At 39.1% G+C, this 288358-nt stretch overlaps 2 protein-coding genes and 1 pseudogene across 3 annotated transcripts; all 3 read right to left on the bottom strand.

The window, feature by feature from the left end:
* Positions 1-51545: 51545 nt before the first annotated feature.
* Positions 51546-181472, bottom strand: LOC145978349 (corticotropin-releasing factor-binding protein). Of its 2 annotated transcripts, XM_083110943.1 has the most exons (8): positions 181273-181472; positions 147964-148033; positions 117293-117453; positions 114017-114227; positions 78491-78666; positions 77436-77544; positions 59027-59172; positions 51546-52917 (listed from the first exon to the last, which is right to left on the bottom strand). In XM_083110943.1, the coding sequence occupies exons 1-7, from the start codon at positions 181339-181341 to the stop codon at positions 59030-59032; spliced, it is 939 nt and encodes a 312-aa protein (XP_082967069.1). In that variant the 5' UTR covers positions 181342-181472; the 3' UTR covers positions 51546-52917; positions 59027-59029. The 2 variants fall into 2 exon arrangements, with proteins under 2 accessions (XP_082967069.1, XP_082967071.1); XM_083110945.1 differs by lacking the exon at positions 51546-52917 and having other exon boundaries at positions 59025-59172.
* Positions 181473-221275: 39803 nt separating this feature from the next.
* LOC145978157 (nucleolar protein 10 pseudogene) lies at positions 221276-222688 on the bottom strand (annotated as a pseudogene).
* Positions 222689-245888: 23200 nt separating this feature from the next.
* Positions 245889-262416, bottom strand: LOC145977920 (uncharacterized). Its single transcript, XM_083110235.1, has 2 exons — positions 261838-262416; positions 245889-247448 (listed from the first exon to the last, which is right to left on the bottom strand). Exons 1-2 carry the CDS (start codon positions 262313-262315, stop codon positions 247132-247134), a joined length of 795 nt encoding a protein of 264 aa, XP_082966361.1. The 5' UTR covers positions 262316-262416; the 3' UTR covers positions 245889-247131.
* Positions 262417-288358: the final 25942 nt, after the last annotated feature.

Below are 288358 nucleotides of genomic sequence, written 5' to 3'. Positions count from 1 at the left end.
ATTTCCAATTATACCTAAGTAGGAGGCGATTAAATAAATGTCAAGAAAAAAGAAAGAAAAAGTCAAAAATTTTGGATTTATTTTCCTCTTTCTTTCTACACCATTTCCTTTCTCTTTCTATCTGTATATTTCATTCTCCTTCTTTCCTTTATATTTTCTTCATCCTCTCCAATGGTTACTGCATATTTCTCTCTCTTCCTTTTAAATCCTTCTCCTCCATATTCCCTCCAAATTCTCTCTCTTTCTTTCCATACCTTTGTTTTATCTTCTCTTTCTCTATATTCATTCCCCTTTCTCTTTCTAACCATACTGTGTTAAGGGCAGATAATATAAGGGAAGAATTCTGTAGGTTAAGGGTTATTGTCATATGCTCACATGTGTTACATATGAGGTTGTTCTTCGGATTGTTATACAAACATGTTTATGATTGTTCACAATATTGTTACAAAATTGTTATATTTGACTATCTGATTGTGCAGAATTGTTAATACATTGTTAATATAATTGTTTATTACAAGTATGTAACTTAAATTGTCCTGTGTACGGTTTTCATCCACTGCTCTAGAAGGATAAGATCCCTTCTCACCCTTTTAACATTTTGATTAATTGGGCAAGTAAACAAGCAAGGGGATATAATGTCCATCAAATAGAAGAGTCATTAAGATTCGTAAATCCTGTAAACTTGAGTTGTAATTTCTATAATAATAATGCTAATGATGGTCGACAAGATTACAAAACAACCGTATTTTGTCTCAGATCGCAACTCTGGTCTCTCTCTTTAGAATTCGTAGAGCCTAAAATTGGTTGTTCTATTGAAGGTGTTGCGTACGGGATTAAGCAATCGTTTAATCCTTCCCGCGCATTGTCACAGTCACCTCTCGGCAGGGGTCGACGTCGTCTTATCGATTTCTATCCTGTGACGTTGAGGACCTGCACGTCGAATTTCTCTCGGGGAAACAGGCTGAGGAGCGCAGAGGAAACTTTGAGCTCAGACGGGCTATTAAAGACTGCCAGGGCATTCGCATGAAGTCGAGTGGCTCTCGTAGCCTTTGCAGCAGTCTCTCTCAAACCATGGTCCTGTGACCCCGCACGGTGGTCCTCCAGAACATCGTTTATCAACGTATGGGGCGCGACCCACTGCTGTGTCCCGAGGGGGCGTTGGGTGGGTTTGCGAAGTGGGGCTCGAAAATTGATTTACTGTGTCTTAAAAACATATTACATATAAATTACTAAGATATATTGTTTTAAGAATTTAACTCCAATCCGTTTTGTACCTAGAACTCTACATTTCTGTTATTCTACCGTTGTTTTTTTACCGGCATCTCTCTGATGCTAATATCAAGGGGATCCGATATCTGTTGGCGGAGTGGTTAGCACATCGCGCTGCGACGCTAGGGGTCCCGGATTCGAATCCTGGCTTGGGCATGGACGTGTGATGTTTATTCATCAATTTCATCATATCATCACTCATCCGCAAATTAGCCAAAAGTGGCACAAGAAGCGAAGTAAAATAAATCAAATCAAATCAAATCGGATATCTGTCATTTTCGTTTCGGTCGCAGCAATGAGTTCTTAAGAGGTGATTATCCTGAACTTTCGGATGAGGCATTAAAGTTTCCCATACCGTTCTTCACCTCATATTTGTGTGAAAGGAAAGGGATTTTCATCTCTGATTCAAGTACAGAAATAGACCTGAAGCGCACTCAGATTTAAGACTTAAGTTAACAACCATTGAACCGAAAATACCCCAGACTATGTGGAAAAAGCAGCCCTAACCGTCACATTAGTTCGGTGGGTAAAAGAAAATGTTTATAATTTCAACCATGTGTGTAGATGTTGGACTGGAGTAAATTAGTATTTTAATTTTCTAGAATGAAGTATGCGTAATTTGTTCAAGCAAAAAGAGAGCTTCTTAAAGTACTCGATGTTAGCAAAAAATCTAATTATAAACTGGGTGCACTCCCCCCACGGCGCCCGTGCTTGTGGGTCCCATGGAGTGTAATATCCTTCAAAGTGGGTCCCGGGCTGGAAAAGGTTGAGGAGCACTGCTCTAGAAGCATTTCACTACAAATCTTGGAACGTTGTTCTTTCGAGGTGTACTACACAGTAATGAGACAGTTATTATCAAATGAAAAGGAAACAAAATACCGAGACGTGTTATCGACTCTATTCTGTTTCGCCGCAACCGAATTGCGCACACTTTACATCTAGAATTGCGCACACATCTCACTGACCTGTTTTGCGCACAGATTTTGATCGGACGTAAATTTTGACCAGTAAATGTAGCAAGTCAAGATACAATTTTCATACCATACAGTAAGTCACTATTGATGTTTTCAAGATACAATTTTCTTAACCAATTTACTCAAACTCAAAAGTTAGGTTAGGTTAGGTTAGGTTAATGACTGCACACACACACACACACACACAGAAACAAACACGACAGATGTGAGAACGGCTTGAGAACATTTTGCATCTGACAACATCGCCTCATTTTTTGTGCGCAATCCTGTACATTGTGACAGCTTGTCAACGGCTTATCAGATACCACTGACAAAACCGGAAAAGTGTGCGCAATCTGGCTGTAGCCTTCTGTTCTTCTACTTAAGGCCGAATCATACGGAATTGGATATCCAGTTAGTTGGCGCTGAACTGGCTACCTGCCCGGATGTGATGGCTGCTTGACTGGTTTAGAGGAATAGGACATGTTATAATTGCTACTGGCTTCCCTCGACTGGATTCTGTGTAACAGCCAATCAGAGCAAAGTAATCTGTGAGTTCACAAAGGGGAGTTTTTTGTCTGTGGTTTCCGAGTATTGGCTGTTTTTGTTAGATTCTCGATTTTAAAAAAGGAAACAGATGAAGTGCAGTGCATTCGTGTTCAGTTCATTAATATTTATGTCTTTATGTAAAAGCGATGAGATTTGTATGTGACAAATATGACAAATATGACAAACACGGCAAAATTCGTCAACAGAACTTCTGGCGTCTGCTTCTATTGAAATCAAGTGGATTAATGCTTACTACAGGGGGACGTGCGGGACCAAGACACGGAATTTCCGGCTAGAAGTCTGCAGGTTATCTTGAGGGTTATGGCCCACTGAGACGCCGGAAGCGAAACTGTTCCGTTCTGTTTCCTCGCTTCCGGCGTCTCAGCGAGGCAGTATTGCAGGATCTAGGTTGACCATTTTTGTTGTCGGTGATTGCACATTATTGCATAAAATATTTATTTAAAGAGATTTAAATCACTGATTGTTTTTTAAAAAATCACCCGATTTAAATCAGTGATTGTGTGTGTGTGTGTGTGAGAGAGAGAGAGAGAGAGAGAAAGGGAGAGAGAGGGTGAGAGAGAGAGGGAGAGAGAGAGAAAGAGAAAGGGAGAGAGAGAGGGAGGGAAAGAGAGAGGGTGAGAGAGGGAGAGAGGGAGAGAGACAGAAAGGGAGAGAGAGAGAGAGAGAGAGAGAGGGAGAGAGAGAAAGGGAGAGATAGAGAAAGGGAGAGAGAGAGAGGGTGTGTGAGAGAGAGGGAGAGAGAAAGAAAGGGAGAGAGAGAAAAGGAGAGAGAGAGGGAGGGAGAGAGAGAGGGAGGGATAGAGAGAGGGTGTGTGAGAGATAGGGATAGATAGAGGGAGAGAGAAAGAAAGAGGTGAGAGAGAGGGAGAGAGAGAAAGGGAGAGAGAGAGGGTGAGAGAGAGAGAGGGAGAGAGAAAGGGAGAGGGAGAGAGGGAGAGAGAGAGGGAGAGAGAGAGAAAGGGAGGGATAGAGGGAGAGAGAGAGGGTGAGAGAGAGGGAGAGAGGGAGGGAAAGCAAGAGAGAGGGAGAGAGAGAGAAAGGGGGAGAGATGGAGAGAGAGGGGGGGAGAGAAAGAAGGAAGGAAAGAAAGAATAAATTCTTTCATTCTCTCTCTACTTCTTTCGTCTCTCTCTCTCTCCTTCTCTCTCTCCCCCTCTCTCTCTCTCGCTCTCCCTCTCTCACAATCACTGATTTAAATCGGATGATTTTTTAAAAAGAAAAAAAAGAAAAAGTAACGTGACGGTTCCACGTAGTGCACCCAATTGTCAACCTCACTCCCACGTAGTACACCCCGGACGGCATTTTGCAGACTAACGAGGCTCTGGCGTCTGAACCAGTATAATCCTGGTAGGACTGTTTGTGTGTTGTACTGTGTTTTGTCCTTATATGTACTGAGTTCCCCTTTACAGCCTCAGCTTTTAACCCAGGTAAGAATATTTTAGTCTTGGATTCCGTACAATGTGACAAATTCAATCAATCAAATGTTTTGCAAAAAAAAAAAAAATTGCATAATGACAATTATGTGGTGAAAATTGGTACTAAATCCTAAATGTAATTTTAGAAAAACGTGGCTAAAATGGTTCAAGGCCGTGTCGATTTCTTTACTTGGGTTGTTCTCGTAATATAATCATATAGACACAACGTGTGGCGGTGATATCGAGTTCTTCCAACACCACTAGGGCGACGCTCCTGTGCAAACATGCCTTGCACGGAATTAGCCGCGGCACGAACTCATGCCCCCCCTTCCAGGAGGAAACATGGTTTATTCACGTGTCAGCGCAGGAAGACCTACTTCCCAGCTACACAATTGTCACAAACGACCTTGGATGGCCCGTGCAATATTTATTACATTTTATTGGCTCGCTTTACCTGGCTGCGGATTACGCGTCGTCATGGCAACCGTCACGTGCGCCACTCGGCTGAACTCTCACGGTCGGCTCCAACAAGTAGATAATTCAACTGTTTTTTTTTCCCGTTCCTCCCCCCCCTTCTCCTGCCCCTCTTCTCGGAGTACATGATATTGACTAACGATTCGTACTGTATCCAGCTCCCGAGTTCGGTCTGTTGTTCCTTGCATGTTGAATAGGGTTCAGAGGAAACCTGTAACCCCTACAGCTCAAGGGACTTCTTCTTCTTCTTCTTTTTGTTACGGACTACTAATTTTCCTAGTCCTTGAAAGTACACAGACATGCTTTAGTTATTCACGTGACGCGGGTGTTTAAAAAATGTATGCGCTGGCTTTACAATGCCCTTATTTTCAGGACAACTCTCTCTGTCTACGCATCGCTTTTCCCCCTGCCTTAAAGGGGTCGAAGGAGAGACTTTCCTTCTCTCTGTACGGCTAGAGCTCTTAACTTCGGTGCGAACGGTCCTGGGTTCGATCCTTTGACGTGACATCTCCTTGCGAGGATACATCAAAATGAACATTTTCTTATTTTGTCTTGGAGGTCCCGAGTTCGAATCCCTGAATCTTTATCTTCTTTCCGATTTATTCCCTGTTCAGGACTTCTACATTCAGGAACTCTAGAAATTCCAATGAAAACAGTGCCATTTCAGGAACTGGTCTTGGATGTTTCAATGAAATGTCTTCCCAACTCAGGACGTCCTAGTAATTGCCTGGGGGAGGATGAATTAGTGTTCGAGTTTTTATTTGAAGTCCACTTTAGGCACAGACAGGCTAATCGGGACTGGACCTACAGTTTAAAGTGGGATCCGAACCGCTTGTGCCTCCACCTGGTATCGAACCCGGGACCCCTTGATCACAAGGCGATTGTTGATTGGGACGTGGTGTTTTATTCCTGATTTTTGTTTTGCGGAATTGAAAGAGAAATGGGAAAACAAATATAATAAAATGTGAAACCGAGAGACAGAACGTGAAAGGGAAGCAGAGAGATAAATAATGAAAAAGAATACGGGAAATGAAGAAAATATAGAAAAGGGAATAGAAATAAAGAAAGAGGAGAAACACAGACAGAACGAAATAGTGAGGGAAAAAAGGGAACTGGAAGATCCGATAATATTGAGACGATGAAAAGGAAAGAAATGCAAATAGATGGAAAAGAAGCATGAGATCGTGAGAGACTTGATTATCTGTTCAACTTGCGGCAGAAGGAAGCCTCCTCCACGTGCGAGTACAATGCACAAGACACGCGATCTGCGCAGGTTCTTTTGCTTCTGGTCCAACTTAATTTCTTGATTTTTTTTGTTTATCGTCGCCTTTCTGCCACCCTTGGCTAATCGCCACGATGAGGGCGAGTGAAGATGTGATTAAATCGTTGAAGGGACACTCACAAAGAACACCTATGTACAGGACGGGATTCGAACCCGGGAACCCTGCCGCCGTTGCGCTCTGGGCTCCACCAGGTAGGTCGGCAGATCAAGAGAATCTCAAGGAGACAGAAACCAAGATTGAAAGGGAGATAAAGAGAGGAAAAGAAAGCATGCACGTAATTGTTTGTTAGCACTGAATTCGAATTCATTTCTTTAAAAAATAACTACAGTCCGGCCAAGGAAGACGAAACTACCTGGACAGGACGCGAGAGGGGGAATCAGGGAGAAGCACTCGCCAAACTACCCTGTGATATTTCGCTTGTGAGTGGTTAGCACATCGCGCTACGACGCAAGGGGTCCCGGGTTCGAATCCTAGCCTGGGCATGTATGTTTTCGAGTGTCCATTCATCAATTTCATCATATCATCACTCATCCCCATCTTTGCAAATTAGGCAAAAGTGGCACAAGAAGCGAAGTTAAATAAAGCAAATCAATCAATCAATCAATTTCGCTTGTATGTGTTCATTACCTCATGCTGTGTTGTGTTTCTGATGGCTCTTACAATTCGCAAGAAACCGTTTTCAAGTGGAATAAACAAAATCGAGACGTTTCGGCCCCTTGTTGGACATTTACAAAACACTCGTTATACTAGAAAATGTCACAAACCATTCAGTTACTACATTTATATTTATAATACTACATACAATAATTCTATTATTAGTGAACACTATCTTGATTGATGCTGTGTACATTTATGCTAATTATAATATTTACGAAGGAGATCAATTTAATTATATTTAATTATATTACTACGTTGAAACTTCATTGCTGTTTCCACAGCAAACAATTTTCAAGGAACCCGCCTCCTGCCCAAAGTGCAGGTTCACCCCTATTTAGCCACTGAACACGTCCGGTTGGCGCATGCGCACTTTTATTCATGATCTCGGCTAAGGCAGCCAAACAGTATATTCAGTGGTGGGCCAAAGAGTTGATGTGGGTCAGTATTCCTTTAAAGAAGAATAACGAATTCAGGAAAAGATGGCAAAATGAGGAAAATGAGGACTGACTACTAAAAACGTTTACGTAACACTGGTCGGCGACTTAATGGGGGGATGTCACGGATCCCTCCCCCAACGGAAAATTTTACCCCCCTCATAGAAAATGAGATTGATAGCATATAATAACCAATTCTTTATAATGTAACAGACAAAACTCATTCGTGTCCATTCTATGGTCCAGCCATCAAAAAATTCCGTAAGAAAGTATCCAGCCTTGTGACCATTTTGCAACTGGACAACCTCACCGAGCCAAAGCAACAGCACGCTGTTTTCCACTGAGGTTTCCATGGAATTGTGCTGATATTTTACGAGTACAGTAAAACCTCGTTAATCCGGACTAATGAGGGGGGATAAGTTGACTTTTGATTGATTTGCTTTATTTTACTTCGCCTTTTGTGCCACTTTTGGCTAATTTGCGAAGATGGAGGATGAGTGATGATATGATGAAATTGATGAATTTACACTCACAAACATCCATGCCCAGGCCAGGATTCGAACCCGGAACCCCTTGTGTCGTAGCGCGATGTGCTAACCACTCCGCTACGTGGGCCGGCTTTGGATTTACTGAAATAACCTAAAAGAACAGTTGAAAGTGCATTAAAACTCCGTTTATAGCAACAAAACAGTTTTATTATGGTGCATTTAAAGGGCATAGGCCTAAATACACTATACAGCAGTATAGTTCTTCCTTTGGGAAGTTCTCTTGTTGACTTCTAGCCACATTTAAAACCTTGCATTCTTCTTTTTTTTGCCTGTCTGGATTAACGAGGTTTTACTGTACTATGAAAGTGTTCACAAGAAACTTGTATGCAGATTAAATGGTTTAAAATACTGCAATGCAGGGTGCGAAATCCTGGGGGTGACGGGGATTTCCCCCCACAACAGTCTTGGCCTCAAAAATCCCCCCCAACAAAAATTTCCTGAGAGGGAGAGTTTCTGTTATAACAAACAAAAGATAAGCAATTACATTTAATTTCAAATATATTTTACTAAGAATTATATCGGAAACACACACAAATTAGTGTAGTAACCCTATAGCGCTACAGCCCAATATTGGGGCAAGGCTTACCTACCGACTGCTGGCCTCCCTCCCACGCGGGCCACAAGGGGGCGTGGAGATCTGCAGCCAGACTAGGGGGACGGGACCAACCCCCAGCCGTTGTAAGACTTCGCGACCGGATTAAGGAGCTCCAATTTCCTCACGATGGTGCGTTGCCACCGGCCCTATACACAGGCCGAAAATTCCCGGAGACTGAACCTGGGATCGAACCCATGCCGTCCCACAGCCGCCGTCCAAAGCAAGGTGCCTTAGACCGCACGACCACGGAGGAGGACCACACAAATTAGTATAGTTGTGAGTACTGAATGCTTTTTCTCTCAAGAGATCATTAACAAATCTACATCAAGACGCACAACAAAAGTAAAACAAGAATGCAAAACAATAATAACTATGAAATCTAATTGATTTATATTAACATAAAGCAAAAACTAAACAAAAACTTATACATAATAAAACCACTCAACTATTTCATAATTTATTAACATCTTTAACCTGTTAGTAAAGGAATAAATTAGCTGCTTTGCAATATCTGATATGTATAAAAGTAACAAATTAATTTACTTTATGTAATTAATAATAATAGTAATAATAATAATATATGTTTAATTGAGTAATTTATTTTACTTTTAATAACTTTTTATGTTTGTGGGGGAGGGGTTATGGATAATGAAGTTTCTCCCCCCACAAGTTTTCAATGATTTCGCACCCTGCTGCAATGCAATAATTTACTTTACTGACTAGTAACATACACAAATTTGTAAAGAAAATAATAATAATATAATAATAATAATAATAGTAATAATCTACCTCGCGAAATGAAAACACAAATTCGGCTCAAAATGGGCATCTTCCCCAAAGCAAAATTTTAATTCGCACACCCATTTCGAAAATCCTGTGCACGCCACTGACTATATAGCCTATTGTCTTTTTTAGTTACAAGCATATTTCAAAGTTCATCGCTATGATTCGAATAGTTATCGTTAACTGAAAGGTTATTAATTTCTATCTGGAAAACATATATGGACGCACAGTTTCCCTGCACCCAATTGTATGCAAAATTATTTTAAACCGTATCGAAATTGCATTAAATAAACTTCCTGTGTCTATTACGTAAGGTACAACGTGCAAAAGTCCATTATCATGGCGTCTCGCCATAACAACATGTTCCGTCCGAAAATAGTTGAACAGTTCTGGATCCTTCGGAACTTCCTTCCTCCCTTCTCCACTTCTCCCCCTTCCGCTGAGGGTAGGGCGCTTCGCGACTCTGGACCACTTACAACTTTTGCTCTCATTAGGGGTAAATGAGGTGGGTCTTTGTCGTGCAACAGCCACCTGACAAGTAGTCTGCCTGGGATCCATTACATACGCTGCACACAGTTCACCTATGTCAAAGGGATGTTACTTTTTTACAGTAACAATTCCTTTCATGACCCTACTTAGTGGGGTCGGAACGCCCGAAAATATTTCACTTCCGGCGGAGAATGTGCCCTTTTGTGGGGCGGATACTACATTAATTCCCGAACCTAAAACGCCCCAGACCCAAAGTTTTTAAGCCCTCGTTTGTCTGTAATGGCGTCTTCAAAATGGCGGTCATGAAAATTCAAGCACATTATATTGAAAACTTCATATTTCCAACAACTTTCCCCATTTTCCATTTTTCGCCATCTGCACTAATAACGCAGTTGTTCTATGGTGTCAGAATTTTGAAACACCCTGTATATATACAGATTGTCAAAAATTAAACTATTATTATTTCATGGGCTTAGTCTGACACTATTTTGGATGCTACAGTTGAATTCTGGCATCTCCAAGTCATAAGGTTTGATCCCAAACATGATCAAATAGCTGAAAGGGTCATTTTTAGACTTTTCGGCGCCATATTGGCCGTCGTATCTAATATTATTTGATAAAGTGGGTCTTGTTAATTTCTTATCATAATACAGTTATAAGCTGCAAATTAGGTGAAAATAAGATGTCATAATAACCGCAATGAACTAACAGGTTCCAGGAATAGAATCTTCGTCATGACCGCCATTTGAAGACGCCATTACAGATAAACAAGGGCTTAAAAACTTGGGGTCTGGGGCGCTTTAGGTTCGGGAATTAATGTAGTAACCGCCCCCCGCCCCCCCCAAAGGGCACGTTCTCCACCGGAGGTGAAATATTCTTCCATTTTTTCTTGCTTTCCAACCGCACTAATTATAAGTATAACAGGGGCATCTGTATCAGTTGTTAGCCCACCTGCCCACCCTTCCTTGACCACTCAAATACATATTTCTATAGTACAGTCACGAACATTTCTCGATTGTAACGACCCTATTGAGTTTCAATGGGATCATTACATCCCAGAAGGGTCCGTGACTGTACAATATCCACAGAAATGGCTCTCTTGAGAAGAAAGTATACACCTGGACATATTGTCCCAATTTCCTAAGTTCAAACACAATTTAACAGACAGCTGCAGATATACTTCGTAATTTTACTTGTATTTTTTAAAAACGCAGACGCACATGTATGATTTTATTTTAAAATTTTGTACATATTTTTTATATATATATTTCCAAATGTGGCAAATTTCGTGTGCGCTGTAAAAGGGCAATAGCCTGTTGTGCGTAGCACAGATGCGTAAAACAAAATGTCAACTATTTCAAACGCCAATTCATCCTCCCCCGAGGCAACTACAGAGCATTCCGTGACATTCGCTACGAGACTCGGCGGCAAGCGGCCCGCCGCTGACCGCCAGGCCGCTTGCTGCCGAGTCTCGTAGCGAATGTCACGGAATGCTCTGTAGTAGGACGTCCTGAGTTGGGAAGACATTTCACTGAAATATCCAACTGGTATGAACCAGTTCCTGAGTTGGGAATTCCTGAATCGGGAATAAATCTTCTCTTTCTTCCTCAATCTTTTTCTCCACTCTCTCTCTCTCTCTCTCTCTCTCTCTCTCTCTCTCTCTTTCTATTAAATTATCTCCTACCTTCCCCTCTCACACAGTTTTCGTTTTGCTCCCCTCTATTTACTCACTCTATGATTTTATTTCCCCTTCTCTCCTCTATCTCCGCGTAACACTGTTTCTCTCTACGATTCGTTTGCCTTTTCATACTGCTTCTCTTGCTTCTGAACGGGTCTTCCCTCAAAACTTATATTTTTATAGTATTTATAGTTTTATACTATTCTCCTTTCTTTCCCCTCTGTGTTATACTATTTCCATCTCTCCTCCCTCCCCTCACAAACTCTCTCCCTCTCATGCACACTCCTGTTCTCCTCGGTGATGTCCTAACTCAGGACGTCCCAATTCAGAAACTAGGAAAGTTTTACAATTCAGTAGCCACGAAATTTCTCAATTCAGTAACTACGAAAGTTCACAATTCAGGAACTACGAAATTTCTCAATTCAGTAACTACGAAAGTTCACAATTCAGGAACTACGAAATTTCTCAATTCAGGAACCGACATTTTCACGTGGAATGTTCCCAACTCAGGAACCGCTGCCTCGGGAGGGAAGGGGGAAGAGGAAACGACCGGTTTTTGAGAGGTTCTTATCGTTACTGCACGTTACCCGAAAATACTGCGCACATATATTCATTTGCAGAAAAAGTAGTTTACTTTGCGTGGAGTTTTCTTCTTTCCTCTAATATATTTTGAGTACATTGCAGATATTTTGCTTGTAGGTTAGGTTAGGTCATGAGGCTATGAGTAGGACGCCATGAGTTGGGAAGACATTTTCACTGAAATATCCACTGGTAAAGACCAGTTTCTGAAATGGCATTGTATTCATTGGAATTTCCATAGTTCCTGAATTGGGAAGTTCTGAATCGGGAATAAAACGAATCTAACCAAGGCTATCGAAGGAGGTCATAGGGAGAGCCAATTGATAGACAAAGAAACTAAGAAAAAGAGAAGACAAAGTGAGACACAGAAAGAGAAAATGCCGAAGAAAGAAGGAGGGAGAGGAATGAGATATTCAGAGAATCGGAGCGTATCTGAAAGTGCTGATATATTTGAATTTTGATTGTTCACTTAGTTTTGATTTCTGTGTGTACGCATCAGGACCATGCTATTTTAAGAACAGCTACTTTAATTCTTTATTACTCAAATATTGATTGCTTTCTTTTATATTAATTTGAAACTATATATATATTTTTAATTTTGCAGGAGTGAAGTTTCGTTCAGCATGTCACCTAGGATTGAGAGGCAGTAAGGTAAGTGTGTTATTTTTCAATATTACCACACAATTTGTCAGAAGTTTTTAAATATTTACATTGCGTGTTTAAAAGCAACCATAATTCCGAGGGCCGGCTCAAGATATTGGGCGAGGTGGGTTTTTGGTATCGTGAGGTCGCGTGTTCGAACTTCTGGCTGAGTTTCTCCCAAGCTTTCCTCAGTCTCTTGCGTTTTGTTATTAAATAATGTCCATCACTTCATCAAATTTCATCTTTGTGGCTCTGTAAGTTTCCGGACACGGACGGACAGGAAGACGGCCATGCCCATCGCAAGTTCCTTCTCCTGCTCTTCCTGGTAGAACGCTAAAATTGTCGTCTCTGCGTTTCCAAACGTTACACTCAGCGACATCTCAACGGGAAAGGTTGAAATTAAATGTATTGAATCTACGCAGATAGTTCCCACTCGCAACGTTAGATGTCACCGGTGACGGCACGGTATTTTCCGTTGTAGTACTCTTATGCTCCTCTCACAGGAGGGCTACAACGCCTCCCGAATATTTTAAAAAATAAAAGTTTCGAAATGAAATTCAGCAAGGAACTCGAAAAAAAAGACGAAATGTGTAAATGCAACCCAACTTAAAGTGACTACTGATTACTCTTTTTGTCTTGATTACAATTTTAATAGAGTGAAAACATCAAAATATGAGAAATATTTTATTTTATGTATTTCGCCACATCTAGAACGAAGCTATGTACTATCCACCAATACAATTCCAGCTCATCCCGGTGAAAAACTCCTGCGTACGCCAGTAGCTCGTCTTATGAACAGGTTTTCTCCTTTTGTGCTTAATTTTACATAGCATTATCGAAACCAAGCACACCTCTCACCTTTCCCGTTTGCAGTTAACAGTACTGTTCAAGCATTGTTCCAGTACTTTGGAACAGCTTTCTAACGTTGAACAGTACTTTTATGTGCACAACACACCAATATTTTACATGTGGGACATTCCTTGTCACGGGTGGGACACACAGATAACATTTTTTATATTAAACCACTGGCGGAGATTGGGTTCCTAAACTGGGGAGCGGATGAACAAGGTGCTAGAAGCAGTGGCGCAACCACAAGGGGGGGGGGCGTTGCCCCCCAACCTTCGATGGAAGTCGGTTCTAGGGGGGCAAGGGGGTGCAAAAACGTTGACGGCCAAGGGCACCTGTAGGGGGGCACAGAGAAACAATTGCCCCCATCGATTTCAAATATTATGCAAATAAAAATACATTCTGTAAAAATTTCTTGCTCGCTACTCTGGCAATCCCTGCTTTTCTCAAGTCTCGTCAAGTTCAGAGCCGTAGCTAGGAGCGGTGGGAGTCAGCCATGGAAGAAATGAAAACGAAATATAAGAGAGAGTGTCAAGGCGCCCCGTGATATTCCTTGCGCCCTATTAAATCAATATTGTTTTCAGTTTCAAAAATTGGATATAGAAATTTTCTTGCTCAATAATATATATTGTATATATGAGGCGTTGCGGATACAAAGGGCGAACTCAACAAACGTACATGGTGAGGGAAATGCGTTTCAAGTTGTCAGGCACGGGGCAAATTCAACAAACAACTTTGGAAATGATTCAGGAAACGTTCCGATCTACTCTTAGCACTTTTTTTGTGAAGTTCGCACTGTGCCGGACAACATGAAACGCATTTCCCTCACAATGTACGTCTTTTTTAGTTCGCCCTACGTATTCGCAACGCCTCTATGTAGTGAATGAACTTTGAATACGTACACAATTTAGTGTTAGCATGTTGCATATGTATTTTCTTATTTTTTGTCGCTCCGTGTTGCATATCTGTAAAACATATGTTGTACATGAAAGTTATATATGTTATGTAAAAAAATAATTATCATCGCATTGCATTTATCATGCATTTTCTGCCATTGAAGAATACAGTTTCTGTGCTTGTTTTTCATTATTAGCTAATGCGAATTTGACGGTGTCGAAAAAATATTTCAAATCGTTTGTTCGAAACAAATGCTTTAGCACCGATTTCTACCCCTTTTTTGCGTAATTTTTGAGGATAATAACGTCTTTGATACTTCTACTACTACCACTATTATTATTATTATTATTAATATTATTATTATTATTATTGGTACGTTTATCCTGGTACTTGCCCATCCCAGACAAAAAATCATGGTTGCGCCTCTGGCTAAAACTTGGGGGCGAGGACAGTTTATTTTTCCTTTGCAGATAAGGTTTAGTATAGTGAGAGGGCAAAGGTTAAAAAATGGAGGGCAACTGCCCCCACGCTGCCCAATCGCCGCCATTGTATTAAAGTAACTATTCTAATAATAGTTAAGCAACATTTTTCTTACGGTTTCTGTGCAAATAATTATGAAACTTAACACTGTTGATTACACATAAGAATAAATAATAACACGTGGCTCGACAGCCCTTGAAGGGCCTAGGCAGATCTCTCGACTGCCAGTCTCCCATCCACAATCCTGTCTAGAGGTTTGGAGACGTGGGGTGACGTGGGGTCAGTAGCGTACGCAGGATTTCGTCAAGGGGGGGGTTATTTCTAAAACTTTCTCCAAATTCACATTACCTTTGATTTATTATACTTTAATTAAATAATATATGCCATATTTCCCCTATACGCCTTCATGGCGTGGTGCTATGCACAGGGGAACACTTTACCTTTTTTTAATTAAATAATAATAATAATTAATTAATAATACTTATAATTAATTAATTAGCTGAATTACTACTAATAATACTACTAATACCACTACTACTATTATGTAGTAGAGATCTACATAAATATACCATTTATGAAAACAATAGAAAGAAATTACTTTCTAATCATTCAATTTTTATCAAATCCTGGGGGCATTTTTTTGTTTTTGTTTTTGTTTTTTGTCTGGTCAACGAGGTGAGACATTTTAAGGGTGAAGAAAATCCATAAAACAAGAAAATATATTAAAATAAATTGAAATAATTAAAGTATGGAACTCATCCAAGAAGCTGCGGTGGTCTGGTCGGTAGAGCATCTGACAATCACGCGGGAGATCCAGATTCGATTCCCGAAATTGGTTGGAATTTTTCCGGCTTCTTCCCCGCATAAATGTCCCCGATAATTCACATCTGGATTGTCTCGCTGTTCTTACCAACAAAACATTTTCCAATAAGCTTATTTTCGTTTGAATAATTGTCTAGTCAACAAGGTGAGACATTTTAAAGAGAGACATTCAAACGTGCTGCGGTAAATAATACAATGGGAAGGCAGACTGGTGACTGTATTCTTGTCCGCCTAGCCTTTGTCTATACATTAGCCTCTAACAACGAACCAAGAACTTTCTTTAGTTAATTCTCATTGTTCACACAAAAAAAATGCATGTTCGTTGAACACTGGCGTACGTAGAGGCATGGCCGATGGTTAGAGGCACATACTTTTGGTAAATAAAAAAGCAAAATTTCAGTATAAAAACAGAGTCAATTTCGGGTTCAAAAGCTGTAAATAAAATGAAATTTCGCTGTTATAGCGGTGAAAAAGCGGTATATAAAATTACATTTTGTTTTTAAAAATGTGAATGATTTAAAAACTGCACTATGACACAAAATAAACATATCCCTTCTAATAGCACATTAAATCATTACCAGAATATTAAGTTTATTCCTGTATAGAGGAGTCCATTTTTGCTTTTCAAAAATATTTACAGCAAAATTAATCAATTTTCCGTGAATTGCATAACACACAGGATACTTCAGACTTCAGAAAGTGTCGCGTCGGTATATAAACGGTAAATTTCGTGTTTAAGAGTCTATTTCGCATTTTGCAGTTCATTTCGCATCATTTCGTGACAAGACAGGGTAGAAAAATGCACCTCGCACCATTCAGAAACCTTAAAATTTAACATTGCAATGTGTTATTTCAAATTTCGTTTTCTTTTTGTCAAAAACGAAATATGCATGCCTCTACCGATGATGCTACAGCCCCTACCAAAATTTTGAGAAAATCAGAATTTTCAAATAAAAATCCGTTAAGAACTTTAAAAAATCAAAATGTGTAAATACGAAACCTCTTTTAAAGTGAGTCCCGATTACCATTTTTGTCTTTGAATACAATGTTAATAGACTGAAAAGCTCCAAAAATACGAAATATTTTATTATGCATCCTGCCCTCCAAAACGAAGCCATGTGTTATCCACATTTACTATTCCGGCCCCTCCCCCCCCAAAAAACTGCGTACGCCAGAGTATTGAACATTGTTGCAACTGAAATACAAAACATTTTATTTCTCTTTTAAATCATAGTTACCCTCATATTTCACTTTCAAGAACTTGTGCTTATTTTCAAGGCATCACTCTGAAAGACGCGTGTGCTTGGAATGCTGTGCTTTTCTCCATGCTACATGGAAATAATAATTCAAATTATTATTATTATTAGTGGTAGTAGTAGTAGTAGTAGTAGATGTAGTAATAGTATTGTCCCAGATCTTTGACTGTGGTAAATTGGCCATTTAAAATTTTTTCCACAGCATTTTTCATAATATTTCACAAGCTCAAGGGGGGGGTTTAAACCCCGTAAACCCCCCCTTGCGTACGCCACTGCGTGGGGTCAGCACGGCGAACCCCCAGTCGTTATAGGAGACCTGGTTGCACTACTCACTCGTAGCTCCACAATTTTCTCACGATGGTGGATTGCCACCGGTCCTGTACACAGGCCGAGAACCCAGGCGGACTCGAACCCATGCCGTCCCGCAGTTGGAGCCCAAAACACAGCGGCTTAAACCGCACGGAGGAGGACGTTGATTAATCATAACTACCCTTAAAATTCTTTGCCAGATTTGCAGCTGTAAGCGAGCAATTTTGTGTCACAGGTGGGACAGACGAAACACTGCCTCTGCACTTAATAAGAAATTTATTTTTATTTCTGTGAATTGTCAAATGATTAGGAATAAGTTACTTAAGACAAGGAGACCTTTGAATATTCTAGTGGAGTTGAATGGGACGTGTAACAGTTAAAGAAGAGATTCATTGTTTTTTGGTGTCACAGGTAGGACACAATATAAAACACAAGTAAATCAAAAAGTTAAAATGAACGAACAACATGTAAAATACCTTCTACCTTAATTATGTATAATACTTGAATTTTTATGCAAATGACAATTTTAGAATGTTCACTTACAAGATAGGATAAAGTAATAGCATTGCAATGCATTTAATAATAAATCATCTACTTTGACATGGAATGTCTCAAGTAGACCTAGTGGCCGGGTTCACAATCTTCTTTTGGGGCTCGTGGGGCTCGATCGCCTTAATGGATTTCTCTCGTAAGGCGCAGTGTTGCCAACTCCTTACCCGAAAAAATCACCAAGGTTGTGGCGCTCGTCGTAGCCTTTTATGATGTATATTTTGAGAGCAGTGTTGGCAACACTGTGGGTTTACTGTAGCCTTTTATGAGGGGGGGTTTATTGCCCTCTGTTTACATCTGGCAACACTACCGTAGATTTTTTGACAGTGTTGTTAACCTACTGGGTTTTTTCACTGTAAATTTTTATCAAAGGACCTGAGGGGTCCATGTATTTTTTATGTCTGGCAATACTGTTGGGGGCCTAGTGTTGGCAACACTGTGGGTTTTTACTGTAGCCTTTTATGAGGGGGGTCTATTGCCCCCTTTTTATATTTGGCAACACTATTGGATGTTTTGTTTGAGGCTTGGGTTTTGCCAACCCATCCGAAGAAAATTCCACTATATGATCTTTCACTGGCTAAGCTAACCTACAAATAGGAATTGGCAACACCGACGAGTCTTGAATTATTATTTGAGGCTCGTCGGTGTTGCCTACCCACTCTACAAAAATTCTACTATATGATATTTTGAAACTTTTGAATGCAACTTATCGTAATTTTCCAACTGTGGGACCAAATGTTTATATATCGTGACTTTTGTAAACCTCTTTCGGGAACAATGTGTCGCACACACACACGTGCGCGCGCGTGCCTGTATTGTGACGCAAGCAAACAAAAAAAAACTTTGCGTGTCATTACAAAAAAAAACTTTGACCGTATTCTTAAATAACTAACAAAGACAATGAATCTTTTTGGCTTCCGCAAACAGATCAACATGGAGACTGCACCACCAAATTCCAATAACCTCTTACCTTCCGTATTATCTAAACTCAATGGTTTACTGATTGTTCATCTCAACAGCATTTGGACGAAACTGAATAACGATGTGGGCAAGATGTTTTATGTTTTTAATAACAATTTACATTTCTACGAAATTCCGATCGACGGGAAACTTCAAATCACCGTGAATCCGGAAAACGCAGGCGAAATCAAAATTTCTACCGGCAAGAATATTTTTCGAATCAAGCACGACAAGATGCTTTCTAACATTACGTACGATGTTTCTGCAGGAGATTATCTTTACATGGAACTTCTCGGAGATTACGACAAACTCATTCCTCTCTTTGTAGAATTACGAATCGTTTATCCTATTATAAATAACCGTTAACCAAAAATGCCTAACGACATTTTCGGCAACACCAAGCGTGTAGACCACGCAGAAGAGATTCTCATGTTGGACATTCGAGTTAAGAAGTTGAGGACCGATTTGATTGCTTTGCAGGAGACCTTAAACAAAAGTTTAGAGTCGGAAATCGCTACGCTCCAAACGCAATGTCTCGACCCCATTCTGAAAATCGATTCCGAACTGAAGACGCTGATAAAAAATTATGTCGACGTACCTTCTTACGACAACGTTCAAAATATACAGTTGAGCGTGGATTCGCTTCAAAATGATTTGGCCAAATTACAGCAATTTCAATCGAAAAATGAAGATTTGGAAAAATTGAAACTCGAAATCGAAGAACGAACTTCCGCAATAGAAAAGAATTTCTCTGAACTTCAAACCGTCGTGAACGATATAGACGCAGAACGCTTGCATGTCGTTGTTTCCAAATTACAAAAAGAATTCACCAGCACGTTGGAAGAAATTAAATCCAAGTTGCAGTCTTTGGAAGATACAATGACGAACCTACCATCGTCGGACGAACTGCAGGTCATCGGTAAAAGCGTCGCGAACATAAAAATTCAATTGGAGGCCTATCGAGATTTCGAACACATTCAAACCACCATCGCCAAGCTTCAGGCGTCCTTGGAATTGATCAACGAAGAAATTAAAAATATTCACGCTGAAGCGAGAGCGTTGACGAGCATTCAAGACACGTTAAGCACGGTTCAGCAGAAGATCGAATATTTAGAAAATTTAAACGTCGAAACGAATCTCGCTCATTTTCATCACGTACTCGACAACATACAGGGTGACTTGGAATCGTTACGGACGAGCGTGCCTTCGAGCGAAGATTTGGAAAAATTAAAAACGGCGGTGACGGCACTATCCGATTCGAACGACATCAAAAGTTCATTGAGCGATCTCGAGAGTAGGGTGGCCAATCTCCCCACCTCCAAAGAATTGCACGCTTTGAAAAGAAACATATCTCGAATGCTGAAACGACTAGAAACGGAAACGGCGAACGTGGAACAGATTCGAGACGAAATTAGTTCGCTGGTGTCGACGCTGCCCACTTCGCAGAGCGTCGCCGACCTTCACACGCAGTTTACAGAGATGCGAAGGATCGTGAACGATCTTACCGAGAAGAGCTCGAAATTGAATCAAGTCGAGAACCTTCAGAACATTGTCGTCAACATCAGAGATCAAGTTGGAGTGCTGGAATCCACGCAGGAATCGACGCTGGCCTCTTTCGGTGCCAAGTTGCAAGAACTCAACGAAAACTACAAGCAGTTGAACGTGGAAGTGAAAATCAAACCGTCGTTTTCTGCCGTAACGGATACCATAATCGAGCATTTGCTGCCCATCGAAAATAAACTCGGACAAGTTCACAGTAATCTGCTCGGCGTCGACACTAAATTCGCTAAACTGCATTCTCTGCAAGCCATCGAAATCAACAGCGTACCCAATCAACAGAGAATCTCCACGTTCGTCGAAGGTAACAAACTGTACATGTTGCATCCTTATCATCCGTACTACAAGTTTCTCCTCGATGGCACGATTCAGATAAACGAATTTTCGTACTGGTCTCACGGTAGAAAAGCTAGCGTTCCCACCATGACTTTGATATCGAATCGTGGTGTCCAGAAAGCAGGAAACATTCCTCTGGCACGTTGGAACGAAACGCGCAACATATATGAAATACACGAAGACGAAGATCTCACCGTTTTCGACGTGAGTGCCGGCGATAAGCTGATCATTCAAAACACGAGCGAAGTGCCACCCTCTTTGAATCCCATCACGCTTGTGCTTCTCTTGAAACGTAATCTCTAAGAAAAAATGTCTAGGCAAGCCATCGTCGAAGAATTGCATAAACCTGCACGCCGTAACTACGAACGTTTGGCTGTGGTAACCAAGGGCATCGACGACCTCTGGCAAAGCGACCTCGTGGAGATGAGTAGCGGCAATTTGAAAAACGTACATAAATTGAACAAGGGCAACAAGTACCTCCTCACCGTCATAGACACATTTTCGAAATTCGCATGGGCTCTACCTTTGAAGGCGAAAACGGGAACATGCGTCACGGAAGCATTCAAATTAATTTTTCGCGAAAGCGGCGGCAGACAACCACGGTTTCTGCAAACGGACAACGGTAAAGAATTTTACAACGCCGTATTCCAAAAGTTTATTCAAAAACACAAGATTCGACATTATTCGACCTTCAGTCACATCAAAGCCAGCATCGTGGAAAGATTTAATCGAACCTTGAAAACACACATGTGGAAACGATTCACGCTTCGGGGAAATTACAAATGGGTCGACATCCTGCCGGAACTCGTCGACACCTATAATGATACGGTACACAGAACGATAGGTATGAAGCCAGTTTACGTTACCAAGTCTGACGAGCAGCGTTTAATTTCTACCGTTTACTGTCCAAAGTACACACCCACGGCAAAAAAGCTAAATACAAAATTGGAGACCAGGCGAGGATCAGCAAATTCAAACGCACCTTCGAGAAGGGATTCACAAAAAATTGGAGCACGGAACTCTTTACGGTGGTTCGAGTTCTACCCGGAAACCGACACACGTATATAATAAAAGATAGTAGCGGCGAGATTTTGAAAGGAAGATTTTACGAAGAGGAACTCTCTAAAACAAAACACCCAGACACGTACCTCATCGAGAAAGTATTGCGTAGGAAAGGTGACAAACTGTTTGTCAAATGGCTGGGACTTCCGGAAAAAAGTTGGATCGACGCGAACGAAGTGATCTTGTGAGTACGTGGAACGTGGTGAAGCGTCTACCGGATCTGGAAAGTCAAACGAGAAAAAAAAAGAACGGCGAGTTGCTTCCCGACAGCATCCGCTGTCTGATCGTAGGTCCTTCGGGATGTGGGAAAACGACACTGCTCGTGGACAATTTTCTCCTCGCACCGAATTGGTTAGATTGGAAGAACAGGCACCTGTACGTGTTCTCGAAAAGTTTGGAGCAATCCAAATACCAGCAACTGATGAAACTGTACGATGGTCTGGACATTGCAACGTTCGCTTCGGAAATAAAACCACTCGACGATTGTCGTGAAAATTCAGTCGTTGTGTTCGACGACGCCATCCTGGAAAATCAAAATGAAATTCGCAACTTTTTCACGCAAGGTCGTCACAAAGAAATGGATTGCTTTTACCTAGCTCAAACGTTTTCCAAAATTCCAAAACAGTTAGTGCGCGACAACGCTAATTTCATATGTTTGTTTCGTCAAGATCACACCAACCTCAAGCACGCGTACGATGATTACGTAGGCGGAGACATGAACTACAATCAATTTTCGGAACGCTGCTGCTCTACTTGCTGGAACGGTGACGATTTCGGATTCGCTACGATCGACATGACGAGGAAACCCAACGACGGAAAATACAGAAACAAAATCAACGACTTTCTAAACGTTGCAACGTTGTGAGAAACGACGTGTATAAATAACGTCATGACGAAACGAAAAATCGAAGACGAAAATCTCAAGCTTCGCGATTACCTCGCGAAACGCTTCAAAGGTTGGAAATCCGAGAATCGCGGATTCTACGAAGAGAAGAAACGTCAGGATCAACCCGTGATCGATACCATCAGCAGTCTAGGTAAAGAAATTAAAAGTGTCACGGAACAAAATAAAAATTTGATCAACGAACTCGTACCGCTCGCAGCTAAAAGTTACGCCGTACCCACGCCCATTTCGAGCATTCCTTCGACGCCGTTCGAACTGAAGGATGCACCTGCACGACGTCGAGCCATAGGCAGCACGTCTTCGGATAAAATCGAGTTGGGACCTTTGGCACGAGACTACCTGAGCACGGGGAAATTCGACAAGGATGAAGTGTTCGGATTGTATCCCAGCATGGAAACCAGCGAAGGCGGCGGTGTGGTGTGGAAGATTGGGAAATCGAAGGTGACCTTCGAAGGCAACGACATTAAAGTCAATTTAGGCGACAAGGATAGTTGGAACAGGTATCCGGGTACGGTGGGACTGTGGGAACTCTTTGCCAAAAAGCAGCCAAAAGATTACACCGACGAAGATTACCAAAGTTACAAGGAAATTCTGATCATGACGGATGCCTTGTACCAGAACAACGACGCCTCGCAGAATAGGGTGAAATCGAGCAGCGGCGAGAAGTACAGGAATCTCATCAAACCGATTTGGAACCAGGTCAAAACAGGCAGCGGCGTCAAACGCTACAACACGTTACCCAAAGAATTCGTTTGGGTGGACGACGTTAGGAAACTCGTGGACCGATTGTTGGTGATAGCCGGCGAAGAGAATGCAGGCAATCGTAATTTCTACAACGAGAAGGTTGGCATCGTGGACATGATCAGCACGAAACTTTCCAACTTCATCGTGAACGACGACAAGGGCATAGGTTACCTGATCAAAATCATCAACACGCTGCCTCCGAAATTTTGGAACGTGGCCGAAGGAAAGGGACTCGTGAACGACATCATCAACAAGTTACCTTTCGAGATGCATCTACCTGGCTACCAGTACTGCGGACCGGGTACCAAACTCGAGAAAAGATTGGAGAGAGGAGACAAGGGTGTGAATCCGTTGGACGCGGCATGCAAAGATCACGACATCGCCTACAACACCACGCAGACGGATCTGGACGCACGTCACGAAGCAGACAAAAAATTGGAACATGCAGCTTTCGAAAGGTTCGTGAGCAGAGACGCATCGTTGGGTGAACGGGTCGCCGCACTGGGTACCACCATCGCCATGAACACGAAACAAAAATTGGGGTGGGGTATATAAATAACATACCGTAAAAAAACTACACAAGAAAAAATCTCAGAATATATATATAAATAACATACCGTGAAAATAACACATAGAGCATCAACATGAAGCCCAAGGGTGTCGTGTACCAGATACCATACTCCAATCTTAAAAATCTAGGTGCCCTCGATGGGTTACTCACCAAGAAACAACGCGAGAAGAAACGTTCTTGCTTGTCGAAAGGACACGGAATGAAATTGCTGCTCAGCACACCTCAATTGAAAAGATTGCAGCGTTCGCGGAAACAGCTAAAGATCGGAGGTTTCATATTCAGCATCCCGGCCATCCTAGCAGCATTGGGGGCCGTTGGAAGTTTGGCCGGCGGAAGTGCCGCCATCGCGAAAACCGTCATCGACTCGAAGAAGAACAAGGCCGAGTTGGAAGAACAGAAACGTCACAACCTGGCCATGGAGAAGAAAGGGGGGAAGGGCGTGATGAGAAAGTTTAAAAAAAAGAAACAGAAGCACTCACCAACCGAGACATTGAATCTCTGATCGAACCGTTACAAATCAAACACTTCAGAGGAGTTTTCATGTCCGACTCGTTACCTTCAAGCGTTAAAAGAAGAGAATGTGGAGTAGTCAACTTGGACGGTCAAGAAAATCCAGGCACGCATTGGATATGTTACCACAAAAATGATGATAAAGCATTCGTTTTCGATTCTTTCGGAGGTGTTCCACCTACAAATTTAATTCATTATCTGAAAACAAACAAAACCTCTATATACTACAACGACGAACGCATTCAAAATTTCGGAGACGTGAACTGCGGTCATCTCTGCCTCTCCGTGCTCGCGTTTCTCTCTAAAATAAATAACCCTACGATCGAGGATTTCCAGAAAGCATTGTGGAACCTCAAACAGCATCACTAGGATGGGCGTGTTCCATCTCACGAGCGAATCTTCAATCTTGAAACTCACGCTGCACGACGACATCGTCTATCCTAAATCCGTGGCTCTGCGTGCATTCTACAGCATGTACCTCATACCTAATGTTACGCATCACAACAACAAAATTAGCGTCGGAAGCGAACACATCGTCGTCACGCCAGGACAATACAATCTTTCCACTTTGCAAGCTCAGTTACCCAAAGGCACATACCTTTCTCAAAATTCGGTCACGCACAGAGTGGAAATCCTATCCGCGACGGAGACCGTGGACCTGGGCACCATGGGAGAACTTTTAGGTTTCGAGAACAACCACCCAAAACTCGAAGCTGGCATCAAGCACGTAGCAACCAACATTCCTAAATTCTTGGCCATAGAGACTCTGAACGTACACTGCAACGTGGCGGAAGGTATGATCACGAAATCTTCGGACGGATTATTAGGAAGTCACAAGCAGACGGTAATCATAGCCACTTTCAAACCAAGTTCCGAGTTCATGGAACCGATCATCTACACGCCCTCTTCGCCGATCTATTTTCCAGTATGTCGCAACCGCATAGACGACATAGAGTTGGTGGTGACGAACGAGAAAGGAGACGTGGTGGATTTCGCAGGTGCCACTACGACGGCCATCGTGGAGATCAACGTATAATAAATAACCATACATGTAAAATGGAGCAAATCGAAAGTTACGAATTGCAATCTTTCCCTCCCAACCGTCGCACGTTCGCCAATCTGAACGAAGCGAACAGGGAGATCGAATACGACGTGGACGTAGGCGACGGGTTTATTCATCCTCACAGAGCGGACCTCTACCTTCAATTCGACGTGGTGAAGAAGGAAAGCGGAGACGCGTTTTCCGCAGCAGCAAACTTGATACTCGTGGACAACTTCGTGCCTCACCTGTTCTCGCAGGTGGAGGTGAGGAAACACAACACCGTCATCGACAGAATAGATTATCCAGGAATCACGTCGACGGCAGTGGGAACCTTGAAATTATCCAAAACGGACGCAGCGTACTACCAGGCCGGGGGATTCGAAGCCGGGACCAAAATATCGACGAGAAGTCACACGGTGCTCTTTCCCATGCGTCTGCTGCCTGGTTTCTTCTCGGACTACAAGGAGATCATGTGGAAGGGAGGACTGAGGATCACGTTTCGAAGAGCGGCCAACGACAACGACGCACTGATGCGATACGCTACTTTGGGTCCGGACGGCACCACGCCGATAGCCAACACTTTACCCGAAGCAGCGAAATGCGTCATCCGGAGCATGGAATTGAGAATGCCGGTGGTGGAATACGAAACGAACTACGCCCTCAAGTACAAAGCGGAGATCTTGAAAAGTCCGCAGGTGCCGATTCACTTTCACGGTTACCAGTGCGTGCAGAAGATGGCGTCGGGAAGTCACATGGAATTCGAAGTGACGACGCAGTTCAACAACATACAGTTCGACATGCCAGATTTCGTCGTAGTGCTTTTTCAGACCGGACGCGATAACGATCAGGAAAAAGATTCCAGCAAGTTCGACGACTGCAAGATCAAGAACGTTTATCTGAAGAACGGTAGGAACGAAGTGTTCCCGCGCGAGAATTACAACCTCGACATGACCAAAGACGATTACCTCAAACTTTACGAAGCTTACACGGCTTACAAACGCGTGACCGAGGGAAGCGTGGACGTGTACTACGCGCCCAGCGAATTCAAAGCACGGAGACCCATGACCGTCATCAACACATCTAAGAGGAAGCAAGTGGTGGTCAACGATCGTACCAACATCAAGATTGTATGCGAGTTCCACGATGCCTTGCCTGCAGATACTCTGTGCAGTGTCATTCTTATTGCAGAGAAAACATTTGTGTATGACGTCAAGAATGAAAGAGTGACTGAACAGTTTTAAATAAATAAAAAAAAAATAACACACAATAAGAAATGTGGAATTTTATATATATAAGTACAAATTGCAATTAGCAGTTTCCAGAAGTTTAATTTTGCTGTGCCATGAATGCATGTAATCGAGGAAGTGGAAGTAAATTAAAATTGTTTTTTTTTTCGCATTGCCTATTACTTTTTGTTACACTCTGGGCAGGTCTTACTAGTTTGGAGGCGATAGTGGCCCCACGGAAGTGTATGAACCCCACATTCAAGAATACACCTCTTGTCGTCGTGTGCATCCAGAGCAACTTTCCTGACAATATTAGTTGTAAGCACATGATCGACGCTTTGGATACGATGCTCTTTTTGTAGAATGGGCGATTTTGTTCTGAGGCACTCGAGGTAATCCTCAAACTTGAGGTGCTCCCGAACCACTTGCCTGCTTACACCCTTTGCCTTTTTTGTTACAGAACCCTCAGCCCGGATCGCATAGGCTTTGGCACGAAGTCCAGCAAACTCCACAATCACATCCCCGTCTTTCTCGTCCTTGAGTTTGCCGGGTATTTTTTTGTTCCGGGGCAGAATTCCATACCGGTTTAGCTGGGGATAGCCCGATGTGTCGAAGAGCTTGACAAGAGCTGGAACTTTGGCTATATCACGATACGCATCGGCCGTGCGAACATGGTACACCAAGCTGTCTGTGTCTGTGTAGAGGAGCGAGATATTGTGGTTGTAGTGTGCACGTAGTATGCCGTAATATGTCTCGAACATGCACAACTTGCTCAGATCCAAAACTGCAGCTCCCACATAGATGGGCTTGTTGAGTAGCACCTTGCCCCGGTTCATGTGAATCAGAGACATCTGTTCGTTGTAAATTGTTCGAGACCTGAACAGCGGGCTTGCAACAAGTCGACGACACTGTGTTTTCTTCGTCACCAACCTCACATCAACGCGATTTCGCACATTCTCCATGGTCTTCCCAAATACCGCATTGTTCATTAATTTGAAAAAATCGCGATCAAGTTCCGAAGTGGCAGCAGTGCGATGGTTGGTGTTCAGTTCGATGTACGGCTTCAACCATGGAGACTGCCTGAACAAGAGCACGTGGTAAACTGCTTTGACCGAGACCCCTTGCTGCATTAACCACTGGAGGTTCCGGTAGTGTAGCACATAATGCTTTTTGGGCTCCAAGTCCATGACTAGCTTCGGTTGATCCGAGCCAGGTGGACGCTTCAATTCCGGAGCAGGCGAGAGGTCACAGAATGTATCCTGCAGCTTCTCGGGGAAGTCAAGGTCCACCTCGGCAAAAAACCCAAACTCGTCGCACTCTTTTTCGATGTCGTGGTATAAAGGATCAACCCACTTAAACTGTCCTGTTGGGAGTGGCTGCATCATGGAGTGCCCGTAAAGATTATTCACGTCAGTGTACATGATGTAGCTTGATGGTTGGGAGGGGTCGTAACCAGTGGCCATGTGGTGATTGTTGGCGTGTGCGAAGCGTTGCGACACTTGGACCATGCCGCCCCGGATAGCTCTCTCGATGAAAAGCATGATATCATTATCGGAGATAAGTGAAAGTTTAACTTTAGTCAGCAGGAGCATGGCCGACCATGCCAGTCCAGGAAGGCTGTAAAAATATACAGGGTCCAGGTTGTAAATATTTATCGCAGTCGCCCGAAACGCCTGGAACACATCGGCAAGAAGCGTCACATCAAGCTTCAGGTATGCATCGTGGTAATCACCGAAAGTTCGGCAACCCAACTTGACCCACATTGACTGAGCATGCTTGTTCTCCTCGTCGGTAATACCTGAACCTCTCAGCTGGCTGTAGAACTTATCCTGGGGAGGCAGCAACTCTTCTTCGAACTTGGAAGGGTCTGTGACGTATTCGTAGGGGTAGACCCCTTTACGTCTGATGAGTGCGACATCTAAGTTCGGGAAACTTGATGTGGTAATGGCTAGTTGGTCGTCTCTGAGCTTCCCAGCAAGAGCATCGAGGCTTGCCTGGAGGAACCTCAGAGAGTCGAGGAACCGAAGCTCGATGCTGCTGCTTGAGTTGGGGATCGGCACCCACTTGCTGATGCTAATATAACGCTCCTCGTTCAGTGCCAGGACATTGATTCTCGCATTGTCGTACCCTAGATGTGTGACCAAGTGATGGAAATCATATCCCGAGCCATTGTGAAAAAAGACCGGTATGAAGCGCGGGTCCCTGGCTCTCAAGTTACATCTGTTGCACCACGGGCCAATGTAGCTTCCGGTCCCATAATGGTCATGGTGGTGGACCTTTTTGTTATCGTCAGTGAAGACCGACTTGCAAACAGGACAATTTAGAGCCATTTCGTGCTGATGCTTGTCTTCCGGAGACAGAGGCAGCATGGGCTTGGGGGCCAACAGCACCTTCCCTATCTTGATGGCTTCCTGTTGCATTCTCTCCAGGAAGTGTTTGACCGGGTCGGGACCGCGATACACATAGGGCTCGGAGGCAATATGTTGGTCTCGCCACACCACAACATAGGAGTAACTGGAGGCCTCGTGGATTTGGAAAGGAATGGTAGAGGATGTTTCGGGGTTGGGCTCGCAGTTAGACAGAGGTTGAAGAAAGGCCTCGAAGTCTGCTACAATATAGGCAGGATGCTTCACCATAGCACTGTGCATGCGAAAGCACTCTACTGCACCAGGTTCGGGCAGGATAATTCGTGCAGGCTCGTTGGTACCACAGTAGAACATGTGGCGAGCTAGCTTCTCAGCAGCAATGTTGGGTCCTCTGATGCGCCGGTAATCCTGCTGTTCTCGATTATGAAATGTAGCCAAGCACCTGCGACACACCTCGACGTGGGTTTTGCCTTTGCTCCGTTGGCTCGAAACAAGCCGAGAGAGGGAACGGATAAGGGTGTAATGGTGATGGGTCTCGTCCTTGATGAGCAGGAGGTTGATTTCTCGTACCTCGTTGTTGTTGCTCACGTTGCTCACCCGGATGGGGTGGACCTCATTTTCGTTCTCGGTGAGACCGTAAACATTGATGGCTAATTGTAGGCCCAACAAGTCACGAGCACGAACCTCAAACTTGCGAATATGTGAGACTTCTACAGGGTAGGCAATCCCGGCCATTGCATCCTCCAGTTCCGACTCATACTGCTTGTAGTGTGCAACACGGCGTGGACTGTTTTTCCAGTGAACAGGGTGCAATGCTGCCAGCACCGACCAGAGGAAGCATTTGGTGTCTTTGTTCTGAATATTGAGAACAGCTTTCCCTGCTTCAACCTCGGGTGGCAGGGCAATATAGCTAGACCCTGCCAGTGGCAGGGACTTGCTAAGTTTCAGACAAAGTTCGTGGGGGTCGCCACACAGCGAACCGCCCGAGCCTTTAGCCCGATGCTCCTCGTGCTTTGCCACAAACTCCTCGACAAACTTGTCGTAGATGCTGTCGAGGTCAGTGATATCTGCCTGATGCAGTGTTTTTGCTTTTGTGGCATGGAAGAATTTATATATTTCATCAGACGGTTTCTTATACTTGCAGCATAGCACAGCATAGAATTTAGTGGAGTATGTAGCCAATGCATCGTTGAGGATGGATATTATCTTAGCTCGCTCGCTCTCCAGAAAACTACGCACATCGCAGAAGCTGTCTGATGTTATGTTAAAGTCTTCTAATAAATGCTCAAACGCAATTCGGTCTGCTTTCTTCGCCAGCTTGACGCGTTTGGCAGGTGGCGATGCATCGAGGGAGGTTACTTCTACCTTTCGCTTGGAAGGTTGCGGTAGAGATGTTCCAGTGCTCTTGCAAGTAAGCTGGTGTCGCTTGAAGTTATCAATAGTAAAATTTATTCCACACTTAGAGCACAATTTGGTTGCACATATTCGCTTTCCCGGCACACAAGTACGACAGTGTCTTTGAAAATGTTTACTTGACACAGCAATTTGGCACGTAGGGCAATTTTTTACAGAACGCATAATGCAGAGATTTTTGGGGGTATGTTATTTAATACCTAATGCTGTGCAATGCAAAATATAATTGTTCACTTTTTTTTTTAACTATTTTCTATGACCTTACTTGGTTTTTTTTTCGCCAAATTATATGCTTCTAGTCTCCTATACAATACAATATACGTTCAATATTGTCAACAGTATTATATTTGAGCAGGTCGCTTGTCACCTAAACACTACAGCTCACAGGTTGGGAAAATCTGACATGAAAGCAGATAATACGCTTATGCCTTATTTATATGTAATTTTCACGGGGCGTTCAATATTGTCAACAGTATTATATTTGAGCAGGTCGCTTGTCACCTAAACACTACAGCTCACAGGTTGGGAAAATCTGACATGAAAGCAGATAATACGCTTATGCCTTATTTATATATAATTTTCACGGGGCGTACAATATTGTCAACAGTATTATATTTGAGCAGGTCGCTTGTCACCTAAACACTACAGCTCACAGGTTGGGAAAATCTGACATGAAAGCAGATAATACGCTTATGCCTTATTTATATGTAATTTTCACGGGGCGTTCAATATTGTCAACAGTATTATATTTGAGCAGGTCGCTTGTCACCTAAACACTACAGCTCACAGGTTGGGAAAATCTGACATGAAAGCAGATAATACGCTTATGCCTTATTTATATGTAATTTTCACGGGGCGTTCAATATTGTCAACAGTATTATATTTGAGCAGGTCGCTTGTCACCTAAACACTACAGCTCACAGGTTGGGAAAATCTGACATGAAAGCAGATAATACGCTTATGCCTTATTTATATATAATTTTCACGGGGCGTACAATATTGTCAACAGTATTATATTTGAGCAGGTCGCTTGTCACCTAAACACTACAGCTCACAGGTTGGGAAAATCTGACATGAAAGCAGATAATACGCTTATGCCTTATTTATATGTAATTTTCACGGGGCGTTCAATATTGTCAACAGTATTATATTTGAGCAGGTCGCTTGTTACCTAAACACTACAGCTCACAGGTTGGGAAAATCTGACATGAAAGCAGATAATACGCTTATGCCTTATTTATATGTAATTTTCACGGGGCGTTCAATATTGTCAACAGTATCATATTTGAGCAGGTCGCTTGTCACCTAAACACTACAGCTCACAGGTTGGGAAAATCTGACATGAAAGCAGATAATACGCTTATGCCTTATTTATATGTAATTTTCACGGGGCGTTCAATATTGTCAACAGTATCATATTTGAGCAGGTCGCTTGTCACCTAAACACTACAGCTCACAGGTTGGGAAAATCTGACATGTAAGCAGATAATACGCTTATGCCTTATTTATATATAATTTTCACGGGGCGTTCAATATTGTTAAGAGCGTCAGTTTCCGTAGAGCTCTCTTTTTCCATCTTCCCTCTATACAGTGAAGCTGTAGAAGACACAATTAGCTAACCTAGCATACAACATACTTTCCTAATTAATATGGATATTGTCACACATTCCTCTTATTTTATACTGTTGTAAATGGAAAAGATTATGTACGGTAAATGTTTTGTACATTATAGGGAAAAAATGCAAAATATCCCCCAACTTTAATTCGATCCACCTCTGAATCGAATTTTTTACATATTTTCACGCCGCCATATGTTGTTCTATTTTGCTTCTTTTACTTGCCTTGCTTAATTAACTCTCGCTAATTAGCATTTTGTACACGCAAACATTCACATGTGCTTTTTATTATTTTGTGTTCGGTAAGTACAAGTATATTCTTACATAAATTATTGTTTAATTTAATAAATTGTAAACTCGGAGCCTGCTATACTAACATTCCTTCTGTCTATTGAAAGCAAATGTTGCATACATGCGGAAATAACACAGAAAAAAAAGCGGATGGAAGCAATTTAAAATCAGTGGAGCAAGGTTAGTATTACGAGAGCGTAAAAACATGAGCTTTCATTCAACTTCGAAAAATAAGAATAAATGTGTGCATACAGAACACATATGCTTTCTTTTCACAGTTGTAAAATCATATAAATTGTACATGAAGTAAGTTGCGGGAAGGCTCTCTCTTTTATGTCTGTGTATATGTTGTACAATTAGGTACAAGTTGTTGTACAATTAGGTACAAATTGTTGTACAATTATTTCCCCCAGTTGCCCAGTTGGAGTTGGGGGCACAACACTGGTACTATTTGTAATCACAGTGCTTACTCATGTATTTTGTTTAATATTTTATTTCAAATTCACTGTCAGAAACTAGTGTTGCCAGTTCCTGGATGTAGGTTTACCTACTCTGTTGGTTGTCACTGTCAAGCTTCCAGTATTCGTACAGCATAAAAAAGCTATAACCCCCCTCTCAAAATATATACATTGTATACGCCAAGATGCTCAATAGCCTAGCAACACATCATGAAAAAACATGCCAAGAGAACCCAATGGGTTTATAAGTCAGTGCTGCCAACTCATATTTGAGCAGGTCGCTTGTCACCTAAACACTACAGCTCACAGGTTGGTAAAATCTGACATGAAAGCAGATAATACGCTTAACTCTTCCCTCTCTTTCTCTCCTCTCTCTTTTTTTTTGTAAAAAGCTGTAGGTAGGCTGTCGGTTGTTTAACTCTTCCCTCTCTCTCTCCTCTCTCTTTTTTTTGTAAAAAGCCATGGCAAAAGTACCAGTAGGTTGGCAACCTTGCTTTAGGTTAGGTTAGACAAAAAAAAGCTGTAGGTGGGCTGTCGGTTGTTTAACTCTTCCCTCTCTCTCTCTCCTCTCTCTTTTTTGTAAAAAGTTATGGCAAAAATACCAGTAGGTTAGCAACCTTGCTTTATGCACTGTTAGGCAAGCCTCAAGCAAGGTTGCCAGCTCCTTGCTTTAGGCTAGGTTAGGTTAGGGTGGGTTAGGTTAGGTTAGGTTAGGTTAGGTTAGAGTAGGTTAGGTTAGGTTAGGTTAGGTTAGGTTAGGTTAGGTTTGAGTAGGTTAGGTTAGGTTAGGTTAGAGTAGGTTAGGTTAGGTTAGGTTAGGTTAGGTTAGGTTAGAGTAGGTTAGGTTAGGTTAGGTTAGAGTAGGTTAGGTTAGGTTAGGTTAGGTTAGGTTAGGTTAGCCAGTGAAAGATCATATAGTAGAATTTTTGTAGAGTGGGTTGGCAACACCGACGAGCATCAAATAATGATTTCAAGCCTCAAATAATAATTTCGAGCCTCAAAAAAAGGAACATCCAATAAAATTGCCAAATATAAAAAGGGGGCAATAAACCCTCCCCCCTCATAAAAAGCTACAGTGCCCCCACAGTGTCGCCAACACTAGGCCCCCAACAGTATTGCCAGACATAAAAATACATGGACCCCTCAGGTCCTTTTATGAAAATTTACAGTGAAAAAGCTTTCATTTTTCATGATGTCAAGAGCATCTACCTCTAGCGCAGGTTGCTTGTTGCTGACTTACAGACTGATAAGAGCTTATGCAAGAGCACCCTGCTTGGCGAGCTGTAGAAGCCACAATTACCTAACCTATTTTTTTAAAAATATATTTGTAAAATCCATCTAATGTCTGAATTTAAAAAAAATATATATTATATTTGTTAACTGTTTAAGGAAAATTTTTGCAAAATACCCCGACAACGTTTCAGCTACTAGGACCTCATTACCATGAGCCTAATCCTAGTAAGCCACATACACACCTGTTCTTCGTATCGCATATACTAGTAAGTCAGATGACATCATGGGAGAATCACATTTCCCCCAAGAAGCCCACCACAACAAACGTCGCACATGCTAGAAGAAACAGGATCAGGATATTTTATGCTAAATTTACGGCTGCCTGTATGCAGTTATAAGCAAATCATTAAAAGAGCGCTCTAATATACAATGATTTCTCCTACCATGTACCCTAACATACAATTTAACATAACAAGTAAAATTTCGATTCGTCTATATATACCCAACCAAACTCAGAAACTGCCATACGCGAGAGCTAATATTTTGCAACAACTGTAATTACCCAACACTAGCAACAAGAACAAAAAAAAATATATCAATTATTTGTATAATATTAATTAGTAACTTTAGATAATATTAATTATTAGTTTTCAGTTGTAATTAATTTTAAAAAACAATTAATAACATGTTAGGTGATGATAACCAAGTGCAAAAAGCATTGCATTTTTTTTTTACACACAAACAAAACACCACATAGTTCACAAAACCTCTAACAGATGGCAGATAGTTACATGGTTCTAGTTAGGATGATTTTTGGGTTGTTGGATTGGGGTTGAAGAAGACTATTTGTTGTAGTGACCACAGTATTGTTTTTTTTTGTGTGTGTGTGTTTTCTGTTCTCTTACGAGAATTAATATAGGTTGTCATAGAACCCTCCAATTCATGACTTAGGAAAAATCTGTTTGGTGATTCATCACGTACACCTATATGTGAGAAAAAGTATGAATAGTGGTAGTGTTGCCAGATGTAAACAGAGGGCAATAGACCCCCCTCATAAAAGGCTACAGTAAAAACCCACAGTGTTGCCAACACTAGGCCCCCAACAGTATTGCCAGACATAAAAAATACATGGACCCCTCGGGTCCTTTGATAAAAATTTACAGTGAAAAAACCCAGTAGGTTAACAACACTGTCAAAAAATCTACGGTAGTGTTGCCAGATGTAAACAGAGGGCAATAAACCCCCCCTCATAAAAGGCTACAGTAAACCCACAGTGTTGCCAACACTGCTCTCAAAATATACATCATAAAAGGCTACGACGAGCGCCACAACCTTGGTGATTTTTTCGGGTAAGGAGTTGGCAACACTGCGCCTTACGAGAGAAATCCATTAAGGCGATCGAGCCCCACGAGCCCCAAAAGAAGATTGTGAACCCGGCCACTAGGTCTACTGTCTCATATACATAATGCATTTTTACCGGATCATTGGATGGACGCGTCCCCACTGTCCCCCCGCTGACGACACTCATACCGGTCACCATCAGGAAATCTGTGATATTAGTACCAGAGGTAAGAGAAATCTAAGCTCGTATTTTCTTTTCTTATTGAAGTTATTGCCCTTGGACTACAGGTTTTCGTTTCAGCATTAATACATCGTCTCTTCGTCCTATATTCTCTTTTCATTTTGACCTTCTATCCTAGTTGACCATTTCCTCTATTATCCAGGAGGGCTCAAATCGTATTTTGGGGTGTAAGGGGTGACCTGCCACGTAGTACACCCTGGACTTCATTTTGCAGACTAACGAGGCTTCGGCGTCTGCCCTTATGGCCAGTATAATTCTGTGTGTTGCCTGTTTTTTGTCCTTATGTGATTAGTGCCCCTTTACAGCCTCAGATTTTAATGAAAGTCTTAATATTTTAGTAACACGACATTGCAATTACGTTCTTTTAGTTATGGTAAGTGACGGGTGCAAAATAGCCTAAGTGATGCTGACGCACCCAAAATTTTAAATTCAAATCCTATTTCCTCCCTAATAAGAGGAAAGTGGGGGGAGGGGTGCATTTCCTTGGTGAAGAAATAACGTGTGTTTGATCAAAAGCCTTTATAGGCTTTGTGCCAATCGTGGCTACAAACACTGTTTTTGTTTATATTGACTGTAAATACCAATTGTGTCCTGATGGCTGTAATTTCCGTATGTGTCCATTTGGCTGTAAATAAAACTTGTGTCCTACTTCCGTTGTAAATAGCGCATGCGTTCTTTTCGACTGTAAATATCATTAGTGTTAATTATGGCTGTAAATGCCTCTTTGTGTTCATTTCGGTTGTAAATACAGTTTGTGTCAATTTTGACCTACCTACATATCTAAACACCTTCGCTTTTTTCCGGGAGGGACAGCTTGCGGTATGCCAGTATTGCTTTGAATTATTGAGCAGATCATGTTTCTTCGGATAATACTCGCATAGAGTTTCGCCGTATGAAACAGACAAACTTTCACATCGTGCAGAGGACAGATTTCCTTCATGTTTTCTCATTGAAGCTTCAAGCTTACAAACACTCGAAAAATGGGAACATTATTCTGTATATCTATATCATGGTCACGTTGGAACTTATATTCGTACTAGCTCGTGTAGGATTTATACTCCGATACTTTATTGTTTACAGATACTTCAAGAAACTGACAGGTGTCGCCACCAGCAGGCACGTATCTAGAAATATACGTATTTCGGGAGAGATCCGATAATAATAATAGTAATAACAGGAAAAATATGATAATAATATAGTGTAATAACATAAACGTCTAAATGAATACGTTAATTAATTTTATAGGTCTCTTCATAACATGTAAGTAAAATAATTCTGTATAGTTATTATTACATGAATAGGTAAAAAAACATAAGAATGGCGATATATTCGTAGCATGCATTCACTGTTCGTTTTGTGTGTAGTTAACATCACCAAAATTTGTATAAAAACAACAGTCATGGCAATGAAATTAATGCCAAAGAGATGAAGAATTAAATATTTATTAGCAACGAAAAAGAATGCTAGATCCAGTTGACGTAAAGTTTCTGATTAATATTTTATGCAAAAGTAGTAATGTGCATAAATCTTCTTTGGTAGTGTCATTCGAAGCCGTGTGATCTCAGTCGATTCCGTGACTTTCAGTAAGTTCGGTAATAAATAAATCTCGATTACACAATAAGTTTATTTTGCGTCACTTTTTCTACCCTCTCAAGATTCGCCGCGAGTAGGACGATGAAACAGAAACAGGAAGAAACGGAATTAATCGGCCATGTCATACCCAGAAACATTGACTGGAATTGATTTGGTACGTCAATTATTTCTCCAAAGTTCATGTTTACAGCTCTGGTAGTTTTCGAAGTTATCGACACGGACATACAGACAATATTGACCTTTGCATAACGTCTGTCAGAGTTCCCATACGTAACACCCAGCGACATCTGAACAGCAAAGCTTGAAATTAAAATGGATTGGTGATAGTTCGCACTCTTAACGTTAGATGTCACAAGTGGCGCTTCAATATTTTCAGTTGGGCTCCTGAGCTGCTCTTATGCATATGTTTTCTTGTTTTGTGTCCAGTGTTGTGAATAAATATAGGAAAAAAAAACTGGAGCAGTGGCGAAGCTTAAGTTTTGATAATTTTTTTGCACGTGAAGATGACAAATAGTTACATACTACTTTATTTATTCTTTTATTATATTCTCCATAAATCCCCACGATTGTACTTATATATACTGTAAATTTTGTCACATTCTTATTTATTCGATGTTTTTTCCCGTACGAAAATTTGGAGGTGTTACCTGAGCACCCGCAAGAAGGATCAAGGAGGTCCACGCCTCCCTGAAATATTGCCTAATTACTTCTGTTTACCTTATCTCATATTTGCAACTCTTTTCTTGTATATTCTTCCCAGCTTTCTGTTCCCTCTTCTGAATCTTAATTTATCTTTCTTACATCCTCCCTTCTTGATGTTTTATATGTCTGTTCTCCACTCATTTTCTGGCTTTCTCCCCTTTAGTTTAGACCTATCGATCTTTTTTTTTATTTTCTCACCTCTCTCTCTCGCACAAACACTTTCTCTAACGGGTAAGTATTTCGTCTCGGAAAATTCAATTTTAAAAATCAAAAGAAAAGGTCAGTCATATACTCTTCTTATAAAGATTTGTATCTTATCTTCGAATCGACGCGACCACTTCTTTAGAAAAGTGTACACCCCCCCTTACGCAATGGAGTATTCGTCTGCAGCGTGATTTTCTGAGAGTAAACTTCATCTGATTCCAATTTAGTTGCTGTCTAACGCCCTACGAAGCCAGAAGTTACAGGTTCGAACCTTAGTAATGCATGTACTGGCTGCCTTAGCCGAGACGGAAGTGCGCATGCGCCAACCGGACGCGTTCAGTGGCCAAATAGGGGTGACGGAGCTTTGGACAGGAAGCGGGTTCCTTGAAAATTGTTTGCTGTAGAAACAGCAATGAAGTTTCAACGTAGTAACATCGCCGCCAAAACACATACAGAGATGTTTACGAATTATGTAAGGGTTAGGTAAGCCAGTCATATACTATATCAGCAAACAGAACATATCAGGAAAGTATTCATATCGTCACATTAGTAGATAAACTTGTTTGTAAACCAGTAGCTTTATTTTAGATCATTCAATTAAATTGATCTTCTTAGTAAATATTATAATTAGCACAAATGTACACAACATTAATCAGGATAGTATTTAATAATAATAATATTGTTGTATATAGTATTATAAGTATAAATATAGTAACTGAATGGCTTGTGACATTTTCTAGCAAAACGAGGGTGTTTTGTGGAATGTGCAACAGGGGCCAAAACGTCCCAATTTTCCTCATTCCACTTCTAAACTGTTTGTTGCCAATTGTAAGAGCCATCACAAATCACAAACACAACTCAGAAAGCGATAATAAACACAACAAGCAAACTCACACAAGCGAAATACCACAGGATAGTTCGGCGAGTGCTTCTCCCTGCTTCCCCTCTCGCGTTTGGAATCGTCCTTTCCAGGTAGTTTCGTATTCCTTGGCCGGACTGTATGTATCATTATGTTTGTCGATCGCTATTTCTTTATTCGCCTTAATCGTCACGATTAACCCTTGTACCTCTTGTAAAGATGATAAGTAAAATACTTAAATGGAAACAGAAAACCTACACGCTCTCTCTCTCTCACACACACATACACTTGCTTCTTTTTATCTACATTTCTCTTTCCCTCTCTTCTTTCATTCTTTCTCTCGCTATTTCATTCTTTATCTTCCTTCGTGTCTCTCTCTCTCTCTCTCTCTCTCTCTCTCTCTCTCTCTCAAAGACATCTGCTTTGTAATTCCATAGCTCGCTATCCTTCCAGCCCCGACGCTTCGCAGACGCATATGCGATTTTGTGTGCTCGCTGAAACTCCACTTTTCTCCGCTAGAGGCGCTCAACTCTAACCTATGCAGGGCGGACTTTGCATGCTTACCTGCGTACATTTACGCCGGTAGTGAGCGAATGTTTAATTATTATATTGTGTACGTTCGAAGTTATGTTTACCTTGTTACAAAGTCGAACCTCTCTTAAAACAAGTTAAAAACAAGAACAGCCGTAATAGGTAAGCTATTTAGAAACAGTAGTTTGATTTTGAATGTAGAGCCGAAACGCTGCAAAGTGCATGTTCTTATCATGAATGAATAATACTGTTAACCTGAGATATGTTTCCAAAGAAATGTCGAATATTTATATCCATCTTTGCCGCTGGAAGTTGGCTAGGCAATAATGGTCCATGTTTTCATAGCATGCCGAAAGAAACATGAAATTCTATGCCGCTCACGCGCTGCTATTACTGCGTATTCTTTTAAAAGTAAGATAATTCTATCGCCTTAGTGTGAATTTCGATTACATTAATTAAGGAAGTAGAAACCACGGTGGTCTAGTCGTTAGGGCTTCAGAGTACCATGTGGGGGCCACCGGTTCGATTCCATGTTCTCTTGTAAAATTGTCCATTGGTGTTCCTGCATAAGAGGGCCAGGGTCTCACCCTGGTTTACATAAGTGGGTACCTAAGGGGAGACCTGGGTGAGAAAATTTAGCCGGGGCCTGGTGCTGATCACATCACTTCCACTATATAATCTGGATCGAGAATGTAAGAAACCCTTACTGCATATCCTAACGTATCTTCATGAAAACCAGGGTGCGAAATAACTACAGATTGGTGGAGGAAAGGAACAGACAGGCACACATACACACTATCCACACACACACACACACACACCCACCCACACACACACACACACACACACACACACACACACACACACACACACACACACATATATATATATATATATATATAGCCATTAAATAATCAAATTATGTTATAAAATATCCAATATATTATATCGACTGTCCTTAATTTAAAATTCGATTGCAAATTGAAGATTTTAATATGCTACAAATGATATGAACAATGATTTGTGTGACTAAGGGGGAGTGGCTAAAATTAAGATACATTAAGAAGATAATAGTTTCCTTTTCAAAATTCACATCTAAATGCTATTGCGTGTTTGACTGATAGGACAGGGTGTCTCAAAAGTAATAGAGCAAGCTGACACTGGTGAAGAAAGTACACGATAATAGAAGCAAAAAAGTCTCAGTAAACATGGGTCTGCAAACGAGCCGTTTTCGAGATAATCGCGAATGTGTGATTACAAGCCGCCACTGACTTCTTTGTTTGTAAACGACGTCCTAGTTGGTAAAATGTTAATAATGTGTGCGAATGTGTGTTTAGAAGCCGTCACTGATTGCATTTTGTAACCACCGAGTGCTTTACACCTTTCGCGTTCCAAGCTTTACTCTTTGTTTACAAAACAGAACATTTCCGAGAGGTGGCGTTGTAATCAAACAGGATGGATACAATCAGTACACAGTCTAATCGTACTGGGGTGTAAGGGGTGATCTTCCACGTAGTACACCCAAATGTCAATAAGGGGCTGGCCCCCGTAGAATGTGACGGGTGCAAAATAGCCTTAGTGCTGACGCACCCAAAATTTTAAATTCAATCAATCAATCAATCTAATCGTACTGTGGGAGTCACTTTTCTTACTGTATTATTAGCATTTTACCAACTAGGACGACGTTTACAAACAATGAAGTCAGTGGCTGCTTGTAAACACACATTCGTGATTATCTCGAAAACGGCTCGTTTGCAGACCCATGTTTACTGAGACTTTTTTGATTCTGTTATCATGTACTTTCACCTGCGTCAGTTTGCGCTATTACTTATGAGACCCTGTATTTATATACTTTGTTGTAGCTGACGAAAGGCGATGATAAATGGAGAAGAAATAACAAGTCGGACTATTTTCTGTGTTATTGGGATTGTTGGGTTCAATGTCCTTAGAGATGAGGCTCTTGGTTGTCCGTTCTTTGTGTGTGTTTTGGATCTTATTCCAGAAAATGTATATTCGACTCCGAAACTAATTGTTTATGTTTGTTGTTAGAAGAAAAACTCACCCCACAGAAAAAATTGGTGGGGGGAAATTTCAGAAAAAGATCGTTGGTGTGTGGGGGGGAATTACCTGCCCCCCACCCGGGGTTTAGCACCCTGATGCAAACGAAGCTTTTCTTCCCAGGGGAAGGGGACAATTATTTTCCAGCAGGACAATTTAAGGGGGACAAACAACGATTCGATATTGTTTTATTTTTCATTATTTGAAAAGGAATAACACTTATTTTACTCTTTACGTAAAAACCACAATGAACTATATGACATTTTTCACAACTAGTTTTCCAGCGGGAATGTCCCTCTTTGCCTCCGCTGGATACGTCAATGCGCCATAACAATTTAGTACATGGATAAGCTATTTTAGTTTTGTTATTGAGAACATAAATCAATAACTTTCTTATGTTTTATTTAATTTTATTTATTTATTTCTTTTTGGCTTTCTATTGAGCTTCTCGGCAAAATTCGGTAAAACCATATCCCGTTGTTTATGTTGCTGGATTTGTAACGAAAAAAGTTATAGAAATAATGTCTTGTCCAAATGCAACGCACAAATATCTACCACATCCTGTAGTTCGGCATTTATATGAACCTAATTTATAATCTTACCCAGAGTGTTTTTGAACCGAAACCTAGAAGAAAATATAGAGCCTACTGCCGGCTTCGAGAGACATAGGCGTGCGCACGGGGCAAGGGGAAAGGGGCAATTGCCCCCCCCCCCCCTTCATGGACGTCCGCTGATTTCTTCTTCTTCAACGGAGGGACCTGATAATAGTTGCCCCTCCAAAAACACCACTTGAATTTGAAATGATCGCATTCCTGCATCCCCATTATAAAAAAATATTTCAAATTGTCCCCCCCCCCCAAACCTTGGACGGTAAAACCAGTAAAAACGTTTCGAGTAACTAGACCACCCGCCCCTTGGATATCTGCAAAAGTAAAAGAATTTTGGAAAATACGCGATTACTTTCACCTGAAGTATGTTAACACCGGAGATCAAGACGCGCTTCTCTCTTATAAATATTTTAAAAATCGTGCGAAAAAAGCAGTGAGAAACGCAAAATTCCACCATTATGACCGGGTTCTCAATGAAAAAGTTAAAAACGCTAGAGCATTTTGGCAGACATTAAAACGAGAGGGAGTTGTTACTAATAAGTTTAACCAAAAATTACCCTCAAGTGTACTCAATGCAGATGCAATAAATGACTTTTTTGTAAATTCTTCTTGTCAGCAAACAAACACGACCGAGGTTGAGAAATTAATCGAGTCATATAAAACACGGCAGACAAGCGGAACCTTCACACTGAAGAAGGTTAATGAGGCTACCGTGTTGAAAGAGCTCAAAAATATACATTCCAATGCCAAGGGTCATGATGGCATCAGTCTAAAAATGTTGAGACTCTGCATCCCGCATTGCCTAAAGAGCCTAACTCACATCATAAACTGCTCTCTTTCTCAAGGGGTATTTCCCGAAGATTGGAAAAAGGCTGTAGTGACGCCCGTACCGAAAACCACTGTTTCCCTTGATGTTAAAGATCTAAGACCAATAAGCGTACTGCCAATTATGTCTAAAGTTATAGAACGCATAGTAAAAGAACAATTAGTAGACCATCTGATGTTGCATGACCACTATTCTCCACGTCAATCAGGCTTCAGAAAACAGCACAGCACGGTAACTACTTTAGTTAGCGTTGTTGATGACATAGCTAAGGGGATTTTTAATGGTAAAATTTCGTTCCTGGTACTCCTTGATTACACCAAGGCATTTGACTCCATAAACCACAACCTTTTGGCAGAGAAATTGAAATCTATCGGCATAAGAAATAAGGAATTGTTATGGTTTCGGTCTTATCTAACGAACAGGCAACAACGTGTAAAATTAGTACACGAGAATAAATCGTGCATGTCTAAATGGCTTGATATCAAACAAGGAGTACCACAAGGAAGTATTCTAGGACCTATCCTATTTTCGCTATACATCAAAGATTTTAATGATTCACTAAAACACTGCAAATACCACCAGTATGCGGATGACACACAAATATATATACAAACACCATTAAGAAACAGTGCAATGGCCCTAGAGGCATTGCAACAGGACCTCAATTCAATATCTAAATGGTCTGAATGTAATGCACTCAAATTGAATTCATCCAAGTCTTACATTTTAACTTTAGGCACAACGAGTAACCTCAAAAAGTTAGAACAATTACAACTCCCCCTCCCTACACTGAATAATTCCAAAATAAAGAAAGTAGAAACAGCACGCAACCTTGGCATAATATTGGACGAGAATCTACAATGGGGTTCTCATGTCACACATATAATTAAAAACTCGATAGCCAAACTGAAATCCCTTTTTTCCATTAAAACATATGCTAAGCAAAGAAACGAAAACTCACCTAGTCAACACACTTGTAATGCCAAAAATTGATTATGCTTCCCCCGTATTTATAAACATCCACAGTGCTCTAAATTACAAGATACAAAAACTTCAAAACAGTTGCATAAGATTTATACTGAATGTCAAAAGAAGAGAACACATATCCCCGTACTTACAGGAACTTAATTGGTTAAACGTTAAGAATAGGAGAACATTTTTGGCATTGTCTTTATTGTACAGGATCCTGAACAATAAGGAACCAAGATATTTATATGATCAAATTGCTCCGTACAGGAAGAAAGGAAAACAAATTAACCTTCGTCAAAAAACACACTTCACGATTCCTGTACACAGAACAACATTCTATGGGAATTCTTTCATAGTCACCGCAATAAAAGAATGGAATGACCTCCCCCCACCACTGACCTCAGGGGAGCTCCACCCTGCAACATACAAAATAAATGTAAAGAAACATCTGCTGTCCAAACAATAGTGCCTGGCTTTGTCTTTTCTGTAATGAATGGGAATGAGGTATTGGTTGTAGTTTTAGCTGTAATAATTGTATTTTAATTGTGGTATTTAACTTTGTACCTTCAGTACATTAATTGTTTACATTATAAGTAGGAATGTTTTTTTTTTAAATTTCTTTTTTTTGTATTTTTTTTTGTATTTTTATTCTTTCTACTGCAACAAAGATTTTCAAGAAGTGGAAAGTGTCAATTGTAATATGTTTTTTTTTTTTTTAAAGGGTTTGTTGTAAGAACGGCCCGCGAGGCCGAAACACGCCCTCTCAATAAAGACGATATTATTATTATTATTATTATTAATATTATTAATCAATTCTAGGTGGCAAGGGGGGCAATCATTGAAGTAAAAGAAAGCAAGACTAGCAGAATTTAAGAGTAGCTGGACAAAATGATACTCGAGATGGTATTACTTTTCACGTCTTTCTTGCATTTTTCTTCCAGACGGTCAAAAGTACCTGCAGGGGGCACAGAGGGGCAATTGCCCCTTCGATTTCAAATTTTATCGCGAGTTGGCTCTGGGCGCCGAACGATCAAAATGAAAAAAAAAATTGTGAAAGATAATGCAATGGCGCCGGGCCCTGCTAAATCAATATTGTTTTCAGTATGCAAAAATTTGGATCTAAAAATTTTCTTGCTCGCTTCGCTCGCATTTTCAGTGTTTTTCGCAATGCATTGTAAATTACCAGAGAGAGAAGCAAGACCAACTACGTTGATTGATTGATTTGTGGTTTTTAAGTCCACTTTATGCACAGAAAGGCTAATTAGGACTGGACCTACAGTTTAAAGTGGGATGTACATGAACAATTGTTCGGAGGTAAAGGAGATCGAACATTTCAGAGACAAATTTGTCATTTTATCTGTTGGTTTGTTATGAGGCGGATGAATTGGTTATGTAATGTATTTAAATAATATGCTTACATTTATATATATTTATATATACCCACACGCACATCGATGCAAGAAAACTAAAACAGTGAGATAAAATGAGGTTTTTCTTTCCCAACTGGACTTTCATCAAGGCTTTTGCCCCCCCCCTCCCTAATCAGAGGGTCTGCGCACGCCTATGTTGAGAGAGTGTTGTTCTGTTCCACCAATAATGATCATTCTGAAGGCGTAAGTGAACTTATCTGCAGATTCTTCATTCCAATAGTGTCGAAATGCATTGCTTCCTCAACAACAGAAATGTTTGAAAGACCTAAATACTTAATTCACATCATAAGTCCCTCAGTCGTAAAATTTACCTGCTTTAGATGCGTCTTGCTAGAATCAGACAGGTCCGACATCAGCGCCATGCGGCAGAAATTGTAAGTTCTTGGAATAACATGAAAGCTAGTCGAGTGCCGAGGCTGGAAGGATCGTAGTGGGCTATGGTAATTCCAAATAGTTACGCAGATGGGCCGCTAGATGTCACTGCATCGACTATTCCAAGCAGGAGTATGCTGTTTCTACATTTTCCTTATTTGATCCTTCTGTTGATTTCTTCTTTCTTAAATTTTTCGGTAATGTAATAAGGATTTGTACTTAGTTTGGAGCTGTTCTTTTTTTATTGGCGTGTCATGATTGTACCTGCCATTCGCCCAATTGTTCTACTTTACAAAAAGCTTCTAATATGTAGTTCAGTTTAGCTTAGTTGTGTGCCTGCCTTTGAGGGAGGACGACGTTAGAATATCCTCTCCTTCAGTGGAGGGAGCATGAACAGGGTGTACCACTTGTAACCGCCTCAGATAATTTGACAGACGAAAGGTGCTACTCTTATAAGAACCTACCTTATAATAGTTTATAACTTATAAGCATTACCACAGAAATTCAAACCACTGTAAACTCATTCTACTACATTGTGCTACTAGTTAGTTCATTGACCTGTGTTCTTTTAAACCTAAACTTCTTTAATGCGATGAAAATGGTTTAACATGTGTGTGGAACGATGTGAGCAGATGAAGTTCGCTCTCAGAAAATCACGCTGCAGACGAATCCTCCTTTTCGTAATGGGGGAGGGGTACACTTTTCTGAAGAACTGGTCGCGTAGATTCGAAGATAAGATAGAAATCTTCATGAGAAGAGTATATGAATTTTTCAAATGGAATTTTCCGAAACAAAGTACTTACACAAACGAGACGAGACAGCCCAACTTGGTAGGTACAATGTACTTCTGTACCTCACCCATAATTTTCATAACTTTGTAAGAGTGTGTACGAAAACTACACTTTAAACCTATATAGAGATTTTTTGAAAATAGAGATGATACTCAGACAAGAATAGTCTCTGTTCGAGACTGAAATAAATTTCTGCAAAATCAAAGTGAGATGATACTTGATGTCCGAGACGATCTCGTTCGAAACTCTGATATCATATTTAAAGAAATTGCTTAAAATAAATTTAAATAACTATGTGTCATATTCAGACATACCAAGCGTATATCTTATTGATTTCAAATATGTCGTATATTTTGTTTATTGTAATTGCAAAGTTAATCAATTAGTGACAATTGTAAGCCTGTGCTGCCTGGTTTCATCTATTCAGGATAGAAATCTCTGTATTTCGACGGTTCGCAGCAGAAAAACGTTATTAAGAAATGTTTTTGCTTTAATGACACACATACGTTGTGAAACTTTGAGTAGTGACCCTATGTTAAGGTCAGGACAAGATACCTCGCCTTGTAATCATGCGCAGTACTTTGGATTCCACATTGAACTGTAGATCCAGTCCCAATTAGACTGAGCATGATGTGAATCTAGAATAAGTTTTGACAACTTCTGAGTGGAAGCAGAAGCAAAAGCGAGAAGGACCTCACCACACTGAAGATGAGATTATTCTGTGACAATTCTCAACACTTCTCATTTCGATATCATTCCTAGGTGAAATGAAATGTTTCCTAGACATTAAAACAGGGTGCGATTTGTGATTTGATCGGAGAGGGTGGACTTATTTTGACCAATTTATTAGGTATACTTATTATTCGACATTAATTGCTTGCAGTCTAAATTTGATATCGAATGCAGCATTGCGCCATTTTAAGTTAAACTCTAAAGTCAAACTGTAAGAAAATTACATCAGTGAGATGAATGCACGAGATAAATGAGACTCACTGCAGTTGGCGTGTCAAGGGCACTGTGATGCTTAGACTTGACCTAATTTCTTGCATTTTTTTCTGCATGAAAGCAATGCACTGGGGGTATAAGGAAATGAACAGTAGGTTTAAAACTTCTAAATGGTGTCTCTAATCAGTCCAGGTTGGGTTTATGGCATTGAACCAGCTTTCACATTCGGCTGTAGATATCGTATAAAACCCCTACTGGTTTTATGGGATCGAACTTAGGCTGTGCCAGCCTGTAGCAACTCGCCTCTACGAGAGGTACCCTTTACATGCAAGGGGACGACTCGCCACTGTGAAATGGAGAACACTTTAGTATTTAATATTTAACGCTTTGATTGACTGGTCTGGCAGTGTCAAGATGTATTAGAAAAGGATGTTCGTTTACCTGTAGATCTAGATGTGAAGCTCGTCTCCGCTGCTTTGGATGATACGACACGGTCCCTGAAATGAAACTTTGATAGCGCACCACTCCTCGCTGTAACTCTCTTTCGTATCAGTTGATAACCCGACTATAAATTGGAGGCAACAACTGTGGACTTGATAACTTTCTGATTACAACCGGTGGTCAGATCTGTTATCGCGATCTATTTAAAGGGTCAAATTTCTGATCGTTAAAGCCGTTGAGCCATTTCCGTCCTGTCGTTAACCGTGCTATTTGCATAAGGCTGACGTTACGTTATTTCAACTGATTTCCCTTGGCGAAGTGATTAGTCTATTGTGCTATGACACCAGGGATCCCGGGTTCGAGTCACGCCTTTGGCGTGATACGGTATTTGTAGATTTTAGTTTGGATTCACAAGGTTCTTTTAAGTGAGATGGGAATGTTTGTTTGTTTGATTCGGTTTATCTTATTTCGAATTTCTACCACTTTTTTCTAATCGCGAAGATGATGATGAATGAAGATATGATGAAATTGATGAAGGAACACTCACAAAGAACACCCATGCCCAGGCCAGCATTCGCACCCTGGACCCCTGCTAACCACTCCACTACGGAGTGAAATAGTGATTGTAAGTTTTTGAAGTCATAGAAACCGGGCAACGTAATGTTTCGAATTCGATAATACATTTTATTGTGCCTATTGAGATTTAGTGTACATAAAAATGCCCTTTTAAAGATTTTTATGCTCGTTCCTGCTTTCTTTCTCTACCCCCCCCCCCGTAACAGTTCACTGTTGTAGGTATTGTTTTGTGGGTGTATCATCAAATTCATCTATCCATCTATAAATGTCGCGAGTAGCCAAAGGTAACAGAAGAATACAGTGGAATACACAAAATCCCAAGTAAATAAGTATACAGGTAAGAACATTAATTATAATTTCTTCTTCACTATCCACTTTGATATATATTTTTTGCAATATAAGTGTCTTTGCAAATGCCTATTTACAACATTTTTGTCTAATTTTTTTGCCTATAATTGATTGATTAATTTGATGTTTTAAGTCCACTTTATGCACAGTAAGGCTAATCGGGACTGGCCCTACAGTTTAAAGTTTGATCCGAACCACTATGTGCCTCCACCGGGTATCGAACCCGGGACCCCTTGATTACAAGGCGACGGGGATGCTCTTTTTGTGCCTATAAATCCGAACTGAATTTCTATAGCCTACTTGAGTTTCGATTACGTTATATTCTTATTTATTCTGTATCACTGTAAACAAATGTGACATATATGAAATTGATTTTTGCAATTCAAAAATGAATATTAAATAGACTTTACGAAATGTACTTTTTTGGGGGGTGCGGGTAGTGGTACTTTTACTGAAGGGAAGGAGGAGTGTAGCAAAGATCACCGATTTATATATGAGTTTTAAACGTTCGTCATAAATATCACTTGGAAGCGATTCGACTGTGGCAACTGCATTGGGAATACCCTCTCGTGCATTGTTGTCGACGAAACCAATCAATATATATATATAGAAAGGGTGGAAATGGAAGATTTTTCCGAATTCGAAATGAAGAAACATGATTCGTCACTTAGTCGCCAGAGGGGAGAGTTCGTAACTCTTCAATAAGTCGTTGGCGCAACCCTGCCAATGTCAGGAAAAGAAGCGTTTCGAATACAAACACAAGACAACAACTCTTTAATAGCGATGGTACGAGGGCCGTACCGAACGTAATGCAAAAGTGGTCATAACCTCTTTATTGACTGATGTAGATCGTTCAAATTGCACATGTAGTTGGAGTGACTCTTCCTCTATACAAACCAGCTACTCAACTTAGTTTCCATATAAAGCTATGCATTTGCGCCATCGTTGAACCCAACTCTAGAATCCTCTTTGAAAATAGTCCGGTGTGCACTGTCCGACATCCACAGAAGGCTACAGAATGTGTACGGAGAGCAATGCGCACAGGTGGATGAAGAAGTTTACAGAAGGGGAAACCAGCATTGAAGACAAACCGCGCAGTGGGAGACCATCAACTGCGACAACTGACACGAATCGTCAGCGAGTGGATGAGTTGATTGCGCGTCATTCTCCTTGATTTCCTGGAATGCGGCCGTACCATCAACAGCGAGAGGTACATTGAGACACTCCATAAGTTTAGAGAAGCCATTAGGAAGAAGAGACCGCACAAGAATCTGAAAGCGATCCACATTCACCATGACAATGCGCGACCACACACATCTTTGGCAACAAATCAGGTGATCGGCAAAATGGGCTGGTCCGTGGTCCCCCATCCACCGTACAGCCAGATCTGGCACACTCAGACTTCTCCTTGTTTGGTCCCATGAAGGACAACGATTTGATGACACAGAAGAGGTGAATGTGGCTGTGAAGTGGATGTCGGACAGCGCACACCGGACTTTTTTCAAAGAGGATTCTACAGTTGGGTTCAATGATAGCGCAAATGCATCGCTTTAAATGGAGACTATGTTGAGTAGCTGGTTTGTATAGAGGAAGAGTCACTCCAACTACATGTGCAATTTGAACGATCTACATCAGTCAATAAAGAGGTTATGACCACTTTTGCATTACTTTCGGTACGGCCCTCGTATCTAGACGAGAAGAGACGAAAGTTGTCGTTGTCTCGTGTCGACTTATCAATGCCTCTCTCGTTTTCGTCTTATTTATAAACATCCCTCTCGTTCTCGATCTTGTCTTGATTTATAATTATTATATTTTAAGTCCACTTAATGCTCAGGCAGCTAATCATGCCTGGATACACAGTTTGAAGCAGGATCCTAATATTTGCTTTTTATGTGGTGGAAGGGGAACATTGGTTTAAGCAATGCTAAATACATCACCTTTCAGTTATTTGGGACTATTATTATTATTATTATTATTATTATTATTATTATTATTATTTGTAAACATTTCTTCAGGACCGATGTATATCAAGATAATATCGATTAGCATTTCTGTCCGTGTAAGTTATTATTTGAATCACGCTATTATGCAATTAAAATTTGTGTACTTTTTCTTTAATCTTGTATAGGCTCTGTGAGAAACAGATAACGGTTGAGTTAATATTTAGCGTGTTTCACCCCTTTCCTTGTAATGTAGGACTAGATTCAGTTCGACCTAAAACCTGTAGCCTATAACTCCATGACAGGGGGAAACACTTGAAATTCATAAATACGACAAAAATATACTACACGCACACACACGTATATACACATCCATATACATTATGTACACAGATACACACACTCAAGGTCGTCATCTTGTAATCAAGGGTTAATCAACCCAGTGAAGGCACATGGCAAAGTGATTCTCATCCCATTTCAAATCGTAGGTACACTCCAGATTGTCCTGTGTGTGCATAAAGTGGACTTTAAACAAGAAATGAAACAAACACACACACACACACAAAGTTTTTTTCTGACTGAGTGCAACGGTTTTAACGAAAGAAACGTGTGTGTGTGTTACTATTTGAATGCACGATCATTTATGAGCATTCCACAATATTTTGAGTAGATCTTATTTTAAACACAATAACACTAGCAGACCAAACTTGAAGAGTACCATCTTCCCTCAAAAAACACTATGTGTGTGTATATACAAGCAAGCAACAGTTTCAAATAATAGTAACTATGATGGAAAAATCATATTTCTAAAAATTAATAATTGTTTGAAACCACCTCCCTGAAAATTCTATGCACGAAATCCGCATATCCCCTTTGGAAATGCTTGCTCGAGTTCCTCTTTACAAAAGCAAAAGCATGAAAGGTTGTTAAATGAATAACACATAACGAAAGAGAGGCATTAATTAGAAGATTAATTTGCAGTACATAGCTAGATTTCTAAAAACAAAAGTAAATTACATTTTTTTTTCAAATTATATACATTGGCCACTTTGAATCAAAATAGCTTATAAATGCAAATTATAATGACGTGGACAGAATAATACACGAACGTTAGGTTGTATGTTTTTTTTTTCATGATAGCACAATAAAACGTATCTATGCAGCATAAAATATCTTTTTGTTGAAGGTGATCTTCTTTTTATATATCAATCTTTATATACAGACTTAATAAACATATTTCATATTATTACAACTTTTTTGGAATGACAATATTTGAACAAACAAATGACGAAAAATTTTCTAAAGTCATTTTCAAAGTTTCTGTGTGATTCATTATTTCATGTTATGAACCAAATTCATGAATGGCGTATTCGAAATGTGTTTGGTACATAGCTTTGAATTTGATTGACTTTTAATTGATTTTTAAAGAGAATTTCAAATGAACAACATAACCAAAATATGATAGAAAATATTCAAGCTTGACTTGTAGAATTAGCTTATATTCCCTGGAGAGAAACTGAAATTTAATATTTTACGAACAATTGTATCTATCATGTTTTATTGACTACGAAATTCAAAAAATGTTTATTGGCGAGAACAATTTCTGTACACATTTAAGGTTGTTCATAATGAGTGTAAAACTAAAATTCATATACCTGATATAAAGGATTGATGACATGAATTTGTGAAATTCAAACAATGGATACATTTTTCTGTGTCAGTACATTAAAAAGTTGAAATTAGATGACAAAATTTACAATACAGCAAGGATTTTACGCTTTAATTTGCATGTTAAGCATTGAAAGAGAATCAGAATTTTGACTTATATTAACGTAATACATACTTTTATTCAGAATACAATTATTTTTTGAACGTTTACTCTTTGAATATACAACTTTGAACGGACATAAGGTATTAACAGAAATAAAAGTAACGAATTTAATTGTTAAGAACTGTGAATATTTTTATGACTGGTAAAAATGTGTAATGGACTTACTTATTGACGTCGGTAATAATTTTGAAGACATACTCTTAGTTATATTATTATATTGACAAATTTGCGACATGCTTTGTAACTATTTGATTTTATTATTGCCTAAAGCAAATCCTTGCTGTCTTCGCCCTTGTATGGAATTGCTCATTGTTTCAAGTTAGCATTGCTGCGATTTTTAAAGTTATGTGTATTTTTCCAAATGTACTTATGTAATACTTGACAAACACAAATAATTTCCTCAAATAACTGTTGTGACTTGAATTAATTTGACGTTGTTGAGAATAAACTAAAGGTAATAGAGGACGTTAAATGATCCTGGTGTGTTTTTGTACCTGCAAAGAAATAAAATACTTTGATTAGTAACAAATATTATATGAGAAACGAAGCATATTGTCATATATAAATATCCCCCAATAAATTCTTCAAAAGAGGCAGAGTGCTGTTTCTTCCCAATATTCATATCAGTATTTTTTATTATATTTTTTAAGAGAAAATGCAATAAAACATTGATAAGCATTTATTGTTGTGACACTCACCTAACGTTCTTTATAGAGGTTCTATTAAGTTTTGTAGTTTATATCACTCCCTTTAATCGGACTTCTCCAAGTTTATAGGCCATGAGTCGCAAAACTAGATCATTGATTACAATTACAAGACTCATTTCCAATGACGGGTTTCTGGGATAACAGTAAAGTATACAAATTATGTGACTCAAAAGTCATTCCATTTAAGAATTGTTTCTCTTTGGCTATTTTTACAAATAATCATGATAGCAGCCCCCCCCCCCCCCAAGGCGCAGATTCACGCGGAGCACGTCTCCCCTCCCAACTGCCAGAATATTGGATAATTTTCCCTCACATTTTTGAAGATTCAAATGTTCTGTCCTTTATCTAACTAACTAACTAACTAACTAACTCTCTAGCCTTCTTAAACCCGAAGGTTCATGGCTGCAGCAACACAGGCCTTTCATCTGTCCCTATCTTGAGCAAGATCTATATACTCTTTTCCATCCCTACCGATTTCCTTTAGGTCCATCTCAACGTTGTCCCTCCATCTTCGTCTTGGCCTTCCTACAGGTCTCTTACCATCAGGTTTCCCAACAAGAATCCTGTGAACTCCTCCATCCTCTCCCATTCGTGCCACATGGCCTGCCCACCTAAGTCTTCTTGATTTAATTATTCTAATAATATATGGACATACAAATTATATAGTTCTAAATTATGTAACCTTCTCCACTCACCTGTCTCCTCATCCCTTTTAGGTCCAAATATTTTCCTAAGGATCTTATTTTGAAATACTCTCAATTTATGTTCCTCTTTCAATGTAAGGGACCAAGTTTCACACCCATATAAGATTACAGACAAAATTACTGTTTTCTATATTTTAACTTTTAGTTTCTTAGATATTAAACGAGAAGACAAAAGTTTATGAAGAGAGAAGTAACATGCATTTCCTGAATTAAGTCTACTTTTTATTTCCTCTTTAATATAATTTTCATTTGTTAACATTACTCCTAAGTATTTGAATTTGGAAACTGGTTCAAACGAGTTGTTATCAATAATTAGATTTTGATTATTACCTAACACTTGGTTTCGGCCTGTAAGCATATATTTAGTTTTCTCTTTGTTAACTTCCAAACCTATCTCTTTAGCAGTTTTGAAAAATATTTTAGCATTATTCTTAATTGTATTTATATCATCCCCTAATAAGTCTACATCATCTGCATATGCTAACAACTGAGTCACACCATTTAATTTTAGTCCTTCGTTAGTTTCTTTTACCTTCCTAACAGCATCTTAGGCAAAATTAAAGAGCAATGGAGATAATGCATCTCCTTGTTTATACCCATCATGAATTGTAAATTTGTCAGACATATTAATACCCACACGAATTTTACTTTCTGTTTCACTGGTGCATACTTTTATCATACTAACAAGCTTCTTAGGTATTCCAAACTCGACTAATATATTATATAATTTATCTCTTTTGACCGAATCATATGCTTTTTTGAAATCAATGAAAAGCTGATGGACATGTCCTTGATCAAATAGTTTAAAAGGCTCGAGAATATATTTTTTTAAAGTTTGATAAGAGTCTGGTTTATAATCGTGATAGGATGATCGACATTTGACCTAAGGTTTAAATCTGTATCCTTAGGACTGTGCAATATGCCCAAACGTAGGGTGGTCATACGTTCAGTTTTGACCGGGACAGTTCCGTTTCAGATGTGTGTCCCGTCGATATTATTTTAAAAAAACTGCCATTTTTCCCGTTTTTTAAAAGCCTAGGAGTTAGCTTGTAAAGCAAGTCAAAATTTCAGGAACATTTCATGCTAAAGAAATGTCGATGAATTACGTTATTTAAACTTGCATCATGGTAACGCTTTTGGCAAATAGTTTGACTGCGAATCAAAATGTTCCATTGTCGTCAAGAATGGATTATAATAATTAATACCTTTTGACATTTATTGCTCATAATTAGAGGCACATACTTTTGGTAAATGAAAAAGCAAAGTTTCAGTACAAGAACCGAGTCAATTTTGGGTTCAAAAGCGGTAAATGAAATGAAATTTCATTGTTATAGCGGTATATAGAATGGCACTTTTGTTTTGAAAATGTGAATATATTCCCAAAATTGATTTTAAAGCTGCACTTACTACACAAAATAAGCATATCCCTTCTAATAGCACATTAATGTCGTTACCAGAATATTAAGTTTATTCCTGTTCAAAGTAGGCCATTTTTGTTTCTAAAATATTTACAGCAGATTTAATCAATTTCCCGTGAATTGCATAACTCGCAGGATAATTCTGATTTCAGAAAGTGTCACGTCGGTAAATAAACTCTAAATTAACATTAGAATCTGTTATTTCTCATTCCGTGTTTTCTTTCAAAAGCGAAATATGCACGTCTCTACTCATAATGCACCATTTATGTGATTGATACTTTTATAAATTATAATAATAATACGTTTAATACGTTAATAATAAAAATAATTTTATAATTAGGCCTAACCTACTTTTCAGGAAGGGTGGGAGGTAAACAGACTTCTTTGGGATGTCCAATATTATGGCCACTCTACCCAAAAGGGATCGAACCCTTGAGAGAATAGGTGTTTGCGGTGGCGCCGATTAGGAGGGGACGAGGGGGGCAGTTGCCCCCTCACTTTTCGCCACTTTTGCCCCCGCACTATGCTAAATTATACTGTCTTTGCCCCCCCCCCCCCAGTTTTGGCACATTTCCCGCCGCTACTGGGTGTTTGTTTGCTTTGTTTATTCAATTTACTGCTCCTGCCTGATCGTTCTGGCAATGAGAGGAATTATGATTACGACATACAATAATAACCACGTATTCCAGCCCTGAAACATGAAAGTCAACTTAGTTCCTGTTTGTAGTACGATGTATTGTTTATATGAAAGAGTGCAAGCGTAGATTAGAATTGATTTTTGGCGAGGTGAAATTCCGCTCTCCCAACTGCCACTGCCTCACTGCCTCACTTCCTCCTTTCCTTGCTTCTGCCAAGAGTAAATTTCTCCGTCGCACAATCTCACTAAAGAACTTTTTTAAAATTGACTTAGAAAAAAAAGAGCTTTCAATGTGCACGGCTTCTGCGTTGTAATCTAATCATTTAAGTTTTCTAAATTCTGCAAAGAAATTTTAGAAGTCCTTAAATATTTTTGTCCATCTCTTTGTCACGGTGCAAAATTCTTGTTTCCTGCGCAATAACCACAAATCTCGCGAGAATTATGTCTACGTGGTACCACTTACCAAATGTTTGTTGAATGCAATATAGCGCCTTCTGTTTCGGAACATTTTGGGAATTTTCAACTCCCAAATGTTATTATTTCACTTTAAACTCGTATTGTCGCTCAGATGGCGTCCATTCTCCAAGGAAATCAGGGAAATGTTTCGAAACGCTTGCTCACTGTTGTTCCTCTTTCTATTTTTTCACAGCGAAAGTTTTCTTCAACTTTTCATTGTTCAAGTTATCGTGCCACTCTCTTGGTGTTGTTTCCTCAAATTCTATAAAGGCGTAAATGCTCGTCTTGTGTTAAGATGTGAAGTTATATATATATATTTCACCTTTAGGACCTTTCATGCACATTCGAGAAACATGCAAAATATTGCATTAAAAAGGATATGTGAAAATGTATTTTTGAAACTACGAGTATTATCAAATTATTATTTCTCCCACTGAAATATCACTACAGTTCATGAAACCTAGCCACAAAACTATGTTATGGAATTACAAATACAATATCACCTGTAATTTGAAAGTCGAAATGCTACATATGTGGTAACTAGCAAACGAAGATAAAGGAGATAGGACGGTAGTAACACTGAGAGAAGAAAGAAGGAAATTCAGCTCGAAGAAAAAGAGAAATATATAAAACAGAGACAGAGAGAGAGCAGAAAGAGAAAGAGGGAGACAAACTACGAGAAAAGGAAAATTCAGCCATGTACAGCTCACCGCTCACGAGAAGATCCCCAAACGAGGGGAGACGGGGAGCGGGGGTGAAGGGAAGGAGCAGTCCATTTGCATATTTTAGGGGTAGCAGAAAGTCGTCCGCTGCGGCCTAGTATCCTTTTCGAAGTGCGTGGGAGTTGATTTGCGTCAATTACGCTGCTTTTCTTTCAGTGGCCAGAACACATTTGTATTGCTTATCCTGTGCATTATTTAGACTGCATTTCAAAGAATTTTCAAAAGAATATATGGCGTTTGGTGAGCTTATAGATCACACACCCCCGTAAAACAATTTCACACCGTTTCCGTATAACTAATATTAGGCCTCAGTGTAGGCATATGTCTGAATATTCTAATATTTATTCACTATGCCCGCAATATTATATGCTTGTGAAACTTGGTCTCTTACTTTAAAATAATAACATAAATTTACATTCTGCAAGACATTCAGCCTTTGAGTGGTTTCTTCCAGGCCTAAAGTCAAGAAACCGTTTTTGTAAGGTAAGTCGTTACTAAAATCTCATTTGCGTTTCGGCATGGTTCAGATCGCTGATCCACAGAACTTCACTTTTCCACTGCCATGTAACAACTAAAAGTACAGCAGTTAAAAACTATTTTATTTCTGAATTCTGATGTCGTGAAACTCAAATCAAAGAAAGCCGCGGCGTATCGCATATTCTTACCTATTGTTAGAAACTTGCTGATCACCATGAGCCGCGGTAGATATCACAAATGCTTTGAAATCAAAACCTTTCGCGACGAGCGGCGACAACAGAAGAGATGCAAAAGTCCGACATTTTTTCTTTTTGGAAGAAAAATTTCTTGGCTTTGTGCTTGCAACTGAGAGTGTCGTATTTCTTTACTTTGAAATTGAAAACGGATATAATATTAACAATTATTATTAAATAACAGGAAAGAGAACATTTCCAAATTTTCCTAAAAATCTGGCCGGACCATTTTTAGGACTCGAAAAGAGGATTAGTTCAGGTAAAACAGGGCGTCTGGTAACCATAAACGACTTGTATCGCTACATCGATTACAGCGAGATCACATAAGTTTCTCACTCAGGGTGCACTCCCCTAACCCTAATAGTGGAGTCGTCTGTCGCTACGTCACTGCACTTCCGTTGGAGATCATCTCCTGAGCGGTGAGCTGTAGGCGATTTAGAAGAGTGAGTATACATGTAGTATATAGTGTAAAATATGACTCGATCGATTCAGGTTTTCTATTGTTCTCTTGTGTCTTTCTGTGAGTCATCTGCAAGGACTGCTTTGATTTATGCTAATCAACCACCTTCCTACAGTACAGAGCGTGTAGTAGGATATACACTAATAGGGAAAAGAAGAAACAGGAACCAGATAGTCGGAGAGAGTGGTACGGAGAAAAGACGAGCAGATGGAGGTGTAAAGTGCTTCCATCTGTTGGAAAGTTTAAGATGTGGGAAGAAACAGAGAGAAAGGAGAATATTGATGGCGAATCAATGAGTAATAGAGGAGAGAGAAGAAAGTAAGGGTTCAAAGATGTGGAGAGAAAGATAAATAAAGAAGTGACTGGAGAGGGAGTGAAGAGAGAATGTTCGGAAGAGAGAGTAAAGAGAATTAGAAGGCAATGTACAGGACGACAGAAATTAAATATGTGGAAGGAGTTGTTGGAAAGTGGGAATGAAGACAGTAGGGATGAGAGAGATGGGAAAATTAGGACAAGATTGAATGGAAATTAGAGAGAGAAGGAAAGGAAGGGTTATGGATGCGGAGAAGCAGCAAGAGACAGGAGAAAAGAGAGTAAGGCAGACGGAAGAAATAGGAAAGAGTTAAGAAAACATTGATATTGTGAGTGAACGGGGAAGAAGATGCGAGAGAAACAGACAGAGGAAGAAGTAAAGTCAGGGAGAGGAAGACAGGCGGGAAGAAAGAAGGAAAGAGAGCCTCATGGAGACATTTGTGCAGATGAGGAGACGAGACGAGACGATTCCCTCACCTCTCAGAGGCCGCAGATGAGCGTGGCTTCCATGATGTCCTCCTCCGTCGCTTGCCTCAGAGCCACCGTGATGCTGTTCTCGAAGCCTCCGCTGGACACCAGCCTCACGGTCGTCACGCCACAGAATACTGTTTCCACGGTGCTGCCTGGAGAGGAAGAAAACGCACGGATCAACATTGAAATGATGATTCTAACTCACGTCACCCACTGAATGTGGTGTTCTTGTATGAAAACACATAGCAAACATTTATTGCTGCTTGTTTTCATACACAACAAGAGAAGACTTACTAATTTAAAATAGTGCGTTTATTTATCATCTGACTTAAATGTTAACAACTATTTTAAGATTATAGGACGCACTATTGGACATTGACATTTTAAGCAAGAACCTATTATTAGGTCTATGAATTTTTCTGTCCACTTCATAACGACAAATTAGAAAATACAATATCAATAGGAAATTTAGACATGACAATTATGTACACAAAACATTATTAATTAGCAGACTCTTTATTCAGTAAATAAAAATGATCCTCTCATTTCTTTACATAGTTCTATTACTCGTAGGTTACAAAAAGAGGGAGCGTCTTCTTTTTCTTACTACAGTTGGCATGTGTGCTTCTCAGTTCTGATTGCAAGTTCTATGAACTTAAAGATGGAATCAAAGACGGTTTCTAATTCTGTCGGAAACTGAAGACAACAAAGCTTTTCCACGATCTTCTAGTAAGGAAGCTGGAGGTCGATACGGAAGTGAAGACGAACCTAAGTACCGTGAGACTGGCTTTAGGAGTCGCGGTGACTGCATAGAGAAGGATTCTAAGGATGATAGATTTGCGCGTGTGCCGTTTTGTAAAAAGCGTAACGGAACTTACTTTATGAGAGTAGATACGGAATGAAATGGCTGGACAGGGGGATTTCACATTCTATTAACAAGTGATTTCCATTGTATGTAATATTTAATGACTTTAGTTCCATAGCCTGCGCCGGCTGTCTTCTTGTTATATAGAGGTTTCTAATAGGCAACCGATCCACTCACCACCATCAAGCAATGACGGTTCACCGCGATAACTTTATGTTCAATTAGCTGATAACCCGGTGTTGCCCGGGTTTTTATTCTATTAGACAGGAAAATAATAAATTTTAACTATAGTGTAAAATGTAAGTAATTTTATTTCATCCTGCCATAGCGATTCCGAAAACTATGGATTCGGCACTAATGTAGGTCATTTTTCACCCCCTCTCCCCCCTATGCCTACAGGTGATGAACTTGGAGTTGAACGGCATTGGGAGTGTCAGTATTCATCTCAGCAACCCCGAAAACTATGGATTCCACACTAATATTGGTCGTTTTCGCAACACAAACTCATATCAGCCTGAATGTTAGACAACCCGAGAAACACTATCGTTGTGCGGGCTGCATAGAGTCACGGCTGATTTGTGCGAAATTTAATATTGGTCGTTTTCGATTATTTTTACATGTCACCCCTTCCCACCCCTACCCCTATGCGTGCCAGGGGTGACTTACCCTCACAGTATTTCCTTCCACATTGTAAGTGATATGTGTACCACGTTTGGTTGAAATTACTCCAGGCGTTTGAGAGTTATGGAACAGACACACACACACACACCCACACACACACACACACACACAGACACACACCCATCCATTTATATATATATATATATATATATATATATATATATATTTATACGTTCCTCCCCTCTCCGTACATACAAACTTCAGGTACATCATGCTCTAGGTCAGTGGTTCTCAACCTTCGTGAGCTCTCGGCTCTGTAAATTCATTTTTTAAAAGTCGATGTCCCGATCCCAACAATCTCACTCGTAGTTTTCTAATATGTTTAACTTTATACGTTAAGTAGCTGATTATTTATTTATCCCAATCTTCTATCAGACATGAAAATTGTAACGACCGCCATGTTAGGCAGATTTCAGTTGTATATTGGCATTTATCTTATTCGTATACTTTCAAGTTAAGAACTTGGATTAAATTATTTATACTTAATTGTTTTCATAATTCATATATATATTTACGTTTTATCTTATGTTATAATATTATTCGCGTATTTTTGCAACATTTATTCAGAATTTATAGGCTAATAATTATCCCAAATAATATATGCAACGTTTTCATTGTTTTTCAAGCACAAGTTAAATACATTTCTTCTTAATATCGATTTTGTTCAACAATGTACAAGATTGAAGTAATTTGTCTTCGTTATAAACTAAATCTCTATTTAATCATTTTTTTTATGTACAAGGGCAAATATGATTTATTTGATAAAATCAGTTTAGTTATTTCTATATAGTTTAAGATTGTAATATTATAGCAAAGTATTTCTCCCTCGTTTTCAATAAAATATTGTTTTCCTATTGCCTGTTTGTGTTAGGAGTGGGGGAACCACGCTTCGTGTTCTTGGCGATGTAAAAACTTCCACGTTGGCATTTTTAATTGTTGCCAACCTGAACTTTAGCTTACTATCGCTAATTAACATTGATGTGTTATATAAATTATCAGTTTTTCTTGTGTTATTTCATGTTATGAGTTTGTATTGAAAGTTAGAACAATCTGTTATGCTGCGCCTCGCGCTTGAGATAGCAGTTGAGGTCTTGCTATTAACTGTGAAGACGGTGTGCGGACTCTCGTGTTAAATAAATTGCTTATGACTGCCTGCGAGCGTGCATGACCCAATAAATTATAACTTTTAACTTGTGCGAATCAGTACGTACGCGCGCGATTCGTGATTAAAGATTTTGGACATTTTAATTATAAAGTATTTGGAATTTTATTTACTGTCACGTGTCGCAATTCGGTGGTTTCCTTCCTGGAGGAAAGATGGATCGTCTTAATCCCGATCCCTGGGTGAGAACTGGTGCTCTCAACTGACCAGCCGGAGCAAGAAGCGGTGTGTTGCCAATTCGGATCTCCATACCCTGGAGTTGCGAGTGGTGGCACGTTGCGTTGCACGTGAATTGCACATGAATTGTAACTATAGTGTAAAATTAACTTGGAGTTGAACGGCATTAGGAGTGTCACTATTCATCTTAGTGACCCCGAAAACTAGAAATTCAATACTAATATCGATCGTTTCCGATTATTTTTACATGTCACCCCCCTTTCCACCCCCACCCCTAGGGGTGAGAGGGGTGTCTTACCCCCACAGTATTTCTTTCCAGATTGTAAGTGATATGTGTTGAAATTGCTCGAGGATAGCAATATCGCACCTTCTGTGTAGGCAACCAACTTCGCCGTGCTGTGTTGCAGGAAGCATAACTTGCAGGATATGACACGAAAATGCCACACATCAGAATTATATTTTATGTCCCCTTGCCACCCCCCCTAGGTGTGCCGGGGGTGTCTTACCCCCACAGTATTTCTTTCGAGATTGCAAGTAATACGTGTAGCAAGTTTGGTTGAAATTGCTCCAGGCGTTCGAGAGTTATTGCTGAACAAACAAACACACACATATACATCCATGTTTATATGTATAGATTCATATGTACCCTTGAAATGTAATATTAATAAATAAATTAGGGCATAATGATAGTTCGATTATGTCAAGGCTTGTTGACAAATATAAATTGTGGTTCATATTAGTTGACAACCACTGGATTTATTGAAATGTTTTAGTTTTCTCTGGCCAATATCGTTAAATTAATTTGGTAAGTGCTGATTTTCATAAGCTTGTTCCATTTTGGACACGGGAAAATTTCAATTAATTACAATATATTAACTTCAATGTATTTGTTAACGAGAATTGGTGCGCAAACTAAATTTACCGTTGTGCCCATCCGTCAACTTACAAATTTGGAGGGGGAAAGCAAGCCCCCCTTCCCCGGTTAGATCGTTTGATAGTCACCACCACAGTCGCGACATTTTCTGTTATCGCAGTGAAAAGCCGAACGAAAGGCTATCTTTCCAAGCGGTTGCCAGTTCGGGCTGCAAGTGGCAAACTTCAAGAGGATCTCTCACTGATGCCAAGGTCCGGTAGCAGGCAGCGGCCACTTCCTACATCGTCGAAAGTCTTAGTCTTTCAAGAATATCACCAACGTCCGAAAATTAAGATCATCACAAAGGAAAGCACTACTGCGCATGACAGGTGCGTTTAGAACTACATCAACACTCGCCTTACTGGTAGTTGCAGGTTTGTGGCCAATAGATAAGGTTGTCAAGAAGAGAGCAGCAAATTACTATTTCCGGACCAAGATAAATTAACAAGCATTCTTGGAGAAGTCATCCCAACCAAGAGAGACATAAACAAAAAATTAAGACAAGAATGGCCAGAGGAATGGAGCACTGCACCACAAGGAAGAAGACTCTTCAACTTCCTCCCAAATATTGAAGAAAGGCTGGAACTCGACAATTTCCAACCAACGAGAGCCCTTATACATTTCTTAACGGGGCATGGCCCGTATGGAACATATCTCCTAAAAGTTAAACAGAGAGAGATAGTGATCACTGTTAGAAATGTACGCTGGAACACAAAGTATTTGACTGTCCAAGTGAAAATCCTGAAATAAAGGACAACAGAATCAAACTTTCAAACAAAATCATTTATGAACTTAAAAGATCTCACCATTTAGAAACACTAAATAAATTGGCGGATCTCGTCTCTCAAGAAGAATTGAAGAACTATCAAAATATATCACACACATCAATTCAACTTCGAGATAACCAAGAATCCCGCAAGTTTTAAGATCAGAAAGAAGAAGAGTACCACCCCAATAGGAACAAACCCATAGGATTATCATCATCTGAAAGGAGCATCTAGGATCACAGCCATGGTAGACAGGAAGGAGCACAACGAAGAACCCGACCTTCAGGAAGCAGCACAAGAGGAACTCGACTGGTGTTCTTTTCACTCTTTCTTTCCTGAAGAATCCCAGGAGGTTAATCATCACAGACTCCCTTCCTGAAGCTTCCCAGAGAAACAAGACGGTCTACCGAAGTCAACGCCGGTGGATTTGTCCTGCTTCACTGGTAACCACTAACCAGTAGACCAACTTCATTTCTAACTCCCATAACATACCTTACCCTTATTTCCTTCTTTTAGTACCCCAACCTCTAAACTTCGCCTAAACATCCTAGCGAAGCACATATACAGGGTGTATATAAACATGTGGAAACTTTAGGGATTTATTCGTGACATCAAAACATAACAAAAAGTTCATATGAACATGGGTCCGCAAATCCTTCGTTAGGGAGGTATGAAAGGAATTCCCTGTAGTTACTCCTGGTTGTGTAATGTACCTCAAATGTGCATTTGTACTCACTTTCTTGTGTACAGTTGGGCATGGCATTTTGTTTTGTCTGATTGTCGTTTGTTCTGTTTTACAGTAACTTCCATCACAACGCATCACAACGATGTATTCAGTGTCTGAAATGACGGATATGCACTACATGTACGGCCTAGCAGATGGGAATGCGTGCGCAGCACGTCAACGTTATGCTGAACGTTACCCTGGGAGGCAGTTACCTTGTGAACGAACGTTTGTACGACTACACCAACGCTTGCGAGAGACGGGCACATTTGAGAAGAGAGTTGCAGATGGTTGGAGACCACGCGATATATGAACGCCTGAGCTTGAAGAACGGGTTCTTCAGACTGTGGATGAAACTCCATCAACCAGTACAAGGACAATTGCGAGAAGGGAAGGCGTTAATAACATGACGATCTGGAACATTCTACATGAAAATCTTCTCTACCCGTATCACCTTCAACGGGTGCAAGGATTAAATGAGACAGACGTTCAGCCACGAATAAATTTCTGTCAACGCATGTTAGGGCAGTGTGCCGTGTTTCTACAGTTCTTAGCATGTACCTTATTCACTGATGAGGCTGGCTTTCCACGTGATGGGATCTTCAATTATCATAACAATCACATCTGGGCTTATGAAAACCCTCATGCAGTGCGACAAGACAAACATCAACAGAAGTTCAGCCTCAACGTGTTCATCTCATTGTCCCTACTTCTTTCCGCAAAGTCTGACTGGACAAACGTATCTACAGTTTCTCAGACATGAGTTGCTGCATTTACTTGATGATGTACCTCTAGACGTCATCCAACGAATGTGGTTTATGCACGATGGTGCTCCACCGCATTTTACACGGATAGTTCGCCATTTTCTCGATAACCAGTTTCCGAACAGATGGATTGGTCGCGGGGGATCCATTGCATGGCCTGCCCGATCGCCAGATTTAAACCCAATGGATATTTTCCTTTTGGGACATTTAAAATCCTTGGTACATTCAACTCCTGTACCCAATGTCGATGTTCTGAGGGAGCGTATCCAACATGGATTTGACCAAATAAGGAACACATCAGGTGTTTTCCACAACGTACGGCAAAGTATGGAACGCAGACTCAGGGGATGCATGGAAGCAGGAGGCGGTCACTTCGAGCAATTTTTGTAAATGGCAATGTGTTTGGTAAATGTATCTTTTTTGTGCCATGAATATTAAATCCTTTCATACATGTAAATGTGTTTGGTCAATGTCTCATTTTTGTGCCATGAATATTATTTCCTTTCATACGTCCCTAACGAAGGATTTTTGGACCCATGCTCATATGAACTTTTTGTTTTGTTTTGATGTCAAGAATAAATCCCTAAAGTTTCTGACACATGTTTTTATACACCCTGTATATAACCATTACTAAAGTGTTCAAGCTGAAATATAATCCTGCAATACATTTATAATAACAAAACTGTACTAAATTGTAATAACTTCATTATCGTTTTGTGTATATATAAATGTTTTGTGATGCAATAACTCTTTATCTACTCTCGATCATAACCGATACACTAACCTCATCCTCTTTTCCGTATCATATTTCATGGTTTATATAATTATTATTATTACTAACTAACTAACTCTCTAGCCTTCTTAAACCCGAAGGTTCATGGCTGCAGCAACACAGGCCTTCCATCTTTCTCTGCCTTCAGCAAGTTCTATATACTCTTTTCCATCCCTACCGATTTCCCTTAGGTCCATCTCAACGTTGTCCCTCCATCTTCGTCTTGGCCTTCCTACAGGTCTCTTACCATCAGGTTTCCCAACAAGAATCCTGTAAACTCCTCTTTCCTCTCCCATTCGTGCCACATGGCCTGCCCATCTAAGTCTTCTTGATTTAATTATTCTAATAATATCTGGACATGAATACAAATTATGTACTTCTAAATTATGTAACCTTCTCCACTCACCTGTCTCCTCATCCCTTTTAGGTCCAAATATTTTTCCAAGGATCTTATTTTCAAATACTCTCAATTTATGTTCCTCTTTCAATGTAAGGGACCAAGTTTCACACCCATATAATACTATAGGCAAAATTACGGTTTTGTATATTTTAACTTTTAGTTTCTTAGATATTAAACGAGAAGACAAAAGTTTATGAAGAGAGAAGTAACATGCATTTCCTGAATTAAGCCTACTTTTATTTCCTCTTTAATATAATTTTCATTTGTTAACATTACTCCTAAGTATTTGAATTTGAAAACTGGTTCAAACGAGTTGTTATCAAAAATTAGATTTTGATTATTACCTAACACTTGGTTTCGGCCTGTAAGCATATATTTAGTTTTCTCTTGGTTAACTTCCAAACCTATCTCTTTAGCAGTTTTGAAAAAATATTTTAGCATTATTCTTAATTGTATTTATATTATTATTATTTCTGCAATACAATTACACTTACTCTTGTTTTTGCTTTAAATTTCATTTCAGTTACTCTTACATACACCCCAATCCATAAAAATAAGAAAAAACACGTACCACGTACACACACACACACACAAAAAAAAACAGCAACCACAAATTATAACCGATGTGCCAATTACCATTTCCATGTGCCAATTACATATCCCCATCGGTCTTTCTACGCTTTCCCCCAAGATCTTATTTTCTGCTCTCTGAGAAGAAACCCAGCTGCCTCGCCGAGCGTTAGTTCCCATGAAGCCTAAATTTATATCACCACCCCTACTTCAATGTGAAGGAAACAGTGTGTCCGGCAATAAACTCCCATATCTGTTCCGTACAAATTCACCTAAACTCTGGCTCACGTCAAGATAATTTCAGCCCAGATGGAGCCTATCGAGATAATTTCGGCAGAGAAGGAGCTAATCACCTGGAACTTCAGGCATTTAAAATTTAAAACCCCAAGAAGACTTTCTCCCTTGTTTTGAACAAAGATCCTCTGTCCTCGTGAGATTTTGCAGGTGGCCAGGCTCGGAATCTAGACAATCGCCCTACACATGGTGCTCTCCACGAGACGCATAAATTCCAAGACCACCGCCCGCTAGTCTGGCTCATAGACAGCTCAGTGACAAGAAGGATAAGTACAGAATTTTGAACTCCAACCCTGCCAGAACATTTCTTTTCGTATATCCTCGCTTCGATGCAATTTCGACAGCAAAGGAAGGAATAACTTTACTGAAGTGTCCGAGTTGTGTGCGATAAAATTTGAGCTGAGAGCCATTAAAATTAATTAGAACAGATGCTTTTCATTCCTCGAGATCAGCTCTCAAACAAGGTGCTATTGTGTTTTCATGCTATGCGATTATCGCCTCTCAGTAAGCAATTCTCACCCTTAACTCCCCCGTGTGTTACGATTATCGCCCCTACATACAGAAGTGACCACGTGTGGGCGGAGCAAAAAGTTCAACGACCAATAGAGTGAAGGACAATTCTTCGGAGAACGGAAAGAAAAGACGAAGTAAGGACTTAGCAGAGGCAGTGCAAAGTGAGAGTGGAAATACACAGTTCGACATTCATTTTTTAGAGAGACAGTTTTAGAACATTCACAGTTAAACTTTCAGCACCTTTATAGGCCAGAGAGAAATTGTTTTCTCTTCTCTGGACCATGCATCGAGTCCTAGCTTTGTGATTTCAAACTTCTTTAACGTAACTGGATAGGCCATGGTGCTAGAAACATAGCTTATGTACGTATAACGCCGACCATCAGCGGTCCGCGTTGCTCACTTGTTTAGATCCGGCGCATTGTGGGTCGGTATCCGTGTGTTTTTCTTATGGTGCCTCAGTAGGAGAGCGGAATTGTAAGTATTTCTACAGAAATGTATTAAATAATATGTCGTAACTTACTTCAGTGTCCAGTATTCTGATTTCTGATTTCCGATTCCTGATTTTTAAATTCAAGATAAATTCATGGTAAATTTGGCTTGTAAACGAAGACCGATGAAAAGGGAACTTCATCGTCTCTTTCCATCGGCCGTATCTTGGACCGTGACAAATTTTAATGGTACATTTTAATTTCTCCTTACATTAGAACATCCATGCCTAAAAATTAGCAGTAACCTTGGTTCGAACCCTAAACGCCTCTGTTTGTATCATTTATATTAATTACTAATATAAATGGCTTTTCCCGAACAGGGACTTGTTTACAAGCCAAGTTTAATGTACCGTTTCTAAAATTCTAAATGTTCTAAATTTGCCCTAAATTTCATAAAGAAATCAGGACACTAAATGGTAGTTGCATGCCTCGCGAGTGAACTAACTTCCGAGTAGAATACGTCACGCTTAGAAAAATGACAGCGAGTGATTTGTTTATATATTTTTAAATGCACATAAGTAAAAAGCGAAAGTATAAGTAAAGGGGAACTATGAAGCTAGAAGCTAAATTTGAGGGCGAAATAACTTAATAGCTACCATGAAAATAAAGTATGATAAGTTAATAGACGACCATGCATTAAGAATTTCTAGTGTTGTTTTATAATGCCAGGGGGAAGAGATATGTTAATCTCATAACTAAGAAAACTATAATTGAAAAATGGCAGCATCAATGGAGGGACTTAAGGAGTCCCTGAATGAAGCTTTGAGAGCAATATGGCAATTATGCGGAAAAGTGGATTCAATTAATGAAAAACTAGATCGAAGTTTGGAAGAGAGTAATGAAAAGTTAATTAAAGAAAATGAAGAAGGGGGAGACAAAATAAATGCACTCTTAGAGAGTTATGATGATGAATTAATTGTTAGTGAGGTACAGCAGGCAGAAGTTAGGCCTAATGAAGACAATGCTATTGTTATGGATTTTGATAGAGCTAAGAAGCATGAGTTTGATATTAGTAATAGAGTAACTTTTGAGCTAGGAGTGAGGGGGGATATGACCCACTTTAAGAAGATTATTGCTGATGAATTAAGGCTAATTGAGTATGGTGAAATAGGATTGATGTACCGTAATGAGAAGGTTAGGAGTAGGCTGCGTAGCTTTGAAAGTTGGAGGATTAATGAGAGAAGGGGAATAAGGGGGAAAGTAGAGCGTAATGGCAAGAATAATGCATCTACATTAATGATAGCTCAAGGTAGCAAGTACGTGAATGAATTAATGATACCCCTCTATGATTTGCCTGCCAGCAAGGAAATGAGCAGGGGCACTAAATGTACAGAAGCTAGCGTTAACCTAACCAGCAATGAAAGTATGTCACTACTCATGAATCTTAACTGTAGCCAAGACACTAAAGCATATCTTTTTAGCATTCTAGTAGACGAAGTTAACGTAGCATTGATCAACACCCGTACGGCTCTGCGTAATGTCAAAGGTAAAGGACGGCACGACGTTTCCGCCTCGTTCCGTAACCATGTAGGCCAGACAACACCCAACATGCATAAAATATTTCAAGTATGGAAGGGTAACAGAAAAAAGAAGAGATGTAAAGTACACAAATGTACCAGAAGGTAAGAGGCCAGATTTTTATGATGACTGTGCAATGTACACACTTATTACATCAATATAAGTGTAAATAATGAGCAATTTCTTCCAAAATTAATTTTTTCAGTAACTTCGTAGCTGCGGAACAGCAGAAACACCCCATACTTCTTACCAACATACAGTTTTTGAGTTGTTTACAAAATGATAGCAAAATTAGATCAGAAATTAGCTGTATTTTACAAAATTTCTGCAAGATGGCATAGCAGCCACTATGATTATCATTTTTTGAACCGATAGAAACTTTGCATACCAGATTTATTGGTACCAGTAGTGTTTTTAGACTACCATGATATCTTAATACATTTATAGAGTAGAAAAAAGGAAGAGAAAGATTTTTTAAAACTGTATTTTGGAGAAATATATAGATAGATGGCATATCATATGTTGCGAATAGCATTACGTAATCCCATGCCGAAAGGGAAGTCCTCTTAAAGGACTGGAGGCTGGGAGACTCTTTTACACTTGATTCTCAGGATGGCGTAAATAGAATCTTGTTCTTTATTTCTCCTTCAACGTAAAAATTGGTTCTTAAAACAATATTTGGCTTATCTTTCATTTTCCAAACTTAAAAGCGTTACGCTGTTAAATAAGGCACTTAAAATGAATTTTCAGCATAAAAGCTACAATTTTTGTAACAAAATCTTACATTTAGAACTTAATAATAACAATTAAACTATAAGTTACTTAAATATAAAGAGTTAAGCTTGTATTGCTTCATAAAATTGAACTACTATGACATAAAAATCCACATTTTGTCTGAACTAGTACTTTTGCGGAGAACTCTAATTTTAAATCAGCCATAACATGCTAAATTACAGTTGGATCTTTATGAAAACTAATTAATGAAGTCATAAATAGACTACCCTTGAAGGAAATTACAAAATATCAACCAGGACTTGAATAATTTTATTTTTAATTATCCAGTTTTTATACGAAGGTGTCGTATCGGAGGCTCGTAAACCGAGAAACTTCGAATTTATGTAAAAATTTTACTTTTATTTCAGGATATTTACTTCGAACTTGTTTAATTATTTAATATAAGTGTTATAGAAGTTTTGCAACCAACTACCATTTAAAGTTAGTGAAAATCAGTGTTGCCAACTAATTTTTTAGAAAATTTTTGACGTTCCGAGGAATTATTTTCCGAAATCACCTTTCTTCGATGTACTGATTAAACCAGCATACCTGTGACTTGTGTAATCATACAGTATAATAGTTACTAAGTAACAATTCATTAGAAATGGTTTTGCAACCATCAACTTTAATATTTTTCTCAGCATGCGTGCTTACCTATACATGCTGAATGCGACGGATGACCTGATGATAGATAAGAATTTAAAATGAAAAGGGAGACCAACTTCTTCGTTTTATATATCTCCCTAGGGTTAATTTCTTGCTATAGAGAACCTCAAAGATCAAAATTTCTATTCTCAAAGGAGACTAGAACCCAAAATTTATTTTGCCACCATTTTGGAATACTTTTGGTATACCCCGGGTAACTTGAAAAGATTTTTTTGGTGTGGAAGTTAAGGAGTTAGGAAGAGGAAGATTGGAGCACACCGCGTGTCACCTGTCCTCCCAACAGCTCATAAGACGCTATGGCAGCGTGAGCTAAACATAATTTAAATATGGATTTGACTTAATCATTGCGGAATTCGACAGTTTTCATGCGCGGAGCATATTTTATTTTACACTTTGCCTTCTTTAGGCTTTAAGGGATTTTTTTTTTATCAACATATTATCTTGCTGTCGGATTCAAAGGGGGGGACTCTTTTATATATACATGCGGGTTGGGTTTGGACGTGTTCGGTTCCTGGATTCTATCAGCCACGTGAAAGGTCGACATTTGGCTGCTAGAAGTTAGGGCCTAACTACGTAGTCCTCATAAAATTGCCCTTTGCGGCTAAAACATTGCAACAATTGCTTAAGAATAAGTAAGACAACAATTACACTCGACCAAAAAGGAAAAATTTCATACACATGCATACACTTGTAATATAGTTGTATTTTAATCTTTTGATTTTATGATGTAACTAACAGAAGGTGGTGTTAAGTCATCTGTTTGTAATAATCTCATACATTTGCTCATATTAACTTCTTCATTATATCTAAACAATAATATTATCTTAATATTTTTGATGTGTTTAAATTTTATGTTTTATCATTTTGTAATCCTAATTTTTGTAAACTTGTGTAATCAGGTGCAACTCTATAAATGCACACACGTGACTCAGTAAGTCACCTTATCATTTTATTAATGTCTAGTTAGTGGTGAAACTTATAATTTTGTTTATTTAGCACAGTCATAGTGCCATGTAATCCTTTATTTACTTAGAAGAAGAAGTAGTTTTCTTTGTTTTCTTTTTCATTTGTTTGTCAATATTTACAGAAAATATTAATATCAATTGATTATTGATTAATCTATTTCTATGTTTTATCTAAACATGTATTCTGATCTATTATAGTTAATATTTGATAGGCTAGACACGCCAGACCAACCAAGGCATTGAACGGCCAGTGATGTATGATGAAGAAAATAAGTTGGGTCTGTATAGTAAAATAAGGATTAAGTTTGTATAACAACTAGGTTCATGCACCATTTAGCTTTGATCAGGAGAAAATGGAGGCTAGATCTCCATAATGATTATTCACTGTTTGTTTTTATGTTGATAAGGAGAGTATTTAAATTTTGGCATTTTAACTGGCTCAAGTTGCATAATTTTACTTAATGTAAGGTATAAGACACAGAATAAATACATCTACCACATACACTTGCCGACAACACACAACAAGGATTTTGGTGTTATAAGAGGGTTGCGTTAATTTTAATTTGCCCAAGGAGGCCTATGCTTTACATAGCATAAAGAATGTGCCTATGATGCACACATAATTCCTGCCATAGAGCAGAAGATTTGCCCATAGTGGCCATTATAGTTTTAAGTATGCACATGTAAGGGGCTGAATGCCCGTGCAGCAAATACTGTCTAACCTATGAAGTGTGTTAGTGGAATAGACTTGTGTTGGTAAAGCCTTGAGCCCAGTAATGAAAAATCAAATAAGCTAGAAACAATGAGATAAATTGAAGAGAAGGGTGCATGAAGAATATAAAATAAAGGGAATTTTCTTATTTTAATATGTGTATCGGTAAATTTTTCAATTTTAATTTTTAAACTAGCCAACAATTTTTATATAATATCTTATTAAATCATGTATTGATTTTCATAATTATACTGTCTATGTAGAAGCTACAAAATTTTTGTGTAATTTTCTTTGCTCGTAAAAATGTAATCAAGAGACATAGTGGTCAAGTACAAGAAGACAAGGAACTTAAAGTGGTAAAGAGACTTGAAGTTGTGACGTGTGAAGAAAGTGCATGAAGATAAATTAAGACTTTCAACTAAGCATATTCTAATGCCTTTAAAACTTTCACAGAATAAGATACTACAGCCAAAGAGATGGCAGGAGAAGAGGTACCAAGGAGACTCCGGACACATTTCTCCAGCTGATACGGGAACTCCAGTCAGACAGACCAGATGACAGAAGGAGAAGCCAGGACAGGCTACCATTCCAAGACGACTAGGCAATGAGGGCAGCACACCATTATTACCAACCATGCTCCTGAGCCACTCAACACCGGAGTTAGCAGTCAGAAGAGAGAAGAAGATGCCATGGACACCAAATGAAGCAGTGAGGGCACAACTCACTTGCCCGGAGCCAATCTAGGCAGGAGGAGAAGCAGCAGAAGAGGACTACAGCTATGGGAGAAAGAGAGAGGCAGGCAAACTTGCCAATACAAGGCAGATGTGACCCGAACACTTAAGTCTACGGGTGCTAGGGTTACAGTCTGACCTAAGTTCACATCGGTAGGCAAGACCCATCAGAAGTCCTGCAGGAGGCAACGCAACAGCGAACTGAAAAAATTTGCTTCCCTACATTTCAGCAAATTTTATTCGGGAGCAGGGGGATGTATAACCGATGTGCCAATTACCATTTCCATGTGCCAATTACATATCCCCATCGGTCTTTCTACGCTTTCCCCCAAGATCTTATTTTCTGCTCTCTGAGAAGAAACCCAGCTGCCTCGCCGAGCGTTAGTTCCCATGAAGCCTAAATTTATATCACCACCCCTACTTCAATGTGAAGGAAACAGTGTGTCCGGCAATAAACTCCCATATCTGTTCCGTACAAATTCACCTAAACTCTGGCTCACGTCAAGATAATTTCAGCCCAGATGGAGCCTATCGAGATAATTTCGGCAGAGAAGGAGCTAATCACCTGGAACTTCAGGCATTTAAAATTTAAAACCCCAAGAAGACTTTCTCCCTTGTTTTGAACAAAGATCCTCTGTCCTCGTGAGATTTTGCAGGTGGCCAGGCTCGGAATCTAGACAATCGCCCTACACATGGTGCTCTCCACGAGACGCATAAATTCCAAGACCACCGCCCGCTAGTCTGGCTCATAGACAGCTCAGTGACAAGAAGGATAAGTACAGAATTTTGAACTCCAACCCTGCCAGAACATTTCTTTTCGTATATCCTCGCTTCGATGCAATTTCGACAGCAAAGGAAGGAATAACTTTACTGAAGTGTCCGAGTTGTGTGCGATAAAATTTGAGCTGAGAGCCATTAAAATTAATTAGAACAGATGCTTTTCATTCCTCGAGATCAGCTCTCAAACAAGGTGCTATTGTGTTTTCATGCTATGCGATTATCGCCTCTCAGTAAGCAATTCTCACCCTTAACTCCCCCGTGTGTTACGATTATCGCCCCTACATACAGAAGTGACCACGTGTGGGCGGAGCAAAAAGTTCAACGACCAATAGAGTGAAGGACAATTCTTCGGAGAACGGAAAGAAAAGACGAAGTAAGGACTTAGCAGAGGCAGTGCAAAGTGAGAGTGGAAATACACAGTTCGACATTCATTTTTTAGAGAGACAGTTTTAGAACATTCACAGTTAAACTTTCAGCACCTTTATAGGCCAGAGAGAAATTGTTTTCTCTTCTCTGGACCATGCATCGAGTCCTAGCTTTGTGATTTCAAACTTCTTTAACGTAACTGGATAGGCCATGGTGCTAGAAACATAGCTTATGTACGTATAACGCCGACCATCAGCGGTCCGCGTTGCTCACTTGTTTAGATCCGGCGCATTGTGGGTCGGTATCCGTGTGTTTTTCTTATGGTGCCTCAGTAGGAGAGCGGAATTGTAAGTATTTCTACAGAAATGTATTAAATAATATGTCGTAACTTACTTCAGTGTCCAGTATTCTGATTTCTGATTTCCGATTCCTGATTTTTAAATTCAAGATAAATTCATGGTAAATTTGGCTTGTAAACGAAGACCGATGAAAAGGGAACTTCATCGTCTCTTTCCATCGGCCGTATCTTGGACCGTGACAAATTTTAATGGTACATTTTAATTTCTCCTTACATTAGAACATCCATGCCTAAAAATTAGCAGTAACCTTGGTTCGAACCCTAAACGCCTCTGTTTGTATCATTTATATTAATTACTAATATAAAATATTAAAATAATTTTTAGTTATAGGTTTAAAATAACAACAGGTCTTGTAATCTAAAGTTTTGTAATCAAAATACATAAATCAAACAATGTTTAAAGTTATTATAATACATGCAATATCATAAATAAAGTACACGTAAAACAAAAACGGGGGAACCGATAAATTCGGAGCAAAAGACGTCCTGGTTTATACATATTTAAGGTACCAGGACGTAAGCGCATACCCTCGAATGTATGCGGGTGGAGAAGGGCTGCTTCGGGGGTTCCCACCTTTTTTTACTCTCTACACTACCGTTTTTCGAAGAAGTACCGAACCTTGGAACACCCTCGCCACAAACAGCACTGCTTTGTTGTCCAGCTAAGTATGTGATAAGGCCAATTAGCTAATGCGATGCCCTTTGTTCCGGGCGCTTGCAAATCAAAGTCCTGCCTGGCAGCAACTCCAGAAGTCCTCAAAAGGGTCCACAAACTCTGATGCAAGAACCCATAAGCATATTAGCCGAGAAAATTGGACCATATTAAGCGTCGAGGCAAATAAGGAAAGAGGGAGAATCCAAGAAGAAGAAGGAAAGGAAAGTGGAAGCAACAAAACACCAAAAGGTCTAAGATGACGAATGCAATTTGTCGCTTTCCGCTGGCGCGGCAGAGAACCCCGTCTCCCGTTGCTCTTTTTCCATTGGTTGTCGTGGAAATTGGATTACGGAGCACCTTGGGAACAGGATGGGACTGGGGTTAGGCTCTGAAAGGAAAGCTGTTGTGTAGTCTTGAAGGATGACGAAGAATTTGGTCTTTGAAAACCGCGAGAGCTAAATTGGGGTACGTAGAGAAACATGCACAGGATAACAAGTAGAAGCTGTGTACTAGTGTCGGAAAGTAACGCTGATTTGGTTTATTTTACGTCGCTTTTCTGCCACTTTTAGCTAATTTGCGAAGATGGGAATGAGTGATGATATGATGAAATTGATGAATGGACACTCACAAACATCCATGCCCAGGCCGGGATTCGAAACCGGGACCCTTGGCGTCGTAGCGCGATGTGCTAACCACTCTGTCACGCTGGTATTAGAAGTAATATCTACGTTCCTGTAACAAGTTTGAATCGACACACAGCCCGACCCTGTGGCCGAGTGGTTAGCACATCGCGCTGCGACGCCAAGGGTCCTGGGTTCGAATCCTGGTCGGGCTTGGTTGTTTGTGAATGTCCATTCATCAATTTCATCACTCATCCCCATCTTCGCAAATTAGCCTCGAGGCACAAAACGCGAAGTAAAATAAACTAAATCAATCAAATCAATCAATTGAATCGACACACAAGGCACACAACATAGAGGCAAGGGGTGCCATCCCCCGGAAAATGAAACTCAATCTAAAATTATGCGTTTGACACAATTTAATTTTATTCACAATAATTTGTTAATTAGTGTAAGCGCTTTCATTGAAGGACTTTTTTTTTAAAGAGAGAACACTATTACAAGGAAAAATACCTTGCTTGTCCCTTCCTGAAAAAAAAAAACCTGCGGATATTCCTTGAAGCCACACCAGCACTTGTCTCTCTCTTACATGTGCTCGTCCATTCTTAAAGATTGATTGATTGAGTTGGTGTTTTAAGTCCACTTTATGCACAGTAAGGCTAATCGAGACTGGACCTACAGTTTAAAGTGGGGTCCGAACCACTATGTGCCTCCACCGGGTATCGAACCCGGGACCCAGAGCCTCCCCGATGACGCAATGGTAAGGTCGTTTCCTTGTAATCAAGTGGTCCCGGATTCGATACCCGTGAAGGCACAAGTGGTTCGGATCCCACTTTAAAATGTAGGTCCAGTCCCGATTAGACTTACTTTGCATAAAGTGGACTTAAAACACCAAATCAATCAATCGAACCCGGGACCCCTTGATTACAAGGCGACGACGCTACCACTGCGCCATCGGGGATATCATACATCATCAACACCTTTACGATGACGGTCATCATACTCCAACGACAGTAGAACTAATATTAATTATTTGCTTAAGAAAGTTTGGTGCAACCTATTACTTTTTAAACATCGGTACGATTTTTTTCTTTTTGCATTTATATTTGCCCCGCTCCTTACATTTAGTTCTACACGGCCATACGATCCTGAATATATATATATATATTTTCTTGCTTACCTGGTGTTGAATCCAATCCACAGATGGCATCCGAAACTGTGAGATGTGATGTGTCTAATCCTTCACCACCTCCAAGCTCAACGTAGTCAGGCATTCCCCTCTTTTCGCACTGTAAAAATAGTTAGTATTAGGTCCAGACTGTCCTGTAGGTTAGGTTGTGTAAAGAAGTCTTCCATTCATTATTACGAACGTTTACATCATGATCTGAACTATAGAAGAATTAAAGAAAGAGATATGGAAGAACCATTAGTTCCTTTAATATCATGCATGGAAAAACATGGCTGGACCGACGCGCGACAGTAGCTGTTTCATTCTAATGTAAAACCTAACGAGCTTATCTTGTTAGTTGGTAGGGATAGGAAATCTGCAGGCACTGATCAAGAAATTTGAAGTTTTTACGATTGATTTCATTCCAGCATAATCCTGCAAAGGGCAGGTGATTATGTAGGATATCTAACAAGAAACACCTCATGTAATCTTTGCTTGAACAAACATTCGTATTTGTTTGGTTAAATATTGCAAATTTCGCTATACTCTCAAGGGGTTCTCTCACTGAGCATGTACAGTCTGCTTCAATAAAAACGGGACACCTCGATCCTGAAATACTTGCTTCCTTTAAAGTGTGTTGCATAACTATACGGCGGTGTTAGAAGTTGCCATTGAAAATTTGCTACTAAAATCCACTTATTTCACGTAGAGAAGCTCGAATTTCAGGATATAGGTATCCCATTTTTATTCCCGGTGACTGTACGTTAAGAATATAGCAAAAAAGAGAACGACGAATGCTCATATATTCCAATTATAATCTGAAATTTAAAGAAAGATTTCACAAAATAATAAAACTAACTAAGCTTGCATCCACAATACAAAAAGTAATCTTCAATGCACTGATTTAATTCTAATTTTGCTACAACTTAATGACACATGCAGCATCTAGAAATATAGACTGACATGCGAAAAATCTTAATTAAAATTACAATTTATTTGACCTTCAGATACTACAAAACAAAGTATGCTGACAAGTGTATACCAATGAATGAAAAGATTGACAGTACCCTGTGTATGGTCCCCGTCTCAATCTCCATGTTCCTCTTGGAGTTGGACATCCCCACGCTTAGAGACAAAACCTTGACCTTCGCCGGGTAGAGTGTAGTGAGGCTGCAGTTCACATGTTTCCCATAATTCCTCAACGTGTATACTTCCGCTGTGCCCTCCAGCAAGATATTGCAAGCTGCAGTGAAAGGAAAAGACGCTAGAGTTTGACGCTACGAACTCTCTAAATCACTGACGTTTATCCTTAATGTATGCAAGCACACTACACAGATTAACACAAACACTAGTAGTGTGGCAAAAAAATCTTGGTTTGTGTGAATAAGCTTCATGATAAAGCAATTGTGATTTTCAGACATAAATTATAATTACCAAAGCCTCGAACGAGATTGAGAATCTCGGACGCTAAGTTTTGTCTCGCCTCGACAAGTTGAAGAAATTGGTCTCGTCTACGTCTGGAACTTTCAGACGAGACCAAGACTTGTCTCTGTAACATCCATAATACGATAATTTAAACACATTCTAAACTTCCCGTATGTATGTATGTAAATATATGTATGTACCCAAGCTGTGTGGAAGAGGCATTTGACGTGGCAGAACTTTACATACTTGAGACCGAGACGAATACAAGTCACACATGCTGAGAATACTTTTTCGTGGTATATTTCCGTTGTGGCGATTAGCCTCTACGAGTCATTCTTGTCGCAAACCGTCTCAGGGAAGGTTTAACATTAGTCTGATTGGCGACCGCACACCGGACGAAGCATTTGAATCGAATCACGTTGCGACGGTTTGCAACAAAATAACGAAGTTCCGTGGAATTTGGTTTCGCGTGGAGCGGTTGTGACAAAACGATCTGCGCATGCGCAAATCCACTCTCTTCAGCCACAGACCTCTAATTATAGACCGGAAACGGGGGCAAAAAAATGCTAGTTGAATAGTCCCTGTGCCCCCCCCCCCAAAAAAAAAACATGGCCGCAGTGCAAGGACAGTAGCAGTATTTAGATATATAGATTCAATTCAAAACATATAAATTCATCTAATAATAGTATATGCACAGCATACGCATTGATACATTGATTCTGCTGTAAATAAACTGTTATAACACATCGTTACCCGCGTCCCAAATTATGAAAGACAAACCTAGACCTACTGTGAATATCGACAAAATCTGCAATCACATTTTAGCGTCGTGTCATGTTGCGTCGCTTCGTGTCCTGTGTGTGGCTGGCCTAATTCTGCAGAATTGTTAATACATTGTGGGCATTGACCTAAAATAATATAATTTAAACAGAAATACCTAACTTAGACGTTTCACAATTTTTTGTGTGCAATGACGTGTTAGCGGTAAAGTGAATGCATCGCTTTAATGTGAAGCCACGTGAAGCAACGTACCGACAGTGTTGCAATATGCAAATATTAAACACCAGAACAAGAACACTCTCTAGGTTAGAATGTTTACCATAGCCAGTGGGAAAGGAGATGCCGTAGCCACTAGCGCCATCAAACGGCAACTTGAAGTTACGAATCCATTGAGCACGGTTTAAATATAAATGGACCGCGGCTCAAGAAACTCATAGAGTGATTTACTAAACTTCATCAAATTACATTGGAGGATGTATTATTTGTATTACATTTTGTGTTTATATTGAAACACATTGAAACAAAAAAATGCTGGTTTTAAACATTGCGCAATTGTTTTTATTTCATGTTATGTATAATTGGCTACCCGCCAGTATATTCAATTTAACTGAAACCATAAACTTTACATGGGCTTATTGGATACAAAGGAGAAAGCATCTTACATCAGGAAATGCTCATTTGTGTACTCGATTTCGTGTGTTGAGTCTCTGACATTGTTCCCTATCTGCATATTGCAACACTAGCGCATCGATTTGGATTTCGTTTCAATGGTTAAACTCACCTCTTACCGTCGTTTCGTCACCACGAGGACAACAAGCGATTGGCCTAACCTCTAATAACCTTGGTAGTGCCCCAGGCACTGGCAGTGTGCAACATTGGTTGCCTAGGTGGCAGCACCTTACAAAACAAGGTTGTTTTGTATATTTTTCTTTCACTGTGCTAAAAGATTATGGGAACCCCTTCTCCTGCATTTACATTTTAATTTAGTGAGGAAACTAGAGAAATAAGAGACTATAGTGAGTGTGTGTGTGTAGTGTAGTTGAGAGACAAGCCAAGTAATTGTAAGAATCAAGATGCAATTCTTCACCATATACGTTGTCTTGCCAGAAACTGAGTTGTGGGAATTTAAACATATTTTTTTTGAGTTCCTGCAATGGTTACTATATCACTGATGTGAAAAATATTGATTATCGGTTTACATAAAATTAAAAAATGTAAAGTGCTCCCCTGTGCTTTACACCTCGCCATGAAGGCGTATAGGGGGTGTTAGGGCTCCACACTTTCTTCATCACAGCCGAAGGTGTGGGCGATGTGATCTGCAACACGCCTCTGGCCGCCTTCACCGCCCGAAGTTTCTTCCAGTTACCCACTTTATAGGATGCTGGGTGGGCGCAGGAGCCGCTTGAACAGATGGAAAGAATTCCGGTTTACCTCCGTCGGGATCGAACCCGGGACCCCTGGCGTCGTAGCACGCTGAGATAACCACTCTTTTTTTATTTTTTTATTGTCTCATTCTGATATACAAGTTATGGAATTACATTGTTTTTGACATAAGTGTAGTACTGCTATTACAATTCGTATTTCTATCTGGTTAACCTTTACATTTTTGTTTGACCTAAATTAAGTATAAAGCACTAATAAGAAATTTGCATACCATTTCTTCCTTGCTTGGAGAGGAATTTTTTCATATTGTTCTTGCAAGAAGATACTGAATTGTTTCTTAAAACTGCTCTCGTCATTGTGAAATATATATAATAAGTATTCTGTTATCAACCATTGTACTGCTCGTTGTTTTGTTGGTGGATAAAAATTGAAAGCAGGAAAAACTATATCTGTATCCGTAAACTTTGTTAATGAGGTGCGGCATATACGACTGAGCATTGTTCGCAATTTGTTCCACGCCGTGGAGGAGTTTCGACACTTCGTTAGCCTGTGGGCTAAAGAGTCAGGCACGTTGCATGATATACAGTTAGGAGAGTCACTGATTCCATATTGGTATGTCCTATCTCTTGTCACTATAACACGATGAACCACTTTGTACCATATTGATTGGCCAGCTTTTGAAAGGTGTTTGGCGGAGACATTTTCCCATATTTGTGGCCAATTATGTGTATTGAAATCCCTGACTATTCGTGGTACTGTGTGCTTGAAACTATTGATTTCACTATATAACTTTTTGACAGATGGTGTAATTGTCTCATGTCGTAATAACTGGTAGCATACCTGTAAAGCGATGTCCTTATAAAACGAAAATCTTTTGGGGATACTTTGGATATCGATGGGAGCTTCTAATGGAATGTCCTGTATTATCGTCTGTATACATGCTTGGGTCGTTGACTCGTGCAGTGAGAAAGCTGTTTTAAGGCCAGTCTGTACAAACAATGCTCTTGCCTGTGTGTTCACGTGTATTAGTGCCAAACCACCTGTCTTCTCTGATGACGTGACCTCATTTATTGCCACCCGGAAAATTGTATCGTGCCACAAAAAGCAGCCAACAGCTTTGTTGACCTTGGCTAAGTGCTGTGTTTTGAAGGGCAGGATTTTTGCTACACACCAAAGTTTAGAGAGAGCAAAAACGTTGATAAATCTTACTCGTGTTTTTAAACTCAGAGAGCGCATCTTGTTCACTCTGAGGACGTAGATTGCCCTCTCGCACGTGAGATTACTATTGGCTTCGATCGTTTCATCGATATTTGCATAGAAGTTTATACCTAAAACTTTTATTTTCTTGTCTACAGGGATCTCCGTATTGTTTGTGAAAGGATTCTCCTTGCCAAGGGGCATTAGGAATGACTTTCGATTGTTTAGTTTTGCTCCTGAGGTGAGCTCAAAAGTATGTATTTGGCTTTTAACACTGTACAGATCTCTTTCATCCTTGAGAAAAATCGTGACGTCGTCCATGAAACTGCCAACTTGTATTGTGGTGGAAGCGATAGAAATGCCCTGTAAATGATGCTGGATACTAAACAAAAAGGGGGCTATTGTGAGGACGTACAATGTGCTACTCAAGGGACTACCTTGTAGTACACCTCGTCGCATTTTAAAACTTGTTGTCAAGAAACCATTTATTTTGAGTTTTAGCAGCATATGATTATATAATGTTTTTATCCAATTAAGAAAAGTGTCTCCGAAGCCATATGCTTCTAAGACTTTGTACAGATATTCGTGGCTCACTCTGTCATATGCTTGAGAAAAATCTAAAGATAGAATTGCTTCTGATGCATTCTTATTTTGTTTGGTAATAATTACGTCTCTTATCGTTTGTAGCAAGTGATGTATACTTTGGGACGTATTACAAGCGAACTGTAAATTGCCAATAAGTTTAACCATATATTTTTTTAAACGCTGATTTATGCACCTACTTATAAGTTTGATGTCACTGCTCAATATGGAAATTGGCCTAAAATCTGTGACGAACTTTGGATTTGCCTTTTTGGGAACTAACACTATAACTCCCGTGCTACTGGTCTTCCCTATGGTCCCTGTTGTCAACACTTCGTTGACCCATTCCGTTAATTCGTCTCCTATTAGATCCCAGAAACATTGATAGAATTCTGATGGTAATCCATCTTCGGCTGTAGTTTTATTCCTCGGAGCTTTGAATACTGCATCATGAACCTCCTTTTTACTAAACGGTTGTGTGAGCTCAGTTCTTTCATTTTCTGTCAGTGACGCAGGGAGGTAGTTCAAAAAATTGCATTGCGTTTCTGTTGGATTAAAGGCTTGACCAAGAAGATTTTTATAGTATTGCAAAAACCTGTCGTGTATACTATGAGGGCTGGTGACAACTTCACCGGAATCTGAAGTTAATTTATGAATAACGTGACTCCTGGCGTGTTTATGTTCTTGAAGAATGTGACTTAGTGTGGCTTGCTCGTCTGGGTCTATAGGAAGAATCTTGCTCTTTATTATTGCTGCAGATTTTCGTTTCCTATGTATAGCAAGTAATTGCGCTTTTATTTCATTTGCATAAGGACGATCGAAATTACCTTGCAATGCTAAACGCTGGAGATCATTCAAGACTGCATACAAAAAATTATATTTGTTTCTTTGATCTATACTAACCTCTGCACTGAAGAATTTACTGACCTGACGAAATTTAGGCTTAACTCGAGTTTCCCACCACTCGATTAGGGTCTTTTGCACTGGCCGAGAGGCCTTGAGTTCGTTCCACGTTTCCCTGATTAGCTGGACATAACTACCATTGCGTAATAATGTGCTATTTAAAAGCCAGTATCCGCTACCTTGTCGGGGTTTGATCAAATCTAAATTTATTTTGAGAATTGGGACACTATGATCACTAAAGCATACTGGAAAATTTTGAACACTAATGATATATTCCTGAAATCTTGGTGCGACATAAAACCTATCGATCCTTGACGCACTATTGGAGGTGATATGTGTGTAACCTTGACTTTCGCCATTGGTGTGTATCCAAGCGTCACGCAGTTGTAACCCCTGCGTTAATTCATAGAGCGCACGTGAGAAGTTGTATCCTGGATTTTGATCTTGTGAACGAATTACGCAGTTAAAATCTCCCACTAGTATAGTGTCTAGTGTGTGGGATGTCAACTCGGGCCCTACAACTGTTGAAAAAAAATCTTCTCTTTCCCGTCTGTTTTGGCTTCCTGACGGAGCATACACATTACAGAGAAACACTGAGCCTAATTTGGCACTTATTTGTCTGCCCGTGGGATGGGGCACTACATTACGTAAATTCAAGTGTCGCCTACATGCTATGGCAGTCCCTTGTGCAAAGGGAGTAAAATTGTTGTAAACTTTAAACATGTTCAGTACAGAAAAATCGTCTATGGCTACCTCTTGTAAGAGGGCCACATCAATAGACGATTTAATGAGAAAGTCATTGAGAGCAATTATTTTGGTCTTACTTTGCATTTGATTCAAATTTATAGATGCCAAGGTAAATGTTTGCATGATTAGAACTGTCCACAAAAGAAAACTAAACTTACTTACATTCTTCAACATTACTAAACTCTAATTTCTGCCTAGAATGCATTAACTATGCTTTCCACTAAATAAATCTGGGGTAAGTTTGTTACTCGTCGAAGGTTTCTCTTTAATTAGTACATTTCCTGAATGACTTGTTAAACTACCCTTTGAAACATCTTGTTTTGGGGTACCAGGTTCTACTCTAAATTCGTTATGAACTATTGTGGAACTTACGCATTCATTATTTTTCTTCTTCTTTCTACGTAGCACCATGGACTCTTCCGCCACTGACCGTAACCTTGATACAGATCTTGACCGTGATTTCCTAGGAGAGGTAACTACGGGGAATTCTGCCTCCGCGAACAAAGCACTTGGGGGAGGGGGCGGGGGTATGTGATGCATCTCCTCTGAAGTGGTCAATGTTGGCTGCTCCATCTCTTCCCTTCCTGTTGGTGCATTCTTCTCACTAACTTCCTGTCTGGTACCTGTCTCCTCGTCGGTGATTCTGGGGCTATCCGTGTTCCCTCCATTGCTATCTCCTGACGCTGGGACTTCTGCAACTAACGGAGCTGAATCTCTTGGTTTAGTCCGTACGGGTAGCACAGTTGGTTCATATACCATCGGTACATTGTCAGCGGGTATATTAACCGGACCCCTGCGGGGCTGGTTCCCTGAGGATCGACGCTTAGGGCACTGAGCAACTACATGATCCTCCCCCGAACACGCGAGGCACGTACGTACCTGCCCAGGGTATGTTACCCAATAAGAGTCTCCATTCATTGTTACATATGAGGGTATGGGTTTACGTAGTATCATTTTAATCAAGACACGTCCAGTTCGAGTAGGGTAAATGTGATCTGCAGAGTATGTCTCGTCTTCAATTTTTAACACTTCCCCATAAGACCTCATGACACGACTTATCACTTCTGCACTTAATTCAATTGGGACTACATGGATTCTGACGATTACATGCCGCTGGTGGGCCCATTCTACTTCAACTTTATGATCACCATCTACGTCACTGTAGATTACCTCAGCACCAAAATCATTTAGTAACCTTTCTCCTACCACTTTTGTCGCAAATTTCACGTACAAACACTTACGAAAGTAATCTATTTCAAAACTGAGCACTTGGTTCGTAGGCACTTGGTAGACATCATGAAACCATCGATGAAAATCCAATGACGTAGGTCGCGTTTTGACCTCACGGAAAACAAATTTCAAGGTGTTTTCTCTTTGTGTATTCATCGTGAACTATTTCATCGTATCTTCACTGGCTCACGGTAATTGTAGTCAAAACCTCGCTTGCACTCCAAAGGAAAAAAGAACTAACACAACACTAGCAAACCGTATACGGCCCTAGCTAACTCGGACAGTTCGATCACTAAGCCTTCTCACGCGAAGAGCGGAGCTCGGTACGAACTGATACCTGCACGAGCTGCAGGCAGACTGTGAACCACTCCGCCACGGAGCCCGACGACGACTGAGCTACCGAGGCTCAATTTACATAGACGATTACACCACCCTGCATGGGTTCGGATGACTCGCATATGACTGTTGACTCTGAATAATTTCAGCATGCTGATTCCAAAAATAAAATCCATTTCTACCCGTCACGTCACGTTTCTTCAGAAAATAGCAGTATATTTACTGCCTTCATTTCACAATAAAATGTGTAGTTTCATCATTTCTTCAATAGATGGCTCTGTTTAGATGGTGGTAAAAATATTGGTTTTCTACAATACAAATCCTCCAATTTTTGAACTATAAATGCCCATAGAGTTGAAAGCATTTCATTCACCTTCTATCTTCACAAGACACATTGACATGAAAATTGTAAACTTTGATTACGTAAGTTCCATTTTCGAAAACCCTGCAAGGGCTCCCGTGTTCGATTCCCGGTGGAGGCACATAGTGGTTCGGATCCCACTTTAAACTGTAGTAAAACTGTCCCGATTAGCCTTATTGTGCATAAAGTGGACTTAAAAACACCAAATCAATCAATCAATCGAAATCCCTCATAAAAATTTCCTTCACAAAATGTCCAAAACTCAATGTTATAATGTAGTGTGTTGATTGAACTTAATGACGTGGAGGAGAGTCCTGATTTAGAGAAGAATTCTGACGTGATGGCAAGAAATTTCAACCGAAATTTCCTTTGGTGAAATTTATTTTATTGCTAGACGTCGGATTTTATGTTTTTAACCTATTTTTTCCTTTGCACGTAAATAAGAAATAACAAGTTATATCGGCGTTTCATAAAAAAACGAATCAACTAATTAAGTTTTATAGTGCCTAAAATAACCTATTTTGCTTGTTAGAACCTATTTTAGGTATATGTGTCTAAATTAAACATCTTTTTAGGTTTTACAGGATTTTTTATATCTCACAGAGGTATTTACTAGGTTTAGTGGCGAAATAATTCAATGACTGGCGTGTTTCAAACATGTTTTCTGTTGATTTCCTTCCCTCCAAGTATATGATCTTTATCAATGCTTTAAACAAAACAAAAAATGTCTGACGTCACTGTTACCTGCAGACAGTGGCGGCTAAAGGCGACAGTTCCGCCCTACTTTTTGCCCCTGCACTATAGACTCTTAATGCTAAGCCTTGCTTACTAAGATAAAGTAAACTGTCCATGCCCCCCCCCCTCCCCATTCTCAGTTTTGGCACCCAATCGTCTCTACTGGCTGCACAGTCCCAAGTGCAAACTACTAATGTGTGTGGCCTTGCTCACTTTCGCGTCAGTTTGGTCCTTTTTGGCATTCACGCCTTGCGAAGTAATATTTCAGCATTCAAATTAGCACTACTGACTATGTTTCTGTTGAAAGATAATTTTCAGCACATGAAATGATCCTCACAGACAAGAGGTGGAGTTTGAGTGTGGATAATGCAAAAAGATTCATGGTGGTCACTGGGACCATGATAAAATTCAAGTATAATTCCTGGTTTTCAAGTTGAACTTTCCAAAAATTCAAGGATACAAGCAGATGTTTTCTCTATTCCAACCTTACGTATTACCGACTCTCACCCTCCCTTCCACACACAGAAATATTGGCAATGTAAAGGGTTTGTATGATTCCAATGTAACAAAAAATTTACCTAATCAACTTCAAGATATATTATTTTGCAATAATCGTCCGTTTGTCAGATAGATTGTTCTGTAAAAGAAACTAACAAAGTAAATTGATTGAGAAAATTTTGTTTTATTTTCTGTGTAGCTTTCTTTTTCATCCTCAAAAAAATGAATGAAATAAAAGCTAAACTGAGAGAAACTTGCCTCAGGGCATTTATAAACATGTATACATTTAATGGGATATGGATTAATAAAAGTTGCAATTGTTCACGTCTACGGAGAAAAAAATGAGATAGGGAAAACATCCGCTTGTACAGTGTCTCTCAAAAGTTTTAGGACAACGACATTTTAAACTAGGCAACCCAATTTACACAAGGCGTTGGTGGGTTGCGTGTAGAGTTAGGCTAAATTTCAGGGTTGCCACATGCACATTAGGTATTTATAAAATACGCGAAAGAAAGATATCCAAATATTATTGCATAAAACTAGAAAAAAATCAGTATTACATTGTTGCAATACTCTCAGAAAGAAACAACGTCGATTTTCTAGTATTTCATTGTTGATGAGTCTACACAAAGGAAAAGTGGAGAGAGGAAACGAAAGGAAACAAAGCAGAGGAGAAAAGAGAAAGCAATAGGAGAAGCGGAAAAGTAAAGAAGGGAAGAAAATAGAGAACAGAGGAAGTGGATAGCAGAAGTAATAAGAAGAAAGGAAACAGATGCGAGGAGAGATGAGGAAAATGGAGCAGAGAGGAGAGAAGAGAGGAAGAAGAGCAATGTTGATAGAAGAGGAGGAAAGGAGTTTGGAGAGGAGAGGAGAGGAGGAGACGAGAAGAGAGGAGAGGAGGAGACGAGAAAAGGGGAGTGGAGAGTAGAGTAAAGAGAGAAAGAGAGAAGAACGAAATGATGAGGAGAACAATGCCGTGGAGTCGGAAATATAAGACAGGAGAGGAGATAAGAGGAGTGGAGAAGAGTGGGATGGAGACAAGAGGCGAGAAAATTAGGGAAGGCGGTATGAGATAAAAATAGAGGAGAAGGACGGGAGAGAAGAAGGAGAAGGAGAAGTTAAGAACAGAAGGGACTGGAGACGAGAGGAGAGAAGAGGTAGTTGCAGAAAATAGTCTCGGGGTCAAGAACTGATGCACTGATAACATTATCGACATGAAACATTCATTAACATTTTATAATGTATTGGAGAATGTATTAGATCGGTGAGAAATTCTTTTTGGCCGAGTTCAAAGTAAGATAAGATCTTCCACGTAAGATCTTTGATTTTACCTGCGATTATACCACTAAAAATATGAATGTAATTTTCATATTTATAAGATTTATCCAATTTTTCTCCTCTTCTCGGTTCGTTGAAATTGAGATTTTGTTATTTAACATTTCCCCTCCCACCATCGTTAATTCCAAACTGAATCATTCCGTTTCATACGACGTGGACAATGAACGCAATGGGATATGTCTAAAACGCACGAAACGTTTCTGCCACCGGAGGGGTTTGAACCTACGACCATCAAATTAACAATCATTAACGGTAACCACTACCCCCACAAGCTTTCGCTCCTGAACACAGGTAGAAGGAGCTGACCAATGTGAAATGCAGCTCCAACCCCCCTCCTACATGTCATGTGCAAAGAATACTTGTTTGTAACAAAGAAAACGAAGGTAATACGACTGGGCGAAAACATTTAATGGATAATTGCACATGATGGAAACTTTTCATTCGATATTTGCAGAGGTATCTTTGTATTGAACTCGATTTTTGATTTTTTTGATTTTGATTTGATTTTATTTTACTTCGCGTTTTGTGCCTCTTTGCTAATTTGCGAAGATGGGGATGAGTGATGAAATGATGAAATTGATGAATGGACATTCACAAACAACCAAGCCCGACCGGGATTCGAACCCGGGACCCTTGGCGTCGCAGCGCAATGTGCTAACCATTTTTTTTTTTTTTTTTTTTTTAAGGAAAGCCCCCTAAGCGGAAGCTTCCCCCATCACATTCACTCATATCATTTCATTCACATTTTCTATTTCAGGACTTTTTCAGGACAGACAATCACAAATACCCATGCCTTACCCGGGACTCGAACCCGGAACCCCTGGCGTTGTAGCGCGCTCTGCTAACTACTTCGCCACGGAGGTCGACTCGGCCACAGGGTCGGGCCATTGAACTCCAGTGGAAAAAAGTGTAATATTAGTGTGTCTTGAATTGCCACAAATGTAAATGGTTATTTCATTAATATTTGTCAATGTCTTTGAAGCAGAACACAATTATCCTTAGAATATCATAACTCAAGATCTGATACGTGAAAATAACCCTTTGAACGTGTGTCAATTCATTTATTTGTTTATTTTTTTAGAAAATTCCAGATGTAGAACAATGTAACCATTTACACTACTACTACAAATAATGTCACCTTGCTCCTGTTTAATAGAAGGAGAATTAAATAAAAGAGAACAACACCTCGTAAGGAGGATCGAACCTGGGACCACTAGCAGCCCATATCATTTCATTTAATTCTCAATTTCAGGACTTTTGAGGACAGACAATCACAAACATCCATGCCCGAGCCGGGATTCGAATCCGGGACCCGCGGCGTCGTAGCGCGATGTGCTAACCACATCCACCACGGGGGCCGACATCACTACACCACGCCCTTACCTTCCGTTGAATCAACAATGTTTAAGAATTCTGTTCCTCCAATATTGTAAATGTCCTTGGATATACATGTAGTTGAATTTTACTTTAATTTTGAATTGTTTCTTGTAGTATAGCAGCTATCTTCGAGAATATATTTTGGAAGTGATGAAGAAAAACAAGAATATTGGTAGTTGTTGTGAAAATGCTCCTAACTTATTATGTTGATTAGACATTATTATGAAAAATATCTTGAGTCTTGAACATTGCAGGGCTTGTTTTCTGACGCAAGTCTCGTGTCCGGAACAGTCTTATGAAATGTATTTGCTGTTACGTATGGTAACACGAAATAATTACAGCATTTGCAAAAACGTTTGCGAACTGCCAAATGTGCGAGACGTTATACGTAAACAGGCGGAAAATTGTATTCATAAAATCACATCACATTTAACAGTATTAGTCAATAGAGAGTAGTGGAACAGTGTGTTAAGGTGTTGGATTAAATCCTTCTTATTTTTTTTATTTCGAAGAACAACAATTTTTAAGGTAGAACAACAGTCGTTCCGTTCCGCTCTTTATTTCTTATAAATTCTTACACATTCCTTTAATTGATTTAAATAATAAATACAAGTATTGCTTGCTTTTCTGTCATTGACCTAGACAGTGGAATTATGCTTGAAAAGTTCCTGAAAGATCAGATTGGTTAAACCGTTTATTGACAATCGTGAACTTTTCGTTTAATAGATAATTTTTGGTTTTATACGACGGGAGAACATTGGTTGAATTTCCTTTCTTGCTCTTTTGAGATAATATATATATACACACACTTCTATAGTAGCAATCGCGTTCGGGAAAGGTTAAAAAAAATGACTTGGTATTCAAAGGCAGATAAGCTTGGTAGCCTAGCTTGTTCGCGTTCATGAGTCACGCTTCACAAGGCCGCTTCTTATCGCAAAACATTGTGCGTCCATGCACAGCGTCTACACCCAGCAAATTAGAAGTGACCAGAGTCCAATTTTAAAGAAAATCTGAACAATAATAGATTTCATCAGAGGCGGCTAGGTGCGCACTAGCTCAACATGCAATAAGTAATGATTCCTGGCAAACAAAAATGATTATTGAAAAAGTTCTCGGATAGTAAGTAATATGTGCTTTATCGTGTAACATGTAAGATACTTATTGGGATTACCGCGTAGTAGGGCAACCGATCCATGAAAAACAAAATAAAATTTAATGGTTGGTTTAATATAGATAAATATTTTTTTTATTAATTTTTCCTCATTCCCTTGTTTTTCTTATTTTAATAATAACAATAACGCATGGCTGAACAGCTCTCGAAGGGCCTTGGCCTATCTCCCGACTGCCAGTCTCCCTCCCACAATCCTTCGTAGTGATCTTCAACCAGATGGGGTGACGTGGGATCAGCACGTCGAACCCTCAACCATTATGGTGGTTATTCACCTGATGTTTACATTTTCGTTCCTGTTCGGCACGGTCGGGACCCTACTTCTGGTTTTGAAAGAGTAACATGGATTATAAAGATGTAAGGGTAATATCTTGCAGAAAAGACGACAATCATTGCGTGGTTATTGGTTGCAATATGAGGTCCAGAACGAATAATTTTTCTCAAGTATCTGTGAATCTTTTTTCGACAGACCAGATACGAAAACTCAGTGGATTCGGGCAGTAATGCGAAAAGACTGTGAACCACGACATGAGAAAGTAGGCCCTAGACACGTCACTTCATCGCCGTTAAATAAGCCCGATTAAATATTTAAGTGTTTTTAAATTATAATTTTCTAACCCACATATGTTGGCATAACAAATTTAAAAGATGTAAATTTTTACAACCATGCATTATCTGTGGAAGAAAGAACAATTAAGAGAGCTGTGTTCTAGTTGATACACAATGTCGAAAAATTATCCATTCTGATATAATCAGAGTACATTTCAGTTTTTTTTGTTTTTTTTAAGTGCACATTATGCACAGTAAGGCTATTCGGGACTCAACCTAGAGTTTAAGCCACATTGTGCCTCCACCAGATATCCTGGGACACCTTGATTACACGGCAGTGACGTTACAGCTACGCCATCGGGAAGCTTCGAAGTATTTGAATGTTTTTAAATAATGTAAGCTTTATTTCAACCTGCCGAATCCTCCAACTTCCTGCATATTCGTATCATGTGTGGAATTGCCTGTTGTTATTTTTTTTCGTTTTCGTGGAATTAAAAATCAACTGGCATATGTTAATGATTAATTAGAATGATAATTATAAAGAATGAGAAGTGGCCAAACATAAATTAGAACCAACTTAAAATACACGTTTATGTAAAAATTTATCTGTGGTTTTATTAATGAGAAATAAAATGTGCACTTTATAACTATTAGGCTAAGTAGAATATCTTTGTTTTTCATCGGTGTATTTAATCTTCCTTTTACCTTTAAGAATTTATTATTATTTACTTCTGTTTTAATGTAAAAAATCTGTAGCTTAATTTATAAGCGAATGAACTTTCTTGTTTAATGTATATACCAACGAAAGTAGTAGGATTGGTGGGGGGATGAGGACGAGAAAGGAAGAGCTTCTCTCCAGCAGATTTGCTACACTTAAAACAGGCTCAACATGCCCATATGAGCTTTTTTCTCAAGTGTGGAATCTTGTCTAATTCAAGATTTTTGTAAAAATGCCCTCATGGATTCCATGAGAAAGGAAGAGCTCTCTCAGATTGATTTGTCTATACTTACAAAAGGCACTTCTGTGAGATTGTTGTCCATAAATTTGTTAAAAATATGCCCCTCTTGGGCCATACTTAAAACTAGGCTACACACCTACCCACACACACACATACACACACATATTTACTTCTGGTTTAAGTTTAATTGGATACCAGCTTCAATTTGTTTATCTAATATTAAAACAATGTATTGTGCAGAGCTCTTCTAGAATTGCTCCGTGACAACAGGGCCATCTATGTGCAAATGTCTGAACTCGGTGAACACTTGGGAACAAGTCAATTTTTTTCATTATGTCAATATTTTTAACTCTTTTTGCCAGTAATAGGGAAATGGTAGCAAGTGTTAAACAAAGTACTTTGGAGCTGAATATGCCTTTTCTTAAGACGTCGTATATTACTAAAATATCTTTAATTCACATATTTCTCATACCGCTGTATCTTGTTCTATTAGGCCTCTTCAAGAACATTGCCTATTAGGCCTCTTCAAGAACATTGCCTATTAGTGAAATAATAGGGCAAGCATACAATGATATGGGGATATGTGAATTGTTGGTTTCTTCGATTCAGATAAATGGATTGAATTGAAACTGGGATATTTTGCATTTGTTACATTCAGTTTCTTTGTTGTAATCTGTTCATATATAAAATCAAGCACCGAGAGGGTATAAGATCAATACTTGAACAATATGTGCGCATGACGGCCCCAAAGCGGTGGGATCGATACTTTCCGCACGGTGCACAGTTCTATCGCACGGTGCATAGTTCTATTGACATCCGGCAATTCTTATTAGCAAAAGTTCCTGCAGTCTTATTGACATCGATTAGTTCCAGAGTTGTCCACCGCCGCGCCGGGAGGCATGGCGCTGCGGTATGGATTGCATGTACGCTCAGCAGAAAAACGGGATGTGCATTCAGAAGAAAGTACTTCGGCAAAAATGTTAGAGAATAGCTCATGTTTCTGAATGCACCCCCAACCCACCCCAACACACCTACCCACCCACATCCATACATATTTACTTCCCGGTCCACTTCTATTGCATTAATTGATTAAATGGTTATGACATAATGTGATTATGTGTTATATTCTGATTGGTTTAAATAAGCAGTGTTTCTATTGGCTCTGTAAATCTATATAAGCCAGGGCACAGTGCAGATTCTTCACCATTGCTGGATCGGCAGTGGAACCCACAAGTGGGGGGCAGAACCTGAACAGGCTCCACCAAAGTATAGGAGACTTGAAGCATATAATTTGGCGGAATAACCCAAGTAAGGTCATAGAGACAATATACACTGATACAATAAAAGCCAATTTTTGGCAGGGGGGTTAAAGTGGTTCCTAAATACAAAACTCAAGAACTAATTGACATAGAGCTATGCAGTTTTTTTGTCTGCACTGAACTCAACTGATCCAGGATAAAGTTTTGATTTGAACCCCAAGAAATTGTATATAAATACCAATGCCAAAAATATCAACACACACATACACACACACACAAAAAAATATACAAATCATACTGCTGAACCCAACTGATATTTTTTATTAAGCATAGAATTTTGATTTGAACCCCAAGAAATTTTTATATAATATAGATACCTGAACATGCAAACATATTTTGAAAGAAGAAATATTGCAAGATATATAAAATCAGACCACCTGTTGGATTGTTTTAGGGAAAAATTTGAAAATTTATCAGAGTATGATTTTTTTAAAGTGCAAAATGAAACAGAGGCAAGATGGGTACTTGACAGTGATGTTGGGTTTGGGTATGTGAGCATAGAATTGGGTTCTGAATATGATGAATTTGAATCCAATACATACTGGCATAGAATTGATGCATACCTGTTGCATTGTTATTGGGGAAAATATGTTGCTTTTTTTACAAAAAGTACTTCAAGTTTAGAAAAATTTAGGTTTTACAAATTTTTTCATGATCATAGAATTTATACAAACAGCAGGTGGCCTGTTGATGACATAACATGGGACACAACAATTTCCATACTTGATGAGGCAGGAAAATTGGATGTAAATTATTTTAATGAGTTGATTATGTACCTGCTTAAAAACAATATCAATTCTGGCTCATTCAATACAAGATGGACTTAAATAATTACACAAAATATTTTTTTTGTAGATGGAACCTCCACCAGATTATAAGATTCTGTCACACCTATTCTAATACAATTAATATCACAAGTACTATTACAAGGCACTCACTGCATAAAATCATAATTCCAAGCGATGGCATGGATTCCACGATTCCATATCATACATACTGCAATTGGAGCTTCAGCAGTTCGGGACTGTGCAATATATTGTCTACAAATGTAGGATTGTACGGGTTGCAAACAAAACTCCCAAAGCTTATGTATTTCAGGTTTCTTAAATTTGAAACAGAATCCAAACTGTCTGGAAGTTCATAAAAGTGAAGCTATTCTACAAGCGGGTCTATCTCAGCTTCTGCATGATATATTTGAGCAAGAGGTGATGTGTTTATAATATTTGTTGGTATAGAGGTTTGTTCTGAATCTTATCAATTATGAACAGCTCTGCTGCATGTTGTGATGATGAATATCTAGTTCCTAAACCTAACAGAGCTGTGCAGTGATGTTGTTATTGGGAACAGGATTCAAATCCTACACAGATTTATGGAAGAATTAATTTTTGCTATGAAATTATATCTAGATCCCTGTGCAATAATGCTGTTATTGGGAACAGGATTCAAATCCTACACAGATACAGATTCTTGCTGAGCTTAATAGGTGATTGTCATGGAAGATACTCAATATTTCTGCTGTTATTAGGTACAAAATTCAATTACACAGACACAGATATAATATCTAGATGCATACAGAACTATAAATCTATACTCAGCTGTGCGGTGATGCTGTTATTGGGAACAAGATTCAAATCCTACACAGAATAGGTGATTGCCATGAAATAATATCCCTATACCTGACAGAGCTGTGCAGTGATGCTGTTATTGGGAAACAATTTTAACAGAGCTGTTGTTTCCATAAATCTATACTCAATATCCCTATACCTGACAGAGCTGTGCAGTGATGCTGCTATTGGAACAGGATTCAAATGCTAAACTTAGAACTATGCCATGAACAAAACTGTGCGGTGATATAATTATTGGGAACAAGCTTCAAAACCTCGCACAATGCTGAGCTTAGAGTGAAGATACCAGTGATATAATTATTGAGAACAGGATTCAAATTTTGGATAGGTGATTACCATGAAGATACTCAATATTTTTGTTATTAGGTATAAATATTATTTTATTCAATTCTTCACCTCCATATCTATAACATCTCTGTGTAATTCCATAACAGTTCCATGCTCAGCTCTGTGTCTGTGTGAGGCAAGCACAGCTCTGTTAGAGATAGGGATTAAAAATTATTTCATTCCTCACAAATCTAACAGTTCCATGCTCAGCTCTGTCTGTGTGGGGATTTGTGCCTAATAACATCAAAAACAACACAGCTCTGTTAGTTCAATTCTTCACATCCATGTCCATAACATCTCTGTGTAATTCCATAACAGTTCCATGCTCAGCTCTGTGTCTATGTAGAGCAGGTAGGGATATTAAGTATAAATTTAAATTCTTCACAAACAAATCTCTTCTAACAATTCCATAGCAGTTCCATGCTCAGCTTGTATCTGTGTGGGATTTGTACAGCAACATTAGAGACAGAGTAGATGGGTATAAATATTATTTTATTCAATTCCTCACCCCCATATCCATAACAGCTCTGTGTTTATAATCTAACAATTCCCATAACAGTTTCATGCTCAGCAAGGCTCTGTGTCTGTGTAGTTTCATAACAGTTCCTGTGTGGGATTTGTACAGAGCACAGCTCTGAGATAGGGACTAACAGTTAGGGTATAATTAATTCTTCACATCTAACAACTATAACAATTCCTCCTATCTATTGAGTGTCTAGATGTTATTTTATCCCTATGCCAAGACAGTTTCAACTCTGTATTTGTGTGGGATTTAAAGCTTGTCCAATTCTTCACATCTCCCAATGTGTGGCATTGCCAAAAAAAATCTCAGCATGGCCCTGTGTCTGTGTGAGATTTGAGGCCTGTTCCCGGTATAGGTAGATTTGAAATAGGATCTGTGCCTCCCGGCTTGAGAAGAAAGGGACTATGCACATTGTTTTGAGGTGGGATCTGAATCTCAGCAAAAGCCCTAATCACAGCGGAGCTGTGTCAGGGATCATAATTGATAGGATATAATTGTATTCAGAACAAACCCCCCTATAAGATATGATAACTTTCAAGCTCTGCTGTTACAAACACTTCCCTGTATACATACTGGGCTATCACTATAATAATATTTGCCACATGTTCTGTGATCTTGTAATAATTATTCCTGTCGGTGATAAAAACATTGTTCAATTCTAACTAGTTCAATTCTTCACAATTCCATAACAGTTCCATGCTCAGCTAGCAGATAGGGATATTATATAAATTTAAAAATTCACAAACAAATCTCATCTAACAATTCCATAACAGTTCCATGCACAGCTCTGTGTCTGTGTGAGGCAAGCACAGCTCTGTTAATAAATTTTATTCTTTCCAATTGTATAATTGAGCATAGCAAAAAATCTCAGCATGACCCTGTGTCTGTGTTTGAGGCCTGTTCCCGGTATAGGTAGGTACAAATCTGGCAATCACATAGGATCTGTGCCTCCCGGCTTGAGATATGCATATTGTTTTGAAACCTTACTGGGTGGGATCTGAATCTCAGCAAAAGCCCTAATAAAATATAATTTGGATGTGTTTCTGTATTTTTCAAGCTCTGCTGTTACAAACACTTCCCTGTATACATACTCTGCAACATATGGGCCATCACTATAATAATATTTGCCACATGTTCTGTGATCTGTAATCTTGTAATAATTATTCCTGTCGGTGATACAAACATTGTCACAAATTTTCTGTCTTGAGGAAATATCAACAAGGCTTATTCTTCACAAACAAATCTCATCTAACAATTCCATGCTCAGCTCTGTGTCTGTGCGAGGAGGATTTGTACCTAATAACATCAGTACAGCACAGCAGCTCTGTTAGAGATAGGGATGATTTAATTATATTATTATTGAAACATCTAGAAATTATTCTTCACAAACAAATCTCATCTAACAATTCCATGCTCAGCTCTGTGTCTGTGCAAGGATTTGTACCTAATAACATCAGTACAGCACAGCTGCTCTGTTAGAGACAGAGCAAATAGGTATAAATATTATTTTATTTATTTCTTCACAACAGCTCTGTGTCTGTGTGAGGCAAGCACAGCTCTGTTAGAGATAGGGATATTGAGTATTGAAACATCTAGAAATTATTTTATTCTTCACAAACAAATCTCATCTAACAATTCCATGCTCAGCTCTGTGTCTGTGTGGGGATTTGTACCTAATAACATCAAAACAACACAGCTCTTGTCAGTTCAATTCTTCACAATTCCATAACAGTTCCATGCTCAGCTCTGTGTCTATGTAGAGCAAAACTGTTAGAGATAGGGATATTAAGTATAAATTTAAAAATTATATTTTTCTTCACAAACAAATCTCATCTAACAATTCCATAACAGTTCCATGTTCAGCTCTGTGTCTGTGTGAAGCAAGCACAGCTCTGTTAAATATAGGAATATTAAGTATAGATCTAAATTTCATTCTTCACAAACAAATCTCATCTAACAATTCCATAACAGTTCCGTGCTCAGCTCTGTGTCTGTGTGGGATTTGTACAGCAACATAGCTTTGTTAGAGACAGAGTAGATGGGTATAAATATTATTTCATTCAATTCTTCACCTCCATATCCATAACAGCTCTGTGACATTTATTCTTCATATCTAACAATTCCAATAATAGTTTCATGCTCAGCAAGGCTCTGTGTCTGTGTAGATAGGGATATTAATATTTCATTTCTTCATAACAGTTCCTGTGTCTGTGTGGGATTTGTACATAGCACAGCTCTGAGATAGTGACTAACAGTTAGGGTATAATTAATTTTTTACATCTATTGAGTGTCTAGATGTTATTTCATCCCTATGCCATGACAGTTTCAACTCTGTATTTGTATGGAATTTAGAACTTGTCTGAAAAGTGGCAATCAATGCCTATTGTTTCTATATAAATGTTTCAACGTATGTTCAACATAAGTGGCAATCAATGCCTATTGTTTCTATATAAACGTTTCAACGTATGTACAACATGTTGAACATATGTTGAAACGTTTATATAGAAACAATAGGCATTGATTGCCACTTATGTTGAACATACGTTGAAACATTTATATAGAAACAATAGGCATTGATTGCCACTTTTCAGACAAGTTCTAAATTCCATACAAATACAGAGTTGAAACTGTCATGGCATAGGGATGAAATAACATCTAGACACTCAATAGATGTAAAAAATTAATTATACCCTAACTGTTAGTCACTATCTCAGAGCTGTGCTATGTACAAATCCCACACAGACACAGGAACTGTTATGAAGGAATGAAATATTAATATCCCTATCTACACAGACACAGAGCCTTGCTGAGCATGAAACTATTATTGGAATTGTTAGATATGAAGAATAAATGTCACAGAGCTGTTATGGATATGGAGGTGAAGAATTGAATGAAATAATATTTATACCCATCTACTCTGTCTCTAACAAAGCTATGTTGCTGTACAAATCCCACACAGACACAGAGCTGAGCACGGAACTGTTATGGAATTGTTAGATGAGATTTGTTTGTGAAGAATGAAATTTAGATCTATACTTAATATTCCTATATTTAACAGAGCTGTGCTTGCTTCACACAGACACAGAGCTGAACATGGAACTGTTATGGAATTGTTAGATGAGATTTGTTTGTGAAGAATAAAATAATTTTTAAATTTATACTTAATATCCCTATCTCTAACAGTTTTACTCTACATAGACACAGAGCTGAGCATGGAACTGTTATGGAATTGTGAAGAATTGAACTGACAAGAGCTGTGTTGTTTTGATGTTATTAGGTACAAATCCCCACACAGACACAGAGCTGAGCATGGAATTGTTAGATGAGATTTGTTTGTGAAGAATAAAATAATTTCTAGATTTTCAATACTCAATATCCCTATCTCTAACAGAGCTGTGCTTGCCTCACACAGACACAGAGCTGTTGTGAAGAAATAAATAAAATAATATTTATACCTATTTGCTCTGTCTCTAACAGAGCAGCTGTGCTATACTGATGTTATTAGGTACAAATCCTTGCACAGACACAGAGCTGAGCATGGAATTGTTAGATGAGATTTGTTTGTGAAGAATAATTTCTAGATGTTTCAATAATAATATAATTAAATCATCCCTATCTCTAACAGAGCTGCTGTGCTGTACTGATGTTATTAGGTACAAATCCTCCTCGCACAGACACAGAGCTGAGCATGGAATTGTTAGATGAGATTTGTTTGTGAAGAATAAGCCTTGTTGATATTTCCTCAAGACAGAAAATTTGTGACAATGTTTGTATCACCGACAGGAATAATTATTACAAGATTACAGATCACAGAACATGTGGCAAATATTATTATAGTGATGGCCCATATGTTGCAGAGTATGTATACAGGGAAGTGTTTGTAACAGCAGAGCTTGAAAAATACAGAAACACATCCAAATTATATTTTATTAGGGCTTTTGCTGAGATTCAGATCCCACCCAGTAAGGTTTCAAAACAATATGCATATCTCAAGCCGGGAGGCACAGATCCTATGTGATTGCCAGATTTGTACCTACCTATACCGGGAACAGGCCTCAAACACAGACACAGGGTCATGCTGAGATTTTTTGCTATGCTCAATTATACAATTGGAAAGAATAAAATTTATTAACAGAGCTGTGCTTGCCTCACACAGACACAGAGCTGTGCATGGAACTGTTATGGAATTGTTAGATGAGATTTGTTTGTGAATTTTTAAATTTATATAATATCCCTATCTGCTAGCTGAGCATGGAACTGTTATGGAATTGTGAAGAATTGAACTAGTTAGAATTGAACAATGTTTTTATCACCGACAGGAATAATTATTACAAGATCACAGAACATGTGGCAAATATTATTATAGTGATAGCCCAGTATGTATACAGGGAAGTGTTTGTAACAGCAGAGCTTGAAAGTTATCATATCTTATAGGGGGTTTGTTCTGAATACAATTATATCCTATCAATTATGATCCCTGACACAGCCCCGCTGTGATTAGGGCTTTTGCTGAGATTCAGATCCCACCTCAAAACAATATGCATAGTCCCTTTCTTCTCAAGCCAGGAGGCACAGATCCTATTTCAAATCTACCTATACCGGGAACAGGCCTCAAATCTCACACAGACACAGGGCCATGCTGAGATTTTTTTTGGCAATGCCACACATTGGGAGATGTGAAGAATTGGACAAGCTTTAAATCCCACACAAATACAGAGTTGAAACTGTCATGGCATAGGGATGAAATAACATCTAGACACTCAATAGATAGGAGGAATTGTTATAGTTGTTAGATGTGAAGAATTAATTATACCCTAACTGTTAGTCCCTATCTCAGAGCTGTGCTCTGTACAAATCCCACACAGGAACTGTTATGAAACTACACAGACACAGAGCCTTGCTGAGCATGAAACTGTTATGGGAATTGTTAGATTATAAACACAGAGCTGTTATGGATATGGGGGTGAGGAATTGAATAAAATAATATTTATACCCATCTACTCTGTTTCTAATGTTGCTGTACAAATCCCACACAGATACAAACTGAGCATGGAACTGCTATGGAATTGTTAGAAGAGATTTGTTTGTGAAGAATTTAAATTTATACTTAATATCCCTATCTGCTCTACATAGACACAGAGCTGAGCATGGATCTGTTATGGAATTACACAGAGATGTTATGGACATGGATGTGAAGAATTGAACTAACAGAGCTGTGTTGTTTTTGATGTTATTAGGCACAAATCCCCACACAGACAGAGCTGAGCATGGAACTGTTAGATTTGTGAAGAATGAAATAATTTTTAATCCCTATCTCTAACAGAGCTGTGCTTGCCTCACACAGACACAGAGCTGAGCATGGAACTGTTATGGAATTACACAGAGATGTTATAGATATGGAGGTGAAGAATTGAATAAAATAATATTTATACCTAATAACAAAAATATTGAGTATCTTCATGGTAATCACCTATCCAAAATTTGAATCCTGTTCTCAATAATTATATCACTGGTATCTTCACTCTAAGCTCAGCATTGTGCGAGGTTTTGAAGCTTGTTCCCAATAATTATATCACCGCACAGTTTTGTTCATGGCATAGTTCTAAGTTTAGCATTTGAATCCTGTTCCAATAGCAGCATCACTGCACAGCTCTGTCAGGTATAGGGATATTGAGTATAGATTTATGGAAACAACAGCTCTGTTAAAATTGTTTCCCAATAACAGCATCACTGCACAGCTCTGTCAGGTATAGGGATATTATTTCATGGCAATCACCTATTCTGTGTAGGATTTGAATCTTGTTCCCAATAACAGCATCACCGCACAGCTGAGTATAGATTTATAGTTCTGTATGCATCTAGATATTATATCTGTGTCTGTGTAATTGAATTTTGTACCTAATAACAGCAGAAATATTGAGTATCTTCCATGACAATCACCTATTAAGCTCAGCAAGAATCTGTATCTGTGTAGGATTTGAATCCTGTTCCCAATAACAGCATTATTGCACAGGGATCTAGATATAATTTCATAGCAAAAATTAATTCTTCCATAAATCTGTGTAGGATTTGAATCCTGTTCCCAATAACAACATCACTGCACAGCTCTGTTAGGTTTAGGGACTAGATATTCATCATCACAACATGCAGCAGAGCTGTTCATAATTGATAAGATTCAGAACAAACCTCTATACCAACAAATATTATAAACACATCACCTCTTGCTCAAATATATCATGCAGAAGCTGAGATAGACCCGCTTGTAGAATAGCTTCACTTTTATGAACTTCCAGACAGTTTGGATTCTGTTTCAAATTTAAGAAACCTGAAATACATAAGCTTTGGGAGTTTTGTTTGCAACCCGTACAATCCTACATTTGTAGACAATATATTGCACAGTCCCGAACTGCTGAAGCTCCAATTGCAGTATGTATGATATGGAATCGTGGAATCCATGCCATCGCTTGGAATTATGATTTTATGCGGTGCATGCCTTGTAATAGTACTTGTGATATTAATTGTATTAGAATAGGTGTGACAGAATCTTATAATCTGGTGGAGGTTCCATCTACAAAAAAAATATTTTGTGTAATTATTTAAGTCCATCTTGTATTGAATGAGCCAGAATTGATATTGTTTTTAAGCAGGTACATAATCAACTCATTAAAATAATTTACATCCAATTTTCTTGCCTCATCAAGTATGGAAATTGTTGTGTCCCATGATATGTCATCAACGGGCCACCTGCTGTTTGTATAAATTCTATGATCATGGAAAAATTTGTAAAACCTAAATTTTTCTAAACTTGAAGTACTTTTTGTAAAAAAAGCAACATATTTTCCCCAACAACAATGCAACAGGTATGCATCAATTCTATGCCAGTATGTATTGGATTCAAAATCATCATATTCAGAACCCAATTCTATGCTCACATACCCAAACCCAACATCACTGTCAAGTACCCATCTTGCTTCTGTTTCATTTTGCACTTTAAAAAAATCATACTCTGATAAATTTTCAAATTTTTCCCTAAAACAATCCAACAGGTGGTCTGATTTTATATATCTTGCAATATTTCTTCTTTCAAAATATGTTTGCATGTTCAGGTATCTATATTATATAAAATTTCTTGGGGTTCAAATCAAAATTCTATGCTTAATAAAAATATCAGTTGGGTTCAGCAGTATGATTTGTATATTTTTTTGTGTGTGTGTGTGTATGTGTGTGTTGATATTTTTGGCATTGGTATTTATATACAATTTCTTGGGGTTCAAATCAAAACTTTATCCTGGATCAGTTGAGTTCAGTGCAGACAAAAAAACTGCATAGCTCTATGTCAATTAGTTCTTGAGTTTTGTATTTAGGAACCACTTTGGCCCCCCTGCCAAAAATTGGCTTTTATTGTATCAGTGTATATTGTCTCTATGACCTTACTTGGGTTATTCCGCCAAATTATATGCTTCAAGTCTCCTATACTTTGGTGGAGCCTGTTCAGGTTCTGCCCCCCACTTGTGGGTTCCACTGCCGATCCAGCAATGGTGAAGAATCTGCACTGTGCCCTGGCTTATATAGATTTACAGAGCCAATAGAAACACTGCTTATTTAAACCAATCAGAATATAACACATAATCACATTATGTCATAACCATTTAATCAATTAATGCAATAGAAGTGGACCGGGAAGTAAATATGTATGGATGTGGGTGGGTAGGTGTGTTGGGGTGGGTTGGGGGTGCATTCAGAAACATGAGCTATTCTCTAACATTTTTGCCGAAGTACTTTCTTCTGAATGCACATCCCGTTTTTCTGCTGAGCGTACATGCAATCCATACCGCAGCGCCATGCCTCCCGGCGCGGCGGTGGACAACTCTGGAACTAATCGATGTCAATAAGACTGCAGGAACTTTTGCTAATAAGAATTGCCGGATGTCAATAGAACTATGCACCGTGCGATAGAACTGTGCACCGTGCGGAAAGTATCGATCCCACCGCTTTGGGGCCGTCATGCGCACATATTGTTCAAGTATTGATCTTATACCCTCTCGGTGCTTGATTTTATATATGAACAGATTACAACAAAGAAACTGAATGTAACAAATGCAAAATATCCCAGTTTCAATTCAATCCATTTATCTGAATCGAAGAAACCAACAATTCACATATCCCCATATCATTGTATGCTTGCCCTATTATTTCACTAATAGGCAATGTTCTTGAAGAGGCCTAATAGGCAATGTTCTTGAAGAGGCCTAATAGAACAAGATACAGCGGTATGAGAAATATGTGAATTAAAGATATTTTAGTAATATACGACGTCTTAAGAAAGGAATATTCAGCTCCAAAGTACTTTGTCTAATGCTTGCTACCATTTCCCTATTACTGGCAAAAGAAGTTAAAAATATTGACATAATGAAAAAAATTGACTTGTTCCCAAGTGTTCACCGAGTTCAGACATTTGCACATAGATGACCCTGTTGTCACGGAGCAATTCTAGAAGAGCTCTGCACAATACATTGTTTTAATATTAGATAAACAAATTGAAGCTGGTATCCAATTAAACTTAAACCAGAAGTAAATATGTGTGTGTATGTGTGTGTGTGGGTAGGTGTGTAGCCTAGTTTTAAGTATGGCCCAAGAGGGGCATATTTTTAACAAATTTATGGACAACAATCTCACAGAAGTGCCTTTTGTAAGTATAGACAAATCAATCTGAGAGAGCTCTTCCTTTCTCATGGAATCCATGAGGGCATTTTTACAAAAATCTTGAATTAGACAAGATTCCACACTTGAGAAAAAAGCTCATATGGGCATGTTGAGCCTGTTTTAAGTGTAGCAAATCTGCTGGAGAGAAGCTCTTCCTTTCTCGTCCTCATCCCCCCACCAATCCTACTACTAACGAAACCATTGGGTTCGATGCCCGGTGGAGGCACATAGTTGTTCGGATTCCACTTTAAACTGCATATCCAGTCCCGATTAGCCTTTCTGTGCACAAAGTGAACTTTTTAAAAACATCAACTCAAAACAAAACAAAAAAAAAAAAACATTGGTAGAGGATCAACATTGTCTCAGTAAAGATTTCTATTGTTCCATAAATCTTCATCCAATGGCTCCGGGAACTGGTCAATATCTTCGGGGTATCTTTAATTCTCTGTCACTTAAAAATTTCAAGTGATCCATTTTGTATCCGCTCCTTTTTAACAAAGTAAGCTCGAAGACAATCTGTATTCCACTAGCTTATATTGGAAACTTGGTCAAACCGGAAGTTCTTTTATCGCCTTCGATAATCGAATTGTCTGATCTACTATTTTTTGTTTACCCAGGAACATCCCCCATAGGAGATTTACGAGACCGGGTTACGCTACTCACTCGTAGCTCCCCAATTTCCTCACGATGGTGGGTTGCCACCGGTCCTATGTATATACAGGCCGAGAACCCAGAGACTAAACCCAGGCGGACTCGAACACATGCCGTCCTGCAGTCGGAGTCCAAAGCACAGCGCCTTAGACCGCACGATCACGGAGGAGGCCTTTTCTTATTTTATTTTTGGCTAATCGCGTGGATGAGGATGAATAATGAAGAGAAAAATAAAAAGTAGGTCACGCACAAAGAATAGGACGGGTCTTCAACCTCTTAGGTGACGAGTTCAAGCCCTAAATATGAGGCTTTCAACCATAGACCTTAATTTTTTTAAAAAAATATAAACAAAATTACTATTTACACTAAACTTCTTATCAAGGCCAAAATAGTTTGTAACTGTGGAACTACCCCCTGAATGCAAATTGACAACACTTTTTTTTCTTCATGTGAGTAAGAATTAAATGTGTGGCACACAAAGATACTTCTTGCGAAAACAATTAACTGTGCCCTGTCCCAGCATGTCTGGAGCAAAGCCGCGCATAGCGGAAGAGAAGGGAAAATAAGGAATGGGGGATCGAGTGGACAAAGCGAGGCAGTACACGCTGCTGGGGAGGCTGGTAACTGCAGTGGCTTTTCTCCCTCCACGCAATTCCGTTCCTCCCATGTGTTCATCGCTGCTCAGATACTTGTTTTGTTCACCTGCTTCAGAGATAAGTGGGACAGAGTGTAGTTCGCATACATGTAGCAAGTAAGGCAACTTATCTCAGAATGAAAATTCCACAGAGTTTTCAAACGTTTGTTTCAGCAATGATGACTGGACACGGATCACACATAATTCCTTGCCAAAATCAAGACACACTAATGTTACACCTTTTTCCACTCGAGTTCAATGCAAAGATACCTTCAAAAATATCGACTGAAAAGTTTCCATCATGTGCAATTATCCATTAAATGTTTTCGCCCAGTCGTATTACCTTCGTTTTCTTTGTTACAAACACGTATTCTTTGCACATGACATGTAGGAGGGGGGTTGGAGCTGCATTTCACGTTGGTCAGCTCTTTCTACCTGTGTTCAGGAGCGAAATCATGTGGGGGTAGTGGTTACCGTTAAGGATTGATAATTTGATGGTCGTAGGTTCAAACCCCTCCGGTGGCAGAAACTTTTCGTGCGTTTTAGACATATCCCATTGCGTTCATTGTCCACGTCGTATGAAACGGAATGATTCAGTTTGGAATTAACGATGGTGGGAGGGGAAATGTTAAATAACAAAATCTCAATTTCAACGAACCGAGAAGAGGAGAAAAATTGGATAAATCTTATAAATATGAAAATTACATTCATGTTTTTAGTGGTATAATCGCAGGTAAAATCAAAGATCTTACGTGGAAGATCTTATCTTACTTTGAACTCGGCCAAAAAGAATTTCTCACCGATCTAATACATTCTCCAATACATTATAAAATGTTAATGAATGTTTCATGTCGATAATGTTATCAGTGCATCAGTTCTTGACGCCGAGACTATTTTCTGCAACTACCTCTTCTCTCCTCTCGTCTCCAGTCCCTTCTGTTCTTAACTTCTCCTTCTCCTTCTTCTCTCCCGTCCTTCTCCTCTATTTTTATCTCATACCGCCTTCCCTAATTTTCTCGCCTCTTGTCTCCATCCCACTTTTCTCCACTCCTCTTATCTCCTCTCCTGTCTTATATTTCCGACTCCACGGCATTGTTCTCCTCATCATTTCGTTCTTCTCTCTTTCTCTCTTTACTCTACTCTCCACTCCCCTTTTCTCGTCTCCTCCTCTCCTCTCTTCTCGTCTCCTCCTCTTCTCTCCTCTCCAAACTCCTTTCCTCCTCTTCTATCACATTGCTTTCCTTCCTCTCTTCTCTCCTCTCTGCTCCATTTTCCTCATCTCTCCTCGCATCTGTTTCCTTTCTTCTTATTACTTCTCCTATCCACTTCCTCTGTTCTCTATTTTCTTCCCTTCTTTACTTTTCCGCTTCTCCTATTGCTTTCTCTTTTCTCCTCTGCTTTGTTTCCTTTCGTTTCCTCTCTCCACTTTTCCTTTGTGTAGACTCATCAACAATGAAATACTAGAAAATCGACGTTGTTTCTTTCTGAGAGTATTGCAACAATGTAATACTGATTTTTTTCTAGTTTTATGCAATAATATTTGGATATCTTTCTTTCGCGTATTTTATAAATACCTAATGTGCATGTGGCAACCCTGAAATTTAGCCTAACTCTACACGCAACCCACCAACGCCTTGTGTAAATTGGGTTGCCTAGTTTAAAATGTGGTTGTCCTAAAACTTTTGAGAGACACTGTACCTGTCTTGCCAAAATTCATGAATAATTTCCAGAGCCAATAATCCACGCATAATTTCCGGTGCCAATAATTCACGTGTAATTCCCGGAATTCAAGGAATTCCAAGTGAGTAGCCACCCTGATATTGTGCAGCAAATTATATATTTTTCATATCAACAAGTAACTTTTTCTAACAGCACAAGTGCAGTATTATAATAATTGGTAGATATTTTTGAAAATGATATAAAGAAATGAAAATTTGTTTAGAAAATTAACATTTGGTTATTACGGTTCTTGTGAAATTTTGTTTTTAACGATTGTATCTAATCAGTATTTTTCAGGAATTTTGTACCAAATTAAGCCTTTTTGCAACCTATTTCAGGATTTTCTAGCCTAATTTAAGTTTTTTAGAGCCTAATTTAAGGTTTTGGAACCTATTTTAGGATTTTTAGAACCTATTTTCGGATTTTTAGAACCTATTTTCGGATTTTTAGAACCTATTTTGGGATTCTTAGAGCCTATTTTAGGATTCTTAGAGCCTATTTTAGGATTTTTAGAGCCTATTTTAGTATTTTTAGAACCTATTTTCGGATTTTCAGAGCCTATTTTCGGATTTTTAGAACCTATTTTAGGATTTTTAGAACCTATTTTTGGATTTTTAGAGCCTATTTTAGGAACCTAAAAGCACACTTTCTAGAACCTAACAATCCGAGGTCTATTTATTGCTTTCTGTAATAGGCGTAATGGAATGGCGAATATGAGAATTTTGATTGTGAAATTAGGAAAAATCCTGACGTGGTGGGAAAGAATGGATGCCATTTCCGAGATCAGCACTCAAAAACTTCCAGAATCACCTATTGATTTTGAAATGATCCGAATTTTTCCCCCAAAGTGCAGGGTGGTGTTATTTACTGAAAAACTGGAACATATGCCATTGACATTCACGTGTGGATGAGGCATCTCAAAATCAACCTTTTCGCGAAGACTTTCAATCCCGATTCCATTTACATTTTCCCGTCTTCTCTCTTATCATCCTGACATCCTCCGACAAGGAAAACGTGACCCGGACTCTTTTTCCGGAATAATTTTCTTCCGGGAGGCCCCCCGATTCAATTTTCTGCCCGGAATCACCTCCTTGCTGTTTGTCGCGTCAGGTTAAGTCAACCTTTTCACCCGAGAAGCCGTTCTGAAGGCGACCCAACATGCACTCCAGGCTGTCCTGGTGTCAACAAACAATCTTCATCAACCCTGTCGAAATCCTCTGAAATTAACTATCTTCGTTTCGCTCTACCACTCTGCTAGTTTTCGTTTTTTTATTACTTATTTACGTTGCTTTTCTTCAGCTCTTGGCTAATCGCCAGAACCTATCCAATAATTTGCCTACTGTTGTTGTTATACTTGTGACAAAATTTATAGCGAGAATTGCAATCAGGAGAAACATATCTGCAACACGTCTTCCTGCATAATGGTGAACCACAGTGTTGCCAACCTCTCAACAAGTCAAAACCTTAGGGGCTTCACTGCCAAACTTTTTCGTGGCGGCGCCAGCACTGTTGTGTCCTTTGATTATTTCGTTCGTCATTTGGTTGCCCTGAGGTTTATATTGGGCCATTTTCTGCTCTGCGTTCAGGTAGTATTTACTATGTATGCAAATTTCACTACACCTGCCAATTTATTCGCTTTCTCCTGTATTCAAAGTCCACGAATTTTGCTTGAACGCATATTCCATGCACGCATAGTCCCCGGCACCTGTATATTATTTTACACACTCCCCTTTCTGTTTGGGTACGCCAGTGAAATGCACCCAAACGAACACAATTATTTCTCTCTGGTCTGACGTGAAGCGTTAACACTGAAAGTTGTATGTATGTATGTATGTATGTATGTATGTATGTATATATATATATATATATATATATATATATATATATATATATATATATGTGTGTGTGTGTGTGTGTGTGTGTGTGTGTGTGTGTGTGTGTGTAGGTGGGTGTGGGTGGGTGTACACCAACGTTTCAGACACTCGTTCCCTCTCCGTCTTCACATAGAAGATTAAATGCATCAAATCTATTTGATGCACTAAAATATGTTATTTGACCTTTGCCATGAATCAGGTTTACGGTTTAATGCTTTTTTTTTTGTATGTCATTTGTAAAGGTAACGCGAGTATTGTCATATGATGCGAGTATTTCTTTTTTTTATGTCGAAATGTTGTACTTTAATGAATCAACTGATGCATTTTGATGCATCTTTCTCGATCGTGCACTTAAACATTTGGTCTGCGCCACATTGTTTATGCATTTTTTGCTTCAGCGATGCATTTATGTTTCTGTGTCTTCAGGGTAATGTATTGTTATGTGGTCATATTCAGAGGGTTCGCGAACACAGGATGTGCTCGAGGAAAGTGGCCATTGTGGACTTTAATTCCTGGAAGGGTGTTCATTTAGCGTAAACGAGGCCCCACTCTGTCTTATGGTCTGGGCAGGCGCACAAGACGGAAGGCAAATTGAAATTGGCCGTCTCAAGGTCTGGTTTATTATGTTGGCTGCACCATCTTGTGCCTTGTGAATTCTTGTTCCCTTGCGGGTTGGTTGGTTGATTTGTTGTTTTAAGTCCACTTTATGCACAGCAAGGCTAATTGGGACTGGACCTACAGTTTAAAGTGGGATCCGAACCACTTGTGCCTCCACCGGGTATCGAATCCGGGACCCCTTGATTACAAGGCGACGACGCTACCACTGCGCCATCGGGGAAGCCCTGTTCCCTTGCGGGGTATCTTGTTGTGTACCCTGTAGCTCCGGAAATGGAAATATCATGTTCCATACTCTTGCGTACGTTGTTCTGGGGACTGTGAGGAGAATATGTCAAAATAAGTCGCCATAGACTCGTCAGCCACTCCTGAGAAGTTGGTCGTTAGTTCTCAAAATTTATCCAATTTATTCGCAGAATAAATATTGGAGGTTTTGAACTTTCGAAATTTTCACAATGAATTTTGACGAAAGAAAGATTCATGTTGGTAGGTATTGGTTACTTTTAATAAACATTTTGGCCATTTTCTGAAATGTATCAAATTTATTCACGAAAATAAATATGAAGTTTGCCCGACCCATTTTGAATTTCCAGCTGAAAACTATGGAGATCGGTTGATTTTTCGTTAGTACCCGTTAGTTCTCATAAAATTTTCGTTAGTTCTCAAAATATATGCAATTTATTCGAATAAACAATAGAGGCAATTTTAAAGTTTCTAAATTTCCAGAGAGATTTGGATAAATTTTGAAAACTATTGAAAATCAATCGATGTGGATAGTTTTCAGCTGGAAATTAAAAATGCGTCGGCAACAGGAGCGTATATACGAGGCTAGCTAGGCTATCTGCGAAGCCTGAAGTCTAGAGAAAAAAATACAGGAGAAAAATCGATCAGAAATTGTAAATATCAGTGAAATGATGATGGTGATTCTGAAGTTGGCAACCTGATTTCTTGTGAGTTGGCAACCTGATTTCTTGTGAGTTGGTAACCTGATTTCTTGTGAGTTGGCAACCTGATTTCTTATGAGTTGGTAACCTGATTTCTTGTGAGTTGGCAACCTGATTTCCTATAAGTTGGCAACCTGATTTCTTGTGAGTTGGCAACCTGATTTTTTGTGAGTTGGCAACCTGATTTCTTGTGAGTTGGTAACCTGATTTCTTGTGAGTTGGCAACCTGATTTCCTATAAGTTGGCAACCTGATTTCTTGTGAGTTGGTAACCTGATTTCTTATTAGTTGGCAACCTGATTTCTTGTGAGTTGGCTACCTGATTTTCTATAAGTTGGCAACCTGATTCCTTAGGAGTTGGTAAACGTATTTCTATTCATAGCCTAGGACCACGTGACATAGTGATATAGCCAAAAATCTTGGACTCAGAATACGCCACTGGTCGGGAAAGTGCGGAACTAACGAACATTTTATGAGAACTATCGAAAACGAACTACCTGACTAGGTTTGAGGTGAACAACGAAAATGGGTCGGGCTTTCACAGAGGATCGTCACCCTGCAATTTACATGCCGCAGTACAAGGACAAAAGCTCCCAAAGAAAACTTCTTTGCACTCTTCTGGGCTTTCCAATCCGACCAGTGAACGCAATCAGCTGTTGCCTCCGAACGCGTAAAACCTTCTCCCAGCGTATTACAAACGTCAGCGAATTTGCAAAGGCTATTCGCGACCGGAGGAAGCCTGCCAGAGAGACAACCGTCTGAATTCTTTTTCGAATTTCCGTTCTCCATAATTACTTCCTTTGCAAACGTTCAGGTACAGAAACAGTCGAAGGTCAGGGTAGAAGAAAAAAATAGAAAACCTTTGTAAATCGACAAAGACAGAAGGGATAGCAGCTCCGGGCTTAATTCTCCAAACGTCTCTTAAGTTCTGTGACTAGCGACCCATGTTTCCCTCTAAAGAGACCAGGCTCTACAGTAACAACAGCATCAAAAGAATCCAATTATACATTTTCCGGTCTTACCTAGTATTTCCATTGTCTACGCCAGTAGTAAAATCCATGCGTTTTTCTTCCCTGCGCAGAAATTTTATATGTATGAAAAGATAGATGAAAATTTTTCTCAGAAATGTATATCTGAAAACAGCATTCAAGACTAGGCATTTGCTGGGATCTATTGAGGGAAAGTTTACCTATTTATTTATATTTCTTCACGCACAATGTCAGAAGTTACTGTTCAAGTTACACCTGTCTGCATGTTCATTTACAAAAACTGGATGCAACAGTTTTCTTCTTTTGTTTTTTAGAACGTGGTATCGATAATCACATGAAACATTATTTTGTGTTATTAACGCCGCTTTTCTGCCCCTTTTGGATAAAAGCGACGACGAGGATGAATCATGATTAGATGAAACTGAAGAAGGGACTCTCACAAAGAGCTAGGACGGGACTAAACCCGGAAACTTCCTTTGGAAGATCGAAATTCATGCTGACATTAGTAATAAACGAATTTATCCACAATTCGAATTAAATGCTTTTAAAAGGTTTTAGATCTTGTGACTGTACATCATGTCATGTTATTCAAATTTTGTTGTACGTCCACATTTCATGCTTCGCTAGGCTAATCGGGACTAAACCTACAGTTTAAATTGGGATCCGAACGACTGTATAATGTCCCTCTACTGGGGATTGAACCGGGTACCTATTGATTACAAAACCACAGTGTTATCATTGCGTCATCGGGGAGGTCCTCCACGTTGCTCATATTCATGTATACTGTACTTTCACAAGGTACTTTAACTGGGAAGTATGTTCTTCATAACATATTATTATTCTAAATGCATTGCAAATGGTATAAGTTATGCATGAGTGTACATAATGTTGAAGAAATGATCTTATGTACATTCGTACGGATTTGCACATAAGTATTCCAACGCAGAATGGTTTAATAAAGTGTAACAATGCCATGGCTAATTTTCTACAAACCTAAGCACAAATTGAAAGTTGAAGTTTACATCACAACGTTTTCGGTCGAATATAATCAGCGTGACGTCATTCTAATTGATGTTATTCTGCAAATATTCCGTTATACTCACGTGTGGGGTTCTTGGGAAAGCGGACATTGATGCTAAATCCCTGTCCCCTCCTGGGCACCCTGTACTGCACGACGGCAGCATTCTGGGAGGTCTCAAGGAGCTTCTTCCCCTTCTTCTGGCCGCAGAACTCCTGGTAGCGCATGCTCATGGGTTTCGGATGGTCCTCGGGGCTTGGGAAGAATTGGCCGTTGAGCTCCCACCCGTCCACCAGCTGGGGAGAAACGGGGTTTGATAAATTAGTTGATTCTTTGTTATGTATTGAGTACACTTACATATACAAGCACCAGAGAGATGAGTATGACAAGGGGGGAGAGAGATAAGTTGAAAAAAGTAAAAAGGTATGACAGAGATTTGAAGATATAAAGGAGTCAAGAGCATAAGAGGAAAGGAAACGCAGAGTTAAGGGAATGTCAAAGATAGAAAATGGACAAAGATAAAGAGAAAACAAGAGGAGATGGACAAAGTAGAAGGGAGCAGTTCAAAGAAGAGGAAAAGAGAGAAATAAGCAGATTAAGAGATAGAAGGTAAGAGAGAGAATTTGAGAGGAGAGGAGGGAATAGATAGGAAGGAGAATAAAACAAGAGAGAGAGAGATGTGAAGATAGAAAATTGATGGGAGATGAAGGAAGAGAGACAAAAATAAAGGGAGAATAAGAAAGTGAAAATGAGAAAAGGGGGCAGAAAGAAAGACTTGAAAAGAGAGAAAAGGAAAAGGTGTGTGTTTGTGTGTAAGAGAGAAAGAAGATCCGGTAAAACTGGAAAAAGAGAGAAGAAAGAAATATACAGTATAAGAGGTAGAGAAAGATAGGTAGAAAAAAGATGATCTAAATAAAGCAAAGGAGAGAGAGAGAGAGAGAGAGAGAAAGAAAGAAAATCGATCATATGTAAAGGAGAAGTAGATAAATAAGAAGAGTAGCGGAAATTATAAATGTGGCTAAAGAGAGAGAGAAAGAGAATGAGATGAAATGGAGAAATAAGAAAGCAGAATCAAATAATGAGAAAAGAAGGAAAGGTGAGAATATGAAACAGATGAAAAGAAGAAATATAAATAAGAAAGAGTAACAGAAACGAGAAATGGCGAAAGAACATAAAAGGAGAGAGAGAAAGAGATATGCACAGTAAATTAACACACATGGTATATTACGAAGCGTGCAATTTCCACTTGCATATAATTTCAAACCAATCCATTTCCACACTAGTTCTTTCTTTCATGCACTTACCCACTGTGGGGCTTTCCTCGCCACCTACACAATCTCTCTTGGCTTAGTCTTTTTTTCTTCTCAACTGTATGCAGGATTATCAGTAACTACACATCAGTTAATTGCCACCTCATTGCTTTAGCATGCATTTGACACGCCGTGTGACGTCAAAGTAAGCTTTTCTTGTGGGTTCTGTGCTGGTTGGCTGAGCAAACGTTTTGTCAGTTAGAAACCAACAAGGTGTAAAATCTTTTTTGAGGACGTTTCGCTACGATACAATGCAATGTAGCATTAGTAAATTTAGAACCCACCCTTTGGATTTACCCAGCTGAAATTTAATTAACTTAATGTCTCCACCAATTACTGAAATAAATAATAAAAACCTCTCTCTTTTGTTTCTGGCGCTTGTTGCTGGTTGGTTGATGCGGGTCAAGAGATAAATGAATGTGTTTTTTTTCCTTTTGTCTGATCATTCATGTTAAACCATTTTCACATCTTGATAAGTTATGCAACATGTCGCCGGATAACACCGACAAAATTTCCCTTTTTGCTAGTTGAGCCTTCCGAAAATAGAATTTTCTCTCCTGTATGTATGAAGCTATGTGGCACAGAATCAGGGTTACACCTGTCATTTATATTTTCTGCATTCACGGGTGATACCTCAACAACTTCAAATTTCATAGGGTGTCGGGTGACACTGTTTGATTAAGTATTTTAATTTCAAACAACTTCTGTACGAAACATTTTTTTTCGGTTTGGTCGAATGTTTTCTAGCCACACGAAGTTTTGCGGTTTCAATGGATCTACATTGTCGTACACACAGAACCCAAAACGTATCAATTGACACATATATTTTGATTTCAATAACACTTTAACGTGCATAAACTGCAAATAATGCACCTTTTAGTGTGTCAAAATACACATAAGAATGTATTAAAGGGTATTTTTATCAGATGAAGTTCCATGTGATGCACTAAAATGCTTCAATTTGGAAGATCAGAGAAGATCATTTCGAAGATAACTCACTTTCACTTTTAATTCATCAATTGACACAGCTAAATGTGTAATTTTGTTATCTTCGAAATGATCTTCCAAATTGATGCATTTTGGTGCATCACACGAAACTTCATCTCATAAAAATACCCTTTAATACATTCCTATGTGTATTTTGACACACTAAAAGGTGCATTATTTGCAGTTTATACACGTTAACGTGTTATTGAAATCAAAATATATGTGTCAATTGACACGTTTTGGGTTCTGTGTGTAATATTTTTCAAAAGTGAGAAGAGAACGTAAAATGTTTATACGCCATCGTATATGTACCCTTTGCGGGAGTCTAATGGTGGTATTGTAAAAGTCGTACCCTATTGGGGTGCCCGGATGAATCTCGAGAATTATGAATGATAAAGAGGGTGCGGGGTGAAGGCTAAAGTAACCTCTTGTTGGATAGGTCTTCTAATTTCAAGAACGTTTTGTAGGAATCATTTTGATATGGGCTACCGTATCCCAATGGCTGGATATTTTGATTTCATTGTCGTTATTTAGCGTCTCTTTTCGGCCAATTTTGGCTAATCGTGACGATGACGATGAATTTCATGAAGGAACACTTCCAAACAACACTCACGCCCAGGCCGGGATTCCAACCCGGGACCCCTGGCGTCATGGCGCGGTGTTCTAACCACTCCGCCACGCAGGTCGGCATTTCTTTGCATGCCTAAATTAGATCCTTGATCGCTCATTCAGATACGGATGCCAGTATCCCAAAACGTAACTTTGCCCCCCACAATGTATGAGTGTCTGCTACGCCACTACTACTTCTTTAACTTTACACGTGAATTTGCTTAGTAATAGACACAAAACTTTTTTATGAATGGTAGGGATAATCATGTAATCAGCAAGTACATAAAATGTAAGACATGACCAAGCTATAAATAATATATTCCCCCAGGATGCTTTAACTAATCTAGCAATTTAGATGCAAAAGCCAGTTGAAGGTTGAACATGTTTCAGGGTTCCAAGGAAACTGGTATGGAGGATCCACAAAGGAGATTGATAGCATATCCCTCGCATCTTACCGATATAAGCCCTCCTTGGTCGCAGCCGATGTCCAGGTAATCTATCTGGATCTGGACCTTCCGGTCTGGATCCGTGAGGAAGTAGATCCCACATGTTTTGTCGTCGTCCGCCTGGGCCTTGAAGAAGTAATGACCCTCCTCGGACAATACTTCGACGCAATCTGGAAGGAAAGATGAAATCTTGGTTATTCTTTGTTTCGCCCATGAAGAATTTCGTATTGTTTTTATTTCTTAAAGAAGTTTAGTTTGAAGAGTTAACATCCTTATCATCTAAAGAAGAATAACTCACGAATGTTTTTGATCCATAAGTTTGTTGCGCCTTAACTGAACCCAATGTCGTAATCACCAAAGTCCAATCAATGTACCCCGTCAGGATATTGAACTACCTGGATGTACCATTCCAGGAAAGTATCTTGATTTCCGATTCGGGGAGGCAAACTTAAAATATGCACAGGTTCCATTTCCGATATCCATATCTACATTAATATCTGAAACTCGCATTGCAGTTATTTGGATTCTTTATAGCTTCGCTAGAAAACATAGGTTTACTATCTAAACAGCCATGATGACCCGTACGACAATTTAAATCAATAAGACCTCGCAAGACCGTTATACCATAAGAACAGAATGGACTACAATACTAAATAAGACATCAGTGTTCCGAAGAAAGTGAATGATATTCAACAACGGTTTGGAACATATATAATAGCAATAGTACCTGAACTCAGCAACTTTGGCTAGAAATCGCAAACGCGGTGTGAGCCAAAAATAAAGAAGAAGAAGAGGCAAAGTACACTCTATACACCACGGCCATCTTTAATCCGAGGGAGGCCGGAGTCTTCAATTTGGCAACCCTGTAAACCGTGACATCAGCCGGCCGATGTTATTCGGAAGAGACATTAGAGAATGAACGTCCAAACGTAAGAAAGTAAAATTTTCTGTAGCCTATTCATTCCGTAATCGCTTCATTCGCTCAAATTGTGTTCGCTAGTTTATTCAACGTTATTTTTCATAAGTAGAAGAGTATGTTATTAAGTTGTTAAAAATATGCATTAAAGTTTTTGAGCAGCATACCAGCATATCACGGAGCATTCCGTACTTTTCACATGTGGTGAATCATCAAATATAATAATAATAAATATCCAATCATTATGTCATTATGATTTTAAATTACGTATGTGCAAAATAAATCAGCGGCGTCGACATAGAGGCAGACTAATTTAAACCATGTTTACGCAAAAAGCAAATTCCACCTTGAGATAAGTTGTGTGCATGAGGCACCACACGATAAGCTTTAATGTTACTCGTATTAAGTACAAGGGCGAAACGAAATGAGGAACAGTAGAACACAACACTCATTCCTTCACTCTAACATATCTCCGCAAGAGAAAAACATTGGAAATATAAAACTAATTTCTAAACCATGCAAAATTATCCACTTTCTCTCAGGGAGTATATAGCCACCAACATCAGAAATGCCACTTATTTGGAAATATTTATTTTAAGTTAATTAATTTCGTTCAAGGCATTATTTTAGCCTTATACATATGCACACAAGACAAATATATGCTCATAAGCACATCGTAATTACAATGTATTGTCCGTTGAATAAAATCTTGGCAAATTATGTCATAGACTGCTAAAATGAAGATGCTGTACAGAAATATTATGTTCAAGATACATTTTACACTCTAATATGTACTTTCCAATGCTGGTTTATCGCATCCATAACTACTTTTACGTCTTACTTTTGAAACTGTAAAACCACTAAGTTGCTGACCAAGGCAGTTTATTAAGATAAAAACACTTAACAGGTAACGTTTCAACCCTGTATCAGGGTCTTCCTCAGACGAAGAACTAAACTAAACTAGTTCTTCGTCTGAGGTAGACCCTAATACAGGGTTGAAACGTTACCTGTTAAGTGTTTTTATCTTAATAAACCGCCTTGGTCAGCAACTTAGTGGTTTTAATATGGAAACAAGGCTTAATTATATAACAATTGTAAAACCAGTGTATTAGATCTTCCATCAACTAAATATTTAGTTTCTAAAGAGTTTCTAATGTCATTCCGACATCCTAGCAAATAAAATGGGATCTAACTACTGTACACATTATTGGGAAATTCCATGCTGCATATGATATGTAAAGTTGACCTGGCGTTTTGTTTATTTCCAGTTATTTAACGATAAATTTACATTCCTATTGTTAATGTATGTTTTCCACTTACATCGTAATGTCAATCTTCTGTCCAGATTTGGAAAGAGAAAAAACATTTTACACCGATTCCCTTGTTTCTTTAAAAGTCAACATCAATTTTGCTATTCGCGCCCATGCTTTGTAGCTTGATTTCTTTTTGACTGCCGAGCAGGTTTACGAAAGTAACCTCGGTCTGGCCCAGGCTTCTGGGCGGGAATTTTAAATTCGAACACTCTTTGGAGGAAAATTGTTATAACTCGGGAACTATGGGAGCAATCTACTTCGGATAACTTTTGTTTTTCAGCTAAAACATCAGCGCATGCAACCCTGTACAATTCAGAACGCCGGACCGAGGAAGGGCGCTTGGGGGGCACGACACCAGAATTTCAATGGAAAAAACATAAAAATCTGGAGTTTGCCCGCTCTTCCCCCGCCATTTTGGAGAGGAGGCGCAAACGTTAGTATTCTGTTCAAAGAATGGACGTTTCTCAAGAGAATGAAACATGTTTCATGTTCCTGGGTGCCATACAAGTTGAATAATGAGACAAAATGTGAAAGTCTGTTCGGAAATGTGGCATGGATATGTTGCGGAGAGGAGGGAGGTTGGTCATCAATGTGAATTCGCCAGGCTTGCTCCAGACCCTGTGTCAGAGTTTCCACCCAAACATAAGAGTATGAAGGTCCAAAATGCACATCCATTTCGTAATCAGCACCATGATACCATATGATATCATCGGGCCAGTACGACCTTACTTTTGATGATACCATATGGTATCATCGGGCCAGTAAAGCTTTTAAGCCGGCGAGACAGCGTTGCCAAATTTCGGGATTCCGGCCTTAATAGAGCTGGCCGTGTATACACCCAAGAAAGATAGACATTCTACAAAACACTTATAAACTGTGCAATTCCTCTTCCTCAGTGTTTTGAATCTTTGATTTGTGAACCTAACCTTACAGTTGGATATAATTAGGGCTAGGATTTTGATGACCTAAAAATTCGTAAAAAAGATGCATTTATGACCTAAAACTTGCCAAAAAATGACCTAAAAACCGTTAAAAATTCCAAAGTAAAATTTTATTTGCACTTCAAATTACAGCAACTCTAGTATGCAACTTTTGACAAATTATGAGAGGTTACTGTTCAGTTTTGAGTTGCAGTGTGTAACGAATATTTTCTGTAAATTTTCAAAAAGAAATGAATGACGATTGTCAGCTAGCACACTTTTATACATAGAAAAGCTCCTTTCAACATCAACAGAGGTAATAGGGGCATATTTAAAACATACAATGTCACTTGGTTCTAATTCGGTTTCAGAGTCTGGCAATGAAAACGTTTTCCCACACAACACGTCACGAATAGAACATATTATTGTGTATCCTGCATTTTTCCCTAGCACTTTCTGCATCTTTTCTCTCACTTGTATTCCAACAGTACCTGGAACTGCTTCCAAATTATCCTGAACTTTGTTAAGGACATTAACTTGATCAACCAATGTAGCTCCAGATGTCTCGAGTGAAGTTATGGCAGAAGGTAGGAAGCCGAAGTTGGACTTTATATAGCATAATTTTCCCTCCATTTCGGGATCAGCCAAGAGTTCCTGTGCTTGTCTTATACACAATGCTTCACTGCTGTCGAATGAGGTTACAACTTCTTTCACAACTTTATAATTTTCACAATAGTAGCCACAAGCCTATAACCATGTACCCCATCTACAGGGAGGTTATTTCAGTCGTTCACCGCCAGCCTGTCGGCCGTTCGACGGACTCTTCATGCAACAGGTCACGGCAAATTGCGTTCAGGAAGTCCGTAACAGAAACAGCTTGTTTTGTAATGTTTCCACTTTTCACAATTACAGTTACAATTACAATTGAAATAAGCACGTACCTTGTCGCAGGGATGCTGGAAAAGGTGTTCTCCCAAATACAAATATTTCTGGCACCTTATTTCTGACATCTAATCTTAGATTAGTCATCGCTACTTTATCCTCAGTTGTCGCGACAGCGCCGGCAGCTTATCGGGGGTTGGGTGAGTTGTCAGCCGCGAGAGGGCGCTTCATACTGCACGTGTCGGCAGTGATGCCAACCGTAGGGACATGTCCCTAAGCATAGGGACTTTTCACTAAATTTCGCCCGCGTAGGAACGTAGGGACAGATTTTGCCAAATGAGGGAAAACGTAGGTACTTTTTTCAACCTTGGTAAATTACATTTTATGAATTAGTTTATCTGGATACTTTAGCGAAGAGGAGAAAAAAGAACTAACTAACAAATCTCCATCAGAATTTTGGAACATGTTATCGGTTACCAAAAACTTTCAAGGCAAGTTCCTTTTTGAAAACATTTCCACTCTCGCGAAAATAGTGCTAACATTGCCACATTCTAAAGCGGAAACGGAAAGAATATTTTCAATGTTAAGTGATACAAAAACAAAAAAGGGAAATAAAATGGGACCAGAATTGTTAAAGACTGCAGGAAATACAGCATCACCAACCAACATCTATCTCTGCACAGCAGCAGCATGTATGACTTCAAATAACATAATCAACAGTAAACGACTCAACGTTATTCATTAGGGGTGTGCGGGATCCTTTACTTTAAAAAGTCGTTAATTCTCGACGTTTTCTGCCTTGTAAGTTTCTGGAACTTATCGAAAATTGTAAGTTTTTATTCTAGAAATGCAAAAACAATCACTTAAAGTGAAAATGACTTGTAAAATTCGAGATTTCCAGTGCTTCGGGAAATTTCGAACATTTCCCGTCCCGAAAATTTTCCGACTTGGTCGGGAAATTGCAAATTTTTCAGTCCCGAATGTCGGGATTTAAAAAAATTACCGTCCCGATCCCGTCCCGACCCAAAAAATTCTGTCCCGCACACCCCTATTATTCATTAAGGCAAGAATTTACAATACCGGACCCTTCTGTAATTTCTATGCTACGTCTTATACTCACGAAATAATTATTCGTGATGATTTATCTCAAGTTAACATGTTGGGGTGAGGGGGAAAAAATGTTAATTAACGTGTAGAAGTTGTAAAATAAGCATTTCAATTCTCGCAATGATTCTCCGTATACAAGTATGGTAGCCATATTTGTTGATATGAACAAATTACAATTAGTTACGCTGTCTACAGCGTTGCCACACTGTTGATTTCATACTTGGAGAGCATGGATTGTGTAAGAATAGCGGAAGAGAACAGTAAAAAAGTTGTTAATGTTATACAGATTGTTAGGTGGAGTGTGCAGGAGGGCTAATTAATAAACTTATTCATTTCAGTATATTGCCCAAAGAACGTGCTTACATGTGACAGCGACAATCACGATGTAGAAGAACTGATTTGATTACAGGTAAATTTGGCAACATTACATCAATCATAAAATTGCAGGATACTAAAATGGCGTCTTCGATGATGTTAAAGTGCTACGAAAAAAATATTTTTTATCGGTTCGTAATCACAATTACCGCAAAACCATTCAGGAATAGCCCCACTGAGCATTCTCGGTAAGGTTAGGTTAAGTTAGGTTAGGCAAGGCAAACATAGTTAAAATTTGGGCTCGAAAAACGGGTAGCCCAACAAACCATTGACGGATAGCCCCACGAACCATTCAGGTACAAAAAAGGTAAAGTGTTCCCCTGTGCATAGCACCACGCCATGAAGGCGTATAGGGGGTGTGAGGGTAACGCCCCACACTTTCTTGATCCGGTCGTGAGTGGGGGTGATGTGATCAGCATCACGCCCCTGACCGCCTTTACCCCCCAGGGTTTCCCCCAGGTACCCATGTTATTCGACGCTGGGTAGGCGCCGGGGCCGCTTCCAGGTACGGTTAGGTTAAGTTAGGATAGGCAAATGTAAATTCGCTCCTTCATTAATTGTGGAAGCACCGAGCAGAAAGATTTGGTAAGTAAATGTGTATATTTTATCTTCTGTTTTGCATGCTCATGAGGTGATAATTTTTTTAGTCGGTTTACTTGGCGTAGGGACATTTGGTCAGATGTAGGGACATTTTGACTACGTCTGTAGGGACATTGCCGAAAAATGGTTAGCAACACTGTCGGCTACCAGACGTCAGTGTACGTTCATGTTCACTTCTGTTTGCGTTTATCAGTACACGTGTTGCTTATACTGTGTTATTGTAATGTGCTACTCATGGCCAGTGCTTTATTGTGTGTTAATTGTTATTCATTCATTAGTTATGTCGTTAAACAAATATAGTCTTGAACAGAGAGTTTTTATGTACGATAATTACGTGAAAACGAATTCTTGCAGAAAAGTGGTCAGGGAATTACGATAGACAGGATCTCTTGAACCTAAGAAACGTGTTGTATTGCTGTTAAAGGAGGTCATTTTCAACATCTCTTATAACACAGGAGGTTAGTGATCATCATTATTATTACTTTTAAATATAATTTTACGCTTTCTGTTTGCTTTATGCGCCGGGATGCTGTCTTCCCTTTCTGACAACTGACGATAAAGTAACGATGTCTAATCTAAGATTTTCTGTCAGAAATAAGGTGCCAGAAATATTTGTATTTGGGAGGACACCTTTTCCAGCATCCCTGCGACAAGGTACGTGCTTATTTCAATTGTAATTGTAACTGTAATTGTGAAAAGTGGAAACATTACAAAACAAGCGGTTTCTGTTACGGACTTCCTGAACGCAATTTGCCGGGACCTGTTGCATGAAGAGTCCGACGAACGGCCGACAGGCTGGCGGTGAACGACTGAAATAACCTCCCTGTAGTAAGAATAGGAGCTGGTAGCAAAGGCACATCAGGTGCATGAGACCTAAAAGCTAACACTCGTGATGGTGACTTGAGGAAAATCTTCTTAATGTTTGCAATCAGTTGGTCTACATCAGGAAAGTGACTTCGCAGTTCTTCAGCAATACGGTGACACGCATGTGCAAGACATGTTACATGTACCATTTTCGAGTACAGACCTTTCAGAGAATTCCCTGCTTCAACCATGTACGGTGCCGCATCTGTTACGAAAAGCAACACCTTGTCATATTGAATGCCGTCGGGCCACAATAACTGCATCGCGTTATTGAAAACTTTGCTGATCGTTGAATAATTCACTTTTTCTAGACATTCACAATTTATTAGAAACACTTGAGTAGACTCGGATTCCTGCATCGTACCAATCACTACATTTGCAATGTACCGTCCGAGTGAGTCGGTACTTTCGTCAATTGACACCCATATTTTTTTACCATGAATTTTCTGCCGAATTTGATCCATTGTTTGGTTGTAGCATTTCTTGACATAATTTTTCCTTAGCGTGGAAGAATCTGGTATCGATTTCCCAGTATGTTTTTCCAAAAATGCTCGAAGTTTAGGATTATTTAGTTTACTTAGAGGAATGTCAGCAGAAATAAAAGCGTCGCACAGTTCTTCAGAAATAACAGAGGATTTGGAGGAACACTCACCCATTAACAATTGCACCATCCTCTTCTGCCTTGAATTTGCTTCAGAGCTGCCTTGTGTTTCTCGCGGTTGACATGTTGCTCCACCGTGAATTTCTTTTCCGCAGCAACTCTTACACCACAAAGCTGACAGAATAATACTGATCCGTCCGTACTGAACGTATTTTCACCATGCTGGGACACAAACTGTTTTAATTTGTACTGTGTACTTTGCTTGGTTTTTGGCATCTTGTCCAATGCTTCGAAAACCTGCTCTACTGAACACTGCACCAAAGTAAATTCTCGCAATAAACAGGAACTTCGACAATGGCCAGATCACACGTTCCATCCATTCACTTTCAAGGAACACAACAATTGGACTGAGCAGATTAGAAGATAAGATTAGGCAGGGCAACGACTTTCTTCTCCTGGGGCAAAATTGCGAGCTGTTTTGAACTTCTAACAATTGAATTTCATTATAAGGAAATCGTTATATTCGTGTTGTTTATTTTCTTCTGAGACGGATGGAAGGTAGCTGCGGTTTCATATATTTTAAATTGTCTAGGGAAGATATGAAAAAATAGGATATTCATTCATCTTAATCCTTTCACGTTAAAGCTGCCCATGCACTCGCAGCGTACAAGTGCTCTGGAAAACTAAGAAAATAAAAAAAATGACCAAAAATGACTTAAAATGCCAAAAAATTATTTATACAACCCATAATGGCAAAAAATGCAAAAAAAAAATGCCCCAACAAATAGTGCTTAAAAGTTTCAGCACGACATGAAACATATAAATATTAAAAGATTTGGGTTTCTTATTCACCAGAAAAAAAGATGCAATTTCATCAAAATCCTAGCCCTAGATATAATTATATATTGTTATCTGTTTTTAGAAAATGTGGCTTAACAATTTAGTAGATTTTTTTTATTGATAGTACTTTTTTTAATAATATCGTATCGTACCCAAGGTATTGGGTAAGAAGTATAAAGTCTTAGGATAGCAGGAAGCAGAGAAAGGAATGCAGAATAAGCAATTAGGCAAACGTGAGGTGAGTGTTGGGATTGTCAGGTAGTGTGGGCAGTTGGCGAGAATAGGAGAGAGAGTAAGGACTACGGATTGTGAGAGAAAAGCAAAGTGGGGAACGACTATTGGACGATGGTGTGTGACAAGAGACAAGTGATAGTTGAGAGGACAAGCTAGGAACAATCTCCATATATTTGTAAGGCAAGTAATATCCTTTCCTTAACCAATCCATATCGGTTCAGTCACGGAGAGTATAAAACCCATATCTAATCTAAGTTAATTTCTATCGCCATTCCTTTAAAAGGTAACCTCTTGCATTTGTCACATTTAGGCCAAGCGAGTGATAACCATCTGAGAGATGAATAACAAATAACTACATCACCCAATTAAATCTAGAGGTTCTAGGTTCGATCCCAAACGCAGCATGGGAGTTGCGTTACGATATTGTACTAAAAATGTAAGTTTATGTACAGTACATAGATAGATATGAGAAAAACTGCTAAGCGACAATCCCAAATAAGAGTAAATAAATAAAATATATTCATTAGATGTACGAAGATATTATTGCAGTGATAAACTTTGCATCCTTGAACTGGAAATGAAGCTACTTTCCTGGAATGGTACATTCAGGTAGTTCAGTATCCTGACGGGGTACGTTGATTGGACTTTGGTGATTACGACATTGGGTACAGTTATTTACGTGCCTAAATAGGTAGTGTACAATCGAGATTAAGTTGAATGAATAAGACAGTTAACGTCATTGGCTTATTTTTCCTTGAACCACCTCAGTAGAGCATAGGTGTTCGCACGGAGGGCAAGGGGCATTTACCCCCCTAATATTCTCACTTAGAAATTTAGAGGAATCTTATAGCCGTTTTTAAACAATACGAGGGGAGTGCAATCGAATTTAGAATACCATACAACGCGAACATGTAGACATGTCATATGAAACATTTACTCATTCTCTTGTACTCTGTTATCTCAGCCCAGGTGGTTGGTTCCTGTGATTTAGAAAAGTGAGCCACGCGAGTGAATGAAGGCGGAACAGCAATTGTAGTATCGAGGAGCGATACAGTTCTCGATGCTGGAAGGGGTACACCAGTTATAAGTCACAAGTTCAACGTAACGAGGAGGGGGCGGGGGAGGGGGCATTATTAGACAGGTGTCCTAGCAGAATGTGTGGCAGGAGGTATATCGTAGATCAGATTCTTGTATGTTTCTTCCATTTCTTTGTGAGTACTTCTAGGTATAGTCTTCTATCTATGAAGAAATTGCCATTTTACAGTTTTTGAGTCCAAGTGGGAAGTAAATTCGACTTAAGCTCAAGGAAGGTAACCATCGGAATATCTATCGCATTTTCCATCATCTTTTATTTATGCTTCACCATCTTTCATTGTGTTCCTTTCGAACTCTGTGTTTTTGTAAAATTATTGCTTCTTCTTTCTTATTTCGTTTCCGTGCTCGAATTTCTCTCCATTGCATTGAATTATATCTCCGGTCTTCTTGATTACATTTCTGGCAGCAAGCTCTTTTCAAATATTCCCCTTCGTTTGGCAAGATGAATTGAAAATAACTCCTTTGTTGATTTTATTCTGGAAGCACAATGCTACGTTCGAAAACACATTGATAATTTATTCGCTTGGAGCCTTACGAATTTTTCGTGCCATCTATCGCTCAAATTATTCTCCCCAATCTTGCATTATTTCACATCTGAATCAAGAGACCATACTTTTATTTACTCTGGTTAGATTTGTGAAAAAAATAATAATTGAATCACAGATGAGATCATTTAAATTCTTTAATAAACGTAGGAAGTTAAAAAACTTTATAGGGTAAAAAGGTGAGTTGTGCTAATTTCAACTACGTGAAAGATTTGTGTGTGTAACTACAGCACGTCAACACGTTGTTGTTTTGTTTAAATAAACACTGTATTCTCTGATCGTTGCAAGAACGAAATCAATGCTAACAAATACACGTGGATTTTGAGAAATCCTATTGGCTGTTCTAATGGCGCCTGTGCAGGCATCTTGCGCGTAGGAATATAGTGCGTGGAGTAAAGCCTTGCCACTCAACGCAGCTGCTATATTCAAGTTCTGAGACCTTATGAGCTCTACAGCTACTACCGATATATTCATGGTCAAAATAGTATCAGAACTAACACAGTAAAGGAACTATTTTCTCAGAAGTCACGTGGTTTTGTTTACATTCACTTCGATCTCGCGTTGGATGAATAATAGAACACTACTATAGTGAAACTACAATTGTGTTGTTATTCCTAAATACAATAGACTCTTGCTAATCCAGTAATTTCTTATGCAGATCAGATTACTGAGAGTGAAATAATTGAATTCTTGTTTAAATTTAATGTTGCATGTTTATTGAGAGAGAATAGACGATCAGTATGTGCCATGCTATCGGTTTGTGCAATTTTCCCGGCACACTCTAGTGACGTCACACTATCGTTCTCTCGTCGGAGCAGGATTACTATACTCTATCCCAAGAATCTCTGGAGCAAGGTCGTGCATAAAAGTAGAGAAAGGGAGAAAGCGAGTGGGTAGATCGAAGCAGTACAAGATGCTGCCAACAGTTGGCAGCTGCAGTCGCTCTCCCCCTCCACGCAATCCCTATTCCTCTCAGGCGTTCATTGGTCGAGCTCTCTCGAGTCACAACTTGTGCATAGACTTGTTTTCGTTCTCCTGCTCCAGAGATTCCCGAGACAAAGTATAAAGGCTTGGTTAGCAAGAATCTGCTGGTTTGGTGAAATTTGATTTCCATCAAGCACCGTAATTTAAGATCGTGGTCCTCCCTTATTCCTATAAAGGGTGATTCAGAATTCCTATTACACAGGGTTGTAGAGGGGACTTAGTAGATCAAGTTTTGATAAGGAACCCATGTCCGGAAACGTGCCTTTTTGGTACTACACAGATGACAAGACCACATAATTTCACATCTCCAGCTTCACGGTAGGCAACCCGCATTGACGTCTTCAGTCACCTGATGTCATGTGTGCTGCTTCCAACGTCCTCTGTTTACAATCTGTTTACAGAGCACATGTGGTTCCAACATGATGGCGCTCCAGCACACTTTTCCCATGACGGCCGACAACATCTCAATCAAACATACTGAGACAGGTGGATAGGTCACGGTGGACCAACTCCTTGGCCACCACGATCGCCGAATCTAACACCTTTTGATTTTTTTGTGTGGTGCCACATGAAGAGTCTTGTTTATGAGACTCCTTTAGTGTCGGAGGAAGACCTGGTTGCACGAGTTCTGGCTGCAGAAGACACGATACAGCACAAACCAGGTATTTTTGTGCTTGTGTATGCAACGAACGTCAGGGTCGCCATATCGAGCAGCTCTTGTAGTGACGCAGTAAAGCGTTAGATGGTAAATTATGTGATCTTGTGATCTGTGTAGTACCAAAACGCTACGTTTCCGGACATGGGTTCCTTATCAAAACTTGATGTACTAAGTCCCCTCTACAACCCCTAGAAGTGTGTGATAGGAATTCTGAATCACCCTGTATAGAGGTAAAGAATGAGAAGAGAAGAGAGACAGAGAGAGAGAGAGAGAGAGAGAGAGAGAGAGAGAGAGAGAGAGGGGGGGAGGGAGAGGGAGAGAGAAGGGGTAACGATATATATATATATATATATATATATATATATATATATAAGAAAGCGAGACAATTTTCCTTTTTCTATATTTTCACTCTACATATTACACAATCATAACACTCCATTCATAAGTTGAGAAAAAGTGAAGCTCCCAGCCAGCTTTAGTAAAACAGCGTTAGTCCAGAGAAGGCTTTTCAAAAGCATAATGACAAGAACAGGACCTTGGAGACTTGTCCATCCAAACCTGACCGAGAACGAGAAAGATCTTTGCAATACCCAGAGGAGACCAAGGCTTACTTTACTATGCAGTGGCGGCGTTTAAGGGAGGCGACGGGGGCAGTTGCCCCCTCTACTTTCGGACACTTTTGCCCCCGCACTATGCTAAACCTTATGTACAAAGAGAAATAAACTGTTTTTGTCCCCTTCCCCGGTTTTGGAACCCAATCGCCGCCACTGTTACTGTATGATAACCATGTGTTTATTTTTAACTTGAAATGTCACATCAAAAACACAGCGCTTTGTGCGCATAGCAACATGCATTTGTTTCTTTATACGCACGGCAGTAAGAACGTTGCACCAGTCAGGCGAGAGCTCGCGAACAGTTTGGCTGCTCGGGCGTTTTCTGCAAAAGCAGCTCCGGTGTGCATTGCGATACATAACCACAATATTTGTTATGTGTAGTACTTGTGGTAGTGAATGAAACATAAAAAGAACACAAATAGTTACTATGCAACTTATTCAGACACATAGGATATTTTCGTCTCGTCTCCATATTACCCGGACCTCCCCGATGGCGCGGTGGTAGCGTCAACGCCTTGTAAGCAAGGGGTCCTGGGTTCGATATCCGGTGGAGGCATGATGTTTCGGATTCCACTTTAAACTGTATGACCAGTCCCGATTAGCCTTACTGTTCATTAAGTGGACTTAAAACACAAAATCAACGAACCAACCATCCATATTGTCTCTAGCCAAAACATGCGATAACGTTAGCCACTATGAAATCGAGGGGTGTCCGAGGCTTTTATCTTTAGGCTAAGGAAGGAATTCTGAAAATACTTGTCACCTGATGACAAACATACTTCCTACTGAGTAACAGATAGTGCAAAGTTATAATTTTAGCATATTCTTTTACGGAATAATGCATATATGTTATTTAAATTGCTCGAAATTTATCATTAACATGCCATTCGATTTTCAGAGGGGGCTTCCCTGTCCCCCCTTTTCTTCCGGACACTCGGGAACATCTTCTACTTGTTGATTTAGTTGATTACGCACATAGACAGGACACAGCACAAGCCCCACACAAAGTATTACGATTACGTAATATTGGCTGTGAGCAGTGATGTGCGTCTACGCGTAAACAACGATAGTCTACATTCTACACGTAGACTATTTTATACACGTAGATTACGTAATCTATGTAAACAACATGGCAAAAGGTGATAACTTAGCAAAGGGCGCCGTGGAAGTAAAACAAAATTATACTGCGTATCAGTTGCTGATGTGTAAGGAGAACTTTCCATACTCTTTCTTCCAAATTCGAACAATTTCTCACGTAGGAAGAAACCTAATATAGGAAATATTCTAGTGTTTTATGGGGAAAATACGACTCTTGCCTCACGACTGCCATCTGTTGTCGTTTTTTGCATACTATTTATCTTCTTCCATAGTTGATAATAGAAGAAAAGATAAATTTTGTTGTAAATAGGATTGTTTTCAGTTTGTTACGAACCAATATAGTTGAAAATGTCACTTTCCTTTCATGAAACCCTTGAAAATTAATTTTAATGCACTTTAGATTGTCTACATAGTCTATGTAAACTACAACCCAATGTAATCTACGCGTAGATTACGTGTAGACAACGCATGTAGACGTAAACTTATAGTCTACGGCACATCACTGCACGAGTCCAGACGCCAGAGCCTCGTTAGTCTGCAGCCAATTACAGTAACCGGGGTATACTGGATGGAAGAGAGGTTTAAAACTGAGTGCTTTCGGAGAAGGTCAACCCTTGCACCATGTTCTACATAAGACACCACGTAACTTATCATGGCAAAAGGGTTCTTCCAAGCCTACAATAGAGAAAAGAGACTGCAATCATAGGTGGTGACGTCGCACTGACATCATAGAGGTGTTGAATTTATTTTCCATTTCAAGCCATTAGTCGTAGTTACGGAAAGTCGGCGGAACTAGCTGCAAGTTTGTCAGTCTGTGAAATATTGAGCAGAAATTTGCACTTTCCATGAAACATCTGAGGCAAAATCCTCCATTTTGACTACCTTGTCGGTCTTAACTTGACGACAGCATAGTGGAGGCTAAATAGACACAGCTAAAGAAACCTTTTTCGAATTGGTAAGCTTGAATCGGCACTTCCTTCTGAATTTCTGCGGACGACTTCTGCCGAATTCTAGCCTCCCGTTTCCCCTTCAGTTAAAAGCTGAAGATTGAAACTTTACATTACACCTACGTACCGGTTCCACACGTTAACAACATGTATTTGAGTCTTGAGAGCAAATTGCCTCGTATCTTGCCGCAGTTTACAAGACGAAATCGCTTACTGCGACGTAGCCACCAGCTTGATTCATTTCTCCACCAAAAGATGGCGTTGAAAACATGCGTTGAAAAGAGAGTCACTTCACGAAATGAAAATTTAGATTGCCAATACTGATTTTTAAGAAGGAAACGCCTATATTTAAATCAAGTCAAAATGAAGCAGTGTAGCAATAGTCTTTCGCGAATTGTAATAAAACATTATTTGAGTAACTTTTCTGAGCCTTTTAATGTAAAGAAATAAGTATAGTTTTTCCGGCGAAAAGTTAACTGCTTCTTTAATTTAATACAGTATTGAATTACAGATATTTGTTAATTCTATACAGCGCTTTTTAGACTTTGTTTTGGTTTGGTATATTTGACTTCGGTTTTCTGCCATATTGGCTAATCGCGAAGATGAGGATGAGTAATGATATGATGAAATTGAAGAAATGACACTCGCAAAGAACACCCATGCTTACAGCGGGATTCGAACCCGGGACTCCTGACGTCGTAGCACGATGTGTTAACCACTCTGCCGCGGAGGTCGACTTATACAAATTTAGAATAGGTAAAGCTCGATCCTGCGCGCGTCTCGTAGTCGGAGCCCAAAGCATGAAGCCTTAGACAACAAGTCCGGGATGCGGGACGTTACCCAGATTTACACAACATTAAATAAAACACACATCAGTCAAAACGAGATTGTGGCTTGGTGTCCGAGATTTCGTTCCATATTGTTTTTTTTATAGCTCAACCAAATCAACTTTATTTACACGAAAAATAAGCCGATATCTGTCAGGTTATTGATCCCTAAGTCATATGCAGTAAACCCTCGTTAACACAAACTCGCTTAAGACGAACACTCGGTTAACATGAACAAAATGTTGGTTCCGGCAGGGATGTATTATAGCTTATAGAAAGTTTTATCGGTTAACGCGAATTTCGGATACCACGAATTACGAACTGTTTTTTAGTCCGTTGCGTCATTAGATCTCATTTAACACGAACTTTCAAAGTTTTTCATATTTTTTTCTGTTGTTCCTCTGTCGTTCCTCTGCTAGGTACGTAAGAAATCGCTCAACAATCTATATCATCTTGTCAACAATCAACTTATACAGTATTGTAACCAACAGATTCAGATCAACAATGTGTTCAAATGTGTTTTTTTCTATTCTTTAAAACATAGCCAGTACGAGTAACATCAAGATTAAAACTTGAGTGCAATTGCTCGACAATCATCACCGCGTCAACAATGAGCTTAGACGTATTTAACCAACAAAAAAAGTTGTGTGTTCAGATGTGTTTTCCTATTCTTTAAGACGTAGCCTGTACGAGTAACATCAATTGCCTTTGGACCAAGGCATTATTGCTCTTATGAAGAGGTCTTATCGTATCTTGCGAAAGCGCAATATAAAGGAATTTTTCACCAAAAAATTATCTGAGAGTACTTTTTTAAAAGTAAATTACTGTAGTACTGTACTAGTGTACTAGTGTTTTCTATGACGACATACGTATTATGTAAATGGTTAATGTGTAGAATGAACTCTATTGCAACAATAAAATTTGAGTCCCCGGTTAGCACGAATTTTTGTTAACACGAACTCTTGAATTTTCGGCCCCTTGGGATTCGTGTTAACGAGGGTTTACTGAAATTTATTTACTAATTGCAGTCATTTCATTACTGGTAATTGAGAGAATGTGCTGTCAAGTTGCATGTACATTCAGGATAAAATATTATTCTTCGCGAGCTCATAGTGTCCAAATGAGACATGAAACAGGAAAAATACGTTTTTTTAGGAAAGTTCTTTGCTGTCATGAGTTTTACAGCGCAGCGGTGTGAAGATTGTGCAATGTCATGCTATATATTTCGAGACGAGACGCCGAAGTATATTCAGAAATCGAGACGCGACGGTGCCAAGTCTCATGTCGTCTCTTGCGGATACCTTGCCATACCATAATATACTCTGAGGCAGCACGTGATGTATTCGGAACTGGGATTATTCTTCTGTTTTCCTCTTCTATCGATTTGAATGTCTAGCAGTTTTGAAGCCACATAGACTCTATTCGCACCACATAGATTTCACTATAATGTAAACAGATTGTAGAGGAATGTAATTAGTCGGCTGTGTTCCAAGCCCTGGAAGACCCCATCGGTTTGCCAGCTTCATTGCCCTTCAGTTGCGATTCAAAAGGCAATTCGTGCTATTCGCTGTTCGGTTCAAATCCGATATTTCTGTGTAACTTGGCATGTGGAATGCTGTAGTGGTCGTCAGTAATGCCCCATTAACACTACCGCGTTTGTTACAACCTGTCCCGGTTCCCGCGCTAACTGATCGCTGCCTTTCTCCGTGCTGGGGAAAGTCAAAGCCAGGCAGCCAATTAAAATACGCAACGTAGCAACAGCGTCTACGTAAGCGCCTCTCTTCTGGCTTCCATTCGCTCCTCGCTGCCCAGCAGACGATTTTTTCCTCGTTTCTCATTGGCACCGAAACTGTCGAGCGAGCCCTAGCGCGGGAAAAGGGACAGGTTCTAACAAACGCGGTATAAGTAAACATTTCCAATGCATCGTGAACGTGGGATGTATTTATTAGCCTTCCATAACCCCCCTAACTTAACAACTTCAAAAACAAACTAAATTACTTACTTCTGGATGGTCAATGTGTATGTACATTCAAGTACTCACGGATAGCAGCAAATGCTTCATTCTTCTCCTTAGCTAAGCTTAATATAGGGTTACCAGACATACTCTTTTTAAGAGTATTATACTCTTTTAGAGGTTCATATACTCTATACTCTTTTCAATTTGCAAAAATCCCCAAATATACTCTTTTCCTTGCAATTTAATTTCATTCATTATTTTACGTGTAAAAATGCGTTAAAATCCACAGAAAGAAAATAAACAATGATGGGTAAGTGGACGTCAGTGTTCAGAGATTTAGTACAGGCTGGGTCAATTTTAAAAGTGATTGTGCCTCTTATAAAATTCTTGGTACAAATGTTGATTTGTGTTATTAAAACTTATTGGCGAGAGGGAACAAGTACACTCCTGGTGTCAACACTCAAACAAGTAATGAAAGTGAAATTCAATGTGGACATGACCTGTGAAGAGTTTGGACTAGCTATAAAGTACGATTTAAACATATTCAAGAAAGCAAAATCATCCCAGAAGTATGAATGATGGTGCCCATTGGTGAGTAAGTATTTGTAATTAGCTAATTACATTAGACCCATAAGTAATTTGAATCTGTCGAGTGTAGGCCTATTTTATAGGGGCTATAATAGAAGCAATAACAAATAGCCACCCTTATTTTCGTTTTCTTTTTATGTTCTGTGCATGCGCACCTTCAACCTATAGACTAGAGCCTATACTCTTTTTGGTCAACAAATATCTGGTCACCCTACTTAATATAATCTACTATTATTATTTCTCACATTCATTTTCTTGTCTCCCATGTTTCGTCTGTCCTTAGCTATATAATGTCATTTATTAATTACTGCCATCTATCGGAAATATTGGGCATTAGACAATTAATACATACATGAATAGGAGCATGAAGTATTTCATTATTATTGTACAAAAGAATGGATTCTTTATTGTTGGTTCCCATACCAACAATCTTTCCCTAAAAAGATCCCCCCACCCAAAATTTCCAGGGGACAGTTTTTGTTACATCAAAGATAAGACAATTTATTTTTCTCGTCAAATATAATGTGCTACGGATATCATTGAAAAGACACAAAGAAGGAAGGATAGTGTGTGTCTGTCTCAGTGTGTGCGAAAGTTTCATGCTTTTTCTCTCAAGATACCGTTAAGAGATCTACCCCACTTAAAATCAAATCACAGTAAATCAAGAATGCAAGACAAATATTAGTATGCCATATAATTGATTTATAACAGAAAGCAATAACTAAACAAGAATTACCTTACCTTACCACATGGCGCTACAGCTACTCATGGGCTTTGGCCTCCTCAACTATGTGCCTCCATCTATTCCTGTCCTCTGCAATCTCCCACCATCTTTTCACCTTCATGTGACGCAGATCTTCCAGGACACCATCTAGCCATCTTGTCATTGGTCTTCCTCTTCTTGTTGTTGAATAGCTTTTTCTTGCATCACTTTCCTTTGCATTCTATCCTTTCCCATTCTCTGTACGTGACCCAGCCACCGCATTCTTTGTGATTTAATAAATCTCACAATATCCTCTTTCCCTAGTATATGGTTAATTTCTTCATTAGTTCTTATTCTCCAAAAATTATTTTCATTAACCGGTCCATATATTTTACGTATCACCCTCCTCTCCAATCTGCACAATGCTTCCTCTTCTGTCTTATTCATTACCCATGTCTCTGAACCATATGTTATTATAGGTCTTATTAACGTTTTATATATGGTAATTTTGAGATTCTTGTTTATTAGTTTGCTCTTTAATAATTGCATGTTTGCATAATATGCTCTATTCCCCATGTATATCCTTTCCTTTATCATGCTATCTTTTTTATTTTGTTCATTTATGATCAGCCCTAAGTATTGGAATGTCCTGACTCTTTCAAATTCCTTCCCATTTATTTCTATTCTTTCCTCTCTATATTTGTCAGGTTTTTGGGTAACAATCATGTACTTTGTTTTATTGACATTTGTTTCTAGTCCTAACCTATTTGCAGTTTCTTCTAATCTCTGGTATGTTTTCTTTAAATCGTTTCCTGTTCGTGCTATTATTGCAATGTCATCTGCATATGCGCATATTTGAGTGCTCTTTGTAAAAATTGATCCTCTCTTATCTACCTTTTGAACGGCCACGTGTAATGCTAGTATGAAGAGTGTGGTTGACAGTCCATCTCCTTGTTTGACTCCTCTGTAATATGGAAATTCTCTACTTGTTTCATTCCCTATTTTCACTTTTGCTCTGGTCTGTTTCATTGTCATTTCTATTAAATTTATTAACTTGATGGGGATTTTTAATTCTTGCATAGCTCTACTCAGTTCGGGTCTCCTTATACTATCAAATGCTCTTTTGTAGTCAATGAATAGAATTAGGAGGTCTATTGCATATTCATAGTGTTTTTCAATTATCTGCTGTATAACGAATAATTGATCTGTTGTACCCCTACCTGGTCTAAATCCACATTGATATTGTCCTACTATAGCTTCAGTATATTTCTTCAATCTTTCATTAATAATACTGGTAAGGACTTCGTACACCACATTTAGCAGCATTATTGGTCTATAGTTACTACAATCCGTTCGATCCCCTTTTTTGTGTATTGGGCATATTATTCCAACTTTCCATCCTTCCGGCATTTGTTCTTCTTTCCAGATCCGTTCCAGGAGTTTATGGATTTCAATTTTCATTGTCAGTCCTGCCATCTTCAGCATTTCTATTATTATACCGTCTTCTCCTGGTGCTTTGTTATTTTTCGCTTTTCTAATTGCTATTTCTATCTCTTCCATTGTTGGTGGGTGTTCAATGCTTCCCTCATTGTATCCATATATTCCTGTTGTTCCCACTAGTTCCTCTTCTTTTCCTAGTTGTTCTTGATAATATTCTGCCCATCTCTCTAATTTTCTATGCTGATCTCCTATCACTGCTCCGTTTATATCCTTATAGCCAATTTCCTTTGGTTGGTATCCTTTATTTACTTTTTTGATTGCGGTATATACTTTTCTTGTTTCATTTTGTCTACTCAAGTCATCTATCCCCATCAGCTGTTTCTTCATTATCTCCTTCTTTTTCTGTTTGCATGTTTTATTAGCTATATTCCTTTTTTCTCGGTACCTTTCGCCATTTCCTCTCGTTTTTCTTTGTATCATTTTTTGTCTAGCTTCGTTCTTTTCCTTTATTACTTTCTCACAATCCTCATCGAACCACATTTTTTCCCCTACTTGTTTATCTTCTCCTATTATTTCTTCTGCTACTTCTTTTAGAGTTCCTTGTATTTTCTCCCAGTGTTTCTCGGTTGAGCTCCTCTCTTCTGCTGTCCAACTTTGTGTTTTTTGAGCTACTTCATCTTGGTATCTTTGTCTGATTTCTTCTTTTTTCCATTTCTGCATATTCCATTTTATTCTTTTTAGTTTTTCTGTCTGTTGTGTTTTTCTTATTCTCTCTCGAACTTTTACTTTCAAAAGAGAGTTAGTATGCCATATAATTGATTTATAACAGAAAGCAATAACTAAACAAGAATTATGCATGATAAAACTATTCAACTATTTTATATTAATTGATAGTTTTAACAAGTTGGTAAAGGAATTGAAGACTAAAATTGGTAAACAGTGTACTAAGTGTCACAATAAATCAAACACCGTTTCCACGTTAAACTGTGAAATGTGCCATGCTCTATAATGTGGTAAACGTGAAAAGTAGCTGGTAGCCCTCTAAGTAGTTCAAAGGACATGTAAAGAGGTCACTTGTCACGTACACAAACTGCATTGCTATTCTTTGAAATAAAGGACCATAGATGGCAGCAGGCAAGAGGAACAACGGTTATAAAAGATGCTGCGTAATTTAGTTTGGAAGGTGGATAAGAGATGGCACCACCCAGGAGAACTTATACGATTGTAAATAGAGACAACGGAAAGAGCAGATGTGATGAAAGAGTGATTGTATATATTAATACTAATTATGAGGAAATAAATAAATAAATTTAGCATAATAACAGGATATAAATAAGGAGAAAAGGGGAATTATCATTCAGTAATGGCATAAGTGATTAATATACAAAAGTAATGAAGTCGACTTGTAATCTCGATTTTGTGTCTATTACAGTTCCCACGAACTGAGAGTTTCGTGTGGCTTTTGGGTTGTTTTTCCCCTGGTGTAGCGCCATTTCACGGCAGCACCCAAGCACATTTGGAAGCGCATGCACTGTAGCTCCAAGTTAAGGTTAGCGCCGGCTAGGCGGCGATCTTTAACTAACCCCTTTCTCTTTGTTTGTCTAGGGGATTAATTTTATTAATATTTCCGTAAATTTGGATCGACAAAGAAAAGGAAGAAGAAGAAGCCTTAGCGATTATAAGAAGAAGAAGCCTTATTAATTGCATGAAGAAGGCACCTCAATCATTATAAGAAGAAGATGCTATATTGATTATAAGAAGAAGATGACATATTAATTAAGAGGCTATAAGAAGAAGATGCCATATTAATTAAGAGGCTGTAAGAAGAAGATGCCACATTAATTATAAGAAGAAGATGCCATAAGAAGAAGAGGCCATATTGATTACAAGAAGAAGAAGCCTAAAGAAGATTAGCTACAATAGAAGAATAATATTGTATAAAAGAATTTACAAAGATATTAATACTTGCATATAATTATTCAAGAATATAGTACGAATTGTACCCTCCGTAGTGGGTTAAATCTGTTGTTTCCTTTCATATATTCTTAACGTTAGTAACCTTGGTCTGTGCCCAGAGGTATCTCATTGTCTCTCCCCTGTGCTAAGCTGGTAGGTGCTCACGCGAGAGGACGTGGCACACTAGTGTGCACGTTCTTACGGGCTGATGTGCTGAACGATGCCATTTCCCAACACTCTCGCTTTTGGCACTTACAACGTTTACCACTTTTAGTCCTCAATTAATTTTCTACTTCATAATATCTCATGTATAAGAGTGACAAATGAATTACTCTATGTAAATATTAACACATAATTTAGTAATTTGCTTTTGTATGAAATAGCATAATAAATAATAATAATAACCGTGGCGTAACAACTCATGAAGACCAGTGCCTACCTACTGCCAGCGTCCAACTGTTACGGAGTGGCATGTGGTCAGCATGACGAACCCCCAGTCGGTGTTGTAGGTTTTCTATGACGGGGTTAAGTCTTATTCACACATACACTATTGTTGTTATTATTATTTTAATTTGTATTGCTCTATATCTTATTTAAATAAAACTAATCTTAATACTACTCTTCACATCATCCTTTGGTGACGATTTATATCCCTTTGTTTTCCTCCTTGTCTCTCTCTGACGTGTTTTTTCTTTCATTTCCCGTTTCATTTTGTATCCTTTCAATGACGCTAGATGGCAGAAGAGTCGTAGATTGAACCGCACGCGTTGTTGCAGATAGAATTGATTTGAAATAATTACGTTATCGACTCACGTAATGTCATCAAAGTTTTTTTTCTTAATCCATTATTTTCAGAATATGGAGGATAGAATATACAATTTTGATGAGAATACAGATGTTAATTACTTCAGGCGATATCGTTCTCATTGGGTATATATTTAGTGCATTAATTGTTTGGTTTATTCAGGTTTATTAAGGTTTGTCTTAAATCGCAAGAAATTGGAATTATAGGTACAGAAATGTACTAAATCACCTAGATTATTTGACTGCATTTTAAACCTCATGTTATATGCCTAGAAGTCAATACTTTCCAGATCCAATTTTTGTAATTCCAAAATTATATAGTAAAGAAATATACAATTCTGTTTTTATGCATATGCATTTATTTTAAATTTAAATCGAAAACTGTTCTTTCAAAGATTTTCTAGAATGAACGATGGATTAGCCTGGTCCAAAATTCCCAATATTTGAGAATGGTGCCACATCCCGGAAAACGTGACACCAGTCCGGCTTAGACCAGGGTAAAGCATGAGACACTCAGGGCTACCAAAACTGAATGACAACTTATTTGAGAAAAAAACAAACGAAAGGAAACAACTTGTTTAACCTACTACAGAAGGTACAATGCACCGTATATTCTTAATTTTTCAGGCTACATTCAATTTATATACATTATTGCATTTGAAGCTGTCTATTTGTTTATTTATCACATATATATTTATTGTAAGTATATGGGAATGTATCTATTGGAAGGCTTCTTCTTCTTCGCTGTGAAGATGTTAAGGACTTCTTCTTCTTCTTGACATCTGGTTATCGATTAGTGAAGACTACTTCCTCTTATATATATATATATATATATATATATATATATATATATATATGTACTTCTTCATATTGGAAATCCACAGGCTTCTTCTATAGACTAATGGACTTCTATTAGGCTTCTTCTTTTATTGGCTAATAGACTTCTTCTTCTATGGACTAATGGTCTTCTATTAGGCTTCTTCTTCTATTGGCTAATAGACTTCTTCTTCTATGGACTAATGGTCTTCTATTAGGCTTCTTCTTCTATTGGCTAATAGACTTCTTCTTCTATGGACTAATGGTCTTCTATTAGGCTTCTTCTTTTATTGGCTAATAGACTTCTTCTTCTATGGACTAATGGTCTTCTATTAGGCTTCTTCTTCTATTGGCTAATAGACTTCTTCTTCTATGGACTAATGGTCTTCTATTAGGCTTCTTCTTCTATTGGCTAATAGACTTCTTCTTCTATGGACTAATTGGCTTCTATTAGACTTCTTCTTCTATGGACTAATTGGCTTCTATTAGGCTTCTTCTTCTATTGGCTAATAGACTTCTTCTTCTATGGACTAATGGGCTTCTATTAGGCTTACGTAAGCCGCCGGCCTACAACGCCAGAGGTTCCAGGTTCGAATCCTGGCCTGGGCATGGATGTTTGTGAGTGTCCATTCATCAATTTCATCATATCATCACTCATTCCCATCGCAAATTAGCCAAAAGTAGCACAAAAAGCGAAGTAAAATAAAGGAAATCAATGAATCATATGTAAGCCGAGTAAATTGCTCGTTAATTATGTCATTCATTTAGTTCACTACACAACACAGCACCTATCATTCACAAAAATATAATCCACGCACTCACTCCTCACACTACACAGCGATCTGCCTTGAAGGAAAAAAAGTTCGGCGCGATTCTACTTGAAGTACAGAACAAGAGTACCTGGCAGCTGGCACTCTCCTTTGTCAGTTCGGTTATTTTGGGTGCGCTGCCGTCATAAGTATAAACCATAAACGGAGAGCCAGCAAACTCCCCAACCTCCCCTCACCCCCCGCATACTCCCCCGTGTCCTTTGAAGAGGTCAGGGCCTGTCTCTTTTGTCCTAATTGTCTGCAAGTGGTGTGCTTGGCCCAGAGGGAGAAATTTCCTGTCATAAATAACCCCTTTTCCCTTTCCTCGCTCCAAAATTTCCCGTTCCTGTGAAGATTTCACGCTGGGAACTGGGGGTTCGCAACACTGACGCCATCCTAAACTCGCGTGCTTTAAGAACGCTGGCAAGATTGTCAACTCGTAAGAATTCAGTGTATCAACTTGTAAGAAACAAGTGTGCCAACTACCGAAACGCCATCATCTTCTTATTGAAATGAGCAATTTTGTGCATATTTTCCGATAAATTTTTTCTCATCTTCTGGGCTTCTGGGCTTTGCAGATAGCCTAGATAGCCCAGAATATACGCCCCTGATTATTATATAAATTATTTCTTTATTTTTAAAGTGATTTAAATTAAAGTTACTTAAATCAAACACTCTTGCTGCGAATCGTGCGTTACATGCGCAGAAACGGTTTGAATTGCGAGCCTTTTAAGGTTTATCGTGTAACGTATCTCTCACTATTACCTCGCCAAAATCTGTTTCTCAAAAACTTTACTTTTCGCTTTAAAGTTCGAATAGCTTTCTCAATATTAAATTGATTTTGTTTGATGCTAACGAGAATATGTTTTAATTTGAAGGATTAAGCAAGTTTATTGGTGTCAGAATGCGTAGGACAAAGTCCGTATTACTATTATGCACCGCCGAATACACCTGAAATACCTACATAACACAATACACTAGTCTAAAGAAGAAATGAAGACAAGTTCGACTCTGAAACATTGGTATTGATAAACATGAATATACTTAGTTTTAATAAACAACATTTTTACAGTGAGTAATAGTGTACATTTCACTAGACAAGTGGAAGTGAAAGAGAACTTATCTCAATTACACTACATATCAATTAATACTTTGTGCAAAGAAGAAGAAATGATGTTCAGATAGCCAGAGAAAAAACTCTGTTCGGATTTCATGATCATTTGCATGATTTGTCAATTATTGCCATCTATCGGGAAAAATGGCAATTAGACGATTAATGCATAAATGAATGAGAGTGTGGGGGTACTAAGTAATTGCTGTCATATACTCCGATTGGGCAGAAGAATGAATCTTTACTGCTTTTAAGCTTATCAGTTTCTTTTGCGTCGTTTCTTTTATCCGTGAGATCAATTTAATGAGGCAGTAAAGAAAGTCTAATGGCTTAATGGGTCGGATCATTCAAGAAGAAACTTTAATTTGGCGAAGTAGCTGCTCAATAACCTCTCACTGGGCGAGCATGAAAGCTTGCCCCCTCTCCTGGTACATTTTAATAATGTCGGATGAAAGAAACGTGCGTAGGATGAAAGAAAAAAAGCACGTCTTGGGAATTGCGTCAGTTCTAGTTATCGGCGAGGGACGCACTGACATGCGAGCCCAGACTCACGAACGAACGCCCGACGTGCCCTTCAAGAAAGATGGATATATACGAGGGACGTTCAAAATGTGTGGTGCGGATTTCAAGTTAAAACATGACGTGAGAGACTATCACAATAAAATTAATACATTGTCAAAATATCATTTGAAAATGGTTAGACTAAGTTCAGAGTTCCACATTTGTGCAATAGTTATAATAATTTTGGTCATATGATTGCCAAAAAGTTATTCATATAAAGGAATTCAGTGTCTGAAATTACTATTTAAAACTAATTTTATTAAATATGATGTTTAAAAAAGCCAATTTGTATATCGTGACAAAATTATTAAATTGTGCAATATTTTGAATTCATATTCATAACAGTTACTTTTTACTGACAATATGAAAAACAAATATCTTCAATCGTACGTGTTCTTTGAGACAAGCAAGATAAGATACATTCAAATTTATAATTAATTTTATTAAAATTGTGTACATTTGCATAGGCATCAAGGTTCATATACAAAGGTCAACTCTTTAAAATTCTTCAATGTATAATATGATGTCATTCTTGGTATTTTGTATCATCATTCAAAAAATGGTAGATAATTGTAATCACTAGATAAATATATTGTGATATACATTGGAAAATAGGTGTAACAGAGCAAATATGTACATTTACTTTACAAACATTCAAGCTGTTAAGCACTTATTGATATAAATATAAAAGAAAAACAATTGAAGAAGACACATGCTAAAAAATATTTCTTGAACTAGTTGCTCTGATACTAGTTGTCTGTGACTTTTGAGTAATCTCATGATGGATGGAAGATAAGTAAAAATGTAGCTATTGGTGAAGGATTGGTATTTGTATAAATCTTGATATTTTGAGAACAGTATACTTTGCAAGTTAATCGTTCATAGTTTGTTTAAACTATATAAAGACATTTCTGATCATAACAGAATCTTGAAAATGCTTTAATAATTGTAATATTTAAAAAAGATTTGGAACTTGTGAAAAGATGAATAATGCATTATGTACCCGTATTTCCATACGTGCACACTAGTATCAATATATACATATATCATTTTTCTTCTACATTTATTATTATTATTATCGAACATTCAGCACGTCTCGAAATCCCCGTCAGTTTCAGAGAAGCCAAGCAAAGGTCATTTGCCTTGCCCACAAAAAGCGACGGCTATATTTACGCTTTCTCTCCCAGAAGCCCCTTTGTCTCCCCAACGTGAAATATTTCCATTCTTCCCTGCAACCAACCCCCTCCTCCACGTCAGCCAATAGAAACTGGACATGGACAAAAAACCCTAACCCAACGGTGAATTTTGGCGGTTCAGTGTGCGTCTATAAGCTAGACAGAAGAGTTAGTGTTGAGAATTCAAGCGATAAGTCGGTGTTGAGAATTCAAGTGACAAGTATGTGTCTAGAACTTGTGCCGGAGAGTCTGTTGTCAAGAAGCTGCGATAGAAGTGTTGAGGATTTGCCTTGACAAGTCTTTGTCGAGAGGTTGCGCTGAGAGTCCGTGTACAAATGGTTACACTGAACATCCTGTGTCTAGAAGTCAGTGTCCGTCAATGCTGAGAGCATAACATTTAACACTTGATTACGATGAACGGGATAGTTTTCGTCACAAGATAAACTATATCTTTTTACATATAATATATGTAACTCGTCAGTGCACAGAAGACAGATGTGAACTGTGACGTGTGCTTCTGCGGCCTGATATATATGTAGGAATCGTCACCGGAGTGCAGTTTGATTGACATCACGCACAGTTGGGACATCCAGGTTCCCTAACGACAGGCAATGGAGACATCAATACGCAGCGCCAGGACATCGGAGTAAGTGTGACCGGAATTGAAATTAAGGTGTGGACTTGCAGTTCTCATATCATGTAGAGATTCTTAACATAATACATATTCATATATCACAGTCCATCAATCAAATCGCTATAATTTCATATGCAACCCCATCCCTTTCCTCCATCTCAATAATATTTTCTATTTGTTTATGTGCACCGTGCAGGTACAGCCGGGCATCGAACCCTGGACGGCTTGGTCCCCAACCGCCTGTTGTTCGGCTTCAACCAAGCGGCCCAGGGGGGGGGGGGGGAGAGAGCTAGCCTGTACGGCCACAATTACCTCAAATGGAAGTTTTGAGGAATAAGACTTCAAGTTAGAGAAATATCTTCTGCATTTTGGATGTGAATTAACTAAATGTGGAGTTTTGAAAATGGAAGAATGGAAGCCATCTTGTAAATCTGGTTGAGAAAATTGACATATTGAGTATACTCAGATGTAGAACTGATGCATGCTAAAATATAAGAAAAAGACTTACTCTACCTCAAAAGGAGATAATATAGAAATATTTTCTTCATATAAATTACATTTATATGTTATAAATGTTCTTGTTAACAAATGCATAATTTAGGTAATGCTGTTGTAACTTTTGTTTTTTCTTGTGTTTTATCGCATAAAAATACTTATAATTGTTTGAGCATAAACACTATTCTTCTGCATATGTAAGCTGGTATTCCTTTTCAACATATATCCATAGCTTCCTACTGTGCTATAACATTAATTTGAATTGTGACAGGTATATACATAAAATTTTGTGCCAATGAAGACTTCATATTTAACCGAGGGAATTTATCAAAGTGATTGATTAGTGAGATAGATTAACTGAATTGTCTTCTCGATATTTAGTCACACTGTCTGTATTTATCGTAATAAGACAAACTGTTATGGCGTTTCAACAATGTAGTTACTATTATGCAGGGTTATGGCAGTTGTTGCCAAGGGTAATAGTCTGTGCTTAACCACTATAATGAACCTTGTTTATGTCTTTCATTGTGTGTTAAAAATGTAAATTCGCCTTGCTATGAGTTAAAATATGAAGTTTCACTCTTGACATGTGTATTTCTGTTTATGCCATGAAAAGGAAGACATAACAGAAACTTGCAAAGATTTTCTTGTTGTTGTGTACGTTTTATACCGAATGTAGAGTGGGGTGCATAAATATTACCAAGCAAATTGTCCATGGCATTGTTTATTCTCTTTGTTTTACCCAATGAGAGTTTCATGAAGTGAAAAAAATGCCTGTGCGTAGGATCAAAAAGAAAAAATATTGAAAATAGTCATGGACAATTTGCTGAGTAATACTTGTGCATCCCACTGTACAATGGGCATTTCCTTTGTGAATATCCTTTCATTATTTCGTCTAATCATCAGTCATCTTAGAAAAGTGGTAGAAAAGTGACATCGAATAGTAAAATGGAAGGAAAAAAATAAATTTCTCGACATAAATTTTTAAGATTGTCGACTCCTCTTGGGTAAGGATAATTTCTCTCGTGAATGAAATTAATTCATACAGAACTGGGTTAAGTATGTTACGATGTTTTTATGCATTAATTTCTGCGTATTATTTCATTCCATATATTATATTGTCGCGAATCCAAGAGGTGTGCGCTTTTGAACTCCACCTCTGACATTTTACCATTGAATCTGACGGTACAATCGCCCAATGTAATCACCACGCTCTGCTCCGTGGCGAGTCTAAACAGAGGCCAGTCCGCGGACCGCAACTTCAACGCTCAGCGAAGCGGAATAGCTGATATCTCTCATTCATGGAAAAAGGTTGATGGAATGGGAGAAACGAACCATAATGGGCCAATCGATGTTGAATATCTGAAATTATACTTGGCAATAAGAAGAATGTAGGATAACGGGGCGTCACTACAGCGTGGGTGAGGGTGGGCTCTGGCTCACCCATCTACCTCCCGAACTGCCTACATAAAAGTTTTTTCATATTTTTTTTATACAGAATGAACGTAAAGTGAGTGAAAATTTTCACTCAGAAAAGCTGTGCCTCCCCGATGGCGTAGGGGAAACGTCGTCACCTTGTAATCATAGGGTCGCCGTCTACCTCTTGTATAGCTTCTTCATCTTTCAAGTTTCGACACCGATGACTGCGCCAAATGTCTTACCATTCTCCCGCCACATAGGGAGCCTCAATGCAACAACTGCACATCTCCCCCGATGGCGTAGTGGTAACGTCGTCGCCTTGTAATCATAGGGTCGCCGTCTACCTCTTGTATAGCTTCTTCATCTTTCAAGTTTCGACACCGATGACTGCGCCAAATGTCTTACCATTCTCCCGCCACATAGGGAGCCTCAATGCAACAACTGCACATCTCCCCCGATGGCGTAGTGGTAACGTCGTCGCCTTGTAATCAAGGAGACCGGGTTCGAAACCCGGTGGAGATACATAGTGGTTCGTATCCCAGTTCAAACTGTAAATCCAGTCCCGATTAGACTTTCTGTGCAACTCAACCAACCAAAAACAACTGCACAGGAACTTGGCAGTGTAGATTGTGGAGGACCAGATCTCTAGTTCATGCTTTGTATCTAGTGGACTCCAATGTTTGACTCGAGAGGACTTGAACCGTTCAATCTGATAAATCCCGAGTTTTTGAGTCAATTCTCATAGCTACAGACAATTAGTGCATGCAGAAATCAAGTATTTCAAATACTTACTTGATATGACATGATCAGAAGGTCGCTTGGTCCTAGAATTTGGATTTAGAAATTTCCCAGTTCCTCTGATCTGAAAACAGAAAAAATCTTATAGTTTTAAATATTTCAAACTTCCGCATATAAGGAATTGAATTTTATGTATTGCTCATCATAACACACTGATCTATTTTCCCAGTTCCCTTTTTCGCAATTTTAGGCATGCCTCTTACATTTATTGCACCCTCTAGCCACTGACTCTGGTAGTGAAGGAAATCAAATATTTATCCCATTCCTATTGTTATATATATATATATATATATAGTATATATATACATATATATATATATATATAGTATATATATATATATATATATATATATATATATATATACTCCGTTCTAAGTACACATAGCGAAAAATGGAAATGGGGGAAATTTGTAGGAGATATATGGGTTTCAATCTAAAGTGCTATAATTTTCAACGTAGCATTGATCAATAAATCAATAGCAACTCTCTATTATTCCATTTATGTGTGTATATATATATGTATATACATCCTCAAGAAGACGTAGGTGGACCGGACATGTGGCACGAATGGGATAGGGTAGAAGAGTTTATAGGCTTCTTGTTTGGAAACCTGATGGTAAGAGACCAGCAGGAAGGCCAAGACGAAAGTGGACAGAGAACGTTGAGATGGACCTAAAGGAAATCGATAGGGATGGAAAAGAGTATATAGATCTTGCTCAGGATAGGGACAGATGGAAGGCCTGTGTTGCTGCAGCCATAAACCTTCTAGTTTAAGAAGGCTAGAGAGTTAATCAGAACAAATATTCTTTGTTGAGTCATTGTATGTGTTTCAATAAAGACATATCTCACAAATTTTCACCAATAACACAAATATGCAGGTTTCGTGAGTGTGCGTGTATGCGTGCGTGTGTGTGTATGAGAGAGAGAGAGAGAGAGAGAGAGAGGGAGAAAATTGATAACGCTGTCACATAGTGTGAAATAATCGTACCTTTCAAATTTTTAAACTGGCTTCTAATTGAAAAGGAATGGCTTTTCTAAACCGAAGTAATATGTTCAAAGGATGATAAGAACAAATGGATGCAATCATCAATTATTCAAGATGCGAGAATGTACTCTTATTTGCTTTAAGTCCTTGACTACTGGTATTAATCTAGGATAACACGGGTCACATATTCTATATACAAGGAGGCTAAGGATAATTTGATTATCTTTACGGAACAGTCACCGGAGTTCCAGTGTGTGTGCTCACGGTATCTACGCGATGCAAGGTTCAATGAGATTCAGCACATCCTCAAAGCTAATCTCGCTTCGCTGCCGATCTGTTCGTCGTGGCGGCTAATTCAATAAAATATTCATAAATGCCCCAGTCGTCTCCTTTGAGAGCCAATGCTATGATAATGCGGGCTTTGTGTATTGCTGTTACTTAAACTCGCTCATGGAAAAATCTATAATTGATTTCCTCAGCAGCTCTCCAGCTGTGATACAGCGATTATCTAGCACAAGGGGCTGCTGAAACGGTGGATCCTATTGCTTCTGCACCTGTCTGATTGGTTAAACGCTCCTTTGGACAAATAATCAGGTGTAGGCGTGCGCACGGGGCGAGGGGCAGTTGCTCCTGCTAATGTTTCACTTAGAAAGTCAGTGTAGAGGGATTTTATTGCCGTTAATAATCAGTATTATTCTCTTGAAAAAAAGATGAAACAGTTTTAAGTCGATGAAAGTTACGAATAGCATTATTTCTTAAATAACACTAGGCCTCCCCGATGGTGCAGTGGTAGCGTCGTCGCCTTGTAATCAAGGGTACCGGGTTCGATACCCGGTGGAGGCACATAGTGGTTCGGATCCCACTTTAAACTGTAGGGGCAGTCCCGATTAGCCTTACTATGCAAAAAGTGGACTTTCAACACCAAATCAATAAATCAATTAATTAACACTGTTCTACAAAAAAAAACTTTTATTTTTTATAGAGGAAACGTTCTGATTCCTATTGCAAATTTTGCGCTGATTTCAAGTCTGCATTTAGATTTTCTGTCACGGATAATTTACAAGTAATTGTGATTCTTATTTTTTGTAATATTGTTGCAATTTTAAGGTGAATATTAAGTGAACTGATGGAACAATTTAATATTCTTTCTCTATATCAAGTATATTACGTTTAAAATTTATAAATATGAATGTGACACAATATTCGCGAACAGAATTGTTATATAAACTTATTTTACAAGGATATTATAATAATATTGCATATTATATTATATCCATGCTCTTTTCTCCTTGTTAGACATGCTTCATACTCTGGATTTTGCTGTAGTTCTCTAATTTCAAGTCCCACAAAAACACCTTCCTATCCTTTTGTTACTGAAAGACGAGGTAATTTGTTTCAAAGACACTTAAATCCTTTTCCAGTTGTGTCCATAGCCTTTACAATTTTTTAATAAGGTCTAGCTTGGTATGAAGAGGCGGAATAGGAACATCGCACACTGAACATTTTTCCGTTGAGGCCAATTCTTATTTTTGTAGTGGTTCTTTCTGTCACGGCACTCGCAGAGGAAGCTGGTATACTTTGTGTAGCCCTGCTGCACCCCCAATATCACTGCAACTATCTTGAAGTCGAGAAATATATTTAACTTATGCTCATTATGGGATTTCTTCTAATGTCTCATAGATTTCTTTGAGATATTAGAAAAGACGTATAGGCATTCATTAAACCACCAAGGTCATTGCAGTCAGTCAGTATGTCGTCAGTTTCAAAATAGGCAATACAAACTTTTACACTTTTCCTAAATTTAGTAACGCTTCTGAACCTGAAACCCAGGTGTTCTGCCACTTGTTTACTTAAGCCTAAGTCATGGGATAAAATCATTTAGATCCGCTTCAGTTAAAAAGCATTAGATTGGTGTCTGATGCAGAGGGTTATATTATGAAGAGATGATGGCAATTCCTCATTCCTACTTTCTTCACTCTCATTCTCGATCTCATTTGCTTGTCTCTAAGTTACTGGAAGATTCTCAGTCTGGCACTGGTCTTATTGCAGAAGAGTAACCTATGTACATAAATACCTATGTATTCATTAAACAAAAATGACAATCGGTGACAAGGTGTTTTGTTCTCTCCATATTACGAGTACAGGAAACAACATGGCATTTTTAGCCATGTCGTTTTACATGTCACCCCCTTCACACCCCCACACTCAGGCGTGTCTTGGAGTTGAACGGCATTGGGGGCGTCACTATTCATCTTAGCGACCCCGAAAACTATGGATTCCACACTAATATCGGTTGTTCTACATGTCACCCCTTTCCAGCCCCACCCCTAGGGGTTCCAGAGGTGTCTTGGAGTTGAACGGCATTGGGAGTGTCACTATTCATCTTTGCGACCCCGAAAACTATGGACTCCACACTAATATCGGTTGTTCTACATGTCACCCCTTTCCACCCCCACCCCTAGGGGTGTCAGGGGTGTCTTGGAGTTGAAAGGCATTGGGAGTGTCACTATTCTTCTTAGCGACCCCGAAAACTATGGATTCCACACTAATGTTGGTCGTTTTACATGTCACCCCCTTCCCACACCCACCCCTAGGGGTGCCAGGGGTGTATTGGAGTTAAACAGTATTGGGAGTGTCCCCATTCATCTTATCGACCCCAAAAACTATGGATTTCATACTTATATCGGTCATATTCGATTATTTTTACATGTCACCCCCTTCCCACCCATAGGGGTGGGTACAAGAGGTGTATTGGAGTTGAACGGCATAGGGAGTGTCCCTCATCTTAGCGACCCCGAAAAATATGGATTCCACACTAATATCGGTCGTTTTTTATTATTTTTGCATGCCACCCCTCCCACCCCCACCCCTAAGGGTGCCAGGGGTGTCTTACCACCACAGTATTTCTTTCGAGATTGCAAGTAATACGTGTTCCAAATTTGGTTGAAATCGCTCCAGGCGTTCGAGAGTTATGACAGAACAAACACACACACATGTTCTCAGGGACATACGATCTTATTGGGGTACCATCGTTTAAATTTGAGAAAAATACAGTTGCCATGACTCTTGCTGTAATCCTTGTAATTTTCTACCATGCTTGTCTACGTTAAAATTTCCTTCATGCAAACACTTCAGCTGAAATTCCTTTCAGCATTAAACCTTCCGTTTCGAGAGAAGTTAACGAACATGCAAAGGTTTAGCGAGTATTCTTGTAAACTTCGTAGCCACGCTTGGGCGAGTTTGAAATTAAGGCTGAGAAATCACTTCCAGTGCTTTGTTTTTCCAACGCTAGATGGAAGCAGGATCGTCTCCTAACAAACGATCGTCGCAATCCTATTACGTGGTTCTGAGGACTGCGGGGGTGTAAGCGTTGAAACGGCTTCTCGAAGGAAATAAATCCTTTGAGGTGTAATGCTACGTGTAGAGAGCTTTTGGTTTGCTGGTGGTTAGACACAATGTTTCGCCCAATTACATTTGCTTTTAGTTTTTCCTTCTCAGAAACGATGTAGGCAACGGCAGGCTTTCTTGAAATTAACTGTCTTTTGTCTGGTGTTTTTGTTTTGTTTTCTCAAGCCCCCATTATAAGCATTGTTTAACAGTCAACAAGAAAGTTAAGAACGAACTAAAAGGCCTGATTCGTGTACATTCGATTTTGCTATCTTTTCATTAGGACATACGTGGTTCTATATATCGAACCTTGAAACTGTATTGGTAATGCTGAAAATATGGATATAAGAAACATCCATACTGGGTACCCAGTTAGTGTTCGACTCAAGGATGAGAACACGAGAAAACAGGGAAAGGGGAAATGGATATTATGAAGAGGAAAAGGGAAAGATTAAAACTGAAAACGAGAGAGAGAGAGAGAAATGGAAAATGGAAAAGAGAGAGAAAGGGTATGACAGGACGGGAGGGAAAGAAAGGAAGGAAAATAAAAAAAGATAAGATGTGTGTGTGTTTGTAAAAGAGAGAGAAAGTGAGTGGGTGTGTGAGGGTGAGAAAAGAAGGAGTTTGGAACAGACAGAAAGAGATAGAGAAGTAGGAATATGGAACAAAGAGAAAAGAAGGCGTATGGAACAAAGAGAGAAGAAGGAATATGGAACAAAGAGAGAAGAAGGAGTATGGAACAAAGAGAGAAGAAGAAGGATGGAACAAAGAGAGAAGAATGAATATGGAACAAAGAGAGAAGAAGGAGTATGGAACAACGAGAGAAGAAGAAGGATGGAACACATAGAGAAGAAGGAGTATGGAATAAAGAACAGAAGGAGTATGGAACAACGAGAGAAGAAGAAGGATGGAACACATAGAGAACAAGGAGTATGGAATAAAGAGATAAGAAGGAGTATGGACCGAAGAGAGAAGAAGGAGTATGGAACAAAGAGAGAATAAGGAGTATGGAACAACGAGAGAAGAAGAAGGATGGAACACATAGAGAAGAAAGAGTATGGAATAAAGAGAGAAGAAGGAATATGGAACAACGAGAGAAGAAGAAGGATGGAACACATAGAGAAGAAAGAGTATGGAATAAAGAGAGATGAAGGAGTATGGAACAACGAGAGAAGAAGATGGATGGAACACATAGAGAAGAAGGAGTATGGAATAAAGAGAGAAGAAGGAGTACGGAACGAAGAGAGAAGAAGGAGTAAGGAACGAAGAGAGAAGAAGGAGTATGGAACGAAGAGAGAAGAAGGAGTATGGAACAAAGATAGAATAAGGAGTATGGAACAACGAGAGAAGAAGATGGATGGAACACATAGAGAAGGAGTGTGGAATAAAGAGAGAAGAAGGAGTATGGAACGAAGAGAGAAGAAGGAGTATGGAACAAAGAGAGAATAAGGAGTATGGAACAACGAGAGAAGACGAAGGACGGAACACATAGAGAAGAAGGAGTATGGAACACATAGAGAAGAAGGAGTATGGAATAAAGAGATAAGAAGGAGTATGGAACGAAGAGAGAAGAAGGAGTATGGAACAAAGAGAGAAGAAGGAGTATGGAACAACGAGAGAAGAAGAAGGATGGAACACAGAGAAGAAGGAGTATGGAATAAAGAGAGAAGAAGGAGTATGGAACGAAGAGAGAAGAAGGAGTATGGAACAAAGATAGAATAAGGAGTATGGAACAACGAGAGAAGAAGATGGATGGAACACATAGAGAAGGAGTGTGGAATAAAGAGAGAAGAAGGAGTATGGAACGAAGAGAGAAGAAGGAGTATGGAACAACGAGAGAAGACGAAGGATGGAACACATAGAGAAGAAGGAGTATGGAACACATAGAGAAGAAGGAGTATGGAATAAAGAGAGAAGAAGGAGTATGGAACGAAGAGAGAAGAAGGAGTATGGAACAAAGAGAGAAGAAGGAGTATGGAACAACGAGAGAAGAAGAAGGATGGAACACAGAGAAGAAGGAGTATGGAAAAAAGAGAGAAGAAGGAGTATGGAACAAAGAGAGAAGAAGGAGTATGGAACAACGAGAGAAGAAGAAGGATGGAACACAGAGAAGAAGGAGTATGGAAAAAAGAGAGAAGAAGGAGTATGGAACAAAGAGAGAAGAAGGAGTATGGAACAACGAGAGAAGAAGAAGGATGGAACACAGAGAAGAAGGAGTATGGAAAAAAGAGAGAAGAAGGAGTATGGAACAAAGAGAGAAGAAGGAGTATGGAACAACGAGAGAAGAAGAAGGATGGAACACAGAGAAGAAGGAGTATGGAATAAAGAGAGAAGAAGGAGTATGGAACGAAGAGAGAAGAAAGAGTATGGAACGAAGAGAGAATAAGGAGTATGGAACAACGAGAGAAGGTGAAGTATGGAACACATAGAGAAGAAGGAGTATGGAATAAAGAGAGAAGAAGGAGTATGGAACAACGAGAGAAGAAGGAGTATGGAACAACGAGAGAAGAATGATAGAACAAAGAGAGAAGAAGGAGAATGGGACAAAGAGAGAAGAAGGAGTATGAAACAAAGAGAGAAGAAGGAATATTGAACAAAGAGAGAAGAAGGAGTATGAAACAAAGAGAGAAGAAGGAATACTGAACAAAGAGAGGGACAGAATAAGAAGGAGTATGGAAGAGAAAGAGAGAGAGGGAGGGAGAGAGAGAAATAGAAGAATTACAGAACAAGGAAGGCAAGAGCAACAGAAACGAGAGGGGAGAGGTAGCAAATGGGATTCGATCTGGTTTATGTCTGTTACCTTAGCAACGTTTGTAGGGTATCTGTCACGTGTTTATATGTCAGTCCTCGACTCGCTAATCTGCAGCAATGTGTTTCTCAGCAAATTAGCAATTCGCCTTTGTTGCAAGTACACTTGATGTGCGTATCGGTCAATTAATGCTATTGGTGACAACCACAGAGAAGCAATTAGGTTCGGATCATTGGAATTCCAGTCGCCCATTTGAGAAGTAGTCACCTTTCTCCACAAGCACTTGACGTTCCATTAGCTTAGTTTCATCCTTTTCCTTGTTACGAAATACATCTTACGAGAGATTGAGAGAAAGCAAGAAGGAAGAGGAAAAGAGGAAAGAGAGAGAGTGAGAGAGAGAGAGAGAGAGAGAGAGGGAGAGAGAGAGAGAGAGAGAGAGAGAGGGAGAGAGAGAGAGTGAGAGTGTCACCTTTCCCTCTCTGCGAAAAATTATCTCTTTCTTTCTTCTTTGCCTATTCCTTTCTTCTTGCCTTCTTTCTGGTCCTTATTTTGCCGACCTTCGTGGTTAGCACAGTACGCTACGACGCCTGGAGTCCCGGGTTCGAATCTCGGCCTGGGCATGGCTGTTCGTTGTGAATGTCCCTTCATCAATTTCATCATATCACCCACCCTCATCTTCGTGATTAGCCAAAAGTGGAAGAAAAGCGTCGTAGAATAACCTAATTCAATCAATTAAGTTAATCGCGACGGTCAAAACTGTGGCGGCGAGATGGTGAGTCGACCAATCAACGTGCTCTACAACCAATTATTGTTAGTCTCATTAAAATGTTCCCTTTTCTTGTCTATTCCAGCTTCATTTTCAAGAATTTGTATAGGTATAGTTTGTGCTTTTATGGCGATTCTCAGCAAAATACACAATATACACAACCATACATTTTTGAATCCTTGTCCCGAGGTTCAAAACTTGCAGTACCTGACGTTCTGTGGATGCTAGTTTAGGCAATAGACACGTATTTCTCCACTGGCTCCACGAGTAAAAAAGAAAAATGACCCTTCAGTACCAAAAACGGTGGCTGAAGGTATGTGTACGTGTGTACCCGGTTTCCTACATGAAATAAACTATTGGAATAATGTGAAAAGAGCAACTGTGTGTATTAAAAGAAAGAAAGTTAACATCCCCGCCATCGGTTCACATAATAAGGAAAGAAAGCTCGCCCAGCCGCTCCCCTCAGAGAAGAAGATACCTCTTACATTGCTGTACTCCGCCAAACATCTGAACCCACTGCTCCCCTGCCCTTCCTATTTATAGGCCCCGCTAATGACTTAACCCGTTACTGGAAACTTACCGCTGTCCAGCGACACATCTACCTACCCCAACGGCCAAGAACTCAAACGTACAGGAATACATAGACATACACAATTTATAACATAAAAAAGGATCCAGTATTGATCGCATCATTACAAATTGGAGTCCTTTTCCGTTGAAAACGAAGTTTTTTGGAACTGACTATGACGTAACCATTCCTTCTGCCCCAGAAGAAGCTTCGAGAAAACTACTCCAGCTGCAGTGTACATAGTGAGTAATCATTTTACAATATGTCAAGTCAATTTATCTCTAAAGTATCTTTCTCTTACAGTAGAATTTTTTGTATGGAATTAATTGAGTGGCTTGATAGAGTTTTGGATCCGTTTCACAGAAGTCTCTCTTCGTCCTCAACTCATATTATACCATAACGTTCTGCTAGGAACCAGAAACCTTATCCGTTCTGGTGGGTGATGTAGCCAGTGATGTGCGTCTACGCGTAAACAACGATAGTCTACATTCTACACGTAGACTATGTTATACACGTAGATTACGTAATCTATGTAAACAACATGGCGAAAGATGATAATTTAGCAAAGGGCACCGTGGAATTAAAAGAAAATTATACTGCGTATTAGTTGCTGATGTGTGAAGAGAACTTTTCATACTCTTTCTTCCAAATTCGAACCATTTCTCACCTAGGAAGAAACCTAATATAGGAAATATTCTAGTGCTTTATGGGAAAAGGCCACTCTTGTCTCACGACTGCCATCTGTTGTTGTTTTTTGCATACTATTTATCTTCTTCCATAGTTGATAATAGAAGAGAAGAGAAATTTTGTTGTGAATAGGTTTTTTTTTCATTTCGTTAGGAACCAACATAGTTGAAAATGTCACTTTCATTTCATGAAACCCTTGAAAATTAATTTTAATGTACTTTAGATCGTCTACGTAGTCTATGTAAACTACAACCCAATGTAATCTACACGTAGATTACGTGTAGACAACGCATGTAGACGTAGACGTACGGCACATCACTGGATGTAGCTCATCCTCAGTGTTTGAACACTCGCTGTTCATGGTAAGCTTAATGGTAACAAGCGAGACGTAATAATTACACACACGTGAATGGCAGAACACAACACTTGAGTCTTAAACCCCTACGGACTGGATAGGCATGGTCTGTGTGGAGAAGATCCCTCGTAGCGTCGAACCCCGGACTACTTGTAACGAGGCGTCCGTCCGTTTGTAGTGCAAGTCTGGAAGCCCAGACTTGACTCCCTTCTCCTTGACTTCTGCTTCCCCTGACCGATAGTTTAGAATTGACCACTGACCTCCGTTCCCCCAGACATTTAGTCCACTCGTATTTACTCAATAATGCCTACTCAGTTACCGGAGTCTCTTCCCCGATTTCCATTGTTTACACCTGTTTGCAATGATGGCGAATCAAGGAAGCTCGGCAATGTCTGACAAGACATTCCTTAGACGTTTCTAATTATTTCCTGACTGGAAAGGTGAAGGGTAAATGTCTGGGGTTGCAGAGTTCGTTGAACGTTACATTAAAAGATCCTACGGATCATTACGATACCACCAGGCGGAATGAGATATAAAGCATATCTCGTTCCTTTTCTTTGAACAGCGATGTTTCCCCCTGGTGCTTATGGGGCAATGGTCCTACCCAGTGGAGGCTGGCGACAACTATGATGGGTAGTGCCAACCTCCGCAATGTCCCCTATCCCGCCCCCTCCTTGAGGTTGCGCCACTGACCAAGATGTTTATCCTGGTTTGGTAACGTGGAATACAACGTCGTTTAAGTACTAACGTACTAATCCGATTCATCTTCAATCACTGACCTATCTTTATACACTACAGGACACTTCCCTAAAAATATAGCAATTACAAGAGGAAAGGAATAACAACTCATATCACCTTCTCCTCCCCCATGCACACGTATTCTAACTCGATGTCGAAAATACCTATCTTTGTTATGAAAAGAAATTGTCGAAATGCAAAAAAAACTCGCATCATCATGGGATTTTTTACTTTTATATTTTAGAAAAATCTGGATGGCCCTCTTGGTGCATCTATCTATTATCAAAAATGTTCATTTAACTTTGGAAAAACACTAGGTTCGTTTCTCCAAAAGTAGACAGAAATTACTTCTCGTCTTAGAAATCAGTCGTATTTAGCGACTTTTCTCTGAAGGTGGCAACTGTATCAACACTTTGTTCCCTCGCCGTGCCAGGCGAAGACGGGCACGGTTTCTTATGGGCTAACCCCGCCCCCTGCCACTTTGTTCTCGGCATCCTCTGCACGTCTGTCAACTTTGTTAGGTCGTCACGTCAGCCTGACCGATTGCAAGATTCGAATCTCCTTGTCTGTAAACTATCAATGTATTCATTTAACAAGCTTGGCGAGGTATGCGTTTCTTCTGAGGGCCATGGCACGGTGGCTCTACCCCTTGAGCCGCCGCTGGTCCTACCTCTCTTTCTAACTTAAAGGTGTTTATTTTAATGTTTGCATGCAGAGTCTATGGCCAAGCGTGTTAAGGGGTCGAGTTTTGATCTTGCCACCGATGCTCCCGCGTTCGTATTCCGCTCTGGATGTGGATGTTCCCTGTGAGTGTCCGTTCACTAATTTCATCTATTCATCACCCATCCTCATCGTAGCGATTAGCTGGAAGTGGTTGAAAAGCGACGCTAAATAAAATTTCAAAATACAAATGTACTGTTTTCTTTGTCATATCAGTACAGAAATTTCCGGGTTTGAATCCCGGCCTGAGCGTGGGTGTTCTTTGTGTATGTCTATTTATCAATGTCATCTAATTAACACTCATACTCGTCGTAGCGATTAGCCGGAAGTGATATAGAGGCGAAATAAAAATACATATTACGTGTTTCCTTTGTATTTATGAGCACAGAATATGGTATACTTGAATTAGTAGCCAACTAAGCTGGAATTTACAGTCCCGCCGTCTTTAAAGCAGTAACCCTCTGTTGCCGCCTTTACCTACAAAGGAACTTGGGGCCAAACAGGTAAATAACCCTACCGCTGCCCCCCTCCACACTGAGGCAACAAGCGGGAGCCTTTGAAACCCTCAACCCCGAAGTAGCCAGTAGGGAGACATGATTTTGTCAAAATAGCCGTTCTGCGCTGTGATTGGGGACCGTTTCGTACAACGGGACTCTTACAATGTCTCATCCACATAATGATTTCTTTCAGACCACACAACGTGTATGTTAACTTCCAACTATGGGCACACGTTGTAAACAATCCAGTAACTCCTTCCCCCTGTCCTGAAACTCCACTATTGAACTTGCCTCGCCGCTTTCAACACTAGCGCCACCGCTTCATGGTCAGAGCTAAGAATAAATCCAATATATCGAACAGCCCTCGTATATGCCGCTCCAGATATAGCAGAGACAAATTCCCTTTTCGCCGCGGAAGCCAATTTGTGTCCATCCGCGCCTCCGCGTCACCCGCTAACGAGACAGGCGACCGTTTTGTGACAACAAGGAGAGACTTGATTAATGTCCCTCCGCGCCACCTTTCGCACTGCAATTCTATCGGATTTCCTGTTTCCTGTGTCGCAAGTCCCCTCGGATGGGACGAGGTTCGATATCGCCACCCGCAACTCATAATGACTTCAATTATGACCTCACAAAGGAGAGGTGGGCAAATTTGCCCAGGCGCGGCGATCCCGGAGACATGGACAATTTGGGACGCCCTTCTCAAGTCCTAATTAGGCTAGAATGTATTTTGCAAGTGTTGTCTCAGTCCGCAAACGGACTCCTCTTCCCTATGTACTTTTATATGACACCTGTAATACTGAGGATATACACTTCATTTAAATTTAGGAATCTCCTTGTGGCATCAAGCACATCTTCTACGACAGTGGTCTTCAACCCGCGCTCCCTAGCGCTAAAGCTCGGTAACGAAATAAAGAATAGAAGAAAAAATAAGACCAACGAACTCCCTACATGTGAAAGAGTCAGTATTCTCAGTTTTGTGCAATCATTCTCAATTTGAATTGTTGTATTAAGGCCACTTTATGCACAGATGGGCTCATCGGGACTGTGCTTACAGTTTAAAGTGGGATCCGAACCACTGTACATACACTCGGTATCTAACGCTGGATCCCTTGATTACAAGGTGATGACGTTATCACTACGCCATCATAGAGGCTCCATCTGCACTTCGTATATACAAGCTTTTATGTATTTCAATTAGGCACACACAGGAGATGTTCTCGTAGAATTTTTCAGCGAAAAATGCAGGCTCGAAAAGGACTCGAACCGGGTCTCTGGCATACCGTGCCATTGCTCTACCACTAAGCTACCGAGCCGGTCTGGGCTCGCGAAAAATCAGGCGGCTCGGTAGCTCAGTGGTAGAGGAATGGCACGGTATGCCAGAGACCCGGGTTCGAGTCCTGGTCGAGCCTGCATATTTCGCTGAAAAATTCTAGAAGATAAAATTATTGCACTTGACCTCTAGTCCTGTCCGGTCTAAATTCCTCACCGAACTTTTAAGATCAACATACAGTACATCTGCGACTATCAGGCACGTTTTAAAAATAATTTCTGTATAATTATGCCCTGTTCACTGCATCACTGGTCGGTACCACTCATGTCTGCGAACAGCTCTTTTTTTAGTAATGTGAAATCATAGTTGAGGATTTAACTGACCAACACATATCTTGAAAACTGTTGACATGCTAGCGTATCAATCCATAGGATTATTCTTTATTTTATTTTAATTTTCTCTAGAAGCTTCAATTCATCAAGGTTCATCCACTTGTGTACAACAGCTTTCCACTCCTCTCAGGTATTTGAATTATGCACAGTCGAGTGTTAAGCAGACTTCCACTTCCTGATATATTGAAGCTACAAGGTTTACAACAGGTAAACAAGCAGTAAGCTGTTTACAATAATAGGAAGGTAAAAACTCACGTATCAGCGTATAGGAAGTCTCCACGGACTGGGGTTTAGAGGAGCGGACAGACTGGCAGAGGACCCACTTTTCGATTTGATTAGAGACAGGCAAGAGCACTTTGGGGATTAGAGAAGAACAGCAGTCTGCCTGACTTAGGTGAACTACCTACCAAGCCTGGAGAAAGGATAGTTTCATTTTACCCTTAGATATTAACTTCATCATCATTATTCTAAGTCTAGACAGGTATTTATCCTAATCCTTACCATGTATGAGTCGGGGTTCAAGGTTCTAAAATCCAACGAGAGACTATTTGCCATTTCTAGTTGCTTAAGGTATTTTATTTCAGTTGTGCCTTTTGCTGCCAAGCATTTAACTGGTCGTTATGACAAGTGCTCTCATCATTAATGAGGATGAATGATGATTAGCTACATCACCCATTGGGAGTGGCAGGTTCGATCCCATCCTTCATTAGAATGATACGCTAGTAAAGGAAAAACAGTCTGTCCTCTCATTGAAAGTGTAAGTGACAATTCTTGAGCATTATTGGTTAATGTGATATGAAAAAAATAATAACTATCAACACATTATGCTTATTCATTGTGTTACAGTAACTAACCCCAATACAGATATTCAGTGTTCCTTGTAATAATTACCCATGTTTATATGTATCATAAGAAAAGAGTACAGCGCATGAAGGCCTTGTTCTATAGGGGTTCATTTTCCAACCGAATATGATCTTGCCATTTAACTTCATTGTTTTCCCCTTTGATTTATTTAAAACCTGTCCATATTTCACAGTTCTCTAACCACTGATAACACCATTAAGCTTTGTTTCCATGATAATCAAAAACTCTATATGCTGACCAAGGCAGATTTTTTTTAAAACATAAACTAAACGTTACGTTTCAACCTTCTAGCAAGGTTGTCTTCAGACTCTGTACCAAGTACAAATGAAGGTTTCCCGGTGTTCAAGCAGGTGGCCTTCTCCTGTCAACTGTTGTTTCACCTGACAGGCGATTTAGATGAACATTTCCTTTCATCTGTAACGTGCTTAGACTTCTTACCTCACGCTCTTTTTCCTTATCCTTTATTTCTTCATTCCTATCCCTTCTTTTCTCCTCCTTCGCTCTTGTCCTTTCCACTCTTTCTAGCACCTTCTTTCATTCTTTGTTTATCTTCAGTCCTCCATTTCAGTTCATTGTGTCTTCTTTCCCTTTCTTCTCTATTTCCTTGGCCTCCTTCAACTTTCTCACTAGTATTCTCTTCCCCCTTCCTATCTGCTTAGCCTCATCCCACTCTATGTCATGTCCTGTTTCTCTCGTGTGCTTAAATATCGCATTTCTCTCTACCTTAAGTCGTACATCATCCCTATGTTCTGTCAACCTGTCTTTCAGCCTCTTCTTTCTGCCTTGGTCAGGATATTGAGTTTTTGGTTCTCTAACCACGTCCTCTAATTCAGTTATAACATCTACCTATTATTCTTAGAGCAGACACAACATCTAGATCTGCTCTGTCCATAAGCCCCCATTGTATTCCCTCTTCTCTTTGCCCTTGCGGTTTTCTTCATTATTACATCTATTTTACCAAGAGAAAGATAAGGAGTCATGGGAAACATCCCTGTCATACTCTAGTTTCTCTTCCAAAAGGTTCTGATGCTTTTCCCTCATTAATAAATACATTTTATATTGACCATACGATCTTGAGTTATGCTCTCGATCTTGTTAATTATGCAACATATTTCTATTGCTACAGAATCGAAGGCCCTGTCAAAGTCTATTATAATTTGCTAACTTATACACTACCCATATTCTTACAACGACTATAAATGTTTAAAAATGCATTTATGTGAGTGATTTAGCGTACAGAAAACAACATGGCCAGTGACGGTTTAACGTGGGTGCTATTGAGGCTGCAGCATTAGGCCCATTCCTGAAATAGGCCCAGATGAAAACAGACGAAAATTTTCCGAAAGCTGAACAGTTTTCTTTTGCTATATTAACCTGAAAATAAATCTTAGAATGAATTTTGGAGCCCCAATTTCGGACACAGCGTTACTTATTATACAATTACTATTATTCTTTGCGCTGTGACGTAACTATAACGTCGTTGTGTTTATTGTTCACCGAAGATTTCAAGTTAATGCTATCAGTTTCACGTTAAACAGTTTACTTAGTAATTTAGCTGCGTTTTTTTTCAATATCTTGGCGATTGTTTCCACTTTATTCTTGTTCGGTAAGTGCGACGTAGCATCAGGCCCAATTTCGTCTTAATCCGGCCCTGAACATAGCTCATTATTACTTTAGTTCTTCAGGGTTTGAATGACGACGCAGCTCTCTCTGTCAAAGGCAGAGGTTGGAATCAATATTTCAGTATGTGGCAAATACCAGATTTATTTCTCGGAATTTTGTTCCTGGAAGAAGACTGGGTAATCTGATCTCGCTTCTTCTTGTACTCCTTTTGGAGCTCTTTGACGAACGAAAATTAAAAAAACGAAAGAAATGGTTCACGAACATAAATAATTCATCTTTATTTTCTCTGAGCTTCTGTGTGATATTCTGCACGTCTGGGTCAAATAAGTATTATGGTTATTAATAGGGCTTGGAAGTTGAAGACCTATAAATTGCCAAAAAAAGACCTTAAAATATCAAAAAAGGAGCTAAAAACGGAAAAAAGGACGTATAAATGTGATCCAAATTAATTAATAACTTCAGTTCTAATTACATATTTAATGAATATGCGCGGCACCTCCTTATCTGACTTTGAGATCTTTTCAGGCGCGTGCTGAAAGCTTCAAAACAAGATAAAGTTGCCACTTACACCTTCCAGACAAGTTACGGTTAAAGGACCTTGTACCGTACCTGCTTCAGTCTTCCGAAAAAAATTTTCTCTCGTTTCAGGGATGGTTCAAATGTATATTAGTATATACCGTGCGTCCATTTCGATCTTCAGCCGAGAGATCGAGAGAAGCGTGGCGGGCGGCGCTGACGGAGATGCCGACATTTGCTGCCTGTAATGCCCGCTTATTTTTATGGACATATGCAGACATTTATATAAATATTGCAAAACGAGCACTAACCTGTGTTATAAGAGTACGGTTTTAATTTTAGTAGCTTAGTGGCTGTATGTGCCGATGATTTTGACACGCCCACCTGTTGTGAAACACGGCGTAGAGGTTTGTTTGGAGAAAGTTCTAACGCTGCACCAGTATCATCGAGTTTTGCTTCGGTTAGAATCCGTCGTTTTTGCTTAGGTGTTTTAAACTTTAACGATCTAGTTTCTCGTAATTTAAGGACAAGATGTCTAACCGTATCTCTGTGTGGAGTTGAAACGCATGGGAATTTCTGTACAAATTACCTACACACGTCTCGACACGAGTCTGTTTTCACGTACGTGTCATACATAAAAAAATCTTTGTTCTAACGTTCCAATCGTCTTACTGGCACAACACACATACACACTACAATAACACAAACAAGTAACTGCAAGTAACCAAGAATAACACTCTTGCGCACAGTACGAAATTAACACGCTCTTGGTTTACATTGCTCGCCACAATATTCACAACTCTGTCTTCATCTAGTCGCGAAGGAACAAAAAAACTCGAGCTCGGATATTTTGGATTGCAAGGAAGCTCACGAAAACCATTCACTTTTAACGGTTTCGTCTGCAGCGTAATCTTGATACAGTGTTGCACATTCGAAACCTCCAAACGATTCCCATGGCCACAAAACTCTTTCAAGGATATAAACTTAAGCAGGACGTTACTGGTCAAAACTATGATTAAAATGCTTTATTATCTGTGGCTCTTAACATCGTTTCTATAGCGTATTTATTTGTGTATATAAGAGCAGAACTTGGATGAATTACAGAAGAACTTTTGCGTGTTATAACACAGGTTAGTGCTCGTTTTGCAATATTTATATAAATGTCTGCATATGTCGATAAAAATAAACGGGCATTACAGGCCGCAAGTGTCGGCATCTCCGTCAGCGCTGCCCGCCACGCTTCTCCCGATCTCTCGGCTGAAGATCGAAATGGACGCACGGTATATATATATATTTGTTATTTCTTTACTACAGAAAGGATGTTTAAGAGAGATGAACTGATGATGATTCGAATTGAGAATGGACAGTAAAACCTAGTCGAAAGAGATGAAGTTGCATAAAAAAGCCTTTAAGACTTAAAAATAGGCTAAAAAAGGACCAATAAGCCAAAAAAACCGCCGAAAAAGGCAAAAAAGGACAAATAAAACTCACCTTTTTGTGGCCTACAATGACCCAAAATGAACATATATTATGTTGGGCCTCGTCTTCGGACTCTAGGAAAAAAAAAGGAATTTTCCTCAACTCCCGAGACCTAGTTATTAATAATGCGCTATAGAAAGGGATGGAAGTTCTCCAAAATCATATCTTCATCTTAACAAAATAACGGTGAAATAAAAACTTAAATATTGGATAATGAGAACAGCAGATTATTAGAGAATATTGTAGATCTTGAGAATAACATTACAAAAAGTTTTGCTCTCTCAAAGTTTAAGTTTTGTCACGCTACGGGCGTACGCAAAGGAGGGGTTGATGGGGCTAGAGCCCCCTCCGAAATTTTGAAGAAATCAACATTTTCAAATAAAAGCAGCGAAGAGAGATAAAAACCAGAGTGGTAAATGCATCGTGGCATATCCATTCGGTTTCAGAAATATTGACCCTGGCAGACCTTGTCAGCTCCTGCTGAGAAATGTGTAGGATAAGCTTTTTACGGGAACTGGTAAGAACACTGGCCTTTGGGGTAGAGGTGACGAGAGGCCAAGCGAGGGTTTAAATAGGTGCGCATGGGAACGACACGAGGTCTTTTTACTTGGAATCATCGGAGAAGCAGGAGCTATTGGTCTGTTTTCTAAACCGAACAGGGTAAGCTAGTCTACACCCTTTATCTGCCATTCGCATTGCTCACTTCAGTCTAAACCGAATCATGAGTTTATTTTAATGTTAATTTAGATAATTGTACCTGGCCCGTTCAGGGCTGTCTGTCTCTACCATCAACAATATTAATCGGGAGGGGCAAGTTACATCCCTATTTAAGATCCCCGCGTTCATGTTGGAACGCTACGGCATACCTCTCTTAAAATGATCCACGATTCGCATTCTTGAGAGTGGAAAGTTCTAAAAATAGGAAATATACTATGTATGCCACCCCCCTAAAAAGCCTCTATGTACAGCCCCTCCAGAAAAAAAGTCCTGGGTACGCCACTGCCTCCGATTACCATTTTTGAGAGTGGAAAGTTCAAAATATGCGAAATGTCTTATTGTTTTACAGCTTCCCTAGCAAGCAGCTGTATTTCATTGGCAACGATTTTTATAATCAATTTTACATTATGAACTTGCACGTACCACCACCCGTACAGAAATTCCCAAGCCGGTGCTACGGACACTGTTTTGTTCAATCATGGATTTTCTGCCTTTTGCAGTCAACCCCCATTGTGTTTACAGTGTCCTGTAAATGGGAACCTACCGTCGCTTGACAAACACACTGCGTCAGGATTTCGGGAGAAAATGGACAAGTCGTGTCGGCGGTGGGAGAATTGCTTCTGCCAAAGTGTCGACGCCAAAAAAAGGGGGGGGGGGAAATAGTACAGGGCCCGAATCGAATTCAAAAACGTTCCGAAGCTGATGGAAGTTACATTGTTTTATCTTTTTCCTGTAACGAGAAACGCAACCGACGCTGGCAACAATACCGTTGCAGAAATACTGACAAAAAAGGGCATTTATTGAGCAGTGTTGCCAACGTCTTAACGAATTTGAACCGTGCATGTAATTTCAGTCAAACGGATCATATTATTGTCTCCTGAACTGAACCAGGTACAGCACAGCTTTAGTGCGCAACTGTTGGAAGAAGAAGAAGAAGAAAAAAAGACGACGACTTTCACTTAAGGTGAGGAGTTACAGTTACGCACCATGTGTGCATTTATTTCAGTATCGTCGGCATTAGAAATGCTACTAAAAAAAATCTGGGCGTATGCAAGAGTATGAATTTCTCCCCATGTTGCAAGTGAAGGCGATTTTTATGTCGATTATTAAGCTAGACACGATACTTGAAAAATATGATGATTGAGAATTTTCAGAATCCCATGTATTCCTTATGGAGGAAAAAATCAACAACTTCAAATTGCAGCTAATCAAATGGAAGTTTCGACTTTGCCGTCGGTCAAAAACTTCATCAAACTGCCCTCTTTCCGTTGATATATTTTCTATACCATCTAAAGTTTCATATTCCCAAGAGAACAAATCAAATAATACGCCCACAAGCGCAATGCATTTCTCCTTGCCTCCTACGGCCATCATGGCAGTGTTGCCAAACCTGAGCTAAAGGTAAGAGGGGGGTGTGGCGACGCAACCAATATAACATTATTTTCCTAAACAGTATACAAGATATGCTTACATAGAAAGATTTTTTTTTTGTATACGGATGGATTAAAAAAACAAAGTAGTCAATATACTTTCAGAGGTATGCGCTTATGCCCTCGTACCTGAAATTTAACCCAGGGCTTCAGTTCCGCTAATTTTTTTTACGGATTCCCCCGCTTTTCTTTGATTCATCCTTTATTTTCCATTTTTTATTACAATAATTCACTGTGACATTGGCATGAATGCCCCAGGGCCAAATGTGTTCGGTTTTCCTGAACAAAGTTGGTTTTACATCATTCTACAAGGTAAGAAGATTAATATAAAGGTTAGTAATAGTAGGAAGTAAAGAAGTGTTAGTGTTTAACATTTATATTATTTATGAACACAGATACGAAATTACATAAGTGTGTAATTGGGTGGGTAATGTTTTGTTAGGATACGTTTTATTGTGTGTCGTGTGCATTAGTGTTGATGGATGAGATGAGGGATAGACATTAACACGATTCTATGAATGTTAAGCAGGGTCTATGTTCTAGTATGTTATGTTTGAGATAGTGAGAGTATTATTGGCTTTGAGATGCAAATATTAATACTTGGAAGGGATATGAAAGAACGAGTGGTGCTTGATGCAGGGAGATTTGCGGGAGACCAGCAAGAGTTGGTCGGACTGGGATGAACATCGGTACGACGGTTGGTATCCGGGACATCATCAGGAAGGAAAGAAGTAGGGACGGATTTCCTGGGAAGTATCGGGTACTTTAGTACGTTCGGTAGTGGAAATATGGAGAATTGTCAAGAATCAGTGAGAGAAGTTTGCAGAGTGTTTAGTAACGAGAATAAAGAAGGGGGTGTAAGATTACAGTTTAAGAAAGAAACGAAAAAGAGAAATCTGGGATAAATTAGGCAACCAATATAACTATAACGTCACGTCCAAAATGCATACTCATGGCAAAAGTTGATCTGTGGACCGGAGTCGGTGATGGCAGTGATGCCCCAGTTCACGGCCAAACGAGTGCACGAAAGAGCCAGATCCGGCCCCAAAAGAGCTAAGTTGGCAACACTGCCGCGGAGGGAAGAGCCTGGCGGAAACTGTCCCGCATGCTTTTAAAGTAATGTTCAATATATCCAAACCCGGATTTATATATGTAGTGAATCAAGGCTAACAACTATGTCAAATCACTACATTTTCAATTATAACTTTTAGACCATGTTGTGTCAGACGCTGGCTTACGGCGGTGGTAAGTGTTGCCATTGAATATTTGCGCCATAGATTTAGGCAACACACATAGCACCTTGCAGGAAAGGGATCATTTCAGGTTTTAGGTGTCGAATTTTTATTTGCCGGTAACTGTACGCTCCCAGAAGAAAAATTTGATGGATAAACTCCTGGATGAGAACGAGAATGACACAAATTAATTCATACACGATTATTAACAACAATAAACCAATAGCGGAAAGAATATTAACCAATTTACCTTAACTAATACATTGGTAGCTATCCAATTGTTCTAAAGCTTCAGTTTCAGATTGGTTAGGATTACTGTCTCAATGTAGCGTCAAGTTGTATTGAGACTCAGAATACAAAACAGAACATTTCTTGTGTTATCAATCAAATTAATACCATTGATATAGTCTTTGCAGAGATTCGAAGAAACGATGTGGAATGAAAGAAAATTGTTCACGATAATTTATTAAACATATCAAGACACCTACATAGAAACACAGACAATGTGTTTGGCCATTGTTAATTTTCTTTTACGTGACCAAAGGGCTATTTTGCATGTTAGTAGGGTCGTAGTTACCCTAACCCATTCAAATATCTATACTTATGATTGCTCATAGCTCTAATGAAGCACAAGCTCTAACAAAGGCACTAGCAGATACGATTGAGAGGAGGTCAGCGTGAACTTACCCCTACAGAGTTTTTTTTTGTAGTTAATCTTGTTCTAATGAGACACTAACGAAATGTTTTACAGCAGTTTAGAACACTAACGCAACACTGACGGTTTTCACTGATTACGTGAAATGAGATACGTGAAACGTGATCTGTCAGCTTCAATATTCGACATACAACTTCAGTCCGGAATCCCGTCTTGTATGTCAGATTTTGCAGGACCGTTCTTTCAGTAAGATTATACATCCGTAAGGGCCATGAAATTACGGTACTGTCATGACTCGCTAGAGAAAGCTGGGTACAGTTTTAGGGCCAACCTATACGTGGAGCCTTGGGGTCCTATTGTGCCTATACGCGTAACAAAATATCCGATTTCCAAACGTTCATTTTGTATTTATTTTCTCAGTATCTACTATTATTGACTTAACAATCTGGGGATCGAGTTATAATTTAAAATACTGTTGTTAGATGTCGCATAAGGTAAGAAAAATTTAAATGCATTATGTTGAGACCTATTCTCCGTTCTGAAAATGCATCAATGAACTAAAATAAAGATATAATTACTGAAGAAATACTAACTACGTATTAGGCTCAAGAAGACCAAAAATGTGATGCCACTTACCAGCAGCGAAATAAGTTGCGTATGTTACGATTACATTTCTGAGAATTTTAAATTTGAATTTTTTATCCTGTTAATTATATTATAGTAATTTCTTACCAGTTCTATAGTTTCTCTAGGATTAAAGCACACCAACGTGAAACTCGTTGACAGATCCCTCTTAAATGCAACGTTTTCAGCTGAACAGTGGCGGTGAATAGGAGGGCAGTTGCTCTCCCATGTTTGGCCACTTTCGCTCGCGCACTATGCTAAACCTGCTACCTATCTGATAAGGCCCGAACACCTCTCACTCGTTTATTCTGTTAATTTTAGCATTGATACTTACCTATTCTGCATTGCGGAAGATTCTTTAAGGTGAAGTTATGCCTTTTTCCATAAAATAGTGTCAACTTTTCATATTACGAGTCATTATTTGTCTTCCTTGTTATGCTTGGGTAACAGACAATATGGCGTGCACTCGTCATGAATCATCGCGCGTCGTGCTTGTGTTTTGTCGATTTGGAGTAGATATGCAGTGTTTCAACCTTCTTAACCGAAAAATACCTACTTTCGTGTTCATTATGTCATCACAAACCATTGACGGATAGACCCAAAAACCATTCACGATAGCCCCAAAAACAATCCACGATAGCCCCACGAACCATTGACGGATAGCCCCAAAAAACCATTGACGGATAGCACCAAAAACCATTCACGATAGCCCCACGGACCATTTCCGGCAATGTTAGGTTAGGTCAGGTTAGGTTAGGTAAGCATAGTTTTAAAAAAATCTCGTAAAAAAAGGCACGTTTGGAAACACTGGCGAGACCGCATGACTTTCGACGCTCGCGCCATCTGCACGTACACAATGGAAACAACGGCCTAATGTTACAGAAGATGCAAGTTCCTTACGTAACAAGTGATTATTTCTTATTCTGCAGCATTCTATGGTGAAGTTTACAGTTTCCGCGAAATAAAATACCTCCAAGAACTTTGACAATGCTACAGAAACTGATTTCAGTAAGCAGTTTCTCCTGTAAATTTGAAGAAATCCGTTCGGGCGATATCGCATATTTACCCTAAACCTTATCTACCAAGGGAAAGTAAGCTGTCCTTGCTGCCCAGTTTTGGAACCCAATCGCCGCCACTGCAGCTGAATATAATTTACGACAGTTGGCGTTACAAATCGAACGAATTCATCTTAGCTCCACACACTTTCTAAACAATGCATTATAATTCAGAGCTTTTATTTTCAATTCTAGGCCAATATATGCCCTAACAATTGCTCGGGTACCAAATTACAATTACATGTTGAGTCTGCCTGTGCATAAAGTGGACTTTAATAAATCTTTTTTTTTTTTGCCAAGAAGTAATAAAATCGAAGCTAATTTTATTTTATTACCGTTATGTTAGAATTAATTTGCAATTTTTGGTTATGTTACTTCTCTTCTCTAACACTTTAGGTTAATCGAAAATATGAGTATGAAAAAAATGTGCAGCGCAGGATCAAACACAGACCACTGGGTGCGAAGCAAACGCTCAGAAAATGTACTAATGAGTTTTTTTCGTACCATTGCTATAAAACGTATTATTACATACATACAATTTACCTTTCCAATCATAGATTGCTCCACAGCGAGTTACGTCCTTAAATAGTATGCAATCATTCATATTAGTACGTGGCGTGGGTTGCCTGTCCTCCAGGATAAAGGTTAAGAATGATCCTATTTGATTCTATTGTTCTTGCCACTTTCCACGATGTACTGACTGGCCACAATTGAAGTTGCCTTACTCAGAGCACTCTGGAGCCAGTTCGAAGCAACAGATTGCGCTGAAAGGTGGTGTAGAGGCTATAGAGACCAAGGAAAGCGAATGCTAACGAGGAAAAGAAATACAAGGGTTGGATAAAAAGTAATGGCAACACTGGTATAATTGCTACTTGACTGTATTGGCAGAGAAGCACGTGTTACATTCCTTCAAAGTAATCGCCCCTCATCTCTACGACCTTCTGCCACACGTATGGAAGGCGTCGTGCACCGTCTGCGCGTCCATCTCTGTCGATGTCCCGCAGTGACCGCCCTATAGCACGTATGATGGCTTCGCGCGTGTCGTAGTGCTTCCCGCCCAGTGGTTCCTTCATTTTGGCAAAAATGTCGTAATCACACGGTCTCATACCGGTGAATACGGCGGATGTTCCAGTACCTCCCACTACCAGTTATGCAGGAGCGCCGTCACATTGTTCGCAGTGTGACACTTTGCATTGTCAAGCAGGATGATGGGACACCGTGCCAGAACGTGCCGTCGCTTCCTTCTTAATGCGAGACGAAGGTGGTGTTGCAAGAAGGTGCAGTAGTAGGCTGCGTTGACCGTCTGCCTAAGAGACGTTGTTGTTCTTGCCTAAACATATTGTTAGGGCGCTTGCACTCTCGTCCTCTGCTTCAAAGCACTGCTGTTTTTGACTGAATAACATACAATCGCTCCCACTCACTATACTTCCTCGTCTGACATTCCTTTATCAACCACGAAACGGTTGTGGCGCTGTGACTCGTCCCTTTCACGGGACAGCAGTGTTGCCATTACTTTTTATCCAACCCTTGTAGTTCAAATTGTCACCACTAGGTGCAAAAGTGGCGCTTAGAATTAAATTACCCCTACTCAGACCCCTCTGGAGCTTGATGGAAGCAACGGATTGCGCTGAAACTTGGTATAGAGGCTATAGAGACCAAAGTTAAACGAATGCTGACGAAAAGAAAAATAGTACAAATTTTCACCACCAGGTGCAAAAGTGGCGCTTAGAATTAAATTACCCCCACTCAGACCCCTCTGGAGCTTGATGGAAGCAACGGATTGAGCTGAAACGTGGTGTAGAGGCTAGAAAGACCACGGGTAAGCGAATGCTGACGAGAGAAAAATAGTTCAAATTGTGACCACCAGGTCGAAATGTGGCGCTGAAATCTCGCGCACAGTGAACAACATTACAGCAAACGCTTAGTGCGACCATTGATCACACTGCCTTAGGCTTTCAAAGGATCATTTAAATTGAAAGGGCACATATTGAACCCTGCTGTACCGATATAAACTGAAATTAGTGGTAGTTGTTACTTCAGCGGTACATTTCAACCTGGTGGCGTCAATTTGTACTATTTTTTTAAATCATCATTCGCTTCCCCATGGTCTCCATAGTCTCTGTACCCAGTTTCACCTCAATCCATTGCTTCGACCAAGCTCCGGGCGGCTCTGAGTAGGGGGAATTTATTGTAAGCGCCACTTTGCATCTGGTGGTGAAATTTTGAACTATTTTTTTCGTCAGCATTCGCTTCTTTCTTGGTCTCTCTAGCAAATATCAAGCTTCAGCGTAATCCGTTGCTTCGAGTAATATCCAGGGGTCTGTGAGAAGGGGGAATTTAATTCAGAGCGCCACGTTTGCACCTGGTGGTGAAAATTCGATTTTTTTCGTCAGCATTCGCATGCACTTTGTCTCCATAGCATGTACACCAAGTTTCAGCGCAATCTGTTGTTTCAAACGGCTCCAGAAAGCTTTGAATAAGACAATATTAATTGTGGTAAGCCAGCATGTACCTAAAATGTTTTTTTTTTTTTTTTTTGTTAAAGATTCGAACTACGGGGTTCCCCTGTAAATCTCGAACTTTTCGATTACCATTCGATACTCATTGAGGTTTCGAAGAGTTGTAGGAGTTGTGAGAGAAGATATTGTGGCCCCCGGGAAAATTGAGGTTGTGACGTATCCTTGTGAATCCCTCTTCTCAACAACAAAGAAGCCAATCAAGGAAACCGATAGAATGCAGTTCTTAAAGGAATAGCAATAATTGAGTGAAAAGCGATACCGAACATGGAGAAGAAAATACACAATTATATGGAAACGTCTTTCCCATCGTGACATGCTCCCAGATATATTTTATTAAAAAGTCTGTTCTAATTATTGAAACCTGCTGAATTGCTGTGGCTTAAATTTAGAAGCTGGATGGATCAAGTTCTCGTTAAAGGCGATTCATTACTTGAGGTTAGGTCAGGTTTCAAGACCATTTCAATTGCTGAGCTTATGCCTTGGCACAGACTATTGAAACAAGTTTCTGAAGAGCCTGCTTAAAGTGATAAAGTTTCCACTAAATGAAAATGATGAAATGTGTATCAAAATTTTCCTTTTCTACATATTTTCTTAAAGTATCTGGTTCTGGCGTACATTATAAAAATAGCAGAAACAAGGTAACCTGTGCTAGAAAGTATTTTAGTGTTTAGTGACATTGTATTTTCGCGATACGCGAAATCGCAAAATGTGAAAAAAAAATGCAATTTTGAACATTCTGGACGTAACTACACCCCCATGATGAAATATGCATGAATTTTATTCGCGAAGTAATGCGAAATGTGTGTTTTCCACGAAATGAACGCTTTTTCGCGAAATAACCGTGAAATATCATCAAATTAAGTAGAAACCACGCAAAAACAGGCAATCGAGGTTGTGCGCGCAAACTGTCGATTTGTAGCGAAAGGTTTGCCTAAAGTCTCCTACCACTTGCAGCTGAAGAACGTTTTATCTTCCATCACATCAGGAAGACGCTGCAAATTGGGATTTCCCATGCACATAATCTCGTTCGAAAACTTCGCTCCCTGTCAAGCTGCATTCCTTTCTTCCCCCGAATGCCTACTCAACTTCCAGTTTCATTGAACTTGCTAGCTGTAGCAGCGATACGATTAGTTTTTTTTTTTCCACCGCTGGTATATACCGCTGATCTAACATTTTATTTACCGCTCTCCTCAGTTTTTATTTACCATAAATTTGTCTTCCTACTTATGAAACTATCTAACCTAGTTTTTCCCTATTTTTATGGGAAGCAGGAACATATCAAGTTATCTACCTTGCCTCGTTCTCGCCCTAGGGATCGTTGAGTGCCTGAGCTTGTTTGTTGATTTGATTTGATTTTTGTTATTTAGCGTCTCGTTTCTGCCACTTTTCGCTGTTATTGATTATATTATGAATTTGACACTCACGAAGAACACCTATGCCCCGACCGGGATTCGAACGCGGGACCCCTGACGTCATAGTGCGCTGTGGTAACCATTCCGCCACGAAGGTTGGCTGAGCTTCTGTGTTGATGGTTTCCCGGAAAATCAATCCTGCTCGAAAGTGTTCAAGTTATCTCAAGCTAGGAATAAGTTTACTGAAAGTAAAATCCACAGAGTGTAAATATCTATAGGTTGTTTCTACTCATAGGACGGGAGCTCTATATGCTGGCAAGGAAAGTGGGGAGCGGACCAACCAGACAACAGCGGTGGCGCCGAGAGTTACGACGTCGAGGGGAGGTACTACTACGTGCACCTCGTTCTACAGGCTGCTGCGTTTCTTATCGAGCTGGATTGGTCGCTACCCCGCTCGCCACTTCCCTTGCCAGCATGTAGAGCGCCCGCCGTAAGACAGTACAAGAACCTTAGTGAATCTATTTATGTACGTGCAAGAACAAAATGCACTTAGAATAATATAACAAAACAATCATACGTAATAATACCTGAAGACAGTTCGTCTAAACCAAATACATTGTATGTCTACGTACAATATATTTGAGTAGACCGCGACAAGAATTATAAAGTTTTTATCACCACCGATGTTAAAAAACAGGCGAGAAAGAGATAACAAACCTTGCACAGCTATTGTTTCAGGATACATTGATTGAACTATAGAAGATTTTACAAATAATAGTCAACTGTAGGTTCACAAGAAACTCTTGTGTGAAGGTGTTAAATTCTAAAGAAACTACAGAATTATAATGAAAAGCACAAGTAAGGTCAGTCTGTACCTGAGCATCACAAATCATTTTATTATATGCAAAGATAAAAATATTCCGTATTGAGAGAAATGTAACGACGAGATATTTAAATGCACATAAGAAACGACATCTAATTCAGATTAATACTGGAACAATCCAGAGAAAATTAGAAACTACAATGAAACCATGAACAGGAACATTGCTGATGTTGTAATGTAGTGATTAGCTACTAATATAATTCTTGTTAGTGGTGCTATCTAGTGACAAGAATTGAAGGAATTACTGTATTTACACACTACCTCAAGAAGGGCTCCTCATGGCAGAATCAGTTTCGAAATATCTTAAATGCATATAAATCGAGTTGTACAGTAACATATACTTCTGGATTGTAACTATCATATCGACTTCCCAAAATATTAATGTTGTTCAAATTGGTCTCGTTGATAATTTTCTTTAGCAATTTTTGTCACTTTTAAAACTGTGTAGAATGTTGCTTTTAGATTCAGGAACGAAAGTATTGTCATGACCTGCCCTCTACCGGTACAGCACAGACCTACATCGGCAACATTGATTTTGAAGCTACGGAATGGCAAGTAAGCCATTAAGAGCTCTCGGCTCGTCTCGACTCGGCACACTTCGGATCAGTTCGACACATGGGCTGAGCTGTTGGAATGCCTCTCCGAGAATTAAAACCGGTTTCAACCACCAGCTATTTGCCTTGAATAGCCAGTACCACCTAGACCACGCTCCATAACCACTTCTTCTCTTCCGGTGAGGATAGCTACTCTACTGCTTATAGGAAGCAGTGAAGATCGTCTGTACTGTTTGCAACTATCGGTCAACAACCAAATAGTGGTGACATATGGACCACAGACTTGGACATGCGTTCGGGCAGACGAACTCCTACGGAGATGGGAAAGAAGTGTACTAATTAAAATATACTGTTCAGTAAATGCCAATGGAAAATAGCGATCAATGATAAAATCAGGTCTCCCGTATAAGAAACACGACGTCTATGTAACTTGGGAAGGGTCTGAGGACCTAAGAAGAATATGTATAAGAAGATGGAGGAGCAGAGCAGAGGATAGAAGAGAGTACGAGTGACCAGACCCGTAGCAGCCAAGACGTAAGTACATCAACAATGAATAACATGTGACCATTGTAAACGCCGTAACAGCTACTAATTATTCATATGAAACGCCCCCAGAAAGTAACATCTGTTGGTCACGCGAAATATCACTATCCCTTCACCTGTCCGCACATGCAAGCTGTAAATCTGCATCACGTGGTGCGTAACGACATTTTATGGCACATCTAATTATTACAAATGTAGCTTACACATGTAAATGCGAGGGAGAATTATCTCTCCTTGCACTAGAGTGTTAATATCACACACGCTGGTGTCATAACATGAATATACAGTATGCTGCATTTGTGTACAGTGTAAAGCAGGTTTGAGCAATTAATTTGCATTTGTGAAGGTCGTTGAGCGCTCCGTGCAGTATGCAGTAGTTTCCCTGCAACGCGATAAGCGGATTTTAATAGCACACTTTCGGTGCCAACTTCTACAATCGCCTTAGAGTTAGGCAACACGCATAACGTCTTGCAGGGTAGCAAATATCTCAGGATCTAGGTGTCCCATTTTTATTGCCGGTGACTGTACCACAAGGTCAGGAAGCAGCCCAGCAGTAGTGTGGCAGCCGTTTGTTTCACTGCGGGAAAAGGCGTCAATGTTACGAACCACCTATGTTTGTTCTGCCATGATTACAATGCAACACTGTACTGTCGTATCACAGTACACGAACGCGACCGACGAAGCCTTCTGCTCCCTCACGCCCTCCCTTCCGCCCCTCGTACAACTCGACAGTACCGTTGCTCGCTCTACAGTTCACACGTGCACACGAGAGCGCTCTTGCATATGTAAGGCGAGTTGCCCAGGCTTGCGTGTTAGCATGGGCTGTGTTGGATGGTATGTTTTGTTATCTAATTGGGAATGGACCTACAGTTTTAAAGTGAGATCGGAACCACTATGTCCTGCTTTCCCTTAGTACCGATACCGGGACACCTTGATTACAAGGTGACGAGGAGACCATTCTTGTTATAGGGCGACCAGAAACAAAAACACATTCGGCTAGAAGCTTTCGCGCATCTTGGTCTTCATCCGTTCAACTCGGGTCATAAGGAAGCCTGCTCCACTCTACCCCTCCCCTCTACGCAGGTGTAAGATGCAAAGGACAAACGGGTCTGCGCCAGTTTTTTTTGCCTGTGGTCTCACTATACCTCCTATCTTATTCAACTCGATTGCAAGGTGACTTTCTATCATGAATTACGGTCTCACATTTGCAGGCCATGCATAAACTATAAATAAAATATAAAAATTCAATAATATGTGAGCTAGTGTGTAAAAAGTAACTGCTACTACTACTAATCCGACACATATTACACTAAAGTTGCCTTTCTAAGGAAGTGAAGGACATTACAGCTAACCCGTATGTATATTTTGTTTACACTTTACTAATTTGAAGAACATTCGGAAGGAAAGAAATGAAGGAGAAATAGCGCTTCCTGTTGATAACATAAACAATCTTTCAGTGGGGAGTAGAGACAATGATCTTAAAACCACAAACATCCTTAAAATCCTTGATTACATTATCAAATGATTAATGAAGTAAAACTATATTTTGGTTAGTTTGCGTCACTTTTCTATCTCGAGGGTTAATCGCGAAGAAGTGAAAATTTCACCTAAACATTTACGGCCTGCAGACCGTATAAATGATGATAACGTTGTCGCAACGAAAGTAATATCTCGCAAGCATTAAGTCGTCTAACTGCTATAAAAAGGAGAAGGAAAAACGTACTGAAATGAACGTGTAGAAGATGACAAACTCGAACAGGTGTTCTCGGGTTAAAAGCCAGGTTAAATCGGCCTTAGCCAATGAGAACACCATGATCCAGAGCGAGCCAATAGGAAGACAGCGTCCAAGCTCCGCCACATCATATGTATAATCAATCCTACACTGGTCTCCATTTTTACATTCCCTGAAGCTGAGAGCAATGTATGCGCTCGAAATGTTGGAAGCTAACGCCGATTTAACCTGGCTGGTAACCCAAGAACACCTGTTCAAATCACGTCGCCAGGAAAGCTACAATTCCTAGATGACAAACTATCTTGCAGCAATATGTCTCCAATTCGCAATCCAGGTAAATTAAATTCGATCTTAGTCACCATGTAGCATGCTGTCGTTTACTTATCTGACGTCATTTATGAGTATAAACAGGGGGAAAAGCGATTTTAAGAACGAAATGAAATTGGTTCATCCAATTTTCCAATTCGTTGGTACATGCAAACTTTTCCAAGTTAAATTAATTGACGGTGTGTTTGTTCATGATCAACTTTTCGCTTATTAAGTGTAACTTAAACTCGTAACTGTACTATGTGCGAGGAAATGTTCGTGATTTACGTTAGAGGCACCATTCCAACTGCACCAAACTCCTCATTCACTACTATTCAACTTACTCTGATATAGAAGGAGGCTAAGTGGTTTATAGAGACAGGTTGTATATAGGATTCGGACGTTGCTGATTTTGGCATTAAAATTATAAAAATATATATGTAATAAGAAATCACTGCACAAATATTATTAATACAAGCTTGAATGTTCATAAATTATATGTCTTAGTAGTTGATATTAAATATTAAATTAAATATTTTGTCACAACTTAATCTTTGGCGCTCTAAACTATTGAAGATACGAAAAGAGTATGCTGTGGAATTTTTTAAATTTAAAATTTTGAATTTATATAACTAAAATGAAATAAACGGCCGTGAAGGGGCAAAATGTAGTTAAGAAATCTCAAAATTATAAAATTACAATAACATTTTTTTAAAGGAATACTGAAAAATAATTAGAGAGGCTAAAAGTGCAATAAAATCAAACCTAAAAGTGAATACTTTATGGTTCTAGCTATAGAGAAATGGCTACTATTATAGTCAGCGCCATCTTCAAGATAAAATGTTAAATAAAAAGGTAAAGCACAGTAGATAGACATTTTGGAAAACTAGGCAGGATTGTGGTTTGTTGTTCTTCCCCCTCCCCTCCAGCATTACTGAGCACCAACATTTTATGTGCGTCGTTCGATATTTTATTCTTATGCCATGGTTTGTGAAATTTACATCCTACAAATTTTGAAATGAGAAAACAATGGAAAGCTCATTAAAAAAATAATGCAGATAATATTGAAGCTACGTATTTTGGATTTTAGCAAACGTCTTGATGTCTGAAGAACATCTTTCAAATCGTAATCTTACTACTACGTTGGAAAACAGAAAATTTTAGCAGTGTAACCAGAATATACCTCTGCTAAGTATAAATTTCTCAGTCGTATATTCTGACTTTGTTGTGTACATGGCACCGTAGGCTTCAGCCTCCTTAATCTACACCTAGCTACACGCTCACACACTCTACTTCCGTGGCGGAGTGGTTAGTACAGCGCGCTACAACGCCAGTGGTCTCGGGTTTGAATCCCGTTCTGGTCATGGATGTTCTTTATGAGTGCCCCTTCATCAAAACCACTTATCCGCATCTTCGCGATTAGTCCAAAGTGGCAAAAAAGCGAAGTAAAATAAACCAAATCATTCAATCAGTCATATAGCGGAGGTGATATGATGAGCACCACACTCCGGTTGCCTTCACCCTCCAGTTATGCATTGATCAGAGGCTGGATGAAACCCAGAGCCACGTTATTGTTCGACAAAACTCACACTGTCTGAGAATCGAATTCGGATCTCCCACGTGGCAGTCAGACGCCCCATAGACAGCAATCCCCCCCTCAACTGACTTATTAACTCAAGTTCCTCCCCGGTGGAGTAATGGTAACGTCGTCGCCTTGTAATCAAGGGGTCCGGGTTCGGTACCCCGGTGGAGGAACGTAGTGGTTCGGATCCCATTTTAAAACTGGAGGTCCAGTCCCAGTTAGCCCAACTGCGCATAAAAGTGGACTTAACACAAAAAGTCATCAAATCAAGTCGAATGTGTTGAATAATTGGCCGCAAGATGACTCGAGAACTAAATCTAGTGGTTCGGATCCCACTTTAAAACTGGAGGTCCAGTACCAGTTAGCCCATCTGCGCATAAAAGTGGACTTAACACAAAAAGTAATCAAATCAAGGTGAATGTGTTGATTAATTGACCGCGAGATGACCCCAGAACTAAATCTAAGTAGCCACGTACACACCACAGCAACGCGAAAGTAGAAAAGGAAATAAGTTTCTCACCTGTTGCGGCAGCTCCACAGCACCGGACAGGCAGACCAAGCACAGGACAACGAGACCACCAGCCCTCATCTTTGGCCACTTCAAGTATGCTCTCCGCCAAGACCGCACGCGAGGAACTACGAGCCCGAGGAGGGGGGAGAAGAGAGAGTAAAAAGTTTTTCCGCGTTTAGACGGAACCGGCGTGGGTCTCGCTGCTGGGCGAATTGACGGAATGGGAAGTGGGAGAGCGACGCGCGCTTGTCTTATAAGCGGGGAACGTTGCCTAGCCCGCCCCCTTACCCGCGCTGCATCTCTGCCAGGCGGGTTGCGTCAACGCAGGATGACGATCCGAAACTTTCTGCCTCCGGACTCTGCAATTAGAGAGCGCGTTGGGCACGGCGCTTGGACGATGAAATTGTTCATTAAGCGTTCTTTCGCTGCAGCAATTGCCAATTCGACTTATTGCATTTCTCTAGCTTTGCGTCTCTTTCGCGCCTTTTCAGGCAAACCTTTGCGATGAGTAAGAATGATGATTCGATAAATTTGAATGAAAGGAACATCCATGCACAGGCCGGGAGTCTAACTCTGTACCTCGGTTGCATCACTTGCCTATCCTTTTTAAGTTTTATGTGTTCATCCTTTCTATTGACATCTTGGAACGTCTCGGTGGCCGCAAGTTTCGAGTTTCTTATCTTGTGGGCATAGATGTTCCATTCACATACATAGTCGCGATCACAAGGGCGCCTCCATGACGGAGTGGTTAGCACAGCGCGCTACGACGCAAGGGATCCCTAGTTCGAATCCTTGCCTGGGTATGTGTGCTCTTTGTAAATATCCCTGCATGCATTTCATCATATCATTGCTCATCCTCATCGTCGCGATTAGCCAAGAGTGGCAGAAAAGTGAAGTAAAATAAACGAAACCAATCAATCGAAATTAAGGGCTTCTGCACGATTTTTTTCTCAGGTTGGCGAACTAGGATTTCAGTCATAGAAACTTATGTTTTACCTTATTGTTATTATTTTGCAAATAAAAAAAATCGAAATGAACATGAAAATACCTTGGCGTTGTTGTCAACTTCAGACCCTATATCACTATTTAAATAGAAATGGCTTCTTTCCCAGTAGCATCTATCACTTTATCGATGAACACTTCTTTTGTCTTTTTGTGCTTGTTCAAACAGCAGAATGTACTTGGTAAGCTTTCTGTCTTGTATCAGGGGGGGCTTCATAGGATAATGTTAACTATATCTGGGAACATCTTGTTAAAATTTCTAACTGGTCTTGTGCTTCTGATAGTTTGAGTTTTTATTTTAAGTCCACTTTATGCACAGATAGGCTAATCGGTACTGGACCTACAGTTTCATGTAGGATCCTAACAACTATGTGTTTACACCGGGTATAGATCCAGGGACCCCTTGATTACAAGATGATGACGTTACCACACTACACGATCGGGAAGGCCTCCTGTGTTCTTTCACACAATTTGTAAAGTGTGCTATCAAGAATTTCTTTCTTTTGAGTCTTCTCGAAAACAAATGTTACTTCTTTTATTGTTCCTATGTCATTCCTTCGTAACATCCCTGCTTGATAGCGTGCATAACCTTCCACAGACTTGTCCAAACTTGCCCAGACCTGTAGCTGGATATTGTTGCTTTTGCCTGACCTTCACTCGCCTCTTCTCCAAATATACCACGTTTGTTACAACCTGTCCCGCTTCCCGCGCTAGCTGATCGCTGGCTTTTCTAGCATAAACCACGCTGCGTTGCTGCTGCAGACCGCGTGAACTCCGTGATGGGGGAAGCCGAAGCCAGGCAGCAAATTAAAATAAGCAACGTGGCAACAGCGTCTACGTAAGCGCCTCTCTTCTGGCTTCTATTCGCTGCTCGCTGCCCAGCAGACGACTTTTTCCTCGTTTTTCATTGGCACCGAAACTGTCGAGCGATCGCTAGCGCGGGAAACGGGACAGGTTCTAACAAACGCGGTATAAGCGGTCTCGTCGTTTCCTGCGAAAAAAATTCTCGGCAAAATCCAGCTACAGGTCTAGGCAAGTTTGGACAAGTCTGTGCAAGATTATGCATGCTATCGAGCAAGGATGTTACGCCTTATTTCCGGAATGTTATTTAAGTCTTTAACCACTGAATTAAGTTTGTGATTTAAACAGTGGAAAAAATTGGTTGTTCTATATTTTGTACAGCATTTACTTCCTCGGCCATCATAGCCTACACTTACAACGTTCTCTAATTTTAATCCCTCTAAAGTAGTAAATGCCACTTCAACAATTGCAACATATCGTCACTCATCCTTATCGTCGCGATTAGCCAAAAGTGGCAGAAAAGCGACGCTAAGTTATAACGATCTAATCTTCCTAACTATCAGGTAAATAGATTAATCACCGCAATAAGCAATAAAAAGAATTGGATTGTGGCTGTTCCCCGAGGGTTGGACTGTGGAATACGGAGGACAAGCCGGTTTCCCGAGCGAAGAGGCCGATCCTCGGGTAAAAAAAGAACATAAAAATACAACTGGAGCCAATGAACGGATTTGATTTAAATTTAAGACAGCCCAGTATCAGATCCTGATCGCAAAATCCCAAAAACACATGATAGGAGGTGACTTAAGGGAGATATTAAAGGTTAAAGAGCGAAATTGGATGACAATACGTACAGACTCCCCGTCGCTCTCTATGGACCGTTCAGAATACAATGGATCCGGCGAGAGGGTAGCCTCCCTTCAAGGAGTCGCGGGAGATAGGTCAAGGAACTCAAATTACACGGGCAAAGATAGAAGGGTAAGATGCCACGGTTTGAGTACAATTTAACAAGGCTTAGACCGAGAGGGTATCATAACGAACATTTGGAGTAGCACATAAATAGAGAAGCGGGGAAGCGAAAGAGACAGTTTATCTTACACAACCTCTCGGGAACCATCCGCGTACAAGTACTCGCCTTTGTGTCTAACCAATCAGTGTTGTGTTTAGTTCGTCCGGGATTGTTTACAATCACGATGTAGTAGAGAGCGGGAAAGAGCCCACGTGGGGGCGTTCAACCCCTTACCTCCCTCGAAGATGCTGAGATCCACAAGTGTGAAGCCTTACCGTCTAGAAGCCATCACGCCGCCAGGGGCATCAACATCGCCATGAGGATTACGTCAAACAGATCCGGCAAGGTAAGCCAAGTGAAAAAGTGTGACGTCTATAAATGGAGAAGCTTCGTTCGCCACGTCGTAACTAGAAACCCCAATGAACTCTTATATTTACTTATAAATTACTCATTGACATTGCTTATTACGGTGATTAGATCGTACCAGCGATAATTGTACCATGTAAATCAGAGTACAACTTTCAGTCATTCAATTAGGCAAAGTACTTAACCTTCAGATTGTACGACACTATAAATTGTCGATGTAATTATATAACGGTGATCCAAGTTAACCTAAAAAAAGGTATCAATATAAGGGTAAACCTAATAACATTGAATTATACCTGCATAAAGGAGTAGTGTTTTCGTCCATGCTTAAGCTCCTACCTGAACATAAGTTACCCGGAAACGGAAACGTGAAGGTAAAAATAAGAAAAGATGTAAGCAATGCTACTGTTTTTAAACATCACCCGAAACTAAATTTCTATTAATTAATGATGTCTTTTGAAATGCCGAAGTATGCGTGAGAGAGTGAATGTAGGAATGAAAGGGGCATTAATGTAAGTGTTTTATGCATGGTCTCTTATCTAGAAATTATATCATATAAAGTAAACGAACCTTGTGGTGTGTAATTTTCAACTGTAACATCTATTCTACCCCTATACAATCTCTTGGGCTCCAACTGATGGCACTTACGCTGGCACAAAAGGTAAATATGGTATTAATCATTACCTATTGTTTATTGGTTTCTTGTTTGTTTACATTACCCATGTAATGTACCGCCGGAGCGTCGTCAGGCACACTAAGGTCGACGCCATTATAAAGTAACAAAAATCAACATCAGAAATCGACCACGGGTGTTTCTCAGAAACCGTCTCTCTGATTGACGAAGACACTAGCGATTCTTGACTAGATCACGGACTAACGGGAATATATATATATAATGAAGCAGCAAACATGCGTCTCGCATATCTTCGAGTCCATCAAATTTCATAAATGTGGCAATTGTTCCAGAGATATGGATAATTGGAACGATGCCCACGGCTGTGCTGTAACCGAACCCTTGGACCCTCCCTCCCAGCTGCGTCTTGTCTGTCCATAATTCCCACCAGAGCAGCATTCAATTACGAGGCACGTGATCAAAATATGCAAAAACCGACGAATCGAAAAGACAAGGTTCTGAGAGAGCCGTCGATGCAATTTCCTGTTGAGTGTAAATGTCGATTAACCGGATACACGACGGTCTTCAAACTGCCGGGGGAGAGGAGGGGGGGGGGACGTTTCCGTTTTAGGATGAGATGCAGGCCACTTACAATTTTACAGTCTCGTTCGTTTCGTTACTCACAGAGCGACGGACGTCGTGAGTCGCATACTAAGTGAGTAGGCCCTCAGTGGCTGGCCCATTGCACTTTTCGAAATTAGATTAAGCTCATAAGTGAGGAGCTGTGTGGTGAATTCCTGGTGAAGGAACGTTGAAACCTGTTGTGGGAGTAGTGTTCGATCCTTGCAAACAACTACAGGTTGCACCTTTACAATATACGTATCTTCTCAGAATCACGTCGAGTTGAAGCAATTTGACCGATTTCGCCCAAATACAATTCCACCGAAGATTTCCTGCTATGACAATTTCAACTCCAAAGCTCTTCATTTTTCTTGTAGATATCGGTGTAAAAAAAAAGAAAGTGGTGTACTACCCTGCAACCCCTCCTCAACGACGCACCACACAGCGTGATTTAAAAAATTGACGCAATTTCGTATGGCTATATTTCCTGAACTATACATCGTCTGTGAATGATCTACGAGTACATAACACTTGAAAGAAAAGGTCCTAATGTTTGAAATACCACCGCTAGAGGATTCGCCTACACAGAGAACTAAATGCATCATATCGATTGATGCACCAGAATGCATTGTTTGTTGCACTAAAGTGTGTTTTATGGCTTCTTCAAAGAATCACATTTGATGCATTTGGATGCATTTTTGTATGTCGAGGGAAACACTAAAATGCATAATTTGATTCAAGTGGGGATTTCTTTCAGTCGACATGCACTTCAATGCATCAGTTGATGCGTTTTGATGCACCTTGATGCGTTTTGATGCACCAGAATGCATCTTTTTCGTCTCAGTTACATAAACTCTGTAGCTCAGACCAAACGTTTAATTGCATCATCCAAAAAGATGCAGGAAGGTGCATCAAGGAACATCAACTGATGCATTGAAGTGCATCTCGACTAAAAGAAATCCTCACTTGAATCAAATGATGCACTTTGGTGTTTCTTTCACGACATACAAAAATGCACCCAAATGCATCATTAAAAAGTGAATCGGATTCTTTGAAGAAGCCATAAAACATACTTTAGTGCAACAAACGATGCATTCTGGTGCATCAATCGATATGGATCAGGAAATATAGCCTTACGAAATTGAGTTCATCTTTTTGAATCACGATTGAAGCAGATTCTAGCAATAGCATAGCCGTAATATTATTGTTTTGTTAATCTCAGAAAATATAATTTACATATGGATTTGACAGTACGCGCAATCTTTGGAGATCCCGACACATAGGAAAAGTCAATTTTTCGTTCCCCATCTTGAAACGCCTTGACCAATATCACTCAAATGCAATACCAGACCAATCTTTCAAGGTGTGCATATAATAATATAAGAACAGAGGCTTAAAAACTCTAAATTTACGGCAGTTATCGTTGTCACAATTTAGCAACTTGGCAGCCACAAAATTATCCAGTAACTTAAAAATGTTATATGAAAAATTTTAAGGCAGGTAATGCCATACATTTCCTGTGAGTTAAATTTGTTGTGCTCCTAAATTGTAGTTTCGACAGAGTTTCGAAAAGAAGTACGTTCACCAGCTTAAACTGCTTGGCTGCGAGAGGATGTGTGTATGAGGAATGAAATAAATTACGTTTATCACCCTTTACCAATATTGAATAGAGACTACAAGCGAGTGGGACCACGCACGAGCCAGTAAGATATCTAAACACTGATAATGATAAACCCAAAGTGTCACAGAAGCATAAAAAGGTAAAAAAAAAATACAGTGTTACTTATCCACCATCTTGAAACGCGATCCAATAAAATTCAGTATCTGATCATTTTCCTAACCGCTGTGTCGCGAATTTTTATAAATTAAATATACATTTTTATTTATTCCATTCAGAAAGGCTGTATTCTTTTGTATCTACCACGAAACCTTTAATACCGTACATTTTATTTAGAGACAGAATGAATCAATGTGTGCGAACCATCCCCACACATTTCACCTCCCCTGATAAGTCAAGTTTCAAATAAGTGTGTCGAGAGATGGCGTGCGTTTAATATAGTATGCTGCGAGTCAAGTAAAGGTCAAGTACGAATGCCTAAAGGTACATATCTGCCATTGTAAATATTCCGATCGGAAACTTCTAATTAACAGCACCTATCGTGGTTACAAAACCGGTGATTTGTATTTATTTTCCCAGTCCCTCACAAAACCTCGAATTATAATTTAAAGGATTTATTGATATAATAAATTTTAGTTCAACACAAATGAGTTTCCATTCTTTGATTACATAGCTTTCAATTCCCAAAGTTAAGCACGCAATGCAAATTTTCGAAAGCGTATTTGAATTTGAGTGGCTGAAAATCGCTGCGGATGTAGATGTCAGTTTGTATGTGTAGCTTCCTTTTTGTAAGTAGAGAGTGAATCATCTGTACCTAGGTGCTTAATCTGTGCTCTTGAATAGCATAAAAGCTAGGATTTCGTGCAAGAATCATCACACTTTCGTTGAAGACGCCAGCATTGTGAAGGGTTTCAGGTGCATTTAAAATCTGGTACGAAGTGTTTATAACTTTTGTAGGATTATTTTTGATAATATTCGTGTTTCTATGGCTGTAAGAAGACGAATAACAGATAGTGACCGCTGGCGTGCTGTCGGACGCATTGAAGCAGGACAGTCAATTAAACATGTCGCTATTTTATTTGGCGTTGATCATTCGGTAATTTCTCGATTATGGAAACAATTCCAAACAAGTCAAACAGTTGTCCGGAGACCTGTGCCCAGTCGTCCAAGGGTTACGGCCCCCTCTGATGATCGATATATTGCTATAGTAGCCAAGCGGAATCAACGAGCTACCTCCAAAACTGTTACATCCATGGTTGCAGCGGCACTTGGTAAGACAATATCTGTCAGTACTGTGCGCCGAAGGCTCCACATGAAGGGATTGTACGTCCGAGTGCCACGTGTTTGTGTTGCACTAACCGTCCAAGCCAGAGGGGCAAGATTAAAGTGGTGTCGTCAACATGTCAATTGAACTGTCTCAGATTGGTGCAACGTCCTGTTCACGGATGAGTCCAGATTTGCCCTGGAATCAGATGATAAGCGTGTAAGGGTCTGTAGAGAACGAGGCACACGCAATCAGGCCAAGAACATCATCGAACATCACGCATTCAGAGGTGGCAGCGTCATGGTGTGGGCTGGAATTTGAATGGGACATCGCACCGAGCTGCACATATTTAAAGGCGGTTCTGTGACGGCTGCACGGTATCGGGATGAAGTCCTAGACCTCATTGTGAGACTCTACACTGCAGCAGTTGGTCCTGATTTCCTTCCTATGGACGATAATGCCAGTCCCCATCGAGTCAGTATCATTGACGAGTATCTAGAAAGATGGCATTTCTCGTATGAAGTGGCCGGCGTATTCCCCTGACCTTATTCCCAATTAAATGCTTTGGGATGCCCTCGGACGTTCTGTCTCTGCCCGTTTACCTCCTCCAGCAAGTCTGAGAGAGTTGGAAACTGCCCTAATGGAGGAATAGCCATTCCTCGCATCTGCGATGGTTGATCACCTCATTGAAAGCATGGAAAATCGTTGTAAAGTTTGTTTGAAGATCCGGGATGGTTACATACCATATAAATGCAAGTTTTGTTTTGGTCACATACCATATTACTGTAAGTTTTGTTTGGTTTGTTTGCCTTTAAACATCATTATGTTAATGACCCAAATGTGACGTCACCTAACTTACGAAAAGTATTTTTTTTCATCTTTGTACACAATTCTTGTTTTCTTTAATGCATAAACACATTTGCTACCTTCATGTGCAATTTTGTGTTAATCAAAGCTTTACTTTTCCATTTTTGTTGATTTTATCATCGCGTGCTTAACTTTTGGAAGCGTGTTTATGTCAAAAGTGGCTTGAAGGTGAGCGTTTGTCGTTTACGTGGACATTTTGAATGGTGTTTGTATGTGTGCGTGTGTGTCCAATATTTATAAAGCCCCAATCCCACTCACGGGCATACATTTTAGCCATGATGGAAGCCTCGGAGCCAGAAAATGCTTCATTACGACCTCCCATGAAATTGTCTAAATACGGAGAAAATTAAATTATTGCTAATTTTCCATAGTTTTCAGCGTTAAAATACGTTTTTTTAGTTCATTTCACGGGCGAAATCCGTCATTTTTTTCACACTTTCCTCGAGATCAATACAGATGATTCAACTTTAGGTACCGAACGTGCTTTTTTAACACGAGTGACATCTTCATAAGCTTCAGTCCAATATTACATAAACAATTACTACTCAATACAAAAACAGACAAGCCTCATCTTTCAGTTGTATTACTCCACTGTCGTAGGCAGCCCCTACTACTTTTGGCTTACGACTTTTTAATGACCCGTTTCCGGACCGGTGTTCCTTACCTCATATTGGTACTTGGGCCAGTCCCCGTCCACCCTGCCAGTTTGATTCAAGGTCACGGAAACACCCTGTATATGCGGGGCTCAGATTTCATGGAGATCTCCAAAGTAGTGTATTTTCCTTCGACTAAATATGTAAAAAAAAAAACTTTTTGTAATTGATGCGTGCTGTACCTATAAATCACTGAATCGCAAAGCATAATTACCGACTCAAATTAAACGACGTTCTCTATTACCTGCATCCAGTACCTATATGAATACAAATCGGTCACCATGAATGCTGTAAACGCTTAGAATGTAGGAGCATATCGAACAAGAGTTTGCGTTCAGCCACCTCTAGCACAAAATGGAAGAGTTGTGTAGCGTCCGAAATGAATTGTTGGCTATTTTTGGAGACAAAGGGAGTGCGGTTCGCGCTGTACTAAATAGCGAAATTCAAATTGTCCCCGTTGTTCAGTAACTCCGCCATATGAGAAAACATCCTGAGGGCAAATTGCTTATAAAGGCGTCTATTAATTAATATTCGGGGAACACGGATATGGAACACGGTAATTACAGCAATTTGTCAAGCGAGAGCGCACAAGTTCTGCGAGCTTTGTAAGTTCAATGGGACATTTTGCTGTACCACAAATAGCTCTTTTGAATTCTTTTCTGGCTGTGTTACAATATGACCACGTATGTGAGCATGCGCACAATAGAAGTGAGTGGATACCGTGACGTAATCACTTATTATGCCTAGGTCGTACTGGGCAACACTTTATGTGCAAAGTTTATGTATTTATTTAATACTGTTACGAGTATGTATATATTTTTAAGTAAGCTCGACCGTTTGCGTCAGATGGATGACGTAGTGTAGGGCAACCGGGTATGAAAGACCCACACCTAACGATTTTTCATGTTTCCTGAGCTGACTTCCGTGGCGTAGTGATTAGCACAGTGGGCTACGACGCCAAGTGTCCCTGGTACGAATCCCGACCTGGGCATGGACGTTCCTTGTGACTGTCCCTTTATAAATCTCCTCGTAGTCGCGGTTAGACTAAAGTGGAAAAGTGTCGGAGAAAATGGCTGCCTTACCAACCGAACGTAGAAAACATCTGCACGCACATGGCCGGACCTCACAGTTTGCGATTTCTTCCTGTGGCTTTCAAAGACGACATTTATGTTCCTCCACTTCCACATCAACATTGCCATCGGAAACGACACACAAGACATGCTTGAGAAAGTTTGGCAAGAATGGAAGCACGGCCTGGACTTTTGTCGAGCCACACGTGGAACATACACATTGAATAAATACATTTAAGGTCTATGTGAAACTTCAATTATTCCTCTTTCAAATGGTGATAATATCATGTATTTCTGTTCACGATAGTCTTACAAAATCGATCAATAATTTTTAAACACCCGGTATTTTACCTAATTTCAGTTTGACGTAAACATTATTTTTTTCAGGCTTTGGCTAATATCGACAAATTGAAGATTTCAAGGTAATGTTAACAATAATAATAATAATAATCGACCCTTGAGGGAATTATGAATCACCCTGTACTGATTGGATTGTCCATTTGACAACCATTTGCTCAACAATACCAATGTAAAAAAGTTTATTAGTATAAGGGGGAGGGGACGGGATGGGAATAGATAATGGTGAGAATAGTCTAAAATATAAATAAGTCTACGCTCACGGAAGTTAGAGGCAGGCGCACATAATTTCTGGAATAGTATTACAAACAGGGAGTTTGCCACAATGCTTTAGGCATATCAGGAAGAAACAAGTCCAATATAGTTTCCGTGAACCTGTCCTAAGCTCCCTCTTTAAATTCTACGGTTGAAAAGGAAAATTGTTTTCAGAGACTCGCGGATTTTTCTTTGTGCAAGGCAAACGTCAACAGATGGAAGCACCTATGGCTATTTCGAGAAGCTCGGGCTGTTACGCGAAAAAAACTAGTCTCAGAAACGAGAACTTCTGAAGGAAATGAGTAAAATTTCTTTCAGGAAGGATCTGAAAGGGCAGCGACGCAAGGAGAACATTTTCTTTAAGGCCAGTATGCAAAGAAGATTACGCTTTACTGAATTCTTTTGTTGTGAGACTAAATTTAAGGAAAACATCCTCTGGCTGTTCAAGACGGAAGTTCTGGACCCGATAACGGAAGATCTGGGTTGAGTGGGAAGAGACTGTTCGTGTTGTTATGTAGGATGTGGTAAGTACGAAACATGTGGGTTGTGCTTCCCTCCGTAGCGGAATGGTTAGCACAGGGCGATACGACGCCAGGAGTCACGGCTTGGCCATGGGTGTTCTTTGCGAGTGCTCCTTCATCATCCTCATCTTCGCGATTAGCCAAAAGTGGCATAAAGGCGAAGGAAAATAAAGCAAATCAAATCGAAACATATGGGTTTAGTTGAAAAGCCGTAAAAAGTTAATTTTTCACTGTTTTTTCAATTGTTAATTACATTTCTGGTGTACTTCCTGTATCAAATAGGAAATCGGAATCTCCTGTCGTACCTACGTACTATACTATACGAACGGAAGACAAAGGCTAGCTCCAGGCGATGAATCTGCACACGATACGGGAAGTAGTTGGAAACACACACGAGACAAATAGTATTTCGTTTGTACACATTCAGTTTGTTTTGTTTATTTTCGCTCGCTTTGTTGTGTGTGTGTGATGCTTGGCGTATTTTGGAGACTACGTTAATGTAGCCACATTCGGCGAGCCAAACAGTTGCAAAATATGTCTGAGAGGAAATACGTCACTACTAACTTCCGGCTTAAGATCGTGTTCGCTGAACCGCTAACGCTGAACACACGGTCTGCGGAATTAACTAGTCAATGCAACAACTGGCATCCAAGTTAAAACTATAGAAAGTAAATATGTTTAGGAAAGAATGAAAATTCTACAATTTTCGGAAAGGGGATGAATATGGTGTATTTTCTTTGATTGCACGTTTAATAGCATTCAGCTAGTTAAAATTTATTTTTAATATTGCAGACATGTTACTCGGGTTCAGTTTGATATTTTCAGCTTCATAACATTAAGGAAACATTGAGAATGGGGAAAAACCGTACATCATATTGGGTTTTGTTTGAAGTTATTTTTACTTTAGAAAAACTCATTATGCTGACCAAGGCAGAAATATATTTTATTATAAAACATATAGTAAACGTAACGTTTCCACCTTCTAGCAAGGTCTTCTTCAGACTCTGCACCAAGTACAAATGTAACAAGGTACAAAACAGGACGATATATATACACAAACGTTACTCCCCTCCAGACTATTAGAAAGTTGTTCTGGAACATTCTAGCAGTTGGCTTTCCCTTGTCAACTCTACTTTCACCTAAAAGGCTAAACATGTTTTCTTCCATCTAGAATGTGGTTGGACTCTTTATCTCACGCTCTTTTTCCTTCATTCTTCCTCCTTCTTCTCTACTCTTTCTCTATTGTCCTTTCCACTCTTTCTAACACCTTCTTCCATTCTTTGTTTATCTTAAGTCCCCTTTCCTGTTCATTGTGTCTTCTTCACCTTTCTTCTCTATTTTCCTGGCCTCCTTCCATTTTCTCACTAGTATTCTCTTCTCCCTTCCTATCTGCTTAGCCTCATCCCACTCTATGTCATGTCCTATTTCTCTCGTGTGTTTAAGCCTTTTAGGTGAAAGTACAGTTGACAAGGGAAAGCCACCTGCTAGAATGTTCCAGAACAACTTTCAAATAGTCTGGAAGGGAGTAATGTTTGTGTATATATATATATCGTCCTGTTTTGTACCTTGTTACATTTGTACTTGGTGCAGAGTCTGAAGAAGACCTTGCTAGAAGGTTGAAACGTTACGTTTAGTTTATGTTTTATAATAAAATACATTTCTGCCTTGGTCAGCATATTGAGTTTTTTATATTATGGAAACAAGGCTTAATGGTGTTATAATTTACTCTAGATTACAGTAACGGATATCTTCAAACAAAGCGGTAGAATATGTCTAAAGCATAGGATATTTGAAGTAGAAATTACTAACAGCTACGCTGTATGATGATCCCTAATTCATCGCTCTTGACTTTCATATTTCTACTACTGGATAAAATCTGATTTATGTTACCATACTTGGACAGTTGAGATAACTTTTCGTTCACCTTCCATACATGACACGTCCCTAAATATTCCTGCTCCAAACATATTAAAGACTGGATTATGAAGGAAAAGTGACTAAATCAGAACTGTAACATTCGGTGAAGGTTTTATGAATTTTATCTATTTCAGCAGCTTCGTGTTAACATTCGATAGGTGATCCTATCTCAACAGGCAGATGACGTTTCACATACACTTTGGTAATCTTGACGTGGCTCTTCAGACCGTCAAACTTGCTCTCTCCGTTTCCCTGCCTTTATCAGCTTTTACAGTAAAAGGTTGAAGTGATAGGGCAAGGGCCTAAAAGCACTGCCTCGAGTGAGAGATAATATTTGTAACATGAATTTGCTGGAAATATCGTAGGTGGAAAATCTGCTCGCACATCTCTTGAACAAAGTCAATTTGTAATTTGTTAAACTGGCCCTCTTCAAACAGGTTATTGATGAGCGGGTCTTGTTATTATTAAGACATTATTTGTGTCTAATAATTCTATGTAGCATTTTCACACTTTTTTAAAGACAATTGCGTGGCATTACTATGAGAACATGGGTGCCTACAAAACCGGTTGACGTCCCCTGAAACATGAAAAAAAATCTTACATATTATTAATTAAGTTATTAAACTTGTATTCGTTTTCTCTATTTCCACTTTTATGTCTTTGTTCCTCTATATTTTCGATCTATTTCTTAGAATGTTTTTAAAGAATGTTTCCTCTCTCTCTTACTGGTTATTTACTTTACTGCCGTTTCTCTTCGGTAATCTGTATTCTCTCTCCCTCTCCGCCCTCACTCTCTCACAGCCAACCCTTTCTTTTATTGCATTCTTTCTTGGGCGTCTTCTATTCCTCTCTCCTTTTCGCTGTCTCATTCGCCCGCTCTTATGAGACTCTTTCTCTCGCTCTGTTTTCTTTGAACCTCCCACAACCCTCTGTCTGAAAATACTTCTATTTCATATGACCCTTAAAGATGACTTTGATTTGATTTGATTTTGTTCTTTAGCGTCGCTTTTCTTCCACTCTTGGCTAATAGCGACGATGAGGATGTTTCATGATATGATGAAATTGATGAAGGATCACTAAAAAAGAACACCCACGTCCAGCCCGGGATTCCAACCCGGGACTCCTGGCGTCGTAGTGCTCCCACTAATACGTGATTATACTATTATATTATACTATATTTTATATTATACTACCTAGTCTTACCATAAATACTGTCACAAAGTTTTAAGTAATTTGACACAAAATGCTGAGAAATATTTTAATATCCTAATAACATTACTGAAATGGATGCATGACAAATCAAAATTACAAATCAATATTGATAATGGCCGCCCTTAGCACGCACACATTCCGTAAGTCTTTGTGGCCACGCATCAATTGAATTACGCAACACATCGACTGGAAAATGAGCAACTGCCTTCAGAAGAGACCGAATTAAACTTTCAATATTGGGATGTATCTTCTTCCAAGCCATCTCCTGAAGCTTGGACCACAATTTGTAGTCCAAAGGGTATAGGTCGGGACTTGCAGAAGGCCAATCTGAAGTGGAAATGAAGTCTGGAACATTTGCTATGAGGGCACGCTCCATTTCTGTGAAAAAGGGGTCAAAACATCAGCCAAAGTATACCAGCAGACAGTGCTTGACAGACTAGTAAAGAATCTCAACAACACCCTCTCCCATGGGCAGAACTGGAGCTTCCAGCAGGATTCAGCCCCAACATATGGAGCCCGAACAACACAGCAGTGGCTGGAGGCAAATGTACCAGACTTAATTTACACTTCGGATTGGCCTTCTGCAAGTCCGGACCTATACACTTGTAATGATGCGATCATTACTGGATCCTTTTTTATGTTATAAATTGTGTATGTCTATGTATTCCTCTACGTTTGGGTTCTTGGCCGTTGGGGGAGCGGTAAGTTTCCAGTAACGGTTTAGGTCATTAGCGGGGCCTATAAATAGGAAGGGCAGGGGAGCAGTCGGCCTCAGATGTTTGGCGGAGTACAGCAATGTAAGAGGTATCTTTTTCTCTAAGGGGAGCGGCTGGGCGAGCTTCCTTTCCTTATTATGTGAACCAACGGCGGGAATGTTAACTTTCTTTCTTTTAATACACACACTTGCTCTTTTCACATTATTCCAATAGTTCATTTCATGTGGGAAACCGGGTACACAAGACACATACCTTCAGCCACCTTTTTTGGTACTGAGGGTTATATTTTTTTTTACTCGTGGAGCCAGTGGCTACGCGAGTCTACACACTCTCTTCGGGAAGAGGGAACAGGGTACACCGAAATGTAATCTTGCGAATAACGGCCAAGAATTAACTTCTGTAAATATATTATGAATAAACCTATATATATATAAAAGGAAATGGGCGTTAAGTTGTAATTTGAAGAGGTACGTGTCTATTGCCTAAACTAGCATCCACAGAACTTCAGGTACTGCAAGTTTTGAACCTCGGGACAAGGATTCAAAAATGTATGGTTGTGTATATTGTGTATGTTGCTGAGAATCAGCTTAAAAGCACAAAGTATACCGTTACACACTTTGGACTACAAATTGCGGTCCAAGCTTGAGGAGATGGCTTGTAAGAAGAGACATCCCAATATTGAAAGTTTAAAGCGGTCTCTTCTGAAGGCAGTTGCTCATTTTCCAGTCGATGTGTTGCGTAATTCAATTGATGCGTGGTCACTTAGACTGACGGAATGTGTGCGTGCTAAGCGTGGCCATTTTGAATAATGATTTGTGATTTTGATTTGTCATGCATCCATTTCAGTAATGTTATTAGGATATTACAATATCTCTCAGCATTTTGCGTCAATTTACTTAAATCTTTGTGACAGTATTTATGGTAAGACTAGGTATATTATATACTATATATTATATACTATATATTATACTATTTTCCCTCTCTCACTGAACCAAAGCAACTATTGTAAGTATATTTTTATATTAGGCATGTGTGACGATCTTAAACAGTGAGGATTCAACAAGTATATCGTGTCTGTAATGTTTGCTTTCAAAAGATTAAGCATGAAAACTGTTTGATGTAAAATTGCATTTTCTTGGCTTAAGTGCTTTTTCCCGAAGAGCCTAAAAATATTTTGAAAGATTTTTTAAAACAATTTGCAAAAAATGTTCTACTTCTTCCATCTGTAACATCTCAATCAAAACTGATTCTTGGCGCGCACTGTGGGAAGTAGTCTTTATGTTTGAACGCTGTTTTGTGGGTATTTTGAGCCTGTAGACACAGAGCGGATTGTTCAAGCAGCAACAATGCAGGTCCGTTTGCGCTCAAACTCTTGATCCCACGAGTCGCTTGCTCTTTGATGAAGATGAAGCCTTATTGAGTGGTCAAGTTCCAAGTTTACCTCCACGCAAAGTCAATTACGTCAACAAAGGCGGAGAACAATAGAGTTTCAAGACTCCCTCCACCGCTTGACGACGTGCTACAAAGGAACTTTCCCCACCAAAAGCCAGCGGGTCTTGTTATTGGTTCTCACCTTTGAGTATCTTGTAATGAGTTCAAGCAAGTCGGAGTGACCTGGCTGTAAACACGAAATGTCTCTTTACGAAACCATAGGTACGAGTAATAGTCTTCTTATAAGTTGAAAGTAGATTTTTTATGAACGGAGAAATATTGTGAATTGCAATATAATTATGGTATATTTGTTTACCAGGCACAGCGAACAATATTGAATTAATTATTCATATGATGATAAAGGTTCATTCGTAGTCGAGGTATGGGGGCTGGCAGATTGATGAAGGGACATTCACAAAGGGCACCCATGCCCAAACCGGGATTCGAACTCTGCACGCCTGGCGTCGTAGGGCGATGTGTTAACAACTCCGTCACGGAGCGGCTGGGGGAGAGAAGAGAAGGGTATGAGATAAGCAGTAGAGAATGAGAGAAAGAAGGAGGCACACACATACACACAAAGATATATATATATATATATATATATATATATATAGAGAGAGAGAGAGAGAGAGAGAGAGAAAGAGAGAGAGAGAGAGAGAGAGAAAGAGAGAGAGAGAGAGAGAGAGAGAGAGAGAGAGAGAATTGGAAAGGAGAACAGTAAAGAAGCGAGAGAGACAGAGACAAATAAATGACAGAAGATCCAGACAGAGAATGAGAGAGGTTAAACAAGAGACACATACAGAGAGAGAAGAGAACAGCTAACGGACACACTGTAACGAGTGCACTCACGGTCCCCGAAATGACGTGTCAATCATACCCCGGCACGGGGCCAAACGTCGTTATGTGTACGGGAAACCGGTCGTGACTCACGGTCCAGTTATCAAGTTCGGTACTGAGACGGTCATTTATTGTCATACTATTGCGAGGCGGAGATTAATACCTTGAAAAGTTACACTGTTTTGTTTACCTTTGATATGTAGATTCGAACAATCATAAAACACTAATAGCATAATATCTGGTACCTGAAAAACGTCAAATAACAACACTGACGAACGGTAAAAAAGTGAATATATATTGTAACAACAAAAAAATATTGCAATCAACAACTGTTTACAAAGCCTCCTCACTCTCACAACATTCACTCTATCTCTCTTTCACACACATGAGGTATTTTTACATGTGAAGTATGGATACAAATCATGGATCTCATTAACATATCATTCCTTTTAATTTTTAAACCTTTATGTGAATTTAGGGCATTTGTCTGCCAGCTCCTGTGCTCTTTTAAATTAATTTAAGTGCCAGCCCTCGGAAAGCGGTTAACTAAGACAATTGGGTCGGCGTGGTTAAATCTTTCGTTCGAATGAACGTATGCATCGAGTCGTAAGCTCGACATTATACAAGTTTCTCGGACGGGGGTATTACACACAAGCCTCTCTCGTCCAATGAGAACAACTACTCAATTACATAGTGATGCAAAAACTTAATTGGCTCCAGCTGCCGGAATACACTAATCAATCGTCGGCGCGAGCAAAAATTACCTTAAAAACCACTATGCAACAAATAATACTATTTCACGCACACGACCTTGCAATAAAAACAACTACGCTTTACACAATTAAAAAGGACTCATCAGTCAACTATTGACAAATTAAATGGCGCGACGGCGCGGTCGGTTACACAAAAAATGGAGCACACTTTGACAATTTACACTAAATATTAAAGAAATGAAATGGAGCTTCTAACGCTGAATGCAGGCAATTAAATTAGAACGTCTGAACATGAAATAACCCTTTTTTACAACAATACCAAAAATTATCAGACGCGGAAATTAGTTTCGGGGTTTCCTGAGTGACTTTGTTAATAAGTGAGACTTCGGCGTTAACTGTACGGTGTTGATACTGACGACGCACGTTTACATGGACCTGAGACCCTCTGAAGTATACTGTACCAGACTCTGCTACATGGCGTGGTCATTCATCTCTCCTGGACGCGGGACTTGCACACGGTTCCTTTGTGGCGAAATTGTCCTCCGAGGTCGATCGCGACGAAGAATAATTGCGACGATCTGGTGTACTTGCACCTCCTTAGTACTTCGGGCGTTCCTCTTGCCACTAGCGTCGGATGTACGTGGTCACGCGCCGGTTCGGAATCTCTCTGGTGACGGGCTTCGATTCGGCGTCGTTCTGGAAGCGTCGTTCTGGAGTCGTCCTTCAATCTCTCCCTCTGGCTTCGATCGGCGTCGTTCTGGAGTCGTCCTTCAATCTCTCTCTCTGAAGACGTCCTTCGGGCTTTGGTTGGGACGTCGATCTGACAGCGTCCTTCGGGCTTTGGGCAGTGTTTGTTTTCGGCGTCGTCTGACTGGCTTCGGCGTCGTTGCAGGCGTCAGGGGAGTCGACGGACTCCCTTCTCTATCTTCTTTAGCCCTCCATCCTTATGTAGTTAACGCTTAGCAAAAACAAATCACCGCGTAATCTTCACCAAAATAAGGCGCACACTGGTAACTCCCTATCTGCAACTCGCTCGCGGTACGTAAGGAAACAAAGTCCACGGACACAAAACAATAATCACGCGAGAGTGTAGCGCGGAGATGCTCTCTCTGTGAAATCCGGGTAAAAAAACTGTGTCTGGGATGGTAGCACCGTATATATATAAGAGATTCAAATTCGTCCGTTGAAACCCACGCTAAGGTGGCTTCGCTTCGCTTTCTCAGGGGATGGAAATGACCTCTGTCCATTGTCTTGAAACGCGGTCAGCGACGCGTCCTGGATCCTTGCAGGCTTGAGCTCCAGCTGGTTTTCCTGGTCATCCGTGAACATGGGTTCGAACGCCTGCTGCGACTCAAGCCCGGTAGCGGCGAAAATAATCTTTCCTTATCTCTGCGTTGGTGCAAATATGTCATGTTCTAAGCGGCGACGTGTCACTCAAGAGAAACCCTTCTCCCAACTCCCGACATCTGGCTCGGATACAAGTTTATCCACAAAATAAGATCAAACCTCACACTTTCATGTTTGCGCATAAAATGAATCAATAAACAAAAAATAATTTATATCGAACTGCGTTTCACATGTCACTAGATACCGTGACAACACATCACATAGAGAAAGAGACAGAGTGTGAGAAATAAAAAGAAGAAAGTAAAGAAGCGAAAGAAGAGAGAGAGAGAGAGGGGGGGAAGAAATAACAGATGATGCAGACCGAGAGAGAGAGAGATTAAGAAAGACACAGAGAGAGAGAAGAGAACGGCTAAGGGACACACAGCATATAGAGAAAGAGAGAGAGAAATAAAAATGAGGGCAGTAAAGAAGCGAGAGAGAGGGAAAAGAAATTACAGAAGATCCAGATAGAGGGAGAGAATAAAGAAGAAAATGAGATAGCAAACTTTAGGTAATGCATAGAAGAAAGAAATGATGAAGAAGATGGAGATAACAAAACTGAGAAAAAGCTAGAAATAAGACATAAGGAAATATGATGAAAAATTCCAAGAAAAGGGAGAAGTGGAGAAGAAGTAGCCATTTTTTCCTTTTTCTTATGGGCCAGATGAACCATCCTGAGGACGTCCATTAGCTAATGAAGTGGACAATACCAGTGCAGCCCTTGTAAACATCACGGCAATTCAAATGTTCTTTATACCGAAATTCTGACATTTCTCCAAACACGATGTAAAGTTTGGTCGTCCTTATACTCAAATATACTAATCGATACTGGACTCTGGGTAAAAATTGGATATGTGCAAAATGCCTCCACCGGGAATCAAACAATGAATCCCTTTTATTACAAGACGACAAGGTTACTACAACACCATCGAGGAGGGCCAAATGTGCATAATATCAGAAGACTGTGTAGAGGTAGAATGTCTCACCGCAAATGCATTTGTAAGAAGCAGTACAGGATCTATATGTCACGATATGTGCAATGTCATGAAGCAGTGTCGAGTTTCCAGACTTCATGACTTGTGCAGTGCCACGAAGTAGTGTAGAGTCAGAAAGGTAGATGCAGTGGCAAGGAGCAGTGCATCATCCACACATCACATACTGCACGTACAGGTAGAACGACCCATCAGAAGTAGCGCAGAGACTGTTCTCCGATCTGGTCTATGGCATGCCCCTCAAATTGAGATAGACTAAATTCCGTCCTAAATTTCTTCCTGGCCATTGTTCGACAACGAATTCCGTCCACAAAACACTTGCAAAAGTCCATCCTCCTGCAAATGTTAAATATCCAAACTCCTCAAGAGAGACATAGACAGGTTGGCCATATATTTCTACATAAAATAGTGAATGGCAACGTCAGAAGTGACCGCCTTCTTCAGGAAATTCACTTTCGTGTGCCTGCCCGCTCAAGAAACATTCAACTTCTTGCTTGTCAGAAGCCAGCGCTCTCTGTTCAATAGACTGCCCAGTGAATATAATAATCTAGGAAGCCAAATAGACATTTTTGAAAATCTGGACAGTTTTAGAAGAAAGTTAGCAAAAAATATGTAAGTCTCTTAACCACATGTATTTTTTTTATGTTATTATTTTTGATGTATTATGTTATTATTCTTTTGTCCTTATGTTCTATAAAAACGTTCCAATGTAAAATGGCTAACGCTGTATTTGGAATCTTCTATTAAATAAATAAATAAATAAATAAATAAATATGTAAAATATTAATGAGCAGTGTGGAACAGGAGCAAGTGAGAAGTAGTACAGAGTTTCCATACTTCACATTTTCAATGTCACGAAGTAGTGTAAAGATAGAACTTATCATGGTAAATGAAATGGCAAGATGCAGTGCATGTTTTACAAGTCAGGGCACGTGCGTTCCATGTGGCAAGTGCTACAACAAGAAGCAGTGCAAAGGTTCTACACATTACATACGTAATGTCAAGAAGCAGATGAGAGTTCCTACACATTATATACGCAATGTCAAAAAGCAGTGCGGAGTTTCTACACATTACATACGCAATGTCAGGAAGCAGCAGACGCCCTTTCTTGAGGCGCTTCGCAACACACAACAATCTCATTCTAGAAGAGCGCCCTTATTTTCTTGGGGCAAATAGAAAAAAACGTCCCGCAGTGATTTTAATTAAGCTAGAATTGGCGAGTTTTTCGCTGGCTACAGAAGCTTTTACTTTCGCCAAGCAAACATGTTTACGAGCAGAAGCTACCTTTTCCCACCAAACATTCCTCAATCCCCGCGACAGGTACCCCCAGCCTTTTTACTCAACACGTATAAATTCTCCTCAAGGCTTTCATTAGGCCCGTAAAGGAATCGCAATTAACAGATTTGTCGCTGTGAAAAGGACGTCTTCATTTACTTGAAAACTCATTTCGTATGCTGTCTCCGTGAGACATTGGTCGTCGATGTTTATAATGGGCACAGTTGCATCATGGGACGCCTACGATTTGACGTGATTAGTTTTTAAAAGTGTTTTAATGGAGAAAATGATTACTCCGTGCGGACGCCGAAGAAATTAACCAATCAGAGAACGAGGAAAACAATCCATCCGGTTTTTTCTTGGCTAGTGATCTTTCACGTAAGGCAGCCGGATCTGTAGTCTCAAAACTATGACGTATTTAGGGGGGTCCAGGGGGTTCGAATCCCCTCAAAGACTTACCAAGTACTCAAATTAATGAGAATATACTTGTTTAGCATATGTTGTATACGAGGGTTGTTTATTTTCGCCAAACGTATTGGAAAGCAAGGATTAGAATGACAGAACCAAAGATTTAGGCTATGCAAAGTATTACTTAGTATTAGGGAACGGAAGTTTAGGTAAATAAATGTTTTTTCTGCGATAAGATAGAGACCCTCGTTTTTGCCAAAATTCTGATCATAGCCTTATATGTCAACACAGCAAATTTTATTTTACATAAAAACACATATTTTCCAGTTTTCCGCATATAAATACATATTTTGAGAATTTTTATTTTAAATATATAAAATCGCTCATTGACTTCAGCTACCTCGAAATTCTCGAAGGAAAAATGCTTATTCTCCGCACCTCTTTCATATCGAGAGTGCTATGTTTGTTTTGTCTTTGAACACGCTCGCTGGCAGACTTCTGGCGCCTCGCCTAGGATTCCTATTGGGGGAAAATATTATCCTACTGGATCTAACGCACAAGTGCTAATGTCTAAATGTACAGAAAATTTTGGGAAAAAACAAGTTTTCAAACATTGTGCCAAATTGCATGTATTTTGGAAGGTGAAGTAGAGAAAGAGGAAGCTTTGAAAAACTCCAGCCTTTGTGACATTTTGTGCTTCAAATATGCAAGCATTGTTTCTTGTGACGTGGAGAATTTGGAAAAAACTATGGTGATTCACTGCAACTCTTCCAAAAAATAGCTCACTAAGAGATAAGCATTTAGAAACTGATTTCAGGTGTTTAAAATGCATGTAATATTTTGTTTTTGTTACCAATTTTTTTATTTTTGTAAAATATTTACCTGTTTTAATCACATATTTTCAACATTTATGGGACATAAAAAAAATATTTCTGAGTTTCTTAGCACATAAAGTTATTATAATATGCATAAAATACTAATCACGAACTTTACTTTTCGTAAACTGGATCTAACATCCCGTTTTGTTATTCAATAAACATTCAATTCTTTATCTTACTTGTCAGCACAGTTGCGTTTATACAAATTTTGCTGATCTTAACTATTCAAGGAGCATTTTTTTTTCGGGTTTTGCATGTTGAAAATTTAAGCTCGCCTTGGATACTAGTTGAGAGTATTTAGTGCCTATCAATCCTCATGCTGTATAAATATCCCACTATACAGAGTGCTCCGCTTAGAGGGATCGAGAAATACAGGGTGAGCCGAAAATAAATAGACAGATTGAACGCTTTGCTTTATAAATCGAAAACAAGACCAAAACATTACCACTACGACATTCGGGTTACCAGAACGTTCACGGTTCCCGTTCCCTATTTGTAAATCAGTTCCGACTGCAGACTTTTTAGTCTGGATGGGCCACTGCATGACATTCAGAGATTTCGAGGGGGGGGCAGCATGTCTTCAAACAGGCATAGACATAACGAACAAATATTCGACACGGAATTGATCTAAAGTGACAAAATTCTTCAGGACATAAACCTTAATCATTTGACAATTTGTGTCCATTTCGTAATGTGATTTGCTGCCTCCTAATGATAAACTAAAATTTAATATATATGCGGATTTGATTGATTGATTGATTTATTTATTTTTACTTAGCTTCTTGTGCCACTTTTGGCTAATTTGCGAAGATGGGGATGAGTGATGATAAGATGAAATTGATGAATGGACACTCACAAATATCCATGCCCAGGCCGGGATTCGAACCCGATGTGCTAACCACTCCGCCACGGGGGCCGGCATATTTATTCGGTGTTTTATGTAACAGTGCAAAAATCGGAAAGAGACTTAATCTAAAATATTTTTTTAATTTTCGGCGCTAAATTGAGTGGTACAGTACAACTTTTTTTCTGTGTGTGTGTTTTTGAGTAGTACAGAAATAATACAATATTTTCAAAAGAGTTTCACATGGTACAAAACTATGGGGTTTCTTTCTTTTTCTTGATGCTTAGGATGGGTACAAAAATTTAAATAGTGGTACAAAATAGTGCAATGTTTTCATGTGGATAACAACCGAAATCAATGATGATAGTCATATGTTACCCTCTTACCTCAAAATAAAATTTTCTTTTCCGCCGTTAAATTGACTGGTACGATTTTTTAATTTTTTTTTCTTTTGTATTTTTGGATGGATACAAAAATTTCATAGAAAATAGGTAGAGGCATGAAAATTGTGTTTTTGACGAAAACAAGAAATATGAAATAACATGCTGTAATGTTGATTTTTCATGTTTCTAGAAAGGTGTGAGGTGAATTTTTCTACCCTGTTTTGTTACGAAATGATGCGAAATGAACTGCAAAATGCGAAATATACTCTTAAACACGAAATTTACCGTTTATATACCGACGCGACACTTTCTGAAGTCTGAAGTATCCTGTGAGTTATGCAATTCACGGAAAATTGATTAATTCTGCTGTAAATGTTTGAAAAGCAAAAATGGACTCCTGTACACATGAATAAACTTAATACTCTGGTTACTACATAAATGTACTATTAGGAGGGATAAGTTTATTTTGTGCAATAACTGCAGTTTTTAAATCAAATTTAGGACTGTATTTACAATTTCAAAACCAAAGTGTAATTTTATATAGCACTTTTGATGTGATTATTCACCGCTATAACACCAACATTTTATTTTATTTACCGTTTTTGGACCCGAAATTGACTCTTTTTTGTACCGAAATTTTGCTTTTTTATTTACCAAATATATGTGCCTCTAAAAATAGGACAGTATTTTTATGTGAATAACATGTGTTACCCTGTAACAACAAAATTTATGTTTATTTTTCGTCAGCAAATTAAGTGTGCAAATAGTATTTCTTGTATATTTTAGTAGTATGAAAATAGTACAACATTTATGAAAGAGGTTCTGACAGTACAAAAACATTGGGTTAGAAAGTAACGGAGCCAGTCCGGGAAGATCATAACTGAGATGGTTAGATGAAGTGAGAAAAGGTTGGGAAAAAATGCGAGTGAGGAGATGGTGAGGATGCTGTAAAACATATGTGTTTGTCCAACTCCAGTGAACCCTTTCCTGCCTGTTCTAAAAAAGTGCAGTGACATTACGAACTGTCCCAGCATCGTTTCTGTCTCCTTAAGACCTGCTTGTTCCCCTCGGCTCGCTTAAATGGGAGGTCATTCATCGCTTGATCAACCCCCAGACGCGTCTCTTCACCTTGCGCGGGAGAGATCCCAGATCAAATGTCGAGATATCTCGAACGATTTTTCGATTTGGGGGAAAAGAACGAATGCGGCGGACCAGGATGACAGAGTGAAATTGATACCCGCCTCCTTGTGTCCAGTCAATTTGCCAGAGAGGCAAAGAGAAGAGAGGAGACGGATCATTTCATAAAAGACAACTCAAATTTATGAACTGTCAGTTTCTTTCTCCGAAGAACGGAAATATCCACTTCCCGTAAGAGGGCCCTCGTGATCCTTAGTGGACCTACGTCATCACGTTCCCTGGTAACGGGCGAAGAGACTTGACAGAATCTTACTACGTGTCGAGTCTTGGCACAGGAAGAAATTCTTCGGTTTTTAAACTATAAGTCGACTCATCACATTGTAATGAAGAAGAAACGGACTTCAAGTTTTTACGTCATACTCATAGTTGTGAAAGTTCGGCCCTCCTATCCCTCGTTTCTATCCGGCCCTCTGGATTACTTCCTGCCTTAATCCCTCAATCTCTCCTTTCACCTCACCCTGGGTGCCAAGCGAGCAGATTATATTTGCGCCGGAATTACGAAAGGGGGGGTTCACATAACAATTTATATTTTTATGTCCCTGGTTCGTTTACACATGTACAGCAAGTGAATATACAACTGGTTAAAAATGGACAGTACCGTAGTTCTCTGATTCATAACATTCTAGTAGGATATATTGGCTTATTATACGTAGTTATATATATATATACACATATTTACATTGCGTTTCCATGTGTGTCTTGCAAAGACCAAATTATCAAATCTCTAAATCAATATAATTGCGCACCTATGGCTTAACCACCGGCACTTCCTTTACCGCAGAGTTAGCATAACTATCTCTGCGGGCCTACCCTCAACTTAAATGATATTCCGTTCATTACAAATGCGTTTCCTTACGCCTTCGCTCCTTCTTTTGGGCATCAATTATTCAATACGTAAATATCCACATAATCAAAGCTTTTTCTAAAAGGGGACTTGGGACAGCAACAGGGGTTGGCTTAACCAAATGCTACATTATTATAACCAGTCTAGCCACCATAAGTGGACTAAACTTGAGGAGACGTTCCTCTTTCGTCGATCAATGGGGAATCACTGTTGTTCGCTAAAGCCCATTGGCCTTTTTTATAGTCGGGGTAAACGTCCGTGGACGTGGACCCCGTAGCGTTGGAAAATTCCACTGCAACGGACTTTTGAAAGACAGCTAGCTCCCCCAACCGGGGAGGTAAAAAACAGGGGAATCTAATATCCAGCAAAGCACAATCCAATAAGCACATACACTTATATGCAAAAATAACATAAAATTACACTCATGGAAACATATTACTTAACCCTACACCTTGTAGCTGGCCAGCAATTAATTAATACAATATACCAAAACCAGTAAGGGTCAATCCGACCGTTACATAGTCAAATGCACTTTGCTTGGGAACTACCAGATAGGAACTTCGGTCATTTTCGTATCGTGATAATCTCCACCCTGGATACAAAACTATGAATCTTGGTTTCTTAGCATGTTGTACTAGCAACGATAAAGTCCTGCAATACATCTCCTATGTAATCGCTTAAAGGTAACATATTTGTAGGAAGAAAGTGCTGGAATTGCACCTGTCCATTCTTAGAATCTGGCACTGAAAGCTTCACAACTATTCCCTCCTCCAAATTCACATCAGTTTTGCAGTTCTGATTGCTCTTTCTACCACCCAATCAATTAGGATTATCATATAGCTACATATAGTTATTCGTCGTACGACCTATTAGACTTAATCGCTCGTAATTCTTCCTACCATCCAATCCAAACCTCTTTTAAGAGCGAGTCGTTGGTATTTCTTCCGCAAGTAATTATTGCAGTGAAAGAATTATCTTCGAAACAATGTTGATTCGCTCGTATGCTTACATTTCACTGCTGAAAACCTGCTCCTTTTATTCTAAAAACACATTCGTCTCTACAATCAATTTGGAATTTTGGGTGTCTGTGAGGCCCATCCATTTTGGTGAGGTGGGTGATAAAAGAAATTCTAACCGAATATGTGTTAATATTATGGCAATAACAAGTACATTATTTCTGTTAATAAAGATGTACAAATGGACAATTCTCTGAAAAGTGAAACCAGGATATCAAATAACGAAGTTGCAATATTAATTTTATATTCATGGTATTTAGGTAGAGTAGAATCCAAACCATCATGAAAAACAAAAAAAAACAGGTAAATGATTAGAAAATATTAAAAAAATAAACATCTGTAAAGTTGAAGGTCAATTTACAAGTGAAAAACTCTAAAACTTTACCTCAGGTACGGATATATTTTTATAGATATATATAATTAACATATGTGAATTATTTTTATTTATCAAATAAAAGGTTACTTAGCTGCATATTGAATATGACAATAAACGAATTAGTGTTTTAATACACTGCAAACTGGCATTTTTAAAGTACTCCGCGGCCTTGTCCTGTGCATCACGCAAAATATTAAATTTTTCTTGTGGAGAAAGAATTTTTTGTAGAAAAAAACATTTCAAACTACTTTCAATATACAGCATGAAGTACTGGAAATGCAATTTTTACAATTTCATTCAAGCCACTAAGACACCAGTGCAAATAGTTTTCGTGTCCCGTGCATCACACTTCAAAGCATAACATCTTGAAACTTGAACTGTCCTCAGGAATTAACTATGAGAGGAGGCCCTTTTTTTGCCTGGTTGGGTACAGTAACTTATTAGTCTTCAAAGGCCACTTCCAGTAGTTGGTTTGATTTAATTTGATTTGGTTTTGTTTATATTATTTTGTTTTTCTGCCACTTTTGGCTAACTGCGAAGATGGGGATCAGTGACGATATCATGAAATTTTTGATACACTCACAAACACCCATACCCAAGACGGGATTGGAACCCGGAACCCCTGGCGTCGTAGCGCGATGTGCTAACCACTTCGCCACAGGGGCCGGCCAAGTGGTTGGTATCACCAGGCTTCACCATTACGGATATCTCATAATCATCAGCAACCTTTCTCGCAACTGCGCCCCTATAGTGTTCGTCGTCATATCTTACTATGTCCCAGTTACCAGTGCTGTATTCACATGAATTTCTAATTCATTAGGTGGAGCGTTCTCAGGGGTATATAAATATCTACCTTGAACAGCTTTGATGGTATGTATAGATTTGGTGCCTACAATTGGCTGAGCATCATCCCAACTTCTCTCTCGTGAAATACTTCTTCATGTATCAAAATAACTTTAGTTTTGGGCATGAGATTTCTAATTACTTCTGAAAAATCTGAAGTACTCTGTACAATTGGTGCAGATTTACCTTTTTTGCTCATTACATGAGTACGAATAAGTGATTTTGCTTGTCCGCTGATTCCATCTACTACTCCCTTCGCATGTGAAGTTGCAAAATACTTCCGCGTTAATGTTTTTCTGTATTTGCAACCAAGTTCTTGCAAAACAAGGCCTTTTACTTTTGAATTCTGAAGATGTTCGACCATTCGATCATATAACTTCATCAATATTGGCGATGGTCTCTGATTTAGGATCAATTGTTTCATACATAGTACCAACAAAGCAAGTAACAGTATTGTTACCTTAAAGCATGTATTATAGCACACAAGATATATCTGACATTCACCATGGAATGTTGCAGCTGTAAACAATGTACAGGATATAGGATTGATTGAGTTGGTGCTTTAAGTTCACTTTATGCACAGTAAAGCTAATCGGGACTGGACCTACAGTTCATTCACTCTCCTTAGGGCCATGTAGGGCAACAACTCGTGTCGTTTATACGACTTCGAGAAAGCCTTTGACAAAGAAAGGCATTCTTGTGAAGTCTCTCATAGTTCACTACTGCGCCTGTACTTCGTTTCTTCTTGTATCTCATATAGTTTCATCAGCTCGGAATTTTTCCTTAAACGCCCCTACGTTTCAATTTCTATCCGAATGGGAACGAAATTAGGAAATATGACGTTATATATGTAAGAGCAATGAAATACAAGGAAATGATCAAAGCTTCCGCTCGCTATATTTTATAAATTAAAAAATTCAGCTCCACCAGCACTTGAAAATGAAACAGAGGGTTGCCGTCCCCTCACAGAAAAATAGGGTGTTGCGGCAATACGTGCATTATTAAAGAAAATCACCAAGGTAAAATTAACAAATATTTTTTTTAAGCAATGTCGGCATTCGCCTCGTCAGTTTTTTCAGAACAATTTGCCACACGATTCTTCCTGTATTGTTGCTGGCAATGTCATTTTTTTCTTGTTAAAATATGATCATTCTGCATTATTTCCTAGTATCTGGTATAACGTTAGTTATATTAAGTTACCTTGGGCCATTTCGTTACTACGGGTGCGACTCACAGACAACATTTTTTACATTAAAGTAACTATTCTTCTAATAGTTAAGCAACAGTTTCTGTCCAATAAATTTGAATTTGATTTTAAAACTTTGGGTACGTCAGCACTTAGGTTATTTTGCACCCATCACATTATACGGGGTCCAGCCCCTTACCGTTACAAATAACAACTCTAACGTTGCATAACAAAAATCAAAAAATATTCTGACTACCGTTAAAAGCTGAGGCTGTAAACGGGCACTCAGCACACATAGGGACAAAAAACAGGACAACGCACAGAATTATACTGGCCATAGGGCCAGTCGCCAGAGCCTTGTTTGTCTGCAGAATGCAGTCCAGGGTGTAACGAACCTGAGAGTTTAAGGTTTTATATTTGTAAGAAGTTAAGATTTTTAAAATGTTTGTTACTTCATATAATGTGCAAGTTGTCACAGACAATTATAGTTAGATTGATACAGTTGTAGTTGGAACTTTTATATATGTTTATAAATACGTCAAAATCTGTTCGTGTTGACGTCACTTTCTCATCTCAGCAGAGGAAGTGAACCAACCTGAATGTTTCTCACCTGACGACAGACTGAGATTGAAAAACAGGTGAAGGCGAAGAATCAATAAGAACTTGGAAACGGAGGGAATTCAAGTATAGATTTTGGGTTTCCGAGTTTTCTTCTTGCCGATAAGTTGAAAGTAAGCAATTAATTATGTTCTTTGACTTTTGCTATATGTGAGGGAATTGCCCAACGTTAGTATTGAATGTTCTAGTGTTTTACTGGTAAGTGATTATGAAATATACGCGATTATAAAACTGCGTTTTAACTTTGAAAACAGTGTTGTGTTTCTTTTCTACCCAGCAAGCCCTGATGATTTGCAAAGATTCTCATGTTCCCGACTAAAGGAGTAGCGGACTAACTTTGTGATGACTGGTGTACAACCGGGGGACGTTGCAAGGGTGTACTAAGTGGAAGATCACCCCTTACACCCCTTTCTGTCAATAAATTATGAAACTAAACACTGTTGATTAAGCATAACTACCCTTAGAATACTTTCTCAGATTTATACGAACATTTTGATATGACTGAACTGTGATTGTAACAGATCCATTTCTTGGAAACATAGTAATTTTCGAAACAGTGATGTACGAATCGGAATCCCTTAATTGCTAACAATTGTGACCTGGGAACCAAACAAGGCCTCCCCAACGGGGTAATGTTAATGTCGTCGCCTTGCAATCAAGGTGTCCCGGTTTCGATACCCAGTGGAGGCACATAATGGTTCGGATCTCACTTTCAACTGTTGGCCCAGTCCCGATTAGCTTATCTGTGCATGAAGCGGCCATAAAAACCCAAAAAACCGGGGAACCAAACTAAACTAACCAAGCACTGGTTATTCGTAGGAAGCAAATCCTCTTCCTTTCCATGTTGCCGCAGACACGACACATAAAAAAGAAAAGAGTTAATAACACAAGCCATCTCATTTGCTGGAAAAACAATGCCGGCAGTAGCCACGGGGCATTGAACAAACTTTAACCAGAACAAAAGATGTTCTGGTATGTCATATTTGATCAGGAAGAAAAGAAAGTTGCCTCTAACCCCGTTACCCAGATATTTACCACTTGCTTCGATTCCGAGTATCGGCTACGAACAGAGGAAGCTACTATCGTACAATTGATATGAAAGTGCCCTCTTGAGGGGAAAAAAGAGGCGCGCGATGACGAATGAACTCTTTGTCCAAGCCGACCTTATTCTTCCTGCAAGAGGTCAGTACTTTCAAAGGGACCCAACAGGTGTGTCGTGCAGAGAAGAGAAGATGGAGTGTCTTGTCTGGAATTTGTAGTCTGTGATGCGCTTCGGCTGCTTGTTCCTGTCGTTCTGCAATTTTTTATACCGGATTTATTGGTGCCATAAATACAACGCTCCATCTGCAAAGGGGCCTTCACTGGGACAAATAATTACATTTAAACGGCCCGCAAAAGTATTCGAAATCTGTAAAAGTATTTTAAAAAAGTATACTAATAATCTTCCGGTCTCGAAAGCCAGAATACCGACCTCCGTGGCAACAGCGCGCTACGACACTAGGGGTTGCAGGTTCGAATCCCGACCTGGGAATGAGTGTTCTTCGTGATTGTCTCTTCATCAATTTATTCGTCTCATTGCTCAACCCCACCTTCGCGATTAGCCGAAAGTGAAATAAACCAAATCAGGAATTATTTAAAATATGCCGGCCTCCGTGCTGGAGTAGCCAGCGTATCGAGCTACGAAGTCAGTGGTTTCAGGTTGAAGCCCTGGGCAAGGGATGGATGCATCATTGTGATTCTCCCAGTATTCATTCATCCTTATCCCAACTTATTGGGTTCGATACCCGGTGGAGGCATATAGTGGTTCGGATCCCACTTTAAACTGTACGTCCAGTACTGATCAGCCTTTCTGTGCATAAAGTGGACTTAAAACAACAATTCAATCAATCAATTATCCCAACTTATTAACTGAACTGCATCCCATAGCTATAGAAAGGATATATTCGAAGAATCTTGCATGTATACAGCTAATTTCCCGTGTAGAATATCTTGAAGAATATTGAATTTTAGCTTTCTTTTTGTTGCAGAATATACGCACAACGTACCAGAGCTCGTCGAGCAACTTAGGGTCGAACCTGATGGTAAGTATAAATATTTATTTTATTTTATATGCAAAATAGTAATATACCAAGTGCAAGTAGTTTATCAGAAGTTCTTCAGTCGGTCTGACTGCCACACAGAAGATTTGGGTTTATTTCCGACGATGGCGGGAATTATAGCACTGCATGGTACCATTCATTCATTCATACTTTATTGATTTTAGCTGTTATACCAGCTCTACACCAAGTGTCCTAAAATATGTCTGTCATACATGATACTGTTACATCAAATTACAAATTTTCAATATATAGGCTACACAGTTTTCATATACATCGTATCAAGCAAAATCTAAAATTGATTATAAATACAATTGTTATATCTGGTGACTATATCAAGTTACACATTTTGAATATTTACAATTTTCAATGTCTATATTAATATTATGAAAAAATCTAAAAATGATAAATACAATTGTTACATCTGGTGACGATTTTAAAGAGGCTAAAGAAGTTGGGAGAGGTATTCCGTTTTTTATTAAATTCTTGAATAAGATCTCCCTTTGAGTTGTATAAAGTGGACATTGAAATATAACATGATGAGCATCTTCCTGGTCTAGATTGCACTTGCACATAGGTGAATTAACTAAATTAATTTTATATAAATGGTGATTTAAACGTATGTGACCTGATCTCAATCTTAGTATTCAAACTAAAAACGTTCTTGGTATATTAATTGTATAAAACCACGGAGTCTTATTGTTTAAATTTAGTACATTGTTATATGAATGAGCCATATATGTAAATTTTTGTTTGACCCATATCTCCCAATCTTGTTGAATTTTGTTTTTAACTCTTGGTAACATATCTGTATATAATAATAATATATTCGTTCTGTGATCCATTATTCTTGCTTCTTTAGCACTTTTATCTGCCACTTCATTATAATAGAACCCTGAATGTGCTGGTATATATGCAAAATGAATTGTCCTTCCCTCTGTAGTTAACTTATCATATAATCTTATTATGTAAAGCACCAATGCTGATGCCTTATATAACTTTTTATATGACGATTACCAATTTCGCTCGCTCGTACTCGTAATTTTAATAATGTGACAATAATTGTAAACACATGTATGTAAAATATCCGCTTTGGCAGTTTCAGCCCACAATCATCTGTTTCATTTTTATATATCGCTTTGTGTTGGTAAGATAGACTACGTTTTTTTTTACTAGTAATTATTATGATAAACTACTTTTTAACAGAGAGATGAAGTTTGTGTTTCAATTTTACTGCGTCTTTCACTTCACTATCAAAATTTGAGAGCCCTCTACCACAGACAAATTACTGTTATACGTGTTGTACTACAGGGTTTCTATGCATACTGCTCGTTTTCCCTGTTCTAGCGTTATTCGTTTGAGCAAAGAAGCTCTCATTTTCGTACGCTATCTAGCGTCGCCTGTGCAAACTATTTGGCGCTCGAGCGAAATTCTATCCCTGCAGCACTCTAGTGGGAATTTTTCGTGACAGTTTCCCTGCATAAAGTGACTCTAGGTTCCACTCAATCTCCAATCGATAAATACTTAGGTGCAATCCTCGGGGTTATAGGCAGCCGGAACGTGGTGTTAATCACATCACCTCCAGTGAGGCCGAGAATATGTGGGCTCATCGAGTATAGAATGGTATAGCGTTTTTTGTTGAAACAAATTGAAATTGAGATTTTGGCCCACAACTTCTGCTGAGGTCGTCCAATGAGAGAGAGAGAGAGAGAGAGAGAGAGAGAGAGGAGATGCGTTCTTTCAGGCACTCTAGAACTTCTACCTTATTCGTGGATGACTCCAGAAACCAACCCCTATGTATGCGCAATGCATAGGAGATAACTTTACCATTTCCCATTAAATACAAGTACTTTGCTATCTTTTCATAAAACGTCATGTCTTCCTATCCCCGGACATGGCATTTTATGCAAAATGACGTGAAACATAGTTATAAGATCGGCAAAGACGTGTAATTTATTCTAAAATGTGGGGATACGTTTTTTAAAAGTATGCAAAACTTCAGAGGAGTTGTGAATCTGTGTTGACGAACTCAAATTTGATGTTCCTTTTTCTTACTTTTTTTTTTTGGCGTCACACGAGAACTTCTGAGACATATAGACAGGAGTTGAAGTTCTCGCGGGACCTTATCTCGTACTTGAAAAGGCCCCTTCCTTTTTCTTGTTTACCTCCCGAGAATGAACACTCCTTCCGCCCGTCAATAACACATCATCGAGTGCCTCATCTACATAATAATAGCGGATGCTATTACATTCAACTTCGACATAGCTTTCCACTTCAGGGTGGAGGAGGCGGGTTCAATCATTCTCTGTGATTGGAAAAAGAATATTCTGACATTGCTCTCTTATCCTCTCTTATCGCATTTTTATTATCTTTCCCTACTCTTTGGAGCCTCTCCTAACTTTTGACTATGCCTTCCAGAGAGAGACAAGGAGAGTTTTCTGCCTTAAATTAAAATTGACATTCTATCTCGCAGTGGATGCTGAAGAGAGAGAGAACTATTGAAATAAAAGAGTCTCTTTGAGAGAAGAAGTATTATTCTTCGCTTTGGATCATCGGAAGCGAAGTACTTGACAACTTCTCCAATAGGTGGCAGAGTATAGTCTCGTGGTGTTTATCCTATCCTTGTTCTTCTTGTTGTAAAAAAATAGTTTTGCCTCTCTTCTTCAGGTGTCCTTATACAAATTCTATCTTTCTCCCGATAGAGATTCGAACCGAGAATCTATGAGTTAATAACTTGCGGTGCTAAGGTGAAAACTCGCGGTGCCAAGTTCAAATCTGGCAGTGCTAAGTTAAGATCTGGCAGTGCTAAGTTAAAAATTAGCAGTGCTAGGTTAAAAAACTGGCAGCAACTAGCAGTGCTAAGTAAAGATCTACCAGTGCTAAGTAAATAAATAAATAAAGGTGTTTATCCTACCTTTGTTCTTCTATATTGTAAAAGAATAGTTTTGCCTCTCTTCTTCAGGTGTCCTTATACAAATTCTATCTTTCTCCCGATAGAGATTCGAACCGAGAATCTATGAGTTAATAACTCGCGGTGCTAAGGTGAAAACTCGCGATGCCAAGTTAAAATCTGGGAGTGCCAAGTTAAAATCTGGCATTGCTAAGTTAAAAATTAGCAGTGCTAGGTTAAAAACTGGCAGCAACTAGCAGTGCTAAGTAAAGAACTACCAGTGCTAAGTAAAGATCTACCAGTGCTAAGTAAATAACTAGCAGTGTTATATTGAAAACTAGCAGTGCTAAGGTAAAAATTAGCAGTACTGTGGTAAAAACTTGCAATACTAAGTAAAAAACGCGCGGTGTCAATTTTTACTTTACTTTCATTTTGCACTTCTAATTTTACTCCTGCCAATTTGTAAATACATTGTGGAATGAACAGAAGTACCAGAACAAATTTTGCAGATTAGAAAAAAATAGAAATACACATTCATTGTGCTCAATCCGATCCTTCCATCCCTTTGATTTTGAATATCACATTAACGATCTCGTTATCATATACACGTACTTCTGCCTCAATAAGTCATATCAAGACTTCCAAAGTCTAGAAACACAAACAGAGCCTAGAGGAGACAAACAATAATTACGTCAACTTCTTCCGCTAGAACTGACTTACAAGTTTGCCTAAACCTAGAGCAGCCAGATTTTCAATTTCTAGGGCAATTAGCGGGACCTTCCATGGTCTGAAGGGTTGTCTCCAGCAACCGAAAGTCGCAGTCACCCGAAGCGGTTTTTTAATAAAGACCCTTTGTACTGAAAAGGGCTTTGGATTTAATTGGCCACCGCCTGTGCCCTAGGGCTTCGTCCAACATAGGGCGAATCTTGACCAGGGCTTTGCTGTTCGACAAATAAGCTTTGAAAAACAGGAAGTGCCTGCTCCGAAGCTATCTTTTAAGAAGGTTTCGGACCGAAGCGACAAACGACACGTGACATATTACTTGGGAACGAACCAATCAATACCAACATTTCACACCGCAGCGGTATGACAAGCCGCACAAGTTGCGTTCGATTGGTGAAATTATCAAGCAACACGTGTCGCTTCAGTGTGAAATCTCCATAAAGCACAACATTCTCCGCGCATACACGAACAAGAGACCGAGGCGACACGATGCACATTATTGAGAAAACGGGAAACGTGCAAACGACAAGAGACATGGCGCCGCTTGTCGCTTTGGTCTGATAGCTCTCTAAAGCTCGCTCTGACGGTCAGTGTGATACATAAATATTACCAAAGTGCCCATCGCTAACTGTGTTTTATACAATCCGAAATCAAGGATTGAAAACAAACTCTAGCAAAGCAGTTCGCAGACTCTGCACCAGTTTTTTTATTATTTTATTATTGAAAATCTTATAGAATTTAATAGGAAAACAAAGCAAGACAGTGATTGACAATTTGCCATTGTACCTACAATTAAAATTGTCCTGTTAGTTCCCAATATTCATATTATTCTACAAAGCGAAGGTACTGAAATCGAGATTGCTGAATAGGTCACAAATCATATCATATTTTTTATATGTTTATATGTAGACTGAGTGATAATTTGGACAACCCGCAATTCTCTCCTCTTGCAATTCCAAAAGCGAAATCTTTCTATAATTCATTAACCCCGCCCACTTTCTTTTCAAATGTAGGACACACCGCTTGTACATTGCAATACGTGCCCTCAAAATCCGTCACCTTTACAGACTTTTTGAACCGAAGCCATAAGCGTATTTCCGATGTTATTTCAGAATTAGTTTAATGTAAGCGTTAAACTTATAGGTTGTGACGTGTTCTTTCCGATGCACAAACTCTACGAAAGGTCCGACACTAATACATGTAGGTCTAGCCTGATCAGGATTTAAAGAACTGATTCCAAGGACTCCTACATTCTTATGGATATTAATATGCTATAGTTGAACCTGGCACGACCCTGAGATTAAGAGTCTCATGCTCTACCGACTGAGCTAGCCGGGCCTCTCTGAAAACACCTTCCTATGTGCAATAAATATCTCTGTTGTTCTGGTGAGTAGAATTCTCCTTCCTCCACGCAGTTCGCCAAGCATCCTGCTCTTCCGCTTGCTCGTATCTCTTAACAAAATCTGCAAGCAAATCAACAGTTACGGGAGCGTGGGCCATACACAATTGCTTCACTCTATAAGGCAATTGGCCGATTATGAGGTTTACCACCTCCTGCTCTGTGTAGTGGCTACTCAGGTTTCTGTAAGCAGAGTATACAGACCAAACATATTCTTCCAAACTATTGTCATTGTTTTTATTGTACCGTTTGGCCCTAACAGATGCCAACTCCCTTTCTTTTGCCTCTGAAGACGCAAAACGCCTCTTAAACGCCCTACGGAAATCTGAATATGTGTGGAAATTATTCTTATGAGAGTAGAACCAATGATAAGCCATGCCCGTTAGCAAACGAGGAATAATCTCCAGCCTGTATCTATGCGGGATCTGAAGGATCTCAAGGTTGGTATCTAATTCTTTGAGATAAATCTCAGCCGAAGTGGCTATAATATTTCCGTCGAATTTCCGCATGGAATTCAGGTCAGCCATCCGGGGAGTCATCCCACCACGCGTAGCATTGGTTCGAGATTTTCTTTCTTTTCTCTTTTCCGATAAAGTCGACTCGCTGCCTGAAGAACTGGAAACGATCTCTCTGTGGCGTCTTTTTTTTAAATGTGTACGGTTTCGTTGCCCCGAAGAGACCTCAGAACGACTAGGAGACAGTAACCTTCGAAAAGGCGCGCCCAGCTGGTCCACCCGCGGTAACTCTGGTTCACCGGAGAGTGGCAACTTGCTAAAAGTGGTTGAAATTTGAGCCACTTCGTCACAAAGATTACGCATGTCTGAAGAAAGCTTCCCTTGTTTGGATTCCATATCATTTTTCCACTCTTCAGCATTCTCTCTAGGACCCTCTGTGCCTTTAAGTTTTTCCGCCACAGTCTCTTCAACTCGCAAATTCAGGTTTTCTCTCAGCTGATATGCCATATTGGTCACCTGGTTGTCCAACTCTCTGGACATTTCTTCTCTGAAACCGCTCTGCGTTTCACTGATTTCCTTTCGGAACTCCTCCTTGGTCTGCTCAGCTTCTTCCCTCAACAGAACAAGTGTTTCATCGAGTTTAGATTCCAGCTGCCGAGAATTTGACTGACATGCTTGACGTAAGCTCATCATCTCAATTTCAAGGCTTTCCTTCAATTTCTGCTGTCCCTCAGACATTTGCAGAGTCAGTTTTTCGATCCTCCGTCCCATCTCTGAATTGGACGCAGCGAGTTGTGAACAACTATGGGCCAGTTTCTCCTCCATCCTTGCTTCTATCCGGCACTCAAGAGTTCTACTACTTTCTTCTAGTCTTAGTTGTAAACTGTGCTCCAAGATATTCATATTTTCCTGAAGTTTATCCTCTAACCTCCTAGAGTTCTCATGTAACTTAGCCTCCAAGCTATCAGAATGTTCCCGCATTCTAGATTCTAGATTACTAGTATTTTCAGCCATTTTAGCTTCCAGATTGCTGGAATTTGCCTCCAGCATTCGCTGCAATGACGCGAGCAAATCAGTAGTAACAGGAACAACAGGAACTGCAAGTTTTTCTTTGCATGCGAGACATGTTAATTCACAAGGAGAATTACTTTCCTTTGGTGACTTTAGCTTTGCACAATTTAAATGAAAAGTATTGTGACAGTGCAAACAAACGTATCATCAAGCCTTGATGTAGTCTCACAGCAAAACACATGAACTGTGCTTTCGTCAACATTTAACGCTTTGCTTCCACTTCTTAATATTTTCTTTTCCATTGTTGCGCATCAAAAGTTCTGAGTCAACTGCAAATCTAAAACACGTTACCAAAGATTAACGTAACTAATGCACAATGTGTTCGCGGCCCCACGTTCTGTGCGCCAAATTATTGACACGGTCGTGCCAGGTTCAACTATAGCATATTAATATCCATAAGAATAAATTTATCTCAATACAAATTGAGCATGAGTAACATGAGACTGTATATCGGTATACACGTGATACCTCCCAGGGCACGGGAAAACATTAAGATTTGCAGTAAATTAACAAACTCAGGACTTACGTGTTAACATCTAGGTTCAGAATATATTTATCTTGATTATGCAATTAAGAACAACATTTTACATCATAACGAAATGCACTAAAAATCATAGTCACAGCAGCACAAAAATTATCACATGAACTTCCATTAATCTCGTAACTTCTATTTCCAGATTCATATCTATCAGGCGGGATGATGTACTTCAGCAGACTGTTCATACGTCCGGGAAGGACATGTCAATCGCCCCTCCATTGAGAAACAAAATCGACGACGACTCGTGGAAGCACTCACAGTCTAGGAGATTTTGGATTCAACCTTCTAAAAGTATTTTCCTCATGTCTGGAGATCAATTAAAAATCTTCAGATTGTCGAAATTTACCTTGCACACTTCCTTACGAGTTTTCGTGTCCAATAACACTGCCGTGTTGAATTTCACTTGGGTAGCTATGAACGGTCCTGTCCACAAATAAAACAACTTGGAAATGGTTCGGTTAACAGCTGAACTTGGACGATGCCTTCTTAGCAGCACCAGGTCATCCTCCTTCAACTGCAAAGCATGGCACTTCTGCTTCAGTTTCCGCCTCTGCACAGAATATCGTTCCCTTAACTGCACTTGAACAACCTTACTCTGCCAGTCTTTCTCACCGTCTTCTGACACAGGCCATGGAAAATCTCTTAGCACTTGTGGTGGAACTGAATGGTGGAAAAACATTTCAATGGGTGAATATCCTGTAACTTCAGAAAGAGAATTGTTAATTAACCAGGCAACGTCATAAAGATGCTTGGATCAAATCTGGTGATCGTGCTGGCAATAAACCCTAAGTAAACGAGTTATCTCTTGGTTTGCTCTCTCTACTAAGTTTCCTTGAGGGTGGTAGGGCGTCGTACACACATGTTTCATTCCCATGTATTCGATGAAACTCTGCCATGACCTGGAAGTGAACTGGGATCCTCTATCCGACAAAATTAGTTTAACAGCTGGATAATGGGCGAAATATCTCTCCTTCATTAATCGAATTATCTTTTCACGTATTTTCCTTTTCCTGTACTCCTCAAATGCAAATGGATCAACTAATGACTTTGCTTTCCTGTACAGTCGAATGTCCATAAAATAACCATGCATGTAAGCTCGTAAAAGATTTGTACCCAACAAATGAGCCATTCCCAGGTCCTCTAGATCTCTCTTTGTAACAAATTTATAATCGTCATAGACAGTCTGTGTGTTACTTTCTTCCAATTCTTCTGTTAAGTTATCCAAAAAGCTACACCACTTTGGAGCAGGACCAATGCTCGGAATATAATAAGTGAGAACCTTTTGGCCCTCATTTACAATAAACAATAACCCTGTATCTGGCACAACACACAAGTTATTGAGATCATCTGAGCTTTCAATTGACGCATATGGTTTACCATTATCTCTGTCCCATATCTTCACTGCTGAACTATCCATTGAGAAAACAAGATTCTGTGCTTCATGGAAGTGGATATCTGTAACTGGCAAGCCATACATGTGGTCTTTCACATAAAAGGGCTTATTAGAGCGAATGTCAAACAAAAGAATTTGTCCTGTAGCTGTGCCAACCCCCACCGTAAGGCCTCCTTGAAAGTTTATAGAAGTTACAGATGGGAAACCTTCTACATTAGTGTTTTCTGTCACACTATTCAAAGCACAATCAAGTACCCCAACAGCTTTCCTTGTTCGAGGATCCCAAGTTTCCACTCGCCCCTCTTTTGTTCCACAAGCCAACAAATGATGTACTGGATTAATACAACAAACATTTATCTCCGAAGCTTGTGTAACAAAAGAGTTAAGAAACTGTCCTCTTTCCAAATTAAGGCGGTATATTTCTGGACTTGCTCCAACAATAAATAGGTCACAAGAAGGCTGATAATATTGCATGCCACGACCAAATTTTGGTATTCGTACTCTGTAATAGCGGCCATAAGCTGCGTGGAATTCAAGATATCTATCACAATGGAGAAATACAACCTTACTATAATCCTCTGACAAGATTTCAAATGTTACAACTTCTGAGTCAAAACACCGCTCAAATTTCATTGCCAGGTTATTCACATCAAAGCATTTAACTCGAGGTTTGTATATACCAGTAGCTAAGATATACTGGCCGTCTGGTGACATATTTACTGTTGTGCTCAAAGCAGGCATATCAAAATCCTGGATCAGTTCTATCCGCCTTCTAATATCTTCTACGTTTGTTGATCAGAATCATTAGCACGTTAATGATCTATATTTTTTCGCGACTCACTCTATTGAAATAAATAAAACTCCTATTTTAACGACTTTCACAAACACGTTGTTGACGTTTTGTATTTTTACAACAGATTCCAAGGACTCCTACGGGGAGGATTGAGTGAAAAAATGGCGTATTGGTTCAATAAGCAAGATTATTCGCTAGATTGAATCGAATGTTATGTGGATTTAATTGAAGGACTTGTGTAGTAAGATTAAGTAGTGTTTAGATTATTATCTATTGTGATAGAAAAGGACAAAAGTTGATTGATAATAATCAAATCTATTACAATTTAAGACGTTCAATATCCCTTTGGATTGTATTAGAGATGTGCTTTAACTGTCTCGTTTATTTATCATAATGGATCAAAAGGGAAGCAATATTGTTGAGGACGGACATAGTGCTATATGCAATAATACTATAACCAGTGATAATATTGATATAATATCATCTGATTCAAAACATGAAGAAAATGATGTAAATGATGTAATGGACATTTCACACAAAGTAAATGGGCCGAATAAAAGAAAGAACAATACAATACAAAATGAAATGGGTAACAAAAGTTCTAGGATGGAACACACTTCCAATCATGAAGAAAAAATATACCAGTATGACATAGGTGCCAACGAACCCTATTTAGTGATAATAGAAAGTAGAAACCAACAGTTAGGAAATTTGCATCCAGTTAAAGTTGGATATATGTTGATGGATAATAATGTGAAAGTAAAGTATGTAGATCAAAGTGGACGAAATAGAGTTCGAGCATTATTCAACACGTCACAAGAAGCTAATAACTTTGTGAAAAATAAAGTGTTATTAGACAAGTTAGGAGTAAATGACAGAATTCCTAAATCTTTAGTGGAGAAAGAAGGCCTTGTATTTGGAATACCCACAGAAATTAAAATGCAGTATTTGGAAAGCAGTATAGAAGGCCCAGTGCTAGTGACTAAGATGGAAAGAATGAAGAAGAAAATATGGCGGAATGATGGGTCATATAAGCTTGAACCTACTCAAGTCTTATGTGTGACTTTTAAGGAGATAGTTTTACCACAATATATAGCAGTTGGAAAACAAATAGTTGAGGTAGTGCCACGTGTGAAACCAGTGTTGCAATGTAATAGATGTTTCAGATTTGGTCACACAGGTCAACAGTGCAAGGGTAAAAATTGTGTTATAAATGTGGCCAAGATTATCACGAAGGAAACTGCGAAATGAGTGAAACATGTATAAATTGCAAAGGAGATCATAATGCTTGCAACAAAATGTGCTCAAAATATCCGGATGAAAAGCAAATTCAAATTATTATGGCCGAGAAAAACATCTCATACTATGAAGCAAAAGGTATTGTGACGGGAAATAATTCAAAAAATATATCATGTGAACAAAAAATTAAATTATTTAGGGATCAATTTCAACATGAAACTGTTCGAAGAAGCGGATTGGAATTCCCTCCCATCAAAAAGAGTTATGTGAATGAGAAGAATGCACCAACAAGTGATAGTTGCAAGGAGGGCAGAGAGAGTTATTGTGCGAGTTTTGTAACTCAAATGGCGGAACAAAAGAAAATAGCAAAAGAGAATAGTGGTCAAAAAATGAGAGTACAATTCAGCAAAGTTGTTACATCACCTCCAAAGAAGATTATGAAAACGGCTACAAGACGTATTGTACAACTCCCACGGGAAAACAAAAAGGATGTGATTGTGGATTCTTCATCCTCATCAGACACAGAAAAAGAACAAATAAAATACAAATATCCAGTATATTTGAGAGAATCCCCTTATCGTAAGCAAGAACAAGATATGGACAATATAAATTGCAGAAGATATTCGGATCGTAAATCAGTTTCTTGTAGACAAAAGGAAATATATCAGTCATTGTTGGACCTTTTACCAGACATGATTGAATCAGTTCGTGATTTAAATGATTCCAGGAAGAAACAGAAGATTTTAATTTCAATGCAACAAATTATAGGAAAGATAATTGCAATATTATCAGAAAGTTAAACTTGTAGAAGAGGATCAATAGGTATGTCTTTTATAGTGCAATGGAATATAAATTCATTTACAGCTAGAAGATTAGAAGTATTACAAATTATAGATGAGCATCATCCAGGTATATTGAGTTTGTCCGAATTTCGTGGTAGACAGCATCAATATTATCAAATACCTCATTACGAGTTAATATCTAATTTACATACTAAAGATACAAGAGGTGTAGGTTTATATATACATGAAAGTATAAAATTTAAGAGAGTAACATTACCAGAATCATTAGGGTTGATAAAATTATTTAATGTAGAATTAATAGCAGTGAAAATTAAGATGAACACATTAGAGTGTACAATAGTTTCAATTTATATTCCATCGAGTTATAAATCTCAACATATTAAAGTAACACACTTTAATGAATTATAATATTATGTCCAGGATAACGTCATTATCACAGGTGATATGAATGCTCATCATGAAGCATGGGGTTGTAATTATAGAGATGCATTAGGATGTAGTATTTTGGACTGGATTAGTGATCGAACATTACATTTCATGAACGATGGGTCAGCTACTCATTATCCATGGAATGGTAAATCACCAACAGCCATAGATTTAACTATTGTGTCAAATAATATAATAAATAAATTGTTTTGTGAATAGGGGTAGTGATCATTTGCCAATTTTCATTACACTGTTAAATGATGCACACTCAGTACCTAAAATATATCCATTACCAATTAGAAGGTGGCAGGTTAAAAACATCGATTGGGAATTATATTCTATAATTTTGGACTCTTATATCTCAATGAAGATATTAAACAGGAACAAAACATAACGTGTCAACGTTATTTACAATTAATAACATATGCAATGGATATTGTAGCTAAACGGAAGAAAATTAATAATAAAAACAACTTTCCTACTATAAGTTGGTGGAATGATGAGTGTCAAGATGCAAAAGAAGAAAGAATAAGATTGTCTGAAATATTTGCTGAACAACCTTTGCCAAATAATTGGATAAATTTAAAACAAGTAATTGCTAAAGCAAAACGTATCTTTAATAAAGCAAAAAGGCAAGCATGGGAAGAATTCTGTGAATCATTATCACCATCTGTTAAAACAAACACAATTTGGAAAAAAATAAATTTTCTCAAAAAAGGACATAAAATTAGAGTTTCACCTATAACAACAATTTGGCAAGAACATTTTTAAAAAAAGTTTACACCTAGTTATGTAAGAAATAAAATACCCGAGATTATAAATAATATAAGTTCCAGTGATGAAATTTATTCAAAAATAACATTGCAAGTATTAAGAGAAACTCTAAGTAATATAAAATCAACTGCTCCAGGATACGACGGAATAACGTATGAAATGATAGGACATCAATCGGACAATGCATTAAAAGTACTTGTAAATATTTATAATAATATTCTGAGAAGTGGAAATGTGCCACAAAACTGGAAAACACATCTGATACTACCTATACTTAAATCAACTAAAGATCCGAAAGAAGCTGAATCATATCGACCTATTACGTTGGCTCCTACAATTGAGAAGATATTTGAAAGATTATTATTAAAAAGATTAGAGTGGTATTTTGAGAAAGAACAATATTTTTATCCCTATCAGTTCGGTTTTAGGCTAAACAAGGGTTGTATTGATGCATTATCAACATTAACATTGCATGTTCAAAATGCAATGTATGAGAAACAATATACATTTGCTCACTTTATAGATATACAAGGTGCATATGATAGCGTTGATCCTCATATATTAATTGATATGTTAAATCAGACAAATAATTATGAAGATAATATGGAACTTGATGATAAATAGGAAAATATTATTTTGGTTTCAGGACACACTTAGTGGGCCCCGTACCACTTCACAAGGATTACCTCAGGGAAGTCTACTGAGTCCATTATTATTTAATATATATATGAGAGGAATATTTCAATTTCATAATTCTACAATAAAAATAATTCAGTATGCAGACGACTTGTGTATATTAGGATCATTTTGTAATCCATATGAAGGTATTCAGAAAATAGAAAATAATTTTTATAAAGTGAAATGTTGGCTGGAGAGAATGAACTTTATCATATCACAGAACAAGTCAGCAGCTGTATGTTTTAATAACAAAAGTGAACATAAATATCCAAATACGTTGACACAAATTGCTGTTATTCCATTTCAAAATAAAATAAAATATTTAGGAATTAATTTTGATAGAAAATTAATGTGGATGGATCATATAAGGTATTTACAAGCTAAAGGTGAAAAATTTTTCAACATGCTTAAAATTTTAGGAAATACTAATTGGGGTGCTCACCCAAGAATAATGCTTTTATTTTACAAAACCTTTTTTAGGCCTAAGCTCGAATACAGATGCAGTATATATGGAAATGCTACAGAAAGAATTCTATCTAAGATAGATAGTTTAGAAAGAAAAGTCTTGAGGAGATCATTGGGTCTCATGAATTCAGCTCCCAATGTAGGAGTTTATTTAGAATCCATAGAAAAACCTTTTAAGTATAGATGCAAATGGATTACAAATAAATTCGTTTTCAAGTGCTGGGAAACACAAGAACATCCAGTAAATAAACTTATGCAAGACCAATGGATTTTATATCAAGAGAACAAAATAAAGGGACAATATTCAACTTTCCTACAATGTAAAATAGAATTTCAAGATTTATTTTCTACAATAATAACGCATAGCAAACATCCAATTTATGAAATTTCATATGATCAAATACCGGTAAGGAATGTTTCATTAACAAGTTATGAAAATATTCAATTATATTTACAAAATTGGGAGAATTATAGATTCATATACACAGATGCATCAAAAAATAAGGAAGAAGTAGGATGTGCTTTTATTGACTTTTCAAATGGAAATATTAAAAAGTTTAGACTACCTGGAGAGTGTTCTATTTTCTCGGCAGAAGCATATGGAATATATCATGCATTGATGTACATAAATAATATTCCAGATAAAAGGATATTAATATTAACAGATGCTAAAAGTGTTTTGTACAGTGTGCAATCTTCATATAAAAAGTTATATAAGGCATCAGCATTGGTACTTTACATAATAAGATTGTATGTTAAGTTAACTACAGAGGGATGGACAATTCATTTTGCATATATACCAGCACATTCAGGGTTTCATTATAATGAACTGGCAGATAAAAATGCTAAAGAAGCAAGAATTATGGATCACAGAACGAATATATTATTATCATATACAGATATGTTACCAAGAGTTAAAAACAAAATTCAACAAGATTGGGAGATATGGGTCAAACAAAAATTTACATATATGGGTCATTCATATAAAAATGTACTAAATTTAAACAATAAGACTCCGTGGTTTTATACATTTAATATACCCAGAAAGTTTTTAGTTTGAATACTAAGATTGAGATCAGGTCACATACGTTTAAATCACCATTTATATAAAATTAATTTAGTAAATTCACCTATGTGCAAGTGCAATCTAGATCAGGAAGATGCTCATCATGTTATATTTCAATGTCCACTTTATACCACTCAAAGGGAGATGTTATTCAAGAATCTAATAAAGAAAGGAATACCTCTTCCAACTTCTTTATCCTGTTTAATATCGTCACCAGATGTAACAATTGTATTTATCATTTGTAGATTTTTTCATGATATTAATATAGACATATGAAAATTGTAAATATTCAAAATGTGTAACTTGATATAGTCACCAGATATAACAATTGTATTTATTATCAATTTTAAATTTGTATGATAATGATGTAGATAAATTATGTATAAGAAAACTGTATATATTCAAAAGTTGTAATTTGTGTAACAGTGTCATGCATGACATATTTTTAGGACACTTGGTGTAGAGCTGGTATAACAGCTAAAACCAATAAAGTATGAATGAATGAATGAATGACTCCTACGGGTATACACATTTGAATCCAAGGACTGCAACAGTAGCGTTGGCAGGTACTTGTTTAATGTGTACAAGACTTATTGATGTCTTGAACGAATAGTCTGTGGTGAAATATTAGCTAGTTGCGTAATATATAGTTACAGACAAATTCAAGCTTAAATTGCGGATTTAATCATCGTTTTTATTGTAAAAGTGTTCTGTGTCATTAGAAGAGAGTAAATTTATTGAAACGTAAGATAATATTAAATAATCTTGTGATTTAGAAGATAAACCAGTGTTAAAATCTAGATAGCATGGAAGGCTCTGGGCCAACCAAATAAAGTTTCCTGCTTGTAAGAAATTCAATAAATTTCATTCAAGTGAGGAAAATGTGTAGCGAGAAAATTATTAATCAAAACAGAGAGGACGTCCAAATGGAGATGAATGAAATAGTGGAAGTAAGAAAGTATACATCTTCAAATAAAGACGGAGAAAATATGGATGTTGAATCGGTTGCTAAGCAACCAAAAAGTCAAAACACAAAACGAAATCGAGCAAAAGTTAGTGGAAAGGAGGAATCTATAAATGCTCCAAAAATTTTAAAAGCAAACGTATTAGAGCGTACAATGCAATCAAAGGATAACGTGAATAAAAATTACTTATACTACCCTGGGCACGAAGGCCCATATATTGTTCTTGTTGAAGGCGTGGAACACAATGTTGTTAGCTTTAGTGCTATTATGCTACGTAGTCACTTAAGAGAAGCTAGAATTAAGGTGAATTATGTTAAGGCATCGGGTCCTAATCGTGCAAAGGTTTACTTTTTATCATCCAATGATGCAAATGACTTTTACTTGAACAAAGAGTTTCAGAAGAAGTATAAAGTGAATGTCAAAATCCCGAAGAGTTTTTTACACAGAATGGAACTAATATATGGGTTACCGTTACATATAAATTTAGAAGAAGTACAAGATGAAGCAGAGGCTGAGAGAAATATTCCAATAATCAAAATGGAAAGAATGAAGAAGAAGATTTATCAAGAACATGGGGAATTTGTGTTCAAACCGACCAAATTGATCAGAGTAACGTTTCAATCACAAAGGTTGCCCTCGCATGTAAAGCTACTCAGTAACATATTCCAGGTACAACCTGAAAAAAAATCTGAGATGCAGTGCAGGAATTGTTTCCGTTTCTTTCATACAAAGGATGTTTGTAAGTCCAAAGCGATATGTCCAAGGTGCGGTGATTATGAACATGATGATATATATGTGCTGCAGTACCTAAATGCATAAATTGCTCAGGAAATCAATCATCTTGCAACTGAGAGGTCGTGCAGTAAGTGGGAAGAGGAAAGAGAAATTCAGAAGGTGATAGCATATGAGGGCTGTTCATATCAAAAAGCAAAGAGAAAAGTTAGTTCTAGTAGTTCATTTATGACCGAAAGAGACGATTATTCTTATGCAAACATACTACAAGATTTCCCAGTGTTAAAAACAACTAAAGCAGAGTCTTCCTTTGTACAAGCTCCAAGTTCAGCAATTACAACAGGTAACAGATATGAGGTGCTGGCCACTCTAAGAGATGAGGAATCAGGGACATCAAGAAACTTGTATTCTTGGAAATCTTCTCAACCACAAATTTACAACATGAACAATAATTATGCTGATCGATGACTTGGGAAGATATTTAAAAGTAAAGAAGTTATGATAAATAAAGGTATGCAAAATCGAAAGTTGTGTGACAAACCTAAAATTCAAAACGAACAAGAAAGACCAGATTATATTTTACTAAATTCCCAAAGCAGTCCAACGTCATTGACAACAACGGAAAAACGAAAATTACGGACTAGCATCCCACAATATGACTCTCAAAAGCAAATAATGATTAGTTTGTTACAAGTAATGGCAAAACTAACGTCGAACATAACTGTGGATGATAATCTTCAGAGAATTGAAAATATTCTAGTCGATTGTGCAAATATTACTTCAGTTATTGAAACGAATTGAAGAGCTTGAATCATATGAAGATGCTCAACATTAAATATAATAATCAGTAAGTTACCACATGCAAAATATGTTTTTGTTTGTGCAATGGAATTTATGATTGTTTCCTTCAAGAAAACTTGAACTCATGAAACTGATAGAAGAGCATCATCCTCTTATTATATGTGTGTGTGAAGTATGGGGGGATGGAAGAGTTTCAATTGAAATAAAAAAAATATCATGCGGTACTTAATCAAAAAGGCGGAAAAGGAGTGGGTATATTTGTATATGAAAGTCTGGCATTCCAACCTATATCATTTAATCCCAATTTAGTGATTCTTCGAGAATATCTGGTGGAAGTAATGAGAATACAAGTGCAAATTTTGAATAAAATATTTACCGTTATCTCGATCTATATATCATCTTCCTATACATCGAAAAAAATTGCAGTGAAGCATTTAAGGTCTATGATTAGTTCATTCAAGACTCCATTAATCATAACTGGAGATTTGAATTGCCACCACCCATTGTGGGGTCGACAGGCAGCAGATACGTTGGGTCGAACTGTTGTTGAATGGATGGAGGCGGAGCAGTTAACTATAATAAATGATGGTTCACCTACTCATATGCCTAGAAATGGAAGTAATCCGTCATCTATAGACTTAAGATTAATTTCAGAAAAGTATTGTGCAGACTTTACATGGGAGGCCGATATGGACTTGAGAATAAGCGATCATTATCCATGTTATTTTTACCTGGCTTATTGCCATGCAACAAACGAAAGAATATTAACTATTTGTAAATGGAAAGTATTGAAAGCTAATTGGTCTAATTATACTAATATTTTAAATATTTATTTCTCAGAGGATGATAGATTAAAACCTGATAATATTACATATGAGGAGTTTGTAAAAATCATTTTGGCTGCGATGGAATTGAGTTGTCCCAGGGTGATAAAAAGTAGTCAGCAACACTTCCCAAAGATATATTGGTGGACAGAAGAGTGTGCTGAAACAAAACTACATAGAGTCGAATTAGCAAGAATATACTCACGTCAACCAAATCCGGAGAACTGGGTAGCATTCAGACGTTCTATGGCCAAATCAAAGAGATTATGCATAAAAGCAAAAAGAAAATCATGGAAATTATTTTGTGGAAATTTACACCCCAGCATGAAATTAGGATATGTGTGAAAAAAGTTTAGTTCGCTCAAAAATCCTGGTACAGCAAATGTGGTCCCTTTGAAATCACATTGGAAGACTGAATTTATTCAGAAACTCATACCTACAGTGCCAGACGGAGTAATTGAAACACCAAATGAATTATGTAGTTACACATTAAAACTACGTTCGGGGAAAGGTTTTGCAACTCCAATTTGAAAAGAGGAAATCTATGAAATCTTCGGCAACAGTAAAGAATCTGCTCCAGGAATGGATGGAATTACTTATTCGATGATAAATCACCTTCCAGATGTAGCGTTAACGGCGATGTGCACAATTTTTAATAAATTCTTAAATAATGGAAGAGGACCAGAAGATTGGTCAAAACAGTTGATTACTCCAATTTTAAAAACAGGCAAGGACCCTCAAGTAGGTAAATCATATAGACCTATAGCTTTGACGTCAGTTATAGGAAAGATATTTGAGAAACTGATACAAAAAAGAATAGAATGGTTTTTAGAAAGCCAAAACATATTTCAGTTCGAACAAATAGGATTTCGAAAGGGATTAGGATGCCAGGACGGATTAATCGCTCTTTCCTTGTATATTTTCGACTCACTGAAAAGAAACAGAATTGTATTAGCTGCATTCTTAGATGTAAGCGCAGTTTATGATAATGTAGATATTAATATCCTAATCCAAACAATACAACAGCTAAAAATACCTCATAACTATGTTTGATATTATGGAAGTTACTGAGTAAAAGATCTGTACATTTCCACTTTTTCAGTGTAAGTAGAGGACCGTATTCAGCCTGCAAAGGGTTACCTCAAGGAAGTCCTTTAAGTCCTTTGTTATTCAACATATATATGATTGGGATGAAAAGGAAATTAATTCCAACAGTCAATTATCTTCAATATTCAAATGATATCTGTATCTATATGTCCACGACAAAAATTCATACTGATTTTCCTGTTTTAGGGGAACAAATATTGGAAGCCGAAAAGTGGCTTGAAAGTAGAAAAACTCTCGATTTCAATGGAAAAATCTAATATTACAATTTTTAGTAAAAAGGGAACACCTCCAATAGTTCACTCAATGTCTCGAAAAACAAGAATTCCCATTACACCCAGAGTAAAATATTTAGGTGTCATCTTGGATGAAAAACTAACTTGGAACGACCAAATTAAAGCAATACAAGTCAAATCAGAAAAAGTGTTTAATTTGTTCAAAGCAATAGCAAATACTCAGTGGGGATGTCATCCTCGAGTTATTATTTTATTTTACAAGAATTATTTTCGGCCTATGATAGATTATTGGCGCACATCGCGCTGCGACGCCAAGGGTCCCGGGTTCGTATCCTGGTCGGGCTTGGTTGTTTGTGAATGTCCATTCATCACTTTCATCATTTCATCATTCATCCCCATCTTCGCAAAATTAGCCAAGAGGCACAAAACGCGAAGTAAAATAAACTAAATCAATCAATCAATCAATTATTGGCAATGTGTAACTTGACAGAAGAAAAATTGAATTCCATTGATATCATACAAAGGAAATTCTTGAGAAGATGTTTAGGCGTTATGAACAGCACTCCAAACGTAGTAGTATATATGGAAGCGGGTGAAAGTTCCATTTCATGTAGACAGAAGATGTTAGCGGCAAATATGCTCTTCAAAGTGAAATCATATTGTGAGCATCCTTTCAACAATGTACTAACAAATATGATACACATAGATGAAACAGGAAAAATAACAAACAGAAAAGCTGCTATGTGGAGAGAATTGTATAATTCGTTTTATCAAGAATACCAGGATGTTCTACAGATGCGTTCACGGTCTGGTTTTTCATTAGATTAGCCTCAACAGTCTCTGGATAATATTCATTTCCCTCGTTATTCGCACATATCGGAATATTTTACTCAATGGCCACGTTTTTATTTCATATACAGAGATGGATCTAAAAGTGAGTCAGGAGTTGGGTGGGCAGTATACGATCCACAACATAAAACAGACCTATTATTTCGGCTTCCACAAGACTGTTTAATATTTACAACAGAATCTTACGCAATTTACCAAGCTTTAATATATGTCCAAAAATTAAATTTACGAAAGTTCTTAATACTTACTGACTCGCAAAGTGTATTACAGACGCTTAAATCTTCTTACAAGAGTCTTTACAAATTATCCCCTTATATTATAAATTGTATACAATTATTCAAACAATATAAAAATCTGGAAAAACCATTGAGTTTTCTTGGGTTAAAGCTCATAGTAATATTACAGGTAATTCTCATGTAGATCAATGTGCAAAGAAAGCAGTGCGTCTTCCAAATATTACGAACTTATCATTATACTATAAGGATCTTCTCCCTAGAGTAAAGAAGAAAATTCTGAATGAATGGTTTGATTGGTGTCGAAATGAACTTACAACAGTTGGAGAATCATACAGACCATTTGCTGAATTCAAAGCACACAAACCATGGTTTCATCATGCATGTGCTATAAGAAATGTAATTGTATTTATTAATAGACTGAGAACGGGCCATTTGTGTACTAGGCAACATTTATCCAAAATTGGAATAACGAACAATAACAAATGTGAATGTGGCTGGGAAAGTGCAGATGCACAACATATAATACTGGAATGCTCAAAATATAATAGAGAAAGATCTTGTATAAAACTTTAAATAATCTAAAGGTTCAGTTTCCAACAAATTTGTTAAGTTTAGTTGTTAATCCAGATGTGCGGATTGGTTGTAGTTTGTTATCATTTTTAAGGAAGTGTAACATACAATTGCAAAAGGCAAAGTGTTCTTTCTTTAAATCTAATATCTGTAAAATAGGGGGGAAGGACTGATAATTTTAATGTAAAACAATTGTGTACATTTTATATGTGTATTTGTCATGGACAAAAAACGGCATAAAAGCTGTTAGGTTCCAAACAAAGAAATGAATGAATTAATGTGTACAATGTACACTGTACATGTTTTTGACAAGAATTTTTCAGTGTATAAAGTAGATTTTAAACTAAATTAATACATGAAGATTTTAGACCGCTTTCCACTAACGGTAAGTGTATTGAGACCATATTCTGAGCATATTTAAATTACTTAATCACTAATGGAGTACGTTATTTCTTCCAGTTAAATTAGGTAAGACTGACAAGGAAATCGACTGACAAAGGTGTGGAAACTACGTGTACATTAACGCAAATCATTACCTGTCAAGGACAGACTTTTTAATTATTGGACACCTTTTAAGGCACGCTCATACAATCACGCAGAATCAAATCTAGGGACAAATGAGATGTACGTGTTTCATATAACGGAAAAGACCGAACCAAAATATTACACTTTCTCTTTTATCTGTAAAACGGAATAATGAAAGAACGTAGCTACAATGAACAAAATGAGGTCAGCAATACCAAATTTTTTATCGAATTTATTGCACCAGATAAACAGTAGTAAAATTATTAGAACAAGTTAACAAAATTGTAGTTTTTATTTACGTCAGTAGTACCCGTAATTCAAAAGTTTTATTTTAAAGTATATGTTAAGGCCACTTTATGCTCAGATAGTCTACTCAGAACCGGACCTACAGTTTAAAGTGGGATCCGCACCACTATTTGCTCCACCGATGATGGAACCAGAGACTCCTTGATGGCTTTACTGCACAAACGACCCTTATTTTTCGTTTCGATGTTAAAATAATATATGCTCGCGAATAGTACAAAATTTATGCTTCGAGTTGCCACTATTTTTCAATAGAAGTTCCCGTTCTGTGAAATAACATAAGTTTTCTTACATTACTTACCATAGCTGTTTTCCTGTATCGAATCCATGTTCAGACCCCCGTGGCGGAGTGGTTATCACAGCATGCTAAGACGCTAGGAGTTCCAGGTTCGAATCCCCACCTGCGCGTAGGTGTTCTTTGTGAGGGTTCCTTCATGAATTTTATCATATCATCACTCATCCTCATCGTCGCGATTAACAAAAAGTGGCAGAAATACGGAGCTAAATAACAGAAAGAAATCAAATCTTTCCGGAGGTACACACACACACACACATACACACACTGAAGAAACTGGATAACAGCAAAAGCTGTTAAAAAGTGGCAGAAAAGCGAAGTAAAATAAATAAAATTAAATCAACTTAAATATAGTAAAAGAGAAAAAAATCTGCCAAAATGCATTTTTTTAGCATTTGTATAATAGGGGCATTACAGCGATACGTGTGTGAAATTTTACACAAAAAATATAAGGTTCTAGACACGCGATTGGATAAAAATATTGATAATGAACTGAATTCATGGAATTATGAAGTACTTCGTGGTGTCTTCAAACATATGAAAAATAAACCTTGAGTATGATGACATAGCCTGAAAACACGAAAAGCATTAAAGAATATGTGTTTCGCGTGTGACCTCTTTATAAATGTAGAAAAATTTGACTTAATTTGTCTGTGAAGCAAGTAGGCTACAGATACTAATATTTTGTTGGAGAAATATGCAAATTATATGCATTCACAAATATTTAAACCTTGATGCCAATAAAAACAAAAGAAATATCCAGATTAATTCATTGTTAGTAAGACCACTTTTAGTGGATTGCCTCTATAATAATTTTGTTGGACCAAGACATTAAGGCATTGACTTGTAAATATTATGTTAAGGAGGGTTGCACCAAGTTGTAATCTCTCCTTTCCTTTACAGAAACAATTTTGTCTTCGATATCCAGAATTAATTTCCACCTTGCTGTTTGGGGGAAGACTACAACTTCAGCCCCATTATGGCATGTTGCAATTATTGCCACATGTGCAATACACAAAAAAATGCAGTCAGCTCCTATAATGATTGTTCACTGTGATGGCTGCATCCTATTATCAAATTACTCAACTTGCAGCCCGCGCATTGTTAACAGGGGAAAACACTTTCCTGAAGTTTTAGCAACCACCACCAAGGCAACTTCTCTATCCATCTCCCTCTTCCGGTATCATGAGATCCAATTTTGCTTACTAAAAGTTGGAAAACTTGCCTTGAACATTGAATTTCAACTTTCCACTGCAGCGCCCGAAGGGAGGTGTAACATTTTCAGCCTACGTTAAGGAGTAATTCTTGTAGAGAGAAATTTCTCGCAAGTTCATGAAGTTGCAATCTTGTTAGCTTCTTCCCTTGCTGTTGCAGGTTTTATCTCAAGGTATCAGGAAGCAGAAATGTTTCTGAAAATTGTTAACATATGAGTTCGACATATCTAGAGCGGTGCTTCACCAAGTGTGGTCTCGAGGGTATCCAAGGCCTTACTAGAAGGCCTGGGGTCAATTGTGAATGTGGCTTCAGGGGTGGACGAAATACAGGGTGGTCATTGCTTCAGTTGACAAAATTGTTATGTTGTTGTTACATTGGTGTATTAATGATGACGTAAACCATGATGTAAACATGTTTTATGATTCTTTTTGCTGCTAATTAAGTAGCAGAACTACATAATGAAATAATTGGAAATTCTTGAACTAACAAAATTATATCTGAAACAAGTCAGGAAAGAGGTGAATAACTGATAGTGTCAACTGACTTATGGGTCACCACCCTATATATCAGATTCATCGGGTGTAAATGGCTATTGCAAAATGAATAGAACTGACTTCATTAAAAGGGTGTGTTTTGTCCTCGGGATCAATTTTGCAACAAATCCTTGCTGAAATGGATAATACCTGTTACATTTTACATTTTGCATATAATGCCTGCCTTTACGGTTGCCGCTAGGAAACACCAGCCCCTGTGCGAACCATATCCGCAAGAACCTTATATTTTAGCATGTGAAAATAAAGACAACTTCCATTTTTGTAAACATTCATTCTTAGGGTAATGTCGTTATTAATATTACGTAATTACACATACGCACACACACACATTGTTCTAAGTCAACTTTATGCACAGATAGACTAATCGGGACTGGACATTAAAGTACTTTCCGAACCACTACATGCCTCCAAGGGGTATTGAACGCAGGACCCCTTCATTACAAGGCGGCGACGTTACACTAGGGCATCGGGAGGCACTCACACACACAACGCGTGGAGAATATCAAGGCACATAACTTTTCTTTATAACTTTTCCTAGTTGAGGCCTTGTTACTCGGGCCAAGAGCGCTAGGAAATCATATTTCACCATGTTTGTATGCAGCCGTGCACTACAGGTGCATTGTTGCCACTGTATTGGGACTCTATTTTACGCAAAGCTACTTTTTGCACCACTACCGTGACGCATGCCATTTTTTCTCTCTGTGTGTAGGGTAGATCGGGGCAAGTTGATACATTGCCATTTACGAGGAAACGCGCATGCGCTGGGTAATGTCCGTTATTCAGAACACGCCGTTCACCAGTCCCTATTGTCTGAACGTGTGCATGGCTAACGAACAATTTTGTGGGCGAAGTTATTCGACCAAGTGTATTTTTCAGGGTGTAAAGTAAATTTTTTGGATGTTGTTTGAAGTCTCCTGGTGGGCTTACATGATCTGTGAATTATTTTGTCTTGGTGGATGTGTGCTGTGCCACTAAAAGGTAAGAAAACTCGGTTATTGTTGTTTGTTTTTCTGTTGTCTGTAGTACGTTATAGTTCGTTAATCGACATGGCGCCGGTTGGGGAAAGTTGATACGGCTGAATTGGGGCGGGTTGATACGTGTATCAACTTACCCCAGCTGCTTCTAATTATTTTTTTGTTTGTTTGTTTACAGAAAATGGTCCAGTATTCGAGGAGAAATACCAATTGAAATATTTAAGAAAGCTTACGCCGATGTCAAGAATAGTACCTTGTCATTGAAAGAAGTCGCAAAGACATATGGGATCGACAAAATGACTCTTATGAGGTATAAAAAGAAAAAATAAGTAAACCAAAGTGAGGATACCAAAATACGAATGGGTTACTCCAAACATCGTCAGGTCTTCAAGGATGGTTTGACGCCTCAAAACATCAGAGAGTTCGCATGTGAATTAGCAGTAGCTAACAACGTGAAAATCCTGACACTTGGATAAATAATAAAATTGCCTCGAAAGAATGGTTTACTGCATACATGAAAAGGCATCCTAGACTGTCTCTAAGAGAGCCTGAAGGCACGAGTCTAAGCCGTGGTACTAGCTTTAACCGACGCACCGTAGGCATATTTTTCAATAACTTAAAACCTCTTCTGAAGAAGTACAAATTTGAGAGCAAAGATATTTGGAACATCGATGAAACAGGTATTCACACTGTTCAGCGCCCTGGGAAAATCGTTGCAGAAAAGGGTGCACCTCAAGAAGCCAAGGCAACGTCAGCAGAGAGGGGCACTTGCCACTGCCGTAAATGCAATTGGAAACTCCGTACCACCAATGTTCATATTTAAAGGGTCTATTTTAAAGATCGCTTTATTCAGAGCGGACCCCGTGGTTGTATTGGAACTTCATATCCCACAGGATGGATGACAGCGTCTTCATTTTTGCTGTTTATGAAACACTTTCAGAGCCACGTGAAGGCAAGTAAAGATCATCATTTGTCGATTGAAGAGTTGAGTTTCTGCAAGGACAACGGGATCATTATGTTATCATTTCCGCCTCATACTTCCCACAAACTCCAACCCCTGTACAGTTTTATTTTGCAGCAATTGACAGTTGGATGACCAGCAATCCAGGGAAGACCTTTACTATATACGACATACCAGGAGTCGGTAGTAGTTCATGCCATTCAATCCAGATATTTATACTGAAGAAGATTATTTACCATGTTCCGTAACTGATCGAGCAATGACCGAAGAACATGAGCAAGATCGTTTACCTGATGGAAGTAGAATCTCTGAAACCAGCGTCTTGGGATTGAAAGCCACCCCTTCCACCAGCAGTGACAATCAAGAATTGCATCGTGTGTCAGCAAGGCCAGAAGAGTTACGTCTGTACCCTAAGGCTGGAGAACGAAAAGCAAATCGAAAAGGGAAACAACGAATGACATCGTCAATTCTTACACACACACACCAGTGAAGAACAGATTAGAAAATGAAGCTCGAACAAGAGTTAACAATACATTATTGAGATCAGAAAGAGTTGAAAAAAGATTGTGCCAATCTTTGAAAAAAGGAAAAAGGGAGTCAGCAAATAATAGTAAGAAAATAAATAATGGACCGACAGAAAGAGAAACTCAGGGTAAAAATAAGAAAATACCAAACACGAAATATTTGAAGAAGAATAATTCAATCAGAGTCAGAAGATGAAGACAGCTTGTGTCCAATGTGCCTCGAACCATTTTCAGCTTCTAAGCCTGGTCAAAAATGGATACAATGCATTTCCTGCAGTAGATGGGCTCACTTAAAATGCGGATACGATAGTTCTATGTACACCTGTGTCCACTGTAAATCAGATATGTCCATAACAGAAAGTGACTGACTGCATGTAGGCTATGCATCATGATACGATATTTTGTTCATGTTTGTGTGCTTTTCCTGAATACTAAACTTTAATTCAAAATTACTTTCTTGTATTTTGTCTTATTTAATCAAACTATGTTACATCGTTATCAACCTACTTCAAATTAGTATCAACTTGCCCCATGCCAGTATCAACTTGCCACACGACAGGCAAGTTGCGTTACTAATTAGGTTCTCGTCAGCTTACAAATTTTATCTGTGAAACTTTTATTTGCTTTTTATAAACGTAAAGTGTTAAGCTATCGAGTAGTAACATGTTTTATTTTCTTGCTAGCAACATAAAAGAAACCTCTCAAATTGTATCAACTTGCCCCCGCTCTCCCCTACTCAGGAAATAGCAATTTCACGCTGGAAGCACTGTGATATTGGAAAAGTTAACAGATGATAGATGTTAGGAAAACCTTTACAAACATGTGTAAAGCCCGAGGATGGTCTGTCTCACCCTTCTCACAAACGCCCCCGTTCCTCTCTCCTCTTAATGTGCAGCAGAGGGTAGTTTGATGTGTGTGGACGCTGAGGTTATTTCCCATTTAAATTATTGTAATCAAGAGAGTTTGATCCCCAGTGAATACACATGGTTCGGATCTCACTTTCAACTGTAGATCCAGTCCCAATTAGCTTGTTTGTGCATGAAGTGAACTTAAAACTAACTTCAAACATTTTGTGACAACATGTAACTTCAATAGGTATATTTATAATTCAGTTCAACACAGTATTTTGTGAAAACATATCATGAGTGTCTTTACCAATAAGCATCCGTCGAACACGGAAAACACTATTATTATGTTCTCCGCCCAGAGACAACAAGAAGTTTAGGGGTCCCGGGTTCGATACCCGGTGTGGGCACATAGTGGCTCGGATTCCACTTTAAACTGTGGGTCCAGTCCCATACTGTGCATATGGACTTAAAACACTTACTCAATCAATCAACGACAAGCAGTTTCTTCATTTTCATGACGCACTGTACCTAAATTGCTGCATGTTACGTTACGCGTACATTGTACATAGACACACAGTACCTACTTTTAATATTCGTCAAGAACTTTCAACCTTATGATTTCATTTTAATGTGCAAAGTAATAATTGTACAGAAGTATGTAAAAGAATATAATTCCTGATCCTGGAATACTTGTACATAATTGTATATTTAAAGATTTAAATGGTCTGGTGCTTTTAATACATGTACGCTGATGCCATTGCTATTATCATGACACAAATAGAATTTTCTTCTTTTAGACAGGTTATAAAACCTTTAGAAATAAAGATAAGAACATAAAACTTTTAAAAATATATAATGTGGAAAAAGACCACCTATATTTTGATAAATAAGAACGGTTATTATTTTGGAAACATTATTTGCAGCTCAAATCGTCTTGAGAATATATGTGCAGAACTACACTGTCTTGTGTTTATTTAATCCTTAAGCTAATTTTGACAGTATTGAAATAAATTCACACCTGTCAGTCAAGAAATCAACAGGTAGGTCAAGGAAGACAAGAAATTATGTTTTATGTCAAGAAGTTGGCTATTTTGTACAGTATAGTGAATATATATTGTTATATACCTGTACTAGGATTTGATACAATTGAATATTTGGAAAAATAAGATTGTATAGAGTTGTGGTTAAGATTTGTATTACATTCTTGTATGCATGGTGTTTTGTTAAAATATTAAATAATGTGAGGATGAAGTCTGAAGAATTAATTTTTTCATGCAATAATAATTAAAACAAGTGTAAATTTCTTGTTAAAGTAGGCCTACAGCTTCAGTTTTAATCTTAACCGACCTTGTGGTATTTTTTTTATTTAATAAAAATATCTATTTTCTTAATTTTGCAACTATGCCTAAGTAGGGGGCAATTAAATAAATGTAAAGAAGAAGGAGAGAAAAGTCATGAGAAAGTCAAGAATGTTGGATTTGTAATTTTGGTGGACACCCTGTTATCCATCTGCACTCGCTCATTTTCTTTAACGTTCGTGTCTTTCCTCAGAAGACTCACTGTAGTAAAACGGTCATGGCTTTACCCGGGTTAATAATGACCTAAAAGCGGATGACATCTCTCCCCCCCCCCCCCGTCCCCTCTACATTCATCACATCCAGTTTTCATTCAAAGCCAGCAGCAATGACAGAATTCTTGGAGCGGGCAAAGCAATTAATAGCCAGTGGAAGTAGTTTTCGAGGACGCAGACATGAGACATACATGCAACATGCACGCACACCAACATATATGGTCATATCCATTCGCTACAGTTCTGTGGACGCCGGTGTGTATTACAAATCACTCAACGTTAGTAAGTAAGTAGTTACTGTTGGTAGCAAGTGGTAAAATTTCATTCGGGGTTCCTTTGTGATTTTAAAAAGGGGTGTGTGTAGACTTAGTGGGTTTACTGTCTAAATAGTCTCATACACGTGGGTTAAGTCATAAGTCATGGCAACTATTTTTTTCCTCGCGAACAGGGGATAATACGAAAAATCTAAGATATACGTTCGAAAGTATGGAATGTAGTTTCGAAAGAAGCCACCAGATGGTGTATGTGAACAACGGTGGGGTAGTAAGCACGCACCCAAGTTCAGTCGGTGACTGACAGCGTTCGAAAATGGAGGTCACGAAGCAGGAGCAACGTTCGTACGTTAAAATAGCAGTTCCCCGTGGTAGAAATGCACGACAATGCCATACAGAGCTACGGGAAGCTTCGGGTGTGCATGCCATGCCCTATCGAACAGTGGCGAGGTGGGTGGAAGCCTTCAAACGGGGCAGAGTGTCAACTGCCGATCTGCCTCATAAAAAAACACTTTTGTCCAATATCCTGTGTTCTGCCTCTTCTCTACGACAGTCTCTTGCATCCAGACTTCATTTGGTGGTTTCATTTGAAGGTACATTCCATACACTTTCAAACGTACATCTTAAATTTTTCGTGTTGTCCCCTGTTTGCGAGAAAAAAAATAGTTGCCATGACTTATGACTTAACCCTTGTATATTTGCCAATTACTCCCTGGAATAGTATTTAAATAGTAATACGTTTGTATTGCTATTTAGCAACGCCAACATACAAAGTTATTTTCAAGAGTAGAAGCAATGCATGATTAATGTTTATTAGTAGGGTCAAGTGCCCATATTTCGGATACTTAATTTCAAATTAGATTTTCAGTACCTAAATGTAAACAAAATAAGCCATAAATGTGTTGATAAACATTGAACATATATTTATTAATGTTTCTGAAAGTTATATTAACATTTATAAGAAATACTTGGTATATTTTATGAAACAAAGAATTGTATGCATATTTTTAGTCTGACAAAAAGGTTGCCTAATGTCGGATAGGGTACTTCCTAATTTCGGATATGGTTACTAATGAGTATTTGGAAAGGGTACACAATTTCGGATAGTCGAAATTAGGTACCCGTGTAGCATCCGAAATTAGGAAACCCAGTCGCATATTCAATATGGCGATTCTGTGCGTTCCCCCTCTGAAATAATGTGACTGAAACTACGTAATAATGTTTGCTGAATCTCTCAAGAGTATATAAAATTTAGACAGAAGTGAGTAAATACTAAACTTCCAGTTGTAGGCCTTAAGTTTGGATGGTGAAATATTACATCAAAACTCCGGAAAAGTCAGAAATATCAGCCACACACTAAAGAAACATTGCTCAAGGTCACGCACAAGGGTGAAACTTTGGGACGAAGTATCGTGTTAGTTAGCACTATCTGCACTTCGGCGCTGCTGTTCTAAGGTGGAAATTTCTTGGTATCCGAAATTAGGAACCTATCCGAAATATGGGCACTTGACCCTAGCCTGTGAGAGATATTTTGTCGTAACTATAATAGTCTGTGTAATGTTCATTAGTAGCCTGTGAGAGATATTTTTTCGTAACTATAATAGTCTGTGAAACTCTCACTTTCTATACAACGTATGAAGTCCGTACGCACTTGTATATAATTTTTTTTCATTTCTGGATGTTCTTATTAATTGTTCTTTTGACACAATCGGAGCTTTCATTGTATCATTAATCAACCTAAATATTCTAACAACAGTTTCGATTATTTTAAACTTCGCATGCAGTGTCATTTTTACCTGATTAATATGTATGTTCATAATTATACATAAATTGCTTAATATATAATTTTGACGTTATTCTAGGTTAAATGCTAAAATCAAAACTGCAAGAAAATTAAGATTTTGTGTTACATATTAAATCGGCAAAATAGTGCTAAATTTATTTTCACTGCCAGTGAACACTAATAATATTTTATTTATTTATTTTAATTAATTTGAGTATTGCTTATTTAAACATTATGTAACAAACTTAAAATATAAACAAAAAATCAAGGTTTCGTTGACCAGAAAGAATTCCTTGAAGTCCAGTACCGTCTAGTTGCCAACTCAAAAACAAAATAATTCCAGCATTTAGTGAGAAACAGTCTCCATAAAAAAATTGCTTAACGGTATAATTATATAGTTTTGGAGATATAGAACTGAACTGGAACTCTACAGGTATGATGCAGAGGGGGTGGGGGGTCCCCCTTCAAATCGCATCATGCGCATGGGACGTCTCCAATTCTGCAGGTGCAGGTAAGAACTTTATGTAATCCGGGATTTTGACATAAACAACTAGAATTTTTTGCCAAATATTTGTGAATATTATTTTGTTATGATTCAAACTCCACTAAACTACAAAAAAATATAGATCTTAATGCTAACGCTTGACTTTTTTCCAAGTCCTGATCTCAAAATTCTAGATTTATTACACATCAATTACCCTCGAATAGCAAATATAGATTCTCCTATTACAGAGGCATGAACATTAGAATGCCTTTGTTCCCACACGTAATGGATATACATGGCGCAGTGGTAGCATCGTCTCCTTGTAATGAAGGGGCCCCGGGTTCGATACCTGGTGGAAGCACATAGTGGTTTGGTTCACATATTAAACTGTAGGTCCAGTCCCGATTAGCTTTTCTGTGCATAAAGTGGAATTATAACAAAAGAACTCAGAACGCAATGGAAAGAAAGTGTGTACAACGAAGAAAGTGTGTGCTGTAAAACATAAGAAATGAAATGACTATTGTAGATGTAGCTTAGTATTAAAAGAACTTCGGAAGAGGGAACATTTGTATTCATATTATATCAGGTACTTACATGCACCCATATAATTAATAACGTGATCACATTTTCATAACTTCAAAGCTTTTCTGCTGAAAATGGCTGCCGGTCATGAAACTTGTAGACTTGTAGCACTCGGGTAATAAATTTATTTGTTGCAATCCGTTCCGCCTCCCCCTTCCCCCTCTGCTCACCAGTACTTCTGACGGAGTGAGTTAGTTTACAACCGGTCGGTGTTGTAAAAAATAATTCGGTTTCTTGTAGTTGAGCCATAACAAATTCCATTACCATATGATTTTTCCTTTGTCTTCGATGCTTTTCTGCTTCTTTTGATTAATCACAACGATGAGGATGGATCATGAAATGAGTCGACCATACTGCCGAGCCGGCCTCTTGTCTCTTGTAGAAAGATGTTATTGAAAAATGCTGCAGATGAATTCATTTCTTTACAACATTTTGCAACCTTGCATAGAGAATCTAAATATAAAACAATAATTACGATTTGTGAATAAGAGGTCCGGAAAGGTTGAAACAATAAAGCTTTTCTTATATAAAAACATTTTATTAAAAACAAACAGGCATTGTAACAATCGAAACAACAGTACAAGCAACAGAAAGATTATGAACACAACAAAAAAGAATGTAACGAAACAACAACAATGAATTCGCTTAAATAACACGTGTACGACGTCGTTCACTTTCAACAAATTCGTCCACAATAATAAAAGCATCCAAAGTCCCAACAGGAAAAGAAACACGTTTGCACAGTGAATTTGTTAATTCCTTACTCGTTACTGTGCACGAATTTGTCGAGAATTTCGCTTGTAGAAAAATAATCATTTAGTCCCTCTATGTTAAAACATACAAACTTCTTCACTATTTTGTACTACGCCAGTTATTATCACGTTATTACGAGTAGTGCAAGACAGGGAAGAAACAATACATAACCTGTTTTATATTTTTATATAAATATCAATATTATATACATAAGTACAATAAATTAGCTTTTTTAACATTTACCTTTTGTTTCAAGAGAGGGTAAGGGGGTTGGGGGGTTGGAATGGGAAGATCGTGTTGTGTTGTTTGTGCTTTGGTAAGAACGTTTGGTGTTTTTAAAAGAGGGTGTTGAAGTTGTGTAACAAAACTTGGTGGATAAGGCTATGTATATTTTGGAATTGTCTTTGGTAAATATGTGCCGAGTTAGTTATTTATTGGTTACAGGGGATAGATATACTGGGTGAGTCCAGGTTATCACCAAATGTGTTGGAAAAAGCTGTGTTTTGCAAACTGAGAGTTTTTAGTAATGTGTGACCTGTCCTGAGTTCTTAATACCTTTGAACGTTTTGTGATTTAATGTAGAGACAGATTCACCATTCTTATTGTGTGGAACTGTTTGTCGTGACTAACACGGCACATGTCTATTGATTGATGGAAAGCCCACTAGTTCGCAAAGGTAAAACTAGTATTACTTCGTTTGGACTGCAGCTGGTAACGGTCTTTCCTTCATGGTCAGGTTACCAGTAGGTAACTCTTAGCTGTTGGTCTGATTCCATGCCACAAAGCCACTCTATTAGAATTTTGTCGATTATTGGTTGTGGATTCCAGCCATAACAATGCCCTAAACCAATTACTATCTTGTCCGTTGTTTTGTAACCCATTTTAAACACCACAAACACGACCCTCTCCGAGACGAAGTACAACAATGAGCAACAACGGGGTAGAAACATGGCATAACAAGAAGTCTATTGAGCATTTGGTAAGTCCGCGGTAATGGTAACAAGGTAGGGTCTTCAGTTCCTGCTTGCAACCTGTCCCCTGTACGCAAGGTCCTGGGCGTCCACGGTGGTGTCGACGGGCGCTGCTTCGCCAAAGCTTCTGTAATGGTGGGATGGTACGTTGACCACCTCGTAGGAGCCGTGGTCCTGGTTGCCGAAGAGTTTCTTGAGGCCGATGATGGCCGAGAGGAGGAGGGCCACCTTGCTGATCAGAAGGGCTTTGCCAGCGATGGCTGCAAGGGCTTTGAAGGCCAATGTCTTCAGGATACCAGCCTTCATGATACCACCCATGATGAGGAGAGGTCCGACTTTCTTCAGTCCCTTCTTGCGACCTAAAGAGACAAAAACAAGCAGAATAAACACAATTATCCTCTTAAACTTCATGAAACATAAAGACATTGATATAAATATTCAAGGATCTCCAGTATGCTTATTTCTAGCAGTCAATCCTCTATTTCACCATACTTTTCAGCATCTAAGCTCTTTATTCCGAAAATTGAGACAACATGAGAAAATTAAGGCAGTGCACAACAATGGTAGCACTGTCTTAACAGCATTTCTATGATAACGAAAATAGAATAGGCAGAGTTGTGCCCTTTCGGACATTTTCTGCTCGGAAATTTCTGTGTAATATTAGTTGGAGACTGTTACAAAATCTAGGTTTCCATTAAAAGCTTTCCAAAGATATTTCAATCTAAGCTTTTGCGTATGTGAGGAAAGTAATGCCATAAAACTCTTAAGCTTTTAATATTACAATTCTTCGGAAAATGCGAAACTTCCGTGTGACTTCGTGGCGAATCCCAAACTAGTGTTGGCAACCCATGGACACGTCATATGGAGCCGTGCTTTTTTTGCTTTTATACAGTACATCTTTGTTTTGAGATTTATGGTCAGAAAATAGTCATATTTACCCGCTTTCATGGTAATTTATTAGCAATTGTAATATTACGCATTATTTCACTTTCCTAAATCTGCTCTGGCTGATTTCCTATACTGCAATAACTAAAAACACAACTTTTTAAATCTGGAGTAAAGTTACATTTTTTAAAAGAATTTTGTTCTCTGCCGATTGTGTTTCTGTGTAAGAGTCATCTGTTCAAATACTTCAGTCATTTTTGACATCTTTTGACGTCAGCTGAGATTTCTATGTTGCAATACATATCAACAATTGTAAAAACGAAATTCGCAATCAACAAATTGTTTTCGAGTATTTCGAAACAAATTCTTCAGGCCTTCCGTAAGGAAATTAAATTAAGATGTATATGCGATAAAAAACGCGTGGTTGGCAACTCTGTCCAGGACGGTCCTACGTCATACACACGCACACAATCTTGAGTTACCACAAGAAATCTTAATTATGGCAACAATGATTGTTGTCGAGCTTGTTGTGGTGTTCGTTAAGTGCTTAAGTTTCAAATCTCAACAGGAATTGCAAATCGTGTGCGGTGTAGCTTATAATTGGCTTCACAAACGAGACGCGTGCATTTCAGTAGAAACTTCAATAAGAATGATTTACAGGATCTTGCTAATTTTTTAAAAAAAACTACGACTCGTGTTTTCAGAACATTCCGACGTTAGAAACTCATTTCAGGAACATTTCCCTCTGTTTTCAATTTGCTGTACATGCTGAGTGCTTCCTTCTTACTTGTTAAGCAGGTGGAACTAAGCGACGCCTACTTCTGAAATTCTTGCCAGCGGGGCGGAAATAACTTGGTTGAGATGATCACGCAAGTCGTGATAAAGCTCATGTGATCTTTGTCGGTATAACAGATTTTTGAGTGAGCTTTTATTTCTTATCGTTGGTTTTGTTGGTCGTGTGCACCCATATATCCATTAATGTGTGAAACAAATTTGTATTCTCGAGTGGTGTTCGGAAGGTTCCGGATACGAACTCGTCGGTTTTCGTGTTGTGTACCACATGGGATGCTAATTCATAATGTTAGTGTACGAAAACAGCTAATTTAGATTATAGTTAAAATGCTGAGTTTGCCATTGTTGCGTGCATACTTGTATTAACACGTTAGTAAAAATGAAGTAAAATTTGCAGGCTAACAATGCTTTGTGACTATAAATACAGGCAGAATTTTCCTCTCAATAATATTTTTTAAAACATATTTTTTTAGATTTCCCCTGCACTACTTTCTGTCACTTGCAATTATTGATTGCAGTGGTGTATTAGTTAGCGTATGACTGGGTTCAAATTCACAAAAAGTGTTCATGTTTCTTTTTGCTTATGTCAATAATTTCAAAATTGTAAACCTCACTTGCACGTAGTACACCCTGGACTGCATTTTGCAGACGAACGAGGCTCTGGCGACTGGCGCTATGGCCAGTATAATTCTGTGTGTTGTCCTGTGTCTTGTGCTTGTGTGTGCTGAGTGCCTCTTTACAGCCTCAGCTTTTAACCAAAGTCAGAATATTTTAATATTTTACTTACAACACGACATTACAGTAATATTTATTTTAGTTCTGTTAACCTAAGTCAGAATATTTTAGTCTTCCAACGTTAGAGTTATGTTATTATTTACCTTTTTGTTTAGGAAAGAGGCTGGACCCCGTATAAAGTGACGGGTGCACAATAGCCTAAGTGCTGACGCACCCAAAATTTTGAATTCAAATTCAAGTAATTTCAAAAGTTATGCATCCTTATTGACACAGCGAAATAGAAAGCGAAGCAAAACAATAAATGGAAAAGACATGTTTTTATTGCCTTAATGTCTTGATGTGTTCCTCTTGTTGCATAGTTCTGTACGTGCCAGTTTTAGAAATATCTCTTACTTTTATGGTTCGGTTTTTATAACCCAGTAGCTGGTATCCCTTTATAAATCTGTAACTCAACAACATGTTACATATGCAGACGATACTTGGCAGAGTTTTTGTCTCGTCTCGAGTTGTACTTGCCTGTCTCGTTCTTAGTCTCATAGTATGAGCCAACGTGTACCAAATGGCATCGCATTAACTCTCTCAGCGTATAAAGGTCTAGTTGACGCCTCGTTCCGACGTTACGAACGCTTGAAAAACTGAAATTTTATCCTGAATACATGCAACCACGTAGCACAGGCTTGCAATTTCCACTAATGATTTACAATAAAATAAAACATATATAACATAAATGATCAGGCAGATATTCTCTCAGTATGTCTCAGCAAATCACATAGTTAAATAATTTTATTGCATTTTACCAATGGCTTCAACGAGGTCAAGAACCTCGTCTCGAGTTTTACAAGACTGTCTCGGTCTGGTCTCGAATTTCGATAGACCAACAGACCAAGAAGATGTCAGGAAGATTGGTTTCAACGAGAAGAAGGCAATGGATAGCCCCACTACCCCACATTCTTCTCACGCACCATGCAGCATGAATGAGTTTCACTTAGCAGCGCATCCTGTTCCTTGGTATCGCATTAATTTTCTTTTTAATAATCCTCCAGGAGGCAAATCCCTTCCAGCAGATCTATCACGAGCCGTTCGACAAATGTCAGGTTATGTGGGTCAACGGAACGAAGAAATGAACCGTCTCCGAACGCTGGTGTTGTAGAACAGGTTCGCTAATGAGAGAGTCATGCTTTCGGCTCGTTAAGTCTGTTGAAAGTCTGTCTTCCTTCTGGTCCACCGCTTAATGCGGATCGATGTTGAAGAAGAAGCTTTCGGAAACTCTGGGGATTACATGTTCGTAACCGCTGCTACAACTACATGGGCAAGTTTTGATGTGAAAGCGATTTTCTGTGTGGAAATTTAACGACCGGTTCTCCTCAAGCTCAATCTGGGCATGCAGCTCACAAGATATTTCATGTTAGCCTCGATGAAGCGAGACAAGATGCCACCTTGAAGAGAAATTCCACTTTCTTGACCTTGCTTTTGTTTATAGTCGCGGTTACCCTTGCGGTAATCTTTCCCCCTCTCTCTTTCTTCGCCTTTCACTCCCAGTTCTATCAGATCTTCCGTTACATTCTCCTGACATATTTTCTTCTCACCTTCAACTTCTTGTCCTGACTATTAACCTTTCTCCAGTCTCTCTTTTCCTACACTCGGAGACACGGAATTTGGCGGCTGGTAGAATTTACGCTGTTGCCAAACCTATTTTTGTTCTCCCGTCTTTGCAATATACGCTTCGTAAGGAACGTTGACGCATCGTTACGGGATTAGCTACATTTGACGCCTGTTTACTTTGAAACATATGTGACATGAACACTTGAGCTAAGCAGTCTAATTTCCTAGTCGCTGGTATAGATCCCCAACACCTCCTATGAATTATTTTACCACTTTTCTCTCTCTGGTTTATCTTATAGATGTGGCTGACCTCTGAACTTTGCTCGATTTGTTGATTTCATTTGATTCTTGTTGTTTATCTTCGCTTTTCTGCTACTTTTGACTAATCGCGGGTGAACACTCATGTCCAGGCCGGGATTCGAACCCGTAGCAGCTGTGCTAACCACTCCACCATTTCTTACCTTTGAGTATTAATCTCTGCCAGGAAAACAGTAGGTTGATGTAAACATAGGACTGACAATTGAAAGTACAGAGTCACTTGTACGTATTTTCAACGCAATAACAGTCATATGGATCGTATTCTATGACTAAAGTTTGATAATACAATATATTGATATTAATGAATCCGCTGATGAACTGTGTGTACTAGATTAGTAACAAAAGCAGTATCTATGTTTACGAGTACTCCAAACGCACTAATCAGAGTGACATTTACAGTAGATGGGTCTCGTGTTAGCAATTATAATCAATTATTGACATGGATGCACAAAACGATCAATTTATGTCATATTAAAGAAGTACTTGTAAGTTATTTTTAGTCCTTCACGTTTAAGTTTGCTACCCTATTAGTTTGTGAAGAATCAAGGATCGAATTATCTTCAATATTGGTCTGAAATGCATAAACACGACATCTTAACCCCCTTCTGGATTCGAAGCGGTGACCTTTTGTACGAATAGCATTCGCACTCTGACAAGCAGGTATATAAGTAGCTTGTTTATATTCCCTCGGTCATGAATTCGCTGTGCAGAAAAAAAAGACATGAAATAGGTCCTCCCTCGGGGAACGCTGGACATTCTTTTGTTTTCTAAACGATCTACGCCGCCGCCTAAACGAACAGACACACAATGCTGGAGCGTAATCAGCATCTGTTCTTGCTGCCGCATCACAGATTCTCCAGGAGACGGTCACGCTTGGCGGGTAGAAGAGATGCTGCGCATCTGGAGAGAGAACCAGTTTCCGGTAACCGCCGTTTCGAACCCGTTATGTGGGCCAGTCATGATCACCAACCCAGAATGAGGCGCACGTAGAGGCAGATGAGGGGTAAAGGGCACCCGCAGCGCCCCCTTTTTATTACCATCATGCTGGAAATGCAGCGGAAATGCTTCCGGGGAATGGAAACAGCTGCCCGTTCCAGTTTTTCCAGCGAGATTCCAAACCGTTTCTTCCAGATTCAATGTCAAGGCCAGTGCCCCACTTTTTACGTTCCGCGTTGCTTTTTTTCTGGTCTGTAATTTGGACTGTGTTACTTTTACAAGGGCACCGAGGATGCGTACGCTGCTTGGAATTATAAATCCGACAGCATCCATTACCTACAAACGAACTTACTTGAGTATGGGACCGTGAAGAGCAGAACGTCTTACTGCAGGTTTCATTCATAATTATACTACCCTCTGTCTCTCGTTCTAGGCACTGCATTTTAGAAACATTTTCTACCAAAACTACAAATGTAGTTTCCAGACCATCCAGCAGCGGCGGTACAGTTTCCTTGTGCTCATTTGTTCATTATAATCATCCCTGCCAATTCCGATACTTCAGGAAGTAGGAGAACTACAAACGTAAAACTTGATGAAAGATCTAGTTGATATTAGTTTCAGTAAACATATTCTCGATATCTCGTCTGAGTACTTCCTCATTTTTCCTTTTACCCTATAATTTTAAACGCCTATTTTAAACCCTATCACCATTCACATTCACTCTCTCAATTAACCTACTGAGAAGGGTGATTCATATAAAACTGACACAATATATGCGAACAAGAATAAAGCTAGCGACAAGTCATTACATCTGAAATGTGGTATAAATATGGGAGTTCAATAACCTTTACATTACATGCCGAAAGAAGTATCCTCCCCCCTCCTGAAGGCACAGCTGGACACATCGTTCCATGCTTCTGGTCATTCGTTCGAGTAAGATTTGTCAATACCGGTTATATCGTTTGTACTGCTCTCCTTCAATTCGTCCAATGCCCGAGGACGTGTAGCGTACACTTTTCTATTATCTTAAGGTACCCCCACAGGAAGAGATCGAGGGGGGATTTAAGTCAGGCAATCTCGGTGGCCATAAGTTTAGAAAATTCAGGAAATTATCCGGTCCTCAAAGACACTTTGGATCAGCACCAAGTACTCATTTGGTGCATGGCACGTGGAGCCATCCTGTTGAAAATCCCCATGACATAGCTCTATGTCATTCTCTTACTCAACAAACATCATGAAAATTCGTAGCGTGCGTACTGAATTTTCACAGCAACTGAGACAATATGGTTAAGAAAGCTACCAAATTCTTCACAGCGGTTGAGAATGTATGAATCTGCCAGGTGTCCCGCGTCATGTGAGATTAACACGGAGCATTACGGTGTATTCCTATTGAAATAAAACGTGAATGAAATGTGTTAGTTTTATATTCCCTCGGCCATGAATTCGCTGTGCAGAAAAAAAGGCATTATTATTCATTATTATTCTTAGGCAATCTCTGACAATCTAGGCTTTCTTGTTACGCATGCTCAGATCTGTAATAGGACTAATCTTAACCTAGCTTCTCCGTACTTTCTTCCAATGAAAGCCCTCCTTATTCTCTCAATCACTTGCTACCATGCTAGCCCAATGCTTGAACAGTGCGATGCACTGCACGGTAAATTGTCGCTGACTATTTTAATTAATTTTTCTCTTGCATCGTACGTACCTTTAAGAAATTGATTTTTAAGTATGTTGGTGCAGAGGCTACAAGCATCTTGGTTCGTGTTTTGTTTCAATACTTCAATCTCTCATTGGATAAAACAAAGTGCATGAACGTGGTGATGGACAATTTGCTTGGTAATAGTTATGCATCCCACTGTACTAGGCCTCCTACACCTCCTCCTCCTAGGGATGAATCAACGTCAATTCAAATTCAATTGGTCGTCAAGTGTTGTCTAGTATTATTTTTTAAGAGTATCTTTTCTACGTAGATAGTGTATCCTATCATCTTCATTGGAGTGAATAACATAAGAACACACAGAACCTAAACGTGTCAATTGACACGCATATTTTGATTTCAGTAACACGTTAACGTGCATAAACTGCAAATGATGTACCTTTTAGTGTGTCAAAATACGCATAAGAATGTATTAGAGGGTATTTTTATGAGATGAACTTCCGTGTGATGCACTAAAATGCGTCAATTTGTAAAATGAGACAATATCATTTCGAAGATAACGAAATAACACATTTAGCTGTGTCAATTGATGCATTAAAAGTGAAAGTTTGTTATCTTCGAAATGATCTTCTCTGATCTTCCAAATTGATGCATTTTAGTGCATCACACGGAGCTTCATCTCATAAAAATACCCTCTAATACATTCCTATGTGTATTTTGACACATTAAAAGGTGCATCATTTGCAGTTTATGCACGTTAACGTGTTATTGAAATCAAAATATATGTGTCAATTGACAGGTTTTGGGTTCTGTGTGTATAAACAAATTAGGCAATGAAAAAATTACATTAAATATTACATGTTAACGAATAATAATTGAGGTTAATATTTCAGGCTTACCAATTTAACACGCTCGCTCGTGTTTACTCTGTGTTATTTTATAACCAGATCATCTGCATATATGGTAAGTAATAATACGTGATTGAAAACATCCTCTTCTCGATGGTCGACTGGTCGACTTTCGATCTCGCCACGTCAGCATGGGCATAGGTGTTCTTTGTGCGTGTCCCCTTAATCAATTTCATGTAATCATCAATCATCCCCATCGTTGCGGTTAGCCTAAAGTGGCAGAAAAGCGACGTAAATAACAAAATCCTTTTATGACTTTTCTAACCCACGTGTCAACCTCCCAGCACCAAACACGCGATTCTAAACCGATTCTCGTCAAGTCTATCAAGTTTCATCTCTCTATCCAGTACAGTTCCCGAGATGCAAACTGTGTCTGACACGGATACGGGAGACATGATGAGCATAATACCGTTCCAGTTTCCGGAGACCGCTATGCAATCACGTGGATTGGGAATCATGATTTGATTACCCAGCATCCACCGCAAGCACCTCCTGGTCTTCGAGAAGATTGCCACAAAAAAGGAAAACGGGTTCAGTCTCCTGGCATTGAAAGTGGTTCTTGTTGCATATTTTTTTCCGCACGGAAGGATATGGAAAAAGCCACGGAAGCTCCATCGTTGGCTGTTTACACCTACTTAATTACGTCATAAAATTAAAACTAATTATGGGATTGCTCGGGAAGATAACACGGTAGGTGCTTGCTCTCGTTTTATGGCTGTTGTGTTCGTATTTTTTACACGACATGGATCGCACCATCGCAGGTTTCGGGTTCGAGTCCCAGCTAGGCGATTGGCATTGCTTTTTCATCTGCTTCCACTAATCGTTATCCTCATAGTCGAGATTAACCTTAAGAGGTAGAAAGGTGACGTCACTTAACCAAAATTATAATGCAATTACTTAATTGGCTATTTTATATTGCCATGCACTGATCACAATGGTTCAGTCTGACTGCCACACGGGAGACCTTAGTTCGATTCCCAGGATGGATGATCTCTGGGGCTCACTCAGCTTGTAATCAATGGGAGAGGGGTGCTGATCACATCATCTCCCGAGTTCAGGATTGTATGGAGATAATACATAAATAGGACAAGACCACAAGTTTCAAAGCGCCCGATGTTCAAGAAGAGACCGTTGATTCGATTCCTGACGGGAATACTTATTAGAAAATCGGATTCCACTTGAAACTGTAGGTCCAGTCCCATAAAGTGGACTTCAAACAAACTTGTAGACGTATGTATCTCTCTAAAGTAACCTATCGTGCTAGTAACAATGAGGTTCACTGCGAAAACATCACGAAAACTCGGTACATAAGTTAGAAATGGGACAAGCAACCTCCCCCCCCCCCGTTTTTTTTGCAAAGTTACGAAAGCGTTCCATTTGCAGTTTAATACGCGCTTACAATCTCTGCAATATCTCCTAATTAACGGACAGGAAACAATATAATATTCAACTGGAATTTGTAATGCTTGGAATTTGTGTCGAAATCTATCGATCGAATGCCACGCTTCGTCTGCTGGAAAATTGACAGACGGTGGAATTATAAATGTGAACTTAATGTGGCGTGCAGCATTTGGTGGGTTGAGCGTAACGGGTTTATTAATTATACTTTTTCCCTGAAAAAGAAGAAAGTTAATTTATTTTCCAGGTATTCTTATTAATTACAGTTCTCCCTTTCAACTAAGGCTCTTTTGTCACAAAAAAAAGGATGCTTATAATTATCACGAACATGTGCGTCAAGGCCTTTTCATCTTTTTATGCCTTGTATTTTGATGTTGTTGCCTTTTAGTATCTCTGTATTAATCGCGGCGATGTAGATTCGTGGCTAGGGGATCGCTGGCGTGGATAGTTAAACTTACATTTACTTATTTCAGTAACTTTAATTCAGTTCCTTATAAAATATAACTTTCCAATGACTGAATACAGTGGCGGCGATTGGGTTCCAAAACTGAGGGGGGGGGGGCAAAGGCAGTTTACTTTCCCTAGGTAGATGAGGTTTAGCATAGTGGGGGAGCAAGAGTGGCAAAAAGTGGGAAGGGAGGGGCAATCGTCCCCCAAATCGCCGCCACTGACTGAATAATATAACTGAAATTTCACGTCATACAAGCATATGATTGTTTAGTGATGGTAATGACAATCTGGTTTAAAACACAAATTGTTGAAACATATTTAGAATAAGCTAGTAACGTTAATTGTACTAGTTGCTTTTTTGAATTGAGCAACTGTAACACAGTTGCTGTTAAAATGTAACTATCCTGGTATTGTTCCCGGCCATGGGAACCTACAACAACGACTAGGGATTCGTCGTGCTGGCCGCACGTCACCCCGTAACTGACTGAATGATCGCTCATCTGTGCTGAGACATGTGGGAGTGAGACCGGAAGTCGGTAGGTAGGCCTTTGCCCGCAAGGGCTGTTGTGCCACGAATTATGATATTGACACATCTCCTGCAGGTTTAACACAGAAAATCTATAATTTTCTCCTCCACCACCACCTAGATCACCGAAAAATGGGATTGAGACCATACGAGACAAGACAAGATTTTGCAGAGTATCGGTCTCGTCTCGTGTTGTAAAGGCTGGTCTCATTCACTTCCGTCCTCGGTCTCATCTAGAGTATCTAAATGTGTAGTAAGCAGCTGGTTACATTGCAAACTTTAACAGAGTGTACAGGCCATTAAGACAAATAACTTAATGACGTTTTTCCCCTGTTTGACGATTCGTTCCGACCCTACGAACCCTCGAGAAACTTAATTTTATCCTTGATGTATGCAACAGTGCAGTGCAAGCTTGCATTTGCCACTAATGGATTATTTATTTTTATTATTATTTGCATTATATTTGTAAAAAATAATAATTTTTATATTGAGATTTACAACGTTTTGAAATAATTTTGTAATTTCTAAAAATAAAATACAATTTTTTACAAGTATTTTAAATTGTAATGAGCAATATGTAATTTATCAATAGTCAGGTAGATATTAGGTACAGTCACCGGCAGTAAGACTGGGACGTTCAGATCATGAAATACTGCCTTCCTTGCAGTGCATTACCGATAGCAGAAATTCCTATTGAAAAGTTGCTATTGATGTTGGCTCATTGCCAGTGATGTGCCGTACACTATAAGTTTACGTCTACATGCGTTGTCTACACGTAATCTACTCGTAGATTACATTGGGTTGTAGTTTACGTAGACTACGTAGACAATCTAAAGTGTATTAAAATTAATTTTCAAGTCTTTCATGAAAGGAAGGTGACATTTTCAAATATATTGATTCCTAACAAACTGAAAATAATCCTTTATACAACAAAATTTTTCTTCTTTTCTATCATTAACCAAGGGAGAAGGTACAAAGTATGAAAAGAAAACAACAGATGGCAGTAGTGAGGCAGAATTAGTCTTTTCCCCATAAAACACTACAATATTTCCTGTTAGGTTTCTTTCCTAGGCGAAAAATTGTCCGAATTTGGAAGGGAGCGTACGAAAGTTCTTCTCACACATCAGCAATTAATACGCAGTATAATTTTGTTTTACTTCCACGGCGCCCTTCGCTAAGTTATCATCTTTTGCCATGTTGTTTACATAGATTGTCATCTACGTGTATAGAATAGTCTACGTGTAAAATGTAGACTATCGTTGTTTACGCGTAAACGCACACCAGTGTTATTGCCGTAAAGTTAGGCAACACACAACGCATTACAGGAAGGTAGAATTTCAGGATCTGAGTGTCCCATTTTCATTGCTGGGAACTGTACATTTTTCAAATATCGTACCGAAGTCTCGAAAGAGACAGAGAGTATCGGACAGTAAGTCTCGTTCTCGTCTCGATTTTACAGACGTCTGTCTCGATATCGACTCGACAAATCTCGAAGAGTCTGGTCTACTTTTCGTCTCGATATTAACAAGCCAGTCACAGTCTCGTCTTGGCAATATCCCTACAAAGATGCTGCCTTAAAATGCCGGCTCTTTTTTTCTGGATTCGCCCCAGGAGGCACGAGCGAATGGAAATTCAGGACATGTTTCGTCTCTCTGCGTGTTTGTTCGGCTTCCAACAATCTCTTACCTCCATTCCTCCCTACTCCTCATTCGAACGTAATGCGTGGACAATCAGAAATCAGGTAATGTTCAGGTCACTCGGTCAGCGACTGAGTGTTTAACCTACTCGCACACATCAGGACCGGTAGTGACACCTTGAATGGGCTCCCCTCCCCCCCCTCCTCTCCAAATTCTCCCAGTTCATCGGATGACACATGCCGCGTTATTTGGTGTCAAGTGCAGCGCATTCTTGGACAATAAGAGATAATTCCTGTAACAGCTAGCTGGCGTGGGCGCCAAGCTAAGAATGTACAGTTAGGCATTTTACCGCAATGTTGGGACAATCTAGTACGGTCTTGGGTGTCATTTGTCCAAGCTGTTATGCATTCAGGGTGTTCTAGCTCGCATAGAGGGGAATCTTGGATGCTGTGAGTTCAAACCCAAATTGTTAAGAAGTGAACCGAACCATCAACTCAAAGTAACATATTTTCCATTAATTTCAACCATTTCTCTACTATTGAAATCAAATCAAAGTACTAATATGTTATTGTTGATTATATCAATCAGCCTCTTTGCTGGCATAGTTCCATTCTAATCAAGGGATACCAGGTTCGATTCCCGATGACTCTTTGTTGGGTGCTATGTAGTCATGTACCACTCTTTATGATTAGAGTTAGCCTCAGGAAAAAAATGTCTTAATTTGTAAATAGTGAGATGAATACAGTATTTTTGATGTTATAAATATATATATCACTACAGTTTTGAATTACTATATTTTGTCAATTTATATTCTGAACATATAGGCCTTATAACTTACCATGCTTTGACTTTTAGCTATATAGTCTTATGTTTGTTTCAAAATAAAATAAATGTTTGGAAACACATAAAAACAAGAAAGTATTGTTGCCAGTGAATTGAAATTATTTTTCGTTATGGTATAACCATATTTTCAATGTATGTATATATATATAGTATTGAATTATTACCATCCAAATTAAACACTAATTCGATAAAATACGTAACAATAGATGTCGTGCCTGTGTACAATAATGATTAAATTTATTTAACCTATTAATTTTGAAATAAAGAGAGGGCAAATTGTATATCTGATTTTCCACGTGCAATTTCGTTTTACATATTATATTTTTATATTTTCCGGCAATGCCATTAAGTGACAAGTGCGTTACTTCAATGCAAACTATCACGATTGATTTATTGCAACAGACGAATAAATAATCACGTCAGATTTTTTGTTGAAGGTGAATAATTATATCACTAGCAGATGCATAGGAACTTTAAAAAACGTAATGGTTTTAATAAGATCTTGAGACAATTCAGTCTTGGTAAGAAACATGAAACTAGCTTCAGCAAAAGCTTATTTGATGTGTCAGTATTTGTGTGTGTAAAGTTAGTATTAGAATTTAATTTACTAACAACAATTTTTACAAGCAGTAATTCCTTACCGACATGTCTATTGAATTGTAAAGTTTCCTAAAAGCAAGTTTTCTCCTCATAATATGGCTAAGAACGATTTATAATTACATTCGCAGAGTGTTTAAAAGCCTTCCTTTGACATGGTGTTATCTTTTGCTGCAAAAAAGTCTCATCAACAAGCTTGTTACGAGTCTTTGTCTTGGTATTAAATTATGAAAATGAAGTTAGAGTGCATAAAAGCGTAATGTATACATCAAGCATGACTTTCGTGTCTCATAGTTTGATGAGAATCTGAAATGCCGTGTAAGTATACATACTAATATGTAGAAGTTTTCCAATCGGTTGCAACAAATTTAACCCCTTTATTGTTATCTGTATTTTTGTCATGTTCTTCACATTGCCATTCCCTTTGTCAACATCTCAGGATTTATCTAGATTTCTACATTCGTATGTAAACATGTTCTTCAATGTTCGGACATATTGCATTTTGCATTGAGGTAAACTGTATCTTACGTGTGATATTGGCTGATAATTTTAAACAATTTCAGAAGTAAATATGAAAGCTTACATCCACCGCCTATACACGATAATTGTGTTTTGTGTGCTTAACACTAATCTGGGTACCAAATGACATGAATAGAAATAAATTTACACTGAAGTATGTACAAAGTTTAATGACTGATTTTAAGCATTTTTGGTTGCGGTCGAAAATTCAATTAAGAGGCTTGCGTGATTTTTTTTCTTATTGTTTTGAGATCAGATACTTCAGAACGAAGTTAGCTTGTAGATATCCTTCTAATAATTGCATTTTCTAAGAATTGGATTAGTTTTAATGATATTAGTTTTCGAGGATTATGCGACATACAATTGACAACCATATAGTGTCACTCATATAGACAAGCTTACAATTAAATCTGGTGTTATGGGTGACTATATTGGACACTGTCTTGTGTAATTCAAAACGGGCATCAGGCGGTTTATTTAATTTAGCATAAATGCAATAAAACCATATAGATACTTCCAAACATGTCATGGCCATTAACATCTAAACTTTTAACTTTTAGATATGAAGTGAATGAAGACAGAAACAATTCTGTTTGTTTGCATCGTCACCTGTAACTTTGAAATGTGTAGACAATAGGCTAAAAATTCAATGGAAGGGAATGATTGCATCTATTATCATGTCGATTAGCATCTTTTAGGCTACGATATTCTAAATTTATATAGAATGAAACATTGTTTTATCTCAAGAACAAATTTATCACGGAGCTGATTTTGAATTTTGCTCTTTTTTTGTGAGGGGAGCAAGATGCAGTCTTCAATCGTTGAAGGGGTTCTCTGTATTAATACTCTTTAGAAAACCACTCCTGAACATACCCTAAGACATTGGTTATATTAACTTTGCACGGTGGTTTCTTCTATGAGAGCAGAGAGGGTGTATGGACTTACCTTCGCCCAAGCTCCTCATGGTCTCCTCATCGACGGCGATCCTGAGGGTGTGGGTCTCGAAGAACTTGGAGAGCCTCTCTGCGAGGATTTCGTCCAGACGAGCGTCCTTGGCGTTGGCATCACGTGGCAGGTAGCTCTCGAGAGCTTCCATGGTCAAGGACTTGCCAAGATTCTCCTGGACATTGTCCTTCTCGTCCTCTTGCCGCACTAGAGCGAATCCCTCTGCAATCTCGATGGTGTCCTTCCTCAGTGCCCTGTCCACGAACGTGATCGCCTTCATCTTCAAGCAGGTGACGAGATCCTTTCGGCTGCATTCGTCGTAGATGCGGTACATGAGCTTCAGCTCGGTTCCGAGCCCGTCGTCGTCCATGGACCTTGCGAAGATGTCGAAGTCATCGGGTTCCTGGGAAGCCCTGGCTTCGTCGGCGGGGTAGGCAACGGCGGCCGCTACGAGGAAAAGAACTAAGCACACCTTCATTGTCGATCGGCACGAGAACCGTTGGGCGATAAGGCTACGAGATCCAGCCACGGAACCTGTTGCTCTGAAGGCGGTGAGTCAAATGATGGCACAGGAGGAGAGGAGGTATCTTTTTAAAGGTCGCAGGGGGACGTATGTGGTGCATAAAGGAAACGGATAGCGCCGGGTGGAAAAGCGAAGGAAGAATCCAGGTCAGATTCGTCCACGGGAATCTAGGTTCTTTCACACGATTGGTTCTTTCCTCGTCTTTTTTGTTTATTCGCTTATATCCTCCTACCGCCTCCCCTCACATGTCTCACTAAACGATATCGCCACATGTGATGCATACTCTCCCCTTCTCTCTCTCCGGCAAAGTAGGTTGGCATTGAACTTGAACTCCTGGAGAAACCTCGACGCGGGCGCTGTTGAAAATTCTGATACAGGCACGCAAGGAAAGTAATTAGAGCAGTGTTAGAGAGTGTTGCCCCCTCCTTCCCCCGCGCCTTACGCACACACCCTCTTTCCTCCGCTCCCCCGGCTCTACCGGCAACAGGAACTACACTCGTGTGTACACACCGCAGATATGCATGCATAACTTGACAGGAGAAAGGGTTGCCAGGGTTTAATGTTATTGTTATGGTATCGATACAACGGCGTACCGAAAGACAAGCAATTCTCCTCAATGAGAGAGAATGAAAAAAATACGTTAAGAAGATGGAGGAAGTTAGTGGCCGCGGTGGCTCAGTCGGTAACGCGTCTGACTACCATGCTCAAGGTCCCGGGTTCGATCCCCGGCCGGTTCAAATCCGGGAACTTTTCTAACGATGAAAGCGGCCCCGGCGCCCACCCAGCGTCGAATAACATGGGTACCTGGGGGAAACCCTGGGGGGTAAAGGCGGTCAGGGGCGTGATGCTGATCACATCACCCCCACTCACGACCGGATCAAGAAAGTGTGGGGCGTTACCCCCACACCCCCTATACGCCTTCATGGCGTGGTGCTATGCACAGGGGAACACTTTACCTTTTTAGATGGAGGAATTTACATGCTGTTTATAGCAATATATGCATGTTGAGAAGCACGAAATTAATAACTAACATACTAATTAATCTGTACGTACTAGGTTCAAGGACTCGTCTAACTCTTGCTCGAGATGTAGTGTGGAATCGTTCTGCGTTAGATGTTAAGAGAAGGAGAAAAAATGCGCTAAAGACCTGCATCTACCACCATCAGGGGCGCCGACTTGTCAAAATTATTGGGGGGCTCTGTTCACTGAAATAAATTAATGAATGACTCACTCCAACTCTTTTTTAAGATTTGGCCTCAGTGTTCGTAATCTCATAAAAGCCCACGAATTCCTCAAAAATATCAACATTTTTATTCACAGTTCGAATGCAGAACATTAATTGTCTAGTGGATATGTAAAAAGTTTCGTCAACCATAATATCTGCTACCACGGAGCGCAAAACAGATCTCCCTAATATATCAATGATCTCGTTCTGAATGTCATGTGAGAGCCATTTGTAGCCCAAACGTCCCATCCACTACCCTAGTTCATGCACATCGTCTTTTGAAACTTTTTTTAGTAAAAATTTTAACAATACTCATAATTACATACTTAGTATATAGTAATAAGTAGAGCCCGGAAGTTTGGTAAAATGCCTCTTTTTATCTACTGCATATATTGATAATTTTTTTCCGGATAGACGTTTCTTATGTTGTTTCGAATGTTTTAGAAGCCTTTTCATTTTGCCTATTTTGCCTATTTGGGACCTCACTGCCTATTTTTAATTATAATGCATTTTTTTGCCTTTTTGAATGAAATTTGACTTTTTTTTTTAAAAAAATGTGTATATAAATTATTTTTCTCCAAAAAAACGTTGTTGGCATTTATTTTTCTTCCGTTTATTATGTGAATAATTTCCGCCTTATTTAAGTAATATTGAACTCACGCATGTTTCAACATTGCTGAAGGAGAAAAGTGTGAGAGAAAAGTATTTCATGCTGAGTTAGGATATTGGCTTTCGGTTAACATTTCCTTGTGCATGATTGACTGCTGAAGTGGACAGGTTGATTTCGAACACAAAGAAGATATTTCTGAAATCTCCCTCTCGAACCCGAAATAAGGAAGTTGCATCTGAGCTTAGTTTACCTCCGGAACCAGTCTTGACGAGATGGGGAACCTGGATATCAGCAGCTATATATTATGCTAACAACCTTGAAAAAATCAGTGAGGTGATAGATGCTCTTCCAGAAAATGAAGCGGCTTCAATTCGTGAAGTGAAAAAACTCCTGTGCTATTCAAGTTTATTTTTGCACATTATGGTGCATTCCCAGAGACAATTACAATTACAAAACTTAAAAAAACACCTTGCAGCATCCATGAAAATGTACGAGGAATCTATGCAGCAGATGATGGAAGTGCCAGGAGAAAAGGGGTCAGCTGTTGCGGAAAAGTACAAACGGGTAGTGAGTGCAAATGAGGACTTGAAAAAACTGAAAACAATATGTGATATTCTAAAAGGTGAAAATGCTGTTACCGAAATGAGTCCAGCTACATTAGCTTGTTTTATGTATGCTCCAATAACTTCTGTCGAAGTAGAAAGATCATTTTCTACTATGAAAAACATTCTCTCTGACAGACGACTTTCAATGAATGTTGAGAACTTTAAAAAAACACCTTGTAGTTATGTGCAATCAAGACGGAGAAAATTGAAATGCTCTTCCTAATGTAGATTTTAATATTTTGCCAGAAATTATAGATAAAAGTAAGCGACTTCCAAATGTGCCTATTTTCGGTTTATTTTGCCTTTTTTTCATTTTTAGTGCCTATTTTCCACATTCTAAATGCCTTTTTGCCTGCCTATTTTAACGAAAATAAATGCCTGAACTTCCGGGCTCTAGTAATAAGTCATGTGTTTTGCTGTCTCTGGTCATAGCACCCCTCCCCCCAAGTTAAAGGTTTAGCGGTCTCAGCCCTCCAAAGTTGATGGTCTAGAACATTTCAAATGTGAATTTAAAGTTAAGTTCATGTGGCACAATTCACAGTAAACTTTACAAGAGAAGCAAAATATAATACATTAGATCCTCTTAAGCAAAATTATTTGGGGGGCTCCGTCCCCACATCGTTAACATTGGGGGCTCGAGCCCCCCCAAGCCCCATGGAGTCGGCGCCTATGACCACCACGTTGAGTTATCTTATTCATATCCCGGGGTATAATTCAATAGAGATACGCGTACCTTTAATTCAATTGACCAATATTTCCTTTATTGTGAGCACAGTAACCGTGCGGACAGCGAACGTAGACAGAAAGAAGACCCCCTCTCGCTTACCTTATGTACTTTCGAATTTTCAATGACATTGTCCGATTAGAAGTTCTACCTATTTCAAGATCTCCTTCTCTGTCTACAACACACACACACATGCTAGTATATTGATCAGACGTAACATTTATTTTATGTCGTATTAAGAAACTTAATCCCGAATTGAAATGTAAAAGAGAGAGGGAATTTTTTTTTTTTTTAAAAAAAAAAAGCTTTATGATGTTCACCACTAAACTTGGAAAATTTATCATATGTAGCCTATGCAACACGGTGATCTATGTTTACCACTGACATTATTATCTGTTCTCTGTAAGAATGAAGTCAATGAAAATACCTAGGTAAATACACGTGACTTGTGAGCAATTCTATTGGTTATTCGAATGGCAGCTGTGAAGTAATCTTACGCGTAGGTAAATAGTGCATGTAATAAAGCCGTGCAAGTCAACGTAGCTGCTGAATTAATGTTGTGGAACCTTATATTATGAGGTGAACAGCTACGAGCAATATATTCATGGGCAAGATAACACCAGACTTCACAAATACGAGAGGAACTACTTCTCAGAAGTCACGTGGTGTTGTTTATATCAAATTCGTTCTTACATTGGATGAAGAATATTTATTCCTTTCAAATGTCTGCCAGCAGAAATATCCAAACAATAGCTAGTACTTTTTTCTATATGCTCATAACATTATAATGCCTCTATTATGATATTGAGACTTAAGTAGTTCCTTACAACTGTCTTATATAAGTAGTGCTATACTTCATATACACAACACACTTTTGTGCACTAGTATTCTGCAATTAATTTGATTATTTTTTACAATAAAATAGAAGAAAGTAATAGCCGTCAGTGTTTAGTGTGGTTTAACCATTGTTATGAAAATATTTTGCAAATAGGACACCATCTCTCGGTGCAATTTTGAAGTACTCGTACGATTTACAAACTAAAGGCAGAAAGGAATTATTATAAATAGTGGCGGAGAAGAGAATGGGGTTGGGGGTAGCATTTCACAATCAAAATAATCATGAAATTTAAGGAATCACTTCTTTTTTTGTATCCCGGCACATATAAACATGGTCTTTAGTGCAACTAAAAGCTTTCACTTTCAAAATTAGAAGCCACGCGCTTCCTACGGTACTCAATTGTAGAGCCGGCCCTACGGAGGGCCAACTTGGGCACTCGCCCGAGGCCCCGCACTTCAAGGGGCGCCACTCCAGATAAAAATAAATGTTTGTGTACGGTTTATTGCTAGTTTATAAGACGTTGGTGCTTCCTATTAAGCAACTACTCTGATTTTCTTGCCTTCATGGATTGTTTTGACACTCAAAAATATCCAAAATTACTAAACTTCTAAACAAAGCACTACATAAAAATTGTGTTGAAATATTTCATCACAATAAATAGACAAAAGCTTTCGAATATTTAGGACTTCTGAAATTGTTTTGTTAGAGGCACCGAACTTACCTTGGTGAATGTAAGTCAACAAGAAGAAGCCTTGATACAAATATTTAGCGGGGCAGGTCAGAATTTTATTCCGGTGGAGGGGGCCTGACACCTTATCAGCAATATGTGTGAGGCTAGAAGCTCTGAAGACGAATTTCTCCGTGCATTACAACTTCTTTACTCCTGCTAATTTGGTAAAATTAATTACCACTACACTAACTAAGTCACTCTCTAGCCTTCTTAAACCCGAAGATTCATGGCTGCAGCAACACAAGCCTTCCATCTGTCCCTATGTAACAATAATGTCACATAGTTACAAGACTTTGCACTTATAAAGGTGCATTTCCCATCATTTCTATTAATAATTAATCTTAATTCCATGGACAATTATTTTTGCATAATAATTCGAAAAACTAAATATCTATTTTTTAATAAGTAAACAGACTAAGAAAGTGAAATGTATCTGAAATATTATTTACAATTTGGTCTGTATGACAAATTTAACTTACAAGGAGATTTTTCTGATTTCATTCATTTTGGTGTAAAATTAAGGTATTTGTAAAATATGTTGGATACTTCCGATAAATAATTCCACTTTTGGACATGTGATACTGTTTTATCTGTGGCATTACTGGTATTCCACATGTTACAAATTGTCCATCATCAAAAGACCGGTTAAGGGTCACACAAAATTGTACGTACAGAAACCAGGTAAGAAAAGAATCATGTAACAGATTTCATAAATGATAACTTATAATGTGTAAATTCAATTTTTATTATACTTCTGTACAAAATACGAACATTTTCTCACAGTTATATCCAATTTTTAAACAAGAATTTTTTCACTGCCTAAGTGTCTGGTCAATAACCATTGTATTCATGAAAATCAGGACCTGGCACGATTGCTGAGGGAGGGAACAAAGATGACGGAAAACAGGGAGAAGTGAAGCAAGAGAATTGCTTGTTTTCCAGACTTGCTATCTGAAATTTAATATGCTCCACAACATAAGATAATGTAAAAACGTATCACAAATGCTCCATTAGCATTTTACAATAGTTCTTAGTGAAATGTGGTACAACCGGAACTAGTAATGTTTTGTTAAAAAAGGCCGTGTTTCTGGAAGGATAATGGTGATGATCACGAAGGAAAAATGACATCACATAAGTATCAAGAAACATCCACTTGGGTTTGGTACCAAATGCAAAAATAGAACTAAAACCTTATTTCTTAAAGCACTAACGCAAATATTGGAGATATTTAGCATGCAGAAGTACATTTTTTAAGCATGTAATTTACTTGGACAACTCAGTCGTGCATGATTTTGAACAAGAACTGTAACACACGTTTAATACGTGATGGTTTAAAACTCTTCAACATTTGGTTTTAATGAAGTAATATAATTACTTACAAACAAAGAAAAATTTCTGGTTAACAACGCACATTTTAAATGTAAAGATTGCTTGTAAACGTACAATCTTTTGTCTATAGATCATATTAACATTACAATAAATTATCTAATCTTGTTGAATCTTACAGTATTTGTTTTGTTACAGTAATTTAAATTTCTTTAAAACCAAGCAACTTTGAATTGACTCTAACTTAATCTGAATATTATTTTCACTTAATGTGGTTGGCACTCGAATGCCGCTGTTACTGCGTAAACAATCTTTTTAGCATACGAGGCAAAATAGATGTGCATATATTGGCACACACATAAGAATAATGAATGAGAGGAAGAGCCTTATACCTATCCTGGGCAAGATCAATCCAATCTTCTCCATCCTCATCGATTTCCTTCAGGTCCATCTAAACGTAATACCCCCATCTTCGTCTTGGTCTTAATACAGGTCTCTTAACCGGCCCCCGTGGGGGAATGGTTAGCACATCGCGCTACGACGGCAGGGGTCCCGGGTTCGAATCCTGCCTGGGCATGGATGTTTATGAGTGTCTATTCATGAATTTGATCATATCATCACTCATCCCCATATTAGCAAATTAGTAAAAAAAAGTGGCACAAGAAGCGAAGTAAAATAGAGAAAATTAATAACAATACAGGTCTCTTACCATCAGGTCTTCCAACAAGAATCCTGTTAACTCTTCTTTCCTCTCCCATTCGTGCCACACAGCCTACCCACCTAAGTCTTCCTGTTTTAATTATTCTAATAATATCTGGACATTAATACAAATTATGCAGTTCTAAATTATGTAACCTTCTCCGCTCACCTGTCTCATCATCTCTTTTAGGTCCAAATATTTTTCTAAGGACTTTATTTTCAAATGCTCTTAATTTACGTTCATCTTTTACCACTATACACTATTTAAATTAGATATTTGTAGGATTTTGGGTACGGGTTTCATCCCACCCGTGCCCTCTCCCTGGGTAGAGTCCGAGTGCATTCGGAACATCTCCAGTTGACTGCGCGAGTCTAGCCAGCGAGCCTACGAACAGTGTACAGCGTGAGCAATAGAGTTAGCTATAGGCACAGAGTAGAGATGACGTCAGCGGTTCACTTCTTGATTGGAGCCGTTCGAGAGTTATGACTCGCTCCCAAGGTGTCAGCGCAGAACGTACAGAGCTGTTAGGGAAATAATCTCACTCTGCGTACTTGTAGCGCGCTAAGAATATTGGAAGGTGCTGATAATTTATCACTCACTGGCAACCTTGCGAAAGTGTATTGAGATTGAGAGTCCATTCTTTTTTCTCCAGACGCCTTCCTTTGTCCACTATCTGAGTTCGGAAGAGGGGGGGGGGGATTAAGGTAAAAAAGTGGAACGTTTTCGGATTCATTCCGTGTCCAGAAGGAAGCAAAAAAGTGGAACGAGGAAATGAAACTGAAGGACGTAACGTTTTGTCTCTCAACACTTACTGAAAGTAACAATGAACAGGCGACCAGTGTTGCGTGCCTTTGTTGCCGATTTCGTGGTGGTGCGCTAATTGTGTAAGCTATTCCTGCGTTCACAATGGGCAGAGCCGGGCGTCGCCGATCCGCCTTCACGTTGCAATTTGTCTCTTTCGAGCTTGTTCTTGTTTAGAACGATCAAGTGCATCTCAAACAACGGCACGAGCATTGACACATCGCGTATAATAGGATGATACAAAATCTCCCTTGGATTGGTACGCATTTTGCATTCATTGTATGTTCAAAAAAACAACGTTTCGAAATTGGTCAAAATAATAGAGTGGCTGAAATGGTTTTAAATTTACGTTAACAAACACACACACACACACAAGTAGCAGTTTTAAATTAAAGAAAGCCCAACTCTAAGATAAATGTCAAAATAATATGGTTAATATAATGATTAATGAATATACAGAAAACCAGTAATTGTACCTACATTGTATTGTACCAAGAAACAGGGAAAAATAAAAAAATCCATGTCAAATAGTATGTAATATATATAGGCTAGTTAATTATCGATCTCCTTGTGCGAGTATATTTCAGAATAAAACATGACTTAAGCCAGTCAACAAGAGATGCTATTGGGGTCCAATAAGGAAAAGAATCCGGGAAAGCTGGAAGAAATTGTATTATCCTCGTAAAATTGTTCTTAACAACATATTAATTTTGCACTCCTCTACCATCCCTACTTTGGCCGTCATCTGAAAAATGACACCCTAAATCATTTTTTTGCAAATATCTTGCTTGAAAAGCATTCTACTCCAAAATAGGTTATGGCATAAAATAATCTACATAAAATTCTCTACAAAAAATGTTATGTGCATTTTTCTTCTAGGATGTGTTGTTTAGGTGCTAGAGGAGCGAGAAATATCACCGCCCCCACCCCATTTTGCAAGAGCGAAACTCGGAAAAAACTCTTTTGCGTCATGTTTTGAGCATTTTCCTTCTATAAAACTGGAATTGTTACATTATGTTCTTTCTTACAGAATGTCATTTATGGGTTCAACTGTTTTTTTCATTGCACACAGTAGTTTATTGGAAATATCTTGCGTCACCTATGTGTAGGATATACTTGGTCTCAAAGACAAGATAACCCCAATTAAATATGTTGACTGGCCAAGAAGGTTATTTCACAATAGAACGATGGAAAAGTTATGGTCCGAGATCTGGTCAGATATGACGATTGAACAGATCGTGACGCGTTCCATGAAGAGTTTTGGGGAATGGCAGAAGAGTGACTGACTCAGTGCTATTAGTTTACAGATAAACTACAAAAGCAGGATGTTGATGCACGAAAGTCTTGTATATCAATAGATAAGCAAGACTTCCAGTTCTTTTGTCAGTAATTCTCTCCTCAACCACCATTCATTCCCTGATTTTGATGGTATTGAGTCAATAATTACAGGAGAAACAAGGGATAAGAAAGTAAATTCTCCTGACCGTTCTCAGTGATGAGGTAGAGATGCGAAGAGCCAAGAAGTCCTGTCTCTATGACCCTTTGTTACCGCTCTCAGAAAGTAAAGAAGTTGGAGATGTTATTTACATCAATGGAGAATTCTTGATTCACAGCAAGACATTTTGTTTGTCAATAGCGAGAAATATTTGACACCATCCTAGATAGGTGCATTAAGGACGATAGGAAACACTGCAAGAAAAATAACATCATTGTCTTTGATGGATACCGTGCGAATGTGACAGACAAAAATACCAAAGCTGCCTACGTGCTCGTTGACTAATATTCTCTCCTAGAGAGTTCAAATTTGATGAAACCGTGCCTGCAACAAGAAGTCAAAGCATGATTTAAGCCCCTATCACACGGAACTGGATTTCTAGTAGGAATGCCGTAGTTGGCGCTGAACTAACTTTCTAGGTAGACATCATGGCCGCCTGGCTGACTGCTTGACTGGTTTGGAGGAATAGGACATGTTCTAATTGCTACTTGCTCTCCTCGACTGGATTCTGTGGAACAGCCAATCAGAGCAAAGTTTCGCCATGTGAAGATAATCTGTGAGTGTGTAAAGGAGAGCTTTTGTCTGTGGTTTCCGAGTGTTACTCCAGCAATATATAACGTATACAGCATGAAAGGCGCGTTGAGTTACGCCATCTATGCTGAGTGTACGGTGTTTACATTTGAAACAACTAAAATATTCTTCCATACGTGTACAGTAAAGTTGTAAAATATGTATTTAAGCAGCGCCATTGTTTTGTACCTAATGTTTTATACGAAACGTTATTCCTCTTGGTTGAATAGTTATCGGCTTTTAAAAATGTGAAGTGATACATTGTTTACATCTCACGCGGCCGCCATTACAACTTCCCTCGTATGGGAACAAAAGTCTATCGACAAGTACACTGATAAGTATCGTGTGAGGCGAAAACTAGCAAATTGGTAGCCAGTCCAGCGCCAACTAGGGCATACCTACTGGAAATCCAGTTCCTTGTGATGCGGGCTTAAATCAAATGAGAGGAACAAGGGCGGGCTGATCACAATGCTGAAGGATTAAACAGACTGACGAAGACGAACGCACATCAACACTGCTACTGTATTGAAGCATCCTCTGTGAGTCAATCTGTGAAAATTGTAGGTGAAGATGTTGACTTTTATTTATTCTCATTGCCTTAGTTGAGTCAAAATCAAACATATGTGTACTTCTTAAAGCAAGGAAAGGGGGACATAGAAACAAAGTGTTCCCGCCTAGTTCCATGAAATACACGGAGAACATACTGTTCGTATTGCATTCAGCAAGGGTGACACTGCTTCAGCGTTTTTCAAGCTCGGAAAACTAAAGTTTGTTAAGTTATTAGGTAAAAATTCTGTAAATATAAGTTGATTCCGTGTTTAAAGATGCTGCTGCTGATCCTTGGAAGACTGCAGAGGTCGGAAGACGATGTGACCTTCAACTCTGCGGGGGTGAGGATGAATCTCTTCGAGAGTTGAGAAGCAAGGTTTTTTTGTTGTTGTTTCTTGCCAAATCACTGTGTACAAGTAAATTTAATCTGGTTTCTTTGTCTTCCACAGAATTTACTCTATAATACCATTCCTTTTGAACAAATCACCAAGTACAGAATGGATGTAAATGACTTGCCTCCAATGCAATGTGGTTACCCGTTTCAGGTGACTTTCTATCACAACAGACAAAGAAGACGCATCTCCAGAGCTTCTCCAGAATGTTCAGTGATCGTGAGCACTGCAATGGCGTGTTAAAAATCTCAGTGTTCTAGAAGATGGAGGAAGCTTTCAGAACAAAGCGACAAGCTGAACTTGTCGCTTGTCGCTTGCGTGTCGCTCTGAATTGACCGTTCATGCATTGTGTCGCCGCGTCTGCTGAGTTAAGTCCACTTCATTCACAATAAGATTAATCGGAACTGGACCTACAGCTTATAGTGGAATCTGAACCACTATGTGACCCCACCGGGTATCGATCCCGGGATCCCTTGATTACGAGACGACGACCTTACCACTACGTCATCAAAGAGGCTCCCTCCTCGCCTTTCTTCGCGCATGCACATTCAATGTTTTGCTTTAGACTGAAGTGGCCCGTGTCGCTTGCCGCTTCGATGTGAAATGACCATGTCGATTGTGGCTTGTCGCCTGCCGCTTGTCGCTTCAGTCTGAAAGCTCCAGACAACTGTGATGATCTTGCTGGTAGAAGTCAGGAGATAAAAGTATAAGGAAATGGTTTTGGTTAATAACAGTAGTAGAAATGTCATTATGTACATTTGTTTTACGTGAAATATTACAAAATTATTATTAATAATTATATAATTAATATTACAACTTGAAAATACATGTTAGGTACTCTCTATTTTAACATGAAATGAGGACCTGAAGTTATCGTGCAAAAGGATGCTTCCCTGAGTTTCGCTCTTGCAAAATGGGGTGAGGGGGGAAATGTGACATTTCTCGCTGTTCGAGCACCTAAACGGCACATCCTAGAAGAAAAATGCACAGAACATTCTTTGTAGAGAATTTTATGTAGATTATTTTTTGTCGTAACCTATGTTGCTGTAAAATGCTTTTGAAGCGAGATATTTGCAAAAAAACTATTTTGGGCGCCATTTTTCAAAGATGACGGCCTAAGCAGGGATGGTAGAGGGGTGCAAAATTAATATGTTGTTAAGATCACTTTTACAAAGATAATAAAATTTGTTCCAGCTTTCCCGGATTTTTTCCTCATTGGACCCCCTTGTTGAATGGCCTAACTCCTTTTGTCCATGCAAAATTCTTAAATAGAATCAGCAACTTTGTATGCGTGTGTATGGCGAAAGTGCATTAGCATAATTTGAGGAACAAATTCCTGCGCGATAACCGCGACGACATGTCTGCTGGAACGATAGTATTTCTGTAGCGTACAATCGTATTTTGTATATTGTCCGAAATAAAGAATAAATGTCACTGGCAACCATGAACGAGTGTCACTTGGATGCATAGATACAGGATAACATTTTGAAGAAACGTTCGATTTCATGTTGGCTACATGCTGTGAAAATGTGTCTTATGTACTTCAACACCGTATGTGTATTTGTGTCTGTTTCTGTGTGTCCTTTCCAAATAACCAACGGTGGCTTCAGTTTTGTGATAAACTTAGAAACTATCCTTCTAAGGTTTCGGGTTCGAGCCCTCACTTTGGCACGGACATTACTTTGTGAATGACTTTTTGTTCCTCCTGCTGCAGGTCTGGGTAACCAAAGCCCGTTCTGCGACTACAATGATTGATCATTCCATGGGCGATATGGTCTTCCTAAATTTATTTTCCATTTGGCCTGTAATTTCATAAGTTTCGATGCAAACTACTATCTGACATCCTCAGAACAAGTTGATTCGACTTAATTGATATTTTTTTAAAATTTCTTCCACGATTGCTCCTACCCTCCATTTATTTCGGATTACTTCATTTCTAATTTTGTCTCGTAAGGTTACTCGACTCATTTGTGAACAATTTTTTTCTAGTTTTATAATGTTGACGAAGAGTCCATTTTATGTATACTTATGAACAAATAGCATAACTGTATATTAATTCATGTAGGGCAAAAAAAAACTGTTTTTGTAGTTAAATAATCAATGTAAAGAAAATTGTATACTTAATTGTAACCCTACTTTAATAACAATAAATAATAATAATTCGAATTCCTCTTCTAATTTGTCTTCCAATATTTCTTTTCAAAATTGCATTTAATCGATTATATTTTATTAAATTATTTTCTCAACATCTTTTTGTTGCTCGAACTGTGAAATATATGGCTTCCTAAATAAACAAAGTTTGTTACCTGTTCAATTATGTTATTGTTTATCACAATTTTCACTCTAGGAAGTTTTTTTTTACCATTTATTGTCATTGCCTCTGTTTGTGAATGGCTCATCAATTTCAGCTAATTATCATTCATCCTCATGATTTCAGTTGGCCAAAAGTATCAGAAGCAAATTACAAATGGACAATGATCATGTCCATGTAAACCAGACTGTAAGCAATGGTCCTGAATCGTAATGTTTAAATCACTATACAAAAGCATTGTATGTTCTTGGTAACTGCTCACCTTCTGGCCAACATATTGTGCGTTCTATTTGCACAGTGGAGACAATGCCTCATTAACAATTCCAAGTTCAACAGTGTCAAACGCTTTGGCGAAGTTCCTGCCCAAACTAGCCCAAAAGTTTTGTTGCGCTGTTCAAAGACACCCACATCTTGCCTATGGATCAGTATGCTGGCCCCTTCGTCCAACCACTGACCTTCAGAGACACGGAAGGCAAATATGCCTCAGGGATGTTCGGAAAGTAAGTTGACCGTAGAGGCAAGAACGCAATACTGAATATATAAGTTAACACTGTAATAAGTAACTTCTTCCCAGCGAATTGATACATTTGGTAGCGTAACACCATTTCGACTATGTATACAAGGTACTGTAAGGATCATGCCGTGAACAAGACGACCTTGTAAAAATTGATACGATACGGAAACTATTGTTCTCCTTCGAGACGTTCCAGTGGCGGCGATTAGGGGTTGCGAGGGGGCAGTTGCCCCCACTTTTTGCCACTTTTGCTCCCGCACTATGCTAAACCCTATATACGAGGGAAAGTAAACCATCTTTGCCCCCCTAGTTTTGAAACCCAATCGCCGCCACTGCGTTCATATGTATGAAAAATTCACAAACCGAATTTACTTTATCATACGACTTCTGCAGACATACCAAACCTATATTTACCTGATTATAGATAAGTCGAATACTTTGCTTACATAAATTGAAAAATGAATTCATTAGTGACAATTATGAGCCTGTGCTGTTGACTGCTTATACAGTGTGTTTCAAAATTAGCGAAACCCCAACTTTGAACGTCTGTTACATGAAAACCGTAAAAGATTTATACCGGGTTTTCTGCGTTATAAAGCCTAATCCATTGAGATATTTTTCAAGGCTTAACGTTATCAGTTTACTCAATACAGAAAATTCTATAAATTAATAACTGGCGAAAGGTAGCGTTAAAAATTTCCAGAAATGCACTTCTCAACGAGAAAAGTATATATACGTATACAGGGTGATTCTAAAGGTATAGTACAAACGAAAACCACAGATACCTCCCATGAAATAGAGACGAAAGTTCCCCTTCCACTTTGCCGAGAGATGCTTCCGCGAGGAGCTAGACAACGCCGAAAACGTGTGAAAATGAACTTCACACCTCTGTACAGCCAGTACCAGTGAAGATAGAAAGGCGGAACAAACGAAGTCAAAAGGAACACCAAAGTCGCCCATCCGAAAAACACTAGGCGGCAGCTGCGCAACGTATGCGCATGGGGTTCCACAAAGGATATAGGAGTGTCCCGCAAGACAAGTGAAGGGAAAGAGTAGCGATCGACAACGGTAGGGACAAAAGAAGCAATGAAGCATGAAGTAACAATTGCACAGCGAGAAACAAACACATGCAGCGCGTGGGAGTCCCCAAACACAGTGGGCAGACACCGCAGCAAGAACAAAGCACGGTTCAACAAAAGAGAAAGACGACCGGACGGGGAATGGTACCTGTCAAGGAGACAACAAATGCGGGACGAGGGATTCCCCGTAGCAGCACCGAGGGGATGTCACACAGAGGTCGTGCGCCAGCAGGACAAACACAGCAACTACGGGCACAGGAGGTTTATTGCCACGCAAAGGTGCACTTATAGATAGGAATAGTACGTAGTACGTAGTCGTACCCTGGACTGACGTTGTTACAAAAGTTGCTCAAATTGACGACCACCACATTCAATGCAGGGATTGCAGCGTCGCAGGAAATTCTGGCGAACCCTATCAAAAATCCCTGGCATGGTACACACCTCGGCCGATGCTGCAAGTATCCGCGCTACCAATGTTTCCTTGTCAGGCACCGGGGTCTCGTAGACGAGTGTTTTCACATGGCCCCACAAGAAGAAATCCATTGGTGTGAGGTCAGGCGAACGGGCGGGCCAGGGGACGGGGCCCTCTCTGCCGATCCAGCGCTGTGGGTAGGTACGGTGCAAAAGGGTTCGCACTGTGCCATCAAAATGTGCAGGCGCTCCATCCAATTGAAACCACATACGATGTCGCACGTTGAGGGGTACATCTTCTAGCAGCTCTGGAAGGACTGATGCAAGAAAGGTGCGATAGAGGCGGCCATTTAAACGTGGTGGCAGCAGGTATGGACCGATAATCTGTTCATCGATGATACCTGCCCAGATATTCACTGCAAACTGGGTCTGATGGTGCACCTCGACTGCTGCATGTGGATTTTCATAATCCCACACATGGCTGTTTCGGCAATTGAAGATGCCCTCACGGGTGAATGTTGCCTCGTCCGTGAAAAGAACATGGCGCAAAAAACGGGGATCGTCGGTACAAAACTGCAACAGTCGTTGACAGAATTCCACACGTCGTGGGTAATCCTCAGCCTGCAATGCGTGGACTCGCTGTGGATGATAGGGATACAGCAGATCATCATGAAGGACACACCACACTGTCGATTGTGATACTCCCACTGCACGTGCAATGCTACGGGTGCTAGTGGACGGTGTGTCGTCCACGCGAGCAAGTACGTCCTCCTCGACCGCCGCGGTGCGCACATGTCTTGGGTGACCGACATGATGGTCTGCACGTAACACACCCGATTCACCAAGGGTACGGTGCACGTTCGAAAACAACCTGCTGTCGGGTTGTCGCCTCTCCGGATACCGTCCGCGATAAAGGCGTGCAGCTGCTCGGCCATTGCCATCTGCAAGGCCGTAGATAAAATGCATGTCCCTCAGTTCTACAAATGTGTAGCGTTCCATGGTACGGTGAGGATAGTGCCAATTATGGAATACTGTACTGCAGTGCACAGGTGGCACACACACACACACACTGGTCACAACGGCTTCGAAACAACGTACTCAATTGTCGTACGTCAAGCACACCACCACCGCACCGGCTCTTTCACTGACACGCTCCCTGACGCTGCACTTCCAATCAGCCCACACGTCCGCACGGCGCTGTGGTACAATCAGCTGACGTTCCTGAGCCACCCGTGCCTGTGCTCTTCACTACCTGACCACTGCCGTCAGGTGGGGCCATGTACTCTGGGGCCTTGTCATCGTGGAACACATGTAGCGTCCTTCATTCTTGCCCCATTCACCCACAACACGTACTTCGTCCGTCTTGCTCGAGCCGACGGGGAGCACTACGTACGATCGTGTGGTGTTTGTGTACACCAATGTGGGGTAACCCAGCAGTTGAACAGACGTGCATATCCCCACGTAGCTTCATTACACGATTGTCCCACGCAGTTTATCTGTCCAGCCTTGCTCGGCCCGGTCTCACACCCACGCGGCAGTGTGCGGCTGCGGTAGTGTGAGGCCACGCTTGGTTTCGGAGCGGAAGGCTACAGCCGAGGAGGGACTCGAGTTGTTCGGCTGGGGTAGCGCTCGGAAGCAAGCAGCCGCGTCAGGTCTGGGAACGGTGGACCTGGTGATCGGGATGGAAACATTCCGACCTCGTCCATTAGTGTCGTCCACCGTACGGAGTGGTGGGGTCCGTACGACACTCCAGCAGCCTTTCGCCCGCTCCGACCCAGCGATGTGCTTCCGGCTTCATTTCTAAGAGGCTGACTGGGCCCCATCACGACGTTTGTTACAACGTCAGTACGGGGTACGTGGTCCTATCTGTACGTGTACCTTTCATTAGCAATAACCTCCTGTGCCCGTAGTTGCTGTCTTTGTCCTGCTGGCGCACGACCTCTGTGTGACATCCCCTCGGTGCTGCTACGGGGAATCCCTCGTCCCGCATTTGTTGTCTCCTTGGCAGGTACCATTCCCCGTCCGGTCCTCTTTCTCTTGTGTTGCACCGTGCTTTGTTCTTGCTGCGGTGTCTCCCCACTGTGTTTTGGGGACTCCCCTTGCGCTGCACCGCCAGCGCCGCCATATCTGCCCCGAACCATGTACGCGTCTGTTGCCTGTCGAGTGTCACGGACCACTTTGCTTGCATTCTCGGTGTGTTTTTACATCCTACGTCGTCCTCCCGTGGTTCTGCAACCCCGCACTACTTTTCTCGACTGCACTGCTTCAGTCATGGTGTTTGTTTCCCGCTGTGCAATTGTTACTTCATGCTTCATAGCTTCTTTTCTCCCTACCGTTGTCGATCGCTACCCTTTCCCTTCACTTGTCTTGCGGGACACTCCTATTTCCTTTGTGGAACCCCATGCGCATGCGTTGCGCAGCTGCCGCCTAGTGTTTTTCGGATGGGCGACTTTGGTGTTCCTTTTGACTTCGTTTATTCCGCCTTTCTATCTTCACTGGTACTGGCTGTACAGAGGTGTGAAGTTCATTTTCACACGTTTTCGGCGTTGTCTAGCTCCTCACGGAGGCATCTCTCGGCAAAGTGGAAGGGAAACTTTCGTCTCTATTTCATGGGAGGTATCTGTGGTTTTCGTTTGTACTATACCTTTAGAATCACCCTGTATAAGATAGTGTGATGACAGATGGCATGTTACTCTGCCATTTGCGACCAAAATGTGTCATGTGCAGCATATTATGGGTTTGGGACAGGCGATTATATTTCTTAAGTGAAAAAGTGTTGTTTTAGGAACATATTATCTTAGCTGGCAACACTAGGAGGGCGAAATGAATGAGGCTTTATAACAGAAAACCCGGTGTATATAAATATATCTTACTGTTCTTATGTTACAGGCATGAAGATAAATGTTAAAGCATGAAATTGAACAATATCGGCAAAGGGAAAACATACTAGTTTTCTATCTCTCACACAGAAAAGGTATAAAATTACACTGTTTAATTAATCTGGTTTCACATGCATCATATTTCGGCGTTCTCTGTTAATGGATTACAAATTTATACATCGACTGTCTGTGCGAATTTAAGAATTTAAGATGGACATGATGAATACAGAGAGTGACATGCATTTAATCTTCAAGTGAAATATGGATTAATATGACCATAAAAGGGCAAAACGAATTTATAAGTTTACGATCCTATGTTTCTAGTTGTTTGGTTTGAGTTGGTGTTTTAAGTCCACTTTATGCACAGTAAGGCTAATCGGGACTGGACCTGCAGTTTAAAGTGGGATCCGAACCACTTGTGCCTCCACCGGGTATCGAACCCGGGACCCCTTGATTACAAGGCAATGACGCTACCACTGCGCCATGGGGGAGGCCCTTATGTTTCTAGTTGTGACTTTGTTGTAATGAAGAGTTATGACCTATAGTTATTTTGTCTCAGGGCGTTCTCGTAGTGACTTGAAAGGGGCCCTTACCTTGTGATCACATTTACAAGTAGACCTGTATATTAGTTCAGAACGGTTCTGAATTTACAAAATTGCTTTAATCCTTTACTCGGTCACAGTTCTTTCCTGCAGCCATAGAGGAATACCGATAAAGGCCTAGTGAATAGAGACACAGACAATGATGGAATAGTGAAAAAATAGCTCTTGGATAGAAAGTTTGGAATTAAAACTTCATTACCACCTGTTGTGGTTGCATTATGCACCAACAGATGGGAGTGTGCCAGTTGTATTCAGTTTCCGAGTTGCAGCCAAGAAGTAATTCCATTCTGTGATCGATAGCAACAGAATTTTTAAAGGGAAGAAGTTGATGCTTGTCTGGGAGACCAGTTTTACCAGCAAGAAGCTAAAAAGTCTCTGTGAGCACTTTATTAATAGAACCCTATTAAGAAGTAGGGTCGTTTTTCTTCTTCACAGATTTTCGACTTTTCTATTATACGCATAATGCTAATATTCAACTCTCTTTTTCGGAAAATATTCTATGAAGTTGAAATCTGGCTGTTGCGAAGGCCACTGGAGTACCATGAAATATTCCTCGGTAACAGTTAGATATAGTAAAAACACATTTCTTCAAATTTACAGGAGAAATAACGGTAACGTACTTAAGGAACTGTGTTCCTGTGGACTTTTGGAAGCTGGTAATAGTGTTTTTTCCATTCGTGCAACTTATTCGGCCGGTAAATAATGTAATTTTCGACATTAATGTATCTCCGTTGCACGATAGCTCGTGCCACCATTACCGTCGACTACGTGAATCAAATGTTCCGTGCGTTCGAATATGTAACCCCCTGTCAGTGTAGCAACCACGCGGTAGTTTTACCAGATGACGTGTGAGCGGTTTCTTTTTTCCCAATTTAATTTTCTATGTTTGCCTAACCTAACTGAACCTAACCTAACCTTCCGTGAATGGTTTGTGGATCAATTTTCGCTTAAAAACATTTTGTGAATAGTTTGTACGGCATTTTTCGGTTCATAAGTTTGGAAACACTGCATATCAGCTGACGACACTGCATATCAGCTGACGATAGACAACGTGAGTCAAGATTTGCCCGCCCGTCCAATAAATACTTGTAATGTGAAAAATTACGCTTTTTTCAGTGAAAAAAAAACATAATCCCAAGTTGAAAAATGTTCCGCTATGTATATAAGGTAAGTACAAATGTAAATAATTCGGAAATAAAGGAGTTAAATGTGTTTTCACTATATCTAACTGGTATTCCTCGTGTGCTCTAACCCAAATGACATTTGATGTATAGAACGCTTAGGACATCTGGGTACGAAGGTGAAAACAAAAATAATAAACTTAACTCATATAAAAAACCTTCGTAGAACAAGTTTGTGGACAAATCGAAATAAAGGGAATTCAACAACTTTGTTAAGTATATTTATTGAAAATTACAACACACTTATCATATCTACCAGCATAACGTACCTCGTTTAGCGTTTATCAATTTTAATTTTTCTTTATATTCTTTTCTATTTTCCAGTAACATTTCAGACAGTTCTTATGTGTACTTAGATTCTTATAAGATAGCAACATTTTTATTAATTTTCTATAGGATACTCACTCTAGAAGACCTTATTTAGAGAAACCAGACTTAGTGAAATGGCAAGTTGTGAAATAAGTGACTAACTAGAACATCCTAGATAAGTTATGTATGTATAATACTTTTAGTTTTGTAAATATTACCTCGCCCATGGGTTGGCAGAAATCAATTTGTACAAATTTTGTGCATAACATTTCATTTTGAATATTTTCCGCCAGGAATTGTTAATTATCATGTATAATTTTCAAATACCCACGACCAAATATTGTAAGTTTGCTATTACTTAAAGAAAACTCTCACTAAACTGTTATTCTTGGCACAAATTATAAGAACGGTGACTAGCCAGCGTATCTAACCTCAGTGCGCAGAACGTACTCACTTCAATGTGTACTGCGCACAACATTTTATATCAGTCTAGGAGACATGCATAGAACGTAATGTTCAACCCTCGTACAATTGCACACAAAGTATTTTCGGGTTGTTGATTCTACATCTCTGGAGGTCGCAGAATCATCTTGTAACACGAGACCAAAACAAGCAGCATTTAGAGGATGAAGTTGAAGGAGGAAATGATATTGAGCTTTCCTCTTTTCCTCTTCATCTGTCAGTACTCGAATTTGATTAATAGTTTTTCTAATCTTCGTAAGATGCATATCGATTCGTACCATCTCGCCAGAATTAATTCTTTTAGGCTTCTGAAGACAACTGGGCCGTTGCCAACTTGGATATGATGGTTGTTGCACTTCAGACTTCAGAAACCCTGGATGGTAAGATTATAATTTAAAATTAAAGACGTATTACAACCAGAACATTAAAAAAATCTTTATTATTCGATAAATTTATCAATTGAATTCTAGAATGGCTGTTACTTTGATGAACACAAAAAAAATGCCAACACTCAATATTACATTTCCACCAAAGCACTCTCTCCCCCCAGAAATGAGGAAAGGGTTGTTTACATTGTCACGTTGTAATCAAATGTTTCGATATATATCTACCTGTGAGAAGAGACGCTTTGCTAATTAATATAAATGTTCTTTTCTTTTCTTTGTATCAAAGGTAGAATTTCGGTTGTGTGTTGCCAGAAAAACTTAATTGATTTTACGTGGATGGTATGGCAACCTGATTGTTTCACATTCTGCAAAAGTTGAAGTTCTTGAATCGGAAAGTGGATTTCTTCAAAGGTTTAATAGAAATATGCCAGTATTCTTATCCATAAAATCGCCGCTTTACGATATTGGGGACCGATATGAGTCCTGGGCAAGGCTTAGGTGGGTGTTTGTCCCCTTAACTCATCGTTCATGATTCTTTCTTACCATCGCGATTTCTCAGTGGGGGAAGCGAGTTTGTATTCCTCAATTTTCTGCACATAAGGGCTAATTGGGACTGGGCATGCAGTTCAAAGCAGAACTGAACCACTCCGTAACTCCACCGGGTATCGAAGCCAGGACCTTTTGATCAGCAGGTGACGACGTTACCACTAGGCCATCCCGGAGACCTTCATACTTATCTGTGTGTTTCTCTCTATCACTCTGCCTTAAATATATGAATTTGAGTAAATATGTAATTAATTTAAAAAATAGTTTCGTAGAAGCAGTTATTTGTGTTGTGTAATAACATCCTCGTGAATGAATTTTGGCATTTGCGAAGCAATGTCCTTTCGAAAATTCAGGTAAGGTATCATAACTTAAACAAAAGAATTAATGGTTTTTATAATATCAAAAGTATTTTGAAATAGGTTTATAATACTATTGCGGTGAATGAATGTAATTTAACAGTTGAAGGCACAAGTTTGCTAACATAGTTGACAAATTTTACATAACTCATTAACAGTATTGTAAGATGATCGGAGAGTCTTAAATGTTACTTAAATTGAAGTTCTACTGTAATAATAGTTGTTTCAATAATTTATAATTGGCCCTGCCATCTTTTGCCGCTTAACTAAACGTATTCTAGCTTAAGTTGTGGTGGACTGGACAATGGAGTTCATTTTTGTATCTTGTTCTCTTGAACTTCTATCTTAGTGGTCAATTCCTGAATTAAATTATATGGAGGTACCTATTCTTCCTTGAATTTTCCTTTGCGAGTCTCGAACCAAGTGTCCGGACAGTGTTGAATCCAGCCATTTTCCTCCGGGGTTTGGGAGGGGGGATGCCATAGGTATCAAATTATAATACGAATAAAATAACTCTAATATTTTTAAATTTCCCCTTGCTTCTGATATGTAATTACATTAAATTAAGTGTAATTAGGTTTAATTAACTATCATTTTTAAGAATGAAACTTTCTGGGGGTCCCTCGTTCCTCCTCAACAGCTGACACCTTTATACAAGCTTGAAGCGTATCGTCATACATTCTATTTCTTAATGTAGCAGTTATCAAAACTGATGATAATTTTAATTCGTTCGGACACTAAATTTCAAACTTTGCTCGATTTTACGCACACCTGTCTCACTCTCATGCCGATTTCCAAACTGTGGCCTCACTTGCCTCGTGTCGATCAGCGAAGAGACTTGTCTTGAGGCACGATGAATCTCAGCACAAGTGCACTTGAAAGTCTTTTTTTCAAGTCCGGGAACTCATTGAGCTTTCTCCCATGCACACTTTCACAAAGGAATGTGAGATCTTTTTGTATTAATTTACTGCCATGCACTCGTAAAATGTCACCGGTAAAGCTTTTTACACTCTAAATTCGTATCGATGTCTTCCATATGCATCCAAGATTCCCGTGAGCTTCGCTGAGAGAAAGATGCGACAACGATTTCACAGTTCACGGCTGTACTTTGCAAGGTAAATGCCACGCGAAAGGAAGAGTGGCAGGTTGACATTGAGAACTGGAATAAGTATCTAAGACAATGGAGACGGTAGCTCACCGTCACTTTCCAAAGCATCTCTGCTTAATTTCCCACGTTTGTATAAAGAAGAGACAGTTCGTATGATTTTTCACGGTCCTTTCACAATCACTAGGGAGCAGGTTTGAGTATACAGTTCTTGCGCCTGTCGCTTTTTACTCCCTCTCCACCACGGCATGAACGAAATGGATTAAGACGTGATTCGCATACGAGAAGGGAATCCTCAACCAGTTCCCTCTCCCATGGCATTCTGGGTCGTGGTCTCCTGAAAGTGTGAATCATTTGAATCGCGGCGATGGGAAAAGCCTCTTCTCTAAGGGAGTGGGTGAAGGGACAGTTTGTTCGTGCGGTTAGCGAGCATTTGCCGCCCAACCGATCGAGTCCTGTTGGTATTCGGCCCGCATGAGGTGCGGAGCAACCGCTTGCTAACATAAAAGATCCCTCTACCCACCTCTTAGTCCACCTCAGCAAATTCAAGAGATACACATTGACGTTTTGAAAAGAAGAATGAGAAAAAAAAGATGCTTCAATAAATAGGTACTACTATCAGGTGGTTATAATTAAAGTGACGGTGTTCAGAGTGGTACAGTACTGGCTGTAATGAGAGTAGCAGTCTGAAACTTCGTAGATATGCTAATGAAGCAATGCGCTCGCGAATTATGAAAAAAAAAAATTCCAATTCTCGCCACCAGGGTAAAAAATGGCGCTGTAAGCAGTCAAAACTTGGTATAGTTACAGGAAAAACACTATAAATCGCAGAAAACAATACTCTTTGTAATAAAATATCGCTACAATTTCACTATTCGAATTACATGAACATTACTAAAGGAAAAAGCAACAAGCGTCACCAACAACAACCAGGGAGCTCACACAATGGTTAGGCAATTTCACCGACTTTGACGTCAGAGTTATGGAAAATTCCACGTTTTGACTGCTTACAGCGCCGTTTTTTACCCTGGTGGCGAGAATTGGAACTATTCTTCTTTTTTTTCATAATTCGCGAGCGCATTGCTTCATTAGCATATCTACTACGAAGTTTCAGACTGCTACTCTCATTACAGCCCGTGCTGTACCACTCTGAACACCGTCACTTTAATTATAACCACCTGGTACATTCTAATCTGGACTTTATCCACAATTAGCTTCGCTGAATCGTTCTTAATACATTAGTTTACTTGATCTATTTACCAAAATTGTAGCATGTTTAATATTGATTAACACTTGTTATATTATAAAGGGTGTTCCGTATAGGACGCCGAATTTGAATCGAGTGGTATTGTTTCGAGGTTGGTAAACCTGTGCTTACCAATGTTGGTATCTGTTGTCAGATTAATGTAGCCTCAATTGTTTTGACTCGTTTCTTGTGGTTTCGATATGGAACAGTTTACGATTGAGCAACGTGTTCTCATTGTTAAGACATTTTACCAAAGTGGTGAAAGTGCAACGCAGCCATTGCGAAAACTTCGTACGATTTTCGGAAGGAATAAAACACCTAACGAGTCTACATTCCGCAGACTAATGTTGAAGTTTCAGTCAACTGGTTCAGTGTCAAGAGTGGCCAGGAATGGACGACAATGACCCTTACACAAACCCCCATAATAAGAAATCACAGGGTGTAATTTTGGGGAGCGTATAAAATGCATGCAGACTCAGTAGGGGCGGACATATGCCTGACATTGTGTTTCATACGTAAATGGGAGCTGTTACTGCTTACATATACGTGAAATATAACTATTTTCATGATATTTTCCCTATTTATATTTAATTTTCTAATTCGGCGTCCTATACGGAACACTCTGTATTAACTTTGTCATCTTTGTGTTTGTTCTCTTTGATCCTTTATCGACTCAACTTATATGAATACTAGGGACACAAATTTATGGTAAATAAAAACTGAGGAGAGCGGTAAATAAAATGTTAGATCAGCGGTATATACCAGCGGTGAAAAAAATAAATCTGGCACACACTTTTTCATTAAGAGAGTAAACAACATACAAGAGAGCTATAAATTAATAAACTACTTCTTTTTTATATACTGTACACATACACAAGTACTTAGCTGTCCAACGAAAATGAAAACATCATACCCCCGCACCCCCTATACGCCTTCATGGAGTGGTGCTATGCACAGGGGAACACTTTACCTTTTTTCAACACAAAATCACTTCATTTCTAAATTGCATATCTCAAGTGATTTATTCATTGTATGTATTTAAAGGATATCCTTGCTGTCCAACAAATAAAATAATCACTACTGCACATACACAAGTTGAAAATCACATGATGATAAACAAAATTCATTCATGACTGAACACAAATGACACCATTGTTTCCCTTGATGTGCGGGAACAGACTAATCTTATCGCTGCTACAGCTAGCAAGTTCAATGAAACTGGAAGTTGAGTAGACATTCGGGGGAAGAAAGGAATGCAGCTTGACAGGGAGCGAAGTTTTCGAACTGAGATTATGTGCATGGGAAATCCCAATTTGCAGCGTCTTCCTGATGTGGTCGAAGATATAACGTTCTTCAGCTGCAAGTGGTAAGAAACTTTACTCAAACGTTTCGTTACAAATCGACAGTTTGCGCGCACAACCTCGATTGCCGGTTTTTGCATGTTTTCTACTTAATTTGATGATATTTCACGGTTATTTCGCGAAAAAGCGGAAAAGCACACATTTCGCATTACTTCGCGAATAAAACTCATGCATATTTCATCATTGGGGGTGTAGTTACGTGCAGAATGTTCAAAATTGCATATTTTTTTCACATTTCGCGATTTCGCGCATCGCGAAAATTCAATGTCCCTATGAATACCTAACTTCATTATATTATTATTATTATTATTATTATTAGATAATAATCAAAACTGAAAACAACTCATTAAAATTAACTGAACTACTTGAGTACTTTATATGAATAAATAAATAAGTCGTTCCCAAACTTTTTTCTTTCACGGCCCCCTTAGTGTTTCAACATGTTTCCTTGGCACCCAAGTCAGAATGTAAGCCTATCTAACACTTGCAAAGCTCAGTTAGTGAGGTTAGGTTGCTTCCCTTAAGTTCAAAAATTCACATATTCCAAATTCAGAAATATTTTGAGTGTAAAAAGTACTAAGCACATGTTTGAACCAATCATATCTTTCCAGCGAAAATATTGGTACATTTCGAGGTGCTCCTATAAGCCAGCCACGACGCTCCCAGGGGGCGCACACTTTAGAAA

This window comes from Lepisma saccharinum, chromosome 24, assembly GCF_977018435.1.
Source record: "Lepisma saccharinum chromosome 24, izLepSacc3.1, whole genome shotgun sequence".
Lineage (NCBI taxonomy): Eukaryota > Metazoa > Arthropoda > Insecta > Zygentoma > Lepismatidae > Lepisma > Lepisma saccharinum.
This window is presented reverse-complemented; position numbering and strand designations above follow the sequence as displayed.

Bases quoted from the DNA above. Each gene is read 5' to 3' on its own strand.
- LOC145977920 (XM_083110235.1), bottom strand. From the start codon at position 262,315: ATGAAGGTGTGCTTAGTTCTTTTCCTCGTAGCGGCCGCCGTTGCCTAC. The intron at 247,449-261,837 runs GTAAGTCCATAC...TTGTCTCTTTAG, and splicing joins CATGAGGAGCTTGGGCGAAG to GTCGCAAGAAGGGACTGAAG.
- LOC145978349 (XM_083110943.1), bottom strand. From the start codon at position 181,341: ATGAGGGCTGGTGGTCTCGTTGTCCTGTGCTTGGTCTGCCTGTCCGGT. The intron at 148,034-181,272 runs GTGAGAAACTTA...TTCTGTTTTCAG, and splicing joins CTGTGGAGCTGCCGCAACAG to ATCAGAGGAACTGGGAAATT. The intron at 114,228-117,292 runs GTAAGATGCGAG...GTTTCTCCCCAG, and splicing joins ACCAAGGAGGGCTTATATCG to CTGGTGGACGGGTGGGAGCT.